The sequence below is a fragment of the Besnoitia besnoiti genome, chromosome VI, assembly GCF_002563875.1.
Source record: "Besnoitia besnoiti strain Bb-Ger1 chromosome VI, whole genome shotgun sequence".
NCBI classification, from domain to species: Eukaryota; Apicomplexa; class Conoidasida; order Eucoccidiorida; family Sarcocystidae; genus Besnoitia; species Besnoitia besnoiti.
In genome coordinates, this window is record NC_042361.1 from 963,904 (window position 1) to 1,208,119 (window position 244,216).

A 244,216-nucleotide genomic window follows, 5' to 3' on the forward strand; every position below is an offset into this window, starting at 1 on the left:
CGGAAAGAAGTGAAGCGGACCGGGGTCTGCCGCAAAGTTCTTCCCTGCCGGTCGCGTCCTCAGTGGCGGCCGCGTGAGGCGGCGCCTCCACTGAGGGCGACGGAGACGCGGGGCGATGAGGCGTCATATCTTCGAGATACCCACGCGGGGTCGCGTCCTCCACTGCGCCGGGCTGCCCTCGCCGGCACAGCCGCTGAACGCCACCGGAGCCGCCGGGGGCACTGCTAACCACCTCCTGCGGCTTTTTCAAGAGAAGCATCCTGCAGGGAGACGCAGAGGCAAGCTCTGCGTGGGCGAGCACCCCACTGCGGCTGCGCAGCTCTGGAGGAGGCGCTAGACGCCGAGCCGAACGCGAAGGGGCCTGACCACGGGGAGACGCCGCTAGGCGGAGTCGAGAGAAAAGCCGCGACGGCGAGCACTCGAGGCCGCGAGCGGCAACGCGCCCGCGACCATCCAGAAGAAGACGAAACGTCCTGCGCGCACCTTCCGCCTAGACGACAGAAGCGCTGCGCTGGTTGCACATTCAAGAAGCTCTGCGCCAGGGGCTGGAGTCCGTCGCCGCGAGTCGAGAGAGAACGCGCAATCCACGAAACTTGGCTGTCCACAGGGGGCGGCCGCGGCTGCCGAAACGTGAGTCGCGAAAGAATAGAAGAAGAACCGCCCTCTCCCAGCCGACGCTCAGTGCTGAACAAAAAACAGAGGCAACTTGCACCAGAGGTTCACCTGACACCTTTTCAGCTGCGAAGCGCACCCGCATTGTGGCGGACGCTACAGAGATAAAGAGGTCCGCGTTCACATCGGCATTCACGAATCTGCACGGTAGCGGCGCGGCTCATGCAGACACAGGATTCTCATCATGGAATGTTACATACACATGCCTATACATGTACGGAACACATACATATATCTCCGCGTCCAAAGATGGATACATGAAAATGATAGGGATGGAACAGCTCTCAGTGGTGACCCTGAGCCAAGCAGTGTGCGCATTGAGAGACAACACAGGCACCACTATACGATGACCAGTACAGACAGGCAACCCCTGCAGAGACTGCGTTGGCGAACGAAAAAGACAAAACGGTGGATTCAGTTCCAGCGGCTCCACAGGGCTTCCAGTGAATCTCTCAGTCGGAGGCGGCGCCCTCTGCGCGACCGGGCAAGAGGACTAGTGACAGACAAATGCTTTGCGATGCTCGGAACGGTGAAGAAAACGCAAGCTGCCGTGCCCATGATGGAAGGCCGACCGCGCAGCGAGGTCCCACAGCAATGAGGGAAAAACGACGGGGAAACACATACACGCATCGGTACCCCGAATAACTTTGAGGAGAAATGTCTACACCCTTGCATGCCGAAACGAAAAAGGGCGGAGTCGACCTCACTATGAAGGCCCTGACGGTATTTTGCACGATTCATCCCAACGCCGGAGACAAAGGAACGTGGGCGTCGCATACAGATGGTATCGCAAGAGATTCCTTACCATACGCTGACACTCGAGCAAATCGTGCTGATGCGGTGGTACCGCGTATGCCAAGCAAATCCCGGAGCGCAACAGCAGTTGAATCCTTGAGTTCAGACGGATGAACCACAAAGAAATTGTAAAAAATGGGAGTACCGTTCCACGCTCCAAGACATTGGGGGTGTGGCGCAGAAGGCAAAACAACTCCAAAACGCAAACATTTTAGTGACACAATCGCCGAAGTCCAAATACAGGGGAGGACCCATTTCCTTCAGGCGTATACGGAAACTAAGTTCCCTTCTGCAACGACGACCGTGCTGGCGCGAGACGCGCCAATAGTCGTTTGAAAACGGAGAATGGCGCCCAGCCACACGCGGCGCCCCCGAACTCGCCTCATGCGCAGAATCTGCCATACAGCGCTGCTCAACGCTATGTGACTATCTCCTGCAGTAATAGCGTTATTTACCCTGTAGGTAAAAAAATGCATAGCGAATATCCCCGTCATCGAGCATTCAGTCTGGCGGCAGTGTTTCCAGAAGTCAGGTTGTCGCGGGCGCTGTCATACCTTCGCCAGAGAACAACGGGAGATATGCACCGTCACGTTGCTTGTGGCACTGGGAGGGGCGATGGCATCTCCTACTGGACTCGTTGACCCCACTCTCCGATAGACACTATTTTCCATTTAATGGTAGGCTAGCGTTTCACTTCGAAACTGCAGGTGGCCTTGATTGCGCCGCGTGCAGAAAGTCCAGGAGCGGATCCTGCAAAATAAAAGGGGGCCCTGCCCTCCTGCGAACGGTTTCTTCGTGTGGAGTAGTCTGGCCTCCAAAAACTACGGGCTTTCGTTGGACCGGGAGCTGTACTATTTTGAGAGCTTCGGTGGTTTTCCAGGGAAGAGCTGTTATCAAGCGGAAGTGTCGATATGCGACCGAACGAGCCTCCTACTAGAACAAGCAGCGGACATTGCCGAACACACAACGTACGGGACTGCGGTCTCGTCTCCACAACACGGTTCTTCTGCTGCACGACTGACTGCCAGATTTATCGAGGTGGCCACAGCCGGCTGCAAGCGTCGCCTCCCTCCGCTGGCACCGCGGGTTGCTTGTCTCGAAGTCGTCGTAAACTTTGTCACCTCTGCCGCGCGACGGGCGGAAAGCATTTCATGACCCTCCCCAGAATCCGAGGGAAGACGAGGTGTCTGCTGAAGCTTAATCATCTGCCCGAAATACGGGGAGGATCTCTCCGGGTCTGCAGCTCATCTGGCTTCCACGCTTTGTGTGCGCAGCTGGCAGCTGATCCTTATTGCAAGTTGCCGTGCCATGAGCTGCAACCGCTTTCATCATGGGTGACTCCACAGCATCCCAAAAACAGCCACCAGTCTAACTCAATTCTCACTCAGTCGATAATTGAGTCATTTCCACTGATGCAATTGAAAATATGGGCATACCTTTTCCACTGGATGTCAACCTGTGGTAAACATACATGGCAGACATGTCGATACCCCACCGGAGCCTAGCCTCCCGCTATCACCGGCGCAGCAGCACCACACTTCGGGCGTCCACCTTGCTAACGCTCCATAGAATGTGCGTTAGGGCTGAACAGTGACAGTCGTCCGAATGCTGACTCCAAGCAGAGGGTAGCTGCATTGTGAAGAAGAGCAGAATGGACATGCCCATCGATACTATATTACTTTCAGAGTGGGTGCTCTCCCTGCACGCTGAGCCGCGCTGATCTTCCCAACACGTAGTAGGTGAAGTTTTGTCCGACGGCTGTGTCATCTTGCGAGTCCAGTTACTATCGTGCAGGGCAGCAGACAGTGGTTGGCGGCTGTTGCATCGCAAGGTCTGTAAGAGAGCACGTTGTACTTGAGAATGCATCATAGTCGACGAGGCCTCTGACGGTACTTTCGGCTCCGCCGGCCCCCTGGGGAGCTTCTGCAGATCAGCTGCTGCACGACTCCGAAAGCGAGAACCGTAAAAACGATGTGTATTGTCTCGTGCCGTGGATGAAACACCACCCAGCAGCGAAGCCAGGCCAAGTGCAAGCGTCGGCGTTGTGTGCGATTGAAACACAGCATCCGCCTGCAAATTCTTTCTGAGGGGCATTTTACTGTAGATGTCACCTAGTTGACGCTACGCTGTACAAGACGCTCTGCCGCGATTTTAATGCGCACCGTTTACTCGAGAAGAGTGAATATAGGCTTTAGTGCTCTTCCCAGAACTTCCTGTCGCGTTTCTCCTTCCAGCACCCCCGCCTAACTGCGCGACCGAATGTGCCAAGATCCAGTTCAACATCTGCCACTCCCATTTCGTTGTCTGCGTTCAAACGTCTTCATACAACTCCGCAAAGGGAACCAGAAGCTTGTTGCTGGGCCACATAGCCGAACGTGACCCCGCGTGTCTACCGTCAAGCAGACGGGCGGAGCGGATTTCTTTCGCCCCATCACCGAAAAAGAACACCCGGAAATGAGGCCTCGCCGGCGTAACCACCGGAACGCGCTCTGCCTACTGGCGTGCACTATTGACACTCTGCTGTTGAACTGCCCGTCCACACGAGGAACCTCACTCGTCTGCGGTTCCGGCAGGATCCCCCCGCCACCCCCGCAGTGCCAACGTTTCGCTGTCACATATTACGGCGCATTACCCTCAATATGTGCTTTACGGGCAACGACAGGTCCACGTGTGAAGCAGCAAAATATGCCCAATGACTCTCAGTAGGCGCGAGTGGCTGTTGGCGGAGAGTGCAAAGAAGTCCCTGATTACAGCATACCGTTCAGGACGCACACAGTGTCTGTGTGGAGCATCAAATTTTGACGTCCACTTTGAGCTATGGCATATCCTGTTCATGACGCGATTCAATCAGAATTCGGCATGCCTCGGGCAAAGAAAAAAACATGCCCCCCGCTCGACTTCGCGCCCTTGCCACATCCCCGCACGATCAGGAATGATTCGCACACACAGATGGGTCTGCACGTTTATGGTCGCCGCACAAGGTCGCCTCGCCGCCGCGTCCGCGTTCTGCTGATAGCTGCTTTTCGCGATTAAACGCTTCAAGAAAGGCTTCTCCACGCCTGTAGCGAAGTAAGCATAGAGTCAGAACACAGCGCGACAGAACCTTACGCAGCTGACTAGTTGGGTCTCCTGTTGTCCACAACGACACATGTTGATCACACGCGCCTAAGATGAAATTGACACCCTTGCAGATCCAGGCAATGCTCTACAAAAAACTAGGTTTCAGCCAACTCGCTCGGATTCACGGGTTGTCACTATACGCTGCCGACGTAATGAACTCTTGTTACAAAATAATCATGGTTATTCGACGATGGTCACATGGCTGAGACCCTCCCGGCGTGATGCCTCCTTCACACACGCACTCGTCCGAAAACTGAACATTGCTGCATCATGACACGTCGAGATGGCATTAGATGATCCTCCGTCTCGCAAGGTTGACCCAGTGCCGCGAGCTACAATGGGGCAAACGCACAGCACTCTTTATCGAGAACCGTGGACACATCTTAAGCAGAATCTTCACCATCTGAAGGCCTGAGAGATCGACAGTAGAACTACGGAAGCGAGTATTTTGTTGTAACAGGCAAAACCCACACCTTGTCAGGATCTGCATGGTGCGCACGACTGCGACATTACAGTTAGGCGTATGGATAGGCGCCGCAGGCTACTCTCCTTCACAACCTTTGCCAACATGTTATTCATTCTAGTGAGAACTTCTGAGGTGTGATGCTCACCCTGTCAGAAGCCAGAGAGTGGTGGGCACTCTGCCTGCCTCCATCGGAGTATCCGAGCAGATGCCAATGAGTTCACACGAAGCTGCGGAGTGACCGCGTGCGCGTGGCGACTCCGCATGCATCTGTTCTAATCCTCTCGATGCCGTGCGTTGGTCCCATTCGTCTTCGCCCAGAAGCTTCACGAAGTATTCGTGCAGCGCAAGGGCGTCTCCTGCTTGTCGCTGCAATAGTCCAAGGCCACTTCTCTCGAGTGAAGTCCCGGCACCACACTTTTCTTTGGCTGTCTCTGCCGGTCCGCCAGCCAACCATGGAAACAACGAAGGAGAGTGCACTCGGAAGGCAACAGTCGAGCAAAGCTTTAGGCGGCACATGTGCAGCTGGGGGGACGCATGTTTCGTGTAGCTGTTTGGTGCTAAACCTGGCACAAACGGCGTTGAGGAAGGAGGGGGAGAATTGCAGTCGCGCCGGGAAGAGAGGGAACGCGCACCCGCAGGAGATCTCACTAGTCCGACGATCAGCTGAAGCCAGCACGGCATCGCAGGCAGGAGGATAAACCAGATGCGCATAACGGAGTCAAAAAGGCGATCAAGGCAGAAGAAGCAAATCACGTGGTTCGGAGACATCCGTCCTAGGTTTTTCCCATGCACAAACGCGAGCCGGCTGATAAAGCAGAAGAAAAACGGACTAATCCAGAGGCGACGACAGTACATCAAGCAGAACGAGGGAAACAGTTACCCATCGAGGCAACACGGGTCAGCAGCAGTTGGTACCACGATCCTGCACGTGACGTCTACACACAAATATCGTAACATGGGCAAAGCTTCTGCCTGCCAAGGAGAGACCACTGACAGCTGAATGATAGGACACGGACATCACAGCATGGGCAAGATGGGGGTAACCTACAGCAAACGCAGAAGGGAGACACTCCCGGCGCTAAGGAAGGTTGCTCACCGTGGGTGAGACGGTTGACGGGTCAGTTTATGCTACATTGCAGCCGCCGCTCAGTTTACGAAAATGGCACAACGCCCGATGCCTATGACCGCTGCAAGCCTTACCCCATACCCTCCATGGTCGCTCACAGTTGCCTACCTCATCTTGTGCGACGCCTAGGCATGCCTCATACGCCCCCCAAGACGGCTGTTTGCCACTGGAGTCTGCGACTAGGCTCCAGAGCCTTTCGCCTCCCACACTTTCGCTTCGTGCCTGTATCTCGTGGCCTCCTTCCACGTCGCCGTCAAGCGTTTCGATGTGTCCCATTCCCCCCTGTCCACGTGCGCGTTCTCGATAGGACGCTCGGCTGTCGGCACGGTCTCTCCGTTGCACGGTTGATTCAAAGGCGAGGACGATGGAACACGGGTCGAAGAATGACGTGACAAGGCACGAGAGTGACACCGGCGGTCGCGGCGCAAAATAAAGCGGCCTGCCGAAGAAAACGACTCGTCCGGAGCGGGAGTCGGCTTGATGATAGGCGCCAAGAGAGTGAAAGAGGACTCCTCTGCTTTCTCGCGCAGGCCCGCATGCATGCTGCCAGCTCTCGCTGCATATACGTGGACTTGGCTGGGTTTCGCCTGTACCTTGTTCGGCAGCGACTCCACGGTTCCACGTTGGCCTCTCGTTTCCCTTTCCTCGGTCTCTGCGTCTGTGCTCTTCCAGCTGCCGAAAGTGGGAGTCGACGGTGCGTCGCCCTCCCGGATGCCCCTCCTGAAGAAGCAGGAAGTGGAGTCGTGCTAAGGCGAACGCAGGCGACACACCAGCCACGTCGGCGTCCCTGAAGAGCCGGTGAACCGTTCGGCTGCAGCACTCGCAATGTACCGAGTGCTGCCGCTCCTCCGAAGCATCCAACAGCTCGGGAGTGCACGCGTGAGAGACGGCGGAAATCGCTCCCAGAAGAGCGCCCAGGGGAAGGGTCGCCAGTCGCATCAGTTTTCTGCTTCCGCCTTTAACGAGGTCTCTCCAGCGTGTGCTCGCCTCCCCCGCCATTCTCTCAGCTTCCCAAGGCTCCAAACTTCTTGCCGGCCTGTCGCGGGTGATCCTCTCCTGTGTTTCCCTTTCTGCAGCGCTCGGCTGTCTGGCGACACATCCGCGGGCAGCCACTGCAGTGGCCGTGACTTGTGGGCGATCTGCCGCTTTCTGCGCCTGAAGAAGAAGCGAAAGAGAGGCGGCGTGAGCAGACGCGCCCGCGGAGGGGGGACCTCCAGCCTTTCTGGCTTCCTCTTCAATATCGAAGAACTGTTTTGCTTTGTCGTCTCCAGCCTCCGGAAGATTATATCGCACGGCATCGGCAAACGCTCCCACCGCAGAAAATCCTACGGCCAGCGCGTGCAAGCAGAAGCCTTCTGCGGCACTGAGCCACGTCAGAGAGGATCCGCCCGAAGGCCCCGGCGAGTAGCGCATGCCGTGGCGAAGTGAGGAAAATGCCTTTCTCAGGTGCTTCGCGGCCTCCCTCGAGTTGCCGAGCAAATGGAGGGAAGACATCAGTGAGGGTACGCGAAGCAGACAGAGAGCGCTGTAGTGGGCGAGCAGTTCCTGGACGACAACTGCTGGTGGCGCAATAACGTGATTTATGCAGAGGAGCGGGAAAGACACAGCAAATGAGGAAAACGAGATGTACACCACCGACGTCAGTCGGCCGGAAACGCTAAGCGCGATAGGCGAGATGGATAGACGATCCACAGCGAGAAGGTCAAACGCAGCGGACGACGCAGAGAGGCATGGCGCAGGATAGGACACGAATGAAGGAGGGAACGAAAGACGATCTGCGGGATGAAGGAAACCCGAGGAGAGATCACGGTGATCTTCCTCGGCTCCCTCGCTCGCGGATCGGCGTCGCCAGCGCCGCGGAGGTGCTGCTGAACAACGAACGATGGAGGACATGCTTCGCAATGAGAGAGACGACGGTGTGCTGGAAAAAAGTAGCTCACGCGTGGATGACGATGCGGTTCTGGGGTGCGAAGAGGTGTACCCCCAAAAAGAACAAAAGTCAGCATCTAGTAGTGGGCGCAGCGTCTTCATATAGGCCATGAAAAACTGAAGAATGTAGTCGTCCACTCTGATCACGATCACGCCGGGCGCCCTTTCCTCCGCCGCGTTGTTTTCTCCACTGCGGGCGCTTCCGGCGCACTTCACTCCGCCGCCCACGCGAAGACGGACAGACGCGCGAGTGCACGACGGAGCGCAGATGCGGTTCGCGCTGCAACATGTTGCCCTCCCTTCCAGAGACGAGAGGGGGGGAGCAGGGGAGCTTTCGAAAGCAGCAACGGCCGCGAGGGAAGGCGACGAAAAAACCTGCCGGAAACGTGAAGGAACGTGTGAGGCGCTGGCATCCCCTGGATTCATCTCAGCGAAAAGCTGGACGCCGAGAGACACGAGAGAGGCGAAATGACTGATGCGCTCAGTTCGAGAGTAGAAGGCAGGCCAAAACGAAAGCCGCTCACTGGTCCACGTGGCGTAGACTAACTCAGTGAGGTGCGCGACCAGTGCGTTCTTTTTAGCGAGCCAGCTGGTCACGCATGCGCCACCACAGGTATCTCCAGATACTTCCGAGCTAGTGTTAACCAGCAGGAACTGTCCCAGCAGCTCCTCTGCGGATATTTCGCACTGAAACCGACGCTGCCAGGCACTGCGAGCGCGCCCTGTTTGCCGGGAACGGAGCGACCATAAGGCTCTCTGGGCTATCGTCTTTTGGGGGGACTCAGTCTCTCGATTGTCTCCGCTCTCAGCCGTTTGCCTGTATTCGTCAGGGGCGTTTTGCCGGTCTGCTGCTTTCAAAGCTGAGTCCCGTCTAGATGATTCGTCTCGCTGCCCCGTGATATGCGTCGGACGCCGCTTCTTCAGGACTGCGTAGATGTCCTCTTCGTAGACGGCCAATTTGACTGCGTTCTCCCACGAGCGGAGGACATTGAGGAGGACGACGTCCGGACTGGGGCGGTTCGCGAAGCGCCGATTGCCATGTCGCTCGGAACACGATCGCGGCCTGCTCCAGCCCTCGCCGGGACTGTCAGTCTGCTCTCCAGTTTCGGCTCGGGAGGCTGACGAGGCATCTGTCACTGCGCGGGCGTCTCCCCGCGTCGACCTCGCCGGGCTGGACGGCCTCGCCTTGGCGCTGTGGAACGCTGACAGCGAAGGCGAAGAGAGCGAGCGCGCCAGCGGCAAAATGAAGGGAAATAAGGAACTGTAGGGCAAGCAGCGGCGTGACGAGGGAACCGCCGCAGCGTGTGCCGCGGCTTGCCAGACGAGAGACCCAGGTAGGGTGACGAAGTCGCAAATGACGTGGGTGCTGGTACCGGTGTACTCCGTTCGGACGGTTATGCAACCCCCCAGCGGCTCCTCCTCGAGCGAGGCATTCTCGAGCAGAGACACCAGAGAGGGAGGCAGAGGAGGAGGCGATGCACAGCCCTCGCGATGGCATTTAACGCACGCACAGTTTGTGAGCCCGACGCTTCCTTTGTGGGTAGGCGACAGGGCAGGCGAAGGCGCCGAGGAGGAAAATGATGAACACCGCGATGCACTGCTGGAGGGGGCGGACGAGGGCGACGACGCGTCTGCGTCGAATGGGTAGAGAGGCAGGAGGGACGCGGGTGCCGATGGCGGCGATTGGGGTGGTCGCCGCGAAGCCGCTGTTGAAGTATTTTGTGCGTGTTCTACACACCCATCCAAATATAAGCGGAAAGAAGGGGGAAGGGAGGAGACCAGGAAGCGGTGCGTCGACGACGAGCAAAGAAACAGAAATGGAGACCAGAACCCGATGACCGAAGACGAGTCCCCTAGAAGCTGCTGAGGCGCAGACGGCGTGTTCGAGGAGGCTCCTGTGTAGACCAAAGAGACACATGCGAGTAGACTCGAGCGGCAGATGACGGCGCTAAGTCGACAGCGACAAACACAAAAGCAGGGCTTTCTCTTGAGTGAAGAGAAAAACAGGAAGAGATGCATGATGCATATAAGCTCGCGGTCGGCTGTGCACTCCCATCTGCGTTTATCGCCTGTAGCTACACCGAGTGGCTGCAAACGAGATGCACATCTCGCCTGTTCAGTCGAACTGTTGCGCATCGGAACCATCCCCACGCGAGCCTCCAGGTGACCACTACGTTCTTAGGGAACAGCCACCATAATTCAAAGGCTACCGCACAATGAGGGACGTGGGCAGAAAAGGGACGACTCGTGGGACGGCTGCATTCTTCGGCCCTAGCACGGACAATCCGCGTAGAAAAAGACAGAAACGGCCTGCGGCAAGACCGAGGTCCAGCCGGTGCAGGACCGGGCCCCTGGAATTCTCCAGCAGGCGCCGCAGAGGCACCTCCAGCCAGCTTGGCTGTTTACGGTGAGTCATATCTGGGTGTCCAACGCTCTTGTCGCCGCTCACCCCTAGTTGAAGAACAGGACGACTCCGAGTCAGCCAGCGCGCAAACCCGGAGTCCTAGAGTGCCCTTGACGCCTGCAGGACTGTGCGCACGCCGGGGTGAAGAGCGAGTTCCTCGATTGTGGCGCAGACATCGATTTCGGCGTCGACGGGTGTGGGCGGCCCTAGACCGTGCAAAAGAGGTCTCTCCCACACTGCCTTCGTCGTCCCAAAACTCGCTCACATCACTTAGGTCACTACTGAACGCAGTCGAAAGCCGACTTTCCAGTGATGGAGCAGATGAGGAAGCTCTCTGCTCAGTTGGGCATCCTTCTCTCTGGTCCGCGGCTGCCTTCGGTTTCCGCTGTTGCCTCACTGGCGCACTCGCAGCCGAGGAACGTCTCCGTTGCTCCCCGTCGGCCGATTCTTTTCCCACGCCTGCATCGTCGCTCGATGAGGCGCTGAGCTCTTCTTTGCCTCTGCGCTCACGAATCCACCAGCCGTCGCTGGCGCCGCCGCCTTCGTCAAAGATGCGAAATGACCGGTACAGGGGACACGGAAGCTTTGCCTGCTCTCCAGCCGGAACCGGGAGCTGCAGCATAGGCACACTGGGGACAAACACAGACGGCGAGAGGCCCCGTGGCCCTCCTTCGTGGTGGAACACACTGCACGCGTGATCTGACCCACTTCGTCTCCTCGCGTGGGCGCCCTCTGGCTGCTGCAAGTCTTCGGCATTGTCGCCTGGGTTGGCCAGCTTCCCGCGGTCCTGCCTCTCGAGTGCGGAATCACGGGAACACGAGTCCCCACACGCGGACGCGTCGTTGTTGCGGGTTCTCCCCTTCTGCCAGACTAAAAGCGAGGAGATTCCCAGACGGAAAGGCGTGCGGTTTATAACCGTCACTGGTGCAGGCGACGGAGATAGGAAGAGGTCAAGCAGAATCTCTCCAGACGCCGCTGAGAGACCCAGACTCACGGTGATAAGCTCCGTGCATGTAGGGTGGCACACTTGGCGCTGGAAGGGCAGAGTCGCTTCCCACAGAGCAGGCATGGACTCTCCCCGAGAGGCACCATGAGAAGCCAAAGTATGCGGAAATGCCACAGGAGAAGAAAGCCAGCCTCGCCTCAGAAGAAGAAGTGCATCGCGAAAACAGCCGCCGGCCGCCCACGTCGAGGCTGCACCATCCAGCGCTGCCGTTGCCGTTTCATTTCCTTCTCCATTTGCTGGTGCCGGCGCAGGCACCCCTCCCAAGCCGAGGCCTTCTCGAAGGCGCAGAGGGACTCCAAGGGTCCACAGCAGAGGCATACGCACGTTGGCGTCTCCCTTGTAGCCCCCGCCTCCTCCGTACGATTGAGAACAGACCACAGGAGGGCCTGCGGCACCGGGCGCGGAGGCATACTGCACAGGCCTCGGCGACCGATGCAGAAAGCCTCGAGGGGGCGATAAACAACCCGCTGAGACCGGCTCCGCTTCGGCGACCAGCGGCAACTGCGGGTGTTTCATTCTGTGTGGATGTCCCGGTGTGCAGTCAGACGTCAAAACGTCTAGACAAAGCGGAGACCCAGTGAGATCTGCAATATGAAGGCCCAGCGTGGGATCGTCACTCAGGTCACCCCAGAGTTGGCCCCCTAAGTCGTCTCCGTCTCCTCGGAATGGCGCGAAATCTTCAGAGAGGGGCTCCAGCGTATTTAGTCCCGCGTGCCCAGATTGTCCATATCCCGTTTCAGGAATCCCTTGTTGGTGTTCCTGGTTGTGAGACGCCAAGTCTCGAGGTAGCGGGAGACTGCCCTTATGACCGCATAGCTGCACGCCAATGGCATGCATGATTGCCGCAGTTCGGAACGGGAAGACACAGCAAGGGATGCCCTCCTTGTCGCCTTGCCCCGTTTGTTCTCTTCCGCCATTGGGCTGTGAGCTCTCAGACGCGCATTGTACCGAGGGGAGACACGAAATGTGCGGAGGACACACAGTCACTCCTGTGCCCAGGACGGAGTGCAGAGCGGCGCGTCTCGCGTCGTCGAAAATAGTGTGTTCCACCGCTCTTAATTCACTCTCTGTTTCACTTGAGAAAGGCACAGACTGACCAACGAATAAGGATTCCCGACAAGAGGCAGGAGGGACGGAAGAGGAAGCAGAGCCACAGCAATGAGGCGAAGACGACGAAAGCCTAGTCCCAGGACAACCGACAGACTCTGGCTCGAAGAGTACGGACGGCGCAAATGCCCGGTACGCGTAGAGCGCCCCTGTGTCTACTGTAGCATCCGCAGGCGCCGTCCAAGGTCCTCCCGCACCTCCCAGAGGGCTCACAGCAGGCTGTCTGTCGTGCCTCGCCTGTCCATCCTCGGATTTAGATAGCCCTGTCTGCGTCTCCCCACGCCCTAGTGATGCTGCGGCCGAGTCTGAACGCAGCCGCACTGAAACGGTGTTAGCTTCCTGGGTACACGTCAGGGCACCACGCCGTCCTCCGATAGCGACAGCCAGCGTGTAGGGCGTCCCGTTGCGCAGGCGAAGCGGCGGGCAGATATCAACTACAACAGTCGGTGGCGAACCCGGGGACGCTGATGAGGAGAGATGGCGAACATGGACAAGGAGCGAGGCGCATGGGAGCGACTCAATACGGCTGTCTGGTGACAACGCAGGCGCAGTGGCTGCCCAACTCGACTCACGGCGAGAAGGCCAAGGCTCCGCAGAGTGTGCCAGGAAGCGGTCGGGATGATTGGCGAATAGAGACGGACTGCTACGCGCTCCAGAGGAATGCTGCGCTGACGACACGCCGAGCGGAACTGTCACGCGTGTGATCGCCTCCACTTCACATGTTTGGAGTGTCTGCGTCCAGAAAACGTCAGCGCGCTGTGTCGGTTCATCGATCCATTCCGCAGTCTCCTTCCCTTCAGATAAGGCGCCCTCCTTGGACATGTCTGGTACACTTTTTGGCGAGAGGGGTGTTCCTGGAGGCTGCTGCCGGTCGGCGGACGCATACTCTCGCTCTGGGTCATCAGGATCGCAGCTATCACACGTGGCGTGTTGAGGGGCGACTGAACGCAGCCACACCCCATCTGATGGGTCGTCCTCTCTTGGTGGTTGTTCGGCACGCTGGCTGCAATCTGCGAGTCCCTGGGGAGGACAGGAAGGGCGCCTCAACTGAGAGTCTGGAGGTGGAGCGAAGGTAGGAACGCGCACGCCGAAGAAGGCCAGAAGAGGCAGATTAGGATCGCCCTGCATACACCCTAGCTCTGTGCAGTACATCGTCGAACATGCCGCAGACGCGCATTCGGGAGGAGGAGGTATGCAGGCTTTGGAATCGGTCGCAACGTTGCTGTAGCTTTTCCGGTGCGGCCAGCATGAGGCGGGTGGAGAGCAGAATGAAGGCGGGACGCAAACCGTTAAACCAGACATGCTCCGCAAAACAAGGCCGAGTGGGCAGAAATTCCGAATAATCCACGGCGCGCTGAGGCAGCAGCGAAGCGGTCGAAGCGAAGATGCACAAAACACCGTTCGGCACAGAAGCCGATGGATCCTCGGTTTGCCCTGCGACGCTACGGCCGCGGGCGAGACCGGCGATAAGTCACCGCCGCTCTCCGGCTCCTCTGGCAGGCGCGAGGATCGACCGTGCGACGACGGCGGGCGCGGGACTGACGGAGTTGTGGGGAAAGAAAGAATCTGCGATGTTTCGAAAAACAAGCTGGAGGAACAGCTCGCAGCGAGAGGCTCGGCCCTCGGCAACTCTCGTTCTGAACCATATGCATCGGATCCCGTCAAACCCAGCGAAATGCCCACTTCATCCTCGCTGGCTAAGATCGCCGCAGCCGAGGGGCGAGGTGGCGAGTTGGACTCCTTCGCGTGCTGGAGCAGAGAGCCGAACTGTGCAAACGACGGTCGCTCCGGTGGCTCGAACATAAATATGCGAAGATTCGCGGGGGAGCTGTTGGCCTCGAATTCGGACGCCGGCGGGATTTCCAGCTGAAGGAACGCAGGCGCAAGTAACAGTCCCATAGACGCCTCAAGTAATGCATGAATGGAAGACACGTGAGAACCGGAACTAAGCTGAAATGTCTGCGGATCACTGCAGGACACAATAAGGTACAAACTAACACCTGCGTCCCCACAGAAGAACGCAAGCAGAGTCCGAAGAGCGGATGCCGGGTGAAGGGAATCGACAGCACCAGCAAAGGACGGACCCACCGCAGCCACACGCCCCCCCGCCGTGGCGTACAGTGTCCCGCGGCAGGGTGAACACGCCGAGGCAGGAAACAGGCTGGAAGACGAACGTAGTCCATGCGTACCTCTTGGTACCTCCAGGGCGAAAGAAGTGTGGTTCCGCCGAAATTTTCGATGCCACAGCAGAGCTCCCAAGGGGAGGCGTTGAAGATTTGCAGTCCATGGGATATGAACAGAACGCGCGGAAGGTCAGCAGTGGGTGCGGCAATTGCAGGCGGCGCAAGTCCTCTGCCCAACTGCCAATCCGCGTCACGGTCAGGAGCCTGCAAGAAGTCTTCCAGGTTGTGCAGAGAGCAGTAAACAGTCACACGTCCACTCAGGTCGGCTGTGGACCTACCGAAGCGCCTCGGCACCACCTCAAGGGCTCCTCCCGGCATTCTCAATTTCTCATCATGCTGGTCTTCGTCGTCGGATTCTCCTTCCCGGCCGCCGCCGAATGAGGCGTCAGCAGAGAGAGAATGTGAGGCACGGACGCTCCAGAACGGCACATCCAGATGCCCGCATTGAAACCGGGGAGTCTGCGACGCATCGTTGCAGGCGTGACTCCGCGTTTGACTCCCCTGTTGGCCGCTTCTCCAGCTCCACCACGAGGACCCTCTGTCGGGTGCTTGACGCATTCCGCGACTGCCGCTCGATAGCTCTGTGGAAGCGATGCAGATCTCTTTTGAGAAGCCAGGCGTTTCTCCCCCGTTTTCGTGCGGCATTTCTTCCCACGGACGCGTAGAGCAAAGCGGCGTTTGCGCACATGGGTCGCCCACCCAGGTCCGGAGCCGCTGGTCTCTGGAAGGAGCAGCCACGAATCTGACACCCACATCTGCTAGAGAAAGTGGAGCGCCGGACAAGGAACTTGGCGACTGTACAAGTCGAGACACGTCTGCAGAGTCCACAGAGATCATAACGCTCGCCCACGAGTGGGTAGAGCTGAGCGATAAACAACCCGATGTGAGTGACGGTGCTCTGGGACTTGGACAGCACCTGCTCTGGTCGTTTGCATCTGGCGATAGTCCCCACGGCTGTCCGCTGTCTCCTCCTTCCTCGCCCTCCTCACCCGCGTCCGCTTGCCGCAAGGAAGCACACACCAGACCCGCACACCTGGCCTGCTTTTTCACAACGGTACGGCTATTCCCTGGGTTCGCGCCAGGCTCAAGGGGTCTGAGCCGGCACTGCAGCAGGAGAGATTCGCAGCTGGAGTGAAGCAGAAGCGGCGGGTAAATGGTGCAGGTGACTTGGAAGGCGTTCGCGCGCACAAAGTGAAGAAATACTGGGTACGCCGCAAGAGCTGAGTGGCTTCTAGAGTGAGTCTGCCCTTCCGCCTCCAGTCCGCCCACGTTATTCGGCGCCCTTCGATCGTTGTTCGAGGTGCCAGTGATGCGCCACTTTCTCTCCCCGTCTGCAGCCGAGGCCCTGACTGGCGACACTTCGTGTGAACCACCTGATCCGCTAGCCTGATTCTTAGTGAGGCGCATCCCCCCCAGCGGCGTGCTCCCGTGCCTGGGCTCTGTCTCCCCGTCCCGTCCGTCGTCGCGACCGCCTGCTGGGTCGCCCATGCGTGCTCCGAGCTGGGAATGGAGCGCAGCCGGCAGATGATGGAACGAGGCACCTGGGGCAACGAGACAGCGCTGAGTCCACGCGGTGGCAGACACCCGCCGAGCTAAGATCTTCCCTGGCGCCACCGGGCTTGTCCAGATGTGAGCGTCCGAAGACGGACTCCCGTCGTCGCTTTGGAAACATCCGCCCGAGGGTGCGAGCTGAAAAGCCAAATGGTTCAGCTGCAGAGAAGGGGGGGGGCGAGGAATCCCGGCTAAACCTGTGTTTTTTCTTTCTTTCTCCACACGAGCCCGCTCGACAGCATCTACAAGCGAGGCAGATGGCGGCGACCAGATAGGGCAGATGAACGTTCCCGGGGCGACGACGACGGGCGCGGATCCTACCGCAGGAGCGGGGGGCCCTAAAGCGCACGCCGGGGCACCAGAGTGTGGAGCACCTACGGAAGGGAAGGGCGCCTGCTGGATGGCGACCGGAATGGGAAGGAGGTTGCGGATGACTAGTGGCAAACGCGGAGAGACGGGGAACGAGGGGAACCGGATCGGGGGCCTCCGCTGGCGGCGTACAGTACCTGCAGAAGGGTCACCGGGCGCTCGAGCTCCACCCGGTCGCCGATTCGGTCGCATAGGGCTCAGCTGCACCGACCTCGAGAGGCGGCCTAACGAATCACCGCCCGCGCCGCCGTCCTCGCCGGTCTCCGCTTCGCTTCCGTCTCCAGGCGTAGTGTTTCTGTCGTCGGTCTTCCACTGGGCGTCGCAGGAAGGCGGCGCGGAGGCAGACAGCGGCGGGTGAGCATCAGAGAGGGAGGTAGTGGCGGAGTAGAGAACCCACGCCGCCTGAGCTATGCGTGAAAGACGGAGTGGATCTAAAATGAGCTCCCCCTTTCCGGCGAAATGAATCTTTACGCCTACTGGCGCTCTTGCGTCCGTCTTCAGCACCATTGGAAGGGCCAGCGTCTGCCACTGGGGAAAAGAAGGTATCGTCGTCAGCGACATGGAGACACACGGCTCGACCCAAGGGGCGACCCCCGAGTAAGGTTCACTCCTCATCCTGAGTTTGTTCTGTTGGAGACGTCGGTCCCGCAGCTCTGCCTCGCTGCGCGCCGCCAGCGCCACCAGCTCCTCCTCTGTGTCTAGTGAATTAGCCCAGTGAAGAACCTCGATCTGCGGCGCAGAGCGCAGGGTGCGAAGGGGCAGAAGCGTCCGTGAGTCAAACACATCTGCGACGACATCCTCGAGGGCAACTCGCAGCTTCAGCCCTCCGCCTTCCCTCGTCCACACCTTCTCGCTGTCGACCCACGGTTCCGCCGCACACTCATATTTCTCTCCAGGACTCGGCGCACACGATGAGTCAGCAGGCGAGTACGCGGCGGGATCGCAAGCTCTGCGGCAGCCGATAGGCGAGGCAGAAAGGGTCCTTCCCCTGCCTTGAACAAACGAGAAGCTCCCTGCGCTGGCAGACACTTGAAACAAAGGCTCCTCCTCCACGTGGGCGCCCAGATTAGGGGAAGCCAGAAAAGATGGTGGCAGAAAAGGAAACGACGAACGAGACGTGTCTGCGTCGTAGGGCCACGTAACCGAAAGGGGCCCAGCGCGCACAGCAAGAATAGCGCACTGGAGAGATGCTTTCAGGGGAACAGCCACCCAAAGGCAAAGTACAGAAGAGGCCAAACAGCCAGAAGCGGTCGGCGATGCACCGTCGCAATGTGAAACACGTGGAGAACCCATAACCGGATCCGACGACCCGCGACGCCGAGTGAAGCCGAGCCGAAAGCGGCGGGAAAGGAAGGCTACCCCAGGACTAGACCCTCCGCACGCGACGCTCCCCATGAACGGAGAGAGCGGCACAACAGTGTGAGTCCCGGAATCCGAACGCTTGTGAACGGGAAAAAGCTGCTGCCTGGTCTCGTCGACCGTCTCGATGCAAACGAGATTCCACCGTTGCAGCACTGGGGTACCGTCCTCAGCTCCGGCATATGCGGGCTCGTCGCGTGTATGCCTATCCTCTGCAAAGGGGGCTGCCCCCGATCCAGTGCCCTGATCCCGTTCCCCTGCTCCGTCAGCAGCGCTGCGCTCACAATCGCATTGACGGCGGGTCTCCCACCCTGTCCACTCCGAGCTTTTGCACATGTAGGCCTCCTTATCGTTAGCCTGATTTTCCCAGAGGGCAGCAACCCTTCGATCGCCTTTTGTCTCAGATGGGTCGTCCTTAAGTAATGCCGCGGATGTCGCACTGGCCCTGCGTCGTCGTCGGCCGCCGCCTCCCCCGGGACCGCACTCAATGATGTCTGCATGCAGGATGGCGCCCGGCTGGTCGAGGCACACGAGAAATTCGGCATCCACCTCATCCGAGTTACACTCTCGCCGACTCCCTAATCCCATAGAACGAGGCGGACTGTCAACCACTTGGCCGTGGAGCAAAGGGAGCGCCTGCAGAATAGTAACTGGATTTTTGTCTCCCTCGTCAATCAGTGGAGTGTCTTGCTCAGAAGAAAGAGTCAATATTACACCGTGCATCCCAGCTGGAAGCGGCACTCTATGCGCACATACGCCGCGCGGTCGCGCGGCTATCGTGCCACCGTCGGACAGATCATGCCCTGCCGCCAGCGCGATACCGTGGCTCGAGCACAAGCGGTTCGCAGGCGGCGGAGCTCGCACTTTAAACGTCTGAGTTCGGCTTTTGAGGTAGGCCGTTTTCGTGGCAGCGGAGGTGGCGAACGAAGAGGAAAGTGGAAGAAGATACGGGACGATGGCGAATGCTGCGTCGCTCTCGGCTCCCAAGAGTGCAGGGTCAGAATCTGACGAGTTCTGCTCAAGGGACGAAGGCGACGGCGAGTCGAAGAAATGCTGCGCGGGCAGACTCCCAGGCGGTGCTGCAGTCTCTTGGGTGCCTGCCGATGAGTTCGTTGGAGACGCTGGAGGGTCAGGGGCACAGCTCTCCAGCGTTTTTAGAAGCAAGCGCAGCTTTCTGGCGCTGCCACAGATCTGCACCGTGGACACCTCACAGTTGACGGTCATTTCGTAGTATGGTGCGAAAGCTGCTAACGTCTCCCCCCTTATCTCTGCGTGTCCTAGATTCCGAGAAACAGAGTAAAACAGAAGCTGGGCCTTCACCTGCGTGGGATTCATAATGGGTACCCTGTCCCAAACATGCTCCAGCGGAAGGAAAAGCGAATCAGCTGTCGAGTGAGGGTGGTGCCTATGATCCACCTGCATTCTCTCCTTCTTCCTTGCTGACACACGGTCTCGTCGATTTCTGAAACTTCGCTGCTGCCACTTCCGCGTGTTATTTGACGGCGTCGGCCGATGAAGACACGCGTAAATGGACAGCGAATCCGCAGCCACATTTAGCCAGTTTTCTGCCAGCGTGGTGCCTCTGACGAAGTCATGCAAAGACACTGAAGTTGCCTCCGTAACGACCCACTCGTCGAGAGCTTGGGCGCAATCGCGTCCCTCTGTTTCATCATCCTGGCCATAGGCGCCGTCTCCTCGAGCCTCACCGATACTTTCACGCCGACGCCAGCCAAAAAGAAAGTCGCCAACATCCTTGTGGAGGCACCGATTGGGGTCTGCACTCGCTGCAAACCCCGAGGGGATCGAATGCGAAGCTAGGCGGTGCGACAAGAGAAGAAGCGGATAAGCCCCCGTGTTGGAAGAAGCGAGGAACTCAGGAGAGCACGAACGACTCTGTCCGGACCACCTGGAGAGGACAACGTTCTCGAGAAGCACTCCACCGGCCTCTTGCACTTGTTCAGACCAGCTGCAGGGTCCCCCGCCTCGGCGCTGACTATCATTATTTGTCCCGCTCCATCCCCGATCGCTCTTCCCGAAGTCCCCTGCCTTCTCGTGTGCAAGAATGACAAAGCAGCGCCGGAGCGATAGCCACACCTTCGGAGAAGCGTGTGTGGCTTTGTCTGTCGCGAGGTCTTCGCACGCCTCATCGAACAGCTCACCCGGGGCGTCTGCTGGCTCGCCGTCGCTCAGGGCTAAGGCGTCTATCTCCGTAAGCCGGCGCATAAACGGCATTGCGCCGTGGAGAATGGTCCGTACAGAAACGACACCCTCGACTGAGCCAAGCGCGCCTTCGATGGAGTTCGTTTCCGCCTGCTTCTCGTCGGCGAGTGTCTTCTCCCTTGTTGCATTCTTGTTCGACACCGTCTTCATTTTCGCCATCTGCTGCTTGGGTGTCAACCGCCCACCATACCAAGGCGAGGTGTGTTCGGTTGATATCCTCAGTTCAAGGAATCCACGCCGGGACTCAAGAACCTTATCGTCTCGTGTATGGCCATTCTGACGTTTCCTTGGATCTCTGCCCCTGTCGTGTACAGGTGCATCGGCCTGTGTCATTGCCTGCTCGCCGTTGCCGGTGAACGAGAGAAATGAATCACGTCCGTCAGCCACGAAGCCATGATCCAGGCGAATGTCAATCCGCTGTGTACTGACAGTTCGAGCTTGCGTCTCCAGTCGAGTCTGTGGCCGCCTCCTGGGCCCCAAACGTTGCTGTCGTTTATCCTCCGCAAACTCTGGATCTGTAATGCATTCCTCGTTCCTCACGGTCCTGTTCGCGTCCCGCGCTCTCGTGAGCTCCTGTATGACTTTCGCCTCGTCAAAGCGTACCAAAGAGACACCTGCTAGCTGGAGCTGAAGAGACGACGAGGTAGGCGAAGAGGGAGATGCATCTGTTGATTGAGGCCGGGATAAGATATCGTCTCGCGAAAATGCGATCAGCGGTGGAAGGCGGATATTGATGCTCTCCGCATATATCGCAACGCAAGTTGGCCCCGGAGATGGTGGAAGCTGAAGTGGTGCGTCCTGTGACCGACCCTCCTGCACAGCGATAGCCTCGCTCTTGACCGCGGTCTCTTCGACAGCGTCCCCAACCTCATCATCGTCAGCGCCTCCGTCATCCGTCGCCTCTTCAGCGCCGTGTTCAGATACGTCGTAGAGGCCATCTTTGCACCTGAACCTACAACGGGGAAGATTGCCGCCTGGACGAGATGGTGAACCACGCGGCTCTTGTCCATCATCAACACGCGCCGCACTCTTCTCTGTCCTGCCACCGGAGACCCACTCCGGCCGCCCACTGTGCGGAATCGGCAAAGGCCCCAGATCCTCATTATCACGTGACTTCCGTCGTGCTGTTTTCCACTCTCCCCCTCGCCGGTTCGTCTCACGCCGCGCGTGGCGTGGATGCAATGGACAGCCTGACGTTCCGTTTCGCAGCCGCGAAAGTTGAGCCGAAACAAAGTAGTACAAACGTAAAAGAGTCATCAACGCGTGTACGCTTCCACACTGTACACGGACAGGAGAAACTGAGACATCCGTGCAGGTGCCTGCCTGTGTGGACCTGCGAGAAAGGGCAGTGCCGAAGAGCCGCCACGTCTGCTCCGCGGCGGTGGCAACACGGGGATGCCCAGGCCCGAATCGTACACCACGTCCCGCTACAAAACTCTGGAACAGGAGCGGTGACGACCGAAGCCGCGCACAACTTGTGAGAAACCCAGACACAGAGGGGGACACATTAGCAGCTGCAGGCGGCAGCCAAGCTGATAACGCCTCTTCCGCAAGCGCCAGAGGGGTGTACGAGGTCTGTCCCGCGGCGTTCGAGTGAGCAGCTGAGGAGAGGCGAAACGTGCAGGGCTCCAGCAGAAAAAAGCTACCGGGGGGTAGAGCCGGTACAGGGGACGGCGAGGTGCAAGCATCGGCGTCACACGAACCCGGAGCGGATGCCGAGGCGTCAGTGTGCGCACTCTCAGTCGAATATCTCGCGTTCTCATCGCCTTGCAGAACCTTATCCCGACCGCCGCAGCGAACTGTGGTGGCGTCTCTGGCGCCACGCAGATGAAGGACGGCTGCAACCGTGGCTTTTCCCACGCTGCCGGACGACGCCCTCTCCGTGTCTGGCTCTGTCCTGTCCGTCTGCCTGCAAGAAGACGACGAAGCAGCGGAGGCGAAGGAGACCTCGGACACCGACCGAAACGAGCAGTCGGTCACCAGGAAGATAAGCGCATTAGACTCGCCTTCGGGGTCATCGGGCGTCGATGCATTTGCATCCAGATCAAGCGCCCGAGCTGCGGCTCGTCTGTGCACGTTGGCCACGGGGCTGTCAGCCCTGACGGAATCATCCGCGCCTGTCTTTGGAACTTGCGTGAGTGTCGCATCCACGTGACCCTTCATTCGTTTTTCTTGGCATGCCGTCGCTTGCAGTGACGCGACCGCAGTGGCAGAACCAGGGAACGGAAACTGCACGGCAGCGCCGCTGACGTGGAACTGCCACTCCGTTACTGATGCGTGAAACTGCTCGCTGCTCGTGGCGACCCGACCAGTCGTCTGTCTCCTCTCTCCTCCAGCCGTCCACCTTGTCTGGCGCTGCCGGCGCCGCACCCCGCTGGCCGTCACTGACGCATCCGCAGGCGCCAGCCTGCCGACTGCAGGGGGAGACTCAGGCGCAGAAGCGGACGCACAGGCGGCGCAAGGCGCAGCTGTGATCACAGAAAGAAATGGCGCAACAACACGAGTAAGAGAGACAAGCGGGAGGGTCAAGCAGAACGGTGCAACACAGAGCCTGTGGGATGCGACGTCAGTGGCGACGATTAGGGTCTGGCCTGCCGATAGATGCCCTGCCAAGCCGTGGTCGTGCGTCTCCGAACACACCAGCTGACCTCCTCCGGTGAGCTCCTCACAGTCAGCGTCGCGTCCGACGCGCCTGCCCATTTCCAGAGAGGCTGCTGCCTCACAGCTCTGGCGCGCGTGGAGCCTCTCCTGGACTCCTGCACTGTGCACCGTGATATGTGTAGACGTGAACACCAGCCAGGGGCGTTGACTGCCTGAGCACCGGGGGTCTGCGCTTGGAAGCGTGCGCGGCCTCTTGTCCCCTTCGCTGAACTGCGCCCCGCGTTCCGCGTGCGGTGGGCGGGAGTCCTCGTCTCCCTCCTGATCCTCGGCATTGGCTGCAGTTGAGTAGTTCTGGTCACACTGGGCTTCGGCGACCCTCTCACCGATTTCACTGACGTTTTTCCCTGGCCTGTTTGCTGCGCTTCTAGTCGTGCTGGTCGCTTTTCCACATGACAAAACGGGGGTCACAGAAAAAGCTGTCAGACCCGCCAGGGGCAAGATCTGGAGCTGCGGAGCATCCATAGAAGCTTGCACTTGGAGGCAGAGCTCCGAACGTACTCCTGGAGCAAACCGGCGAAGGCGGCTGGCAGCAGGCAACGAACACGGCAAGGATCGGGGCCGCCCATCGTAAGCATCAGCTGAAGGACGCGAAACACGCGAACTCTGTGGCAGCACCGTCTTCGCAGCTCCACCAGTTGAATCACAAGAAAGCGAGGCATGCCACCGCTCAAGGATGCCAAATGGCGGCCGCCACAGGCGCAGCGAGACGCCGGGAAGCCCGAGTCGCAGAGCATTCAGTCTGCCACCACATGCAGTTGCACACGGCGAGCGAGGCGCACACGTCCCAACAGACGAAGGGCTGTAAAAGGAGGAAGGGCGTCGAGTAGATACGAGTACAGCTGCGGTATCATCTTCCGATGGTAGTCGTTGGAGCTCCAACTTCGTCCTCTCCTCATTCGTTCCCAAACTGTCCTCGCGGCATGCTCCTGCGGGCATCCAAACTGTCTCTGCGTCGATCGAGAGTGAAAGCGCAAGCCCCACGTTTCTCAGCCACGCGCCCTCGATTTTGTTTTCCTCTCGACGTGTTGCCTGCCGTTTCCGGCTGAACGCGCTCCCTCGTTTGCGAAAAGCAGCCTCCAGCATATCTCTCTCTGTGCACGTTGCCAGCTCAGACGCTGTCAGTCTTCGACGTCTCGTGGGCCTCACTGGTCGGCGTTCCTTCCCCATGACTGAGCGTGTGACCTCCAGGGGAATGCGGCATCCAGGTGCTATCTCTGGCGTCTCGTGCCGTGTTCCATCCCCGGGACGGCTTTGTATTGTACCGAGGGATCCTGCCTCTGCCACTTCTGTTCGCTGAGCAGGCCCGTCTGCTTCGCTGTGGCTGTTTCTTAGTGCTGTAGACTCTGACTCACACGACGAGCACAGCCGGAGACTCTCACGGTCTTCCTGGGCTTCCTGCAGCGATGCGCACCTTGTCCGTCTCCCCTGTCGACCTCTTCTACGTCTGGGGCCTGACGCCCCTTTCTGTGGAACTGCGGAAGCGTCTCTTTGCGCCTGCCTCTGCCTGAATGGAATCTCCGAAATGCGTGTCGTCGCTGTCTGATCCAGAGCTTCGCCTCTTCTCTCCACACACACAGCAGAATGGAAAAGCCGGCACAAGGTTCGGAGCGAGTGGACGTCCAGATCTCTGTTCTCCTGGCTAGCGCGGGTCCGCGAAGCCTGTCCCCTCTGACAGTCTACAAGCCACGAGCAGAGCGAACCTAGATCCTCAGCGGCGAGGCACGTCTGAAACGTAGTCCCTGTCGCCCTGACGGACGCACACGGCCACCGGTAAGGTACCCAAGAAGAGTGCCGCACACCAGACGATGTCCTCTTGCCTAGCCAGAGTAAGGAGGTCTCAACTGACAGCGACTGAAGCAGACAGGAGGGGGGCGATGGCGACACCGATGTCGGGGTCGAAAGTAGCGATCTGGCGTCTCGAGGAAATGACAGCTGCAGGCCTTGGAAGGAAAGCGACCGCCCAGTCCAAGTCACCCTAGGGAGTGTGACGCACGCCGCAACAGGACGCCGCGATGCAAGTGAGTCCCCCGCGCCCCCGGTGGAAGCTGAGGGCAGCGCACCGCTGCAAGATGGAACGGCGACCGAAGACGCATTTAGCCACTTCCCACTTCCACTGTTGGCACCCCCAGACCCGTCTGTTACTATCCGAGTCAGAACGGAAATGGGAGACAACGCAACACCCATACGTCTCTTCTTGCTTTCATGTGAGCGTACAGGGAGGGCGGCGGCGTCCGACGCAAGGCGTAGAACCACAGGGGAAAGTAAGACTTTGAATGGCTGGTCAAGGAGAAGCAAGAACGCCACAGAGGGGGCAGACACAAGCAAACCGTCAACCAGTGATATGGGTGAGGCCAAAGACGGCAAAACGATCTTCTCAGTTTGTTTAACCTGCGTGGCGCAGCCCCCGCGAGGCGCATCATCCACCCTTTTCCAAGGGCGGCCAGTGCAGGCCTCCTCAGGCGAGCCTCGCTCATATTTGCACGCTGCGGCTACCGAATTGCTCGTCCTTTGTCGCCCCGACGTGCCTCCACGGCTGGATCTTGCATCCCACTTTCTTCGGCGACTGTCAGTGGCTAGCGAACTGGCGTGGCCACACTTGCGACCGCCTACATCCGAGGGACGGACTCCACCGCCTCGAGGAGCAGGAGAGAGTGACCTCGCAGACTGGCAGACAACCGAAAGTGCGGGAAAGCCGAGTGCTGAAATTAAAGCAAGCGATTCTGCAAGAACCGAGATGCAGCCCGAATGCACCAGAAGCATTAACGCAGGCGGACCCTCCGAAGGCCTCCCTGGATGGGCTTTTCCGTCGTCGAGCATATTCTGTTTGCTGAAGTCGGAAGGCAGCGGAGAACCCACGTGCAAATACAAGAGGGGTTGTCTAGCACATCGCCACTCGACTGCTGCCGGAAGCGCTAGAGACTCTGCCGAAGGGCAGGCTGCCTCATTAGGCAGTTCAGGAAGGACTAGAAGACACGCATCGCTTATGCGAGGCCAGAAAAAGCTAAACAACGAAGATGTTGTCTTCCTAATCTCCCCTGTTGCTTGAGATTCGTGGTCTCTGTCTGCGGAGCTGCCGCCGTGCTGGAACGTGGACACCTCGGCAGCATCCACTAACATCTCCGCCGATGGCAAGAAGCCCCGTCCCGCCTGCACGTGCTCCGAGACGGTTAGGGCTTGTGGCAGAAGGGCGGGACAGAACGCCATGCGAACGTAGAGTTTCGCGAACGGGTCGGGTAGCTGATTCTTAGCCGCCTGACTCGGTATCCCCTCGAAGATCGGAATGACATTCTCTGCCTCGTGTACGCCTGCTTCCTCACCACCTCGCTCTGCACCATGTGCGGGCTCCTCTTGTTCGTTGTCTGCGGTTTTCAGTCGCTGCTGCAGCTTCCCAAAGCCGCGCGCCGGTGCACCGTAAACCGCGGCGGCGCCCACAGTCGCTTGGGCCTCGACCACGACCCAGGGGTGAGTGCTTGGTCCGCAAGGAGGATTTAAAGGAGACGGATAAGACAGAGTCCCTCTGTGGGCAATACGCAGGCTCTCCTCGTCCGACGGAGGTTGCCCCGGAGCAGTGCGACACCTGTCGTCCACTGCAGTTGCTTCCACTTCTGCTGCCCGGAGTATCTTTGCTCCCCTTGGGCCACACGCCGGATTGCGTTGTCTGTCCTGATAATTGACTTGCACTGCCGAATTGCCTACGAAGGCGGCTGCACGACTCGCCTGACCAGCTTGGCGGCGAGAGCTCCCGTCCGCAGGCCGGTGCTCTGTTTGCGTGGGGCCCACGCGACAAGGATGCCCTCGCCCGTGCAAAAGTCCCGCTTCGTGATTCTCGGCCTCCACTTTCTCTCGGCCGTCCCTCTCGGCATCTCCCCACGACGGAAAAATGAGATCCCTCCACGCGCGCGATTCGTCCGCCGCGTCGCCGTCACGTGTGAGCAACGCGGCAGGCGCATCCTGAACAGCTGAATCGAGTCCGCCTCTGTTGTCGCCATCGGCGCCCTCTTTCGTTCGCGGACAGGGCGCGCTCCCATCACCCAACGAGCCAGCCCCATGTGAGTTCGTCATGGCAGATGACGCGAAAGCAGCTGCGCGGGCCTGGAGCGAGACGTTGTCAAGGGAGGCACTTATCTGGATGCTTTCTGCCCCTTTTCCGGCGCACGTGAAGTCCCAGCAGCATGCACGATGGAGAGACAGAAGAAGCGGTGGAAACGGAAGCAGACACTGAATGTCGGGGAACGATATCACGAGGGACTGTATCATCTCAAGGTCTGTGCGAAGGCAACGGGTGGACGGGAGTCCGGCTGGGTTAACCTTCGCGTCAAGCGTGAAGCCTTTGCGTGAATAGTGGGGGAATGACCACGTGACAGCCCGCGAACTCGGCGGCATCCTACGGTCAGTCGGCATCCACTGCGCGTCGCTCCCGTGCGCCTCCCTCCGTCTGTGCGGATCCGCACCCTCGCGACAGTCTGGCGCGGCGCGGCGCCCGGCCTGGTCTGTCGGCTGTCCGGTGTCAGCGAAGCGCGTCATCCCGAGCAGGAAGAGTCCCAGGCCGAAATCAACCGCCGCGACCGATGAATCCACCGCATGCAAGGCAGCCAGCGAGAGACTCGAGGCGAGAGAGGAGATGCGCGCGACAGCCTGCAAGGTCTCAGACGGAAGCAGCCTAGCCGGAGCGACGGCCGAACTACGAGGAGAGACTGAAGAATACAAAGTGGCCATCGGTGCCGAGGACGCCGTGGCGAACGTTGACGAAGGCGGCTGGGGACAATGTCGGGCGCTGGAGTGCGTCTGGGAAAGCCCCACGCCACTCGACCACGCCTTGGGCTGCTGTGGGCGAGACGCGCGGGTATTGAGCGGTGGCGGACGCGTCGTTCTGAACGTCTCCATGTGGAAGCTATTCCGCGCGCATGGCGCACGTGTCTGTCCACTCGAAACCGGATGTGACCCCACGGAAGACGTCGCAGCTTTCGCGCTCGACGGTGGAGGAACTTCCGCAGGCGGCTCTCGCCGCATCACCTGCCGGGCGCGGGTACATGAGCACACAAAGGAGGTATTGGCCCTCTGCTGAAGACCCAGCTCAGCAGGGACCGCTGCAGCTGCGATAGCAGGAGCCACGGCGCATCACACGTGAAGCATGACGCCTGCTTAGGTGACAGCGTATAGCAGAACGTAAAATACTGGTGCGCCTACGCGTGCATGCATCGATATGGGCTTGCGCGCGCGTACACATACGCAGTCACAGCCAACGTGTAGGCACGCAGGCACACCTGCGCAGACGAGCGTCCACGCCTCAGCGTCAATTGGGGCATGTACAGATGTGTCGGGCGCCCTTCCGCCCTGTCGCACGACTCCCGACGAGTCCCAGCCACGTCCTTACCTGGCGAATCTCGAGAGCGCCATGTCTAACGGCGACAAGCGGTGGCAGCGCGAATCGGACGGCAGGAGAAGCATCAGCCATCGCGTCGTCCGCGGCGTCGCGCGCGCCTCGTAGGGTGCTTGGGCCTGCGTGGGTATCTCTCGAGCCTTTGCGTCCCTCCCCGGTACCTTGCATGTTCCCCTGGGAGGTTGGGCGTGCCCCTGCTCTGCACAACTGTTCAGGCTCCTGCGGCATCTGCCCTTCCGGCCTATTCGCTGTCACGATCCTAACACACGCATCATCGAAGAGGAACGTGAGGCCGTCGTCCCGATGGACTCGGCAACCGGCCGTAGCTTCCACTGTATTCCTGCGCTCTGTGCCTTCCACAAGGCACTCTCTCGCGCCGCCCAGCATACATGCCGCGGTCGCGTTTGCGCCATAGGGAGTGCGGACGTCTTCTTCTCTGCGCGTGGGTGAGCCGACGCAACGTCCATCTTGGACCGCGATGGACTCCACCGAAAACACACTCGAGGCGGACGACGAACCGCACGGATCTGGAAGTTGCGCGCTCGCTGAAGGCCAGACCTGAGGTCGAGCGGCGGCCGACGCCGGGTCCGCGAGTGCTCCGTCTCGCATCGTTGTGCACCGTGGCAAAAGAACGGCGTCCCGCATCGGGGGCAGGAAAACGATACTGTGCGCGAGGGCACCTGGAAGAAGAAGCGTCTCTACTTCTCGAGGAAGTGAATGTCTTGAAGCCCTTGAGGACAGACAATAGCCAGCGCAGCCCAAAGTGCAGGTGAGGCGTCAGGAAATAGACCATGCACGGTATCAGAGCAAATGCGCGCGAATGTCCATCCGCGCCATGTTTAAGCTGGTGCGACTCGCGGCACGCGGCCATTGCATAGTGCCCACAGGCGCACAGAGAAGAGCCGGGCAAAAGCGGATTGATACAAAACGACGCACTGCCTGTGCATCCCCCCTCAGGCAGTGTCGTTTCCAGACCGTCACTGGCGCTGCACAGGTTTGTACTAGTCAGAGATGCTACTAAGCGCATACGCAGATACGGATAGACGGAGAAGCAGACAGACGGGATGTCAACGCGTAGGCACCGAGAAGAGGGTGAGTATAGTCAGGCTGTCAAGCAAGAGGCGCGCAGCGAGGTCGCATTCTGCAGAAATAAAGACAGCTTCCCGTCACAGCCTCGTCAGCGATGAGGGGGAGAGGCACGGCAAACGCACCTGAGGCCTTTGACAGCGAAGCAAAGCCAGGAGTTGGAGAGGTGCTCGGCGGCGACACGATCTGACACTCCTCCAGTGCCCTTTGCCTGTGTGGGGGCCCACGCGCTTCGTCCTCCCGATTCACTCGCCTTGTGCAACAGCGGATCAGACTTGGACGGAAAAGGGGACGAGGATGTTCGACGTTTAGAGCTGGGAACGGCGCCCCACGAAGGGGCAGACGGAGCCGACGTAGAGGGAATTTCGATCCCGATGTCGACGCGAGGAATATGCACTGAGAAGTCGACAGCCGTCAACGAGGATTCCCGCCCGGTGCGTTTGCCGGTTCTGTGCGCTTCCTCACGACCGCCACAGTTTTCCCTCCTTAGTGTGTCGCCACGAGCGGGCGCTTCCTTGCTTTCTTGTTTGGACTCTGCGGCCGGAACCGCTGCACAGTCCTCATCCGAGGGGCGCGGACCCACGGGCCGCCTAGAGCCCTGGTTGCCTTCCCACGCCAACTCAGTGTCCGCGGTGTTTCCAGCCCCCACATCGCAACTCGGACCGTCCTCGCTGTCCCCACGCACTTGGTTGTCGCCGAGCGGCAACTCCAGAGGCGCAGCGGACGCGGAGGTCGCCCCAACATTCAGCGGGCGCTGCGCAAGCCGCTGCTCCGGCGGAAACGAGCTCCGGCTGCCCGCAAGCAGGAACGCAGAGAGAGTCGGAAACAACGACAGCGGACGCAGGCGGACGGTCAGATCTCCCAAAGCAAACGAGACCCGATAACGAGGAGGCAGCGAGTGCTCGCCGCTCTCCCGACGAGATGACGCGCTTGCTGACGAGGGTGTAGCTCCAGCCAGCGATGATGTGGCGGCGGACGAGGGGACAAGAGACGGAGGTCGGCAGCCGGGCTCGCGAGAGAGTGGAGCCTGCGAAACGACAGTAAGGTTCGAGGACGACGGACAGTTAGGGAAGTCAAGTAGACACTCAGTTGGCCATCTGCAAAGTATATCTACAGTCTAGTGACCTAGATGAGGCGCCGTACCCGGTGACGAGGGCTGGCTCGGAGGAACGAAAGGGCTGTGCAGCTTAAAAGCCCCAGTCTAACCTACCGTCGACTGGCCACATGCGTGACGCCGCCCACTTTTGGACTTTCGGTCCTCTGTCTTACCTGAGAGCGCCTAAAAGCCGGTCGGCGAAAACGCCCGATACGATGGTTCACAACTTCGTCGGTGAGGAATACCACTGTGCACTGAATCGCTGGTGGCCCTTCCACGCCCTCCTCCTGTTCTCTGGAGAGAGCCGGGCACGGAGGGACATCCTCGCCCCCGCGGTCTGACAGCGCCGTCGTTTTCGTGCATGGCGGCGACCCTGGAGGGCTGGGTGCACCTTCTCCCTCAGGCTCACCGCTGCCCGAGAGTGGCGACGAAGACGAGGACGCCGAGAAGCGTTTTTGGCTTGGCTCCGCCGCTCGGCTGCCGAAGCGCGAGAAGCCCGGAAAGGCGAAGGAAGAGAAACGCGAGAAAAAGGCGCCTTCTGCGGCGGGCAAAAGAGGCCGCGAAGCCGCCAACAGCCCGCTCGGGTCTTCTTCGTTGCCTCCCCCCGACTCGGAGGCACGTCTCGACGCGTCGGCGCCAGACCGTTGATGTGGATCCTGGTGCCCTTCCGCGCCAGTCCCGTTCAAGCCTCTACTGGCGTCGCGCGCATCCGGACGTCCCCTGCAATGTTGAGATCGGCGTGCCTCCCTATGCGTGAGTTCCGCACGAGACCTGCCTGAGTCAAAACTCTTATCCTCTCCAGGAACCGGTTCATCACCTAACGCCGGAGGATGGGTCGAGGCTACGTCAGGCGGATAATCCGTCATAGCTTGGTCCTGCTCAGAAACGGCTCCGCGGGTGCGCGACGAAGCCCAGTCGGGGGACGAAGGCCTTGCAGAAGCCACGGCACGATGCCGGGCAACAAGTTCCGCCTGTCCCTCTTCAGGGGGAGGCGCTGCAACGGGCGAGGCAGCGGCGCAGCCTGAACGCAAACAACTCAGCATATGGTGGCGCGGAAACTAGAGAACCCGTGGCAAGAGAGCTCGGTAAAACACGGCGCCAAGTGAGGGATGAAAACAACGTACGGCGATTCAAACGATAATCCCTACAGGCCAACTGGGGCACGCTGATGGAGAGCGATTTAGCGAACGCATTACAAGGAAACTGACAACGACTGGTAGTGGAGAGGGCGGTCGCCGAGCAGAAACCGCCACACCCCGAGACCAAACATGACGCGGAACAGATTCGATAGCAAACGCGGCCGCGGCGGTCAAGTCAACGTATCAGCCGCGCCCAGCCCCCGCGGACCAGGCGTTAGAGGCACTTGCGGAGCGTGGGACATCACTACCTGTCGCCAGTCTGTACCTGCACTCATAGCGACGCATTGCCTCTTCTCATGTCGCGAGTAAACGCATGTAGTTTCCTTGACACAGCGGACACATTGCAACATCTGTTCGCGCCCCCTGCCTGCCAGTGAGAAGACTTCCAACGTACTACGCAGTACGCAACCGCATACCCGAATGCAGACCGCAGTGTGTGCGGCCGAGGTTCGGTTTGACTCACGCAGGCGACAGGACAGACCACTGCGGCGCGCGGATCGGCGAGGACCAGGCAGGCAACCCCGATTCAATCCGAAGCACGCCTCCAACACCACTCAAGCACGGGGGTTCAGACTCACCTTGTCGCTGCTGAGTCGTTCCCGCTCCACGCGCAACCTCGCCCAGGCGAAAGAAGTAGTGATCGTTCTCCTCCTCGTCGTCCGTCGCCTCACTGGGCAAATAGCCGTCTGCCTCACTGACTCCCGCTCTGCCGTCTCCACGCTCCTCAGCCTCAACAGCACAGGAAGTACTTTCCTTGTGCTTGGCTGAGCCCCTCCCTCTGTGCGCAGCCTTTTTCCGCCGCGATAGACGTTGCAACCCGTTTTCATCCGCCTTTGTGTAGTAAACACACGTCGGACACGGACACACAGGCCAGGACGCACCCGTGGACCCGGCCCCGGCAGATAGTGACTTGCGGGGCGTAGAGCGATACTGCAAACTTTGGTGCATGCTGCCCCCGCGTTCCTTCGCCCAAATGGCCTTCGCTCGCAGGCCTATTTCTGTGAAACCCTCCGCAGGGCGTGCGAGGGTGAGGGTCATGTACAGGTCGTCCACGCCAACTTTGAAAATCTGCTTTACTTCCTCCTTCACCGCTTCTTCGAGTTCGCCTCCGCACACATGCGGCGGCGCGCGATGATTCCAGCTTCCCTCTGCCTCTGCCTTGGGATACCGCTGCGCGTCGCTTAAGGAGCGCCCAGGGGGACAAAACGCAACAGCGGGAGGCGACGAGATCGCTGTGGAATAGTCGCGGAGCGAAGTTCCCGAGTCCCACGGTCCATGAGTGAGGCGGACGTCCCCCATTGACAGGCCGCGGACGGGCGGAGACTCAAAGGACGGAGGACATGCAAGGCGGCGCTGACGCTTGAGGGTGACCAAATCTAGGGTGACAGTGAACGACGCGAGGCGAAGGCGAAGGGAAACTGAACCACAGGTGCGCTGGAGAAGAGTCAGCAGAGGAAGCGGATTCTCGTCAGGCTCCTCTCTAGCGAGGGGCGCCGCGTACTCCGGTGCTGCCTCCCGTTTTTCCTCAGACCGGCCTCTCGGTGTTGACTCGCGAGAGTTAATGTTTTGGCACCCTCGGTTCCACTCGTCCTCGTCAGTGTCTGACCAGGTTGATATCGTCGATCCCGTACACGAGAAGAAGCTGTCGTCCGAGGAAAATGTATGATCATTTGTTTCATCGTCCCACGCGGTTGTTTCACTGTATTCGGAATCAGAAAGGGAATCACTGTATTCACTGGCTTCGTATACCCAACTACCCGATTGAGAGTCCTCATTTGCAAGGATATCTGCGTCGTATCCGCCTCCTCGCAAGAGTCGTTCTTCTCTCTTATCCCCAGATTCGCAATGATACTCGTCCGTGCAACGTCCCCAAGTCTTGCCGCTGCCCCCACGCACAATGCGTGAGCTGCCGTCATTCCCTGCGTGCCTAGTTTCGAAAACCCCATCAGCTCCACTATCCGTCACACTGGATGCCACCGAGTCTGCACCGCGGACATCAGGATTGCCGGCCTCCTCCGCCTCATCAGTTGAAATGCCCGCAAACGGCACCTCTGCATGCTCTGCGTGACCCTCTCGACGCGAAGGCACCGGCATTCCTTGCGCCTGTCTCGGCGTGCCAAGGTCTGCCGTTTCGTCCTCCTCGTCCCCGGGTTCCTCCTCGTCATCGTCTTCCTTATCGCTGCTACTACCCAGTAGAAGGTCCGCGACCCATCTACCCCAGGATTTACGCCCAGCGGCTCCAGGTTGTGACACTTCATCTCCCCCTGCCCCGTCTCTATCGTCCTTTGTACAGTCTGTTTTTTCTGTTGTCCGCATGAGTGTGTGACCTCCATCTATTTCTCTGTCGCAGTTGTCTGCTGTATGTCTCCTGTCGCCGCGCGAGGCCTCCGCCGGCAAACAGCCAGCAGGGACTTCGTGCCCGCTCCCTGGAGTTCCCTCCATAGCTGCAATCCTACTGCCTTGTGGCTCTCCACTGACGCTGACGTGGTCGCTTTCAGCAGACGCTGAGCATGCGGGAGCAAGCGGGAAGTCACAGCCTGACCTTTGTTCTTCAAAGACACAGCCACTGTCCAAGACCAGCTCTGACGCTCCGAGATCTCCGTCCGATCTTCCATCAGCCATCGTGACGTGTGCCTCTACGCAAACAGGTACATTCGGTCCCTCCATTGCACTGCGCAAAGAGCCTGCTGGGATATTGGCACATTGTGTGCGCTCCACTTCTGTCACCAAAACAGTGTTCGGATCTCTGCCCGTGCAGCTCGGCGCGCCATTCCCCAACTGGCTGTTGCTCTGGCCTAATCGCCCCGACCCGCCACCAGGGCCGAGGGTGTCGCCCTCACGAGTAAGGTCGAGGCGGGCATCCATAACCTCATCCAGAGCAGAGATCCCACGCACTCCGCGGGTGACCTGTATCTCCGCACTCTGGCTGTTCACCTTCCGTATTGCGTGCGATGGATGTGCCACGTCCTCCGTCTCGTTTCGCTCATCGACCAGAGACTCGCCAGCCGTACAGCGGCCGTGCAGCACCCTTCTTTCATCTCCGCCTTCATCTGAACCATCTTCCGCATCGCTAAAGAGCATCTGTCTCAGTGCAAAAAGCTGCGACGAGCTGAGGCGCAAATGGAATGGTGCCAGGTTGATTTGCATCGTGACTGGGTTGATTCGGCGGGCCACAGAAGCTCGAGAGCGTTGACTCTTCTCCAGCGCTTTCTTCTTCTGCTGAACCAGGAGCAAGGCTTGCTGCTCGTGGTGGTGTTCTCGAATCAGCCGGCTTAACTCTTCTTGCTGCGCCGGCGTGAACTGTTCCTCTAGGTGCTTTCTCAGCTTCTCTGGGAGGTCAGGGAAGCCACCTGTCGCCTGCGCCACCTGCTCCTTGGACTCCCTGTACAGCTCCATAATTTCTTCGTGACCGATGTCCATAATACCTAAAGCGTGTTGTTCGGGACAGGGAGGCGGAGCTTGGAGAGCTCCTCGAGTAGAAAGATAGTCTCCGCGTTCCTGTCCAATTGGATCGCGGCGCTGCATGCGAAAGCTCGTCTCGCCTGCATCATAAGATCTTCTATCGAATGCGCCCTGCCGAGGTGAGTCCGCTGCGCTCGTTCCTTGCCCTCTGCGGTTCCCCCAGTCGCACGACTTCATAGTTGCCGCTTCGTCTTCACCTTGCCACATGTCTGCGTGACCGCTGCCAGAGTCGAAAAGGGCGAGTGGGAACGAAAAATGAATCTCGCACCCCCATCGATGGATCAACGGGAGTTCCGCCCGGCTTCGGGCAACGCGGCGAAGCGTTGGAGAACACGCACTGTCGTCTCTGTCGTTGGCATAGGCGCCACAGGGCGCGCAGCGATATGTTGGCATTTGGGCGGGCGCCACTGCATCTACACCGCCCGAAGCTGCTGCTCTGTTTGTCTCGATGCATCTCTCCACATGTTCCACTTCCCCCCGCGCAGACTCACGACATTCGCCATCCGCTCCGGGAACTTGTGCGGGCGCCGAGAGTCCAAGGGAAACCGGCAACGCATGTGTTGACGACGGCGGAGACGCCGGGCGTGACGGCGAGGCCGACAGACGCGGGGAGTCCCCTCTTGGTCCAACTTTCTCCTTTATTCCCACAGCATCACTAGACGTGGCAGACACATTCGTCGACGCCGCGGCGCGCTCTACGGGCACCAGCTGAAGGCCGGCGGCAGAAGATGAGCCGGGCAGCCGCGACTGAGCGGCCCGAAACGGGAAGGGGGAGCACGCGTGGTCATCGCAAGGTGCGAGAGACTTGGAGAGCGACGAAGACGAATGCGAGCGTAGGCACTCTGAAGGAAGCGACACGCCTCTGCAGAGCCTCGTTTGCGGCGGCTCTACAGTGGCGCCAAGAACGGAAGGAGAGGCTGCCGAACCGGAGGCGGACGACGAACAGGGAGGGAGGGGCAGCGGGGGAATATCGGAGACGGCACACAGGGCACAGGCACAGCGTGAAGGAGACGCAGCCGTAGAAGGGTGCGCTGAGGCTGTGCCAGTGTGGTCTGACGCAACAGCCGGCGCGGAGACACATGCAGCGGGCGCGCGGGACAGTGAAGTACGGGATTTCGGCAGCGGCAAGCTCCTGCTTTCAACACAAACGGTAAGATCTTTTACTTGACAAAGCCGGTGCAGAGAGAGGTTTCCTCCACATGTTGCCGCAGCAACGTCTGACGGGCGGTGCTGGCTCGTGGAGCCCCCCACCTGCCCCTCGTCAAGCGGCGGCCGCGGCGGCGCAGGTGCAGGCTGCTGAAGCTTGAGCAAAACAAGAAGGGGGTGTGGGCTGGTAGTAGGAAGTCCCGAAGCCCTCGAGGAGGATTCTTCGTTCCTTGGGGCTTCAGAGTGTGCACTTTCGTGTACCTTGGATGTAGGTGCATCGGGACTCAACCTGGCCTGTGGAACTGGCGTCGACGGAGGCGCGGCATACACCGATTCTCCGAAAGGCTGCGAGAGCGACAAAGAGCCAGACGCGGGAAGAGGCAGAATACTCGGGGCTTTCTCGCGCGGCTGGAGGAGGAGGTCGCCGAGAGAGAGAGAGGCGCTGTGAGGGCCGTCATGGTAGCGGATCACTGCGTTGCGGATGCGGATAGCTGTGTTTGACAGAATCGACGCGAGAATAGACTTTGTCCAACTGTCCGCGCTGCGCCCTCCCGCGTTCGTGGGGGCAGGACGGGGGGCAGAGGATGCGCATGCCTTGGGACCAGAAGAGGAGGAGGAAGATGACGCGAAGGCGCGGGGACCCCCTCCACTGTGGCCGGCCCCAGGCGAAGCCGCCGCGGGCAGCTGCGGATCCTCTCCTTTAGCCTGCGTGCGAGACCATCGACTGCCGCCGCCCGTGGAAGCAAGGGGGACGTCCCCACCCACAGAGAGCGGCTCTGCGGGTTGCGTTGGGGGTCTGGGAGAATGCAGACCCGCGTCCAACGGGGCGGCGGCCGCGGGAAGGGCCCCTGGAGCGAGGCTCAAATCCGAGCCGGCTACTCGTGTTGGACCGGCAGAGGAGGGAGGTTCAAGCGCTTTTCGGCGGCGCCGCAGAACTATCTGGATCAAATCAAGGTGCACCAAGACGTTTTCCGTGCGCAGATTTTGCCACGGGACGGATAGTCGGCATTCTTTGATACCTCCATACACCAACCTGAAAAGGCAGACGCCGCAGAGAGCACAACCAATTAAAGCAATCTGGCGAAACCACCACCACGGCCGGGGTGGCTGCAGAAACGGTAGGGCGACGCAGTGTGAGGAGGCGGCCCAGCGCGCACAGGCCTCCAAACAATCGGTTTGTTTCCGCGGTGGACTTGCGGCTGGCACAGACGCTACGAGGTCTCCCGGATCTGAGGGTAACGAGTCCGGCCGCGCAGGCCTGATATGGAAACGAAGAGGTGTGTCTAAAACAGCAGAAGCCGCTTCGAAGAGCTGGTGTCATGACAACACAAGAGCAGGAATATCCATCAGACAGGCATGGGTCGCAGGAAGTGTAGCCAGGAAGGGGAGGCGGAAGTGCCAGTGCGGGGAGGATGGAAGGAGACGAACGTGCCCCCACGCTCCAGTGTGACTTCGTTACGTTCGGTGCTTTCGACGCCACTGAACATACTCAAGATGGTCGGCTGCAGATCCTGCGATCTTCTCCAGGATGTCGGGCTTGAGTTGGAGGTCTCGAAGCACGATGTCCCCGCCCCACAAAGACACCTCGCCAGTGCTGACTTCTTCAACGTAGGTACTGAGGTACTTCCGGAGAACGCGATTCAAAAGGCTCTCCAACATTTTTTCGACAGCCAAGTGACGAAGTGACGTCTCTCGCTGGAGACGCCAACAAGGTTGATACCTGCTGCCACATGGCCCGACTCCCTCATGAACTAGCGCATGCTAAAGCGCTGTCCGCTGCTGTTACTCGTGAGTTAATCCGCTGTTCACACAGCAACTGCGGAGACTCGCCCGCATACTGCGATGCGGAAGAGATGGGTGCCTCTACGGAGAGGCACTTGTGGTTTCCCCTGGCTGGAGGGAAAGGGAATGGTTGGGAAGGAGCAAGGTATAATTAATGGATACAAGACCGAAATAGTGGCATAGCAGTTGACCTCACCCAGAAACGCGATGACGTGCTGTCCCTCCGGGCAGCAGGAGGTCAGCAGGGAGAGGACTGGCCCTGGAAGACGAAACTAAAGAAATCGCCGTGGAAAAGACAGACTCATGCAGATGAGACAATCATGAATTCAGGCGAGTGATGCCTTTTTTTGGTTGGTTATTCAGTAATGAATCGGCTATCGACGCGAATCCACCCAGGAGACATGCTCTACAGAAGTCGCCACACGACCAGGAACGACGCAGCAAGAAAATGCTCCGTTGTCTGTCGTTCAGGAGACACCCGCACCGCACGAGGCGACATTTTGTTCCGTGTATTGAGATTAAACAGACTAATTCATGTGAAGATGCGTGCAGAGTCTCCGCGTGCGTCGGACCGAGGTTAGGTCAGGTCGCGGACCACCTGGAGTGCCTTTGACTGGAGATACGGGCAAAAAACCGGCAAACCATCGCCTTGCTGAAAACAAACGGTATATCGGGAAAGTGTAGCGACTGCTCAATTCGAACTCGAAGGTGTGTATTCGCTGCGTAGAGATAGGCGATCACGCTAGCGCTGAAGAGAGCCCCCTGCAAGGCTGCGCATGCACATTTCGGGTTACCGGGAGACACGGGCGACCGCTTTTCTATCCCTGTATATGCAGAAAGAGATCATAAAATCCATGCAATGACACCTGTAGCTCCTCACTGGCAGCAAAGGATCCAAAGGCACGGATATGCGGCTGGAATGTCTTGCCGCGGTCTACTGTCCTGTGGCGTGGGATGCTAGAAGCATCAGCCGACAACAGCTCAAGAGAGACAGAGCCTGTGCCCGGGCGGACATGCGGGCTGGACGCGTGTGTGAGGCATGAGGCGGCTCGCAATCAGTCGGGTCATTGATAGCTGATCTAACAGGGTTGCCGCCGCGTCGGTCCGCGCGGGGGCAATCATACTTGCATTCCTCTACTTTCCTTGGAAAACAGCTGAAAATGTCTATTCTAAGTGGTGCAATTCTGCTTATTGGTCCTGCAACGCCGCGTACGCACGATGCAGAGGCGTTATTATCCGTGGGCTCCGTAAGCTCTAGGCGTTTATGAGCAGCTTGGTCAGAGCAGAAGCATTCTACCTGCTGCCGCACAGAGGCTGTTATTGCGTGCGCAGGAAATATGTTCGCAGTCGACGGCGATCGACTGGATCACGTCCCTTGCCACCACAGCACCCACGGAAAATCATCGGAAACCTGGGTGCCCGTCCCCTGCGCCGAGCAGTGGGAGGAGAAAAACAACGCGTCGCGTGACACACCAGCTTGTGTTAGGAGGCAAGGAAAGTCTTCCATTGGCCGGGCGCACAACTGGCTGTGATTCGTTAGCGTACACGCCAGTGGTGGCTTCTCTATGTTAGTGCTCCCCCTTTTGAAGTGTGGACGCCGACAGAAACATGATTTCTGATATTGAATGCATCGTCCACGGTGTAGACACGGCCCGCGAACGCCGGGAGTTGGGAGCTCACGAGCAGGGGCCGAGATGGCCTGATTTTCAGCTTTTCCGGGGAAAAAGCCGCATAGGACCATTCTGGTAGGCACTCCGCTGTACACAGTTTCCGCCGCGAGAGGGGAGGCGGCCAACAGCTTGAAACCCATCCATTTGCATCGCGGGAGATTCTTCTCACAGTTCGTTCACATTCGCCGGCGGTCTCAGACACCGCACGGGATAAGCTCGCTATCTGTGTAGATGGTAGAGCTCCAGCTGTCCGAATTCGTCGATATTCTCCTCTAGTTTAGCTGCGGAAGCGTGAGCGCTTCGGTTGGCAGGAAAATATAGGAGCCGTGCATGTGTTCGACCGCGATAAATACAGTACCGCTCGGCAGGACCAGGCAAGCCGCCAGTCCCACATGGCCGTGTAGTATGCCCTTTTCTCACCAAACGGTCTGCACGCAATTGCAGTTACTGGCCATGTAGGACCAGCGCGATGCCTGGTCCTGCCGAGCGATACTGTATTTACAGCTTGCGTGGTAGCAGTCACCTCTGCATAAAGGACGCCGGTCCTACATTATGGCTTACGGAAAGGGACCATCCGCTGGGTGAAAGGAGGAGACGGTACCCTCAATAGCGATCGTTTGTGATAATGGACCTATGTTTGCCCTTTGGCATACGTCATAGCCCGTTACATCTCTTCTGCGTCCAGTATACAATATGCAGATGTGCCAGGTGTTCCAGAGAGTGCATATGGGAACGCAGCTGGAGTGCATGTCAATTCGGAAGGCAGTGCGCTAATGCTTTTGTGACTCCCAGGTCTGTATCAACGGCGCATGCAGCCAACGAAAGGTAATGCATAGCCGCGCCCGAGATTTGTACGCCTTTGCATGGCTATCGAAGAGGGAAGGGCCTGGTGCTATCGAAGAAAACCGTCCAATTATGTAGGCCACGTCACAACACGTCACCGCATGAACTGGTGAGCGATCTAGTAACCCGTGCCATGCACTGGAACTACTCTCATTCCTCGCTGGTCCTCCAAACTGGGAATCTTTTGAAAGGACGGAAGGAATCGTGATACCCTTCAGCGGCTCTATCGCCCCTTGACGCAACCACACTGTTTTACTGCGGCGCGAAAGGATCGCAACAGACCTGCTCAATCAAGCGACTACGGACGCGCGTCTCTGAGTGAACCACATTGTAAGCGTTCAAGCGTTCCGGTCTATCCTCACCGATGTTGATGCCACCACTAGAACTATTGTATCAGCTCCTTGGCAATGGACGAGCTGCCCAGTAAATACCAGATGCTCAAATGCAGCTAGCGAAATGATTCTACAAGGTGTAAGGGCTACCAAATGTGCCGCCACATGGGGAATCGGTCTGCGGTAACCCTGGCGGCACGGGGGTGGGAACGTACATCACAATTCGCGGACAAACTTGCAAAATAAACACCATTACAGAAAAACACTACAGCTCTCGAGTGCCTGTCCCCCCTACAGAGCCCGTATTTACGCCCGAGGAGCTCATCTATATAGAGCAGCATTCCACAAGCGGGTATAACTGCCTGTACAGGTCAGCGTACAATCGTTTCGCTGATGGGCAAAATACCCGCCCAGGATGCGACCAACGTCCTGAAGTGGTTTCCAGGTGTCCGGCGTCACTCCTCCGGAGAATGTATACAGTAAAAGAGTTACAGGGGAGGTTTGAAGTTAAGGTGCCGTTGGCACCCGTTCCTTCCTCATAGATTCTCTAGAAACAACATGGGGAGGTAGCCGCAAGTCCCACCAGCACACAACGGCATCACGAGTATACGCATCGGCCGAACGACGCACAGCGACGCTTCGCGTGTTCGCCGCTCGCACACACCGCCGCCGGAGCTGGCACCAAAGCACTAGTGACGACACGACTGCATGGCGGCTGGCGGAACGAAGGCGATCCCGGACGCAGTTGAGAAGTGACTGACGACAAGACTAGCACGCCGAAAGCATTTAGTACCCAGGTCCTCCCTTGCTCTTCTTCTCAGCTCCGAGCTCGAAGCTCTTGCAGCGCTTGATGGGCAGCAGACGCTTGGTCTTGCACTTGGTGCACTCCTGCAGGCACAGAGAGGAAACGGAAATCAATGGCAGCATGCTCCACACAGTCGTGAAGAATGCAACCCCGTCGGCATGTGACAAACGGCCGCGATCTGCCACACAGGTGAAATCCTGCGACAGCACAGAAGATGAAACACATTTAGTTGTCCCTTTCTTGCCCAGCACGCGGACGGAGCAGATCGCCAGGTGCCTGTTTCACTGAAGATGAAAGTAAACCTGGGGGGCGCCAGCCTACGTTGTGACCAAGTTCGTCTGCTCGGAGGGTACTCCCCAGAAAAGAAGGAAGCTGCAAGGTACCGCATCTTTGCTTCGGTGTCATAAAAGATTGCGAGGATGTTCCGTCCGAATTTATACAACGAAGAATTAGCGAGTGTCCCAGCGTAGCTTTGTATACGATTGCGGACATGAGTTCTTCAGGGGCACGCGCCCGCGCGGACGCCGGAGGATCGAGCCGCCTAAAGACAGAGTCAATTCCCCGCTCCAACTCTGCCGTACGGAGCCTCAAAGGTGGAGCCACATGACCCTCCACAGAGTGAATTCAAAACCTGGCATCCAAAAAAAAAAAAACTGCACCTTCTTTGCCTGGAGTGGCATGTGCAGGCGCCCGATTCATCGTCTGACAAAAGACGCCCACGTTCGCGTAACCTACAAGCTTGAGGACGATCTTCTTCGTGGTCTTTGCCTTCTTCCTGAAGATGGGCTTGGTCTGTCCACCGAAACCCTTCTGCTTGCGATCGTAACGTCGCTTCCCCTGCACGACGAGAGAGTCTTTACCTTTCTTATACTGCGACACCTTGTGGGGCTGGTGCTTGCGGCACTTCGGCCCCTTGCAGAAGGTATTGCGGAGCTTTGGAACATTCACCATCCTGTCGACGCTGCTCCGAGAAAATTCCACAAAACCAAGAAAGACGACAGCAAACCGACACAAGAAGAAAAGATGAACCCCGACCACACAGCCGACGCGCCCCGCTCACCCCTGCATACTGGGAAAACTCTCTCACACGACTGTCCTGTCATGTCCGTTCCAACAGCATGCTGGTGGTGGGAGGAGACAGACCCTTTCGCATGCATGGCGGCTAATACTCGGCTTTTAGTACATGTGCGCATTCCGGCAAGAAAAGCGGTAGTGTGCTGAAACATAGACGGCATGCGCCGTGGCAACTGTCTTTTGCGGATGCCATAGCCAGGCTCTATTTCCGGCTTCTTCCTCACATATCTGTTTGGGGGTGGGTGCTCCCTGAGGTGGAGACGTGTAGAGCTGATGTCGCTCAGTTTGTGAGGATGGCCCCGAAGCGTAGGTGAAGCTCCATTTCCATCAGCCCAAAGCCAGTCCCGTTGGTGGCTGAAGGACTTTCGTCAGGAAAGCCGCCGTAAACACACGCTAACGAGGACGGTTGACGCAGGCGCCAGTTTCGCTATTGGAGAGGCGCACTTTGTCTGCCTGCGCTACCGTTTGGACCTCCGCTCTGCCGTACGTCTTGTGGTACGGGCCCTTTTTTCTGGCAAGGTAGATCAGCTGCCGTGTGTGAGGTTTCTGCCTAGGCCGTGCATTTGATAGGCTCGTGGCAAACGTAACGTTGACATATTCGGCCGGCGGCTCTTCAGCACCAGGGCTGACGCGGCCCGATAAGCCTTTCTGGCGCCGTCGTTCTCATCTCGCTACCGTATCTGCCGGGAAAAAACGGGGCTGAGGAGAAGCTAGTCGTTTTGGAAAAAAGGCTGGCTTGCGAAAACGATGTCGTCAGCTGCGCGGGTTACAGGCGAGGCCTTTGGCAGTTTTCCAAGGCACGGGGGGCGCGAGGTGCCCTTCCCAGCCAAGAGCTTTCGTTACTCCGCCGCAAAACCGTCGCGAGGCAATTTCCTTGCTCGGTCATCCGATCCTCCCGCGCATCCTCCTCTTTTGCGATGTGCAGACGTACTGAGGAGGAAAGTGAAACCTGATTCCTCTGCATATCGGCTTCCGCCGGAGACCGGGCGTTTCCCCTCCTCTGCCCCGTTCGCGTTCGAGTCACAGACGCGAGCTCTGCAACTGGTGCCGCTCACCCTGCCACGGTGCCGGCGCCTTTCTTCTCTAGGAAACGTAGAAGACACGCCCCTGTCTCGGCTGCCTCGTTCTTGGTCGTTAAGGTCTTTCTGCGCGATGGATGGCAATGGCTCCACAAGTTCGTCTTGCCTGCGTTTGCCCCTGGCTTCTTCTCGCTCCGCTCCTCGGCTCGCGCTTTCGTCTTTCTCCTCGTCATCGATATCTGCACCAACGGGTCGGCGCGAGTCAACGTTGTCTCGCGTCTGTTTTTCGGCCGCCCGTGCTGCGCCCAGCTCCAGTGTGTGCGCCTTCCGACACTCGAGCGGGTCTAGTCGCTTGTTCTCGCACGCGACACCCGGGTCCTCGTTGGGAGGTTCGGTACCATGTGTTTCTGCGTTTCTCGGCGAAATGCGCGAGGGAGCTCTGGACCTTTTCGTCCCCGGTGGCGGATCGTCGTGGATGCAAGTCCGTTGGAAGAAGAAGCGAGGCAAGAAGGAGAAGGTTGTTCTGACCGCAGAGCAAATTGCAACGAAAACAAAGTACGAATAAGCACTGGTGGAAAGGAGGGGGCGAATTAGCGGGTCGACCGCAACTGGCCTTTTCGAGTTTCGACCGTTGGAGGTCACACACCCCAGACCCCTTCCCCCCTCCGGAACTGCATCTCTCGCGTTTCTCATTTTGCTTTTTTCGGCCACTGACTCGCCACGCGCCCAGGAGAAGGAGTTTCTGACGCGTGTGTCGAGCTTGGCGTCTAGACACTTGCAGTTTTTTGACCGTGATTTCTCTTTGCTCCATTGCCAAACTGGGGGCCTGGCATCTCACCTGCGCGCGCCTCGCCTTGATTGTATCCTGTACGACCCGGTGCGTAGTTTTCAGTTGCTGCCCCTTTCTTCCGTTGCCCACATCTTCCGTCGTCGAGGTTTCTCTTTTTCAGGGCGCCTCTTATTCGTCTTGAGGACCGCATCACCCCGGAGCCGCCGGCCAGCCTCGCGAGGAATATTCGTTCCCAAATTTCGCGCGCAGTTGCTGGATGGAAGACAAAGCGCATGTTCACGTATCGCAACAAGTATCGGGTAAGCAAGGCAGCGCGACTCCTGGTTTCGTCCGCCTCAGGGGCTCCGGGAGGCTGCGAGATGGTGCGACACACCTTTTCCGCGTGTCCTAATTAGACCGCGTGCTGCCTCGGAGAGGCGACTGCCCTGCTGGCACAGATCTGGTTTGTTCACTAGTTCACGTTGGGGAAGGCATCTCATCCCGCTCTCAGCGTCGTTCGACTCTGGGGGCTGGCGAGGCGTTCAGGAGGAAGCACACCGCCTCCTGGATCGCGACAGCTGTATGCTTTCCGTATTGATACCGTTGGTGGATCTGGAACCGTGCGTGGTGCATGATGCTTCCGATCTCCGTGTGTTGGTCAGTTTCGCCGGCTTGTCGGCATGACGCACGACGTGGACAGCGACGATGAGTTCGCGCACGAAAGCGCAGCAAAAGGCGAGAAGCGGTCCCAAGGCCAGTCTGACGGTGCAGACGGAGACCGCACGTCCGGGGGACGGCAGAAAGGATCCCGCTTCGTCGGCCGAACGTTTGTGACGCCGCTCACCAAACTGCAGCACCAAGCTGTTCTCCCTCGTTCACCCTGTAAGCTCTTGACTGTCATGCGCAGCCAAAGGAGGGGGGGGGAGGGGGAGGGGCAAGAAAAGTGAAGGGGGGATGGTCTGGAAGTCGTGCGCAGCGCCCCTTCCGCCGAGGCCCTTCGGCCTTCTCGACGCTCTTCGATACAGAAGCTAGATGCGGCGGGAACGCAAAGACGCAGTGACAAGGTGCATCTTCGCTCCTCCCAGCGTTACGCGACTCACCGTATACATCGAAATCGTGAAGAGCAGATCTAGGCGCGAGGGTGGCACGGGGGGTAGGGGTGGCGGGCGGGAGGGAGGGGGGGGGGGGGAGTTGTGTTGTTCATCTCGCAGCGGTGAGACAACGCCAGGTATACACTACGGCGGCCAAGGGCGACGCGACCCCTGCCACGGCGCGATACGGCGATGGGGGTGGGACATGCCCCACGAGGCGCTCTACTGCGAGTCGCCCGCTAGGCACCGATGCCTCCAGTTCGTGACCTCTGTGTGTGTGTGCGTGTGTGTGCGTGTTGCTCAGTGCATGCGCGGTTCGATTTCCCTCACACGCTTCACTATGATGTAAGCTCGGTGTTGTGGGCGCCGTATAGCACACCGGACGCCAGCTGTCATCCGTCGCAGATAGTGAGGCCTTGTTCGCGGCGCGGAACGGTCGTGGTACAATTGACTGACTGGGGGTTGGTGGTGACAGACTGTACGGATGTGATTTACGGGATTTGCTCGGACCACGCTTCACAGAACACAGGATACCGATTTTTACATGCTACCCTATAGTGCGGACGAGTAGGCATTCGCGACTTGCTCTCTCGACCGTTCGTGTTGACCTCGCGGACGGTGTAGTATGTTGCGATTCACCCTGATTTGGTGGGAAGCACTCACGCTCTGACGAACTGGACAGACGGTTGACTATGACGGCGCGTTCGAATTATTTCCACAATGAAACCGAATTGGATACGGCATTCTACATCGCTTCGTGTGCTTTTTACCGGCAGGTTTTCTGGGGTCCTCCGCAAGTAGAAGAGGAGCCAAATAAGACAGCATGTTGCGTGTCTTTCCGCGTGGCTGATCTCAAGCTTTCCGCCAGGTACATCTGCTGTAAAGACATGCAGTGGGGGCGGGGGGAGGCACAGGGGCTTGCCGTGTCTGCGTCCTAGCCGATGGTTCATGAGTGCATATTGACTGATAGTTTGTTTTGTGGTGTTGCTTCACGTGTATCAACCATCATGCGTTTCTGTCTCCCAGTTTCGTTCGTCCCCGGTCTGCCTGCTGTGTTCGCGGTGGTTCTCTTCTGCCGACTTTCTTCCATCTCCACGTCTGTGTCCGTGTCTGACATTTTTTCCTTAGGCAAGAGCAGCGGCTCCTCGATATCTTGGGTCCGGAGCGCTACGACGAACAGACTGGCATTGCCTGTCTGGAAGCGGATGCCTTTCCGCAGCTCAATCACAACGCGGCATACTTAGGTGCGAGCGGTTTCAGGGGGCCTCGGCTAGAACCTGACGCTTTCATCCGATACAGGAGACCTAGAGGAGAAGGGTTACGCGCATACATTTGAATTACTCCAGGGGCAAACAACGTGCGAGGCTGTGCTGACTGCCTTGCCTTGAGGCATCCCTCTGCGACGCCGGGAGGAGGAGTATACCAACAAGCGGCTTTTCTCGGCTATGGTCATTCGTTGTATGCCCGTTTCTGCGGCGGAAGAAGTGAGGCTACAGTCGCTACGGCGCATGCATTTAGACGGGGCAAAAGAATGATCAAGACGCGTTGACATGCGCTAAAGCTGCGTGTTGCTGTCTGCGACCGGTGAGGACGGCGCGCGCCACGGCAAGAGCTTTGCATGATTGGGCCCTAACTGCGGATGTGTGTGTGTGCGTTTTTTTCTTAGGGGATTTGCTTCAGCAACTTATGCGAGAGGTGAAGAAAGCATGAGACTTGGTCCTGTTTAACAGCAAAAACAACTAGGGATCCTGGTCATACGCCTGCATTCGTTGAGATGTCAGTGATTAGGCAACAACACGGGTGCGGCACACAGGGACGCGTTTTTTTCCCTGTAGTATAGTTCCACATACGCCCTGTATGTGGCAGTAGATTCAGGCCCGTAGTACAGTGACGCAGCCTAGTGAACAGTCCGAGAGAGCGCTCCTAAAAGGCGTTTTCTCTGAAGTTTCAAAACAGAAACTCTAGGTTTGGAGCGTGACCGGGGTGCCATGCATCAATCAACAATGGGAGAAGGCAGAATTAGGTCGTTGTGCAGTTCACAGTACAGTTGCGTGGTGCACCGCTTGCCGTATCCCGTGCAGGATTTTGGTGACGGTCTTTTGCTAATCCACCTTTTTTCCCGTGGTTGATGCGACCCCCCACTGACGTTTTTCCCGTTTAGCCGGAAACCTGCGGGGTACCCGCAGCACCCCCGATGGACAGCCGATCTGCGCTGCTGCGACGAACACTGGCAGAAGGCAGAAGCGGAACATCTTTAGAAAACTGTCCACGCGGCGAAGCTGCCTCCAGAACTCATGCACTCCCAAGGGATAGAAAGGCCTGAAAAGAGCCCGAGTAGAAGGCTGAGTGCACGTGTGCACCGAAGGTGTGAGCTTCTGCGATACGGATTTTGTACCTTATCCCCGCCCCCGCGTGTACATGTAAAGCAAATAGCGGTATACACTTTTCCGCTTGCCCGTTGTTCTTCGTCTAAGCAAGCACATGCCCGTATTTCAAACTGCAGTTGCAAGGTGAATGGACTGGAGGGGTTCCAGGGCGGCTGCGCAGTGGGTGTTGGTATTCTTCGCCATATCGTAGAGAGCACAAGAGCTGACCGAAGGCTACACGCGAAGCAGCCTGGGCATTCGCGCTGGATAACACATCAAAGCCATGCCTTGTTCAGTTGTCGAGGTATCGGCAGGCAAGGGACTGCCGAAGCTTGTGATGGCATTTTCGTGCGATAGCTCTTCTGAACCACTTTTATCGCAGCCACCACAGCCTTCAGCGTGTGGCGCGCGTCTGGCGGGTGGCAGTATCGAGACAATGGTAGCTAAAGAGGCCTCTAACGCTACCTCGAGCATGCCGCATCGAACACAGAACGGTCTAACAGGCTAAAAAGGCAGATGTGTCCTTCTTTCTCGCCAACCAAGAGGGGGATCTGCGTTTCACAAGCACCGTTACCGCAACGTTTGACGGGCTTGCGGGCCATGCCCTTTGATGTGTTGCATGGCATCAGCGCATGCAAAATGCATGCTCAAGGTGGTACATCGCATTCAATTCGGGTTTTCCCGTTGCTTACACGTCTTCCTTATTTTCTCGACATTGGTTTTCCTTTCCTTGATTCGCGTCAATGCGTGGCAATTGCCTTCAGATGTGCCCAGGAATGGCCAGTGGTTTCCCCGTCCGTAGCGCAAGGCCGCGCCGCTAATCAGTCGTTTTAAATTTGCCGCACAAACTCCTCAATCTTGTTTTTTCATGCCACAGCACTCCTCGACAACTTCCAAGTCGCTCTGTCTCGACTGTGTCTCTGCTTCCTTTGCGCGGCACACCTGGGCTTCAGCTCATTCCTAAGATGCCGTCACATTGTTTCATTCCCGGACAACCATGCAACGGGTAGAGCTCACGGGACCTCCTCGACCAAGTACTCAATGAAGTTAGCGTAACGTATTTGAAGGAGCTTTGGTGTACGTACAGACGCAGCAAGTGTGAATGACAGCGTTCCGACTCATGTTCAATGTTTGATGATTGAGCATTTTTGCGCAAGATATCTACTCTGTAGCGAAGGGCCTCATTTGTTTTTTGGAGCAAGGACGAACCCCAACCCCGACCCACTCTCTGCTCCACATCAGACTCTCACCAACCGACTGACGCACGGCCTTCATTAATTTTTTGGAGGGGCTCGACGCATCGCCTTTCGCCCAGTTGTCGCTGCCTTTCGCTCAGGATAGTTTCCCCTTGAGTGGATACCCCGGCGCGCGGCCGCGCCACGGATTGACGCGTCGAGGATTTCGAAGCTTCAACAATGACAGACACACATGCACAGAGGGATTCTGTGGCGCCCACTGCCCTCGTGGAGGCAAGGTCACACACCAGCGTTGGTGTATCTCGCGGCAATGTACGTACGCCTGGCGAGCGCCTTGGAAGCGCGCTGGTCTATGCGCCAGGAAGTGGCGCGTACGTGAGAGATGGTTTCATTTACGCTGCTGTCGTAGGACGTGAGCAGGTGGAGACTCCTACTCAAGAAGCAAATTTGACGACGGCCGACCAGAGAAGCGCCACGAGGGTGAGCGACGCGACTTTTTCCGAACCCAGTTTGTCTTTCTCGCCATCGGTCCGGGGGCGGGACGCGCGGAGCGGCCACGTTCCTTTCTCTGATTCTGCAGAGTAGTACCGCTAAATTTTGAAGAACGCAGCAGCCGCTGGCTACTTCCTCTGGACGACGAAAGTCATGCGTGGTGGTATCCCACTAAATAAGGCTGGCAGCATCGAGGCAGCGCCGCGGTTCCATATATGTCAGCCGATAGACATTCGATTTTCTCTATCGCAAGCTGTCAGCGTTTCTCTTTGACGTACCCGGCGGGTATTGAGTGGGACTCGCGTGGGCAGAGACGTTGAGAAACGTGTAGGTTCTTTCGGAAAGGGTTTACAAATCAAACTCACTAGTGATTGCTTGTGTGCTGGATCTATGTGGCGTCTCCTCGTAGAGACTTCCTCTGGTTTCCGTCGTGTCTGCCGGAAAGTCTCCCGCCGTCCTCCCTACTATTGGCTGCTTCGTCCTAGCACAGGTATGGCGCTTCTGTCTGCGCAACGCATTCATTGAAGTTCCTCAGACGAAGCACCCGATATAGACCGTTTTGTCGAGTTAGAACCACGGTGCGGCCGCTCGGTGACTGTCTCCTCGAACAACTTTAGTGCATCCTTACAGTTCTTTTCGTGTGCAGAGACCGCCTTCGCAGTGTTGTCTTGCTGTCGAACTCGCCTCCTACTAGCCCAGCCATTCGTCCGTCTCTAAATCTCGACTCGAGTTTGCTTGATTCGTTTATCTGCACCCATCTTGTGCAAGGCATCGCATGAGGGCGACTTGGGTTCGGAAGCCGCAAGAGACACAAGGCAACCCCACAGGCTCTAGGGCTCGCTCTTAAGTCTGCTGCGACATCAGCGCACCAACGAGTAGAGGGATTAAATTAAGACTGTTTCAAGGTGTTGGTATTTATTGCATTCCTGTCTCTGAGCAGGTTACGAAAATCTCTCAGCGCCGCGTTGACTGCTCGATTCTGGCAGTTGACGGGCACACGCTTGCGGAGCCCTTCCGAGGCTTCATTCGGTAGGAAATCCTTCACACATGCGCTTCCATGTCCACACGACATATAGATAGGTACAGGCAGATAGCATGCCAAACGTTCCGATTTTCTCTGCGTCTGCGTTGTCAAAATGTGGACAGCCGGCGTCGCCAGTCGCAACTTCAGCCTCAAAAACGGGTGGCGCTTGCCGTCTCTGGAGCAGCACATACTGCCGCTTCGCCTCGGTGGGTAGTCGCAAGCAGAAACATTGGGCAGGAGCGGCTGTCCGGTGATTTGCTTCGTTTCTGCGGACGCCATTTGCTTTTCTCTTTTTTCCCGTAGGTCTCAGGATATCAGAGAGACCGATGTCGACTCCGTTGACGTTCTCGAATGTTTCAAGCCAGGCGATGTCGTTCGCGCGAAGGTGGTAGGTCGCCGAATGCAGAAGCGGGATAGGGCGGTACCTGTGCAAGTCAACTGTTGCCCAAACAAAGAGATGCCGGCTGGAACGTATTTCGATTGTTGGCTGTGGGCGACTATGTTTTTGCTTCCCAAGAGATACTCCGCTCATCTGTGCTTTTTTGCTTCCGTATGTACATGGTGCAAGATACTACCTGTGCTGATCTCGTGGATCTCGACCTCGCGCCGCCCCTGGTGCAGGTGAGCTCTCGCTGTTAGCTCGTTGTTCTGCTGATGCAGTCGTCTACGTGCTTAGAGACCGTTACACGTTCAGAGCGTGCCGTCTGCTCTTGCGCGAGATCCCCGGAGCGTCGTGCACTGTTCAGAGTCTCGAGCAGATGTATCTGTGCGCCGTTCCAGTCAATTTGTGCTTGGCTGGGGGGATCGCATGGCAGTTATGGCAGTGGTGTTTACTGAGCAATCACGTCCACAGCTGGGAAAAACCGACCCAGGGGGTTATTTCCAGGCGTTACGGCATGCGCGCCTAGCGTTCTCGATTTTTGGAGCGAGCAGATTATGAGGTTGGAGAAACAGTGTCAGGATGTCCCGCTGTGTGTGGTGGGCTGCTCTCCCGTTCCCCGCGTGGGTGATCCGTTGGTCCTCGCTTGTGCTAGTTTTTTTGTTCGCTTATGCAGATTTCTGTCGGCGATGGCCGCTGCTACGTCCTCTCGACAGCGGCCGCGGAGCTCGGCGTTCTTTTTGCTCAAGGCAGGGACGGCGGGCAACTGCAGCCTGTCACCTGCAAGCTCATGCGCTGTGACGTTACCGGCCGCCTTCATAGAAGGTACGAGAAGCGGCACTGTGGCTGTCACCTGCGCGCACACGCAGAGGCGCTGCAGAAGCGTTTTCGAAAGCAGTTTTATGTTTCCTACGCGGCCTCAATGCAGGCGGAAGGTACCTCACCATCATGCGGTGGCTGCCTGCGACCCAAGCACCGCTCATCCCACCGTCTCCCTCTAGTGCAGATCAGGGAAATACACACGACAAAATTGTGCTTTTTATACGCGGGATGAATTCACCAGTCATGCACACAGCTGCTTCTTGCTCAAGCAAACCTGCCGGCACGCGTTCCGATACAGCACATCCCCCTACCGGCATGAGACAGTGCCTGCCGTAGACCTCGTGCTACCTTTTTCCGGCACCCTCTGTTGGTTTCGCGGGATGCATATTAATCGTTGGAATAGCCGTTTTCCGTTTGTTGTTTTTAATATATATATATATATATATATATATATATATATATATATATATATATATATATATATATCATCTGGGGGGCCTAGCTGCATTGAGGAGACTGTCTTTTTGGGTAAGTGATATTATATCTCCTGGTTCTTGTAGGTGGATTTCCGAGGGCAAACCGGCGTCTCCTATGACAGGCGCCCTGGCCTCGACACCTCAGACGTGGCAGGTTCTGTATGCTTTACAATTCGGGATGTTTCTTATTTTGCGTGCAGGAAAGTCGCTGCCCCAGTATTGCTATCGTGAGCAAACGTGGTCCGCCATGGTGCTTGGCGTAACCGGAATCATATTTTGGCACTACAACATTCGGGAGAAAGCACACCAAGATTCTGGCCTCCCGTGTGGCAAAACAGGAAATACTGAGATGTCGGGTTGTGGTTTTGATCATAGCGGCGGCTAGTGCCGGCGTGAGCTTCTAATGCTCTGTTATTCCAGTGGAAATTTTCAGTCGCCTCCTCTACCGGTTACTTCTGCCGTGTTCCTCGTGTTCTGCGGTCACATCCACCCATGCCGTGGCGTGGAGGTACTTCGACCTTTGCTGGTTTTAGCCCAGGTCGAAAAATCCGACAGCTGGCTTCGATATCTAGTGTGAACATCAACTGACTCGATAATGCACTGTTACCTTTTTCCCAAAGACGAGCACTCGTAGAACCTAAACGGAGAGGCCAACACCGCCCTTGGTCCGGAGTCGCTCGCGCATACACATGGTCTATCAACTGCCGCATGGGTTCTTCAGCGATATCTGTGCGTCAGTAGGCTAGCCTAATATTCTTGCTGTGGGTGTGCAACAAGCTCGGACTACAACTCTCAATAGCTTTCGGGATGCAATTGTTTGAAGCAATAAAAGTTCGTTGAGTCGGTTTAAAGAACACTACTGTACAGTGCATGAAATAACCCAAGCCGCTGGGGCAACAAGAACAGTCTAGTCTCTGATACCTTCAGAGGAAACCACTCTTGGCCATTGTACATACAGCCAAGAATGGGGATGTCGAAGAAAAACAAACACAGCCACGACAGGATCTCTGGACATTTCAGACGTCACTCGCTATAGATATATATTCCTTGCAAAACGTACAGACAAACAAGCCCCAGAATAGTATACATTTCGAGAAGACGGCACCGGTTTCGTGTGGTAACGCTGGGAACTCCGTTGGCACGTCTTTCGCAGGTATCTCTTCTCATTGCTCAACCGGAAGGGCTTCTGACTGTGGTAACGAACACCATAGTAGAAGGCAATGCAACAGAAAGACCTCCGCAGACCGCGAAGATCTTCGGCAGGTGAGACGCGTGCCACACCTTCCAAATGCCACATCCAAGTAGTTAACACAGGTGGATTCTCTTGCACACCCCATTCAAGTAGCGACGAGAGTGACCACGCCACGATACACTCGTCTCCTCTGCTGCACATGTGGTATGTTCTCCAATGCACACGGACCTTCCGTATTACGTAAACAGCCAGGGCACGTAATACACATATCCCCGTGCAACGACCGACTGGGCGTATCGCTGGTTCACCAGAGGGAACATGAAACGCCATAGCAGCTTGCGCGACCGTCTATCTCTTGGGGTTCACACGCGGAGCCTTCCTTGGGGAAAGCGAGACTACTTTGTCTCGGCTCCACATATACAAATTCCAGTGAGATACCTTCAATGCATTCAAATCCGGCGAGTCTTCCGTGCGACTCTTAGCGGAGTATGGAGGGGAGAGCCAAGACAGAAACTCACCTCGTCCAATGCGACGCATGGTCGTACAACATGGGTCAGTCCGCCAAGGGGGCCATGCGCAATCGATGAAAAACGTACACCCGCGCTCAACGAGAAAACTGCCTCGTGGGAGCCACGCAGGTTTCAACCGTTGTTCACGAAAGGAAGGAGTTAGAGAATCTGGCACCCACAGCCCTGGGCTCTTCACACATGCCGCCGGTGCTGGGTAGTAGACAAACGCGAAGTGGAAGATATCGACAAATTAGACACTTTAGAGATCAAGCGCTCTTTCCCGCGTACACGTGAGCTGACATCCGTTGCGCACTTGTGAACAGAAAAAACCGAATGCTGGCTTGACGCGAAGACGCCTTCTCAACTGGACATGAGCTGGCCCTGTCCTGCAGTGCGGCCACATGTGTGTTATGTTGATGCGCCTTCTACTCGGAAAGGATCTGGGGGATAACCTACGCTTCCTTAGCGACCACAGGCCCTGCAACGTATTGTGAACCGTCGTTCCGTTTGTACCACATCGGGACTGCACCCTCTGTTGCAGGCAGAGGCCTACACGCCTGCGGGTTTTGAGCGTCAGTCTCGAATATTGACTCCCGGAAGTCTCTGAGGCTGCGCCTGTCAGATGCCGTCGATCTTTAATTGCGTCCCTTGCAGCAGTCCTTCTTCGCGGCCCTCCTTCTGTCAGCTGCGCCGCTCTCCTCATCTCGCTTCGCAACGGCAACCATTTCCTCCATCGTCGTGGTGAGCTCGCCCGCAGCACGCAGTCCAGATTCCGTCCTTTCCAAGAACTGAGCAAAGGAAAGAGGATCCATTTCCTTTTTGGCGGCAGCTACAGCACTAACCAGAGTATGGAGTTTCTGCTCAGGGGACAGCTTTTGATGGCGAGCTGCCTCGCCGCGCACACTGGCGAGCAGAGTGGATTCATAAAACTGTGCTTCAATGCTCATCTTGTCGTAATTCATCATGAGGAGTTCGTGAAGTGAATGAGCGGAGTGCCCCTCTTTAGCCTGCTTCAACTTCTCCACCTGTTCCTGAAGAGTCACTCCACAAACGTTCATACCCGCCAGCATACTGTCGCGGAACCTGACACACGCTTCGCTCTTGTAATACTTCCTTCCTAGAGCATCGAGACGATCCTCAAGGCCGGAAAAGTTGGACGGTCCCTGTTCGACTGCCGACTCAAGGAATCCAGGGTCAGAGTAGGCGAACAGGGGACAAGCCGACTGTTCGAGCAGCTTCCTGAAATTGGCTTGCAAGGTACTAGGCCCCTGGGCAGAAAGAACAGTCGACCAGAAGAGAGATATCGTTGAGTAAAGAACGTCCTCAACCTTTTGACGGCACTCCTCATCGTTCACATCACAAACGGCAGATTTGGCATCTGGCCCGAGATATCTCCACGCTGTCAAGCCGATGGTTTCGAAGTCTTCTGCCAACTGCGCAACAGCAGGACCGTTCATGGACGTGCGCTGCAATTGGACATATCCCCCAGGACCTTTAGGAGATGAAGCGACTCCTGTCAACTGGAGAATCAGACCTCGGAACCACTGCGACACAATCGCGTACGGATGGGGCTGCTCGCGTCTCCGCAACATACGCGCGGCGGAGGAGGCCACCGTCTTGTACGCCTTGTTCTTAATGATGGAAAAGACCTCGTTGTACATAAACCATGTGCTGAAGCCGACTTTGAGAGGAAACAAGAACGACACGGGAGCAGCAGTAAGAGGCGATTCCTCTGCGCTCGTAGCATGGTGTGGAGACGATGGGGCGCCGCCGCCACCGCCACCGCCACCGCCACCGCCGCCGCCGCAGCAGGCGCCTTGCCCGTTTGCGAAGGTGGCAGGTTCAAAGAAAAGAGCTCCGGCGAGTAAGAGAAGACATACTGTGAAGAAAACCTGTTTCTTCGGTGGCAAGCACCGGCCCGAACACGAAATCTTGTCAAAGCACTCCATTACGCCCGCGAATCCAGGGCCACTGAAGCGGGGACACGGGTTAAAGCAGGGGCGGGCGGAGCGACGGCCAGCAGGCTCGACACCAGTGCGTCAGCCTTTCAGTTGGTTCTGAAAGAGCGAACGAAATATCGGCAACTCTGGTGACGACGAAAACACTGTCCTGAAGGGGACAAGGGACTTCTCACGAGATATGTGCACGGCACAAGTATGGAATCTGCAGCCTGTATGGCGGGGGACCTTCCAGTCCAAGTTCCGAGATCCCACACGACGGAGGGGAGGCACGAGGAGTGGGGAGGGGGGCCGACACTGGCGTCCCGTGTTGTTGCTGCGTCGGCTGCACCTTGCACGTCCCCTTCGTAGACGAGCGGGGTGTGCGCGTTTGAGGTGCTCTTTGCGGGCCGTACAGGGGGTAGAGCACCACCATCGCGCGTTTCGGCGGGCACGGGAGGCTGGGGAAATGAAACACGCGCACCCCCTTCAAGGGGCGGCAGCCGCCGGTGTTGGGACGAATCCTGCAAACAACCTAAAGCAGACTACTTGATCAGCTCAGCAACCCAGGGATTTAGCTCAGCGACAGTTCTACATTTTGCATGCCTAGCTCGTCATGGCAAAACTCCCGATGCCGGGGGGACTTACCGTGACGTGTAATCACAGCCCATGCCAGATGCACAGGCCACAGGCATGCCCCCGGCGATATACGGGGGTCTTTCACCACAACAAAATAAACTGTCATCAGGGGACATCTCTGAGACAGTAGTGATTCACAAGACTGGTCCATGAGTAATACAGGAAGGAATCCCACAGTTCATGCCGGCCGCTGACTCGGCAGCTGTGTCAAAGCGTGCCGCCTCATGCAGCCTGTCTCACTATAGATTCAGCAGCACCGCAATGCATGTAACGCCCTGCATTTCTAAACCTGTTCGCGGAAACCCTACGAAGGATAGTTCTGACCCTCACTCAGGTGGAATCAACAAATCAGGTGACCCACTCGGTTTTTGCGGTAGACGACTCCAGCGTCATAACGTAGAATGATACTCGGCTGCGGTGATCGAGAGTAGACTAAGCGGCGCAGTTGAGACCTTCCACAGAGAGCGAAGTTTTCTGATGCTCCTGGCAAGCCGCGAGACTAACAGTTGTGATTGTTTGTTGACTGCAACTTCAGCCTTTATGTTCCCGCCTTTGAACCCGACAGTTCGACAGAATATTCGATGGCTCTCACCGTGCAAGAACCGTCCGGCTGATGGGGATAACGCACTGAACCAACTTGCTGAATCGTTTTGTCTTTTGTATGTATGACGAGAATCATCGCCATTGAAGGGGGGATAGTCCTGTGACGACAGAATGTGGAATTGCACGCGCACGCTAGGTGTGCGGGATAAAATGAGTGCGTTCATTCACAAGAGGTCCGGCTGTTGATGCCACTTGTCGTATAATCTTTTGATTACTCAGAGAGCTGCGACTGGTCTCTTTTCCCCTTTTCCGCCAACTACACGGAAGGAAGGGTGCCACCATACAGCAGAAGACAACGCGGCTTCATGATGCCATGTGTTACGTCTTCTACTCTAACGATGCCAGTATGACTAGACTCACTTGAGGTTCCTCAACCGGTTGTACCTGTGTGTAGTCGCGTCTAAAAGACTACACTCGCCCTGGACAGTGCAGTTAACCAGTACAGGTTTTCGCGTAAACTGTTTGCTGTGAATCCAGATGCGTAGGGGAAGTGCGTCCAACGGCAAGAGAGAGGGCATGGGCGCGAAATCAGCCTCACCCATTCAAAGCCCGAGCAGTTTTTGTAGAGCCGTTCCCGTCTATCACGAAGTCAGTCTCATCCCTTGGGAGGAGGTAGTCAGTCTCCGCAAAGAGCATGGGATGGTGTTGTGACATGGAAGTGTTCCCGTGTCGGATCGCGAAAGCAAACCAGCACGAATACACTGGGCGCCCAACTCGGCACCTATGTCGGACGTTCAGTTTGTACTGTGGTCTCATCCGGCAACCCGGAACACCCGCTGACAGGGCCAGGTATTTAGTATTCTTTGTCTGCATGTAGTACAGACGGGCGCAGGTCCCTTCTTGTACGAGAACGCGGCTTTCCTTTACCCGTCACCTCCTTTGCCACGGCAGGTCTTTTTTTGTACTGATGTGATGTAACCGCGCACGTTTCAGATGCCCAGTCCCTTCCTTTCCAGGCCTGCCGCAGCGTTGTCAAAACGAGCAGCAGGCGACAATGATACAAAACCGTCAGCCGCTGTACTGGGTTCACGGTGATCGAAGGAGTCATCTGATGGAACGTCGTATCGTAACTCGGCGAGAGGTTGCCATGGCTTGCAGTACGGGACACCCGGGTTAACCCTCAACTTGTTCGGCTCAAACTTGTAGAAACTCTCTTGAAAGGCGTTCAGGCCTGCATTTAATTCGGCCCTTTTTTCTTCCCGTAGAACTCCGGTTTTTTCTGCTCCGTCTTGGAGGTGACGGACATGTGGTGATGCCGCATCATCTTCGTTGAGACATCTCGACTCCGGCGATCCAGCACGGCTCTTCTCTCCTTCATTGCGGTCAGCCTGCTCTTTCTTCCTACCTAGAACGCCGTCGGTGAAACATGAATTGTGCCGACCGTCCAGCAAAGGATCGGGTGCTCGCAACGAAACGGACTGTCTCGTGGCGTTAGCGACCTGAAGCATCTGTGCATGTTCCGCCAAAACGTCAGCTGTTCGAGCCCTGTACTGGTACGACGTCTTATAAACTGACTGCATAGACACCGATGCCTCCGTGAGAGGACATGTCCATGACGGTCCAGGAACGCATGTGGAGCAGCCATCGCTCACTCCCCACGCCGGTTTTTGCCACGTAAGGTTCGGTCGGATGCCAGCTCCGTGCTGTTTTTCTTTTGGGCATCCAGCAGCCCCTATATGTTGAAAAGATGTCATACGTGAAAAGGTTTTTTGGTTTACAGTTTCACCGGTATGAGCTGCCGCGCAATGCGCAACACCACCTCGCATGACACGTTCCTCAGAAGATCTGCGTACCAGAGCCGCTACGAGACGGCCATCAGTTCTTTGCCTCCTGATACCGCTGCATGACACTTGCTCCGAGCACGTGCGGTTTTTTACCGAGTTATATTCATTGAATGCTCCTCCATAAGTTGTCTCGAAGTCAGTCCGAAACCGCTGGGACTTCGTGGTTTCTTCCGCCACGGCCCCGCATGACGGGTCGCCGCCTGGCCACTGCCTGTAGCGCTGGCGTCCCATTTCACAGCCTCCATCGGTATCGTATTGCTTCACAAATGCGAAAGGGCCGTAGCCCTACATCAGGCGACAGTTTGACATGTGGACCAGTCCAGACGGTATCGGCAACACCCCCCTTGTAAACCGGAAGCAGGTTTCCTGTTCAGTGTACTGGTCAACACAGGCAGGGCCGTGGTCCTACGCATGAAGCAGGTATATCTCTGTGAACTACTAGAATAAAACTGGGACGCCGTCTTGGCGGACGATGCAAGTATTTAGGCCCTTATGAGGCGTTTCCAAGGGTTATGTTAGGTCGGATTCTGCAAACTGGTGCCTGACCATCAGGTTGGCGGCGAGCCGGTTGCGCCCCAGTCCCACAACGCTGGTTCGACGCCAGAGAGAAGCCCCAAACGGTTTGGGGCTGGAAAAAAAGCCTTCCGATGTTGTTTTCGTCTGCCATGCTCCAGGCGATGATGACAGGTGATGCTATGTTGGTAACTGTGAAATATGCCCTTCGTGCCAACCCGGCCTATATTTATTGCTGAAAATTCCATAGTTATCATTTACTTTATTTCTACTAATTACAATATTCCGATAATTTTTTATTTAGATTTGTTGTTTCGAAAATACATCCTCAACACATTCAAATATTTAACAAAAACCGCGTGTGTCGCTACTGGAAGACCCTTGGTCGGAACAATTCACGAGTGAGAGTGTACACAACGATGCCGGGCCACCCGCCGAAAACGGTTTATGTCAGACGGAAGATTAAGAACTCTGAGACAAAACACACCTGGATACATCGAGAGTAGCTGAAATGCCGCAGCGGTTTACATTCAGTGAGGCTGCTTCGACGTCCCTGAAAGAGGGATGCTGAAGAGTTCGGGCAGAACACAGGTGGTGCACACACAGGACGCGCCAACGGAAGGCATAGCGATGCACGTCCTCCCTCACTGGCTCGTCACTTTTCCGATAGTGATTTACTCGTTCTGCCCCGCCCTGGCTCGCGTTCAAAACCAGGAAGAGCGCCTAGGCTACGGCGTTTTCCACGAATTTTTTTCTGAGTTGCGAAGGTGGCCCTCCAGGTTTCAGTGACGATCTGCTGTGTACGCAAGCCTCACATCAGCGACGTGAAAATAGCTACCATGTTACATTGTATCCTCGAGACAGATTCTTACCGCAAACGTATAACATGTTCTGGATTGCCCGGACCGTGTGCGACATACCGGAAAACGAACGGCTGTAGAGAGGCGCTCATCTAGAAAGAACCCTTTTAGCAGGCTCTTGAGGGACACGCCTCTATCCAGCTATAATGATTCCTCAGAAACAGTTCCCTGCCTCTCACAAGTTGTGCGGTGCCTGTTTGACTGCGCGTGACAAGGGCATTCGCAAATACAGCACGCGTCACTGGTCTCCCATCACCGACTATCATGTTAACAAGTCTATCACGCATGCTGAAAGGCAAGCCCAGCAACGGAGGGTATTCCACAGCGAACTAAGCATGCTGCTGGGCTTCAAGGCACCGTCGGGCCCCTCCATTTACATCAAGTTCAGTTTTCATAAAATAGTGGAGTTGACAGTGCATGCTTCATGACACTAGCGAGCAACTGCAGGCAACTGCGTATCCTGACATCTGAGCGAACGTTTATGTGTGCTCGGAAATCGTCATGACAACTGCTGTGTGGAGCGGCACACTACAAAATACTATCTTTCACGCGCTTTCTCTCAGGGGCATAACACGCGGTGATGCAGGGGCGCCGACCTCTGAGGGGCGGCTCTAGGCGACGATTACACCTTGCCATCATCAGTCGCACATACACGGACTGCTCCGATAGTCGAACACTAGCAAGTGCACAAGATGCTTCAGAAGTGTATCGGAAAGCAAAAAGTGGTACCTGCATTTATTTGAAGTATAAATGTAATTGCCACTAAGAAACCAAAGTTATAAGATGAATTTAGATTGAGAGCGCACTGATAGAAGACGAGGTGGGAAGAACAACTGCCCGGTGCCCAAGTTGCACCGTGCCATCACTGGAGATGTACAGGAAACAAGACTTGTTTTTCACGTGGGCTTGCGAAAACGCCCTTACGGGGATGAACTAATGAGGCAAGTACTATCAACAACGAACTTTCAGTAAGCACCCACTGCGAAGGCCCACACGTGGGGGAGAACCTTTGGATGTCAGGGGCAGAATATCTCTCTGAGCCCGCAACGGTTCGTTGTAAATAGTTTGTTACCCGACGCCGAGCACCAGGTTCCGAACTAGTGCCGCGACAGATGGACGCTGCGGGCATTAAAGGCAGCAAAACATAAATATAACCAGGCGATTAGGTCATGTGAAGTTCATCTGCACCTAATCCTTCGTCCAGGCTGAGCCGAGGATGCCAGCAGTCGTCGAGCAGAACCCGCTTCGTCCCGTGCGTGTCTTGCAGGCTTCCACCTTCTGGGTGGGCAAAGGAGAAGCCAGGGGTACGTGCCCGCCGCTGATATCTGTCCGCTCCCCGCGCCCCCTAACGACGTCGCAGCAGCGCCGAAGCTGCATACATCGTTGGAGCGGAGCATGCGTACTGGACACTTTCGGCTTGTCCTTCCACTGCCGTGAAGCCCGAACACGGGCAAACCGCGCGTCTTCGTAATCCTATCATACTCGGCGCGTCTTCCAAATTAGGCAAGGGGGGGTGGCGGGGTGAGAGGGAGTGCGGCCAAGTGGCATACCACGGCGGAGTGATACACAAACGCTCGCGAAAGTGAATGTGCACACACGCTGTGTGATTCTATAAGCATGAGCAATGCTCAATACCCCTTCGTGATTTGCCTGCATTCTCCTACTCCGTATCTAACCTGTGTTGTTTCTATCTGCGCTGCACTTTCTACCTCGAGGACGTCGTATTCACTTCAATATGAGACCCCCGTCGGCGTATTCAAGTTACTGCCGGGATTTCTTAATCTGACAACACCCGCGGGTGGACGACGCCATCAAAAATGTGCACCTATACAGTTGCTGCGAAGTACGAATGGCTCCGGAAAGTACAAAGCATGGGTGCCACACAGGAAGAAGCGATCCGCAAAGGCATGCCACGACTGGGCGGCAAGCACGCAAGATTTCAGACTACGCGGAGTTGCAGTGGCACATTCTGATTCAGTGTGAACCATCTGCATGTGAGTACCAACGCAGGCACACAACTATGGCGATTTAGTTTTTTGCGACAATCGTCAGGATGGTGCTCCTTTGAATGGTATCTGCCTGCCCTTCAGGAAGAACGACAACTGAGACGGGAAAGGGCGGCCACCGGTTTCCACGGCAGGTCCAGGTGATGGAGCTCGCGAGATGGGGGGAACTGTGTCTGTCTGGGAGGTTGGAAGACTCCGGATCTCTGTTGCTTCAGCATTCGACGAAAGCATCGGTACATGCAAGCACGGAAGTTGCTGTGAGGTGGTACGGCCAGGCGGCTTCACCGCTGTCCTGTCGGATGCTGACGTTGTCAGCCGTCGGATCTCCCTGCCGCAACCACGCATTTGTTTCCGCTTGGGAGCCTGCAAGGCTGAGCAAACACCAGGAGAGGCATGGAGTTGCTAGATCTCGCGCCAGGCTACTCACACTCACCGTGGTCCGCGCGAGCGAAGCTGTGCTCGTTCGCGACACCTAGCGACCACCTAAAGCCAACTTCAGTGCGTGTTAGTTCCCGTTGTCCATCTCCAGGAGAGACGGCAAGAGGGAGTGGTTTTGATTGTCATGGTGACATACTTCTCCGACGGTCGGTAATAGCTTCCCGCAAAAATGCGGCAACAAACGAGTGTGGGTAGCCGCCCGGCAGTGCACACTTGCGTAGATGATACGATGCATATATTTGCACCAAGCACGTGGCCCGGCTGAAAAGCGTGCATCGGCCTATTTCCCGCTGAGCCGAAATCTACTGGATTACATTGGTCATTGACGTACTCAGCCTGCATCCGGTCGGGGGGCAGCTCTTCTGGTGGTGGGAATGCTGCACGTCCTTTCCACGCACACTGCAATGGACGAGCTTACTGGCGAGACGAGGGATCTTCGCGTCGGGTACTACCGTCTCTGTACCACTGCCGATAAAATCGCACGCCGACTGAGCTTGGACAATATCTGAGGAGCTGAGGGCTAGAAAATGGCAACCAGAACATGCACCGACGCGGGTTTCTGATAGAAACCATTTCCGCGCCATATTGCAAGTCGGCATACGTGTTCAGCACAAAGAGGAACGACACACAGGGCGCCCGTACCTTCCACGTTTTGAGTAGACTCGTTGCTTTCCCTGTACGGCTAGTTCCCAGGGAACGGGGAAGCGAGATGCAAATTCAGCCTTGCGGACAGGTCCCCGTTTCTCTTCCACCCTCTTCAGAGAAGCACTCCTCTTTTCATCTGCCTGGGGCTGCCCTTGGTGAAGAGACGAACTGTACAAGCACATGGAACAACCTCACTTTGGATTGTTTTTCCTACTGACACATGTGGCGGGCACAGGCTATGTTAGGACAGCCTCAGGCACACATAACTTCATAGTTATCCCGCCGCACCATCAACGGCCGAAGGTGGCCAGATGATCTGGTTGTTGAACACGCTGAACGCATGCTGAGGGAGGAATCTACTACCAATTGTTTAATGCAGTGCCTGCCCTCTCGAATACCGGCGGTTTCTCCTATAAACATGACGAAGATGTTATGAAGAGGTAGATGGTGCATGGCAAATTGATGTAGAATGCTCCCACTGGAGCACTTGAAGGAAATCGCAGACAAAAGTTCCTAGACGAATTCCAAGGAATTGGTTCATTTCCTTGTATTGCTCTACCTGGGAAAGCCACTTTAAAGCGCCCAGCCTCGGACGTGGAGCACAGTGAATGAGAAGTCACTTGCGGATCCGGCGTGCCACTGAGTTCCGCAGGTTCGGCGCTTCTCTGATTACCATCAGCTTCAAAAAACACTGTATCATCCTCATTCTCCTGAAGCGTGTCCTCTACTTGTCGCAGCTTCTCGTCCGATGGCGAATGGAGGAGCTGAGGTGTGCTCCGCACTGAAGAAGACGCACCATCCATAGAAGCGTCGACCCCACCGTGCTGGCGTAACCCCCGAAAGCTTTCGCGTTTGGTCCACGGGATAGCCCGCTCATTTTCGCTAACGTGTATGCCCAGGCGTGTGAATCGGCTGAGGACAGCGTCAGCGCCGTCACTCTCAGTTTCCATGACGTAGCGGACCGGTTGCGCGACTCGTTCTTCTATCCGGAGTGTTTTGACTTCCTCGCGTAGCTGTATTTTACGTTGGCAAAGTGAAATGTAGTGGTCCGTTGCCAGCTTGAGTTGTAGTGGAGTGATTGAATCTCTCTGAGGGGTCCGTGGACCAGTTGCAGGAGGTGTATCACTTGGGATCGGTGCCGCAAGTGATCTCGATGACAGAATCCTACTGATGCGATTTACTCTTTTTTTAGCGAGTTGGCAGTCCCGCTTGGTAGCTGCAAACTGTATCTCCATCTTCTGCAAAGTATTCAGTCCACGAAATTCCGACCCTGAAGGACAGGACAAATCCGTCGAACCGGAATCGTCGCCTGCGCCGTGCAGCCTACCTAAATAGTTGACAGATGAGTCACCTTGACCAAGGGTGGCGGTCACGGCACGACCTGAGCGAGCTTTTTTCGCAGCACGACTCCGTTGCTTTTGTAGGTCCAGCTGTTTCCGAAGGCCTGAAATATGATTGGCTAGCCCGTCCAGACACGCAGCCCACGTGTTTAGTTGCCGCGATGCTGCTGCATGCTTGGCTTCGTAACGGGCTTTTGCGTTATCAGAAGACGTCGGCCTGTTCTGAATAGTTAATTGAGGCACATCACATCTTGCGCGGCTCTTTCGGAGTTGAAGCCACAGGTCGCAGAGGTGACATCCTTTGCACTACACGACAAGCGAAAACAGCGTACAAACCTAAACGGTGGTGTGCTATCAATAGCAATGGGGATGCGTTTCACCTGATCGCGTGCCTCCGTGTGATCTGGGAACTCACTGCCGCAGTCTGTCGTCGTGCGGTAATGTCGTTATACTGCTGAAAAGTACCCCACAATGCCAGGAACCTCCTAAATTTACAGCGTTCCTCGATACAAAACGCACGAAGAAATTTGACACGTTGCTTCACGTCACTTGGTTCCTGTTCACAGGTTTCCGCTTCGGAAACAGACTCAGAGAGCCTCCTGATTAGCGGATCGAGACGCGGACCCCACAGCGCTCGAACCGACGATTCAGAGCCGGTCGCGTCCAAGAAATGCTCTCCATTGCCCCTATCCGTTGCTGCGTCCAGAGCGAATGCCAGCAAATAGGTCACGACGCCGCAATGGAAGGCAACTATCCCAATGATTGCAGTTGCCTTGTGTACAAGCGGGTCTCGGGCTGTCTGGCGTACCAGGGACACGCCGGTAGAAACCAGACACACCGACACGATCATATGCATGTGCTCCATAACGGACGTTCATAGGGAACTAGGCAATACTGATTTAACTTCCCCAGAGCCTTTAGGAATTCGGGGAGGCGACGAGGGTACCACAAACACTGAGTGTAGGGCGTATACACACACGTAGGGATTTGCGAATGCCCCCAGGGCTGAGACAGAAGGCTCCCTTTCTAGAGTTTCGGAAGAATAGGGAAGTTATGATCTATGGCCTCAACCGCGGTCGTACGAAGCAGCTGTCACTCCCCCGCACACAAGCAAACTTAAAAGAAGCGGCCGATCGTGGTACTAGCCTGGGACGACTGAAAGCCTAACCGAAATTAATGCGTGTCATGACATAACACGTTCATGACCCAGCCAAGCATGGATTGATTGCTATGCGCTAGCTTTTTTCTGTTTGTGATGAGCGAAAGAAAATCCGTCAGGCTGACCGCATGCCCAATCACCTTGCCGGAACAGCCGAACATTATCTACACAGGCGTGCGTGCGACAGATCTGCGCATCTTGTAGTGCGCACTGGTGTGTCTGAAGCCAGTAGCGTGCACAGTGGGTGACAACGGAACATCAACGTTTTCCCGATTTAAGGAAATACCACACCCAGCCCAGCGCGCGTTCAATCGGCCTCAGCAATCTTAAAATTGCCCTACTACGAACTGCAAACGGACGCACTCCTCGGGCTGAATGGCTTACGGACCCCAAGTTGCTACCTGTCCAACAGAATAAACTCCGCGATGGACAGCAGGTGTCGACTACGTGCCAGAATGCACACAGTGGCAAGCTGCGTTTCTCTGAGTGCGCTGCCGTCCTGCGACCTGAAGCACCGATAAGGCGAGACAGAAATCGGAATTGTTGCTTTCAGCTACTGCGTGCCACCCTTTTCTGCGGACAGGAAAGACTGGTGCCGGGAAGGTGAGATGTAGCCTTTAGTTTCGCTATCAACCACATGTGAGATACGGCCGGTGGCACGTGGACACTTCTTTTTCCCATTCGACTGCACCCAAATTGATTTACGTTCCCGTCCCAACCAGGAAGGGAAGTATGGCGGGTTTGTAATCAGAGGCCACCATGAAAAGTAAAGCACTTACATCAGCGGGGCACACACAGCACGTTTCCTAGATGCGGAGGGTCATTGACGCGCCGAAAAACTGCGACTACCGCTTCGAAAGTTGAAGTAAACACCGTCCACTCTGTCCCTTCCTAGGCTCACATGTACTCTCGGTTCACATGAGTGGCGTACAGGTTTCCGGCAGTCGCAATGCTGGGGCAGAATCACTTGGAGAGCTTGTGGAGAACACCTGACCTGCTTTGTCTTCCGTATGAGTTGTGCTCTGTGACTATCGCTAGCTATAGAACGGAATAGTAAAGCCAACCAAATGGAACGCGTGCACTGCCCGCCACAAACGTCTGCGCGTACGTTATCCTGGCGGCGCACACAATGAGAATAAACGTGAGGGCGTGCGTGCGCTTATTCGGTCGCGGACCTTCCTCTGCTTTCCCATCTGGTCTGATGCATGAGTCTCATCGAGCTATCGTGCTTCAGTTCGCTTCTACTGGGAGACAAGAATGGGTTCTCGAGGGGAGCAGCCACATGGGCGCCGCACCTTGGCCTATGAAGGAGAGGGGATGCCAGTACGTGAGAATAGCATCACTATTTTTGTCTTGCATGCTGCTTCATTCTTCTTGTAGCCCGCCTTTGTGGAATGTGATTGCGTGTGCTGAGGTGTGATGACATACTAGAGTACCCGTCTGTGAACTTGAGGCCAGCTTATTCTAGCGGTTTAATCATGCTCAGTCGTGCATGAACGAGCTACCATGCGGCATCAAAGACATCAAGGCCATAGCTACGTCATGTTTCGTGATACCCTCACTACAAGTTGCTATCGTCTCTGTACAAGTGATGCACGCGAATCATAGTGAAGACACGAGGTCGAGATCTGCTGAGGCATCACACACCACACGTTGATGGATTATTTGTCAGCATTGTTGTACAAACTAATGCCATAAAATTGGAAGTCATAGTGGGGCACAGAATTCGTCTTCAGGGTTTCCATGAACAAGCCTGTAAAAAAATCGTACAAGAGACCTCGGTTTGTTTGCATCTACTCGCCACCCTGAGGTCGACGCTGGAGACGGGGGCAGCTTCTGAACTTAGTTTTCTCGGACGTGACCAACACAGGAGAACTTTGATCGGGTGGGAGTTTCCAGGTCTACCCAGATGTTCAACTTTTAGTACCCGCTCCCTGGAATGGGCTCCCGTACGATCCTACTTTATTCGTTGTCACCGGGGTCTTGCTTCTGTTGTCATTTAATTTGTACTGCGAGGCGCTCGATATGAAGGGCTTGTGACACTAGGAAGAGCATCATAGTTGCCGCCCAAGCGACGATGCACTTATCACACGCGGTTTGTTTGTGCTACATTCGAGCTGTCCCGAGGATTTCGGGCTTGGGGATTAAGGCCCAGGGCGCACAGGAGCTATCTCGTATGCGCTCGAGACTCTTTTCGTATTGATGATGCTGGTAGAAGGGAGAGGGGGCAGACTATTGTTTGTGGAGGGGGGAGGGGGAATAACGATTTCCGATTACTCCTGTCTGTATACGTATATATGCTCCGAGGGACACGAGTGTGTTGACTACGGTGCAAGAGTTGTTTCGCCAAGAAAATTGATCCGTAGGAACATCCAGTTTTTCGAACCATCCAGCTGAGCTCTGATCCGAGGCCTACCTCTAGGCCACATTAAACATAGACTGGGCTTTTTATGTGAGCGGAAGTCTTCGAAGCGAAACTATCGACTGTAACGGTCTTCTGCGACAATCGACGGAGTCACTTAGCCATGCTTCGAGATTCCGTGAACCTGCCACTGTGGATATGACATCCAGGACCTGAGTTATCAGAACCCCGATAGCCCAATGCCTTGCTAAGTACCACAATGTTAGACGGATAGGCATAACCTGACAAGGCATCTAGCCATGCCAACTCTTGTTCATAACTTTCCTTCTTGCATTGCCATCGTAGTGAAGCCGCAGTGACATCTAACATAAACGCCTACTTCTTGCCAACCTGCGGTCTACGAGCAAACCTCGAAAACAACGATGAGAGTGCTGTATTGGGGATACGCTTTCGTGCAGCGAGCAAAATCTCGATGCCAGAAGGCGCTCTTAGGAGGGATAATTATGAAAAGGTTATGATCTCCCCAGTCCCCTAAAGCTGAAGAAACGTCGCAGCCGTGGCGTATGGGAGTCTCTCTGACTGTGTCTCGATGCTTGTTTCCTGCTTACTTGGGCGCATAAGAAGGCCAGTAACACATTCTCTCTTAAAGAGGCAACTCGGAGACAAGAGGTCGGGTGCCAGGCTTTTCGACAAACAGGACACACTTGTCCACCGCTTCCAAAATGTGTTAGGACATCCACACGCTCATATGTTGGGGGCGACTTGTTGATACACGGGGTTATTAGCGCTACAACACTGACAGATGCCGACAGACCACATGCTGGGCACACCGCTCCCCCGCCACCTTCACCGCTGCAAGCCAAGTGAGCCTGAGACTCCAGGTCCACTAGAAAGGAGCGTATTGCATGCTCAGTCGAGAACGGCCGGGAGGATTCGGGCCGACAGGTCGGTCCCGCCAGCGAGCTTTTGACTTTCGCGATCTGAAGTCCATCTGGGGGGCTATATTCAGGGATATAAGCTGCTGGCATCATCCGTTTTTCATTTCAATGCGGTTAGTTTTAGTGTGCTGCTGGTACGTCCTCAGTAATGCTATTTTTCCCGCGAAATACGTCGCGGTGCCTCGGTGCCGCCGTGACGAAACGAGATCGACAGGATATAAAAAGACAGGCACACCTGTGCAGTTTTTGGCTCTCACAAGCGTCTGATGTGTTTGTGCGTCAGGATCTATTCAACCTATCTACTTAGAAGAGTTCCATTTTCCTATATATTTGACATACGTCTGTGTTGCCATGCATTCTGTGGCGAGAAAAAGGCCCACGTCCACGACAGCACCACGAAAACGGCGATACACTGAAGCTTTTTCACTTCTTTAGTGAGCTGCAGTGCCTTAAGACCTCCATCAGAGTTCGTCACAATGGCGCGTGAGAGCATGCTTCAGGCATTCTACCCTCACCAAACGTTGTTGGTGACGGGAGCCAGTGGCTTCGTAGGGAAGGTCCTGCTGGCGCAGCTTTTGAAGGCATGTCCGGTAAAGAAGGTATACGTTCTTCTGCGGCCATCAGCAGGCCGCAGTGCTCAGGAGCGTCTGCTTTTGGACGTATTCCGTAGCCCTGCGTTCGACGAAATGCGTAACAAGTATCAGGAAGAGGGCGGCTGGGACAAGTGGGTTAGTGAACGTGTAGTAGCTGTTCCAGGAGATCTGCTCAAGCCAGACTTTGGTATCCAGAATAAGCACACAATTAGAAAGCTACAGGAAGAGGTGACAGTCGTTATCCACCTCGCCGCCAGCGTTCATTTCAACTCGCCCCTCAAAGATAACTATCGTAGTAACGTGGAGGGGACAATGCGCATTCTGGATTTCGCCAAAGGGTGTCCCTACCTCCAAGTCTTCGTGCATACATCAGCTTGCTACGCTAACTCCGATCATGAAGGGCGCGTCAAAGAAGATATTCTTCCCCTCCCGTGGGACACCGAAGAACTTCTGACAGCGGTCCATAAGATGATTGAACTTCGCGACCACGAAGCCAGAGTGAGCCCGAGTCTCTATCGATCACCAGGACATGCCGTGACACGCCCCCCAACCTCAAGCTGATCTGTACGCTCAATTGATGCAGGCTGTCTAATTTAGTTAGCGCTAGGGGGCTGGGAGAATTCGCTCAAGCTTTTCGAAGAGGCTGTTACAGCTGCTCTAGATCTATTAAGGCATATTGTACTATCGATGTTTTCACTGCAACGGCCACACAGTGAATGTCGCACATGTATCGTCGATTAGTAACACGCATTTTCAGAGAACAAATGGCTGCTGTATGTTATCGCTGTATGTTGTCTGTAGCACCCTCAGGTGGACGTGGCCAAACTGGAGAAGCAACTGCTTGGAAGGTTTCCCAACACGTACACGTTTACGAAAAGGCTTTCTGAGGCTTTGCTAATCAGGGATTGGGAGAAAGCACTTATTCATCCGGAAAAAAGCGAAGTCAAATTTCCACTCTGCATGCTACGACCGTCAATCGTCGGCGCGGCCTACAAACATCCACGGCGAGGATGGATCGACAACCTCAATGCAACAGGCGGGATGTTTCTTCTATGTAAGAACTCCACACAGGCAGACAGTCGTTGCAGCCACTTTTCGAGGAGGCTTTTTCGCTTTTCTGGGGCAATGTGACGAATGAAGTTATAAACGACTCGTTCTGTAAACTCCTACACACAAGGCATTAAATGAGCGATAATCTACAGGATGAGCTGGGACCCACATACTGTGACTTGCATTGCTGCTATATGGTGATAGACGCAAGTGACAACACCTTGAAGTTGAGCAGTCGCTGTCCGTGCTCCCTTCGGCAGAATGCGGCGCTGCCAGAGACTACTGGTTCCGCTTCTCACAATATCGAAGTACTCAGGGAGGCGTGTGTGCAGCATACATGTCGTGAAAAGGTTCGAGCGAAAACAAAAGACGTGTTACTTCTGCTCCACAAACGTGACCGAGAACATACTTATTCTGGAGCGACAGTAAATGCCTTCAGGACCTTCACCTGGAGAAATCATCTGACTTTTATTTTGTCGACAGGCGCCCTGGGAGTTCTCAAGTGTCTCCCGGCAAATCCAAATTTGATTGGAGACAACGTACCTGTTGACGTGGTGGCGGATGCTCTCATTGTTTCCGGCGCAGCTGTCGCCGCTGCCCATGCATACGCAAACCCGACAGCATTGGCAACGGTGGCCCATCCCGCAGCGGCGGCGTCTCTCGCAGCAGCCAAGTGCGTACTTCCTCAGTACCTTCCACATGCCATAATACTTCCCAAAAACATTTCGCCGGCTTCCTCGCCTCTTCCATCCCCTGCATCGGCCGATGCACACAGGCCCGAAAGGGCAACGGACAGCGTCCTTAATAAACGATCACACGGAGCACCAGGCGTATACGTGATTCACTGCTGTACAAGTGATACGAACCCTGTGCGGTGGGGTGATATTCTCTACTATGGGCGCGAGTACAACATGATGAATCCGTTCTTCAATAGGATCACCAGGGATCTGCAAACTCCATATTTTGAAGGCGACTTCGATGACTTCCGGCGGTAAGAGAGCACGGCACAGAGGCACGGTCCACTGTATCTGCGAATGCCATATGTTTCCCAGCGTGACATATTTATAACAGACTTATCATCGCTCAGAAAAAGTACTCATGAAAGAAGCGGGGTGGAAGTGACAAATCTAAAAACTATCTCAGAGACGGTCCTTTCTGATATAGTAGATGGCGCCATCGCAACGTGGATCTAATCCATGAGGGCAATGCCGCTTCCAGAGCAAATGCACTACATCAGTGTTCGGAGGCTTTCGAGCAGAGAGCACGATATTAAGGCGCGAGACTTTGCAGTCGTGCTGACGATGCGACCTGCAATCGTTGAGGATATCTACGCCCAGGAGTCTCTACGTATGAACGCGTTGAGAGTGAGGGTCAAAAACGTTTGTGCATATGTAGCAGAGGTGTATGCACACGTTTGCCGTTTGCCTAGTGAGGCGGAATGCACTCATCGATAATGCTTCCAATAGTGCAAGGCGGTGCGCGACAGTGCTTCATGATTGCGTGAATCAGCCTCATATTCTGAATGAAAGGTGGCATACAACTATTGCAGGCTGCACAGAGGTTTGATGGAAGGTGCAATCTCCCACCAGACCAAAGTCAGCGATGGTCCGGGTGCCAGCACTGGCGCTAGGAGCTTCTAGACTACATGGAGCAAGCCATCGAATCGGGCGCAAATGCAACTATGCATATCGTTTGTGTGTATCTTCCCATGCATCCATATAGGAAGACGTGGAGAAATCCTTTAGGACGAGCGCAGCGTGCAGAGTAGCTCGGGGCTTGGAAAGGCCACAGTGTGACTATAATCATCATCAACTTGGAAGCTTGCCCGTGAAAGCAAATGTATCAAACTGATCATTACCACACTGCGACTGTAGAGGGATTCAATCCGTATGCGATCGCGTGTACTGCACGACGAGAATCCTCATGACCGCCGGACCACACGAGCCGATCACACCATAGGGCCCCTCGCTCGTTATTAGCAACTTAAGTTGGTGAAGAACCACACGTGGTTTCACGGAACGTAGGCACCAACGCATGATCTGTTTAGAATCATCCTCATGTGCTCTTTACGCCCGGATAATTGAATCTGCTGGTTTTTTATCTGAAGGAAATTCTTCTTTCTGCAACGGTTGCCTGCGGCGGTGACGGCGGCGATCACAAGCTACTTGCTTCCGGCGTCTTCATCTTTGAAACGAAACGCGAACATGTATCACTCTGGGATTAAAAAGGTGGAAAAGGCAGCCGAGGCATTTCACCCTTTCTCGTACCATGAATGGGTCTTCGAGCAGAATAACATGCGCAAACTGCAACACTTGCTCGCTCCGGAGGAACGCGGGCTCTTTCTGCTGAGAACAGAGGACCTCGACTGGCGCTCATGGACACATTACTTTTTCTACGGGATCGCTCGCTGGCTACTAAAGGAACAATCAGGCAAGTTGCAAATGAGATGTAGGGCAGAGCGTTTTCCATTGCTTCAGGCACGTCACATTTGGACAGCGAATGCGAATCGAAGGGTCGCAGACAAGGATCGCGTCCTTCATATAGACGCTGCGCTTCGACGGACTCTGAACCGGCCGTACTCGAAAAGGACTGTAGAGCAGTTTCTTTTTGACCTGTCGTCAAATCATGCCATCGATACCTTAATTTGACGAACGTCTACTTCATCCGTATTCACCGTGTTTGCACACCCATGCTCATAGGCGTAGATGCCCGCCCTCGGCTCGTGCGACTGCACACGTTCAACTTGGTGAAATGGCCAGACAGACAGGCTCTCTGGTAGTCCAGTGTAGGTTTACAGAAAACTTGCGTATACACAGCCGCGCTCGACAAGAACCCGAAGAGGCGCGCAATTTCACACGTGGCTGCGGCTTACAGGCACATATGTACCACGTACAGCCTTCCCTGTGTTCACGGGCAAGGATTCACCGGACTTATTTCTTTTGAAGTGCTGCACCTGCGGAATCCCTTGGAGTGGGTGCACCTCTCATCCTCCTGTGCGGATACTGGGGCCAGGTGACAGGAATCCTTTCTGTTTTTTGTGCCTAGAGTGAGCAGGCAGGTTCAGTCGTTACTGTAATTGTATCTCTGGGCGCATGCGTATAATGTTCTCTTGAGTGCCTGCTTCCACGAGAAGATGCTGTAGTTCAGCACCCGTGTGTAAACAAGGGAGTAAAACCTCTGCGCGCATTACTACTGCAGCTTGCGAGCCACCCCCTGCTCCGTATGTATACGTGAACCTTTTGTACAAGCACGTCCTAAATGAGCCTTACAACCCTCCACCTTTTCTGGCTCGGCTTATGCCATATCCTGATGCGGTGACGTTCTTGAAGAACGCCGGGCCTCTTCCACGCTGTCCATCTCCATGGTCCATCGAAAATGCCGTCATGGGTAGCAAAGCGCTTGCTTCCGTTATCCGAAAAGACGCAATTCTGCTCAGCAAACAGGGCCGAAGGAAGAGACGGAAGAACGCGAAACCTGCTGGTGAGACGAAACGCAGAAGCGCCCCCCAGTTAAAGGCGTCCTGACTCTCCATGGAGGGGAACAATACGGCACCGCCCGGGAAGGTTTCGCTACTTGATTCGGTTGTGGGCATACTCCAGGAGAACACCATCGAGGCACAACGCTTCTTCTAGTCCTCAGGCTCGTACTTCAATGCGAAAGCCTCAGATAGTTCGCGAGGAAGCAACAAGTTCTTGACTCAATGTCGTGTCACGCTACTAGGTTGAAATGCGCCCATTTCTAGTTCATTATCAATGGGAAGCATCCACGATACACCGCACATATCGAGTGCTGCCACCGCGCGCTTCTTCGCCTTTATAGACGGGCATCCACAATCTGTGCGACTGCATACGAAGTATTTGACCCGAGGCATACAGTCATGATGAGACGGATCACGAGCCAGGAACGCCTACAACCATGCTTTTCCGCCGGGGCAACAGAAGCCTATGTTGCCAGCCCTCAGAAACGACATCAGCAGTATTTTGTGCGGAGGTCAATGAAAGGCTATCGTCGAGTGACATGTCGTTCGTTTGCACCGGCCGACGATACTTGATGCTGCGCAGGAACGACCTTGCCGGAAATCGAAGCAGAGGTGCGTGAGGACGCTCAGGAGCTCTACGAATCCGTGGCTGGGACAATCAAGCATCCGCCCGTCTATTTGCTTGGAGGAATTCTCCACACTGCTTTTCTACGTCTTTTCGACCGCGTTGTTGTCGAACGCACGGAGGTCGAGAGACTGAAAAAGGCAGTGCGTGAAAGTCGAGGCCCTGTCATTCTCCTTCCGACACACCGATCATACATGGTAAGGCAGGAGGTGAAGATGACAACAGAACGCCGCTGTGATAACGTATCCAACCGCGACACAACATACATGCCCACCGGCTGCGTATCCAAGTGCGAATATCAGGTAGGCCATCTGTAACTGCAGCAAAGTAACGTTCAAATCCCTGTTGATGCGCGATGATGGTAGAACAGCTAGTACTAGTTCTTTTGGCCTTCCCCCCCCCCCCCCCGGGAGTCTGTGTTTTCAGAAGCATGGAATAAAACACTTGTGTCTTGACATCCTGCTGGCAACCACGTACCCATACTGGCGTGCACTGGAGAGAGTATTAGCCTGTGCATGTGTGCACTCGTCCATAGAGAGGCATCAACCCGAGCGCCTCCGGATACGATATTTTCATCCTGATTTGCAGGATTTCCTCGTTTTGTTCTACATGTGTCTCGGCAACGGCGTGCCGCTCCCGTTCGTGGCGACAGACGAGAGCTTGGCTCAGATTGCTGTTGTCAACCGGTTGCTTCGGAACGTTGGGGTCTTCTTTCTACGAAGCTCCACCAGCTTCTGCAGAAGCAGAACTGGAAGTCCTTCTCTTCGATTATACTGCACAGTTTTGCAACAATACATCCAAGCGATTGCCAAGCGCCACGGATTTCTCCAGTGCTTTATCGAGGGAGACCGGAGCAAAACCGGTACGCATCTCACAAACATGTTAGCAAGTGACCGGGTGTTCAAGCGTGGAATCGTTTTGAATCATTCATCATTCGGCTGCACACCAGAGTCGTGAGGGCAAACAAGGCTTTGCTCGTATGCCGGATTACTTGTAGCCATCCCGTAATTTCTAGACAAATACCTAGCTAGGCTATTCCGGCATATGCAGAGGTGATAAGCGGCACACAGTGAGATTCCATACGCACAGCCGCGTATTGGCATCTGCCTTCTTGTGAATCAAAAGGTACCACTGTGCATTTGTTTGCTTGCATGCTCTCATCTCCCTGTGCTTGTTATCCCCGGCTACTGTAGGGGACGAGTGGCTTTACAGTCCGCCATCTGCATCGATGATATTGGGACATAGCGAGCGATTATAGGCTCTATGGGCCCCATTGGTAGTTTCCGCCACCTGCGCAGCTGTTGCAAACCCCGTTTCATGACCGCGTCTTCTGTGACATTCCCTGCTTGCAGGCTTGCTCGGAAGTCCACAACACGGTCTCCTTCGCATGGTACTGGACTTGTACTTCAACTGCGAGCAGCCAAACATCACATTCGTTCCCATTACCATTTCCTATGACAAGGTGTTGGAGGCGGAGTCCTTCCCACAAGAGCTTCTCGGTGGCCACAAGCCGAAAGCTGGCCTTCGTCGTGTCCTGAACGCAATTCGCTCTACATCAGGAACTAACCCAGATTGCAAAGTGCAAGACGCGGAGAACGACCGCCTGCAGCAACGTTTTGGCGTGGGTTCGAAGCCTCTGGGTTCTGCGTATATAAAAATTGCCACGCCTATTTCGTTCAAGGTCAGTAATTACTTCTGCCTCTCATAACTCGCCCATGCTATTGGTTGTGAAGACACTGGGAGTCAATGCCTCCAGCGTGGAGCTTCCCCGCGATCACAAAATTCCTTTTTAGACTCCAGGCAGAGGACGCCGGCAGATAGATATCAAGTATATTGAGATCATCGACAGAATTGTCCCTCCGGTGAACGCCGTTTTCCGTGTCACTACACGCTGCCTCGTGCTAGGGGATGCTGAGCATTGCTTTCAGCTGCACAGCCATTAAGTCCTGTGCAAGCTCAGGCCCTTTGCTGCTCGAACGCGTACGTCCAGTGGTCCACCCAAAACGTGACGCAATGTGATGCACTGCGCGTTACCATCTCACACTCATGATCAGCAGGCCATCAATTAAGCAGATCACTTGTTCTTCCGAGTGCAAAAAGTGAGCTAATGCTGCAATACGTACAAGCTATGAAAACGTAAGGCGCCTGAAGCATATGACAGGCCTTGTGTACGTGGGCGGCTTTACTATCACCTCTACACAGGCATTCCTCTGCAGTCACCTTCCGAGCAAGTCGCCTACCCGCGCCTACTTCCCCACACTGGAGGCTGGGCCTCATCTGGAGGGAGACTGGGTCCTCGGGAGCGACAAGCCCGAGCACGTGCCACCGGAGATGGGCCGGAATCACGAAGCGGCGAACGCATCTACTGTCGCTGGGAACCGAGGAATTGATGAAAATGTTGGTCAGCGGGCAGAGTACGCGCAACGCCAGCAGGAACAGCAGGAGCAAAAAGAGTCATCAACGGAGTGGCTCAAGGCAAAACGGGTTGAGCCACACAGCGAGGAAGCCAGTGAGGCGATAGCGGTGCAAGCTAAAGAGCATCGGAAAGTCCCCGATGAGCTTCGCCAACAGGTCAGAATAATCATGCGTAGAAAAGCAAATTCGGGAGGCCCCTTTTGAAATACTCGTCTAGCCTTGTTTGCGGGTCGCTCACTTGGGATATATGGAAAAGAATGGCAGACTGTCCAGGCGGTGGGTAGCGGTGCGGGTTCACTGACTGTTTACTGCTGCGGCATTTACACGTGCACAAACGTTCACGTGCCAACGAATGTGTTAGGACTCGTTGTATACATACGCGCTCGTGAAAACTACACACGGTTTTTCACCAGTTGTATACATCTAGATAGAACGTGTTCGCCGGTCTCACTGTATTTGGTGCAAGCCTGTGTCCAGGCTTCCAGCTGTATGAACGGCTCACCAATTTCGATCAGCGCAACCGCAGGCTGTTTTACCTAAGCTGAAGGGATTTGGGGGCTTGCGGAAGGTCTCCGTTGCCGCGGAGCACTTAGCTCGTTGAGTCGCCTGAAACAGCGCGGCATTTAGTATGTTTAGAAGCCCGTAACAGCGTGACGCTTATGCGTGTATGTGTGTGCTGCAGCTCACGGAGGATTTTGCAGACCACCTGATGGGCGTCTTGTCATCTAACCTAATCATATCTCCAACTTCTTTGGTGGCGACAATTCTTTGCATGCACCGTAACGGCATTCGGGAAGAAGACCTGGTTCGACTCTCTAGACTGAGATCTTGTAGCACCATACAGCCACAGCTTTAGGTCGCCGGCGGAACGAGGTTCACGTGAAAGCAGTGGTGACCAAGATAGATTGGTATATATGTAGATGCTGGTCGGTATGGACGCTCGCACAGCGCGCAATAAGTGTAGATAGATCCAAGGTTTAGTTTAGGGCCGCACTTTCTCTCCCACCCCTACGCATTTCATACTCTGTGGTTCGTCAGCACCGAGACGGAAGAGATGATGCGTAGAACGCTGAGTCTGGCAGCCCTCCCGCCCCGAATACTGGGAGGCGCGATAGATTGCTGGTGGAGGAACGTATAAAGACATTTTCTTTTGGCCATTGGGTGCACTGTTGCCCTATGAACTCACGGCGCTCTTTATCTCAGGAGGACCAAGTTCAATGGCTGCGCGACCAAGTGCTTCTGCGTGGCGGATTTCTTTCCCCTGGTGTCGGAGGCCTCATGTTCGACGTGCGCTTGATTGTGCAAGCGGCTCTCCAGACGTACCTTCGAGGAGTCGTCACGAGCAGCGGGGGCGGCTGGTCAGTCATTCAGAGTCTCGCCGCGGGCGCATTGGCTCCCTCGAGTTCTGGATCAGCAACCTCTGGAGCACTGACCACGATGACGCGACCGACAACTGCCGGAGGGACGGTTGTTGGGCCTGTAGGCGCTGACGCGCCTCGCCTGGTCCTTGCGTATTACAGGAATGAATGCTGTCACTTGTTCATTCTCGAAGCGATTGTGTGCGCCGCTCTCTTCGCGTCTGGGCACGACACGGCGTGGGAGCAAGGCGCTGAAGGTGGAGCGCTGACCGAGAAGGCCGTATTCCTTATGGAACTACTCAAGGGACACTTCGCGATGCGAAACGAGATGAAAGAAACCGAGATTCCGAAAGTAGGAACGCACAAGAGAAAATATAGGAGAACGAATAGACCTCCTTGGATCATGCCCTTCCCACGCTACAGTGGCGCTGATGCAAGTGATTCATCATTCACTATCTGGAACGTCCTGAGCACGTTCAGGAGAGCAGTATGCAGATATACAGCCAGAATACTGTCACCCTCGATTCGAAGTGCAATGTGAGGCGAACGCATGGCAAAGAGCGGCGCTTTCTGGCAGATACGCCAGACATGCTAGGGCAAATAGGATGGTAACACGTGATTACTTGCTTCCACCTGCATGTGCCGGGAGTGCCACCGTCCACAGTCTGTCTAGGAACGCGCGACAAAAGCCTTTTGTTCGTCACTCTCTAAGGCGGAACAAGGGGGTGTCTTTTTGTAGGAGTTCTATTTGGTTTCCTACCTACTTATCTGCGGTGTACAGATTATCGACCGCATGGTTTCTCGACGCATTCTTCGGTGTATGCCTTCGCCGTCTGCAACGCCGAGCCACAGCGAAGCAAAAGGGGAACGCCGGTATGTCTTCCATCCCACCTCCGAGTCAACAGTAACCCTCTTCACCTATTTCGTTTGGCCGTTCGTCGACAGCTACTGGGCATGCGGCATGGGCCTGTTTGCCCTGCAAAAACCGGAAACACCTCCGGACTCGACCGACAATACGCCTGAGGATCCTGCTGCAGGTGAGCATGCTTTATGATCTGTGTCATTATCCCTTCGTTGAAAGGTGTGGCAGGCAAAATAATGTGACTGTTCACGGCCACGATACACCGTCCAAAGGCACCTTAACGACTCTTATATTAAGCGTATCTACTGTATCTGTCGCCAGTAACTGCTTTCGTAGTGTCGGCCTACAAGACGCCTTAAGCGCCAGGATTCCGAGTGACCACTTGCGGAGTTACTGGTACATTTTTTCCTCTCCGTGGGAGACGGGGCACCTGGAGACGGTAGTGACTTTGTTTCCTCTGGCTTCCGCCGACAGATCGAGATCCGTCTGCGCTTGCAACGCCGCTGTCTCGAGCGAGAACCCAAATGACCAAGGCTCAGCTAGTGGCGCGGGCTCACTGGCTGGCCGACGGCCTCTACAAGGAAAACTACGTTGTAAGTTAGGGTACATTTGATAAGGAGTACAGAAAGGATAACACTGCCGCGTATCGTACATTTCCCAAACAATGCCTGCAAGGCGCGATACATATATATACATTCTGATTCGATGATTCGTTTCCCGCACAAACGCAAATACTGCATGACAACGAAAGTTTGGGATATGAAATACTATCACGTTGTTTGCGGAGCTGTACCATTCACATCCCAATCGAGTACCAGGGTTGTATTTCCCCGAACAACTTCTAGTGGTTTTAGTGACAATATATATGCCACCATTCACGGCTGCTGGTATGTTTGCCCTCTGCCTCTTATTCATATGCTGCCTTCAGTCCTTCCCAGAAAGCTCGTCGTATCCTGCGATGCGATGCGCCGTTGACGCGTTTTGCCGTCTGGGAGTTCTCCGATTTTGTGTCGACGCCTCTTCCACAGCGAATACCGCTGGACATAATTCTTTTGCGACCAACTGTTTACTTCGGGACGGTTCCATCGCCGACGCAGCACTGCTAGAACTATCACCAGATTTCCGTCGCGAAGAGTACCTACAGGTAATACGCGCGGTGCCTCGACAAATCACCTTCCGTTAGTAGACGGACAGCTCGTGGCGTCTACACAAGTACGATTCATGCGTGCAGGTAGATCTTCAGAGTGCGTGCGCAAGGGAGCGAAAGCTGAAGTTCTAATCGATCTTAGCGTCTCAGTCTGTGCACCGGCTTGTACTTCTGCGAATATCTGAACCCGCCACGATGTGGTGAGGGTTCAACGGGAGTGCCAACTTCATGACGTAGACCTCGAGTTGGCTACGTGCGCTGTTTGATTCTGACTAGGCGCTGCTCGACAAGCTCTACACGTACCGAAAAGCGGCGACTATTTCGGGTGGCACAACGAGCCCGACGGGGTAAGACTGGCATCTCAAGTACATTTTTATCAAGATACAGTAGTGCGCCTGGCGCGGGTTCCCATCGCTGAGGCAAGAAAAGCTGAAGGAGTGGTGGGTGTTTCAGTAGAAATGATCGCAGCAGTCAACCCTGTGGCATGTGTAGCAGCGAGGCGACGATGCCAGCGCCCGCGGCGGTGAGCGACACACGACGCCAGGCAGAGTAGCCAGGCAGAGTATGCCGGGCGCACATGCCCCGCTCCCGCCCAATATCGGCAGAATGTTTGCACAATTTGAAAAGGTAGACGTTGGGTTCGATGCTGCATCAGCATTCGGCATATCTTGTCTGAACCATCGAGAAATGCCGGATCGAGGTCCCCCACTTTACACTCTCGGTTGCAGCCAACGGGTGGCTCACTCCGTCGGCCATGCGGCCCAACCCACAGTAAAAAAGACGCTGACATTTCATCTTTCTTGACACAGCCGAGGAAGCTACGGGCCATCCCCGTGACTCTGTAGCACACCACGAGGTTGCGCTCACACAGCATGGTGCTTTACACGCCAATTCAGTATTCATACGTTTCGAATATGTGATCTTGTGACCTGCCAGGTTGCCTAGCCGGCAACAGATGATGACCTCCTTACCATTCTTCGCCCGGCTGTAGCCCGTCTGCCCTACGTCCGTCGTACTGTACCATTCCGCTAAGCTCTACCATCATTTCACCATCTCCGTGAGTATTAAAGCTCCGTCAATCTCCACAAGCCACATCTGCGAAGCAGCACAATGCTGCGGGGAGCTTAAGGTTAAAGCGGCAGACAGGCCTTCTACAGAAGGACAGAGGATTTCCAGGGTCGCCTGAAGAGTGTGAGGGTGGTCCTCCTACGCGTGTTATCAGTTTGGACGGGATGTTTGCTCAGACCCAATTTGTTCCTCGTTAAGGGGACTGTGAACGTCGCCCGGTACACTGCATGAGCTGATCATCATACCATCAGTGCTCTGGTGACGTGCATGTGCATGTGCTTGCCAGCATGCAACAGTCGCAGAGATGCCAAGCGTCCGGCTCTGCATGCCGTCGGGGGTCCTCAAACAATCTTGGAAATACGCACCAGTACGTAACGCTGATTCACAGACAACAGCCACGCACACACACAAGACACTCTCAATGTCTGTAGTATCTGCGCTCACGGAGGCCATTTATTCCATCGTTAGCAGCGTGTTCGAGACTGTCGCATGATCAGAGAAGGTAATCTGGCCTTAAGCAGGCTCGCTAACCCTTTGCCCAAATACGTCGGATCGCCCTAACCTCAACGAAACGTAGATAGCTCGCCGAAGGAGGCGCGTGGGTGTCTATGCTCGACGCGAAGATGGAAGAAATAATAACAAACAAAAACTAGCGCACACAATGTGGTACAAATACAGTACGCCACTGGGGCTCACGGTTCAAGTAATACAAGCACCATTGTGACCAGTAGCCGACCAACACGATGCCGCTTTGCCGCAAGGATCCCACCACGTAGAAGTAAACATTGTTTGATACTAGCCACTAAGAGCGTAGAACCTCTCTTTCCTGCACTACTGCCATAGAGAATGCCGCACGCGACTCACGAAGAGCCATATTCGCCGTAGACCGTACCATACCTTCAACCTATCTCTTTTGTGCTTGCGACGTCGATTCCCACGACCGTTACGAGAAGACAACGGATGACCTCGTCCTCGGCACTACACCATAGCCAACATTCATACATCTGGTGGACTCCCTGCGGAACCACAACCCGGGTTCAGCGCTGCCTTCGCGGCTTACACTGTCAAACGCAATCCCGCACGTGCCCCAGATTCTTCTTTTTTGCGAGAGCGAACGGCGTGCCCGCCCGGATGCTATTTGGGGACGAATTCGACGACAGCTGGCACTCCCTCCTGAACTCACACTTTACACTGTTGCGCGTGTGGTGCTCAGAGAACTGTTCTGCGAGGAGTGTGTGCATTGCCGTTCTATGCTGACTCTCGACGGGACAACAACTGCGTCATCATTCGGTCAAGGCTGCCTGAGAAAGCAATAAATAAACCAGCGACGTGCTTGAATTAACTCAGCATCGGTTGTATTCGCGTATTCTGCGAACGCATGCGCGCCATGAACCACTGGTTTCGTTTGTTCGCAAAATACTGTGTCAGCCGCTAAATGAGCCTCCAATTCACATGCTGTTTGGCTGACCCACGCGCACAGAAACAGAAGACAGCTCGCCTGTCGACAGCCTACGTCGTTCCGCACAGCCCGTGAAGAGAGGCATATAAAAACATGCTACAAACCTCGATATAGCTGTCACAAGACCCCGGCGCAGATTCGCTTCGTGTGAACCAGCAGGTTATTGTTGGAGCACCACCGCTGAAACGTTCTCCCCGCGCAGGCAGATACTTCCACCACATATATAGAACCCATGCATAAACGGATCATTTACCCGTCGTGGTCCTACAGGCATGCATGCTCTACTGGTCAGGTAGCATGACCATTTCCTCCGTTATGGAAAACGGCGAGAATAATCAAACAGAGGGGGCCGATTCTTTTGCCCCTGAAAACATACATCGTGTGGTTCTCCCTGTCCACGGAAAATCATGACAAAGTAGGCAAAATGCATACGGACACCGCTACACAGTGTAGCAAAAAAGAGCCGCAATGAGGTGCATCAGAAGGAAAATCCCGAAAAAACAAAACACAATCCTCCATTCGCCGAAACGTCTTTGGGCACTAGACAGCTGAGGGAGTGTGGGGATCCTGACGCACAACACAGGTAAGGATAGTAAAAAAGATGCGTACGATCCCCAATTACGGTATATCCGATTATGCGCTTGCGCAGGTTGTTTCAAACGCAGGATGACGACACTCCTGTCGAATTTTCTGCGTACTCGTCCGTGCGCAAAGTCTCGTTGTCCGCCAATTTCTATAGCATAGCGCCAATGCTGGGCTACACACCGCATAAGGCTGCTCACACTGACGATGCTCACATCCCTGACTAGTTAATTCCCTCTGCTGTATTTGGCGCAGGCCGCATCATACGTGTGCTTCTTCTAGTCTACTACAGCCCACGAAGCCTCCACACGTGGCTCGGCCCGAAGCACCAGGCGTGCGCTGAAACTCCTTTCCCGATGACAAAGCACCACACCCCACTTCGCTTCCGAAACAGACGAACGCCGACCACGGAGAAACGTCCACCGTACCGACGAAAACTTTCCGGAAGCAAGCGCCATCGACGAAGATGCACATGCACTCGAGTATTCACATCGAACATGTTCCTTGACCCAACGTCAACAATCGACGAATGCTCATTCACCGGAAGACGAGCTGAAAAACGGCCTCGACACAGAAGTCCTTTTGACCCGGCCACAGAACAAAAGCGCACGATCAGCGACGACTCCATCGCGCGTCTGGCAGCACGAAGCCCCGAGAGCCGCCGACGTAACTCACTCGTCAACACGAACGTTTAGCGAATCGCGAGCTCAACTCCCCCGTCCCTCCCCCAACCAGCACGAACGTACCGCGACTTGCAGTCTACATATGTTTCGTGCGCTCGCTCTGCAAGCTGAGTATTAGATGCGCGGCATCGGGAGGATACAACCGGGCCGGGCAGAAAAGGACACTCACATTTGATCATGATTATTACACAAAAGAAAAACATTTCCTTCCACAACTGCCTGACACACATATGACCCATCCCAAGTACGTCAATCCAGCCTACTACACCTCCAGCGGGTTACTTGCTTTTTCGTTACATAGAAGAGCACTCATGTGGTTAAAAATCTTCACTGGGATCTCGCACACCGTTCTCTGAGCTATCACACTCAGAAATATGGGGAGAACCTTTGTTCGCGGTCTCAACACGTAGTCCACTCGCATACTCAGCAGTGGTGTCTGGATAGCAAGCCTTGGAACGCAAACGCGCCTTCCACACTGTTTGGCTTCAAAGACTGCCCACTGCGAAACGCGGCCGAAAACCGTCCTGACACAAAAACGAGGGAGCCATAACTTTGAGCCCGCGTTCAGATGCTGGGGTCATGGGTCGCAACGCATCACGGTCTGACAGTAGTTGGTCACCTATGCTGTACATGTGGAAACGACTTTAACTACGTATGCATCCCTGTGTCTGATTGCGTGCTGTGCAGCTCGAACAAACACTGGCGAAGGGCGCCTGCAGACCGAAGAACGCACCGGCCGCAATTTGCACAACATACGCCCGAACAATAACTCGAGGAGATAGAGCGACTCACTGGAAGCAGCCTACTTCAAAAATCCGCTCTCTCTTCTCTAGGCGTTGGCTCCCTATCCGCACGGCACACAAACTGAACCAGATGCACGTGCAGGCGGGAAAAAACTTGCGAACACATGTGCATGAACTCGGGCACACTGCTCACATCGTATCCGAGGCGACATCTACATGCATATGCACACATATGGTCGGAAGAGTTTCACGGAGTGTTTGACTGCTACGGCGTCGGCGGGCTGCCGTACCCGACCAACTAACAGCAAACACGAGGCAAATATGAGCTCTCACTGCTGAAAATAAAAAGGGGGCTTTAGTCTCCAGATTGCCACTGCGAAGCCCGTCTGGGGACTGACGTTCTTCGGCAGTGCAACAAGAAATGTGAGAAGACTGGGCATGGGAGAGAGTCTCCCCTCCCTCACCCCCACCCTCTCCCCCCAGCGCGCCTTGCCACATTCACAGGATAATCCTGATGCGGAGAGCGAAGCAGACACGGCATACAGCTTGCTAAGCCATGACAGCAAAAAGCACTGAGACGAAAAAGTGCTGGCTGGAGAGTGCACGGAAAACACTGAGATATACACACAAACCGGCATAGATATATCCATATATGTATATATTCGTTCATATGTCACGCGTGTGTAAGAGGACACATTTACAACAGGCGCAAAATGCTCGACCTCTGAAAAGAAAAAACCGTGGGGAAGCCTATGTACCCGGCTGATTCCACTAAACACGCGTCCACACAGCATTCACTAGGATCGACCACCCACGCGCTGGGACGACTGCAGCCGAAAAAGATGGACATTTCCAGACTTGCAGCAGAACCTCGGGGAGTCGCTAATGGAGGGCGACCGGAGCGAGAGTAGTAGGGCACTGGTCATTCGTCTTCAGAGACGTCTACGGAACACGGCACAAGTCCTGCCGGGTGTTTCGAAATTGTATTCCGTCGCTACTCAAAACAGCGAGACGTATGGGAGGCGTATCACCCACGAGAAGCCGCCGGCAGCTCCTTGGGGCGCTTCCGCGAGGCGAAAGAAAACCCTTCGGCATTGCGTTCGTACAGGTGCGCTCCTTGGAGTTTTTAACCGCTATGCTAGGTCATCGGTATTCGTTCCCGCCTAGTTCGTTTTGGGGTGTCAACCAGCACCGCCAAAAGTTCCACGACCGACAGGAAGCCCCCTTCGGCAACAAATCGGGCTCGCCAACACCCTCTAAACAACCGCCAGCCCACTCCGGCGACGAGGCGCTCGGCCAAATCACCCTTGAAAGCTCATCGATGTCCACTTTCAGCTATTACTACACTGTTAACTGTATCACTGAACAACCAGAAACGCGTCCCCCGTTTCCGTGTCCTCGTTGCTTCGCAGACCTGATGCAGATCGTATCTGCCGAAGTTAGATGATGCACCCCGTTTCGAGTTTCCACCGCGGTTCCAGCTCCGCTCACGGCTTCCGTTTCCCGGATACAGCATTCAGCAATTCCTCTGTCTCTTTTGCGACCACTGCATGCGCTGGGGCTGAAATCACAGTCGACGGCTGAAGCGGAAAAAGACTGAGAGCCGCCGCCTCCGTTTCGGCCCCCGGCGGTGTCGCATGCGTGCTCTCCGCTGGTCCGCCCTCTGTAGCACAGTGCAAGGCACGCGAAGCGGCACGCAGACTCCCTGCCCCTGCTGCGTCGTTACCAACGGACAGCAGGTGAGTCAGACGCAACGACTCGTCTTGCCGTCCATGCTCCTGTTGCCGCATAGCGGCAACGAGAGCCGCAGCCGCCACTGCATCTTCATGAGGAAAGGAGCCATGACTGGATTGCCCGACACCTGAACAGAGAGAGACGCCGCAACGCATGTTTGACTGAGGAATGCGCGCTGTCAAGAAGCCGCAGCGACGCATCCACCGTAAACTGCGTGGCATCCGCTACCGCTGCACCGCGACCCCGTGAGGCTTTTGGATGACTCCCACACACACGCGATGAGAGACGCCCCAGTCGACGCCACGAGAAGGTACAGATGCAAGCCAGGCAGTTCCTGACCAAATGCGTCAGCCCACAGTACCTGACTGGCACCGCCACACGGCCGAAATGCGCGTTTCAATCTGGTTTTGCTTCTTCGCCTTACTTGCAACCGACAAGTTCCTCAGCGCCACAGCGGCTTGGAACAAAGCAGCCGCCGACGTTCCATTTTCTCCGTTCGAACAGGTCGTCGGGGGCACCGCCGCGGCGAGTGCGTCTTGCGGGGCGACCGGTGTCAGGAAGTCCAAAAGGGACAGCTTCGGTCGTTGATCGTCGCCTTCATCTCTCCGTGGGACACTACCCGCAACGGCAAAGGGCACACTCTTATGAGAGTCGCTGACGGCACTAGTTGCCCCAGAATACGTCGAGGCCGCCGACAGCCAAGGTATGTCGTTGCTCGCGCTGTAGCTGGGCAATGGATGAAGCAGATGCGCATACTGCTCTTCGCCCTTCTTAATTTGAACCTTGAGGCGTTTGCCATTGACCTGTGACGAACGAAGCGCAAGTCAGGCAGTACAACGCCGTTGCCCACGCGCCGCCTCCGACATGCAGTCCCCCGCGCGCGGATACTCACACACGACCGCGCAAGGCAGGCTGGCCTCTCGCTTCTCTCGGATGTTTATGAGTGTGCCCTGACCGCGGCCAAGCGTGGAAGTTGCACTGATATCCTACAGTGGACGCGACAGTGCCAGCAAACGACGAAAACCCGGATAGTCGCGTCTGTGGTCCAGTCTGAAAAAAGCGTGTAGACACAGGCGTCTGCTGCTGGCGTGAAACACGTTGGATTACGTCGGCACCTAACTCTTCCGTGAGCTACCTTTTCACTATACAAACAAGCGCCGGTCAACCCATACCCGGTATCCTGCACACGGCTTCGCACCTACCTGAAATCCATTCATGGCAGTCACAGCGGCAGCCGCGGCCTGTCCGTGGGCGAAGCTGACGAACCCGAACCCGCGATTGCGTCCCGAGAGTCGATCCGAGGCGATGCGCGCAGAAACAACGGGGCCGTAGACGCTGAAGTGCATCAGCAGGTCGCGCTCAGTCCACTCGTTCGGAATGTGGAAGATGAAGACGTTCGCGCCAGGTGGCCCATGAGCTTGACTTCCTTGAATGGCTTCAAACGCCGTTACACCAAATGTCCCGCTGCGTCTTGCTTGCGAGCCCTCACTTGCCCCGTTTTCGCCAGTCGATTCGCCCAGCAGTCGGCCTGCGGCTGTGGCCGCCCCATGCGGCGGGCACGCGCGCAATCCACTCAGAAGATTCCCGAGTCTCTCGCCGTCGCACCCGTCTTCCCCATGAGAGAACAGAAGCGAGTCCTGACTCGGTCGCCCGCTGTCTGCTTTGGTCGACATCGAGGAAAGCAACTGCCCAGCGGCCCAATTCGCGGACTGGGAGAATCTGTCGCCGTCGTCTGCTCTCGCGCGCCGGCCGGAGCCATGGACGAAACTCGTAAGACACCCGAGGAAGTCCTCGCACGCCAATGTCACCGGCGGGGTGAACGACGGCGCCACGCGCGCGCCGCTCGCCCCACCCCCAGGATGATAAAGCGACCCTGAAGGCTGCTCCTGAGGATTGCCAGGCAGCTCACGCGAGACGGAAGATGCACGCCGGCCGGTGCCACGCATCGCCTCATACTTGGAGTCGCCGGCTGTGACGCTCTTGACAATCCCGGAAGAATGTGTGAGCCCGGGGGTCGCCCCCATGGGAGCAGCCGCCACAGCTGCGTGAGCTGCTGCTTCGCTTGTTGGCGCGGAAGATGGCGCGGAGGCACTCTCTTGCGAAGACGGCTCCTGAGCGGGCCAGACGGACATCACGTCGACGCTGAACTCGCGACTCAGGTGGGAGAACCGAAACCAGAACTGAGAAAAGCGAAACGCTAACGGCAAGATATCAAAGCCACGCGTCGGCACCGATTTATCGGCTGACTGCTGATGGTGAGCCGGGAACACGCATGGGACACTCGCGAAATCATGAGGCAGGCTGCCGGGGTGTAAACGCTGTGAGAGCGTTGGCGTGCGCGTGGTTAACTCGCCCATATATGCTGCCCCTACGATGTGTGCGGCTCAGGCTCACGCCTCCCGTCCCCTGACTACTGCACCGACTTGCAATACTTCACTGTTGTATGTCCCCTCGCACACACGCCGACTCACGTATACATGCGTACAGACGTATCTATATAGATGTATATATATAAGCTTGGGGTGGGAAGACCAGCCGACGGGCACTCACCGACAGATCGCGGCGTAATCTTGCAGCAAGCGAGGCGATGTCGATTTCGGCGTTCATGCCGTCAAGCGCACTTGGTGCGCGCGTCCGTCCGCCGCTCCCCGCATTCAGGACTGCAATTATGTCTTCTTCCTCTTTGATTTTAACCTGGTTCTCGACTATTCCACTGCCAGTCGTGATGCCCAAAGCTCGGTGTTTCGCGTTCACGCGCACCACCCTTTCGTCCCGTTCTAGTCCCGCTCCCTGCTCGTTACACTTCAGCTCACATTTCAGCTCCTCCGCGGGCGTCTGTTTGGCGGTCGCGCCATCATTCGTGTCTGGGCGGGGCTTGTCATTATCTGCGTGGCCGTTGTCTAGCCTCTCCTCGGCACTTTTGTCATTCAGCGACAGGTGCTCCAAAGTCTCGAAAAGGTCTTCGATGGAGCCGTACCTCGAAACCTTTTCAGGCTTGCCTCTCTCTACCGCCGCGGAGCCGGCCGCGTCTACGTGGTCGCTGGGCGCGGCGAGCGCGCGACCGCTAGTTGGGCCCGCGACCGCAGCCCGCAGGCGTTCGGCGAACGCGGCCCGGGCTGCCGTCACTGCCAAATCCTCCGCACTCCCCGACGAAGTCATGAAATCCTGCTCTAGGTTGAAACAGCTGAATGTATCCGCAGACGCCATGTGTGCCAGTCGCTCTATGCCTGCGCGCGAGGAGAACGCAGATCCACCGGCGTACGCAGTCTCGCGGCATCCCTCGGAGGAACGGGCAGACGTGCCAGGGCTGCTACAGGCAAATGCCGTAACGAAATTCGAGACAGCGCTCGAACTCCGCGAGTGTGACGTGACCCCGTGCGCAGTCGAGGCCGAGCGTCGGTTCTCTGCAAAACGGACTTCCATGGCACGCTGCGAACCTACGAGTGAAAAAAAGGGTCCCACACACAGAATCCACGCAGTAAGCAGCTACCACAAACTGAAACTCCGGATCGTTCAACTCGTCAGACGCGCACACACACACTGACACACATGATTGGCCTTTTCTTAAAGCACGTGACCATCGCAGCACAGAAGCCGTTACGGCTGAGCAAGGAGGTTCCCCTCGAGTCTTGCACTAAGGAGATCGAGGAGATCGCCACAGACATCTGTGTTCGACCCCGTGTTTTCACGCCAACGGTGGTAAGCGAAGATGCATACCGATACACTTCTTGGCGCACGCGCATAGAACCGCATATTCCCCCACGCGCAAGGACCGCCATGCGGTCGTTCCTGAGGCCGCGCTCACGCGCGCGGCTGCGCCCATAACTTCCCCCCTTGGGTGCTTACCGGGCACGACAAATCTGCCATTCAGCTCGCCTATCGCGAACAGCGCTTCTTCCTTGAATGCGAATCGAACGAAGGCACACCCCGTTCTGCTCTTTCTTCCCACCCTCGACGTGGGCAGGCTCCCGCCGTTGGGAGGCTGTTCATCTCGCATCAGGAAGACTTCCTCTACCCGACCGAATCGCTCGAACAAGTCTCGGAGCTATCAACAAAGACAAAAGATGAAAGGGGAGAACAATTGTCTGGCCACACCGCAAAAACAAGAAAAAAACGCAATAACCATTAGAAAATCGAGACGTGTCTCGCGCGGCGGCAGGGATGCGGATCGTCGTGGTTCTAAAAGCCGACAGAGGGTAGCGGATTCGTCGCCAACCGCCAAGGAAGCACGGGACAGCGCATACGGGTGCGGTGTGTGTCATATGCAACGAGGCTGAGGCACGCGGAACTCCACCGCTGTTTGAATACCTGAGTCACACGACGCACACGTCTATCTACTCTGCTCACACATTTCACCCATGTTGCACGGTAGTCCGCGGGGCTGTATACACTGGCCAGCTGCGCCTATGGCACGCGTCAACCTGCTGATAGAGCTCAAGACAACACGTGAACGCCGTGAATCCGTGGACCGCATACCGGCTCGACTTCCACCGCCGAGTGCGGAGACGCACGCTGGCATACCCTCCTCCCCGTGCGCGACAGAGGCGCCCGATGTGACACCAAGAACCGTGTGCGTAAGTGTGGCAATCGAAGCACCGACGCCTGCCTTCGGCACTGCCAGGCAGGTCGAACCACCCACGCGTCGCCGCCGCAACTCCGGGAAACTGACAATGCAACTTACTGCGTCCTCTTTGATGTCGGGGGGCAGTGACCCCACAAACAGCTTAACTTGGTCGACGCCTGCGGCCGCCCCACTTCCACTGGTGCCCGGAAGGCCTAGGCGCTCCGCCTCTCCAACAGCGTACTTTACTTGCAGTCCTCCAAGCGCCTGCAGCAGACGCGGCGCAATATGCAGGACGCTAGCAGACGTGCGCGAAACAGGCGAAACGCAGCGCAGGATCCTTCCTCACGCGTCTGCATCCATGCAACAGGACTGCGCCTCTCTCTCTCTGCCAGACTGGATCAACGTGTTTCTAAATAAATACGTACAGACGCCCGGAACCAAGGCTGCTAGCATCCCACCGGAACGCCTTAGATGCTGTCGGCCGAGGGGCAACTGCATTTGACTTGTAGTCGCGGAGACTCTATGCCGCCAGCCACGCCCGACACAAGAGCTCGAGACGCCAGGCTGGCCAAATTGCCGACTCTCTGCCCGAAAGCAGAAGCGGCGTTACTGCCTTCTGAGATACACGCGCCTCAGGTATACCAGTTGCCCTCCTCAGACTACGACCCTCCGCAGGCTACGACCAAGCTCCGGTGGCCTCGCAGACTGGGCTAGACACGCAGCGGCGACGCGTTTTGACTGATTTTGCCGCGTACTGGGTCGAGCACGTATGCGCTGTCGAGGTGGCGGATCGCGCGATCTGCGTCCGTTATCGACTGCATCCGCACGAAAGCACATCCCTTGAAAGCGCTCGTCTGCCGGTCGCGGATCAGTAGCAGGTCAGCGATGGGGCCGAACTGGCTGAAAAGCTGCAAGCGCACACGGACACGCACCACAGGCGGGAAGCTGGCACGCGCGCTACCAACAGCTAGCCTTACGCAGCGTTCCGGATTCTGTGCACCGAGACAAGAGTTCGCGACGAGCAAACAGAAAGTTGACTCTACCTTTGGGGTCAGTCCTACAGCGTACACATCGGCATTCGGCATGTGCAGCAGGCGTAGGCGGCACACACGCCGATAAACCAGGTGGTGCGGAAAGGAGCCTGTAGGCCGTGCAGCTGCAGTCGACGCGAGTAAAAAAACGCGGCCACTGTGCTTCATTCGACATACTACGGCGCTCTGCACACCGCCCCACACGCGCACGGAAGGCGGATACCGCCGCTGTGCAAGGGTGGAAGTACGGTCTACGGTGCAGCGCACCAAAGCGAAGACCGGCTTACTGCGCGAAGCATCTCCTCCGTTGTGGATAGAGGAAGCCGCCCCACAAACAGCTTCACTGGTACCGCCGGAGCGCGCGAGCGGGTTGGGGATATAGGAGGCAGCACGAACGACGCCGTGCTAAGTAGCTCAGCTGATCGGCTGCCTGACGTGCATGCAGTAGAGGGGAAGCTGCTGAGACCGCCGCTGTTAGTGCACGAGGTGGCGCTGAGTCCATTCGAGAGGCCTTCCCCGGAGGCACTATTCAGATACAGGGTCGCGGCCTTGGCTTGCTCGGCCGCATGAACGACGTGCCCCGGGGGAGGGGACGTCGGCAGCGACGAGCTGGCCTTTGGGGTTTCGACGGCTGACGACAGCATCTCAGAAATCATTGAAATGAGATACAAATAGAGACATATGATATAAATAACAGCGTGGTTCGGGCGTGAACGCGGATGCCTGGGGAACGGCGGGATCGTCCGTATCACGTTTGGGATTGACCCTTTTCCAGATGTGCTCCTGGCTTATTCCACAGCAAACACAACCACGTCACTCTGGCGTTGTTGTACACACACGTGAGCCAGGTGACGCCGACACTAAATCATGTGGAGGACTGAAAGAACTTCAGAAAGGATGATATGATGTTTCTGTCTAAAACTTCACGAAGACTGGAGACTGCGCACTCAATCTGAAACGGCGTGGTAGCGCTGGATTCAAGAAATGCACATGCCGCACTTTCCACACGGCGAAAGAAGCCAGATTCTCCCGCTCGGTCTCTGCGAACGGAAAAGGGACTCGCCCTCTCGGTTCATCGAATCTTCCACATGGTGACAAACACGGAATAAAACTCGGCTTTATACGCATGCGAACTCATTCTGCAAACATATGGAACCACACCCCTGGCCATAGAAGGATATTACGTCTGACGCATTAGGCAAACATCCACGCCGGAGCGGAGATGACATTGCTTCGCGGTGGGCACGCGGGAGAAAAATGGCCTTCCACATATCATACCGGAACTGTCATCTCTGCTGGCCCTTCGTGTACGGTCATAATGCAAATGAGGGCGAGAGGCGAACACGCTCTTTCCCACGGTTACACACGGTACTCTGGGAAGACACAAGAGCGAAACTGCGGAAGAGAGCTGTGGAAGGTTCCAGACAGAAAAAGGACAACGCGGGAAGATTTTCCGGCACAACGGTCATTTGCACCAATGGAACTACCCTGCGATGTTGCGCCGCGCGAGACAAAATGCAAGCGCACATGTCGGACCTCAATTCTTCCAGAGCAAGTATCAGCCATCCGAGAGATTTACACGCTAAAATGGCACAAGAGAACAAAGACACAGACAGTCGCGATTGACGCTAACACCCCTTCCGATGAACACGTCAAGTAATATGATGTCAATGCGCCTTCATTTCTAGCAAGATCTCTCCAGATGGTGGGATGCGTGGCCTCTGCCGGAAAGGTCGATAAAGAGAGAAGTGAGAGGCCTCACCGCGCGCCGGTGCTTCCGCTCTCAAACTTCTCTCCGGACACCTCAACACATTTGCGCCGCGAATACATTCGAAGAAAATGTATTGTGGCAAAAGCACAGCAGTTCACCGAAAGCTATCTTTGGAGCCGACGAGAGACGTCTCCCCACTCGGTGAAGGAGACACGCGAGGAGGAGACGGTCACTCCGCCGAGTCACCAGAACAGAGACGACGACGCGCCTGCTGCTCCGGAAAGCACCTCGCCGGAAGGGGGAAGTCTGGCAGGCGTGAACGGCCGCGACAGATGCGAATGAACAAAAAAACATGAGGCGTTTTCGAGGACAAAAGGGGCATTCCCGCAGAGGAAGGCGTTGTGGGAACCGGGAAAGATTTTTCGGGTGTTCCAAACCCGCCAAGGGACGGGAAACTGTCAACCCAAAGAGACGCCGGTCACCTAGCGGGCGGCGTCGTCGCTCATGAGGTCAAGCGTTGTAGACAAGAGCGGGAGGAACAACTACCCTGCAACACCGCAGGCACCGTACGACTAGAACACGACTTTTCGCTTGATGGTTCGCATTGTTTGTTCGACGCCATCGAAGCAGCCAGAGGAAGTTTTCGCACGCAGAACCACGGAAATGAGAACTAGCCGATTTTCCATGCAATTCCAAACCTACAGCGCGTCTATGTAAAAATACAGCGTCAGACGGAATGTCGCTGGACACCTAGTTGTGACGAGCACGGAGCCAGAAACGGCAATGTCACGCACTAGATGAGGACTTCACTGGACTTCGTACGCGGGGGTTAGAGAGCAGTGAAGTTAACGGAAACTTGGCGCGCGACAAGGAACAAAATTCTTCTTGAGCGAGGAGGTCTGGAGAGGCTTGAAGGCTCAGCAGACACCGCAAGCCCAGGCTTTCGCGAGTGCCCAAGAGCAACAGGTAAGCGTGAGGGACATGGCGCATCAGGAAATCAAGGCAGCTATGGTCACAAAACAGTAAGGTTCACGACCTGCCCGATAGCAGTGTCAGATGTAGGGGAGATGGGAGCCAGGCGAAAAGAACGTAACGAACCGGAGGATAAACACACCACCAAAAGCCATCCTCTCTTCCTGGCTAACAGACGAAAAGTTGAGTGAACGCTCAGCACCTGCGCAGTTCGCAACAGGTGTGACTCGCTGTCGTTCTCGCCTGCGTGCCTCAAAAATTGCCTTGGACTCAAAAAACCAAGCTGGGGCAAAGCCTCAAGGAGAGTGCGCGCCTGGGCTACCGGCCGCACACACTACGGCGACGGGAAGGCGACAGAGGAGGTGAATTGGGGATGTGTGAACGGAACGTCTTCTTGTTGCACGTGCAGAACGTCTCTGAATAGTCAAATTGTTGCGCGGCGATAGAGACCTGAGCACACAATTACTCTGGTTAGAGGCTGGGACACTCTCCACTGAAGGGGAAAATATCAAGCCGCCTAGAGATAGATCTGAAATTCAAGTCCCGTTGCTGGCGAACCCGGCACAGACCGAGCAGGCTGGCCGTTCATGAGGCCACCTGACCTCAATCGGTCCGCTGAGCAACGTTACGCAATAAAAGGAGACTATGCAGCCTTTAGTCTCAGTTCCGGAGGGCGGTGGGTTTCAGCGAAGCGATTCGAGCGATGGTAGCGCCTCCTCTGCCAGTTTCCCAGGGTTCCTCTTCTTTCACGGGCAAGAACATCGGAGACCTCCCTGTGTTGCTTGTTGATGTAGCGACCACGTTCCGGAAGGAGGCGTTTCTCCGAGCATCTCCACTCGGAAAGACGCGGCTTGCGCGGGTGTTTTTGGGATGTCTCAAAATGTACACCGATAACCCACGGATGCTGCCACGTTGTTTCATATTCTGTGCATCGTGACCGCAGAAGCCCCTTAGTCCGAATCCCGTCTTTGACTCCAGCTGTACCTGCATCGTGCCAGAAGGACGGCACATGACACCGTTTCTGGGTTGGTGGAGTGCTTGAGTTGCCTAGTCATCACATCAGAGCGCTGACGCACGTCCTCCGTAAGCTCTCAGTATCCCAACAAAATTTGACAAGGCTGCGAATGATGCAACGCGGTTTGAGATTTGTGGAATCACAAACTAGAGTTGGACACGTCAAAAAACATTGCAGAGCTTAGTAGCGCTTCTATATCACCCTCTAGTTAACGGTGGCTTCCGTATTTCGAACGTTTTAGGTAAGGGAAAAGAGTCCTTGGTATGTTAAGCAGAACCTCTAACTGCGGAGCTAAATCATCTTAGTCATAAAAGGAATATAAAATAACGATTACTCCAGTGCTAGAGGCGAGCGGATAGGAAGAAAAACGTCGCACGGGTAGTTTAAATATAAAATGTAAAGAGAGTCCACATCGGAGTTAGAATACAAAAGCTTTTCTCGTTTCGTACTCGAGGTTGGTGTTGACTTGATGTATTTTGATGACTTTTTTTAATTTTCTGGGCATTTCTTCTCTCTTAATAAAGTCCTGACTATGTATGAGGAGATTTCACAAGTGCGTACCCCAGGGAGCGGCGTTCGCGCACGAGACATAACTTCATGGGCTCACAGCTGCGGCTAATGTAACAGCAATCCTGACTCTCTTTCAGAAACGCTGAAGGTCCACGCCTGTTCTCTCTCTGACTGTCAGGCGGACTTGGAACACGGCAGGTAATGGCGCTCCTTCAGCGAGCTGTTCCTGGAGCTCGTTTCGGTGAAGGCGTCCATCATTTGAGACCTCAAGAGGGATGCTCTCCAATGTGGCGTTAAGTTCTTCGGCATGAGACGCCCATCAAAAAAGAGCTGCCATTGTACCGCGCCACTTCGCAAACTCTCAGACACACAGGTCACTAAGACCAAGCAAATCACCGGGTGCAGGCCAAGCCCGCTGCCAATAAAGTGTCAGGCCCCAGCCAGGGATGCGCCTCACGCCAGGCCGCCGTCAGTGGCACCCCAGGCGCGAATTGCTTCCCATCAAGGAAATCTGTCAACATCTACGCCACGTGTATGGAGAGCTCTAGTACACATCCTGTCTGCCGGTGGCGGGCACCACGGCTGTTGCGTCGCCCGAAACATGACACCTCCCGAGGCCTGAGAAACAAGTCAGCCGCGGGGCCACCGGCAATGCCTCTCTGTCACGACACCATGGGAGAGAAATACACGAACAAACAAGAGCTCAGTTGTCACCTACGACCCATAGCCGTGACCACATCGATAGATGCGCACATACACACGCAAATACGCGACGGGAAAACAGAGCAATCACGGTAATGTGAACGTGCACGGTGTGCGGAAGCATGCATTACCAGACGGCACATAGCGTAGACGGCACGCATACGAAGCCAAAGTCATACCCAAACACTTCTTCACGCTGTGTAGCCACCGACACCACCTATGGCGCGGCGTTCCAGGACGCGCGATTCCGTATTTGCTGTCGAGCTCTTCTGACAGTCAGGCATGGGCGCCCCGCGGTCTGCGGAGGCGCCGTCAGTGCCACGTTGCAAGCCCTCTAGGCGAAGACTTGCCGTTCCGCTCGGTGCTTGGTCTCTCTCCCCCGGCAGCCCGACACGAGATCTGCTGGGACGGCCACCCAGCTCCCCGGGAATCTGCGCAGTTCTGTCAACTTGACTCCCAGGTCGGCTGAGGCCCTGCGCGTCCTCTGTCACCTTTCCGCCTTTTTCTGCCACGGGCGGCGCAGCCTCGAGACGTGGCCCGACCTGCGCGGGAGACGCGCCAGCGGCCTGCTTCATCTGTTCGTCCTGTCTCGCGTCCTCGGGGCTCTGAGCAGCCTGCGGGTTCTTGTCATTCGCCTCTTCTCCAGAAGGAACCGCCGAGTCCTCGCCGCTTCTCAAAAAGCCAAGGGTTACCACGGAGTACAGAGCTCGCCCCACTTTGGTGGTCACGCCAACGTCTGACCCGGCTCTCTCCCCCCTATCAAACTCCTCCGCCGACCAGCCAAAGCGGTGCAAAGCCTCGACGTGCTGCGCCTCGCTGATGCCGCGCCGCGTGCGCCACTCCTCCAGGAACTGCCGCTCTTCGGCTTGTACGGAGCCGTCGGACAAAACGCCGGCTAGAACGGAATCGTAGCTGCTGATCGCCAGGCGCGAAGACTGGGGGCAAAGGTGAGAAGCGCAGCACAGACGACGAATGTGAGCGAAACATTACTCTCGCAGGCTCGCAGCGAGTGCCAGAGAACGCAGGGAGCGCCTGCAAATGCAGTTCCTGAGCCAGACGCACTTGACTGCCACACGCCTCACACGGCCTAGCTTCCACGCTCAGGCACCTCCAAAACTCTCCACCAAGAAACACGCTCACAAGTACATGTGTAGTGGTGTCCGTTTGTATGTCCGCGAGGAGCGATGCGCTGGGATACGGGAAGGTATTCGCCGCCTGAAGATCGGCGACAGCGCCTGAGGAGAAAAAATTGCCATCTTACCTCAGCGTAGGAACGTTCGACAAGGACCGACGCGAGTCCTTGCAGGACGGGGAAGCCAATTTTCACAGGATCGTCGAGAATGAATCGGGCAGCGGTCTCGATATCGAAGACAAGCACATCGCAGTCTGTGCTGCACACGGCGCGCCGGTCCGAGGCGCGCCCAGACTTGAGCGACTCCGCGATTTCCTTCTCCTGTGTCGACCGCGCCTCCTCCTCTTCCCGCAGCATCCCGCGAACGTTGCGTCGCCGTCCGGAGCGAATCAAGCGCGACCAAATGGCTTCGTCTTCCTCCTCGTCATCTTCTTCTTCCTCGGGGACGAGTGCAGCCTCGTCGACGTACGACGGGAGCGTGTGGCAGGTGGGGCCCGCCGCCGCCTCGGCCGCACCAGATTCTGGAACCGTACCCACCTCTGCCTTGAGCGGAGGCAACAATAGACCGTCCTCCTCCTCTTCATCCTCCTTTTCGTCTTGCCCGTCTCCCGGCGCGACCGCGAAGCCAGTCGCCGCGGCGGACTCGAGCGCCTCGTTGCTTGGGCCTGCGCCGCCTCGCCCCACCCGCGTCCCCCCGGAGCCCAGGCCCCCTCTGCCCCCGGCGCCTCATTCGAAGATGCCAGAAGAATGGCGAGACCAGGAGTTTGAGCGCGGGGATTCGTCAACTCGGTTGCGGGCGCGGGGCTCCCGTCTTTTCTATCCGTCTCCCCGGTCGGTCCGCCTCTGAATTGACTCGCGCCCACCGCGGAAGTCACCGACTTGCCGCGCCCAAGCGATCCTGCGCTGCACGCAGCACCAGCGGCCAGCGCCACTCCGGCGTTCGTCGCGGCATCGAAGGCGACTGCAGAGGAGCCGTCGAATCCAGTCTGCGCTCTCCAGCTCTGTGCTGGCAGCCCGGGAGGGCCGACGCACTGCGGCGCCAGCTGCCCTGCCCCCTCGAGTGTCTGAGCGCGTCTGGCCGCGGGGAGCAGCGAAGCCGCGGAGAGCGAGTCGCTGGCACTGGCGCCCGCCGTCCCCGCGGAGGGCTTGGATTTCTTGCTTTCGCCCAGAGCCGCGAGCCGCCGCAGCGCCGAGACGTACGAGAGAAACGCCTCCAGGCCTATGACGGGGTGCCGGTCGCCGCCGTCGTAGCGCTCAAGGAGGTCGCCGTGCTGGAAGACATCGACTCGGCCGCGCACAACAAAAACAAGCGTCGTGACGGGATCCCCCGGCCGCGTGATTTCGGTGCCTGCGGGCAGAGTCTCCCACTGACCAATTGTTAGGAGCGTTCGAAAGCGGCGCGGCGACAGGCCAGCTGGAAGGAAGTACTTCTCAAACACGTCGAGCTCCTCGTTGGTGAAGCCGACTTCATTGTGCTCAGTCAGGTACCGGTAAAGCATAAAGAAGTTCAAGGAGAAGAAAACGATATTCCACGTCGCCGCATCCCTCACAGGCGGTCTTCGAGAGCAGTTGTAGGAGAAGAAGCAGACACCCGCGAGAAGGTTGAAGCCGCGAAGCAGGCGCATATCCGCCATTACCGTCCCTGTCAGAGACAAAACAGAGCCAGTGGTGATCAGCACATTCCCGTTCTGGAAGCACCATTCACCCACGCGCGCGCGGACAGAAGCAAAGCATCTTCCGGCTCGGTCGCAGAGTCTCTGCAGCGTAGGGAAGGCCGCCAACCACACGTGAAGCGACTGAGCCGAAGCCACGAAGAGATTCTCAAGTTGCTGGGGCAGCGAACCGCCTCGCCACGTTGGCCACATGGGCTCGTCGCCTGACCGCGGACCTCGCTTGTCAGCAGCTGCAGACGGCGATGCCAAGCTCGCATGCGTTTGCTTCCTACCGCGCGATACTGCACACGACCCCTCCGTCGTCTTTCCTCCGCGCTCGGTTCCGACGCGGTCGCGGCCTTCATTCGCTGCCTTTGTTGGGTCATCTGCGCCGAAAGGAAACGCCGGCGCGATTTCCGGCGGTTGAGTCGCAGGGAAGGACGGCGCCTGCGCAAGACTGACCGGCACGTCAACGGCATCGGCGGCCCGCGCCACATCCGCGGGCATTCCTGAGGTCGGTCGTTCCCGCGACGCGCTGAGCACATCGGAGGCAGAATCGGATGACAGCCCCCTTGCATCCCGAATTCGCTGAGCGGCAGTCGCAGGGCAGCCCGCTACGTCGGGGCTGCCCTGCGACGCCGGCAGGCCTTCTCTGTCCGTTTGCATATCTGCGCATTCACCTCCCTGGGATGCCGCTACGGCGGCATCCGCACGCCACGCCTCGCCCGCTTCCGCGACCGCCGCATTCTTGCGGCACTCCACGTGTAGGTCATCAGGACGGCATTCCACGTCCTGCCGCTGTGCGCCGGTCAATGAAGGAAGCCTATTCCCCTCCATGTCCTGCTGTGCAGACACTGGCGTAGAACGCGCGACAGCGCCGTCGGTCAAAGAATCGTTCACTCGATCTCCAGCGCCCAATTCACCTTCAGTCCTATCTGTTTCGCCTGGCGCAGGCGCATCTGCCCCGCGTCCATCCTCGCGTAGATCTCGCGGCTGTGCTAATGAAGCATCTGCGCTTTTTTCATTCTCGCTCCCCTCAAGAGCGGCATGGCAGAGGGTGCTCGTCGGAGTTGAGGACGTGACGCGCACCAGCAGCGGGGTGAAGCCCGCAGCTTCTTCAGCAGTCCAATCTGCAACGCGTGCTTCGGCGGACTCAAAGACACGCGCCGCGGGCCCGGAGGGCGACGGCGGCCGCGCCAGGGCGCCTTCGGTCTCTGGCGGACTTTTAGTCCGTCTTCGCGTCCTTCTCCGCGCTCTCCCGTAGGTCTCAGGGGCAGTCGGCGTCGCCTGCGGTCTTCTCTCAAGGCGCACGACGATTGGAAAAGAAGACGGGCACGGGTGACCTTTGTAGACGCCCTCGGGCAGAGACAACGACCAGACAGGGTAGGTCGCAGGGGACGCCGACATGGCGATAGTGGCCTGATCTGCACGCCGCTGCCAGCGTTCTCTAGGACTGAGGGAGCTTCGTCTTCGGCTACCTCTGCGCTCGAGACGTCCGCTGCGGCTGGGTCTGCGCACGGCCTTGTCGCAGGCCGGACAGCCGCGCCGCCTCGGCCGTGCTGCGTCTTCGCCGGCGTGAGCGGCACGACGCGGAGACTCCAGCGCGACGCGGTGACGCCATAGCGCGGGCAGCGCCCCTCTTCGCAGGCCTCGCCCTGTCCGCGCTTTGTGTAACCACTTATCAGGCCTCCGTCTCGTTCGAGCAAACGTCTGTTTCGGATGAAAAAGTCGCGAAAACAAGCCCTTGATTGCTTCGTTCGCGAGAATAGGAAACTGGTGGTTCATGCACAGTTCTGGACGCGGGCCCGGAGCGGGCGTCTCTGCTGGCGACGCGGCGGCTCGCCGGGCAAGATGGGCGCACATCGCGTGGCCATACGATAGGAAAGCGTCTCCCTCCACAGCAGGGGGCCTCCGCGCGCCCAAGAGACTTCGCGACGGAGCTCGTTCTCTTCGCCCCCGAAACCACGTGCCCCTGCCTTTCTCGGCGCCCTGCGCAAAGATGCGATCCACCTCTTCCGCACACTGAAGAATTTCGCACACTTGCACCATTCGGCGCGCCGAGGCAGCGGCTGCAGCAGCCCCCACGGCAGCGCCTTCTGCCTGGGACGCTCGCGCGGCGCTGAGACGGCGTGGAGGCCCGCCAGGCGAGGAGACCGGCGCCGGAAGGAACGCGGCCGAAGGGGCGGAGAGGCCGTACGAGGAGACGATAGCGGTCGGAAACTGAGGCACAACTGGTGAAGCCCCGAAAGACGAAGGGGCTAAGTAGGAAGGGCGTGCGGACGGCGGGCTCTCCCGAGAGGAATCAGCATCTGCGGCGCTCGCCTCCGGCGTTAGGGGTACGCTCTGCACCGGGCGAGAAGAAGGCAAAGACGGCGTATCCTCCCGCTCCGCAGAGAGCAAGCGCTTAGGAGAAACTGCTTTGCGCGTCGTGGCTTCGCGGAGCGGGTCTGAAGAACCTGGCTGGCTGGATGAGACCCCTGTGCTTGAATTCTGGAAAGAGCAACGCAACTTTTCGTCTCCACCAGCGCGGGGGGAACTCGGCCGCGGCTGATTAGCCAGCGCAGGGGGGGATGATGCCGCCGGAGACTCAGCGAGTGCGGCCAGGCGCAGCGCATCCGCCGCCTGCTCGCGTGGACTGGAAGCTGACCTCGAGGACCAAGCAGCAGATTTGGCTAAAGTTGAAAACGACGAAGATGAACCGGCGCAAGAGGACGCCGAGGCGGGGGCGACGATTCGGGATAACGAGGCACACCGGAGCCCCACGGGTGCAGGGTTAGCAGACGCGAGCGTTTGCAGCCCAGGCGCAGAGGTTGACGATTGGTTAGGCGAGCAGGAAGAGACAGGCCCCCCCCTGGGGGCGCGGAAGAACGCCAGCCGGCCGTGTGACTCTGCCGCGGTGCAGAGGAATGGCGAACGCCGAGGCGGCGTCGCCTGGAAGCCGCACACACGCCGCGCGCGGATGCCGCGGCGAAAACAGACAGGATCAGAGTCGAGGTCGCAGACACGCGAACCTTCGCGCGCGCCTGTCAAGTCCAGCAACGCTGCGCTTCGCGCGTGGCGGCCTCTCTTCGTGGTTTTGGCCCCATGCCCCCCAGGCGCCGCGTTGTAGCTGAACGCGAGCTTCTGATACTTTGGAAGCAGAGGCGAACGCGGGAGCGCAAAGGGCAGCGCAGCACGCTCGTAGCGCGACGCCGACGACCCAGGCAGCCTCAGAGGCTCTAGTGGGGGGAAGTCGGCAGGGGGGGGCGCCTGCGGAACGAGTGAGAGGCCGTCTGAAGCCGCCCAACGTGGCTGCGACTCTGCGCCGGCCGTACGCGCAAGCCTGGCGCGTGTGTTGGACAAACTGCATGTCTGGCGAAGCTCTCCACTCTGGGGCTCCACGCCCAGGGATGACAGCGCGCCATCGGTTGGGCGTGAGGTCGAGGAGGGACGCGCGCGCGAGAAAGTTGCGGATGCATGCGGCAGGAGCCCATGCAAGTAGGGTCTACCGCGGCAGCGGGATAGACAAGAGGGGGGGCGGCCAGGACCCGCGACGCAGGTTGACGCAGCCGAAAGCGAGAGCGGAGGATGAGGCCCCAAGCAGGGGCCGGCGGACCTCCCGCCACGCGTGGAGAGAGACCGGCGACTGCGAGCAGACACAGAGAGTTCCCTCGAAGCCAACGCAGAGTGCCGGAATACGGAGGCGTGCGCCATAGTCCGAAGGGAAGGAGGCGTCCTCGCGCGGATCGTCTTTCTTTTCGTCCGCTGCTGAGTCGCGACGCATCAACAGCTCCATGCGAAGACGCCTCACGACCTGCGTGAGACCGTTTGCTGATGGAAAGGCAACAGACGCGGCAATGCAGCACGCACACAGCATCTCGTACGAGAGTTCACGAAACAGCCGTTCGACTGGCCAAACGACGACAGCGGACGGGCCGATTCTGGCCCCCCGGCGGATGGCCAGTGCGGCACACGAAACGGCGGAGCAGCGCGACAGGCACAGCGCCGAGAGACAGTTTCGCAAGATGAGCCCAGTTGCCGTCTAAATCAATTATTTCGGCGATCTCTCGACCTCTGTCTTTGTAAGTTAGAGATCCGCTAGTGAGAGTTTCGCCTCAATGAAGCGCAGCTCGAGCTTTCCAGCGCATGCCCAGCCGCGTGCATGCAGGGCGTTGCAGTGTACGCTGGGGCATCCAACTCCGGAGGCTGTGGCTCAGACTTTGTGATAAATCGAGTAACGGTGCATTCTATATCATATAAAGCCTGTCTGTGCTTCTGGTTTCTTCACGTACCGGCCAACGGTGTCAGCTACGACATGACAACCTCCCGCGACAGCTCACGCCACGGATACTTGTTGCGGAGTGGTTCCCACCGGTATTTGCCAATGTTTTCAGAGTTGATCTATAAACGTGTGTCAGCAGCGCACCACGCACGAGGATTGTGCAGACCTGCTAGACTGGTTCGCACCAACTAAACCCTCGCGTGTGCTGGCCGCTCAATATTAGGGACGAGGATCGTCTTGGGGACAGTGGCAGAAGGCGCAGTGGCAACGCTCCGTGGGATCCGAAAGCCACTCCGGTCTCAGCGAGTATGCAGGGTTCTGGTGGATCTCACATCTCAAGAATATCAACCACTCTGATTGGCCAGCGGCTGACGGGCGCCAGCCAATACAGGAGCAGCTCCATTGCAGGCCAGACACAGCCTTGCTGACCCCTCGCTTCATGCGGTGTCACTGTCCTATAAAATCACGTCATCACCTGGATGTGTCACCGGCCCAACGGACGTGCAGAACGTGACCGGCGCGTGCCCGCAGCCATACAACAACTGCGCTGTTTTAGGACGCGTGCTCTGAGTTGAGAATAAAAATTGTAGAGTTTCTGAGCTTCTTCAACACATTGTCTTCTTCCACGTGTTTCTTAGCCGAGCAGTCAACGGGGATAGTATCGCTGCAGCAGCCTTGTTTTCTGCACTCGTGGCAGTCAGGTGTGCCTGTGGACTCGAGTTCGTTGCCCCTAGGGCGACGTTTGTTTTTCCTCAATGCAGCTGCGTTGAAAACCTCTCCCCTTGGCATGTAGATGCTAGCGCGTACGGCGGATCGAAGTTGTAGGAAACTAAGAATGAGCCAAACGTTCTGGCTTCCTTGGTAATTTGGCCGAGTCGATGCTTTGGCTCTGCTGGCCACCTCATCCTCGTGCTGGCAACTGCCTCCTACGCGCAGAACATTCGAGCGGAAAGTAGCGGTGGAAAGTCACACGCTAGATGGCCACGAGAAGTGGGACGCGAAGCGCATACGTGGCATGGGTCCGTGAGGGTGTGAATATCCGGCAAAAAGAAACACTGATGTTGCGCCGTAGAAGACAGTCGCTCGGACATAGATCAAGTAGAGACCAATCGACGCGCCACATTCGCGGAAGCTGCTGTCAGGACCAGCCTTCGCCGCCAGTCGCCTGTAACATCTTAGGGGTGCGCACGCCGCTCTCGAAGCAGAGGGCGTGCTGCCCAGGAGCCGGATGCCGTTAGCTTGGGCACCTCAAACCGTAGTATGCTTTGTACAGAGTCTCGGTGGCCCCCGAGAAAGTTTATCCGGGGACAGGCGTCGCCGAAGCAACGCCCTTTTCCTTGCTTGGCAGTCAGCAGCTACACATGCTACGTGCAGTTGTATCCTCTGGATCGCAGCAGGCGGAGGTATCCTCACATAGACGCTCAAACCCCACTGGACTTTACAGCATATTCGTCCTTTGAGAGGGTGCACAACACGCTGTTCAAGAGGGCTGGCGTACGATTTTGATGGCGTTCTGAGAGTCGCGGTCAATGTGCGTCCACACCCCGCGCGGTGCAAGGCACCGCGGGGACAAAGCAAATCGGCGTGGGAGCATTTTCCGTTCAACCTGAATGCCACTGGAGGGCGGACTATTCAGATAAACGATTTCGAAGGTGTATGTCCGTTTTAGGGGGGAGGTTGCCCGTGAAGCCTGCTACAGAAAGGCGAAGAACTGTATCAGGTGCCGGCGAAGACAGCTATCTACCGCTGAGGGCAAAACGTGGGCTGCATGTCGGACCTGACACTCGTCCGGCATGAGGTACTGAAAGTTCCTTTTACCGGATTGCTTGAGACCGGTTCATAGCGTATTTATCAGTGCCGCCAATGATGCATCGCGACTCACGCTGTGTGCGGCGTTTCCGCCTCGTAGGAGCGTTACGAAGCGTCTTAAGCGAAAGCAAAGGTTATCACCCATATGGCGATTGGTTCTTTTTCCTGCAGGACAGCGGCGATCGGGGGGCAGCCCTTCGTGGCCCTTCTTGCCGTGCCAGGCGCAGACGGGGATGCATGCGTGAGCTTTTTCCTCTCCCCTGGGATGCGCGCGCGTTTTGCCGCCTGTCTCCTCTCGGGATTCGCGACGTCTTCACCTATCTATAATTCCACAAGTCCTACCAGGGACGTTTGGGTGTGGGGCCGCCTACGTGCTTTCTGAGAAGCGTTGTGCGTCGGTTGTGCCTCCGTCTTCTCAATCGCGTTCCTAGTTTTGTTGTATCGGTGACGCTTCCCGTGACTTCGTGGACTGGGCATCAGGTTTCTTCGAAGCATTTGTGTCTGTTGCCGACGTTGACACCCTGCTACGTACGAACTTTTGCCTCTCCACGAGTGTCGCTCATGCGCTTGGCTCGCGACGCATTCTTTGGAGACTTTCGCGCGGCTGCGCGTCCCGCGGCAGTTCTTCTCGGTCGCTCCCGCCCTCTTGCGAGTGCAATTTTGCGTCTGGGGCGTGCGGCTGCTGTTCGCGTCTCCTAAAACGCGGGTATGTTGTGCATTTTATATCTACGCGGCGCCAGTCAAGCCCCCGACCGTATTCCCAGCGTTGCCGCTCACCTTCACGAGCCCAAGCTTGTGTCCATCGTGCTTTTTTTGACATTCGAGTGCGGGATCCGCTGATCACGGGGTATTTTCTTTTTTCCTGGACCTCCCTCTGTGTCACCCTAGTCGGAATGGCAGTTCCAGGCTCTCGTCCGCACTCTGAAGCGGAGGCCCCCGCTTCGTTTGTGTCCCCCCACGCGCCGAGACCAAACGCTGCCCAGCCGCGTCGCTCCGCTGAAGAGGAATCGCGGCGCGAAGAAGAGGAGGTCCCGCAGGAGTTCGAATGCGTAATTTGCATGAAGATTCTGCTTTTGCCTGTCACGACCCCTTGCGGCCATAACTTCTGCAAAGGATGCATCGATGAGGTAAGCGCCGTCCCCGCGCCACCCACTCCCAGTCGCGCAAGAGGCCCGCCTCTTGTCATCCGTGGCCTCTGTTGCGTCTTCTAGATCCACACGTCGGGTTTCTGGAAGGATATCTTTGACTCGATAGTGTGTGGGGGTGGGTGAGGTGTGCCTCTTCTCTTCGAGGGGAAAGCGTCCACCGCCTTCGCTGGCGCTCGTGTGGCTTTCCCTCGCTCCGCTGGGCAGTGTGTTTTTAAAAACAGGAAGGAGCCAGTTCTTTGTTCACAGAGTAGCCGTTCGCGCTGCCGCCCTCGTTGGATCGAGCGGGCTGTTGCATGGCTTGCCTCCTGTGTTCAGGCCGTTTCGTACCGGCCCTGCTGCCCGCTGTGCCGCTGCCCGTTGCTGTTGTCGGGGGCCGCCGACCCCGTGTCGGGTCTTTCGTCGGGGTCTTCGCTGCGCGTCAACACACTGATGCAGCAGCTACTCGAGCGGAACTACCCACAGGCGATGCGCGAGCGTCGCCAGCACGAAGAAGAGAGGAGGCAGGAGGCGGCAGCTCGTCGGCGCGTCCACCTCCATAGACAGCAGCAGGCCGCGGCCGCCGTCGCGCCTCGGCCCCTTCGTGAAGAGGAGGGCGTCCCCCCCGGGTCGTCGCAGCTGGGGCCCCCTCGGCGCAACTTGTCCTCGGGAGACAGCGCCGCGCCAAGGAGCGCAGGGCGCGTGCGCGAGTCTGGAGGGCGCCCGGAGCAGATTCTGACTCTCTTCCGCATCTTTGACGCCGGCGAGGGCACGCTTGGCGGCGGGCTTTCGCAGATGCAGGCGGATGGGCGAGGCGCCTCCAGGCCCTCGTGGCGGGGCAGCAGTCGCGCCGCAGTCGCCGCAGCGCGGGCGGCGCCGCTGTTCCCCGGAGAAACGATCTCGCTCCACGTCTACGAGGAAAAGTACATCAGGCTCGTCGAGCTTGCCCTTCAGGTAAGCCTAACCAAGCAGAGGACAAGCAAAGGCAGGGAAGGCAGCAGGCGCAAGCCCGAGAGCGGCGTTTTTGCTGCACACATGTTTGCATTCTGGCACTCGCACGCGGAGGAGCTGCGCATCATCGACCTGCTCGACGGTGCGTGGTCTCAGCACTGAAACCTAATCTCGAAATCGATTGTCGGCCCCCACACGTCTTCTCGCCTTCGCTGTGTGTCTTTCAGAACTCGCGCACCTTCGGCGTTGTGTACCCGAATCCCCCCGCCCAGCGACGCCTTCTTCTTCACGTTCATGGTCGTCGCCGTTTGTTGTTCGAAATCTTTTGAGACACCGGTCTCGCCGGCGCGGCACGGACTCCTCTTCCTCCTCTGGTGACACGCCGATTCCGTCGCCTTCCTCGGCAGCGGAGACGGCGTCCGCGCCGGCGTCCTGTTCTCCCTCGTCGGCCGCGCCGCCTGCGTCTTCCTCGTCTGTCTCTCCTCACGCCCCGCTAGTCACAGCCGCGGCGTCGCCAACCACGTCGCCAACCGGCGCGGGAGGGCCGCCCCTGTCGCCGGCGCGTGGCAGTCAGGGCCCCGGCGACGATGGAGAGACACCTGCTCCTTCGTCGCCTATCGCCGACGCCTCCGTCCCGCTGGCGCCCTCCGCCCCCGAATATGGCTGCTGCGTGCAGATTGAGCAGCACACGCCGTTGGAGCCGGTCTCGGGCGGGACGCCAGGCCGCTGCTTGATTCGCTGCGTCTGTCGAAATCGCTTCCGCGTGCGGAACAAAATCTTCCTCGAAGACTGGACAGGGCGTGCCGGAGACCTCGACAGCGAGCGCGGCGAGGCGCCAGCGGCCGGCGCGCCTCTCGTCAGTAGACAGTCGACGCTTCCGGCGGACGAGCGGGCCTCGCGTGGCGAGGGGCGTGAAGAAGCTCGCGTGGCGTCGGAGGCCGCGGAGGCTGCGGATGCCACCCCCTTTCGAGACAGTGCGGCTTTCGGCGCGCACGCAGGGGGCGTTGCTGGCGCGCCGCGTGGAGGCGGTTTCTATTACGAGATCGGCTACTGCGAGCCGATCTTCGACGACGGCGACAGAGAGGAGGCCGAAAGGGCAGACGCCGCCGCATTGAGGTGGCGCTCCCGCGACGAGCAGAGCTCTCTTCTTAGCGGCGGCGCCGGCCTCTCCTGGCGGGGTGACGAGCTGCGGCAGCGCCGGCCGCTGAGCGAGGAGGCGACCGACCGCGCGGAAGCAGAACACGAGCTAGCGCTAGAAAGAGAACTCCGCGACGCCTGGATCGACAGCGAGAACAACTGGGGCCCTCTGACCCGAGCCTCAGATCTCGCGCGCGAGCGCGCTAAGGTGGTGCATGCCCTCGAGGTGTCGAGACATCACCGGGCGCTGGCGGACATCTCGACGACGAGGGACGCCTCGGAAGAGGCGGAGAGCGCGGGGGACGCTGAAGTGCACCGTAGTCGGCTGCTGGCTCACGCGCAAAGAAGAGAAGTGGCCAGAGATCTCCGGGAGAGATGCGTGCGGCGTCTGTGTGAGATATGCATCGAAGGCCTGGAGAGGTAAGGCGCAGGACAGGTCAGTCGAAGCAGAAAGGGACGCGTGCCGCGCTTGAGACAGGCAACTGTCGGATGTCAAGCGTGTATGTTGAGGGTTAGGGTCGGCACGCTGTATGGCCAAAGGCATCGTGCAATGCGTGAGTTTTGTGTTTTTCTTCCTCTGTTCCCCTTCCACTTTCAGGCAGCTTCAGCAAGCGGGAGACGTGGCCCAGCGTCTTTTCGCCTCCAAGTTCGGCCGCATGCCCTCTCTGTCTTCCAGGGTGAGCGGACGCGTGTGCAGATCGCCTCTTCGATTGTGTCTAATGGTGATCAGGAGAGCGAGGGCCCTGCGGCGAGTAGCAACCGCTGTGCAAGTGCGTTGACACTCGGACGTCGCAAAACAAACGGCGGAGGCCGTCGTGGACTCGGGGTATCTCGCCCTAGTTTTGTGGGGCGGATGCTGTGCTGTATTCGGATGTGCAGCTTGTTGCAGCAACTGTTTCCGGACGAGTGCGTCCCCATATGCCTTTTCATGTCTTGGTTGCTCAGCGAATGACTGCGTACGACCTAGAGAAGTTTTCCTTCTTCGTCGCAATGGTGATCGTGTCTTCGCCTGCCGTCCGCTGGCAGTGGTTCCTCCTCACAGGTGAGTCTCGGGCCACCTCGCAAAAGCGCAGTGGCTGGCTGGGCGTGGACGCAGCGCGGCGAATGGACGCTGTCACGCGTGGTGCATGAAAAGCTTATCTGCACAGCATCTTTAGTAGCGCACGGCCGCGCACGCTGAAGCACGGACTAACTCGTGTAGAAACCTGTGCGTTAAACAGTCGATTTTCGTTTTCCTTCAGCTGGAGGCTGGAACGAGACTGATTGTACGGCGGGGGGACGAATAAACACGAGAAAGATAAAATCAATGTTGGCGAATCTTGAGGTGCAATATCCCCGTCGGTTGAAAGGTGTAGAAGCAAGGACCCAGTAGGTAGTTTGTATGTGTGATGCTCTGCCCGTGACACCTGAGAGAGTCCGCCGGTGTCCTACGCGTTTTCGGGGGTCAGCACGCCTGGCGTCTGAGCTGCGCCTGGCGGATGCTTTCTTACTCATGGATTAGTTATGATTCTTCTTGATCTGGCGTTTCTCTGACTCTGTTCGCGTGCTTTGCATCGCCCAGATACCACCCAGCGGCTTGTTCAACTGACAAAAGTGATAGCCGAGGCTCGATGGATGAACATTCTTGCGCTCAAGTAAGACACTGAAGCGCGGAGAAAGCGGGTGGAAGCAGAAACCCGACAAATATCGGTTGAGGAGCGAGCCGACAAGCGTGGGCATATCTCCGCTGCACGCACCGCCACAGGGGGTGCCTGTGACTCACGAACTCACGTGGAGATATTTGCCAGAAATTGCCGTGCCAGTCGCTGGTCCTAGCCTGTGTGACACATGCGCGGTGTGCCTTGCCTGTGTTTTATTCCCACACGTTGCGCGGTATGCGTCACCGCAGCTGTTTGTTCACTGGCGGGTGGTGTTACTGAACCATTGCGGGTATTTCAGAACGTTTTTTTGACACGTTTATGAGGGTCTTTTACAACGGAGGCTTGTCCCTGTCCGCGCCGCATCACCACTCTGTGTCCTCGGCGCTTTTTTCCTGTCTTGTTCATTTTTTTTTTCAGCACGACACCCCTTTCGAGTTTGTCGCGGTTCCTACTCTTCCAGGATTTCCACAGCAATGTTGTTCTGTTCCTCACGTTTCTGTGCGTCATCGTGGTTTTCAGGCTTTGGCCGTCCCTGTTCTTTGATGATGACTTTTTCTAAAATTGAGGGGGATGTGTGTAGTCGCAACTGTGATATAGTGGCTGTCGCTGGGGGCTTTGTGAACGGCTTCGAAACTCGTAGGGGGGTCAGATGAGGCATGACAGAAAGCGTCTCTTTTTTTGTGGTCTGTTGGGTCGCGCGTATGCCAGAGTCGTCCCTGTATGTATGCGACAGAGTCTGCAGGCCGTTCACTGCCGTCGCGTGGAGGAACTCGGAATTGTTTTGTTGAGAGTCCTCGCGACGCAATTCCGTCCCGGTATGTAGCGACTGGGAGTTTCAACAGTGTGCTGCCGCCGATGGAGGAAGCAATGTAGGGATGAATCTTGCACGCCGATGCGGAACAATGCTATGACTACCAGGTTACAAGAGGAGAAAATGTGCTGTTGTGCGGTCTTTGACGAATGACGGGTGGTCCTACCAGGTGCATTGCCCGGAAGTCATCCTAAAGTCCGAATTTATATGCAAGGCTGTTTCTCCTGTAAATGTTAACGAAGGCCCCGCCTCGCTCCTGAAAACATCCTGAATCATACCCTGAAGCGGTGTTCGCATCCATTGAAAGACCTCGTAAAGCTATTAGTTGCGTTATTTGATTTCAGTTGGCTTTCGCACGAGCATTTTTTTTTTCATCATTATATGAAGTGAGAATAGAAACGACTGATTTAGTCATTAGTCCTTTGTCATAACCTGTAACAGCAAGAAGCTGAAGATGGAAGGGAAAAACCTATTTCAGAGGATACTGTCCTCACTTTTTTTTACAATATAAGTATTACTGGTTCTATACAGTTTGGAGAGACAAGAAAGTCTTATACAAAAATGATCCTTCTTGGAAATAGAATTGGTCGAGCTCGCGGATCAATGGCGACGTGGTCGATCGCTGAAACAGTCAGAATTGCAGGATTCCCTCAACAAAACAGACCGAAAACGGGCACATCAACATTGTCACCGACCTCGTTTCCAAGTGCTGCTGTGCAGGGGCTCTGCAGCGCGAAAAAGGAAAGTATCGTCTAGCATGGCGAATGTTCCAGCGGCAAACTAAAGGCGCTTGGCGTAATATCTGTTGCTCACTATGTTTCACAGCATCCCATGGCATGTGTCAGAAACACCGCTGACGTACGAGGGCACTCTAGAGGGAGCGACGAAGATACTACCTCTTCTGCTTGCGGTCGAGTAGCTGGAGAAAGCAGCTCTTGTGCAGAAGTAGCTCATGGTTCAAGACCTTCACTTCTAGCGTTGAGCGTCAGGATGTTGACTCCTCCTGATCAAGTCACTAACTGGCGTTAGGTCGTATGAAGCTCGACGGTAATGAGAGTAAATTGGTGAGTCAATTAGGTACAGCCCGTACAGGGACTAATGACGTGTACAGTACATCTACATTGAGGCTATCGACTATATTTTAGACTCTCTTCCGTTGGTTGTTCGGGTCCGACGGGTCCACATTATTCTCGCATGGTTGCGAGCGTGCTCCGCATCCCACGCCCCCTTACGAATAGCAGCATTCATTTTTTGATGCAGGTGCCGTAGTCTCAGATTTTTCGCAGCGACAGCTGCTGGTAGGGTTTTGAGTGCATCTCACTAGTAAGCCAAGTGCTTGTAAGATTAATACTCTTATGCAGTTGCGCTCAAGGGCCATGATTACGCGGCGAGCTACGATTCCTGTGCCTGCATGTTATGCTCACGCCACGTCGCTGCAGTGCCGCGAGCTCCCCCCTGGTAGCAAAAAATATCTGAGTCAACATTCTTCTGTCCCTAACATGGCTACCGCCGTTGCTTGTATTCTGCTTACGACAGCGGCACGCAAGCGGTCCACGTGACGAGACACGGTGGACTGTTGAGCTTGCATCCGCTGCCTGATGCAACAAGAGTGCAGGAGTTTTCAGGCATCGTGATTGCATTACACAATGTTGGCTGCTCCGCCGTCTTCAGCCATTCCGAATTAGCTGCCGCAGTCACCCAAACGGCATGCGAGAATTACGCGTAGTGCAGAAAATCGAATACGCCACGGCGCCACAGATATACGGAATTTAGCAACTAAAGACCCAATAAGGATATGCCGTCTGTTGCCGTCGACAGCTAAGCTCCTCCCTTCGAGCGTGACGTAACAACAGACCGACGAGGCGTTCCATCCTGAAATATGCTCCCCCCCAACGGGCCAATAACACACCAAGCAAACGCGATTGCGCACTGCGCGTGTGGAAAAGCTGCACAGCGTAGCGTCACATGCTGGTGTGCTTACGAAAAAAAGAGCTACCCCCTTGGCACTATTCTCTTGTTTCAAACGAAAGCGGGTTCGTGCATCCAAGCAAGCACAACTTGGCTCTGTTACTACGCCCCCTTCGAAGCAGTTGCTGACATCTGCCCCTTGTCCTAGACCTCACTTCTCCCTTACGACATCGAACAGGAAGCTCCATCTTGACCAAGTCGTACCGCGAGGATTTGTTGCGGCAGTACAGATATATGGCAGCAATCGCAAAGGTGTACCCGATGTATCCTTTCGTACAAGCATCTATATTTGGGTAGCCAGAGTCGAGCCTAACTCACTTTGCCACGCGTCCGCCTAGTCTGTGCTACGGTAGGCAAAACTCTGGAGAGATGGCTGCCGATGAGTCTGGCTTCATAACCGCACAGAGCAACTAGTTGAAATGCTTCGCGAGACAATATGGACGCGCCCTGGCGATCAGGCTGAAACACCCGCGTCCACATTTGGGGGGCTTTTGCCTCCATCTCGAAGTGGTCAAGGCGTCTAGACAGACACTCACGCCTGCACTTAGATTACCAGTTACGATTGCCGAGTCCGCGGTTTGCCGCAGCATTCCGCAGCGGTGCCGAGTGGAAGAAGCCACCTGTTGCAGCGCCTCACAGAGGCGAATGCCATGCGTTTCATCCCTTGTCGAGCTGAAGAGGGCAGGACCGGCAGCCCCAAATCAAGCAGGGGCCACAGAGTGGAAATATACGAGTGCACGCGGGAGAGACATGCGATTTCCCGATGTAGTGGGGCATGCCCGAATACGATGCTCAAGTTTTCTTTCCTAGCCGTGGGAAATGGAACACACCGCCGCCTCCGTTGGATTAACCCTCGTCCGCAGCCCACGGGTCGCCCTTGTGCCAGTCCATATAGCTTGCTGCGGGATTGCAGCGCTCATTGTGTGGCTGGTGGCAACGCTTTTGCTGTACTTAACCTCAGACTATGAGGTCCAGTTCCTGAAGAGGCTTGTCAACGCTGTGCGACTATGCGGAGTCCTGCTGTTGCTCAGCCTGGTCGTTTTCTTCGCTTACCCATATACTACCCAATCGTTATTCCTCAACATCATCCGGGCTTTCATCACAGTCTTTGCAGTCGGATGGGGGATGTTCATCGATGAGCATGCGCTTCTTAGATGGCTGGTAAGTGCACGGGATCTCCTACGTGGACGTATGGAACGCCTGCTCCCTGCACTAGTAGGTTTCTCTGAGCGTCACGACTACAGCGCACGTCCCAATACCGGGACGCATCAGATACACCGATCGCGAAGGTGATTGTTGTGCATAAAGTAGCCTAGTTTACGGCAGCGTCAGGAGATCCTCGACGGGTCCGGCCTCGTTCCTCAATGGTTTCCTGTTAAACACAGGGTTTTGTAGGCCTGGAAGGTGTTTGCCTACGGGTATTCGCAGCATTCGTAAGTGAAGCGTGTATGACTATTCTGCACGAACTCACCGCAGCCCACCCAACCGTGCTTCTATATGAACAATTCATCGATATGCGCGGTGTTTGATCGTTTTCCCCTTTTACAGTATATCGTCTTTACCGTTGGGGCAGGTGCAGTCGACGTTATCTGCGTCACTCTTCAAGCAGACCTGCTCGACTGTCAGGAAACACAGAGATGTGCGACGCAAGATGCGATGTGGGCTCTGAAGGTTTCCTATCTCAGGCAATACGCGGCGTTGAGTATCGAGGTGGGCTGCTTTCATGCACTTAGCTGAACCAAGGGGTACCCTCGTGAGGAATATTTCAGCACTTTCGGGAGAGCTACGAATTTCAGTGCTGAGGGCAGCCTATGAGCCTGGAGCTTTTTGGTATTGCCACGGTCAGCGAGCCCGGACTAGAGTGCTCATCTGTGCAGTACATCAGAATACTGCTCAATAGCAACTACCTCTGATTTCCAAAGGGTAATTATTGGGTGGACGCAGCATCTGGAAGTTGGCGCACATGTGTGATTCCTCTGGATTCTCAGATGCTCGGGCTTCTGTTCAGTACATATGTAATCCATGCTCTCGGCGCCTGCCAGAGCCGGATACTGCCTGAAGAGTATGGTATTCCGCGGCATCTCCGAGAATTAGCCAAGGCGTCGATAACGCGAAAGAAACTCGAGGCAAGGGTCGTTTCCTAACCGGAACGAGTTGATGCGTTCGCACCGATATGCGTTGAAACAAGCACCGTTATAGATAGGTGGAACCGCGAAAGTCCTGCATGGCATGGGCCTCCGAAATACAATGTGGAGTGGCCTATTGACAGCTGCTTGACAGTGGGATCCAACGGTAAACAGGGATGGAAACGCGGGTGATAGGATCCCCCGTACGCGAGGCGAGCTGCCCGTCTGCGACACTGCGATCCCCGGTAGTGAGCATCCCACACGCACGTCATCGGCTTCGTTGTGACAGGACAGCGTATTATGCCACTTTCTGCTCTTTGAATACATATGCGTGTATCGTTATGCCTGAAGTTCTACGCAGGAAACGCTGCGTCGCTTTGATGTACCTATACTTGTAAGATCACTGAACAAAAGTTGTTGCACCGTTTCCCTTTGCCTTTCTATGTCAATACTCCAGGCCAGAGATCCTCGCCTTTTCGACAAAGGAAAAACACATGTTCTTTTTGATCCAAAAGATCCACTGGAAATCAAGTGGGATGCATTTACAGATGCGCTCCTAGGTAAATACAGGACGACCAGACTTGAAGCGACTGCTCCGGGTGACTGGAAGGCTTGAACCATCGCAGCGTGAGAAACTCTCGTATAATAGCCAGTAATCTTCTCCGTTGACTGGCGACCAAGGATCACAACCTCGCCGTGCTGATAAAACTACTGGAGTACTCAAGGGTTGATGTTCTACGTTGACCACTCAAAAAGGGATACTATTGAGCAGCACTCAAAGCACGCTCTATTCTTTATGCACTGCACTGTCACAGTCGGTTCACGGGTGAGGGTGAAACAGATACGCGAAGTGGCGATTGCTGCAGCCACGACAAAAACACAGTTCCTGCCGTCCACCCGAAAACGTGTCCTGTAGCATCATCTAGGGCAGGTGAGGGCCAGGAAAACCTTGTGAACTATTTTCGAAAGTGCATTCCCCTACAGGTGCAGAGAGGATGAGTTGGCCGATATCAAGGAACAATCGTCGTGTTAGTCTTGTTTCAGACGAAGAGCTACAATACCGGACTCGCGTTCTCAGGAAGCTGGGGCTGCCTGTTGAAGACTACCTAAAAATGCGCGAGGAACAAGAGGATGCCTAACTCAACAAACCAGCGTGTCTTCACAGACTAGCATCATCTACCTCTATGGCTTAGAATTGTATGATGTGACAAGACAATGTGTAATTCAGCTAAAAGGTTCACTGCAGCAGCGCTAGGTATCGAGCTGACTGGGATACAAATGCCCTCAGTAGCGCGTTGGAGGGCTCAGCTAGCAGATATGTCGCGGCAAGGGAATAAGAAACAAGCTTGACAACTCATCGTATTGATAGAACAAAGAGACACTCTCCACTGGCCCAATCTTCGGCGCGTGAGGGCTATGTAGTCCTGAGAGCGGAGGGGGTGAGCCGAACGCCGGAGCCGACTGCCGCCATATTTCTGGATGATGCGGAGTTTGGGAAGTTAATGTACCGAACCCTTGCTTGCATCGTTCTGGTGGCTCCTCTTTTGTCTGCACGAGTGGCGGAGCTCCTCGTGAGAGAGGAATCATGCCGGTGGCTCTCTCTGGATTGCATGCAACCACGGGGCCTTATTACCTGTGCGTAAGACTAGATAATTAGCCTTTAACTAGGGACTTCGGACTGCAGCACCAGGCCGTGGACACGATATTCGGCGGTCTAACATCTTCACATGACATCAGTTGACTCGTTGAGTGGTCCACGAGCTCTGCTGCGGTCCGCCGCTTACGCATGGCTGCGCGAGTGGTGAGATGGTGTAGCCACGTAGTCTTCTGAAGCTGGGCGACCAAACCGGTTGATATGGGAGAGAGCGGTCGAGTAATCTGCAGCGCAGAAGAAAAGGACGCGTCTTGCTGCTCGTTTAGGCGTATGCTACGAATGAACATAGTCTTTTTTAACGTCCACACTTCAGCTGTGGCTTCCCTCCCTTATTATCGGGACCAATGCTTGACTCCAGTGCCATAGTTTTGCAGTTGGACCCGCCGTCTGTCAACACCGATGGTATTTAGCCTGACCTAATGCGTGCAGCCAGCTTTGAATCTATCTCCTACCATCGCAAGACAGGAGAGCTGGAAATATGTGCCTGCCGCCAATGTGGGCGTTTTGTTACTGACTTAACTCCATAAAAATCAGGGTAGGTCCTTTTATTACCTCTGCCAACCGTGTTCCTGGCTAGGGATCCGAGTAATCCTGTGACTCAATGCTACACAGCAGCAGTCATCTTCACTGCTTCAACTGGGACCATGCAATGACGGTGACTGAAATATAGCAACGATCGACCACTGTGCTCATTGGGATTCCCGAAGTAAACGAGCATCCGGCTCCAACGGCTTGCACACCAGTCGCTGATAGACGCCAACCATAATGGCGGGATGTGAGGAGAAGCATTGGACGCAGATCGAAAATGATCCGAGAGGTGGACGCGCCTTGCCTATGCTTTTTGAAGCCGCCAGCTGAGCCAGCCGTTGCAGTGGCGGAGCGCACCTGCCCCGTACGAGTCCAGGTCCTGAGCAACCGGCACGCTGCGGCTCTACCGACAACTAGGTCTACACTTCATTCTTTCTCGACTCATGTTTTCGTCGGCTTGAAATCTGCGCGCACACAACCCTTCTCAGAAACAGCGCCTACAAAATGAATCACACAACTACCAAGATGGCTTCCCTCACCAGCCAGTTCCGCTTCTGCACCCCGACCTCGCCTGTTGCGGAGATGTGCACGATTGGTTGTCCAAAGGAAACAATGCCCTTCGAGTTCCGCGTGGCCATGACTCCCGCCATGGTCACCGAGCTCGTGAGCAACGGCCACAAGGTGTTCGTTGAGACCGGCGCTGGTGTCGCTTCTGGCTTCACCGATGAGACTTACAAAGCTGCGGGAGCGTGCATTGTCACCAGTTGCGAGAACGTCTACTCGTGCTGCCAGATGATCGTGAAGGTATGTATGGGAAGCGGTGGGATCGTAGAACGCATTCGTGTAACGAGCGTAGCCACGAGCGGGCAGGGGTGCTTGAGAGAATCCATGAAAACACCTGTCACAGCATCTCTCGCACGTAGTTACCAAACAGACTGGTGTAGCAGCGGCTCCTCCTTTCAGCAATTTATGTCGCCGGGCATCCCACAGCACCGCGCACGGGTACTCAGTGCGCGGGTTGCTCCTCTGTGATGCCTGTACGTTCAGGTTCAGCCTCCCCAGCCGCAGGAGTACACCTACATCCAGCCGGGTCAGGTTATTTTTGCCTTCTTCAACTTCGAGAACAACAAAGCCATGTTCGACGCCATGATGCAGCGCGAAGCCATCTGCTTCTCTTACGAGCACATGCAAACCGAAACTGGCATGATTCCTGTTCTGCAGTCCATGTGCGAGATATCCGGCCAGCTGGCTATCACTCAGGCCATGAAGTACCTCGAGAAGACCATGGGTGGCTCCGGCTGCATCCTCGGCAACGTCACCGGCGTGCCGTCTGGCTACGTCCTCATCCTCGGCGGTGGAGTGGCTGCAATGCAAGCAGCCCGCGTTGCCGCCAGCACTGGCGCCCATGTTTGTGTCATGGATATCTGCATGTCGAACCTGAGAACGATGTCCGAGACAATGCCCAAGAACTGCACCACCATGTACTACTGCACCGAAAATCTCGTCCAGGAGATCCAAAAGGCAGACGTTGTCATTGGTGCCGTTGTCGGCAACGTGACCATGCCCACGACGATGACCGGAACGTGCTGCATGAACACAGTCACCAAGGCCCCAGTTCTTGTGACGAAGGAACAGGTAGCCATGATGAAGCCTGGCTCTGTCATTGTGGACCTGGTCGTCTCCCGCGGAGGAAACTTCGAAACCAGCCAGCCAACTACTCTGGAGATGCCGACATTCGTTTGCAACAACGTCATCCACTACTGCGTGATGAACATGCCCTCGGCTGTTCCTCGCACATCTTCCGTTGCGCTCGCCAACACAACGCTAGTCTACATTCAGCAGGTTGCAAACAACGGCTGGAAGAAGGCTTGCGTCAAAAACTCGACCCTCATGCAAGGCCTCATGGTTGTTAAGAACACGACAACCAACCACATGCTTTCCAAGCTCTACAACACCACGTTCGTCCCCACGGAGCAGCTCCTTGAGAACGAGATTAGCACCTTGAACACTCAGTCTCAGACTGATGCTGGCCTCGTTGCTATCAAGCAGCAGCTGCACCGGCTGCGCGCCACCACCAGCGCCTTCGGCAACTTCGCTGTCGCGGCGTAGGAGCTCTCCAGCGTGTCAAGCGAAAAGCCTAGCGTCGCCATGCGATGATGACTCAATGACGCATTTCGTGTTGTGTAGTGTTAGCGGCCTGTCGATTACCGTGGAGTCAATAACTGCAAATATGCATGCGATATCCATGGAACTGCTAAATCTATGTTGCTCACTAGATCGGTGTTGGAACGCCACATTATTTGGGGCGCTGCGGCACAATGACACGCACGGAGAAGTGCCGATAGCTGGTTGTCGGTCGATGGAAACGTCCATGCAGAGATGCTTGCGTTTATTTCAACAGCGTTAGTGTTAGTAAATTAATATCCATCATAGCCAGACATATAGGATGAAGTCGTTCGCAGACCAGCCACCGAGTCATCAATTTTTCTGCCGCTTCCCACGCCGCCTCTGAGTGCATATCACTATAGTTAGTCAGACAGTGAGCATGACGCAAATGCATTGGTGCATTTTGCGTATTGGCGGCCATCATTTAGGTAATTCTGGCTTGAAGCGAGCCTTCAGCGTCCTCCATGACAATCTATCACGTCGATCGTAGTGACTTACCCAGCCTCTGCAGAGACTCAGCATCTCTTTGCTGGCAGGATTGCGCCTGAATAACCTATAGCTACAAGACAGATTGAAGACAGTGGCTAACACCAGGAACCATACAAGTCTACAGGTGTCCCTAAATGCCGACGCGGTCCTGCCTCAACTCCCACTCTTATAGTCGATTGCCGCTCCGGAGACCCCACACAGCTCGACGCCAAAAAAACCAGTCGCGTTGCGGCGTGAAGTAGAAAACACATGAACACAATCTCCTGTTTTCCTGCTGTCCAGCACAAGGCAGTGATCATCACAAAAACCCCTCGGTTCTCCCACGTTGGAAGAATTCGTTCCCCTGCGTTGGTCATTTCACTGCGCATGCGCATGCCACAAACAGTGCATGCGAACGGGGCATAAACCATCCAAGATAGCTTTGTTCTTTTCTATTCCGGGGTTCCGGATACCCAAAGAGTTACTGTCTATTTCATTTTTTCGCTCTGCAAAGAAGAGGTCATTTCCTTGATTGGGCGGACGCCGTGATTTCACCGTGCTTGTCTCACCATGGTGAAGCTCAAAAGTAAGTGTCCGCGCGAACTCTGGCTTTCTTCTGCTCTTTGATGCATTATTTGTGCCTACAAGGATTCAGGGCTCGGGTTGCCCTGGCTTTTGAAAGACGTTGCGGCAGAAGTTGCTGGTGTGATGTAGTAGCCTATCTCTGTCCCGAGGTGGTTTTTAGCAACCCTCTGCGATCGGCGCCCGACGCCCCCTTGACTTTTCTCATTTTGCATTGCCCGAAACGGTTGCTGATCACCAGTCTGCGCGATGTCACACCAGGACCATCCAGATGTCAGTCTCTGAGACGTCTTGGATCAAGCGCTGCACTTGTCCGTATTCGAAAAATGGACACAGAGTACTTGACTTCCTTTACGCTGATCAGCCCTCCAGGAGGAATGCCGTCTGTGTGTTGTCTCTCCTCTTTCTGGCGAACACTCTCGTCAGACAAGCTGCAGAAGCACAACTCTTATTCCCTTGTTTTACTTTGCGTTTCACCCTTTGTTTCATTTTTCGTTGGTGTTGTGTGTTACTGCCTCCAGAAAACTCCCGGCGACAAAAACTGTCGCAGAAACACAACGTGAGTCCTCTGCCCCCAGCCATGTCGCGAGATCCCCGAGTTGGCAGACTTGATTTACTTGCGTTCTCAGGAAACCTCTGTTCGAATCTTCACTTAGCGAATGGGAGATCACACTAGAATGCCACGGGCAGGAGTTGTGCGCATGCAACGTCGACGGGCTGGGTCGTGTTTTTTTTTTCTTTCAAGCCATTTTGTAAGCCACGCCGTACAGTTTAGTTTAGGGCCCCTGACGTCCGCCGTGCATGCTCCGGTTTGCGATTCTCGACTGAGGCGTGTTTTCAGATTGAGAAAAAGGTGCGGGAGCATCGGCGAAAAATGCGCAAGACGGCCAAACAGACGGGCGGCCCTGTGCGCAAGAGTAAGGGACGACTCGCGGCTCTCCTTGCATCGAGACGCGCTTGTGTGAACCCAGTTTACGGAATATCAAGAATAGGCGCAGCGGCTGTCCAACCAAAACTGTTGGCAGGAGGGTTCAGATTTTAGACGCAGTGCTCGCGCGGCCCTTTCAGACTGCGAAGCATACACAACAGAGAGCGCGAGGCGCAGGGGGATTGCTGCGACGCAGCACTGCCTCTGGTTTCTGAGGCCGCGTCGCCCGCATTCAGAAGACCTCAGCCTTCGACACGTTTGCAGACTCCTGCGATCCCCTGGCATGTCTGCTCAGTTGCTGCCCGCGCACCTTCGAGGCGAAACTGCATGCGCTGTTCACTTCGGGTTACCTCGCAACGCCTGTGAGTTTCTATTTGAGTGGCTGCTCGGCCGCATGCGCCGTCTGCTTTTTCCTCAGAGCATCGACGCGACCCGGGCATTCCAAACTCGTGCCCTTTCAAACAGGACATTCTGCGGACGATTCAGATTCGAAAGCAACAGAAAGAGGCGCAGATTGCGGCCGAACGCGAGCGCAGACACGCCGAGGCCAGTGGCGCTCTCGCGGGCGGCCTGCCCTCGAAGGACGACGCCGACGAGATGGACGCGCCAGAGCTCGTCGCTGCGAATCAGCTTGAGCAGCTGCTGGACTCCGCTGCAGACAACCAATCGCGTTTTCTCGCTGAACAACAGAGGCAAAACGAGTTCGTAGACGGCTCGCTGTTCAGCTACGAGCTGACGACTCAGCAGCAGGTGTATCTCCAGCAGCAACAGCGCCAGCAGCAGCTGCTGCTGCGTCGGGTGCTGCAGCAGGCTGACGTCATTATTGAAGTTCTGGATGCGCGCATGCCGTCCGCCTTCCGCTGTCCTGCCCTCGAACGCTGGGTCCTCGGTGAGGGCAAGAAGCTGATTCTGGTGATGAACAAAATCGACCTCGTCCCCAAGGAGGCTGCGGTTGCGTGGCTCAAGACGCTGCAGCGCGGCGTCGCGCCCGCCCTTGCGTTCAAGTGCGCCGGCGGCAGAAGCTCCGGAGCGCGGAAGAGGGGCGTGAAACGCGGCGGAAAGAGAAAACTTCAAAACTGGACTGACGTCGAGCCGCTCGAGGCGAGCGAGAGCTTCAAAAAGTAAGACGACGCGTGGGCAATCTCTAGGCAGCGTCCCGCCTACATGTCGTATCAGGGCGCTGGGGGCAGCCGGATGCCAGCCCCGCCTCTACACTTGTGGAGAGTGCCCAACTAGGATCTTTTCCCGCTGCGCGCATGACTCGCCTCGCGCTGCGTTGTGTGTTTGGGTTGCTTCCTGCGGCTCGTCCGCGGGTCTCAGCGCGGAAGGGCGTGGTGTTTCTCTTTTTGCTTTTTTCTCTCAGGTGTTCATCTGTCGCGCTGGGCGCGCCCGCGCTGCTGCGGCTTCTTAACGCACTCGCGCACACTGCGAACCGCGGAGAAGGAGGCCCGCCGCTGCTGGCGTCGCTCGAGGCTGACGCCGCGTCGGCTGCCTCTTCCTCGTCCGCCTCTGCCTCGTCCGCCTCTGCGTTGGCAGCTTCTGCGAGCTCCGCGAAGGCGAATCTGATTGTCGGCGTCGTGGGTTACCCGAACGTGGGCAAGTCGTCGATTGTGAACGCGTTGACGCACTCGTGCTCGACTGCGGCGGTGGCCGCCATGCCTGGCAGCACCAAAACGCTGCAGTTCGTCCGCGTCGACAAGCACATTCAGCTAATTGACTCGCCAGGCGTCCTATTCTCTCCGTCGAAAAACCCGCAAGACGATGCGCTGCTTCTCCCGCCGTCGACCCCTGGCGCCGCGGCCGCGGCGAGCCTCGCAGACGAGCCGGGAAGGGACGCAGCTGCAGAGAGCTGCTCCTCGTTCATTCTCCGCAGCTTGCTGCCTGTGCATCGCCTTGGAAACCCGCAGCAAGTCGCCAGCGCCGTCGCCGCCTGGTGCTGCCCTGAGACGCTCCAGCGCCTGTACCGCTTGGAGGCCTTCTCCTTGCCGCAGGAAATGCTCGCGCTGCTGGCGCACCGACGCGGTAAACTCAAGAAGGGCGGAGTTCCCGACCTCGAGGCGGCCGCGAAGATCTTTCTGCAGGACTGGCAAACTGGAGGCATCCCCTACTACACACTGCCGCCCTCAGAGAGCGCCGAAGTCTCAGCTGCGCCGGAGGTACGCACCAGACGCAGCCCACACGCCAAGCAATGCCGCGACAAAGAGAGGACCTGGCTTTCCCCATAGACTTCACAGAGCCGGTGTTCAACCGCCCACGTCCACGTGACCTCTCTCGTGCAGTGCTGCGTCGAATCACTTACATACCTATAAACATATAGATATATATACATAGATATAGTCCGCTTGCATGTCGAGGTACCTGTCAGCGGCGTGTGCTTTGGAGGCAGTGCGCGGCGCGCGCTCGGTCGGCGAAGAGCGCCGCATAATGCGGCCGTCATGTATTGCGCGCGGCTGTGTCTTTCAGCTCAAGGGCGAAAAGGTCGCTTTCTGGAAGTCCGCTGGCGGTGAAGGTTCGGGCGATGCGAAGGCGCAGGCCTCGCCGGCCGACGTCTACGCGTCCGTCCTCGCTGCGCAGTGCCGCGCCATTGAGACCGGAGAAGATGAAGAGAAGAAGACAGACTCCGGCGACGCACAGGCAACCGCCGCACGCAACACAGGCGTGCTGCGCATCAGCCACTCCGCCGGTCAACGAGCCGCAGAGCCTCAGAGGCCGTTCATGGTGAGGACTTTGCCCGGCGGCGTCTCGCCGCGCAATCCACACTGAGCGACAAAGAAATTTTGCGGGCTGCGGAGAAGCAGTTCGAGTTGGGGAGACATGTGGCGCCGCGGGAATGCAGCGCAGGTATAAGCTTCAGTTTTCGCTTCGCTCACGTTTCGCCTGCGGCACGCCAGCGCGGACCGGCCGGTCGCGCTGTCGTTCTTGCGCGCTCCGGTGTGGACGACTCGATCCACCCAGCAGCGCCTGCTCCACTGGTGTGGAGCCGCGGCGCAAGGCTGAGGTTTTTTCTGCTTGTCTGCGTGCCCGCGAGCGCCTGCGAGCAGGTTCGCTCCAATTGCCGCAGCCCTCGCGCAAACTGCTTCTGAGCTCTGCAGAGACAGGCACCCGTTGACTAGGCATGCATCGCGTCGCCCCTGGGACGGGGCGGGGGGGGGGCTCTGCCCTAGTCCTGACCGCGCTCATCCGCGGCCGTTCGCTGACGCTGAGCTGATCATTTTTGCGGTGCGCGCTGGCGGCTCCTGCGTGCATTTGCAGCTGCTACGCTTCGGGCCTGTCCCTGGAGACTCCGCGTCGACTGGAGAAGAGGCTGAGTCGGGAGACGACGCCATGGCAGAAGACGAGGCACCCGAGAGACTGCAAAGCGCCGCCAAGGTCCCCAAGAAGGTACGCAGACCGGACGCGGGGGGGGGGGGGGTGTGGTGGGTTTGGGGGGCGGTCGCAGAATAGAAGAATTAAATCGGCGGGAAGATAACATGGACGGAAGCGCAAACGCGCGCACAATAGTGAATCATACAGAGCGAGCGCAGGAGCAGCGAGAAGGCCTAGAAGAAAAAAGCGGGGGCAGCTTGAGTGCTGGAGGGGCGAGCAGACTGAAGAGCCACGTGCGCCATAGGGGCAGTACTGGCGCGCGACTCAGGGACAGGCAGCGTGTTACGGAGAGGGAAAAGCGTATGTACGCGTGGTGAGCGGACTGAGGCAGGCGCTTGGGCGGCGCGGACCAGCACAAGGTAAAATCTGGCCGTTCTTCTTTTTCTGTGATGCCGGACGCAGGAGCGCATGCCTCACCTGGTTGTTTTGGCGAAACACAAGGAGGTGCGAATCTGTCGAACACGAGCTTGTTGCACGCCGAGCCAGACAATACTGCAGCTTCATAGGCATATATATAAATATATATCTGCAATTAGTGTAATGTGTTTGTTATTTAGAATGTATACTAGTATATTTTTTTCACGTATGTGTGAGTGTATTGGCTGGTAAGGCGCGACCATTCGCCTTTTTTTGGAGGGTGGCGTGTTCGTCTGGTCAATGTGAGCGAGTGAAGTGGCTGTTCTGCGCTATCTGTTTATGTTGTTTGCATCGTGTTTGCTTCTCTTCTTTCTCCGTTTTCACAGGCGGCGAAGAAGAAGCGCAAGCTCGCGAACAAACTCCATCGACAGGCTGCGGCCGCAGCCCGCGGCACGGGAGAAGAAGCTTACATGGATGTAAGCGCATGCGACATGCTCTAGAGAGTGCTCAAGCTCATGTCGCGCACCTGCGGTCCTTCACTCGCCCGCGACTCCCGCTGCCTCCGTTCAGTTCCCTTTTCTCTAGGTCTATGTGCTTGCTGCGCGGCGCGAAGCAGCACGGCTGAACGATAAGCTCGCACGTGTGTTTTGTTGTCGCTCGGGAGCGGTCGCCACGCACCCGCTGCATTTTGTCGTGTGCCTTTGTGACGTGTCTGTGCAGGAGGAGATGTGAAGCGTCGCCCGCGCTTGGCGCATGACCATCAGGGAGATACGCGACTTGCCGAATTCAGGAATGGAGACGAAGCGGCAACGCATCCTAGGCGGCAGGAGATAAGAACGTGCAACTCACACTTCAAACGGAGGCTGACCAGGCTGGCTGCGGCGGGCGCTGGACGCGCAGAAGATGGTTGGAAGCTGCGAAGTGCCTTGTCAAAAACAAATGCCTAGGGAACAGAGCCAGAAACGATGCAGACGTGATTTCTTGCTCCGTGCACAAAGAGTCGACATGATGACGAGAGAAGTATAGAGAAACAAACGAAGGATGAGATATATTCGCTTTTTTCTCTGCATGCCGGCACGGCTCGGGTTTCTCGCTGGCGTTAATCTCTTGACACTTATTTTTCCTTTCTTTCTTTGGGTTCTGCGATGGAGGGAGCGCGGCGGCAGATTGGCGGAGTGTCGTTCTCAGTCCCCTCGTCCCCTGAAGCTCAGATGTGACTGCGAACTCTGCAGAAATTCAGTTTGTGCCGCTCTGAAAGATACGACTTCGGCCTAAGTTACTCTCGCATTTTATTTCACAGTCCTAACTCAAACCCTAAACGCTAAACAAGAGGAGCGACGGGAGCGGCCTGCGCCCTGCGTGCTGCATTGGAGCGGCGTGCGCCCCCGTATTGACATCAAATATGAGCTTCACGCGGCCTCAGCTAATAGAGTTGTCCTCTCTTCCTCAGTTAACACGCCCATAATACGTCATCTTTTCTCAGCTTACAGCGTGCACGGACTTCTTGCCTCTCGGCGCGACTGATCTTACTCCTTGCACCTGTCTCCACTCTGTCCGCTAGCTTGCACACTCTCTGGGTGTCCCCTGACTCTTTCGGTGTTGTTTCGGGTTGCATCGCAGGTTGACCTTTCGCATATCTCTACACACGAAACTGACTAAGCGCTACGGCCTGCGGGGAGTCCCCTCGGCCGGCCGACTGGCTTCAGAGGTTCTGTCGGCAGGGGATGCAAAATGGTCAAAAAATCAATCGCCGCTTCAGCGTTGCCCGCAACATCAGCCATCTCCTCGTCAAGAGCGACACGCGACCGAGCGAGCCGCGCGGCGTCTGCCCCAGACCAGGGCGGTGCTGAGGTTTCACTCCTTGCTCGTAAAGCAGGCACGCAGCGAGAGGAGGAGACACCAGGAACAAACAAGTGAGAGACAGAAAGGATTCTATTCAGAGTTCATCCAGAAACATCGCAGCAGAGCGTCGCTTTAGAAGGAGCCCCCACACTCGGCCTTACAGTTGTGATTCCAAACCACGAAATCATACCCCATCAGGAAAACCGAGCGCCAAGGAAACTAGAGAGAACGAACAAAATTCTCAAGTCTCCTTCGCCGCTCGCCACTCTTGTACCGGCGCCCTCAGCGGCGATCGCCGCTCCTTTTCTTTGAAGCAGCATTGCCGCCTGTGCGCGGAGACGCTTGTATGTCCTCTAGCCTCAGCCACGTCCTGCGCCTTCACTCTGTAGCCTCGATTTCTTCGGCAGCTGCTCAAGTTCCTGCTGCTCGACTCGACACGGCAGGTCCTCGCCCGGCTGCCGCTCGGGCTTGGCGGCGTCCGCAGGCGGTCGCCTGTCTCGGACGCCGGCCGCTAGGGCTGCGGGCGGGTCGACCCCGTCCGCGGCGCGGTCGCGCCTCTCCGGACGCTCCGGCAGAGCCCGGAAGGACTCGAGCGCCTGCTGAGCGGCTGCGCGCCTCGGGCGCGCGGGGCGAGGCGGCGGAGGCACAAATGCGACGGCCGCAACCTGGTCGCTGAACGCGTTTGCATTCTTTTCGTTGACCGAACTCCACGACACCTCTCGCGTCGCGGACGGGCTCGCAGCACTTCCGTAGACTTTCGAAGCGAGCGACCGCGTGGAAGCCGCAGCGCCGCCGCCGGGGCTCCGCAGCGAGGAGACCTCTGCGCCATCCCGTAGCGGAGGCGCGCGCGCGACACAGACAGACGCCGACGATCCAGGGCACGCAGAGTGAGCTGCCACCGAGGACGGACAGGACGCCGACCGCGAGGAAGGCGTCCCGCACGACGAGGCCGACGACGGGCTCCCTCTCGCTGCGCGCCCGGCTTCTCCTGCAGCCGCAGCTGCCCTCGGCGCCTCGGGCGACCTCCGCGGGGCCGATTGGCGCCGTCGGTCTGGCGTCACGCAGAACGCACGCTCGTCTAAGTGGCTGTTTGTGGCCTCTCTGTCTGCGGCGGCTTGCTGCAAGGTCGTCAGCGAGGCCGCGGCGCCCGGGTGCAGCATGCCTCCTCTGCTCCGCTTCCGCGCGCCTGGGGGGCTGCAGGCCTCTGCGCTAGCGTGTCTGTCTTTAGGCCCCCGAAGGGACGGAAGCGGCGCGCCACCTGCGGCGAACGCGCCTGCGCCACCGCCGAGGCTGCCGTCGGCGGAGGGGGACGGCGACGAGGGCGAGGAGGACGCCTGCGACGCGGAGGAGACGGGCGAGCTGTCACCGACGCTCGCCCCGACGGAGGCCGTCTTCGTCCTCAAGCCGCCAGCGTGCGGCGGCGACAGCGTGGAAAACGCAGCAAGTTCCGCGTGCATCTCTTTCTCCTCGTCCACGCTGAAAAGGCCGCGGGCCCCGTGACCCCCGGGATCATCTGAGTGCTGACCCGGGAAAGCGTGCGCGCGGGGATGCGTCGCGCTGTCTTCCTCGTCAGTGTTGTCGTCTTCTCTGTAAACATCCCACGCTGAAGAGATGTCTTCGTCGTCGGCCTCGGGGTCGTCGTCGCCGTCGGTGGACTCGCACGGAGACACCTCGTAGGGCTCGGGCACCGCGGAGACGCCCCCCGCCTCCGCGTGCAGCAGCCGCAGCCGCTGCAGCCGCTGCAAATCCGCTTCGTATGACGACAGGTAATCTGAACGCACGCCAGCGAGAGAGACAGCCCGGGAGTCCACAACACCTCACAGCCGAATCAAAGCACAAGAATCCGCTACCGCAAACACGCGACTTCACGGCTTTCACGACTCTCCGCTCCCTCCCCTAGGGTGAATCTATCTATCTATCAGTCAATGTATCTATGTATCTATCTATGAATCTATCTATGTATCCATCTACCTATCTATCTATCTCTATCTATCTATCTCTATCTATCCATCTCTATCTCTATCTATCTCTATCTATCTCTCTCTATCTCTATATCTATCTGTATCTATCTGTATCTATCTATATCTATCTATATCTATCTATCTATATAAATATTTAGGGTGTAGGGTATATATCTTTCGATTGGAGTTCCAGGGTGACGGCTGAGGTATGTACCAGCAGGCCGCTCTCTAGCCAGCGCCTTCGCGTGTAACCAGATTCGAAAAACACCATCCTCCCCCGATTTGGGCGGGTGTGGCGCGGCTTACCGCAGGCGTCGAGGCGAATGACGAGGGGCGGTTTTCTGCGTCTCTTGCGCGAGCTGATGCCTCCATAGGCCGCAGCCTCGTCTGCGTCCTCCTGGTCGACGGCGCCGAACGAAAACGAAAGCTCGCCGTCCTCCATGTTCACGTCCTCCGCATCTGTTTCCCCTCTCCACAGCGCCGAGGGGTTTCCGCGGCACGAGGCGGCCCCCGCGCGCAGGCCACCGATCGCGAAAATTTCGCCTGCGACTTCCCAGGCTTGCATGCCGAACTGAGGCGCAGAAAGTGACGCAAAAGGAAACAGACATGAAACCGAGCAACACACGCGAGAGAGTCTGCGGAGAAGTCTTCGAGTCGCATCCCGACAGCACGAACCGGCAAGCAATTCCTCCTGCCGAAAGGGGCACGCCAGCGTGCGATGAGGAGACCAGCGGGAATGCTAGACGCCACGATCCTCTCGAGAACGCGAAAAATTCCGAAAGACTGGAAATCGGAAGGCGACTCTCACCGTGCCGGCCGGAAGCTGCTGCGCCTGAGCGCCTGCATGCGCAGAGAGCAGGACGTGAGGGAAGGCCAACGAGCGCCGACTCAGCGTGCTGTACGTCACCAGAGACGCCAGCGAGCTGAGGACAAAAAACACAGAGACGCCAGAGCTTTGACACACGCTCATGCGGCCGGTTCGCGCGTCACGCGGATTCATTTCGCCCCGATCCTCATGAGAACGCTCTATCCGCCGCGCAGACTTCCCCCGAGTTCTGTCGCTTACTTGTCTCGATCAGCCGCACGCACGCCGCCCAGCAAGAAGAGCGTCGACTCCACGGCGACGGCCGCTGAATCCACGCATACGCCACGCAAGTCGCGATTTTGAGGAAAAAAAGACGCAACAAACAGAAAGCAGACGACACCGCGGAAACACACAGCCCGAGAGCGTGCGCAGGCAGCCAGACACCCGACCAAGCCCCCCGTGAGTAGAAAGCACATCAGTCCACCGACATATATATACATCCATATATGTGCGTATAATTTTATATATATATATATATATATATATATATATAGCACATCAAATCTACCGAGACATATATATAATTATACATCCGCATAAATGTATATATAGATCTATAAATCTATATACATGTAACTATACATATGTATGTGTATATATGGATGCAAGCGGAGTAAATCGCTGCCGAGAGCGCGGCGAGCCCTCGGGGGCGGCGCGCGAGGCGGCGAGCGACGGCCTGGGCGCGGAAAACACGAAACAAGAGAGAAGAGAAAACGAGACTCACCATGGAGAAAACGCTGGTCCAAAAAGCTCTTCACGCGAACCGGAGCAATTGTCTGATCGGAATGCAAAGAGAATAACACACCAACAGGTGCTCACGTCGTCGTTGATGCCCACTTCTTCGCGCCTTCGCCGGTTCCATTCGAACGTGCACTACATATATATATATATATATATATATCTTTGCGTCTCTCCACCTGCCAATCGATTTCTATATCTGGCTAGCTAGCAGCACGCCCCACGGTGGTGCCTCGTCCAGAGCACATTAACTTATATCAAAGCAAGTCAGACCGGTATATATATATATATATATATAGGTCTGTTGCATACGAGAATGCTCAACTACGTCCCAAACACACTGCGACGTATGTACACACAAACGAGTAATACATGTGACTACACGCATTGGTATTTTACCCAGTTCCAGTGCGTTCGGTCGTTGTTGCTCCGCAGAAGGTAAATCCGGGGGCGGGGGAGGATGCACCGCGTGAAGCCTCCAGCGACCACCTGCCAAAACAACATAGCTCTCGCTCTAAAAAGATGAAGACACGCCACCGTGTTTCTACATTGAGACGTGCCCCAGTGTACCGCAACGCTCCGCGAAGTGACGCATGAGGACGCCGCTCCCTCTTCGTCGGGTGTTGCACGCGCTCTCCTCCATTCTTCTCTCTTTCTCTTCTTCCCTCCACCTCTCTCTATCTTTATCTCCCTCTATCTCTTTCTCTCTCTATCTCCCTCTCTTTCTGATTCTCGTCATATCACCGTTCGCTGCCGCGCTTCACGAGCTGACCCCCTTCGAGTCGCTGCTCATCTTTCGTCTCCTTCCCTCCGCACAGCGCCGGTAAAACAACCTCGCAACTCCGCTGCAAAGCGCAGTCTCCGCCTACCATGCAGACCGGTTCGCGCTTGATGTACTCCTGCTCGGCGCCGTCGTCGGCGTCTCGCTTCCCGCTCCTGGGGAGGGCGAAGTCCTCTTCGCCAGGCTTGGCTGCAGAGAGCGCCAAGCACGTCGCAGAATGGAAGCACCGCGGTAGCGGCTGTAGCGCGGGCGCCGGCGACCGGAAGGCGAGCGAGGAGGAAAAATCGAGCATCACCCAAACCAGCGGACGCGGGAACGCAGCACTCAAAGAAGACGCTGCGTCCGACACCGCAGGCCCGCACGCAGACAGAAGATCAACGATCCACGTGTCTGCCAGCAGGCGACCCCTGAGAAACCAAACAAGGCAAAAGAAACAGAAACGGAGGAGAGCATGAGCGCTGGTCGGCTTGCCCCAAGCGCGCAGACCCCTGCGAGGACCCTCGGACGCCGGGGTTGACCCGTTTCCAGGACCCCGTTATCATCCTAAGAATATGTAACAGATCTTATGTATTAACAATATATTTGAATGAATTAAGTGCAAATGAATGTTTTTTTTTTTTATTTAGAAACTATATTAGCAACTAAACTATATCGATTTGCTGCTGGCACAGATGCGCTGCTGGCGACGGCGCGAAACTCACCCGCCTCCGACGCCTCCAAAGAGAATCAGGTGCGGCTCAGAGTAGACGAGCGAGTGACCAAAGCGCGGCGCAGGCAGCGGACCCGAGAACCCCGGAGCCGTCCAGCGGAGGTCTCCAGCGGATAGTGGAGGCCCAGACGCGGCGGCCGAAAGATTGAGCGAACTCGAAGTCGACGACGAAGAGGGAGAGAGAGGCGAATCCGAGGCCCGACGCGACGCGGAGGCTCCAGGCAACACACACGCCGGCGCGACGGCCGGCGACAAGAGCGCCGTAACGTCAAGCAAATACAGCTGAAAAGGCCAGGAAACAAAGCAAAAAAAGAGAAAAACAAATGAGAAATTGCGCGACCGGACGTCTCGTGTTGTCAGCAACCAGAACTGATTGAGAGATCTGCCGCCGGGCGAGCCTTTCTTTCGCGGCGCGGCAGCTCCTCCCCCCCCCACCCCCCCCCCCGCCCCCACCAGGGCGGCGTCTGCAGATGCCTCGATCCCTGACCGGCGCGCCGCTGCGCAGATGGCGTCTTCTTCCGATCGCACGCTGTCGCAGAGGCACATCGGCGAAGGCGCAGCAACGTATGCAAGCGACATGGGCGAGGTGAGGAGTTACACAGAGCTCGGTTAGCATTCTCCCCCGGGGTCTTCCAGTGGCGCGTCCTTCATCTGATTCTTCCTCTGGCTCTTAGGCACCTTCTTGAGTCTTATCCCTCCTTGGCCGCTTCTTTTTTCTTCACTCGACACTCCCTTTGTGCCTGTCCCCAACTCCGGTCTTCGTCGCCGCACTGTGCGCCATGATCATCGTTTTCTCCCTCTTCGGGTTCCGCCGTGTTTGCGCGGCCCTTCCGCTCCATCCGCCGCTGGCTTACCTGGTTGTCCGCGAGCCGCCCGTTCTGCTCGCGGCCGCCGAAGAGGGCGAGCGCCGCGGCTTCCTCGCCGACGGTGACACCGGCGCACGCGTGGAAAAATCGGCTGCTTGGGGACGGGTCCTCGGCCGTCTTTACGGCCTCCGTCTCCGCCACGCCCGAGCTCTCTACATCCGTCGGCGACGCAGGGCGTGCAGGCTCGGAGGCTCCCGCATCTGCGCGAGCTCGCCCCCGCCGCGCTTCGGCGGCCGCCGGCGATGTCGCGGAGGCCGCACGCGGCGCGAGAGGAGACAGCCGTCTCCACAGCCAGGCGTGCGGAGGCAGCCGGGAGAGGCGCAAGTGCTCTCGACGGAGGAAGCTGCCCAAGGCCGGCGCGGGCGTATGCAGTCGACCAGCTGGCAAGGGCGCCGAGCAGGCTAGAGAGGCGTACGCACAGGCAGCGTGGCGGGACTCGAGTGCGGCGGCGGTCGCTGCAGCCGCATCCGACGGCGAGAAGCCGATGAAGATGTCGGGCGAGAGAGCCAGCGACTGGGCAGCTTCTGCAGCGAAGCCACACATCCGAGCCGACACAGAGACGCAAGAAGGAGTTTGCGGGCACCTCTGCAGAAACATTTCGCTGCTGGAGGAGGATCTCCCGCTTCCTGTGACAGAGGACCGGTGCGCGCTAGAGCCGCGCGTCCGTCCGGCACAAGCGACGGGAGCCCAAAACGACAGGAGCCCAAAACGGAACCAGCTACCGCTAGAGTTTGCGGACGCCTCCGCCTGCTGTTGGCGATTCATGCAAGGGTTCCAGTTGCCTCACGCGTCTCGTGCGAGAGGCGCATGTCCCTGCGTTGTTACCCAGTAGAACGAATCCTGCGAATAAACGGGGAAGGCCGTCGCTTCTTACCTTCCATGAGCTGGAGGTAGACCTCAGGGCCTGCCCCCGCGCGCATGCGGCTGGCCGCGGCGTCCAGCACTTTGTCAGGCGGTTCTGTGCCTCCGACGAGGAAGACGCGACGGTGAACTTTCCGCGCCACGCTTCCGAGCTTCCTCTGCGCGGAACTCTGGAAATCCTCGCTCGCCCGCACCCCTGCCAGCGAGGGCGACCCCGGCGGGTCGCTGGAGAAGACGCGCTGCTTCTTCAAGAGCGGAAAAGTCGTGACTGTGTGGCCTAGCAGCCGCGGCCGGGGCGCGCTCGAGGCGAGCGCGCCGGCTGTGCATGCATCCTGCTGCTCGACGTCGCTCTCCCGTTCGAACGCGTGCGCGCTGTCAGGCGGACTTTGCGCGGCCGGTAGCAGCTCCCCGGCAGCGCCCGAGAACGCCACGTCGGGAGAAGCGGGGTTCGCGAACGCTGCGCTGCTGCTCCCTTCCCTCCCGCGTGCCGCGCGCACCGCGTGCTCTGTGGCAAGAGACGGCGACGTGAATTCGCCGAGAAACGACGCGGTCGGCTGAGGCACGAAGGGCTCTGCGGCGTGCGCAGCAGACGCGCAGGGCGGGTGCGTAGCAGCAGGAACTGGATACTGAACTGGCGCGGCTGCTGACGACGGCAGCGCCGCGGGAAGCACGTCTTTCTCCGGAGCGAACACGAAAAAGGGAGGCGGCGCACACGAAGGATGGCGCAAGGCCGATGTAGCTGAAACTGAGCCCAGCGATGCCGCCACTTGCGGAACGAGCGGGAGCAACCCGCCTGTCCCGCACACACGTGGGCCCGCCACGGCCGCCGGCGCAGGTGTACATACTCCTGCGGGTCCAGGTGCACAGACGGCTGGGGGCGCGGATGTACATACACCCGGGTCGGGTGTACATACATTCGCGGCCTGCGCGGGCAGGAACGCCATGGGCGCAGCGGGCTCGGCGCTGGCGCAGAAAGAAGAGGCAGTTGCAGCAGACGAGCAAGAGTAGAAGGAAGAGGAGGCAGGCGAGCCTGGGAAATGGGCAGGAAACTGGGGGGGCGATAAAGCAGAGACTGGGTCGAGCGCAAAGGGCAGGGCCGGCGAAGGAGGAGGAGGAACCGTCTCGGCAGGGAGAGCGGAGAGATGTGCAGTCAGAGGGAGGGCAGCCGTCGGAGGCTGCACGCCGACTGGCAAGACGCAGAGCTGTTGCGCCTCCGCGTGCGGCGGCGCGCCGGCGAGGACTGTGGAGGGCAAACAAAGTGAAGACGCGTGCAGCGGCTCAGTGGGGTCGCGCACCAGCACGCGAGGACCCGCGCATCCGACGAGCCCAACCGCGGCGAAGCCGTCAGGGCCCATCCCTCCGTCAGCGGCCTGTGCGTGTCCGCCCAGAGACGGCGGGCCGTGTGCCATGATGAATCCACGCCGCGGAATTCAAAAATAGCGACAAGAGTCACACGCGCCGCGTCTGTGTTGCTACGCGCGAAGAATCGAAGGGCAAGGCGCTGCTGCCCTCCTGCCTCCTCGTGACGTGAAAACCGATGCAATCGTTGCGCACGCATGAAGAGGCCCGGGTTCCCGAAAGGAGTCCAAAGGAAAAAAGCTGGAGACAAGCGCCCCGACACGGGTCTGGTCCTGGGTCTCTCTTCTCTCGTACGCTCCGTGACGCATTCTTCACTTTCTCTTCATTACCGGTTTCAAAAATGGGTAAGAAGGGAAGCCGCCGAGCTTCTCGGCCGGCAAAGACGCTCAGAAGAAGCAGATGAGTAGCCCAACACAGAGCAACCCCAACCGGAATGAAAAGTCACACAGAGAGGAAAAGGGAGAGAGAGGCTAGGCCGAAAGGCTGGTGTCGGTACTTCAGGACGAGAAAATCCCGGTGAAGAATAGCGAAACCAAGTGAACTCACGCATGTCTATCGAGAGGACACAGAGCGCAGCAGGAGCAGAAACTGAAATAAAAAATTTCCCATGCTTCCGTCATGCCTGCACAGTCACATCAGAAACCGTAGGCGTTTGATACGACGACGACAGAAAAGAGAAAAACGGCCTCACACACCAGTGGACTCCGGCGAGAGAGGAGGCAGAGCTAGCAAAAAATGATCCAACTAATAACAGACAGACCAACACGAGGAACGGCGCGGAAACCACACGGGGAGAACGTCGAACGCAGGGAGGGACCCAGGGCGAATTACGCAGAGACTACGAAAAAAAACTTCCGCTTTGCCCCCTCCTCGAGTTTCTCAAATTTTCTCGCAGAAGCGACTGAGGAGAAAGAGAGCAAATGCGGAAAAATATCGACGGAGAAGACTACAAAAAAAAGGGAAAACTGCATCAGCTGCCGAGCGTCGTGCTCCCCGCTTCCAAGTGCCAGTTGCAAAAGAAAAAAACAGGCAGGCTAGAACCGATTCTGCCATTTTTCGATGTCAAGCTCAACGATATCGCCGATGAGCTCCCTTTTTAAACGCGTCTGTCCCGCGGCTCTCTTCGCGTTCGGACTTAAATTTCTTTCGGTTCTCTCGCTCGATTGCGGTTTTCTCACAGATTTCCATGTGGGGGGCGTGCTGATTTTTTTGCGGGTGACTTTTCGCAGCGCGCGCATGCAGCGCGCGAGAAAATGCCAAAAACCACGGTCACCGGACACGTCCCCGAAATTCACGCGCGAGGAACGTGGAACTTTTCAAGCCAAGACAGCACACACACACAATTTCGCATCAGCCCAGATGAGCGAATTTTTCGGGTGGAGCGGTTCCTCGCGTACAATTTTCCGTTGTCAATCCCTGCCTCGCCAACTTCGAGAGGCCGCACACCTTCTTTTCGTGTGCCCCAGCCTGCGACGCTTTCTAGGCGTATAGAGCCCGTAGATTTTAATTTTTTGAGATGAGACCGAGAGAGAGCTTGCATACGGTCTTAGGCGTCCTACCGGTGTAGTTCCGGAATTCTGAGCACGCCTCTGCGGGCTGTGACCCGTGTCTGCTGTGTCAGGCTGTCTTTTCCTTCCCAGGTTTAGGGAGGCACTTGAGCCTGCCTGAAATTTCGTCTCTGTATACGTCGCTCTAGCCTTTCTGCGTCTATCTTTTCTCTCTTGTTCACCCCTGCCATGCCTCACTCGGCATGGGCTCCATCTGCTCTCGATTGCCTAAGGACTTCCTGTTCGTTGCTAGTGCGTCAACTCTCATGTCCTCAGAAGGCGCCACAGACACCGCTTTCGTGTGTCGTGAGCTGCTGCTCCCTTCTCTCTGGATATACGCTCACTGGACTTGCAGGCTCCTCTCTGGGAACCTCCTTGAAGATGCGCTCCTCTCCCGACGCCCAGATGGCAACACGAAACGACGACGCGACCGCTGTCGCTCCTTCTTCTTCTTCTTCTGCCGCGTCTACTTCCTCCTCGCCAAAGGAAGACTACGCTGCCGCCGGCGCGGCTCGCGTTGAGGCAGTAGGTCGCCCTACCCTTTGCTCGGCTTCAATTTCCTGTGCTGTTTTTGCAACTTCTGTCTCGCTGCTTCTGCCTTTTCCCTGGTGGAAGGCGATGAAAGGGACGGCTTTGTTTTCTCCTGAGTGTTCCCCTCTATTCAGAGGCAGTCGGCTCTATAAATGTAAGCCTGGGCTTGTCCTCGCTTGTCCCCCGGTGAAAGTCGGGTCTATGGAAGGCCGTCGTGCCTCTGCTCAGTTTCTGCGTTGCACTGTGTTGGCATTTTCTCGTGTCTTTTCCTGTCTCTTTGCGAAGTTGATTACCTCTGCGCCTGCGTGCGCGGCTGCCTTACAGCCCCGACTGCCGTCGTCGTGCTGTTTCAGTGGCACTCTGTTTCGACTTACATACGGCTATGCCTATATTAGTTTTTAGGTCCGCTCAGCGACCGTGTCTTCTCTCCTGTCTCTGGTTCCATACGTGGATCGACGTGGTTGGGGGTGCTGGCAGATGCACGCGTCCTCCTATCATTTTTCTGTTTTTGTCTTCAGCTAAACTCGTGCGCCCAGGAGAAGGCACTGTACGACGCGTGCTGGAACCACTGGTATCGGTATCACTTCATTCGCGGGCAGCTGCAGCAGAACTGCAATCACTTCTTCGAGGAATACCGTGCATGCGTTTTGGAGGAACTCGAAAAGAAGGGGCTGGTTGACTTGGCTGCCAAGGGCTTCGCTCTCGATCCCGCGAACGAGCGCCGCGCCGAGCCCTGAGCGCCCCTCGGGCACTGCCCTCTGTGTATGGGAAACGAAACTGACTGAGGCTTCGCGATCCAAAAGCGTCTGGAGGCGCCGACGATATCCTCTCTGGAGGCCCATGCGTTCCCTCTTCACCCACCCCGCCGCGTCGCCGCCTGCTTGCAGAGAAGGGTATCGCAGACAGAATCGCTACAGGGGCGCGTGGCTCGTGCGTTCATCAGAGACGTTTTTCAGACGGATGGACACGCAGGTCGGCGTGCCGCGCGGAGACACAAGCGGGTCGCGAGCGACAAGGCTGGAAGGCCGCAGAAAATTCTGTAGCCGAGAAGCGAGACACGCACAGCGCGCGTGAGAGATTCGTACAGGACCGCGCGCTCTGTGAAGCGGAGGACGGGTGCTGCGTTGGAAACCTTTTTTTAAGACAGAGACGAGTCTCTGTCCATGATAATCGCGTGCTGCTCCCAGTACGCCACAGACGCCCTGTAGGCCTCTCGGTCGAGGCGCACGCCGCTGCCGCCCTCCTCAATCAACGTGTTGCGCAGCATTCTGCAGACAAGAAACAAATTCTTCTCGCAAAAAGACAGAGCGCTGGAGAAGCGCCAGGCAGACAGGGCGTCAGCGAACGCCGCGGGAGCGCTGAAAACAGGGACCGCTTCACGGAAAGCAGCACATTACAACGCATGCAGCAAAAGGCGCGCGACTCGTCTCGAAGGAAGGGCTGCCTGTTGAGGAAGACGCGCTCGTCCGCACATAAAAGCCGGATCGAGATCTAGATGCTTCACGGGGGCGTTTGCACACCCATTTTATAGACAGCACATTCTTCATATAGGAACAGCCTTGTGCGGCGCACTTCCGCGTAGAGACTACACACTCGCTTCGTTGCCGCCACTCGAGCGCAGGAGATAGAAAGAAAACAGAAGAAAAAACAAACGGGAAGGCAGGCAGCAGACCTCGCGGCCTGCACCGCCCCTACACAGGTTTTCTTTTAATTTTAAAAAAAAGTTATGAGGCCTACGTGATTGGAGCCATGGGAAGTTCGTGGGGCTCGTCCTGCGCCTTGACGGAAATAATGGACCATGCTGGCGCCTCAGGATCTAAACAAAAGATACAAAAAATAAATGAAACTGCCGAAAAAAAGTGTGTGCCGGAAGAGTGATAATTTCCCTCAGAGCCGATTCATTCACCATGTGGCTCACCTATCACCGGCTCGGTGCCCTTCTCCGCGGCCTCTTCCTTCGCTAGCTGCTCGCGCGAGTAGAGGATCAGATCTGAACCGTCACACACACAAGAACGCACCACACACCCGTCTCGGCGCCGCCAGAAAGCAGGACGCAATAGCTCCTCAATGGATACACTATCGCCAGATAGAAGTACACATCGATGAATACATATATATATATATATATATATATATATATATATTTATCCGTCTAGCTATATATATATATATATATATATATATATATATATATATATATATATATATATATTTATGCGTATAAATATATATACATGTGTATATCTGCGTGTGCGTGTAACGGAGCATGGAAAGGAGGCCCGACTGCCTGGAAAGGGCGTCATGTGTAGGAGTGTTCCTGAGGCAGAGCAGGCGCCCAGCTGCTGCGCCAAGGGGCGGCCTTGATGTCTGTCTATTCGTTTTGACTTTCGCCCTCCCAGCGGGTGCAACTCGCCCCCAGATGACCGGCGATTGACACGCGAATCCCCGTGGGGCGACTGCACGTGTGTGCGCTCACCGAGGAAGTTTGCAGGTTTGAGCAGACTCTCCACGTGCCTCAGAGGAAACCAGCGCGTGAGCACTGGCAGCTCCGTAGCGCGCCTTGCTACGTAGCCTGACCTACAGACACACACAGACGGCTGCGAGGCATACTGCACACCAAGCCGCATGCTGGAACTCTGAAATTCCTGACGTACGCATATACATATATATATATATATTTATATATCCATGTACATGCTCAACGTATGTCACGCGGCTCTTCAGAGCTGGAACACGAGGAGCTCCAGATACATACATGCACAGAAACATACGTACAAAAACTGCGCACATGTAAGTACATAGACATACAGACATGTATAGAGGGACAGAGAAAGATTTCCCGGGCATGCACATGTGGCAGTGAGCTGACCCGCGTCGTCCGTCGACGTACCGGAGGAGGTGCTCGTTTTCACGCGTGATGGGGAGGGCGTCTGGCAGCGCACCGACAAAGTTCGGCACGAAGATGTGGCGGCAGAACGGCGCGTAGCCCTCCACGAACTCGAGGCCTTCCTCGCTGGCGGCCATCTCGTTGACCTGCGAACAGCCGGCAGGGGTCCTAGGCCGCATGCAGAAGCATCTCGTGCACGCGCAGTCGAGAAGCGGTCGAGACGCAGCTATGCCGCTAGCGGGATGCGTTCCACGAAGGCACCGCGCCGTTTTCTGTATCTGAATTGGTTTCGCTGATTCATGCCTCTCCGCGACTTACGCACCTTTTTGAGAAAATCCTCCTTCGAAATGCCCGTCACCCGCGTGCCTGCGTAGGTGGGGGCGTCGAACTGCCGAAAGCAGAAGGCGTCTGAGACGCACAGAGTGCATTCACGAATCACACACAACTCCCGCCCTTGCAAACAATCACATTCGCATATATAGATATACATGCATATATGGATCGGTGCTCGCGGGCACGTGTCGCCGGCGTCGAAGAGGCGACCAGCGCGTTCGCGAAACCTGTACGCAGACGCTAGAACGCACCACTCTCTGGTTGCGCTCAGATCCCAGCCGTAGATGTGAACGCGCACATGCGCCGCGTAGCTTCCCCGGCTCTTACAGGAGGAAAACAAAACGCATGCAGCCACGTCTGTGTGCAGACGGAGGAGGCGCTGGAGGGGTGTCTCTCAGCAAGGAGCGAGCGCGTTTTGCAGACATGGAGTGCCCAGCAGACAGCAGACTCACCGAGGCCGAGCGGCAGGGCGGCCTTGGGGACAGGCGATCGCGAGCCGCGGATGGTCGCTGGAGACGTCATTGTGTGAAGCGAGTTTGAGGAGGAGCAAGCGGCGCGGCCGCCCAGAGACGAAGGTGCGGAAGGCAGGCAACCCGAAGCCTGAGCGAGGGTCGCGGGAAAGGCCGAGGAAAGAGGAAGGAAGGAAGCACCCAAACCGAGTCTGGGGATCCTCGCGCGGGGTGATGTGCTGCCGGAGAGGGATTCGTAAGACACACAGGGAGGCACGCGCGTCGGAGGAGGAGGCAGAGAGAGGAGGAGCGAGGCGAACAATAACTCGAAGGCCCTTTGGTGGAAAAAAGTCGGTTTTTGAAGAGGAGGGGACCAACAAGCGATGAAGCACATGCTTCCGGCCGCCCGAGCCGAGGCTACTTTCCACAAGGAAGAGCCGCGAGGAGGCCGCTGAGGGTGTGCACCCAGTGTTGAGAAATTGAATTTTAAGGATCGGCTGAACTCACAGCCGCTTTGTTGGCAACTCTGGAGACTGTATGCAACAAGAAAGGTAGGCAACAACCGGTGTGCGCAACGCGGCGTTGGAGTCAGAGCAGGTATCTTGTTGAGAGTCAGGATCAAGAGAAGAATGACGAGGCACGCGGACTTTGGCGCCTGCAAAGCCATAGACGTCACAGTCGTTCTATTCCCGTCAAGGGTTCCTACGCATCCGTTCTGTGGCCTCCACTCTCGCTTTGTTTCTTCTTCCAGGCTGCTCGCCCTACGCGAATGCCAAGGCGTGCGACATGAAGCTCCGCGACAGGCGGTGGTAGTGCAGGTCAAGAACTGGAGAAAAGGATATTCTCGAAGGTGGCAGGCACACACGAGCGATAGTGCGCTCCGCAGCTCAGTTGAGAACGAAACAGTTTTCAAGCGTAGGATTTTTTCCGGTTTTCTCTCGTTGGCGCGGTGTGTGCATGCGCCCAGGCTGACAATGCATGCATTGCAGCGGCGTGTGTCTTGAGCTGGTTGCGTTGCCGCTGTCAAATCTGCCCCCAAAAAGCTTCTAATGCCGTTCTTCCCTTCCGTCAGTCTCGGCTATGCTGCGGAAACAGTGTAGAAAGCCGCGCGAGTTAGGCGTCTGGCTCGGCTGAGGCACTTTTGTGTCCGCTGCCGACGCCTAAGAGGCAAGACGAAACCGCTCTTCTCCGTCGGTAATAGCCGTGGTGCCCGTGAGTGAACGGAGAGGGTAACAGTCGAAGGTCTTTTTGTCGCTAAGGAGGCGTCGACGCTGTGTGCGCGTCGGTGCTGGGCTCGCGTCGGTGCTGGGCTCGCGTCGCCGCGCGCCGGCAAATGTTTCATCTAGTCCCTCAGATTCCGCCGTATACACCACCGCTTGCGGCGATCTCGAAACCGACCCCTTGAGTCGGGTTTCCCTGTTCCACGTCACATATCTCACTCTTCTGTATACAGTAGAGGCATGTAGAAGCACTTGGCCTTCCTTGATCCTCCTGTCGACTCCTGCTCGCGCCTCAGCGGAGGTCTCCTCTGTAGTCCACGGGCCTGATACGCTTTCCGACTGCCGCCGTCTTCGCAGATCTGCTTAGATTCCCCCAGAGGACGCCAGGTGATGCGTGTAGGTCTCTCGCAGCTGGTGCAATAGCGCGGATATGCTTTAGAGGCTCGCGGGGAGAAAATGCCGCTTGACGGTGTGGGCTTTGTCGCCGACGGGGATGGAGGCCCGCGCGGCGCTGACTCTCGAAAGGAGCTCGACGACGACGGCGTGCTAAGTCTCGGCGACTACTCCAGCAGCTCCAGCGGCTGCAGCAGCGGCTCGGAGGAAGTGGAGGACTTTTTCTTCTGCGACGGCGCGGCGGCGGCGTCTGCGCCCGGGTCGCCGCCGCGGTCTCCTCTCGCCCGACGGCGACGGGCGAGCGGCTCCGAGGCTCCCGGCTTCTCCGCCGCGGAGGGCGGCGAGTCTGCGGGAACGGGATGCGGCGGCTTGTCTCGCCTCGCGTCTGTGGCAGCCGCTTCGCACGCCCGGCGGCCGCGGTCGGAGCCGCGCATCTGGTGGGGCGGCGGCCTGCGCAGAGGTCTCCCCGTGGCTGAGGTCCTGGTGCGCTACCCCGAGAGGCTCTGCGGCGTGCCGCTGCCACCGCTCGAAGAGCTCAAGTCGCACTGGCGCGAGCTCGGCGCCCTCGCTTTCTGGAAGCTCTCATCCGCGAAAGACGGTGCGTGCAGCATGTGAGTCCTCGTCGCGCACTAAGGCGAGCACTCCACTGTGTCAGCGGCCATCCGTATATATATATATCTAAACCCTAAACCCTAAACCCTAAACCCTATATATATATATATATATATATATATATGTGAATGCATATAGTTGCATACACACGTGTAAATGCATATTTATGTGTGTGTACATGTGTCTATGAATCTATTTGTGTGTGGAATTCTCCGACGGCGAGAACCCGTGGCGCGCATGAGTGTTCGAGATTCTGTGTGGATGCGTGTGCACGTGCTGCTGTGAGTCGGGGAGTGTGCGCGAGGATGCAGCTTTGCGTTGCCTCGACGCTTTGTTCCCTTCTTCGCTTTTCTCGCAGGCAGCGGCGTCGCGCAGCTCCGGGACAACAACAGCCGCACCTTCTGGCAGAGCGACGGGGCTACACCCCACACGGCCACGCTGACGTTCAATCGCCTCATGCGCATCTCTCGAGTAGATCTCCTCCTCAATCTGCACGCTGATGAGTCCTATACGCCCCGCCTGGTGCAGATAAAGATCGGTGAGCTCGGCGTTCCTGCGGCATCGCCCTGCCTCTCGCGTGAACTTCACTGAGTGCATCCAGATGCGTCTGCCTAGGGCCGCGTGCGAGCCTCAGGGTCGAGGTCGCAGCCTCGGAGTCGGCGCAGGCGTCGCGAATCGTGTGCTGGTTCAGTTGCGCTGGAGGGCTTTTGTTTGCGCTAGCAGGCGACACGCCGACGAGTCTGCACGTGGCGAAGGAGGCAGAGTACGAGCCGCGGAGCCGCGAGGAAGGCGACGCTTGGTGGACGCTTCCGCTGCGTCCCAAGGATGCGCTTCGAGTGAGAAATTGCATCCGCAGCGCCTGCTTGCGGCCTTTGGAGATCTACACATAGTCATATCTAAACACATACATGTATATGTATGTATTTATCTTCTGTATGTCAGCCACGGGGTCCCATTGCCGGCGGCAGGCTTCACGGTCTGTCGCTTCACTTCCCTCTCTCTCAGACATCTGCATGTAATCTGCCTTCGAATCCGAAAAGATTCCGCCTGTATCGCGCCCCTGTCTCTCTACACGTGTACACAGGTATGTATACCTTTATATGCAAATATAAATTTATACGCATATATATACATATGCATATTCACATTTATATGTATATATACATGTATATATATATGTTTATGTGTGTATGAGTGACATGCCATGTGTCTTGTTTTGCGCAAGAACGTGCGTCTGCGTATCGGCCTAAATGCAGTTGAGGCTGCCTTGCTTTGGCGCGTCTGCAGGCGAAGTACGCAGGGCGCTTGCCGTTCGAGAGCGAGCCCAGCGAGGAGCTGCGCTGCTTCTACGACTGGCTGGAGCAAATCGATTACGTCAGCGGTTTCTGCCTTCAAATTGCGGTTCTCCACACGTTCCACGAAGGCCGAGACGTCCACATACGACAGGTACCCATGCCGTATACTGGTCGCACCAGTTTTCATCCAGACGTATACATGCATATATATATATATATATATATATATATATATATAAAAGTTGACCTATACCTTGTCCGATGTACCTGCGTGTATAGGTGGTTGTGGTCAAGGGGGCGACGAGGCAGCAGTTTTCTGTGCGTATGGCTCGCAATGACGCCTGTTCACGAAGGCGTTTCCGCGTCGCTTCTGCGGCCTCGACGGTGCTACGATTCGGCGTGTCCAGTTAAGCCCTAGCCGCCGTTGCATGCATATAAGCTCTGTATTATTACGTAGTTCCCACCATCACATGCGCGTTCGTGAAGGGTTCTGTGTGTTTGTGATGCGTCTCGACTTTGCGACCGCACGTGCGTCCTCGCGGCGCGGATTGCTTGCCCCGCGGCGCTTGGATCGCCGCGTTTGGCTTCTCAGGCGTGTTCGGTGTCTGCTTCAGATTCGCATTTACGGCCTGGATGAGGGCGACGGTGCGCGGCCGCTCCTTCTGGCTGGGGGCGGGCAGGCGGTGGTCGCGACGACGGAGGGTGACCTTTTCTCGAGTGAGGCTCTGGCGTCAGGCCTCTCGGCGTTTCCCTCGCTGACGCCGTCACAGCAGGCGTTTCCGCCGCGAAGCACGCGGTCGCTGGGCTCGCACGACCCCGAAGGGACAGGGGACCGCGACGAGGAGGAAGGCGCGATGAGCGACGGCGAGCGAACGGACGCGGGCGGGGAGGACGCGCGTCGGGAGCCGGGAGACGTCGCAGCCTACCTCATGCACATGTACCGCCGCGCCCAACTGACGCGCCAGCGAGATTCAGAGGCCGGCGGCGCAGAACCTGAGGTAGACGCGCGCGAACTACGTGGAGGTGAGGCGGGGTTGCAGCGCGTCGAGAGCGGAGTCAGCGCGCCCTTCGAGGCGGGCGTCGCGTCAGAAGTGGAGGCGGGAAAAAGAAGGGCACTGGTCCGCCTTGCCAGGCGCGTTCCTACCATTTCTTAACGTGTGGTATGTGTAAACAGGTCGTGTGTCTGTGCCGACGGGGTGTGTGGCCCGTCACCCCACCTTGAGAGTACATATATATACACACATATCTAAATGCACATATGTAAATACTTATATGAACATGTATGTATGTACATACAGGTATATATATATATATATATATATATATATATATATATATATATATATATAGGGTTTAGGGTTTAGGATATATATATATATATATATATGTTTATACATATGTGCATATCTATTCGTGCGAGCGTCTTCTACGTGTGCTGGCCGGTGCGGTGTCTGCTGTGCGTGTCGATGTTTCAGAGGCGGAGTCAGGGCTGCGGCACACGCATAGCGGCTTGCAAGCGTGAGAGACGCGCGCGATTCGGCACGGCATGCAGCAGGCGCTGCCTCCCTGCGGCGCGCCACTGTCGCGCGTGCAGCTTGTCAACAGCTACGATGACTGCAGCTTCCAAGCTAACCCCAGAAGCCACGTGATCTATATAGTAACACGGGACATCAGACCGCGAGCGGCTCGCTTCGCGTGTACGCCTAAACCTTGTCGCTGGGGGTCAGCCTTGCTGGCGACAGACTCCCCCGTCTAGGGCTGCATCGTTGATTTCTCACCCGCGCTTGCAGCGCCAGTGTCCAGCGGGGCGTGTCACTTGGGCACGCCCTTTTCTGTAGCAGTTCTTCTCCGCTGTAGCTGTAGACGTCGTCCTTCGCACTCGTTCTCGGGTTTTTCGGATCTTTCTTCTTGAGTTTGTCTCCGCACCGCGCGCCTTCGTCTCTCTCGCCCCATATTCTTTATTGCTTGTTTTGTAAACCTCAGAAGTGCGGGAGGCCCTTTGGGTGTCTGGATGTGATTCGTGAGTGCCCAGCAGCACTCTGCCTCTCGCCTCTTTGGCGCAGTCTTATCTGACGCTGACTCGCAGCAACTGCTTTCTTTCGAGTGTGCTGCAAAGCGTCCTCCCTCTGTCTAAATGCCAGCAACGCACCGGTGCAGGGGCGTGGCTGGCGAACGGCAGCGCACGAGTCATGCGACGCGGTTACAGACACTTCGAAAGGCGGCTCAGAAAATGCGGTTTCGCGACCTGCGCCTGCCGTGGTTCACTCCAGGTTACCGACTGCGGCGCCTAGCCGGGTGTGAGATGGCTGATTTCCCCTTCGTACTAAGTAGAGGAAGAATCCTAAGGTCGATCTGCGCGGCCTTGAGCGCAATCGAGCTCCCCGGATGTGCGCTGTGCGCAACCATACACCCCAGGAACCAGCCTTTTTCACTCACAGATTTATGAACCGTACAAGGCGCAGAACCCTGCTTATCGAGAAGAGAAATCCGCTGGGGCTGCAGAGAGACACTTTGTGAGCAGAGGAGCATCCAAGGGTGGAGGAAGCGTTAGTGCGTCCGAGTGCGAGGCCACTGCGGAGTGCGCCTTTGCTGACTGGACAGCTCGTAGTAGTTCAGTGAGTACTCGCGTGCTGTGCGTCGCGTCGCTCTTAGTCTTCTATCTACTCTTCAGCCCTGGAGTGGCTCTTATCTGAGCTCTGGAAGCTTTTAAAAACAGAGTACGAACAGCCGCTCCGGAGTCTTCATTCTTGCAGGCGCCGCACTGGCATCCCACCCGTACCGCTGCGCTTATTAACACAATCACCCATTCAGCGAGGACGATACAGGGCGAGCACTCCTGTCAGCGGGTCACAGGAGTGTTTATCTGCCTGTCCTGTGGGGGAACTGCAATCATAAAGGACTCGGTTGTCTGTCTGTGACAACCGGAGGCACTGTCAGTCATTTAGGAACTTTAGTGTCTTTGTTTAGTAGACTGGGTTGCCGTGTTTCGATCTCATGTGTTTTCAAAGTTTCTCGTGCGTCTGCAAGGCCTCTGCTATGGGATCGCGTAGTTGACTCCCCCGCTCGCTTCATCGACTTCCCTGGCTAGCTGCTAACCTATATATATATATATATATATATATATATAATTAAGGGTTTCCGGGTAAATGTATATACGACCTCTACAGCGGCGCCTCCTGTGTGTCTCTCGCTCCTAGACATTCAGTAGATTAGTGTGCGGCGAGTGCGCGGCGCGCGACCTCGGGGCAGACTACTGCCGGCAGTTTCCCGCGCGCAGCACGGGGACCATTTTGGCGAGAGTGTTCGGTGTCGGACATTGTTTTTGAACGTTTGAGAGGCATTGATTTTTGAAGCATGCCTACGTGCCCACCGCCGTCGCCGTCGCCATGGCCAGGTCGCCGTCGTCGGCGATGGAAACGAAGAAATTCGAGATCCGTTTCTGGCGCTGTTGCTCCAGGGCCGCGCCGAGCAGACGCACCAGGGGCTGCCCGTTCAAGCCTTTGTAAATCTCCACGTCTCTCAACCGAATCCCTTCTGCGCGGCACGCACACGCAGAAACGACGCAACACTCCATGTATGAGCATGTCCAGCCTCAACGGAATATGTCTCCTCCGCGCGCGCGGACCTGCAGGATCAGGCGCGGAGTACGGCCTGGTCATAGCTAATATACATACATATATATGTATATGTATTATATATACTGTATATGTATTACATTTATATATATCTAAATGCTAGTAGGCAAGTGAGCACGAGAGATTAATACATCAGGCTGCGCTGCGGCAGCCCTGCGGAGACGTCCGCAAGGACTGGCACAAAAGCTTACGCACATTGGCGATCACCGTCATATCTAACTATAGAGCAATAATAGTCCAGCAAGCAGACACTACAGTTGATATGGTGGTGTTGTCTATGGGCGACACGCGTAGGCACGCACGCTGCAAATAAATATATATGCTACGGGTTAGAGCTTTGAGCTCGCTGGAATTCCGCGAGACTTGCCTGGAGAGAGGTTTCGAAGTCCTGCACCGCCTAGGGCTTTGGCCAGCGCTTCCTTGGCTGCGAAGCGACCGGCAAGAAACTCCGACGCGCGCTGAAGGTTTCGATGAAAATCGGAGTCCTGTCGCACAGCGTCTACGGAGCTATTCCTTTCTTTTTCGGGGCTGGCGGGCCTTGGTACTTTGTCCAGTGGGGTTTGACGTCCCTCGGCGTGCAGGGGGCAGAAACGCTGCAGAAACTCGAGGACTTCTAGCGGCGTCAAAATCCGCGCGAGCGCCCGCCTCAGGCGTGAGGTGTACATACACCCGTGTTCCGGCAGTATCCCCGATTCCTCCGCTTCCGCCGGCGCCGCGTTTCCAGGATTCTGAGCAGCGTCTCCCTCCGCGGGTGCGGCGTCGCTTCGAGACTCGTCTTCAGCCTCGCACAGAGGCAGCTCCTCGACTTCGAGTTGCGCGCCTTGCTCGGAGTCGCGGCGCGCCTCCTCCTGCTCTCCAACCTGCGCCAGGATGAAGCGGCGTATGCGCGAAATGGCACACACGTCCAGCCCCGAGCCCACCAGAAAATGGGGAGCCAACGGCCCTCCTCCCTGCAGCAGCGCGCGTCTGTAAACAAACGCCGCAACAAGTCACACGCGCATCGGCAGCCGCAGCCGCAACGGGGGCTGAAGGTATTGCATGCCCATGCGCAAACGCATATCCAACAGGCACAGACACACATACGTACAAATACATTCACACGCCCACTTGTATATATATGAATGTGAGGACATGTTTCTGCAGTCCAGCTACCCCCGTAGCTGAGCAGACTAGTTTGGCCCGCGCGTAGTCCCCGGCACAGCGAGCTTATGGCGGTCACGGATCACTCCGCAGAAACGCGAGTTGTAACGTATGAGCAGCTCCCCAGCGCCATCCAGTCACATGCACGCCAGCGGGAAATGGCCTACGGTTGTGCGGCCTTCAGAAACTTTGCGAGAAGCGCCTCTTCGACAGCTTCCATCTCCCTCGCTTCGTGTGCCTCCTCATGATCAAACCTGCGAGGCATCCACACCGTCAATCGCCGTCCCTGTAAGACACGCTTTGCTCCGACATACGCAAGTTCCTCCATACATAGATATATATAAATATGTACACTGATATATATATATGTACATATTCAGATCCCTGCAGATACGTACATTGATATACACCTCTATATTTCGGTATACCGATACATATATACATATATACATAAATATATATATAACTGGTTGTTGGCTAGATTCCTGGCGTGTGCGTTGCAGAGCTTTCCAAGGCGGAGAGGGGCTCTGCGTCTGAATATGCAGGTATCAGAAACCCTCTAAAGCGCTTGAGACATTGGCGTCCTCTCCAGCCGACGCGAACATCCAGAAGCCTAACCCAATTAAGTGAAGCGCGGCGTGCATGAAGAGGAGAGGCAGGCGCTCCTGTACTGACAGTCGAGGCTTCAGACGGCCCTTAATTCCTCTGAGAAAGGAATGCCACAACACGCGGAGAATCTGAGAAAAACCGTGGCATCTGCACCATCAACGTCAGCCACGCAACCGACGCTTCACTCCACTAGGCACAATCACATTCGAAATATAAAAAAATACAGATAAGTATAGAGATATGTGCAGTTTTTCAAAGGGGTATAGGCCGACCCTTGCGAGCCGCCGGTTGTGCGGAGTACCGTGCAGAAGCGACTGGAGAGAACCTGCAGGCGTCTAGACTCCTTCTCATGATCGCCTACGTTGGACAATATACGGCGTGATGAGCCGGCGAGCCGGCGAAGCGACCACTGTCTTTCATTGAAGACATGCCAAAAACTGTGACCGAAGTCCTCACAGGCGAGCCTGTCTGCAGTGCCTCAGGAGGCGCCGACGCGCATTCGCGGCCATACGCAGCTGTGCTGATGGACGCATAGATGTGTGGACGACTGGATGGAAATATATACACACATATGTGCATACATGCATCCATATGTAAGTGGTTGCATATATATATATATATACATATGTATAGATATGTAGATATTGATAGATATGGATAGAGAGAGAGAGATATATATAGATAGATATATAGATATATATAGATATAGATAGATATAGATAGATAGATAGATAACACCTACGCACATAGGTACACGTGAGACGAGGCGTTATTACGGGCAGAACCGCCGCCAGATGCGCAGACCCGGATAGACAGATAGATCGCGAGCAAGGGGCAAGGTGAGGCCAACGTCCTCGGCAACGTGAAGCTCCTACGTGTCTCTCAAGACCAGACGAAGGCCTCGCCGGGCGAGGCCTTCAATCTCGGCGCGATCCGCTTCTACTTGCTGCTGAATGACACCTGCCGCGCACGCCCACCAAGCCACACGCGCAAAATACAAATCGCCAAGAGCGCCGCACGCCAGAGCCACGCCAGCCCCACACGCGCAAGCGCCACACGTCGAGCGGCCTCACGCGAAGCGGCGCGAACTCAGGAGTCGTCGACGGAGACGCCGAGGAGGACTCGAGAGCGACTCCCCGCATACACACACGCGAGAGGGACAGGTGCGACGGCGCTTACTGGTGCAGAAATAGACTTCTCCAAGTGTCAAATCCGCAGGGCTTCTAAGGCGAATCGTCCTCCACGCCTGCGCCCACTCTGTGCCGTCGCCTGCCTCCCCTCGGCTCGACGCGCCGGCACCTTGACTGCCTCCATCGCCCGCGGTCACCTCCCGCCCGCGCCGCGCGGACTGACTCAAGAGGTGCCGCATCTCGCGGTAGACGCCGGGCGAGGGGCGGGATGGAAAGGCGAGGACGTCTGTAGCCACATCGGCGCCTCGCGAGCTCCTGTTCAGCTCGCGGATTTGCTCGGGGGTCACGAGGTGAACAGACGCCGAAAACGCCCGCAGCCTGAGGCGCCGCATGCGAAACAGAGGAGAGTGATGACGACGAAGTAAGATGTTGAAAGGCCTTTCACCAACACAGCCAACTACTGTTGCCCCTCCGCTGGTGAACGCCCCGCATGCCCATGCGCAGAAGATCAGCGATGCGAGGGAAGCGACGCAAGCGTCGACGGCGCGGTCATTTATGTGTTTCTATCTCCATTTATTTATCTCTATATAGGTAGATAAACATATCGACCTTGATATTTGCAGATGGACATACGTAGGGTTTAGGGTTTAGGCAAATATCAAGGTCGATATGTTTATCTACCTATCCATCTATCTATCTTGACCGGCATATCTACCAATGGCTATCAAGATTTATCTAAATCTATGTGTATATCTGTAGATATGCAGCTAGAAGTAGCTGCATATCTACTTGTCTATCTATCTAGATCTGTATGGATATCGGTCTATCTCTACTTTACACTACCTATACCTATCTAGATCTATATGCATATCTATCTATCTCTGCCTACACCCGATACATCATGAGCAACGATCCTGTCGAGACGCACATCTCCCACGGGTTTGCATGACGCATCTTGTTTTCCCTCGCAGCCGAATCCTGGCGATTCACATGCGTGGCAAATTGCCCGTCCCTCACCCGAGGAACGCCAGCACCGCCTCAGCTTGTCTGGCAAGCAGGCCTTCATCGAGCGGAAAATCCGCTCCAGCGTCGCGGTCAACCGTCACGTCGCCTTCGCCCCAGTCTTCGTCCTCCTCCTCCTGCTTCGCCATCTCGCTGTCCTGCGAGGAAACGCATGCCACCGAGCCGCCCCGCATGCCTCGCGCGTCTCGGCTGTGAACTGCACACGTCGCAGTCGGCGCGGACCCCGCGGAGGAGACGGCCGACGCAGGCGACAACTGAGACGGCGAAGATGGCGGAGAACCCACCAGAAAGCCCTGAGACGACCAAGCCCGCGACGAGGGCAATCCACGGAGCGCGTGCTGAAGAGGTTCGCGCGGCGCATCTGACACTTTGAAGAACGGCGCGTCCGCGCGCGACGCGCGGAAGGTCCTTCGCGGCTGCTTGTGCACTTCTTCTCTCTCGATACGATCGAGGAAGGCATCAACGTCCGCGAGGGGGTCGTCATCTTCCCCGTCGTTGTCTGGCGCGAGGGGCGGATGGTGTTCAGCGGCAAGGCGTCTTCGTCTCCTCTCCTGTCGCGCGGACACGTCTCCCGGCCGCCTCATTGAGCATCGCGCCGAGCGGGCGAAGGGACTCGAGACGCGCGTCACAGGACAAAAACCAAACAGAGAGGAGACTAAAAAATAGGGACGAGCAGACCTGGAGGCACACTGGAATCGGGGAGAAGCAGCCGTACAGAGAGAGGCGGCAGGCGCAGAGGGGCCATAGGACGAGACACAGAGAGACACCTCGTGTGATAAGCACGGGAGCAAGAAGGCCGCATGCAGAGGCGAAGGCGCACTCTCGCCCGAAGGCAAAGACCGCGAGCAAGCAGCGAAGAAGACATGAGATCGCGGCGAAGTGCGAGGAAGAGGTAACACATGCGAAGAGGGCGAACCGACGAACGAGCCGAAAGACGCAGGAAATGAGAGGCACGGCGAAGGCAGCGCTTGCAGTGCCGCCGCCGCGGAGAGGCCGATGACGGCAGTCGCGGACGGAGAGACGGCGACAGAAGCGAGGGAGAGAATCCACGCAAGGACCGAGAAGGGCGCGGGAGAAGTCAGCTTTTCTGCTGAAGAGGAGTACGCAGCGATGCGGCGGATGCGTCGCCGTCGAGCGCTAGTCGCCTCACAGAAAGCGTCCGATGACAAGAGGAAAGCCAGGAAAAAGACCAAAACAAGAGAAGCGGCGGAGCGAACAGCCGTCAACCGGCCACGTCGGCGAGGAGGGGAGGCCGGGGAAAACAAAGTCTGACAGGCAGGAGTCCTATCAGAAGTGGAGTCTCTACCTTCGAGAGGAAGTTTGTCGCGTTCCCGCGTCGCTGCGCTCATGCGCGACACGCAGGACACGGGCCTCGCCCCCATGATGTGAGCTGGAGAACCTCAACGTCCCAGGCTTGCTGCGCTTTTGGGGGATAACGACACACGTGAACAGCCTCAAACACACAAGGTATGATCGGTAGGGGGGCCCGAGAGTCGCAGACTGAGAAAGACTGCGTGTCGCTGGACAGGCAGCCACCGTACGACTGTATTCATCCTAATGAAATGTTAAAAAATGCAGGCGGCGACGGAGGGAAGGGAGGGATGATACGTTGGTGTGTAGATACACCCGCGGCGGGCGAGTCGATGCCGTCCATCGATGTGTGGAGCTGGGGTTAGTATACTGACTTTTTATCGCCATCGAGACTACGCGTTGCCCAAACAACGTTGAATCCACCATCGGAGAGACACAGAAAAAGCACCGGAAGGGATGAATGCCGGAAAAAAGGGCACAGATGTTCTTTTTCACACAAAGCTGTTCGCTAAAATGTGGCCGAAGATACCAAGGGGGGCTGTCTCCCTCTTGCCGCGGGTGTCGTCTCGGGTCGCACACGCGATGCCGACGGCGAAAGACGGACAGCCCAAAGTAAATCAAAATAATAGAAGACCACCTCCTCGTTCTCATTCTGTTTTTTTCTGCCGCGTGGAGTCGACTCGCGCCAGAGAAATCGACTCCGCTCGTCGCCTGACCCGTGGCAGTCCTGCAGAGACAGCAGCAAAGAGCACGAGGTCACCTTCGCTTTTTCGCAGGCTCGCATGCAGCACTAGCACGCTGTTCAGTCAGATGCTGCGTGCTGCTTTTCGCTTTCGCTCTCCAGTTCTCTTTTCCTTAATCCCCTTTCCAGTTCTCTGTGCATTTATCCTCTTTCCACTCACGAAGCGCGTCTTTTAGCGTCAGGTCGGAGACCTCCTCAACCGTGGAGTGCGGCGCGCCGTGCACAACCAGTGTGTGCTCGCGGTTTAAACTCTTCCAAAGCCGCCCGTGCCGCCTCCTGTCTATCTGTTGTTTTCACTAAACATTTTGCTGTGTATGCTGTATCGATGCATCACTCCGTGCTCACCGTCAGAAGCTTGCCTTTTCCACAGAGATTCATCTGCGGCGCCAGCTCAGGAGCGAGAGGTCGGCTGAGGCACCTGACGTGAAAACGCGCGACCTGAGAGGGCGACCGACGCATTTGAAATCGAACAAAATTTTCACTGGAGGGCGATCCGCGTCCCTCGCGGCGTGGATGCGACGGTATCCCTGGCTGGTAGATGGATGCACCAACTGCCCACGTCAGGAAGAGCGTAAAGAGGGTTTCGAGAGAAGTGCAAAACGCAAAACATGCACTTTTCTCAGTTTAGCTGAAAAACTCAGGGATAAACGATTGCTCACAACCAAGCCGCCTGAAACCCGAGCGTCTCGGGCGGATTCGTTGTCTCTTTTTGCTCGCGGTATCTTATCGAAGCCCCACGCGTTCGACTTCGGTCGGCCCGCGCGGCGGCCGACGCTTCCCTGCCTTCCGGTCCCAGTCGTGGCAGAAGGCTTGGATACGTGTGTGGTGACAGCTGTTGCGCCGTCTGGGTGTGCTGTGTATTCTCCCTTTGATCCATCTTTTTCGTAGACTTTTTAGTTCGCTGAAACTCCAAATCGCTCTCTCTGCGTCGCCGCGGCCGTCTCACCTCCCTGCGTTTTTCCGTCATCTTCGAGAGCATGGAGTCGCGCTGCGGGCTCACTCGAAGGAGACCTTGTCTCTCGTTTTCTCTCGCTGCCAAGGCGACTGGATATGTCGCAGCCGAGCCCCTGCGAGGTGACTCGGCGCATCCGCGTGTCAGCGTCTGTCGCCACCCCGAGGATTGTCGTCTTTCTGCAGAGAGGCCTCTCTCATCGCCGTCTTCTGGCCTACCTTCCCTACGGGCTTCCTGCTCCGCGCCGCACCCACGCCTGCGCGCGGCCTGCATTCTCGCGCTCCTCACCGCTCTGCTCACCTCGCCTGTCGCGCGCGGCGCGGCGAGCGCCAATCGCGCAGAGACGAGTCCGTCAGGGCAGAGCCGACACCCGTTCCTGGATGAGGCGCGCGAGTTCGAGGCCGACGCCGAGTGGAAGCCCCGCGGCCGCGCGCCTTTGTCCGTCGCTGACGTCGCGGAAGCCGCGATTCAGACGCTCGACAGACTCACTGCAGATCTGAAGCACAGTCCCCTCGCGCACGATATCGACCAAGACGAAGAAGAAAAACTCGACAGGTAGCTTCCCAATTTATTTTTCGCAGTGGACGCTTCGTCTTATCCGTGTGCCAGCAGCCTTGAACCCTCGTAACTCTCGCACGGGGGTCTTTAGTTGCAGGCGGGTCGTCCGTGCTCACGCGCGCTGTGGCCTACTGTATGCAGCTGCGTTTGGAGTTCTCGTCATGCACACTGTTTTCGTCTTTCTTTTCAGAGTGGACACGCGGCTCTCTGAGGGCGATCAGATGCTGAAGCACATCGGCTGCTTCAGGCTCGCGGAGCGTCACCTGGCGGAAAACCGCGCGACGTACAAGGATCTGCTCGAGAAGTTCTCGCCGCAGAAGGCAAGTTTTCCACGCAGCAGCACAGGAGGTGCATTGTCCACGCAGTCCAAACCTCGGCGTGTGTGCATTCTTGCTGCTTCGCCGTTTTCCAGTGCACCGTGAGTCTGCTGGTCCAGCGTGGCACACGCATTCATGCACATGGCGTCGCATGCGTGCGCGTGTATCTGTTCGTCTGCTTGTAGTAGATATAGGCTAATGCATTTTCTGCGTCGTGGCACACATGACTGCGAGACTCGCGTAGACGTGTGTGCGTGCGTGTGTGTCGCCGTTTTCTGGGGCTCCCGTTTCTCAGGGCATGCGGCAGGACGAAATGCTTCGTCTGATGTTCCACGGCGCCTGGGTCGCTTGCTACCAGACGTTTGAGACGCCCGATGACGTGCAGCGGCTTACGCGGGGCCACCTCAGCCCGCAGGAGCAGCTCGCGGCACTCTACCGCGGGCCTACGACCCCGCTGCGCTTTTCCAAGAAGCAGCACAGCTTCGCTGAGCAATCCATTCGCAAGTTCGCGGTGAGTACGCTGGCGCGCGCGCAGTCTCGCAGGAAACCACGCAGATTAGTGGCGCTGAAGACTGCGTCTGAAAGAACCGGGAGACAGGCAGGTCAGAGAGAAGAACGGCAGCAGCTGGCGGGGCGAAAAGGGCGCGAATCGGAGGCTGTTGAACGACGTGTAAAGAGAGATATGTTGTTATGTTTGTAGGCGGGTGCGCGGGGATACGTAGAAACGTCGTCTGCTAGGCTTTTTTCAGATTTCAAGGCATATATATAAATATATATACATATACGTGTGTAGGTATATTCCTGTGTGTTCAAGGCAAATATATAGATGCATGTGTATAGGTATATTCGTATTCGTGTGTGGATGTGTTTGCGCACACGGTGTGTACGTAGCTACGCCTTTCAATTGTTGGGTTCGAACTTCCGTCAACTTTTTCGAGCCTGGTGTCTTTGCTTCTGCAGACGGAATCGCCCTCGAGCCGCGTGGCCATCAACGGCGTGCGGGGCTACGTCTACGCGGTCGTCATCGTAATTCTTCTGTTCCTTGCCTGCATGTTTGTTTACCGAAAGTGGATGAAGAAGCGAAAGTGTTCGGTCGGCAACGACCGAGGAAGGGGGCGAAAGACTGCGCCAGCGGATCAGCGAAGCGGTAGCAAGACGCACTGACGCACAGGCGTGGATGAAAAACGTTCTAAAGAAGAAGGCGCGAAGTTGTGTTGCGAGTGTCGCGCGCCTTTAGGATCTTTTCACCTGCGTCAGCAAGAAGGCTCTAAACCCAAAAGTCGAGGAGACAGAAAGCAGCCAGCGACAGTTAGTGTGGCATACAGCGCAGGAGCGGAATTGCGGTAGTGCCCGCAGAGGTACCCAGCACCGGCCGTCGCTTCTTCCAAACGTAGAGGAAGGACGAATCTGTCCAGAGTGCGCAAAGCACCGCGTGACCGATTCACTCAATCGATAAAAAGCGAAATCCGGAAAGGGGGAGAAAGATCAGAGACAGTTAGTTTTTTTACTGTGATGAAGGCGCATAACCCAGCTACGATACGCACTTTCTTAATGACTGCGTTGGAGGATGCAATGTCTTCTGCTTATTTCCTTGTGCCAGTCTGTATTGGTCATCGGCCGTACTCATGTGAATCATGCTCAGTCATAGAGTGTACACACCTGTGGAAAAGTGATACACGTCAGTAAGCGCAGCATTTCTGTTCTCTGTGAAGCCACCATCGAGTGCTCGCTTGCCGGCGCTGAGAGAAAGCCTCAGGAAAGGAAGCCTCCGTAAAGGACCCGGGAGGCGGCATGTCCGCTGCAAGTGTGCAAAACCTGCTGACACTGGCCAGGGACGACGCGGCTTCGGGCGCATCCCGAGTGTACGTACAGCTGATCACCCATGTGGGAGCGTCGTATTCGTGGATTTACACGTCTATTGACTCATCTTTGGACGGACCTACGTCAAGTGTGTCACGAGTATTTTTCACGTGATGCGGTGCTATGCTCGCGGGGTAACCGTCGGTTTGGCCGAGATGACCCTGATGCATAACTTCAGACGGAAAGCGTCTCTTGACCACGCCGGTCAGCGGCAAGCCTTAAACACAAACAATTGCTGCTTTGCATTGCGCTCAGCGGTCCGCTCTCTGCCTGCTGCTTCTGCGTTTTTGCGCATGAAATAGCGATGCCCTCTCTCTGAACTGTCGCGCGAATTCGGCTTCGTCGATGTGCATGAACAGTGACGGGAGAACTCAGCCCGTTCGCTTGGCATGGAGGTGTGGATCCGGCGTATCCGAAATCCTGTGGCTGTAGTATCTTCATGCTGCAGCTCACGGACATGTTCAGGGCCGCAACGCTAAAAATGCGTCCGCGACATTTTCCCGTTGACTGCATATATAAAATATATTCATATTCGTGAATGGCTTCTGGAAACCAGGACTGCGGATTTGCGAGTCTCGCAGTGCGTGACCACTGGAGATTATGCACGTCTAATGCTTCGAAGCGTCCAGTTTAGCAGACTGCCTCCGACGCGCAGACCCGCATATAGATCAGGAGCGGGCTCCTTTGCAAAAGCTAGCAAACCGCTCTCGCAATGGACACAAAGCAGGATGTGACCGCGCGACTGCCCTGGGGCGACATGGAGTCGGCGTTTGTATACACGGCATCTGATGTTACTGTTCTCAGAGACGTCTTTTGCAGCTGACGAGGAAAGAACCGATCATTTTCGCTTTCTTCAGCTGCTTCGCTCTCGTCGGTGATAAAGAGCGTTCTTCAGAGCATCTCGCTGATGCAGTTGCAACTACCAGCTGCACGTTTTTCTCTCTCCACTCGCATAATGCCTCGCTCACAAAATCTGAGCTGTCTTCGTCTTTTCGGCATCTGGCATCGTTTCCGCGCGACTGCAGCGTGCGTGACGAACGTGTGGTCGCTTCAGTTGACTGTGCCATAGGCGAGGATTCTTGTGTTCTGCCGAAACCCTTGGCCCTGACGTGAGGGTTCCTCAGGCGCACTGAGCGATGGTAAATCAAGTGAAAGTCACTGCCCGTGGAGATCTGTCACCGAACGCAAAATATTTCTCAGTGTCAGTATACACGCCAAGCGCGCGCATCTATGTATGGAGGTCAACCGCCGCTGGATGATAGGAGGACGCGCGGATGCAGAAATTCGTTTCGCTGAGCCTCTGCCTGCAGATACGCACACGGCCTAAAGCTGGTATATACGTTCTCTATATGGACGCATTTGCACGTTCACGCGCACGCGTGCATGCGTCCCTCTGTATACAACCGCCGATGGCTGGGGACCTCTTCACGGCACCCCTGATCCGCGCGTGCTCGTCTGCCTCTCGTCCTTGCCTCGCTGTCTCTCTTTCAGAGATTTCACTTCTCCGGTTGCTCATGTTTTTCACGGGTGTGTTGCATGCCTTCCTTTTTGCGTGACCTCGCGCCTTCTCCCGCTGATCGGCTCTCTAGCTAGACTGGCCGTTCGCCTTGATTCGCTCCTGGAGTTTTTCGGAGGCCTGAAGCGCCGCGAGTTGCTTCTCGCGCGCCTGCATCACCTCGCAGAACTGCCTGCGCTCCTCTTCCCAGTAGGCTACGTGGTCGTAGTCAAATGCACAGTCGCCACCGACGCACGTCTCGAGGTAAACTGGCGGAATGGCCTCGCGGAGGCGAGCGAGGTCTTTCGCGTTGCTCGTGTGCAGAAACTGGACTTTCTTTGCAGTGTCCGGATGCACCATCAGCGAGACCAGCCGCCAGATTGCGTCGAAGTAGCTCGGCGCGTTCACGATGTACGCCTCGGCCAGCACGTCCGTGTAGTGGTCGTTCAGAATGGAGACGATTTCGCGCGACACTTCCGTCTTGGGAAGCTGCGAGAGGCCCCAGCCGTTGAAGTCCAGCAGAAACACGAGCTGGTCTCTGCCACTCAGCCGGTCCAGCGACTGCATCGCGCGCTCAACCGTGTACAGAATGTACTGCTGCGAGGAGTTCGACGAAGTGCCGGAGTCACGTCCGGGCCTGAATGAAAGAAAGCGAAGCAGAGACTGCCATTGTGTGCGAGGACGCGCGGAACTCTCCAGAAAACTCCACACATAAAACAAAGCAAAGCCGCCAAGAGGGCGGCAAAAACACAGCAATGAAGCAGCCAACGACAGATGAAACGGCAGCAGAGCAATGAGCAGAAGAGACACTGAGAGGCCCATGGCTGCCGGAGGCAAACGCACGACAGGGAGCTAGTAGTGTGGGATCCTTCAGGAAAAAGCATGTAAAAAAAGTGGGAGATGAGGTTTGCCACTCTCCTGCAATCACCCTAAAGCTTTAACGTATACTCCCAAGTCATCTGCCTCACGCTAGGCACCACGATGGGGCTCTCCGCTCCCACCCCCTTGCCCCCCCCCCCCCCCCCCCCCCCCCCCCGCCCCCGGCCCCTCGCCCCGCGAGTTCCTCGCTGCGTCTAATCTCCCCGCAGTATATCCCTCTGAGATTCTCTGCACATGCGTCGGCTCGCGCCTCACTTGAAGTAGATGATCGCGCGACCCCTGGAGTCGAAGCCCTTTCGGTAGATGCTTCCCTTTTGTGCAGTGCCCACAACTTCTTCAGGAGGAATGCAGTGGGGCTTGCGGACGCGTCGCCAGCTCAGCGTCTTCAGGAGTTGCTTCTGCGCCTCAGCTTGGTCCCAATTGTAGGACCTCAGATACCGCGAGAGAAGCAAGTCGTCGTCGAGCCACACGAGCTCGTCCCAGGTCAGCGAAGTGATTTCCGTCGCCTGGGCCTGAACCGCCTTCTCCGCGGACTCGCCGCTCCCCGAGGACGACTCTGCTGTCGCCCATGAGAACCACGAGGACGCGGACGAGCTCGACGCAGAGAGCGACTTTTCCACTGTCGCCTCCACTGCGGCTGAGGCCGCTGCGCCGCTCTCTGGCGACGAAGGTTCGACCGGGAAAGTGTCAATGAATCGGCGGAGCTCCTCGACTTTCTGGAGCTCCTCTGCGGAAAAAAGGTCGCCAGGAAGCGTGCCTAAACGCGGAGGCGTCGTAGAGAGACAGGGAGGGGGCCCCGTCTGAACAGATACCGTCTCTATGGTGCCTTCTGTCTGTGCAGCGGAGGGGGAAGAATTCTGCTGGCAGGGTTCGGCCTGCGTTTCGCGGCTCACATCGACGCATGCCTCCGCCGCCGGGACAGGCGACACAGTTGCCTCTTGCATCATCTTGATGAAACTGCGGACAGCCAAAGACTGACAGGCTCCTCAGCGCGACGGCGCTAGCAAGCAAAGAAAGCCGCGGGCCCGGGTAAGGGAAAGAAGACAACACGGATTACAGAGACGGCGGCACGACAGACTCAAACGGTGAGAAACGACGAAGACGGCCGAGATGACGCCGTTTACGGCGACGACCAAGATATCCTGTACAAGATTCAGACGTCGTGTCCTATACGAGGTAGAGACGTGCTCGGAAGGAGAACCAGAAGGGAGACGAGAACCAGATTTACGGAAGAGAGAGGACCTGTGGAAAACAGCGAACGTGCTGTGAAGCCGCGACGACAGCCTGCAACAGCACGTCGAAGTGGGTCAGAAAAACTTGACCTAGTACCTCGAGAACAAATAGGACACCTCAATCGAGAGGATTAATCCTCGTTCTGATCTTGATACACGTCTTTCTTGTACCCTTGCTCTCCCCTGTTATAGCTGGTTGCGTGGCTTGGCGCCTGGAGAAGATGTGTGCGCTTTTTTCCGCGACCGCGCTACCTCGAGGTTCAGTGCGGTGCCTCTAATCGCCTACTAAGGTGACCATGCACACCGGAAAGAATTTTGCCTTCCCGGCCCGCTTTTTTCTACACGATTTTCACGCGTTGAGAAAACCAACGTCGGCGGGTGAACCGCTTCCAGTTTCCCTTTCGGACCGTCTCCCGGCTGTACGCTACGAAAGGCACGCGTCGGGCCTCGTCTATGAAAACTGCGCACCAGAAACACAGGCACATAAACGGCTATCGCGAGGAAGGAATTCACGGAGACTAATAAATATGACCTGTTTCCGTCATCCACGGCGAGAATGGGCAGCTGGCAGGGGCACGAGCGGCGGGCGCTTCTCGACCCGTGGAACAATGCTGCGGTCTCAGGTTGCGCTGTGCCTCTCGTCGTTTCTTTGAAAGATGACACACAACGACGGAACTCGGCGGACTCAAATCGACGGACATAACAGTGTGTCACTGCAAACCAACTCCGGAAATGTAATGGTTCGTTCCAGTCAATACGAGGGCATCGTTAAAAGGGAGCGCCATGCAACGCTAGTGGCTGTTTCCGCGCGTCGCTGGCGGAAGAAACAACACAGACGCGGGGACACAGCACAGAGGATGTGTATCTCTGTTTGATTTGCCAGCGAGATCAGTTACTGCGGTAGCGACGTTGCTCGTATTAAGCGAACAGAGAAGCGTATCGGGGATAAGGAACTAACCAGTCATGCAGCAAGGGCAACGCGCCTTAGTACAACGACGGCAGCGTATACAGGGCCGCTGTGCGATATCATCCTGCAACATCTCCCCTGTTGGAGAGATCTGTTTTTTGGTCGCCTGATTTTCAGAGCTCTCTGCTCAAGAGCAGCAGTGTGGCCAGCGATGTTGGCGGGCAGAGCGACTTTCCCGAAGGCTAGACGGTTGCGCTGCGGCAGGCCGTGACAAATCGCCTCGCCACGAGATAAGGGCATCACAGCTGAATGCGCTTGTTTGATCGGTTCATATTCCTCACTGCACTAATCTTATCGGTGGTGTGTGGTGAAGATAGGTCTCAGCATCAATCAAGAACCCTGATATTGGAACGATTTCAACAGTTGTACTATTCGATAGAAATGGTGACATGCGAGAGCAGCTGCTTTCCAGTCAAGCGATATAGCCGAGCAATGGAACAGTACGGACGCCTGTGCGGAGCAGAAGGGATGAAGGGCACTTGGACAACTGCGCAAGCGGGAATGAACGCTGCGATCTCTGTCCGTCATCTTTGCAGTAACGTTGAACGGTTCCCGTCGAGACGCATGAGCAAGGCGCTAATCTCATGGAATATAGAAGGCATTCGTGAAATAAATATACTAGGGAGCATAGGTGCCGCGTGCGCGCGTGCTGATGGTCCCTGAGACCTTAAAGCAAGTCGTTCCGCAGGAAACGAGGCGCTCCAGTGCGAGGCGTGTTACTCTATTTGCCATATCTGGGTAAGCAACCAGCAGTTCCGACGCTCGCAGCCAGCCTGTGTCCTCACCAGCAGTACGCGCACGCCGCGAGCTGGTATAGCTGACTGCGCGGGAGAAGACTGACTGCAGGTTGATGGTTGCAGACGGTCGCGGCGCGGCTCTAATCATTTCTGTCACACAATCTGGACAAATGAGGGCATATGACGACCGGGAAACACACATCGCTACGCACCACGGAAGCGAATCACATGCCGCTTGGTACTGACAGGATGTCGAATGGCCCGGTAGACAGCGAACATGACGGGAGCCGAAACGCTGTGGAGCTCACTTTTTCCCAGTTAGGAGACCTCGAGATGACGCATCGCCCGTGGCCAGTGTTCACAGCTGGCGAGACGCCTCTAGTCAATCTCACATGCACATCTGAATGACGGCTGTACGCCATAGCCAAGGCCACACGTTCCCGTGCCCATATACATATAATATTATGCATAAAACCTGTTAGCCGTGACACGTTGGTGACACAGCTTGTGGGTAGCCTGCTCCGCTAAGTATTCGTCGCGAAGCAGCTTCGGGCGCTTCGTTCCAGTGACCGATAGAGGAACTGAGCACGTCTGCTGTGACTTTGAGGACGTAGGATCGTTAGTGCGCCCGTTTCGCTCTTTGGTTCTATTCTAAAACCATGTACATCCGCGTATTCTGAAACCACGAAAAACAGTGTATGCTGGCTAACAGCGAATGCAATCGCTCTCGTTGCAGTGACCCGGAACAAATAGGCCTGGGTTCACTGCACTCCACTCATAAAGTTGAAACCGATCCTACGGACATCCCAGTTACTCCAAACGTAGACAACTTCATCCGGCCGACCTGGACACCGCTTGGAATTTGAGCACTGTGCATAAAAACCTTCAGATCCTCGCACAGGACTACGAGATGAGCCTACGCAAGCCCCAGTTCAGAATGGAATAAGCTTGAAACGACTCGGCAAACACCGTCTCTCTGGAGGCCGCTAGTGAGCCAAAATTTAAAATCAGTGGTACTGCCGCACCGGCGCGGAAATGGTTTGATCTCGTGGCGCGAACGGAATATTCCTCGTCGTCGGCACCGTTATTCGGTGGCAGAGGCTACTATCAGCCTCTTTTGCTGTGAGATCCGGCTCGTCCCTTCTGGCTGAAGATGTCCGCTTCCCGTTTCCCATCTGGAAGACAGCAGTTCACGCCTGACGCATTCGGCGGCTAGAAACACCTGCATTGTGAGGTTCCCACTCTTCCGGCAACGCGAGCAGTTCCACCTATATTTCTTTCTAGTAGGCGTGATTCAACTGAGTCCGTAGTTCTTTTGTTCGCATCAAACGCTGGAATTTCTGGTAAACTGGTGCAGCAAAGTCATTCTGAAGCCACGAGGTACCGAGAGAAAATCGCGCGTGAAAGACAAGGTGGCTTCACGGCTAAAATCTGAACGGTGAACGCGCGACAGGAAGGTGAGACGAGAGATGAGACGCGGCGAGGAGTAAGATGAGTCAGATATACGGGAGCATAAATAAGTTGCGGAGGACGAATGGTCGATAAAAAGCGATGGGGGAACGATTTCGATTGTACGCAGAGCTGCATGGGACCACGCGCGCGGGGCTTTTTCCCATCTGCAGCTTGCGCGTGAATTCTTTTGCATGCGCATGTGGTTTAACTGTATTTGTTGGTAAAACAGGAAATCACGGAACACGGAGAGGCGCTGCGTTTTCTTGATTCCGTGCGTGTGGCTTCAACTTCTCGTTGCTTTTCGCGTTGCCTGTCTGCCCCTAAAAAGCCGAGGCGTCACCACGCCGCGCGGTTTGCTCGTTTTCCTCTGCGGTGCCTGCCCGTAGATGGACGCCGAAGGCACTCTCGAGAGCCCCGTCGAGCCCAAAGCGGAAAGACCTGCACTACGAAACCGGCGCTTCTCAACCTTTGAAAAGTTAACCACTGTTCTCTGAGCGCCTGCCGCGGTTGCTCTGTTCACTCGTAAAGGTTCTGCAACGCGAACAGCCAGCCATTTCGCCTGCGCATGCCCGCCCCCCATCTGCAGAGCTTTTTAAGCGGCCTCGCGCGCCTGGTGACGCTCCGCAGAGCGCAGCGGAGGAAGTTGAAGGCGACGACGTGAGCCAGAGAGGCACGAGTGAGGAAAATAAGCCGAGGAGAAGAAGGAGAATCGACTGCGCGAGCGTCTGTCGCGGCTCTTCTTCTTCGTCTGCTTACTGGTCCTTGCCCTGTCTCCTTCTTCGTCTGCTTACTGGTTCTTGCCCTGTCTCCACATTCACCGCCTCTCCCCGCGACTCGCCCTTCGTCTCGGCTCATGTGAATCTCTTTTCCCTCTGGCCCGTTGTTTCTCAACCTCCTTCTTTTGGAATCTAACATGGCGGCCGATTCAGCCTCCCCCTGCGCTTCTGAAGCGTCTCTTTTTTGCCTGTTTCCGCCGGCTGCGTCCTTCTTTCTTCCTCGTCTCTGCAACGTCGCGGCTGATGACCTCGGCGCCGACGGCGCTTTTCAGTCGGTCGTCGCCTGCGCGCTGTGCACGTCCCAGCGGCGCGTGGAGCCGGCGGGACGGGTTTTCTTCGAGCGATTCGAAATTTCTGCCAAAAACGGCGAAGACATCTCGCTTTCCAGTAAAGGCAAAGGCAAAAAAGGGAACCGTGAGTGCTTTTCCTCGCATTCTATGGTGGAGCTAAACGACTCCAATTGAAAGGAGAGAAGACACCAACGCGCTCGCTTTTGCCGCTGAACCGAAGAGCTCATTCGTGTGCTGTATCGGAGCGCCGATTCCAGTAGTGCGACACTACGGCGTCGCGGCAGCCTGCTTGAGCGTAGATGAGCACGGGTGACGCCACGCCTTACTGGAAATCGTTCCTTTACCCGTTTCGGTCCGGCGCGCCGGTGTCTCCTAGTCACTGCTTCGCGGGCTGGACTGAGCGGGATTTAGGAATTGCTTTCGAACTTGTCGCGTAGAGGGCACTGTGAATCTTTGCGAAGGTACAGAGGTATTCGTTGCAGCTTACCTGTCCGCGCCCCGCTCTGTCTCGCATCGTGCAGGCTCGCAGGGCGACGAGGGCGAGGAGACCTTCTCTGCAGTCGACGAGGAACGTTGGAGGAACAAGCGAAAGGGAAAATCCGCAGGTAAGCACAGCGCCGGGCGATATCGGTTTCGGTGAATCGACGCCCTGGGTACCTCGTGCAACTCTCTCGCGGTAGATAACACATCGCCAGGAGAGAGTCGTGAAGGCATCAACCAGATCGATCTTTTTTACGTAACAAATATGTTCTTATATAGTTAAAAGCATATTTTCAAATTGGAAACGTCTGTTTCAGGGTTTAGGGTTGGCGGACTCGACACGGTCGCTGAGCGGCGCCGCGAGTGCGTCCCTCCTCTGCGGGCCTGCGCGCGTTCTGTGTGTTGCCGCGAGATCTGCCTGGCAGTCGACAGAGCCCTTAAACCGCCTGACAAGACGCCGCATCTGCGTAAATATCCGCGAAGGCGGATCTGGACCACCGCATGCGCTGCGGCGTTGTGGGCATCGCTCGGATCGCGCGATTCGTCTCGGGTTAACTGCGCGTCGGGCGTCTGTGTGTTCAGGCGCGGGGGGAGGCGGCGGCGGCGGGTCGTCGTCGTTCGCGAGTAGCGCGAGGCTGAAGCGCCTGGTGAACGAGGACCGAACGCTGTATGAAATCCTCGGCGTCAGCGAAGGCGCGACGACCGACGAGATCAAGAAGCAGTACCGCAGATTGGTGCTGGAGCATCACCCTGACAAGGCCAAGAGGCGCCCGAAGGAAGGCGCTGCAGAAAACGGCACGCTCTCGCCCTCCGCCTCCTCGTTCAGCCTCGACGGGAAAAAAGAAGACGGCGAAGAAGGTCACGCCTTCTTCCTCAAGATCCAAGAAGCCTACGAAGCGCTCACAGGTAGGCGCGCGCTCACAGGTAGGCGCGCGTGCACTGCATGCCCACGGCGGCTGATGTGCATCACGCGCTAGAGAGCCAGACCGAGCTTGCGCACAGACGTAAGTTGTGGTGCGCGTCGATCTCCAAGGCCACAATCAGAGCAGCCAACTCGAAAGCAGCACCTCCCCGATCAGGTTGGGAGAACCGCATTGGCCTATCCATCGCTCTCTATATATTTTTATGGTCATATAGTTGTGGGCTATATATATATATATATATATATATATTTATATATATAGATGGATTTGGTTATCTATGTTATATATATATGTAGACAACCACGAGTGTAATCCGTGGGCGTCTGTTTACCAGGCAGTAACACGTATGTCTATCTCGCTATTTGATCTCTCAATCAATCTACGAATACATATAACTATTGATATATATACGTGCAGTTACGCGCATGTTTCTTCGTTCTGAGGTAGGCATACCGGCACGGTACCCGCGTTTGAATAGCGATCATGTAATGATGAGAGGCCTCGCCGTTTTATTTTCAGACACCGAGTTTCGGCGGCAGTACGACTCGGCGCTGCCGTTCGACGACACCATCCCTTCTGCTTCTGCTGCGAAGACAGCCGAAGAGTTCTACGCCGTTTTCACGCCGGTCTTCCAAAGCAACGCCAGGCAAGTTGCAAACTGGCCCTTGTGACGGTGGACTGCCGCGGCTTCTGAATTGCTCCTTTCCTCGATCGCGCGTTTGTTTGCTTCGTGCGCAGGTGCCGGCGCACGTCTTCGCGATTTCCCTTGCGGTGCTCCCTGGTTCGTTCTGCACTGTGGGATTCGTTCCTTCCTCCTTCTCCGGCGATCGCTCTGTGCTTCTTTCGCGTAGCCGCTGCCGTCTTAGCTTCATTCGGCCTCTGCTGTGTTTCCTGCTTTTCTCTCTCGTGTGCACGTGGCTTGTATTTCGTTCCGAGCGTCGCAGGTTTTTCGTGGAATTGTGTAGCGTGGTTCGCTGTATTTACTCGGTTCGCGCTTGCCGACATTCCTGGACTCACACTCTTCGTATATCCATATGTCCCTACATAGCGTTTAAATTATTTGTATGAATTAACGTGTTCAATTTTTTGAGGGAACAAGGCCACGCGGAGTCGGCTCGTTGGTGCGGGAACCTGCGTCTCTTATCTCCTCTATACATGCGCACGCATGCTGTTACGACAGGAGCGCACATGACTGTATTGACGCCTGCATCCGCGCGGCTCGCTGTTTCCGCGTATGCATGCACTGCTAGTTTGTCAACGGACTCGCGAACGTAGGCATTCTCGCTCGTGTGCTGTCGCGGCTCAGATGGTCCTTGCGCCGGCCGGTACCGTCGCTGGGCGATCCCGACACGCCGATGAATCGCGTGAAGAACTTCTACGATTTCTGGTTTGACTTCCAGTCGTGGCGCGACTTTGGCGTTCACGACGAGTACGATCTGAACGATGCTGAGTGCCGCGAGGAACGCAGGTAAGAAGGGCGAGACCCTCGTCGCAGAACTCGGCATTCGCTTCCTCTGTCTGTACTCTTTGGGTTTGTCGCCCAAGGGTGGGGCGGAGGAACGGTAAGCCTGCGCGGTGCCCAGACTGTTGTAGGAGCATGTAGGTTGATTTCTGGTGGAGTGTGCTCTGAATGTTGACAGCCTTGTGCATCTCGTTTATCTGCGTGAATGGATGCATAAATACGCAAACTGAAGGCACATGTACGGAGGCGGCTCTATCGGCCGTCGTCTCTTGGAGGCGTAAACGTATCTCATCAGCTTTATGTTTCTATGTGGCAACCCGCGCAGGTGCAGGAGCTTTCATGGAATATCTTTATACGTATATATATATATATATATATGCGCACGTTTGTGTGGAGTCATTTGGTTTGTTCTGGTTTTTGTCCGTTGGTCTTTTCATGCGTTTGCTCGCCGGCGGCCCGTTGCGTTTTTTTTAATTTAGGTGGATGGAGCGCGAGAACTTGAAGATTCGCAAGAAGCACGCCAAGGCGGAGCGAGCGCGCATTCAGAAACTCGTCGAGACAGCCTATTCAATGTAGGTTTGTGCTGTACTCATGCGATGGTGTTTTATCTTTTTCGCCGAGCGGAGGCCGTTTGTTGCTTCTCGCGCGGTGCGTTCGAATTCATCTTCATCGATGACCTCCGTACTTGCATGAGTTACCCCTCCATGTACCGGCGTTCGTCTCGATTCTTCGTGGAGAAGACGTGTTTCATACTGTCCTCGTTCTCGATCTCTCCCTGGAGTGGAGGCCGGGAGTAATGATGCGAGGCAGCTCTCAGCTCAGAGCCGCGCCTCGCACTTTGGGTCGCAGCTCCTTTGCGATTTATCGAGCGTCTCAGCTTGGCGTGTCTTGTCTGTCAATTAGCGACCCGCGCATTCTGCTGGAGAAGGAGGCCGCGAAGAAGAAGCGCGAGGAGGAGAAGGCCGCCAAGCAGCGCGCAGCAGAGGAGCAGAAGCGCCGGAAAGAGGCTGAGGAGCTGAAGCGAAAGTAAGTAGTCGCTGGGGGACGCTAGGCGGCGGAGGCCCCTGAGAGGAGACACAACCGGATGGCGCGGCGGGCAACCGACTCACGGACGTGGTGCAAGACACGAGACAGCTCCGCTACAGCTGCAGCCACTTGCTCGCGACGAAGGCGTCTAGAACGTTCGACGCGTTGCCTCCACCTGAGCGCGAATGCCTTGTGGCGACTCTGCGCGACCAGGGGTGCTGTTGGCCTTCACGAACTCGCGACTGTCGCGCTGGATGTGTGTGCTGCTTGGCTGCCTGCCCGCCTGAGGCTTTGCGGCCGGTAGACGAGTCTGCCATGATTGGTCCACGCCAGGTGGGACGCCGTGGGGAAAGCGCGGGCGCTTGTGTGGCGAGGCAGGGAGGTCTGATTGCCGGGGCGTTGCTTTCGCAGACAAGACGAAGAGGAGCGAATCCGTCGAGCAAACGAGGAGAAGGCGCGCGAGCAGCAGGAGCAGCGTCGGCAGCGCGAGTGCCACAAAAAATGGTGAGCGTTGTGTTCTGCGTTGGGAGCTTGGAGAGCGTTCACGACATGCCAGCCGCGAGTCACGATTTGCTTGGCTCCTGCGCGGACGTCTGAGCCCTTGCGCGTCCCCTCGCAGGCTTCAACCCACGCCCGCGCTCGCGAGGTGACGTCACTGCATGCAGGACAGCAGGGCTGCGGGTTCTCTCGCTTTGCTGTGCGTCGTGGTGCCTTCGCGCCGAGAGGGCACGAATGGTTTCGCGTAGGGCTTCGGGAGGCAGGCTCCGAGACGCGTTGATGTGTCTTCGGTCTCCGCTGCCCCAAGCGCTCATGTGCAAGCCACTTGCGAGAGTTGTCTGCATATGTCTTCGTGTCGCGGCCATCCGACGTGTTTTGTTTTGCTCTGCATACTTGTTTCCACCCACACGCAACAGTGTGCCCATTGCTGTTGTGGCGTGGCTGTTTGACGGTCGTTTTGGTTCGCACGCAGGCGCCAGCGAACTCGGCAACTCCACGGACTTTTCTGCCGCGATACGCACCCGAACTACCTCGATTCTCTCCAGCTTCAAGATCTGTGCCAGAAGCTCGAGCTTCTGCAGCTCCGCGAGATGTGTAGCGAGATCCACTCCACTGTGGGCATCGATGTAAGTCAGCATACACCGATTTAAGTCAGCGTGCACGAGCAGACGAAGCGCCGAGGAGCCATCAATTCCCGTATGCCCGTGCAGCGACCATGCATCTCCCATTCCCACTGAGGTCTCAGCCCTGTGTCTGTGTTCCAGCGTCTGTTTGCGCGTCTCCTGAATCATCCACTGTACGCATCCGTGGGTTTACTGCAGTTCAGGATGACTTGCGATCCTCCCACGGGCTCTCGCCACACCTCTTCGATCTGCATGTGCTCAGGCACCCGCGGAGGGCGAGGCACGCGAAGGGCCTGCGCCGATCCCCGAGGGACTGGGCGAAGCGACGCCCGCCACGTGCGAGAAAGTTGGAGACATTTTTGCGCGCCGGTGGCAGCAGGTGAAGGAGGCTGACCGACTCAAGGAGGAAGCGCAAGTGAAGGAAAACGCCAGGCGGCTGGTGCGTGACGGAATGAGCCTTTTACAACTGAAAATTCTTATGCATCCCCTGAAGCGCAAGCGGGGCTCGGAGATCAGAGTGTGCGTGATTTCCTCAGTGGAGCCCGGACCAAATCCTAGCATGTTTTCTGCCTGCATGCCGTCATCCGGGCAGCACTCTAGTGTGCGACTCCGCTACCAGCCCGCCCAAACTGACGCGGGTTCTCTCGATGTGAATAAAGGACAGTGGACGGACGATTATCGTGCGTCTGGCTGCTGCACGGGTTCCGCGTGGAATCCAACGTCTGCTTTCAGGCAGAGCGAAAGGCGCAAGAGGAGGCAAAGAGGCTCGCTCGTCAAAGCTCGTGGACGCCTGATGAATTGTCTCTGCTAGCGAAGGGCCTGCAGAAGTTCCCTGGTGGAACTGCCCGGCGGTGGAAGTTGATCGCAGACTTGATTGGCACAAAGACGCAGGAGGAAGTAAGACAGCGCCTAAACGAGGTGTTGGTTTGTACGCGCACGGCACTGTCCCTAGAGGCCAGTAGTAGAGTACGCAGAGGGAGAATGCGATTTGGTCAGCAATGAATATGCATTCTAAGAGTTTTCACCACGCGTCGCATGAACACTTGCCAGATATTCCGGCAGTCGTGTAACGGTGGAAGCAAAGGGTGGTGTCTCTCAGGCTCTATTAGAGAGGAGGCCTTTGAACTAGTGGCGTGTTAAGGGCCCCAACTCCGGTTACCTGTGCCTTGATTTGTCTGCTAGCAGGTTGTGGAGAAGACCAAAGAGATGTCGGAAGGCGCCAGCCTCAAAGCCATGGGCTCCAAAATCAGCCAGGTGAGGCTGCGTACCTTGGCGTAGTTGTATGGTGCGCGGATTTCCTTTCTAGAGAACCAGCGATGCGCGGTCCTCTCTCCTATGCCAATTCCGTTTTTCTATGCCATGCGTATCAGGTTGCATTTGATCAGTTCAAGGTTCACAACCAAGGTGCGTTCAAAAAGATCGAGGCAGATCCTGACAAAAAAGACGTCGGCGAGACACGTTCCCATTCTTCTACAGCTTCACAGCCCGCGAAGAAGACCGAAAATGGAGAATCCACGGAGTGGACACCTGCTCAACAACTCGTGAGTTCTTTGTCAGGAATTCCCTGTTGCAAAATATTGAAAAACAATAGTCTTCATCAAAATCCACGGGGAATTATTGTTGTCACTTTTTTAAATCTCAGGCGCTTGAGAAGGCACTGGCCAAGCATCCAGCGTCCATGCCTGCGAGCGAGCGATGGACTGCAATTGCAGCTGATGTGCCAGGGAAGACGAAAAAGGAGTGCGTGGAACGCTTCAGACAGGTAGGCGCTTGATTTGGTCTTGGCAGTGAACACATCGGCGCAGATCTTGGAGTTTCGGTTTTGTCCTTCGCTCGAGACGAAATATGGTTCTCCGCTCGCCTATGTTCTTCTGTGGCTCGCAGATCAGGGCGGTAATTTTGGCAAAGAAATCGGGGTAATTGGAGCCCTTCGCTCCGCCTGGCCCTTCATCCCCCGCTTCCGGTTGAATGCAGCGACATGTGCCTGTAGCATGTGGCTGGTCCTTAATCATGTCAGCAAAGACAGCGCGATGCTCTTTCGATACAGTTCGTGGAGCCTTGTGGAACTTCAGTCATTCCGTTTTTTTATTGGTGAACTGCTTGCTGGTGGTTCTATGCTTTTGAGTTGCTCTAGCCCACCACTGTCACTCTCACGTTCCAACATTGTTATTCGGCAGTGCTGGTGACGGTCTTGCACTAATATTTTTAATTTTGCTTAAACTGTCAGAATCCTCGGTTGATGAATTGTTCAGCATAGTTCTCGCCAATACGATGGCGCGGGTTGTCGTGTCAGCGTAGCGGTGCTCCCCCAACAACATCAGGAACGGTGCTGTGCTAATGGCCCCCATCGCCACAACCGTGTGTGCTGCTCTGAGCCCTTAGATACCAGCTGAATCGACCCTAGTATCGTTTTGTTCACAGTGCCAGAGTGTTCAGAATTTAGTTAGGTGGTTTGTGACTGGGTAGCATTCAAACATACACCCGAGGGAAATATTTGTTCAAACGAGAATAGGTTGCGGCATCGGTGGTGTATGAGCTAGAAACGCTTAGAGAGAATGGTGCCAGTTTCTGGCTCAATTGGACCAGATCCTCTTGTTCGCCTCGCTGGAGAACAATGGCAGAATCGCGTGGGCTACTATGCCTGTGGCGCGTTTGCACACCTACCTCGAAGCCTGGCTCGCCTACGGAGTGCCACTTGGGCTTCCGGCAGGAGTGGCGATGTTCCAGGAAGGCAAGGCCAGTCGGCTTCGCACGAAACACTAAACCTGAGGCGGAAGCATTGCTGATGGCATCCTTCTACAATTATAGGCCGCCCTTGCCTCCTTTTGTCCGTCTCGGTCATCTCTGTTTCGACTTGTGTGACACACACACAGCGCATGAGAATGCGTGCGCGACTTCACTTGCCTGTCACGCTCCGTCTGCCTTGGCATTTTCCGCTATAATCGTCTGAGAATCAATAATTTCTAGTTGCTACCGGTGAAGCGTGTTTTTTTTATATCTCACCGGGTGGCACGCAGACTCTCGGGCCCGCCAAGTAAAACCAACCCTGTGGGCTGATGGAACGTGACAATCATAATGCTATACTCGTGAAACCGTAAAGTATGTGCGTACCAGGTCGCCCGATAGTTCGTCGGGCATCTTTGTACACACGGAAAGCTCAGCTCGCACTGCTTCTCTAGTTGTTTCTGTCAGGTGCTCTTGCAACCACCATATGCAACGGTATGCGGAAAAGCGGTCGTGCTTACTTTCATGTCCCGTGTCAAGCCTGCAAAACCCATTTTCGGCAAACAAGGGCCGGTATACTGTGATCGATTATGCAGTAGAGATATACGGACGGTCCGGGAAGGCTTCCTCACCTCTCCACTGGCAATGCAGGCTCCTTCACCTAATTCCAGCTTCAGGCTCTGGCTTGCGTTGCGTCTTCACGCTATGGAAAACGCACCTGATACCGTCCAGCCCTGAATCCAAGCTATCTAGTATCTGCTAGCTACTATGCTTGCGCACCCGGTATGAACATACTTCTGGACAGGGATACTCGTAATCTTTATTGCAGGAGCTCTGGCAAGGCCAAGATGCATCGCATCTCCTTTCCCATGATCTCTTTTCTTTCTGTTTCAACGGTGGGGCGCAATGTAGGTGAAACAGTTGCTCTGCGTTCGTTTACGTCGTTAAGACGGGTAAATGAGTAGTTTCTCTCACAGCGCCCTGCGGCGAAAGACATCTATTATCATTGAGATGCACAGCCATATGCCGAATGAGTTCACCAGTGTATGATGCTGGCGCTGCACAAGAGCTGTCTTCTAACTCGACCTGCAGCAATCGGGATCGTCTGTGCTGGTAAGCTTGCGCGAATACCGGGCTCCCGTACCCAATGCTGCGGACATCGGGTCTCGTAGTCTTTGTCACATTCTTCAATATCGGGCCACGAAACATTACACATTTCTTCGGTCTTCTTCTTCATCCTGCTCTGCTTGGCAAACAAACCGAACGTCTGCAACGCGCCACCGGCTTTGCAGATGCGTTAGTCCGGTACACCTAGCAACGTCTCACCGCACAGGGGCCAGTATAGCTGGGGGGTGCCTCGCAACTCTCCCCGTCACCAACGGGTACCCAGCCTGTGTCACAGGGTCATTCATAGAGACCCTCGTGTCCTGCCAAATCTCTCAGCTTCCTACCTTTCGGGCAAGCTGCCGAATAATCCCGTGCTGCAGCGGCGATATCAAGACAGCTCTCCGAACTCCACGCGAGCCATAGAACCAGCCACGCCAAGCGCCTAATGGTGTCTTCGGGCATCCTGGTAGCCGTTGCTTCGGCACACATTAAGTTTAGCAGCAGAATGCAAGGAGAATGCATGCACGACACCGCGAGCGGGAGGGAAAAACAGTTTTTCCAGAGCTGTCAGCCGATTCTTCTGCCGGGAAACCGCTGTACAGACACCCCTACGAGTTCCGTTCATAACGGCGATTGAAACAATACACCCTGTGCCATAGGGAATCACGCAGCAACCCCTGGCCCCCGGGTGAGTGCACCGACCGCAATATTCACCATTTCACTATTGCTCCCGAGGACGAGAATCTATGCGCCCTGGCGGTTCAATAGCTATCCATGTTCATCACCGGTCAACTCTGACATGCGCTACTTGCATTCTGCCGCTGACTACCGACGCCTAGTACAGCAGTACTCGCAGCAACAATGATGGTCAGATGCTCGCCCCCGGTCCGTCGTTGAACATCCGTTCAAAGGTCATAGAGTTCTAATAGAACCACGGAGCCGACGCAACCATGACATCTATCGTCCTGCGAAGTTCCTTCCGCGCGGCGTTCTGTGCGGACCACGATTCAGCTCCCGTTGCCACCAGTGCCTCAAATTCACGACACCTCCGTTGATGTGAAGATTTTAGGTTTTGCAGACGTCTATACGCCTCAGGTACACATCATAAAGCCTACGACTGCCTCCTACAGCTAGCTCCTCTGGCGGGCGCGACATGTCTGACAGTGCTGCCTTCGTAATACCGACAACCACATGCCGAAATTCCCAATGCGAAAGGCTGCAGTGGGAATATGCCGCAGCGAACATGCAACGCTTGCGAAGTACGTTAGCTAATTTGCAACAAAGTTGCTTATGGGGTGCTTCATGTCGAAGACCGGCAAAAGTTGAGAATTCTTCGTGGAGTAGCCGCAGGGCTCCAGAATGGTAACGGATCCGCAATGCTGTCGAAAGTCGAGACGTTCAACACGGATCTGTGCGCTACTCCCGGCATAACACAGAGCTGCAACCACTGGTAGAAGAAACGCAGCAAGAGAGCGTTTCCCCCTATGCATCTCTATCAAAACAAAAGACAGTTGAAATCTCTCCTTCCCCTCTCATGCACTGTGTGCACGCAAGACGATGCCGGCATGAGCTGCGTCATCCCGAGACGCCTTGGCAACATTCTCCGCCACGCCTGAATCTGCCTTGACAACCAGGAAAAATTCCATTATAAATACCTCAGCAGGACATAACGTAAAACCCTCGCCTCCTCGATCGGTTTCCGCTAAGCACCTCTTCTGTGTGCGGCGGCGGCAGTGCCTCATGTTTTAAAACAAAGTTTTTTTCGTCATGCTATCACGCACTTCTTTCCTTGTGCACAACAAGGGGTTCCCTTGCTTCCTTTTCCTCTTTGCTTCTTTCTTCTCTCAGCCGCTGAACTCGTTGCATCTGCTGAAGCAGCAACTCGAGTCGGCCCTTGACCTTTACGAGAGCCGCTTCGGACCTCCGTCGTTCCTCAACCTGTAGAAGAAGTAAGACAAGCTGCTCGCGACCTGCATCTGTGTTCGCCAACACGACGGCATGCTGCTTAACGATTTCCTCGATCCATCCACCCTTGATGATGGAAGTAGCCGGATTTGCCTGCTGCTGCTGCACAAGGTGTTGAAGAAGCACCAGAGCCTGTACCGCGGTCAGCGACCCAACTGCTGCGGCAACTTCTCTCTTGTCCTTTGCAGTGGAGGACAAGACGGTTTCGAGGAGGCGCGCATCAGAAGCAGTCAGCGCTTGACGTAGGATAACAGCCACATTACTGGGCTCTGCTCCGGGAGCCCCGGCCCCAACCAGGTCCATTCCCTTCGACTGCTTCTTCTTCTTCTTGCCCTCCCCGTCTGCTGAATCCGTTCTAGCCTCTGCGTCACTCGCGTCAGAACTTGTGACAGCGGCGATATTCCTCTTGAAGGAGGCAGCGGGCAAGGATGGAACGGAACCATTCTCTTCCGCCTCTTCTATCGTGCCACTGTGTTTCTCTCCCCTCTTTCGCGGCTCGTTGACTGCAGAGCGGACCTCTGACAGTTTCATAGCCTCGACACATGCAAGACCGAACTTGCTCGCACCCGCACGGGGAACAAGAGGCAGGTAGGATTCTTGGGGACTGGAGCGAGATGACGAGGTACAACGAAGCATCAGACACTGGAAAATAGGTGCCGCGTGGGGTCCGCGCACTATACGCACTGGATGCCAAGTATGTGCGGACTGTTCTTGCCGCGCACTTTGTCGGTGCTTCCTTTTGCCCGAGCTGGAGGGGCTGGTAAACTCTTCGTCTCCATTCTCTTCCACCTCTTGGAAGTACCAAATACCAGGCGCCGCCGCAGCGCGCGCCAGTATCGGCGTCGCGAGGGCCGCCTTAGGAGAAACACACGGGAAGGATACAGAGTCGATTTGCGTAAGCTTCGTAAGAGAGTATAATACGCCCTCGTCCCCTTGCTTCTTACCAAGTGCCCACACGATAACATTGTTGCGGTGCGATAGGGTGACGACTAACTGTTGCGCACCCGGAGTGGTGCAGTCGTCTTCGCTCGCCGATTCATCTTCGTTGTCGGAGTCGCCCTGTTTGTTGACTGGCAGGATGATTTGAACCAGTGGCTCGAAGTGGCTCCCGGAGCAGATCGGCTGCAGCTTCTTCGCCTTTCCTTTGCCAATCGCTCGCTCGTCTGCAGCCGCCTCCTGACTGGGGACCTTCCACACCAGCAGCTGCACATGCTGCTCCTCCTTCCCGCTTCCGCTAAAGACTCCGGCCGCGTAATGCGCTCGCTTTTCGAGGGCCACGGTCCACGCGCCTCCGCTCGTCCCGCCAACCAGTTTTGCTCTTGGTCCCTGCTGCTGCACATCGTAAAGCACGACAGCGGAGGCCGAGCTCGACTCAGTCGTGCCTCTCCGCGCAGCGAGGACGACCAAGTCCCCTGCGGCTGCCGACGGCGCAGCCATGATGTTGTAGGGCTTCGAAAGCTCCGTTTGCTGCGCCACTGTTCCATCCTCCGGATCGACGGTCACCAGCACGCTGCCTTCCCGTCCCCCGACCAGTGCGACTACGCTCCCGCTGCCGGCTCCGGTGCCCGCGCCGCAGGCGAGTCCATGGACAGGAAAATCATTCGAGCCCTTCGTGACATCGAGATCCGATTCGGCGCCGTTCGCGTGTGCGCACTCCGCGGCGTCTCCCAGATAAGTGCTGAACAACAGCTTGCTGCTCGAGGCCGTCACGTCTGCGGCTGCCACCATCCCTCGATCTGTACCAATAAGCAGACGTTCCGACGCTCCATGGGAGGCAGCCGCGCCGGAAACGAAGAGCAAAGACGTGATACTGTGTCCGAGGAACTGGCGCTGCCACTCAACAGAGAAGCTGGGCTGATAGTTGGTGGCAAACGAAGCTCCCGGGGCGGTGCCCCTCTCAGAGGTCGCGCTCCCCAAACATTCACCGCCGCCAGCAGTCTGCCACACTTTCACGCGGCTGCGAAGCGCGCGACTCTCGCCGGTTTCATCGCTGTCGCTGGCCGCGGCCGTCGCCAGAAAGCGGCCTGCCGACGAGAAGCAGGACAGGGCTGCGGGCGGCGGAGAGAGTGAAGAGGCGGAGAGAGCGTCCGCCGAGATCGACGGAGCTAGTGAAGGCCTTGCCTTAGTCATGCTTTTCACGGAAAAAGGGACGACTAAATACGCAGAGACTTGTGGCGGGAGCTCGGCGGACGAGCGCCCCCTATTCTCGAGGCGGCCACGGCCCCCGAAGGGTCGAGGGCGAGACAACGGGCTGTACGAGGAAAAGGACAACGCAGTGGCTTCTTGGATGCACAAACTACGCCTGCATGAGGCGGATTGCAAGGCTCCTGGTATAGGACTCGTGTGGAAGGTCGCACAACCAGGCCGGGAAGGAACCACTCTGTGACGCAAGCAGAGATTCGACTTCCTCCACAGTTATCTCCCAGGTACGAATAAGAAAAGCCAGAGCAGCGACTGCTTTCGAACTAGAGACTGAGACATAGGAACGAGGTTCAAGTTGCAGGATTTTCAACGAAAGAACGTTTCCTCAAGCGCCTGTGGGGCCTTGGCACGGGGGAAGGAGATACACGAGCAGCTTTGGACAATTTTCCCGGTTTTCCCACCAAAAAATGCTGCTGGCTGAAGACGCCGGATAAAAAACAGTTCGGACAAAGAAGACCTGGGCTGGGAACGCTTCTACGTTTTCGGAGAAAGCCGTAGACTCCTTCCCGTCCCACAGCGCGTGAGAACCTACGTGGAGAAGGGAATGTCGCACATGCAGACTTTCTAGAGCGATGTCCGCGGTCGGAAAACATCAGGAGGGCTTTTCTCTTTTTCCTTCCGGTGAAAGGGATCCACACTGAAAGAAAGAGAGAGTCTACCGGCAGAACAGCACGGAACGCCCGACACGTGAGGAAGAAGTGAACGGACCTCGAGGGGGGCTGCGCAAAGAGGACCGGCTCGACAGCGCCAGCCTGCGGCGTGAATTCAGTTGCATGTGACGAAGCCTTTTCCCGGGGATTCATTTCGCACATCTGGAAAGGAAAAGCGAACATCTTGCGAAACGCAGAATTTGCTTAGCAGGAGAAATGCAGCGCTCTCGAGAGCGACCTCCACCAGGCGACCATCGTCGGCTGTACCGCCTAGGACCGGCAAATAAAGGTTTTCCCATCGTTTACTTTGACGCGGTCTTGTCGCAGTTGACCCGCCAGTGTTGCATGTGGAAAGAAACAAAGTCTCCACGGCTGCCTCCGGGGACCGGTTCTAGCCCTGTTTGGCGATTTCCGCGCTAGCACGCATCTTCGCCGGCGAGGCCCGAGTTTACCTCCGTTATTTGCCGCTCCAGCCGAGCCCGTTTCCTGTCCGTCCTTCAGGGAGTGCGACCCGCTCTCATCAGGTCGCCGCCCTCGTTGACTTGCTGACTCTTGTTGACGCAGACGCGAGGCTCTCCGTCATTTTCTTTAGGTTGAGCGGATCTGTAGCTCGGTTGTGCGCGTCTCTGCGCGAGACACGTCGAGAAGGATGTCGCGCGCCAGCCAGAAGCCAGCCGAAGCCTCTGCGCGCGCGCCAAAAGCCGGCCTCGCGGCGGAGTCCCCCAGCGAGGGCGGCGTCGACCTTCAGCAGCTTGTGCTCAAGAGCGAGAGTGTCGTGGACGATGTGCTTCGCCAGCAGCTCAAAGAGGTTCAGCGGCAGCAAGAAAAGATCTTCCAGGATCTCCTAAACGTGTAGGTCTCTGTCAGGCGCAACCGCAACAAAGGCTTTAGTGCTGTCCAGCCCCGCACAGATCCAGGGCTCGCCGGGGCGGGGTTGGGGGGGAGGGTGAGCAGCTCCTCGAACTCGAGTCCTGCTTGTCTGCTGATAGCGGCAAGAGCGAGGCTGTCGCTCAGAGGGAAGCCGAGGATCGGCCTTCGCTTGTGGAGTTTCCGCGCGCTTGCCAGCCGGCGGCACTCGGACGACTTTTGCGAAAGCGCGAAAAACCACTTGCTTTAGTCTTTCCAGGCATGGCACATGTGAGGCGTTTGAGACGCCGAAGTGCTGGATACTGGGTGTGTATGCAGGAGCGTGAATCTGAGACTGCGACCCTTGTCCGCACTGAGTCTCCGCTTCTTTTCAGGCAGCGCCTCCTGGACTACCTGCCTCTCCTCCAGCTTCAGCAGAAAGAGGAAATCCGCGCGCGACGGCGCGAGCGTCGCGTGCTGCGCGGCCTCAAGCTCTTTGCCGGCGAGGTCACCTCGTCCTCGGACTCTGAGCCCGAGGAGTCGAGGCTGTCGGCGAGCAACGCGGAAGGAGCCGAGGCTGGAGAGGCAGAGACGAAACCCAGCTCGCGCGGCGAAGCTAGAGAGGGAGCGCAAGAGACTCGGCGGCCATCAGGCAGCGAGAAGAAGGAATGCGAGGAACCCGTGTCTGTCGATGCACTCGTGAACATCGGATGCAACACGTATCTTAGGGCTCGCGGGTAGGAAGACACGCCGGCAGAAAGAGACGCAGGCATCCGAGCGGCGCCTGGAAACTTCTCTCGCATTCCTTTGCCTACGTGTTGTGAGGAAACCATACGCCCGACACACAGATGTATTAAGAGTGTCTACGCTAGGGAGTGTCAGCCAGCGGGTAGCGCTTTGCCGGAGGCCGAATCTTCTGCCTCTCCCCACGTGGGAGACTGTTGCTTTCAAAGCCGGTCGTGTCGCTGCCTTTCGCCTTGTGCCCGGTTTACGAAGCGAACTTAACGCGCTCTGCGTTCGGCGGACGTTTTGTTGGTCGACTGCGCCGCTGCCGGTACTTCCGCTTCATCTTGTCTGCATGGATATTCATTCATATTTATGCATCTGTATTATAGACACAGGGCACAATGCGCAGGCGCTCTGCACTGCGCTGATGCGACACACCGTTACCTCGAGCGTCTCTCGAATGCCCTCATGAGCGCGGTTTTTGGTCTCCATATCTCGAGCTTTCGCGTTTTGGTGCACTGCCTCGTTCAGCGACGATGTCGGAAAGCTCCTGATAAAAGTCGGGTTCGAGTTCTACCTCGAAATGAGTCTCGAAGAAGCGACAGAGTTTCTCACTAAAAAGGAGGCGCTGCTAATCATGTAAGCCGCGACACTACCTCGGTGCATGCGCTCCACCCTGATGCATACGGCGTTGCTATTACAGAGAAAGAGGATGTTAAAGCGCGACGAAAGAACAGCGAAAGGTAGAGGCAGTCTGTCCGTTTCCATATTGACGCACGTGACGCACGGCCTTGCACGCATCCGTATCTGCATGCGTATGCATAATTATATAGGCGGAGCATGGTATATATCGCTTTGCGCATGTGTGTATCGTTGGCGAGCGCGTGAGTCGTTTTCGTCTTGCGTGTGATGACTCGGTTTCAACCGACTTGTGTGGAACGTGCTGCTTCTTCGGTCGGCTTTCTCCTGCCGTCTGCGTCTTGCTCGGCGGTTTGACTGGCGGTGCCGTGATTGCCTCCTCACTGCAGAAAATACGAATACTGGAGCGGCAAATGTGCGGATATCAAGGCTCAGATCCAAATGGTGAGAGAGGCGCAATGCCATGATTTCTCTGTAGCTACATGCATCCGCGCAACCGAGGTGTTTCATCCAGGTTTCCCGCTCTCGAGTTTTTCCGCGCACACACTCGCGCACGGATGGGACGCCTTGGAAAGCGGCGCAGACGATTTTTTCGCAGCACGACTGTGCCGCGCAAGCTATGGTTATCATTCAGAAACAAATGGGTGTGTTTGCCCTTTGCAGTTGCTTCAAGCGATTGCGGCCGTCGTTGAGGAACCTGCGCTCCAGGCGTTTCCATTTGCCTGACTTTGCCGTCGATCGCGTCGGCTTCATCTGCCTTCAGAGATTCTCCAAGAGTATCAAAGCATTCATCTATGCATTACGTGGTTTCACATTTGCACCGGGACGAGGAATATCCCTTCAGAACGTAAATCGGTCCGCGCTGGTATACCGTTTTTGTCTGCACTTGTTTTTTGTCTAACCTTTTCAAGAGATTTAAGCATCCGGCGCAAAGCGCCACCCCGGCGACACGGGCGACCCAGAAAAAAGCATGTCCCAGTCGCATCACACAATGCCAGTTACGCGAACGAGACGCAAGCATTTGTCCTGTCGCAAGAGCGTGACGCACATGACGACGAATAGACTGAGTGCTGAGAACGAGCTGCGGGTGTGGAAAACAGTCGAAATGGAAGCCAGAGGGAGAGGAAACACCTCCGCAGTTCAAAGGGCAGACTCGCTGAAGCCTACGGCTGTCCACAGTCTACACAGGACTACAGGCAGTTCAGTAAGCCGGAAGCACGTATCGCCCATGCGCGACTAAACCTGCGTGGAATCCATGCATTTTAATTTCCGGTTCAGAGATCTAGAGTCGATGCGCGGGTTAGACCGAACAGCTAACCGTGAGAGAGCTCCCGACAGAGTTGTGAGAAACCTCACAACCGTCGAGGCACATTTGCACGTTCGTTCTGCGGGTATCGCCGGATCCAGGGAGTACGCGGAATGACAGGTGATGCGAATGACATGCACCTGACGTGGCTGTGAATGCCGTCTCAAGTATCTCGCCCCCGTTGATCCTGCGACTCTGCAACTGAATCCCAAAGCCGGAAACCGCTCCTCAGAAGCATTACAGTCTTGCACCTGCGCTCTTCAGGGTTACGCCGTTTACCACGAAAAACAGGCAGCCAGAGTGCTGCAAGGAAACGCAACTGCAAAACGCAACTGTGATGCGCAAGCGAGTGAAGCCTAGACCCTAATCCGCCGAAAAAGGTTTTTGTAGCGCAGACAAGAGAAAGCTTCCTCTGTAAGTGGAGACATGCGCGGAAAACGCGGCTTGTTTCCTCTTTTCGTTAAGTGGTACCCAGCACCACTCGCCCACGCATGCCGCGTTTCTCACGCGACGAGCGCCAGAGGAATCAGCCTTTTCGCGCGACGTGCTTCTCAGAAACTGCCTGACTTCTCTGTCCTGTCCCAAACGACCAGTGTCTTTTCGCGTGAACGTTTTTCAGAGACAGAAATGGACGAGGTGAGGCCATGTCTCGGCGTGTAGACGCGGATGCCACGGGCGTTTCGCGTGGAGAGTTCCTGACAAGTGCATGCATCGACTCAAAAAGGCGCGACCAGCGCTTCCTGCTGCTGCACGCTCCTCTTACGTTATCAGTTTTCTTCTTTGTCCTCTTTTCTCGCTCTCTTCCACTTGGCTCTGCGGCGGAGCGTCTCTTCTTGATGAAAATAGAGGAGTCGCGAGGATTGAACAGGCCTCGCCGGCGGACAGGATGAGCTGGACGCCCTCCGACTGCGTCACGCATGTTCCGTTCGAAGAGGCCGTGGCTGCCCAGGAAGAAAACCGCCAATGACAGAACATCCAGGGCAGCACAAGCTCTTACTCTGCGTTCCAAAAACAGGCAATACTGCTTTCGCGCGTCTTTGAGCTGGCTTCGTTCGAATCCTCGATTCCTTCTGCCGGATGACGCGTCGCTGACTTCTGCTGTCGTTTTCAGTCATTGCTTCCGTTTCCTCCTTTTTATCCTTTCATGTCCAAGGTTTTTTACCGCCTCGCCTCGTTCTTGCTTCACCGTTTGTCTAGCTTCTGTTTCGTACCTCTGGAGGAGCCTCCAGGCCGCTCCCGCCGGGCACGTTTGCTGTCTGAACCGACGCAGTTTGTTTCTTTTGGAACCGCCTACTCAGAGGTGTTTTCACCTGCTGCATTGACGTAGGAGGCGCCGCCTTCCAGCGAGAAGCGCCGCCCTCCTTCCCCGTCTCCTCTGCGAGCTTGGCAGAACTTGAATGCAGCTGCGCTCTGCGTTCCGTCGGAGAGAATCTTCAGCACCCCTCCGGCCCCAATTTTTTTGTCTTCCCACGGTCTCCACTCGCTTATGTGTGCCTGTCCCAGGCACCGGACGCTGCCGGCTCTGTCCTCCGCCAACCCTTTTTTTCCTTCTGTGCGCTTGCCCGCATTCTTCCGCGATCTAGTTTTTTTCGTACGCATGCAGAGACACGTCTATATCTTCCCCGAGCGGTTTTTGCCGCGGGTTCCCACGATGTTTTGATTAGAAAAGAGTCTTTTGCGGCGAGGCCTCTCGTGCGTCTCGGGGAGCGATCTGCTCCTGGCTCGCATGCGTCACGCTGCGCCGCCCGTCTCTGCGTCAGCTAGCCTGTTTTCCGTTGAAAACTGGACTCAGCTTTCTGGACTCGGGGGCGGGGCTAGTGCCGCCGTCTCCCTCTGCCGCCGTTCATGCGCTGCAGCGTCCCTCCGCTTGACGCTATTGGAGTGACGCAGCATTTGTCTTCTCTTCGGCTCTGGCTGACGCAGCTAGCGGCTTCTTCGGAAAATCCAGCGAGGACCTCCTCCAGACTCTGTCTCTCTCATTGCGGAAGCGGGAGTGAATCTTTCTCTAGGTCCTCTTGAACCCACGCTTTGTTTGTTTTTCTCTTTTCTCTGCCGGCGCAGACGTTCTTCCTCTCTCGGTTTTCTGCCGCTCCTCTCGTGGGGTGTTTCTCGTTTCATCTCATTGCGTCTGTCTTCTCTTTTTGCCGTGGCAAAGTCTGCGTCCTTTTCTGTTCCATGCCTTCTGGTTTGTCTTCACTCGCCTCCCCTCCCGCGGTTTTCTCGTCGTATCCTGGCTCCAGTCGGTCTCCTCTTGGCGCTTCTCGTCTGCGCCGTCCTCGGCTTCATCAGCTGCGCCTCGCTGCACTTGCGGCTGCGTTTGCCCTCTGCCGCGCCTCCTCTAGGTTCTCGGGGCTTGTCGGTTCGTCGTTTTTGCGGTTTTTCGCGACTTTCCCGGTTTTCTTTCCACGATGCCCTTCGCGAGCGACGTCTCGAAGATGATGCTGGCGGCGCGGCCGTCACCAGCGGCGCGGCTGGGCGTCGCGCAGGGCGGCGGGAACTTTGCGCTTCGTCTTCAGGGTGGTGCGGCGCCGAGCGCGTCAGCGCTGCTGCCTGCGAGTCACGCGGGCAGCAGCGATCACCACGCGACTCTGCCGAAGCAAGCTGCGCAAGTCTCCTTCCGGCACGGCGCGGCGCCCGCCGCGCAGCTCTCCGCCGCCGGCGGAAAGACTGGCGCGAACTTCTTGACCGCCGTCGCCGCTGGCGCCGCCGCGGGCGCGAAGGGCGGCGTGCCGGGGGTTCCTGCGCTCGAGGGCGCGCAGGTCGGCGGCGCCAAAGACGGGGGCATGGCGGGGGGAAGTTGCGCCGGCGCGACGACGATGACGGCGCTCTTTCGCGGCCAGCAGACGGGCGTCGGCTTCTTACTGAACAAGCTCGTGGAGGTGCTCAAGAAGGACGCAGGGCGCAGCTTCCACGTCAAGGAAGTCGAGAAAATCCTCATTCAGGCCGGGTTCTCCGGAATCCACCTCTTCTTCCAACCAAGTACGAACAGACAGGCGAGACGGAATCGCAGACGCGAAGACTCTGCGCGGGCTTCTAGTTCGCTCTGCACATTCGAATGCACCTAGACAGGCTGTCCCCCCTGTTAGATGGAGAGGTTGTCTGCATCCTGATTTTTGGCAGTGAGCGCACCTGGCAACAGGTCCACTTCTATCCGTCTCTATCTGGAAATACTCATATACCTACAAATATAATATGCATATCTGTGGATGTATGTCTCTATGGAAATGTATGTATATACGTATATTTGTATATATCTGTTCATGTGTGTATAGTTGTATATGTATGTATATATATGTATATATACGTATGTATATGTATATGTATATGTATATGTATATGTATATGTATATGTATATGTATATGTATATATATATATATATATATATATATGCGATGGTGTGTCCTCGTGCAGTCGCGCCGCACAGGGGCGTCCCTCCTCTTTTTCCAAACAGGCTGTCGTCCGGTGGTGTTGAACAGTAGTGGCAACCCACCGCGACCGTATACATATATATAATCGTATAAATATATATATGATTATGTATGTGTATGTTCGCAACGTTACGTACATATAAAACTGGTATGCCTGCTGTGTGTTTCTGGCCTTTTGGGACGGTGCGCGTGGGCGGGAGCTTTCGTCTTTATTCGACGCCTCTGCAATTTGCGTGGATAATTCAGACTCGGAGTTTTTGAAGCTGTTGAGCAGCAACGAGCGCATCGCCTACAACCCGCGGACCCGCACTCTGGCTTTCCACAATCCGTACCAAGCTATCACGTCTTGCAGCGCCCTTCTGGCCAAAATCCAGCACGAAGGCGCTCTCACAGGTTCGTGCATCGCGCCAAAGAGAAGCGACAAACACCTGAGAAGAACGTCGTAAACAAAGATGCATGCATGTGTGTATTGTCGGAGTATGCATGTATGTGTGTATCTGTCGGTGTATGTATGCATGTATGTATGTATGTGTGGATGGATGGATGTATGCGTGTGTATATGCATGTATGTGTGTGTGTGCGCTCGCGCCTTTTGTCATGACATTGTTAGTGTCTAATATATATATATATATATATATATATATATATATATATATATATATATATATATATATATATATAGGTAGGCATGCAAAATCAGGGGGCGCGAGGAGGGCGAAATCGTGGCAGCCGCTTTGCACTCGTTCGCGGGACTCGGCATCAATCGCGCAGCCTGCGTGGCGCTGCGCACAGGATGAGTTTGTCAGCCTGTTTCTTGCGGCGCGGTGCTTCAGGACTCAAAGTCGATGCCGAGCTGCTGTGCGCCCACGCGGAAATGACAAATTGGATAAACACGCTGCTTGCTTCTCGCAAAGTGCGAGCGATTCGCTGCAACAACAATCACTTGCGAGGAAAGCGAAAATGCGCTGCCATCGGTGAGTTCCCCCTCTCCTGGCGCCTACATTTCTCCAGGTCCTTCTCCCCACGCGGAAACATATATATATGCATGCACTCCTGTGTGTGTGTGTGTCTGTTTGTGAGTAGTGTCGCCTGCAGTTGCAGCTGTGTGTGCGCGTCGAGGAGGAGAGGGGGACAGCAGCGCTCGGGTCACATGCATACAGGCTGGATTTAGGGTTTAGGGCGCCGCCGATGCCGTCGCATTCCAGTTCGGTCTACAGCGCAGATTTGCTGATGCCTGTTTTTTTGCAGGGTCGACAGCGCTAGGTGTTGCGCCAAACACCGCGGCCGTCTGCGATATCTACGCGGCACGGAAATGCGCCAACTGCCGGCAGAATCTCTGCGGTGTCTATCTGTACCCTCTCGGCGAAGAGGTCTACGAGCAAGCGCGCATGGATCTCGACGCCGAAGTCAAGGGCCTTTGGGATTCCGTAAGGCGCTTTTTCTTTCTGTTTGACAATACAGATCCACGATTACGCGAGTACCTCTATAGGCGGCGTCACCAGGTCTCCCTCTCTACCCATATATATATTTATTTATTTACTTTTTTATGCAGTTTACATTGTATGGAGATAGGCAGGACGGAGCTACGCAATACGGACGGCTGTCACGATGTCACGATTAGCTCCTTCCTGCGTATTTGTGTGTCTCCACCGAGATTGATATAGTTTTCACCAACCGAATGCTGCGTGGATGCCTCCGCCACTCTCTGTCTCTGTCTGTACGGACATACAACGAGGCACTGTGGGCCGAGGAGGAAGCTCACGTTTCCGTTTGATCGGACGTCGGCACAAACGTGGCGCTTTGGAGGTCTGTGACCTTGAGAGCTTCTCGTCTTCGTTTCGCCTCATTTCCAGGTTGTCCTTCCGCCTCTGGAGGACATCATCAAGGAGTGCGATCCAGGCAGAACGATGGTGCGCCAGAACGCGGCTGCCGCAGCTCAGTGAGTCACGCACCGAGTGTTCGCTTCGATCCTAAAGCCGGGTTCGTACTAAATGAGGACGCGCGCTGGCGAAGGCGTCGCCCGTGTACCATCGAGGCTCGAAGATTCTGTCCATTTGCAGTCGGCGCCTCCAGGTGTCGCTTGTCGCATGCAGGGGATCGGAGTGGTGAGGCTCGTGTCTGTCTCAAATGCTTCGCCGTTGCTGTGCGTCGAGATCGTTTCTGTCTTGCGTTCCGTGTTCTTGCGCCGCGGCTTTCGCAGAGAGAAGACGCAATTGAAGCGACGCGCAGAGGCGAAACGGGTGTCCAGGTAAAGCCTGTACCGATCTCTTCGAGACAGCGCCGCTGGAGGCTTAGTTGCGGGATTCGCCCATCTTAGAAACGCGAGCTCCCTGTGTATGCTTAAGCTTGCCTTTCCACGGGGGGAACAATTCCTTTGCAGAGATTGCCTCGGAGCGGATAGCCAGATGCATATGTATGTATCAGCTCATGTATATATATGTATATATGCATATATCAGTGTCTATACCTATAGTTGATGTTGTATGTATGTATGTATGTATATGTATGTATGTATATGTATGTATGTATATGTATGTATGTATATGTATGTATGTATATGTATGTATGTGTATGTATGTATGTATGTATCTATGTGTCTATGTATCTATGTATGCATGTATGTATCTATGTATGTATCTATGTATGTATGTATCTATGTATCTATTTGTATAGATGTATATATATATATATATATATATATATATATATATATATATATATATGGCTTCGTGCCATTGATGCTTCTTGAGCCTATCTCTAGGTGTGTGAAGTTGCCTGTTTTTTTGTGAACAATTTGAATACTGCGTGTGCGCATTGAGTCCTGATGTATCCCGGCTCCGGCGAACTTCTACAGTCGTCTTTTGTGCCTACAGCAAGGCGCCTTGTGGGGGGCATCGGGCGTCCTCACATCGATACGCATGCAAGCAGGAAGTCTATTCTCGTGTGTGTAGTCATTTATTTATTTTCTGTTTGTATGAGCATGCTTTTTACGCATTTCGGGGCGCGGGTTTGTGATTGACGTTTTCAGGTTCCGCAGCAAGTTCCGGCGAATTCACAACACTCACTTGTTTACAGCTGACGAGCTTCGCGCCTTCACCAATGCCCAGGCACCGCAGTAAAATGCTTTTTTATTGGCGTATTCGCGAGGAACTCAGAAATCCGCTCCTTCCGCTCCTGTGAACTCCGCATCGACCGCTGCGGATATATATATGTATATTTATGTGTGTATTACATGCATGTATATGTGTATATTCATCATATTTATAGACGGTTGATGGAGGCGTGGCAGTTCATAAATATAAATGTATATATATGTATATATTTGGATATCTGAATGACCAGGTTTAATGGAGGGCGCTGGCAGGGCTGCTGTGTTTTCCGGTTTTTTTGCCGCAGTGATTTCTGCATGGGGGAAGCGTTCACTGGTCAGCGCGCGTACAATGTCAGGCGCATGTGTCAGTCGGTGCAGGCACTTTGCGAGAGTTGTAGGGAAATCAGAGGCTTTGTTCAAACTTGCATGCGGGGCATCGCACGGGGGTTGTAAGAGGTTCCAGTCGGAGAGTCAAGCTGGGCGACTCGAGCTTGCAACGCCTTCTTCGTTCCAAAAAGCGTACAGAGTCGGCTCTGTCTGCGCGGGTTAATTGTGGATTTTGTGTGTAGTCCTGCAAACATATCGCTTGGGTGTTTCGTCCTTGCAGTTGTTCTTGTTTCTTTGCAAGCGTTTCATCCACCCGTTTGTCACCTCTCGTTGTTTTTGCGAGGCGCACAAGCAGTAGAGTTGTCGAGCCTCGCTGCGGCGCGTCAGTGCGCTTCGCGTCTGTCGCGGCGTCGGCGCGCTGGTCTCCCTCCTCGCCCGTTTGGCAGCATCATTGTTAGATCGGTGCTCATGTCTCTGCAATTTCCAATCGAAATATACATCTGCGTATATCGTGGAGCCCCTCTCGCGACTGGTTTTTAGAATTAATTATATATCATTATCTATACATATAAATATATATACATGTACGAAAACAAGTATGCTTTTCGTATGGAGTGAAGACTCAGTTAGTTGACAGTCCATTTGGCTGAGCTGTGTGGCGAGGCGCTTGGGATTTCCTTACTCGAGCTCAAACTCCGTTACAGCAGCCCCGAACCCTAACCCGAAGGATTCTTGCGTTCTCACTCGCGCGGGGCGAGTAGGTTTGTGGCTGGACAGAGTATTGTTTTCGTAAAAAAACATCTTCTAGAGAGCAGGAGCGAGAGTAGTAGATCTCTCTTGACATGTGCAGACGCCCATGAGAGCTTGTTTGACGGCTTTACCTGTCTCAGCTCTTGCTAAACTCTCGAAGAATCGCGTGCATGCAGTTGCATGCGACGCTTTCTCATATGTAACACAAGAAATCAGCACCCCGACATTCCTGCCAACACCGCTGCAGCCATAAGCTTCCCGCCTTCCTCAGCTCATGGTCGTAGGTGTATCTCATTCGCGCGCGACGAACCTGCCAAAGAAACAGCGATGATCACTTGCACGCTTGTGACCAGACATGCGTCAAACCTAGCTGGGTATCTCTGTTTTTTAAGCGGAACGTCATACGGGGCAACATGCAGCAAAGACAGAACTCCTTGTCATGGAGTTCACGCTGTCTTGTTCGACGCGCGAGAGCTCCTAACTTCTAGAAAGGCAGGGCGAGGAAAGTGCGACTGTGCGTCCTTTCTTGAGGTGTCTGTTTTGTTCCTCTCTCCCGCCGTGGAAAATCTGGAGGCTGACGAAAGACTGGCGTGCTGTCCAAGTATAGTTGCATGCAGACGCAGAGATATACATCACTGAGTGGAGGCGTCTCGCTGCGGCGATACGCAAACCAGTCTGCGCTGAAGATCTCTAGCATCGTCACTTCGCCGGCAAAAAGCGTCTATCCATATATCACTACAAAACATCTACGCGCGCGCCCCGAAGTTTCCGCGACGCGGCGCACGCTACATAATATATATATGTACATATACTCTATATATACTATATATATATACCATAAGGCTGTATATGAACGGAGTCACTCTGTACGACTGTACCGGCGTTGGCTCTTGAGGGTGTCGTCTATTCCGTTAGTGTATAGGACCAAGGTCCTTCGTACTTCAGTGCATCCGCCATAGGGTTTAAATCAACATATATATATATATATATATATATATATATATATATATATATGCAAGCATGTGTGTTGAAGCTGAGTGTGTGTATCGTCTTTTCGGCCCGTCTGTCGCGAGCCACGACTTCACGTAGGGTTTATGCTGCGTGCGTATGAAAAGCAATTGCGGTTTAAACCAGACAGCGAGGCGCCTCGCGGCACTTCGGGGTGCTGTGGGCAGAGAGGTCAACCCCCAAACACATGAAAAAACTAACCCATATACATACACGTATATATGTTCAGGAACAAAAATAGAAATGCGAAACTCGGCAGGCAGGGCAATGCACGCCAATCCGCCCGCCTTGACCCCACACGCAGAAACGTACACCCCCTCGTTCTCACGCTGTGCATGCGGAAGCCAGAACGGGCGAGCCAGACAGAGCCCGCTCCTGCGAATACATACGTGTATAACATATACAGAAGTTGGTATATATATATATATGGAGGGAGAAAGCGAAGAGATGTGGACTTGATGGCATATGCATGCTTCACAGAGCTGTGCAGAGGCGTCGCTCAGCGCGTTTGACCTTTGGCGCCGCGCGGCTCTCACCAGAGCGAAGGAAAAAGCGTTGCTGAATCCTTGCCGTCTGCTGGCATTCGCACGCAATTAGCCCTTGAAGGCGCGGGGGAGTGGGCGGCCTCGGTGTTCCCTCTAAGGCCAGTTCGCCCGACGCGGCGGAGGCTGGCCGGCACAGGGGAGAGGAAGCCGAAGAGGAGGAAGATAGCTGCGGATGTCGCGTGTGTTTTTGCGCGTGTGTCTGGCCCTAGACCCTGAGTACCTTAAACAACAGGCTGGGAGGAAACGAGTCGCTGCATCGAGAACGAAAACGCGCAGAGTGCTGCGCGCGTCAGCTGCCTTAGCAGCGAGCTGAAATGATACACTCCGCGTCTCTCGCCTGCGACGCCGTCGCATTCGGCGCCCAAACCTCGCAAGACACTGCGAAGCCACGAATTCCAAAAACCTTAAGGCACCGCGCCGCGAAAAGAGAAAAACCTAGCGGAAGGGACATATGTCCTTGCGAAGCCGCGGGGCCGCGTCGGGCGCACAGACAAACGCGCGAAAACGGCCTGCGCACAAACAGCGAAAAATACGTCCTGCCAGGAGCCGCGACACCCTCAATCCCTCTTCGGCGCACACACACAGGCCGCGTCTGATGACCAGAAGAGCAGAAAAAAGAAACAACACGCACGCGCGGCGCCGCACCGTCGCGACGATGCAGCGACGCCGCTGTTGAAGCTGAAGGGGAAAGGACAGGACGCGAGCCATGCGTGGCGCAGCGCAAACTCGAAACGCCGCTTCAACAACTGTGAAGGCCCGATAACGGGAAACGGCAGCAGCGCCGTCTCGACTTCGTCTAGCGCCGACGCGAATCTGTACACTCCGCCCCGCGGGGGCAAAAAACGCTGTGCGCTGACGCCAACCCTGTGCGCGGCACCGCCCTGTCGGGTCTGTCCACCGGATCCCTTTCGCTGTGGAGTCTTTCTCCTTGCTAGAAACCTTCCTGTGACTCAAACGCCCTCACTGTGCTTTACCTCGGTCCTCTGCCCTTCTTCTGTAAATGCCCCACTGCTCAAGCCTCTCATCCTCTCTTTACGTCCGCTGCCGCCCCTCCTCCACCCGCCGCCTCCTCCCCTCCTGGAGTTTGGATCCGCGTCTCCTTCCTCTCCGCTGTCTTTCCCACGAGGTGCCGGCTTGCTCGGGGGCCGTCGGACAGGAAGAGACGCGCGGCATCTCGTCCTTGGAAACACTCGACAAAATTGGGGCGGCAGAGCCGCCGCGCCGGCCTCGAGTCCAGTCCAAGAGGGAGGGGGCGGCATGCGGCGGGCATCCTGCCTGAAATCCCTCAACGCGAAACCGAGGGCACTCACGGCTGCTCGGGGGTCACGCAAATCCGAGGCGGCGGCTGCACAGGTGCCGGCACGGGTCCCAACGCATGCGGCCCACGAGGCGGAGGCGGCGGCACAGGACTAAAACGCGGCGCGAAAGCGGTATCGGAGTCTCGGCGACTCCCCGAGGACCGCAGACCTGCTGCAGAACTGCGCGGAGAGCCGACGCCCGCTGAGGAGCCGCACGAGGAATCTGCCGGCGTCGAGTTGTCCTCAACGGCAGGCACTGAAGAAACACAGCCAGATGCACGGCCATAAAACATCCCACGAACGTCAACCGCTCACGGCGCACTTACTCCTACGTGGACTTCTAAGAAACATAGAGGGACCCACGACCCAAGCTTCATCCCGAAACGAACGCGAGAGAGAATCCAAAGGAAGACACAGCTTACACGAATGCGCACATACATTTTCGTCAACAGACATACAGATACATATATACATATATATGCATGCACCTACATATATACGCAGACGTATCTGCCTCCTCGATCGAGTATTCAAGGCCTCGCAGAGATGCGTTGTTGCGAGAACAGACAGGAATTGAGGCACCCGCACAGAGCATGGACTTCCAACTGCTTGGATCGCGGAGTGCGCCGCTGAACAGGCCGGCCTGTGAGGCTTTGTGTTGCTACGTCGCCTCCAGTCTACATACACTCGCCAGAAACCCAGAGAGTCATAGATGTTCCCATACAGCCTAGTCCAGCGAGGCGAGGGGGAAAACACCGCCGCGCCGCCCTGATTTGCTGCTTACGCTGTGTAGTTTGGTCGAAAGGCCTGTTTTCCTGCATAGTGTACATGCTGTACATCGCCTTCGGGTTGAGAATGACAGCCATCTCTGCTACCGCCGTCGCAGACCTGCGCACAGACTCACACGCGGCGGGGATCCCGGGTTAAATCCTCCCACGGCCAGGCCTCTGCCGCCTGTCGCGACGCCACCCGACGGCCCTCTAAATTGCTTTTCTTTTGCGCAAGCAATGCAGCGCCGTAACTCCGAGGCGCGCGCTGCGCATGCCCGTGTACCCACGCTGTACATGAACGTGCGCATATCCGCATGCATCTATAGACTGCGGAGGTGTGAGGAGCTGGATTCTCACACAGCTCTTTTGCTCCTTTATCGCCCGACTCTGAAATAGAGTTTCAATTTCTCTCCCTCATCCGATCCGCATCCTTCCGTAGGAAGACTCTTGCGCGTCCACACTCATATCTTCGCATAAAATATATACTAAAAAAACGCACCTGTAAATATACCTTTGTGTAGATGTACGCACAATGAACACACAGAAGGTCACATTTTGACGTCAGAAGCGAAGGTGCAATTCACTGAAGTCTTTAGTTTACCTGGAGAACGAGCGCGTGAGGGTTTCCAGTTTGCGCGTGGCGTAACGCTCGGCTGTTTCGAGACCTTTCGACTCCTGACGCTCTGAGAGCACGGCGCTCTCAATCGCCGCCGGCTCTCTCGACGGCTTCGCCTGCAAAAAACATTCCCGCGACATGCGGACTGCTTTTTGAAAGTTTTTCCCCACTGCGAAGCGCTAGCGACGAAAGCCGTGGCTCAACATACAGCGGGCGTGTATAGCGGAGAAAGAGGATACAGATATATACGAGAGAAAGGAAGATCGATAGATAGATAGGAGACAGGTAGGCGGCGCAGGAAGGATAGAGAGATAGACACAGAAAGAAATATATACACAGGCACACGAATTTCCTACTACAGGTAAACATGTGTAGGGGCATCCGTATAAATATATCTTGAGGGAAGCGCGAGTAGATCCAGGGGCAGGTAGACACTGGTCAACGCGGCTCGGCCTGCGCATGGGCTTGTGTTGCGATTCAGGCAAGATTGACAGTCGCCTATTTACCTCGAGAGCGGAGGGCTGCACGGTGTGCATGGTCGTTAAAATGAGGATTCCCGCGATGCACATGAAGAGTCCGAAACTGAAGGCAATCCAGTTTCCAGGGATTTCGTGGAGCACGAGAATCGAGCCAATCGTCCCCTCCGCGACGAGGCAGCTGTTGATCGTCGGAACCACGTAGACCGCCTCGTAGCTGCGAAGAGAGAAAACCAAGGAAAAAAACCCAGAGAAAGACAAAACATCTGGAGAAAATCGTGCCGTTGACGGAAGCGATCGGATCTCGGCGCGACCGCACTGTGAGTCTCGTTTGAGGAAAACACGCGAACAGCGGCGGAGGTGTGACAACGTCGAGTCAGCAAGCACAATTGGCTATGTACGAGGAGAGAAAACACGAAGAGGGTGAGCTGCGAGGAAAGCGCTGGCCAGCGCTCGCTAGCATTGAACACTTCGAGAGAGAGTCGAGCGCGAACTGCCGCGCAGCGGAGGCACGGCGATATGGTAGACTGCTGCAGACAACACGAGGCAACTCCACGGTCACTCAGGCGGACATGCAAAACACACTAAAGCAAAGACGCGGACGCCGGCGAGCGGCACACACAGGGCCACTGTGTGACGCGAAAACCATCGGAAGGGGTACGAACCTCTCCGCAGTCACCGAGGGGGATACAATGGCTGCGCCACACGACGTGGAACGCGTCTCGCAAAAACACGCCGCGCAAGGCAAGGTCAACGAAACAACGACATCCGAGAAGGCGTCTCGCGGCTGAAAGACTGGCTTCCTCGGCTTACCGTCGCAGAGCGAGATTGAGAAAAAACAGCTGCCCCAAGCCGACGCAGCAGACGCCGAGCGTTACGACGTAGGTCCTCCAGCTGAAAAAAAAAACGCGGCCTCCACGCGTAGGGAAGTATTTATGCGTATTTGCCTGTATGTATGTTCCTATGAATATTTGCATGCATGCACGCCTGCATTTGTGCATGTCTGTGTGGACAGATGTATGTATGCATGGATGTATATCGAAATGCAATATGAGGGCATATGCTAATGAGCTTCTCACGAGCTGTTCACGCTCGCACAGAGAGGAAGGTCGGGGCGGCCCGAGGCGAGAGGCTGGAGAAGCGAAGACAGTCAGAGGCCAGCGCACGCAAAGGCAACCGACGCAGCAAAGGGCACCGCACAACAAATGCGCGTTCGCACGTGAATATTCTGCGGAAAGGAAAGATGCAGGACAAAAAAATAAGCGCAGGCGGGGACGGTCCTTACTTGCCGAAGACAGACGTGTTTCCCGAGAAAAGGTCCATAACGATGATGGAAAAAAACTTCGCAGCGACGTTCGCGTTGCCTCCAAGGAAACCCGAAGCCAGCGAGGTGGCCAATCGCTGAAAAAAAAAAAACCTGAAAACCGACCCTCAGCGCCTGCGGAAAAGGCGAGCAACAACGCTTCACAGGCGAAGCAGACGCGTACACACTTGCTTCATCTGCTGCCTGACCTTAAAAGTACATACTTTAAGATATACATATGTGGGTATAGATATGTCGATGTAGATATAGACAGATGTATAAATAGACACAGAAATACGTATATATGTGACGCTGATGCCCGTCGCGGCATCGGCAATCTCCCAGTCGACACCAGACTGCTCGCAAGTGGACACAGTTTTCTTTTTGATGAAAACAAGTTGGCCAGAGTGCCCGCCACAAATAACGCAACGCCTGCTCAAAGTGTATACGCATGCAAATACACAAACAAATCTCCTCACAGAGGCTACTGGGTGTCCGCAGCGACGAGCCCCCAGCACCGAGATATATATATATATATATATATATACATACGAAAACCTTTAAATTTACAGACGCATATATATATGCATATGTCCATGCGCCAACTCTCTTCGGCGCTCCACGTTGTGGCGAGGACTTTTTTTGGACGGTTTCCACTTACGCGGACAGAGTACTCGGAGGAGCCGAGGGAGCAGGGGTAGAAGGCGAAGGCGAGATCGAGAATGACGATGAGGATCATGAAGGAGACGACTATGTAAGCGATGGCGCCGGCGCTTTGCGCGTAGGAGTCGAAGGCGTCAATGCTCCCGATGTTCGCTTCCTTACCCGAGAAGACAACCATGAGAATGACACCCGTGACGATGCCAAAGGAGCCGATCTTCTCCCACCCGCCCAGGTGCTCCTTTAGCCAAAAGTGTGCAATCATCACCGCCCAGAAGATGTGCACTCCCGCGAACGGCGTGACGATCGACTGCAGAGACAGACAGAGATAGAGAAAAAATAATGGAGAGAGAGGCAGACGGCACATGCAGACGCCACGATGCGCAGGGGGGCGAAAGTCGCAAGAACGACAGGACATCAAATGCCAGAGAGGCGCACACACGCAGACACAGCAACCCCAGGCAGCTATATGCAGGAAAAGGCGGATGCGGCGAGAAAGAAAAGGAGAGGCGTGGATCACGCGAAGCAGAAAGACCCCTCTCCCTCCCCCCCCAGGGGCAGGGGAGAAGAAACGGCACGAAGTCCCCGTCTAGGATTAGGCAGGAGGCAGCGGAGCGAAACAGAAAGGAGCCAAAATCGAGAAGTGAGAAGTGGGAACAGGCAGTGAGGGACCTAGAGAGACCGCGGCGGAGACGCGTTGCGCACAAATCAAAGTTGTGACTTGATCGTACCGATGGAGCAAAGAGGAGAGAGAGGAAAGTGCAAAATGGATCAAGGACGACCGTGAGCAGCATTCCAGCAACGAACATCGGGCACCGCAGCATCTGCTTGGGAGTGAAGGCCTCCCCCGCCATCACATACACGTGTCGAACCATGGTATCTGTGAGAAGAACAAAAACACGACGCACAAGAGCTTTCAAAAGGCATTCTTCGGCAGAAAAAAAGGCAGATTGGATAAAGGAGTCTTCACCGAAAGCGAGACGAAACAAACTCAATGTGGCGCACGCCATATGTCGAACCAAAACACCCGCGTCGTTTACCGCGTCAACCTTCTTCGTGCGCAGGGAAGCGTGTCTGTGTCTGCTTCCAATGGCACGAAACTCGCAGATTAACAAAGTCCGGCAATCCACGCGATGCCGCTGCACACGTCCTATCCGCCATGAGGTTACGTGGCAGCCGCTTTGGGGAATGCACCAACTGATGCACATGCGAGCCTCAGTCTCAAACGTGTACAGAGACTCGCGATCCATTCACGCAAAAACGGACCTGCAAAACGAAAGGAAGTCGCAGGGCTACATATATGCCCAGCCCCGCACAGCAACTGAAGGTGTAGGCGCAGTGACGAAAGCTTTAGATGCTTCATTCAAAGCTCGTGGACGAACTTTACCTCCGACAGCGCCTGCAAGCGACCCGACGAACACGATGCCGACGCCTACCCACCACAGGTAGGACTGAGTGTGCTCGTCTGTCCCTGACATCTTCCCAGCCTCTAAGCAGAGGTTTCTCGCCTCTTCTGTTCTTGCATCGAGCCTCGGCCTTACGTGCCCTTCGAAGCACACGCGAGACAATGGGATGAACGCGGAATGGACGCGCAAAGAGTCTCGCCGAAAGGCTAAACCATAGACCCCTAGCGCGCGACGAGCGAACCCCGAAAACTTTGTGAAAACCGCGCAACGCGCTTATCGCATGGCAACCATGAAATCAGTGTCATGCAAGAGTAGAGAAAAACGCGGCGGGCTGTTAAAACTCCCACGGAACGAGCGGTGGAAGGAGCCGCGGGAACACAACCGGCGTTGGCAGACTACAGAGTGGAAGAGAAGGGAAAATGGGGATTAAAAGACCGAAAATATGGTCGGATCCTTGGCGTATATCGGCGTGCGCAAATGAACGACAGAGTCAAGGAAGCGCGCCGCGCAAGAAGACTCTACGCCCGCGTTTCTTGCTCTTGTCTGCTGTGTTATACCTTCAAAGCCTTGACTGTCTGAACTGACGGGGACACAACAGTCGCCACAGGTCGGCATCGGAGCGAAGGCGAAAAGGAGGTCAATTTCAAGCCGAAGGGTGGTTGGGGGGCACCGACAACGACACTATACCAGGCGAAAAATATGCGTCCCGAGAAAGTGGCGGGGAAGTGGGCGACATGCAGGAGTGTGGGTAGGCGATAGCGGTGGGACTCCAGACCATCGATACGGAGGAATGTCAAAGCCCTGAGGACGAGCGAGTAGGCGAAAAGAAGTCAAAGTCACCACAGAGCACGAGAGGTAACCGCGGATAACAACGGAGAGAAGTGCCGAATACAGCTCATCGGACGACGACGGAAATACAGACGAGGATTGGCGCCCAGTTTTAACACCAAGGGGCATCTAAAAGATGCAAGGGGCAAAGACTTCCTTCGATCAAATATGAGAATACAAAGGAGTTTCAGCCACGTCACTGCCCGAAAAAAGGTCGAGACGCCGCCTGGTAACGCGAGTTAAAGGGTTTAGGGTTAGAGTCGTACGCACATCGTTCCCGTGTTCCCACTGAACTTTGCTACCGTCTTCCTCCACGGACAAAATCCAGCTAAGGATGGCTGTCCTTTGTGAAATAGGCCGATTTGATAGTCGTTCTTCACTAAGCTCCTCGTTCCGTCCCTCGTTTGCGCCCACTTTCCCGTCCGCCAACTAGCCAGGGGTACGCGGGAAAATCGAATAAGGGAAAGCGTAGCATAGAGCGCGAGAAAAACAATGCAGAAGGGCTCAGACACTCTGGCTGTCGTTGCAAATCTACCGTGAATTTCTCAAGAAGAAAACAACACATGCGAGCACTCCCAAGATCGTCCAGAACAGGGTTCGGTCCCCCTTCAGGTGTACATACACGGCGGGGCCGTCTAGCCGGTTGTCTGCTGTCGACCGGGTACCCGAGCAAGAGAATTAGACACGCAGGCACGACGATGCAACGCGAGGGGAAACGTCTTTTCTTCGTGATATCTATAAAAAGAAGCATTGCAGACGTTTGCAGAGTTTCTGTTGTCGGTCCGTGCAGAGGACAGCTTTATCGGGTACCTGTCCGTGCCCTTCTGCGCGATGACCCGGGGTACCTCGGCGACATCTCGATGGGTGTCGGGGTTTGCTGCTACGGCGCCAACCTCGGGGAAATGAACTCACCCCCAGTTCTGATACGCGAACGACTCTGTCAAGTCTTCCGCATTCCTCTAGAGCCATTTTCTTCAACCAAGGAAAGACAAAGGTTGCGTGTGTGCGAGGGAAAGGAAGTGCCAAGGGACCAAGAGTATAATGTCCGATGCCTGCGTGTGCGTGGAGAAGCACTACGCCGGGCAAGTCACTGATCGCCCGTGGCACAAGGCAGTGGAACTGCTTGTTCTTGATTGATGGTTAAAAAGGAAACCATCAGAGGAGTGGACAATGCGCTTCAGTTCGTTGTCCGCGGACGACAGTAGGGAGAGGAGATAGAAGTAGGCGGCGGCAGTCGGGAAATCTACGTCTTCCGAGTCCGACTACGCAGATGTGTGTAAAGCGTACAGCGTGTGTAGCATATGTAAATGCTAGCGAGACATGCGTCGACTACGGTAATATTACTCATATAGACGGATGCTAACAGCCTTCGTCTCCTCGTTCTCGGTGCGGGTCGCAGCGTCACTCATTTGCTACCAGTGGCTGCGTCCGATGCCTGCCACACCTACATTTCTCTCCCTTCCCCGAGGAAAGGGCGGAGCCCCCATCGTCCATATCCGCAAGCGGTGACACCGCTGTGACACAGCTATGCGCTAAAAGATTTGTGCATATATATTCAGTTCTAGACAGGTCCAGATACGCAGGCATAGACGCTAAGACACACGGGTTCAGAGACGGGACACCGGTGAGCTCGTAGGTGCAGGGGATGTGGTCCGCAATGGATAAAGCAACAGGTCTGATATACATATAAATATATACATGCAGACAGACATACATACAATTTAGTGCAAGTGTGTGCTACCAAATCATGGCCCCAATAGCGAATTTTTCTTCTCAGTCGTGGATTGGGGTGGTACGACCAGCAAAGTACGAGATTGTAGAGCCAACCCTGGTGCCAGACACCGGCTTTGTAGAACATCGTGTAGATGGCGAAGGATCGTGAAAGCGAGATGTGAGACCTACGCTATTTGGGTGCCCTTTGTAATCATAATGTACTGGACGAGAACAGAAGTCGTGATGTGGTTGGGCTTGCTTCGCTCCACTGCCTTCGCAACTGTGCTGGTTTGTCGGCTTGCAATTACAGGTGATCCAGCATGGCAACTTGGTGGCAAATCCCACTGTGATGTGAGAAGTCTCATCTTGCAAATGACACGAGGAAAGCAGTACCAAAACCAAAATCACCACCGGATGCCCCTTCCTCGCTTCCTGACACGCACGGATGCTTGCGCGAACTTCATCATCACTTCCTTTAAACGTCCTACCCTCATTCTCACGCCAGAATCTTTGCCGGGGGTCTCGCCTGGTCCCCAGGGGTGGCGAGCTTTTGATCTTAGTCCCACCTTATTGAAAGGGTACCTTTACTCAACTAAGCAAACAGTGCGTTTTTCCGTGGTCGGTACCGATCATATTTGTGCGTGCATACACAGAACGTTTGTCTCATAAACAGTACAGGATTTGGGCTGGTTCTTTGCTCATCTGTACACACGCACTGCAGGATAAGAACTGCACTATGCTATGATTTCCACCATCAGGCATTTTGACTCTTCAGAGTGCGGTCTGCCTACTCTCAGTCAAGAGTTAGGCCTGTGTCAGGGGGGATCAAAGACCGGATAAGGACCGCTGGGATCCTCGGGATGCGTGCGCTCTGCTCTCTGCTTGGTAAACCGTGCATTCACTTGCGTTCACCGTTTGGTGTGATACTCTGATTTTCCGACACCGTGTCGGGTCATTCGAACGGACTCTTTTCTACTGACACCGTTTTACATACCCACAGGTCCCTCACAAATAGGGGATTCGTGCACGTTTGCGATTGATTTAGTAAATACAGTGGGGCAGTTGGTGCAGCATAATCGGCCAACTGGGGGTTCCGCAGCCCCTCGCTCGGCTGAATCATCGTAAGTCTTGGACTGTTGAGGGCGTTGTGGCCTGCCGGTTGCCACTTTTTGCTGATTATTCATCTGGCATGCTCACGTTTGCCGCTTCATCCCTTGACTGAGCTTCAAAATTTGACGTTGCTTAACTTCACACATCCGTTCGAATTGTACCCCGGAATCCAGAGCATCACACAAACCGGCAGTGCTCTTCGTCATGCCGCGAAGACCTAACAGAGTCCCGCCAGCCGGCTCCCCGAAAGAGCGGCACGAAAGACACGGGGGAGAAGAGGAAGATTTTTCTGCTTCACCTCCGCGTGTCCGGGCAAGCAAAACGCCAGCAAAGACGCGCGTGGGAGGGGGCTACGGTTTTGACGACTTCTCTTCTATCGCTGCGGACCAAAGCCGGGTAATTGACGATAGTCCGCAGGTGTTCATGAACCACAACGAGGAACACAGTCGACAAGGCAGCATAGAAGGAGGAGAGCCAGGAAATGGCGACGGTCAAAAAAGAGGAGATGTGGCCCAGGAAGAACGACGGAGGACGGGCAACTCCGTTCCGCTGTCGCCAACAGTCGACCACGCAGCGGAGAAGGCAGACCAAAGGTGCGAAAAATGGAAGACGCTCGCCGTCGACGAAACTGTTTGTTTCTCGTCTTTTACCTCCGTGTCGGAAGGCGAAGGGCGTGTGCCCTATGGGGACGCCTCAACTTGTGTAGAGGCCTCTCGTGGAGTTCAAGAAAGAGATCTCGATGAGCAAAGGCAAGAGAAGGAAAAGCCTACTGCGGAGCCTGCGGATGTTAGCACGTACGGAAAGGCGATCGAGAGGAGCGGGCATGGATTGAGCATATCACGTTTGCTGTGGAAAAAGGAGACAGTGACGAAAGAGGCGGTTTTCTTTGGGGAAACTCAATCGAAAGACGTGAAGAAGCCGGAGACAGGCAAACCAAGGCATCCAGGCAATAAACGGTTCTCCTGGAGATGGCTCTTCGGATGGTTTTACATTTCTTTGCCTCTAGTGTCCACTTTCATCATCTTCTTTCCTGCGTGGTACGTGCTTCTCCCGTTGGATGTCCAGCTGTATACGTCGGCACTTCTCCCTCGGCATTTCCGCGACTTCTACGATGGCGGAGCCTCTTTCTCGAGAGCGTTTTTCCCTTTCGTCTTGCGCGAGGGCAAGCGGGACCCGTCGGCCTGCAGACGCGGTGACAGGAAGTTGAGCTCGAAACCGCGGAAGAACATGTTTGCGGCGGTGTGGAATAGTGACGAGGAACTACCTAGCGTGGCAACGGGAGGGGATGCCGGAGACGCTTTTTCGCTTCCTTCTGTGGAAGAGCTGGAACGAGAATTCTTCAACTATACGGCTCGGCATGTCCCGTACCCACCAGCGTTGCACGAGCACTCCGGTGAGTTCAAGAAGGAAATCATTCAAGTTGTCCCTGACGTGTACGTGGCTGTTGGGTACGGTCTAGCGAATTCTGTCATTCTCAACGGAACCGACGGAATAGTCGTTGTCGACACGATGGAGAGCACTGCGACGATGCAAGCTGTCTGGGCAGATTGGCTCAAGTTGCCCAACAGCAATTTCCCGGTGAAGGCCATCATCTACACACATTTTCACACCGACCACATCTTTGGCGCGGCTGCCATCGCAACGCCGAACGTCACAGAGGTACACGCGTACTGGCTAACATACGCAGAGATGAGTAAGGTGTTCACCTTGACAGCGGGAACGACGTACAGGCGTTCGATGCGGCAGTTCGGAGTCTTTGTCGACGAAGAAGATTTTCTGAACGCTGGAATCGGGCCTACACTTCACTACAATAATCAGGCAGAAATTGGGGCGATTCTTCCGACCCATATTATGCACGGAGAGAAGAAGACCCTACACATTGCTGGAATGAAACTGCAGCTGTTGCATGCTCCGGGCGAAAGCAAAGACCAAATTGTCGTGTGGCTCGAAGACAAACGCGTCCTTCTCGGAGCCGACAATCTCTATAGGTCTCTGCCAAACATCTACGCCATCCGCGGAACAGAAACACGCGACTGCAATGACTGGATCGCATCTCTGGATCTCATGCGTTCGTTAAACGCCGAGTATCTTGTCTTAGGACACACACGCCCACTATATGGGAAAGATGAGATTCAGTCCACGCTAGTGGCTTATCGAGACGCGATTCAGTTTATCCATGATCAAACCGTGCGCTACATGAACAAAGGATACTACGTCAACGACATTTCCCATAACATCAAGTTGCCTGAGCACCTCGCCAACCACCCATTCCTCCAGCCTTTCTATGGAACGGTCCCTTGGGCGGTGCGCGCGATCTTTACTCATTACATGGGATGGTATTCCGGCAACCCCGAGGATTTGGCGATGATGAGCACGCAGGAAAAAGCTGAAGCGCTGCTCAGTCTAGCCGGCAGCGTCGACGATCTGCTGATGCACGCCATCGAAAACCTTCGACAGGGGCGCGCACCATGGGCGTTGGAACTCGCCAGCGCTGCTTACACCGTGGAACCACGGTCAAAACGGGCCAAAGCACTGAAAATACTGGCTCTGAGGGCTAACGCCTCACAACAAAGTGCTGCTACGGGTAAGGCTTAGAAAAGACTCATTGTGGTACACGCTGCAATCAAACCACTGCGCCAATGGACAAGAAGGAACAGAAACGCATCGTGATGCCTCTCAGCTTTGGTCTGTGAACATGGATGGAGACGCCCCGTCCGCAGAATCCACGTATTTACCGACACTCGAAACACGTTAGAGACCATCGTGCATAGATGCTTGTTAGACGGGCGTTTAAAAGCGCGGCCAAGCATTCGCGGTATCGATGCTGTCCCATTCATGCTGATGAAATAGCCTCTCTCTGTTACACCACCTTCACACTATAGCCCCACTTTGATGGGGTCAGGAGAAGTTCCGACCATGCTCGGCCTTTTATAGATAGGACTCCCTGAAAGCTGTTTAAGCTTTCAGGATGCATGTATAGAATTTTTGGCTTTTGCATGACTACGCCCCGTGTGTGCGCAGGTCGAAACTGGTTTCTAACGGCTGCCCTGGAACTTGAAGGGCGGGCCGAACTGAAGCTAAGCGACACTCAAAAGCGACAGACGTTGGCAAAAATCTCCCTGCAGCAGCAGTTTGAGCTTCTTCCAGTTCGTTTGATACCAGAGCGAGCACGCCATTTGACATGCATCTTGAAGTTCCACTTTTCGGACGTGAATGAAAACATATGCGTCCACTTCCGCAAAAGTATAGCGTACCTCAAATGGCCCTGTGAGGGAACACCAGACGTCGAAGTCGAGAGCACCCGAGCAGTTTGGCTTGGCATCGTCAACAAAGATAGAAGCCCAGCCATGGCATATGCAACAGGAGATCTCAAAGTTAAAGGGTCAATTTTCACGCTTGCCCGAGCGCTCTTAGCCGTCGAGCTAGACGCTGACTGAAGCGAGGTGTCGGTGAAAAGGAGTCCAATTCACACGTGGACTTACGTACTACGACTCGTCTGTCACCACTCTTGGGCGAACTTATATAATATTGGGGTGCACATGAGTGTATGCATATTTATTTGAGTTTCAACACTCGACACGGCTGGTGATCGGAATGCCATTCAGCGAGACGGTTTGTGCGGACCCGGTCAATTCAACTCCGAAAGCTAGTGAGTCACCCCCCTTACTACGAGGATGACAAAATACTGTCGTGCGCGTTACTTTTGCCTAATGACTTAAGACTGCGTGTCTTCATCTCTGCTTGAATGTGCCCCTTAGTTATGCATCGTGAACCTCTACATGAAGGAGGAAAAACACACTGAACGGGGTGGTACAGTCTTGACTTGGCCTATGTGCATGCGTTTATATTTGTCGATACACACATCTGTGTGCATTTTCCCCTTGGCCGTTGTTCTCACTTTTGAAGAAGTCTGCTTAAATGAGGCAGCTCTCCATGCTGTTGAAACAGACCTCTCAAGCTCAAAGGACAGGTGTAAACGACTTTCTTGGCAATCGATATGGTTTCTGTCAATACTGCTCCTCTGGATAAGGTGAGACGGGCGGCGCATTTCTTTGGCCCTACGCCTCCCATCATGTAGAGTAACGCCATCCTTTGCTTTTAGGCATCGAGGTATTGACCATTGGCAGGAGCTACGCGGGCTCACTTTCATTGACGACGGATGGAAGAGTCGCCCATCAAGAAACAGCGGGGAAATACAGCTGAAAACGAGCACCGCGACCGACGCCTGTACCACTGGAGAGACCGCATAATAGCTTATCCACCTCTGTGCAGTGAATCGCTCCTTGCTTTCCTAATAAAACACCGGGGTGCAGGCGCCGGCAACAGAAAAGAGGCGGCGAGGCCACACTGAACACGTAGAGTGACGCGCCTGCGTCTCTTTTTACGTTCACGCCCCAGCAGCCGGGCATCGATATACTCCGTGCGTTGCGTCACGAAGGAAGCTATATCCCGATGCATTTGCATATTTGTAAATAATCGTATGTGCTTTCGTACATGCATTGCGAGGTGGCAGAAGTACGAAGGCGAACGTTTTTGTTGCCTGTGAAATATATATGCCCACGCTACACGCCCGTTCCGCACATGGTCGGATGCAACTTCCCGCCCGAGGCGTCGCAGCATCTTTGGCTGCAACACCGATTCTTTTGTGTGAGAAGGGGAACTGAGTCCACCACAAAAAATACCCAGAAAAACATGTTGTGCTAGTCTGTCATAAATAGACTGGTGGTGCTTCTCTGAAAACGCCATGACCCCCCTCAGCACATAGTTCTTTCCACGACGCAAGAGAAAACAAGTAAGTTCAGTTGAATGCGTTCCTTTCATCGGCCCGTATAACTTTCAGAAATTCATCTTCGGTGAAACTGAGAAGACGTGCTGCTTCCATATGTGCCTTCTGCTTTTTGAGGATGTTTATAAGCTTCATTTGTTTCTTGAAACCTACCACCAGCTCGTTTCGCTGGTTCTCCAATTTCTTGTTGGCAGCTATGAGCTTCTCGATCTGTCTCTCTGCTGACAAACTGTCCTTGGTGTTGCTTTTGCAGTCTTTCAACTGCGTTCGCACTGTTTCGAGTTCTTCAGTTAAACGAATGATACGCGCGCCCTTAGTAATTAACTCAGCCGCAGTTTTCCGGTCGCATTCGGTCAACCTGGACGTTGTACAAGGAGAGCCATAGCACGCAGTGGCATCCACAACAGTGAGCCCCCCCAATATGATCGACGCATGAAGATTGATATTGATGCCCCGTTACAGATGGTGAGTCACTGAACATACCTTGTACGCTTGTGTTAAATGCGACGAGAGATTCCTCTCATGTCCCGTACACACCCAGCCGCGTCGAGATGCCACTATTGCCATGTATACGCGTGCACGTCGTCACATATCTGAAACTTTATTTTTTTACATATTTTAAAATTTCTCTTTTTAGTTGTTTTAATATATTATCACACTCTAAATATCTTCACATTCGAAAATATACATCGGAGAACAGCCCACGAAGAAATGACGGAAAAACGTTTTCGTCACGGCTTCCCCCACCGCTATGCGCTCTCGTCACTGTGCTCAATGTAATCAGGGGTGCCTACGAAGTGACGCCGTGGCAATCTCTCACTTGAACGCCTTTCAGATATTTGACATAAGCATAGGCTCGTTATTGTCAATAGGAGTTCCGTGTAACTGTTGGGATTTCGTCCGCTACTGCAACTACGCGCAGACCGGTCAGTTCTCTCATGCAGCGCCTCACCTATCGTTTTCCGCTCGCAGGTTGGCAAGAGCATCTTCGAGTATGCCAACTCTTGACGCGAGCTCGGCGTGGGCCTGCCTTGTTTTCTCTTCTTGCGTGTTCAGTTGGTTGATTATCCTTTTCAATTTTTCATTTTCGTCTGCGAACCCGTTGGCTTGGTTTCTTGATGCGTGCAAATCCTGTTCATATTTCTGGACTTCCTTTGCCCGCAAATCTAACTCCTGCTGAAGAGCGAGAATTCGGCTCTTCTGGAGCTGCGTTGTCGCGGTCAAAGCCTCCAAATTGTTGCAAGCTGCGCCGCTGCCTATAGCACTACATCCCTGCTGCACAAATCGCATGTATTCAGCCTGCACGTGTGAGCCACGTTGCCCCGAAGTGTATGGATCTTTCAAGACACTTTCTCTTAACCGAACCTTCTGCGTAGACGCGCCTCCCCTGTCAGTTTCGTACGGGGACGCAGGCGCCTCGAAGTGCTTCTCTTCTTTGTTCCTCGCGGAGTCTGGGGGATAATCGCACCGGCACGCAGATGCGCTCTGTGAGCGCTGCCCTGCCACACAGCCTGTCCGGTTTGCGCGGCGAATGGTCGAAGTATCGTTCCAGTTATCTTCGTCTCGGCTCCTGTCTCCCTGATAGGTGATGGCTGATTTCGGCCTAAAGGTGTGTGAACCGGGAGGTGGCTGGGTGGCTGACGACTGGAGAACTCGCACGTGCTTCTCAGCCGCAGATAGACCCTTTTCCCTCCCCTTCTCCAGCTCCTCGTTCAACCGAAGGAGCTGCTGCTCGCGGATGCGAAAGTGTTCGAACGCTTCTGCGGGAAGGCAGCCCGAGAGTGCACGACTCCCCCCAGCTGGATCACAGCCGGCACTCCCTTCTGCATCGCCCTGGAACTCCATGCTGTTCGACGAGGAAGACAACGCGATCAGGAGAGTCAGGAAGTGACTGAAGAGTGAGGGGGACGATCATGCGACGAGGCAAGGCAGCAGCTAGCGCAGTCACACACGAGGCAGCCACAGCATGTGAGAATAGGTGCACCGAAGAACGCAGACCTGCCGTCGCTGGACGGGTCTGCGTTTCAGCTTTCGATTTACCGCAGACGTGCTACACGGCTGACGGCCAGCGCCTTCTGTGTCTTCTGCGTCACCCAATAACTGCAGGAACAGCGGAAGTCGCATGCATCTGTGACTTAACTCATACTGCTGTACTCATTCACCCGATGAGGTTCGTTCAGATTGTGCCGTGTGGGACATTCCAACGAGCGCCTGCAAAGCTAGAGTCTTAGTCCTCGTATGCCGTGAATAGGTCTTCCTGACCGCCTTTCGCGGGGCTTCGATCCTCAAAACAGGCACGCTGTGTCTCCTCTCCTGCGTGGGGCCCCGCATGCGCGTGAACGAGTCGAGAATCCCGCATGCACATAGTCGTGACAAACCACTGTCATACTTACGGAATGATCCACAGCATCCACATGCGCCACGCGAAATCGCCTACGCATACCTCAGGGCCAGCTGCACCAGACGTGACGAAACAAGCGCATAAATCAAACACTTTCACAGGTATGCCCCACTGGTTGTTGGCAGCAGAGAGTTTGCAGTACGTAGTTTACCAGTTCGTGCGCGGCATACAGTCCGCCGCCAAAGAGATTCCACCCGAGATCAAATCACTCCTTACAGCATTGCGGAAGTCGCAACTCGCGCCGCACGTGGACGTCGACACAGGCAGAGGCTTCACTAGTGTAACTCCACTTCGCAGGGCAAGCAATGTTCTTCGGAGTTCCAGTCAGAACTTATCTCGGCGACTGTTGTTTTAGAGGCTCCTTCAAGCGTCTCACAGCACGTCGCCAGCTCGATAGCATGAGGCAGACAGCATGCCTAAGACTAGAGTGAAACAACATCACAGAGCCACGGAAAGACCCAGACATGCACTCACCCTTCTGAGCATGCGGTACAAATAGGTTTGTTAGAAAACTAGCTGGAACAAAGACGACAGGAACCTCAAATCAGGAACGAACACACGCTCCAAAACTTCCGTGGAAATGTTTCATCGCGCATGCGCCGGCGGCCGTCGTGCGACGCACGGTTTTCAGTCTCCGAAAGATGGAAGAACGCCAGGGCTGGAGGCACTTCGAAAGCGGATGCTTTCGCAGAAAACTCGTATCTAAAAGCGTTGCAAATATGCGACAGTGATAAGGCTTCGTACCGCGCTCGGCTCCTCTAACGACGCTCTCACGCGGAGAAAAGCCGCCGCCCTTTCAGCAAACTCACGCGTTTATGCGTGGACACGAGTGTGAAGTGCCGTTAATTTTTGATGTATGCTTTGGGTATCTCCGAGATCCCACATGACTCCGTGCCACGCTACACTCATGCCTCGTTCGTCCAGGAAGACTCAACAGTTTGCGCATGCGCTTCACTGAGTGTAGTCCTTGGCGCTTTGATGCCGTGCACACAAGAGAAAAGAGAGCGAACACGTCGACACAACGTACTCAGCCGTCGCGCTCGCACGAAGACACCCGTCTTCAGCGCGAAGCAGGTGGATTTGTCCCTTTGCAAGGCTGGAGGTGAGTCGCCCAGCGAGTTAGAAAGTTGTTGAGTCGCGTAGGAAGAGTTAACTGTTTGAAACGGAAAAAGAGACGCGTTCCACAAAGAGAGGAGGCAAGGATGGGCAATCGAGGAACGAGATAGCTGAAAACCATCATAATAGCTCAGCTCTCTAACAGATGAGAAATGAATGACAAATGAGGGTTTAAAAGAAAGAAAATAACCAGACGTGCGTAGATGAATACCACGGAGCCCCAAGGGGCGCGAAGCAGCCGACTGCCCCGGTGGGAGGACAGTTGCTGCCGAGCCGCGGAAGCGACGGACAGGCGAAATCGAGCACACATGCACAGACACAAAAAACGCCCGAGCAATTACATTCCCTGAGCCGCATGGTTGGTCGAGCTAGAGTCCATGCGCGACCACTGCAGTCTGCGGAGAAGGCGAATTTGGTGCTGCCGCCAGTCGTCTGTGAGACGCGCCAGGCGATTCAGCGAGAGATGGAGAGGCTTCCCGCGCTTCAGCAGCGGATCTTCCTCGCCTAAAAAAGAAACGCACACCGAAAAGTCGAGGATGCGACAAAGACTGCGACCTACCAAAAAGAGTCACATGCCTTTGCACAGCGTGCGCAAAGAGAGAGAGCCCGCGAGACAGTGAGCACAGAATCCACCACGTGAGATGTTGACAGACCCAAAGCAACGAATACCACGCACGACAATCGAAGACACTGGACACGCCTGGCGGAGGGCAGCACACGCAGGTAAATCCGCAAGCAACGCAACATTAGACAGATGTTCTCGAAACACACGCAGAAAAGGCTTGAAAGCTCACCGTAGGCGTCGAGGTGGAGGCAACCCCACTTGGCGTCTCGATCAACCGCCGTGTCGACAGCTGCTGTGTAGACAGCCGACGCGGAGAGATGCAGGTACAGCCCGAGCCCCATTCCACACGTGATGGCGTGCTGCGGAGAAAAAGCGAAAACGTTTGAGGAGAAAAACGAAGGATCAACATGGACCACGAGGCTCACAGTTTCTCTCGCACGATGGCGCTGCGCTGATGCATACTCCCCCTCTGCTCAAAAAATGCACTCGAAGACAGTCACATAGATTCATATATATATATATATATATATATATATATATATATATATATATATATATATATATATATATATATATATATATACGTATTCAAGCATAGTTCGTGACCGCATATAGATTCAGGCAGCACGAGAATCAGGGAGACACTAAATCCTCAGCCAAGCGCCGCCGGGTTTACACGCAGGGAGGCACATGCGCATGCACATGCGACATATATTGTATATTTGTACAGAGAGATATTGGCGAGAAGAGATTCCGCGAGGATGCGGCGGAGAGCAACTGAAAGTCGATTTCTTACTCGGCGGAGATTCATGACGCGATTGGGGAGTCGACTCGCCCCGCGGACCGAAACTTTGGCATCGCAGCAGTCGAGCGCACAGAGGAAGGCACCACAAGACACGCAAACTGCACACGACGGAGTCGCATGTAGTCCGACTTCAGGCGTGTATGCCCTGAAAGAAAAAGGCATAAAGAGACACACATGCAGTGAGCCAGCGAACAGCCACCACGAACACGGAGACCCGCGATGACACACGGCCCTAACAGACGAAAAAAATTCAAACAACGATTTCGAAACAGGAACAAAGTTGAAGACAGCAACAAACAGCCGAGCGCATGACACTTCAGGCTGCGGACGGAGGAGCATTGACCCGCGCGAGGAGCAGGGAAAACGAAGCACGCATGCTTCTGTTCGTCAATCTCGTTCTCTTGTTCAATTTCCACACATCAACAGCCTTCCCTCTGCATCGCAATCCGCCTGTTAGCTCATCGGTTTCTTTCGGCTTCTGTGTAGCGATCTGCGCTTGAATGCACGCGCCACTGGGGCTTGGCAATCGCGCTGCAGCGCGTCCTGGGGAACATGCATTTGCCCATTTTCTCACCCGAGCTGGAGGAAGTGATTGTAGAACTGTTGATACAGTTTCGGCAGGAAGGTGTGGTGAGGGAGGAACTGCGCGACGTAGACGGCGGTGAATCTTTGGTCTTCGCCATCTGTCGCAGATCCGTCTCTGCGTCTGCCTCCCTTTCTCGCAGTCGAGAAGAGAAGCGTGCACTTCATGCGTGTCGCCGCGATGAAGCTGGCCAGATCCTCCGGCAGCAGCCGCCGCGTGAGCGGATGGAAGTAAACCGTGTAGGTGTCGAGCGCCGCCGCGGCCTGGCGGAGGGCGTCCGCGTCCCCTCCGCGGGCCTCCGCCACCGGGCTCACCAGCGACTCCAAGAGGAACGCCCCCGGCGCGCAGCCAGCGGCCGGGAAGAAGAACGGGGAGACTGTCGGCGACAGAGTCGGCGACGAGGAAGAAGAAAGCGACAGCGGGCGCGCAGACGAAAGCGGAGCCGCCCAAAGCAGAGACGACGGCGGAGGAAGCGCCTGACCGCTCTTCTCCGTCAACGCCAGCCGAAGCGAGTCTTGGAAAAGACGCAACAGCAACTCGTGACCCGCGCGAGACGAGACGACGATCGGCACCAACGTCGTGAGCGACGTCGCGCAGGGCGGCATCGCAGACAAACAGCAGAGAAGCTGAACACAGAAAGCACGCAGAAGAAGGTGTCTTTCTAACCTCACCCACGGCTACTCAAGAGGAGGAACAAACGCACGTACTCACTTAATACCCACACAGATACACGAGTGTTGACGCATGCATAAGCAGCCTTGCGATACAAGAGAGGGCCTGCGACCTGGCGCTGCCAACGTAGACTTGAAACCAGAACAAGTCGCATGCGTCCATCCACAAGCTGCGGCTGTAAAGACCTTCCGTCTCCTCGAAGCACGGCTACACGTGCAGGCTCGCGAAATGAAGCTGCGCGTGGACATAACGCATCGCGCAGACTCTTCTTCCAGCTCTTCTTCTCACTTGAGACTCCTGAAGAAGAAGCCGGAGGGCGCGAGCCTCGGAGACACCGTGCGGCCACCCCGCGCCGCCGCGCGAGGGTCCCAACGCCGCGGCGACCTGCGGACAACGCAAGCGACATTCCACGCGAAAAAGACAGTCCGCTACCGAAACGAAGCGCGATTCAACGTCCTCACGCATGCGTCTCTTAACGGCAACGGAGAATTCACAAGTCCGGCGGTCCCCTACCGGCGTTCATGTGCACATCTCCCCGCAGACGGCACACGAACATACATACACGCACATGCATGCAGGCACACTTCTGTTTCTATATCCCCAAGCGGACAGTTATCGCAGCTTACCTGCTCTCGGTCGCTGGCAAGTTCTTCCTCTTTTTCCATGCGCATTCTCTCTGCAGCTGCCGCGTCGGCGCCCCAGGGTTCCTCTTCGTCGTCGCCGAAGAGGAACCCGCGGACAGAGCGAGGCAGCGGCAGCGCCTCTAGAAGAATCGAGCACTCCTCTGCGGGGTCGTAGAGCTCCATCCCGGCCGGGAGCAGGTCAGACAGCGAGGCGGAAGCCGCCGGCGACGCGCGGGGCTCGAACAGTGGCGCAGGCGCCGAAGACGACGGCAACCACGCGGGCAGCGGCGCTGTGTGCAGCACGGGCGCGTCGCTCGCGCTCGCCGGCCCGAGCATCTCGTAGGTCGTCTTGATCTCCTCGAAAGGCAGGGCACTGCAAACAAATGACAGAAAAGTGAGGAACCACCCGCCACACATGCATCTGCATGCACTCAAACATGCAAGCACAATGCATGCACACACTACACATATCTATCGGCACCTACGTTTAAATCAATATATATGAGTAGTGCGGGCAGGGCAGGTAACCGACCTCGAGAGAAAACGTCTCTGAAACACGGCGGCGACATAGTGAGATCGGACGCCGCGGTACTTGAGAAATAAGGAAAACGACGAGCCCAGCTCAGCTGCAGGTCAGGCACGCACTAGACTTTGCTATCCGCGGGGCGTCGGCACAGAGTGAAGTGGTAATCCAAAGTGTGCACGCATGTGAACACATCTATACGTGTACATATAAATTTATATATGTAAAAATTCTATATGCATGCATGCAATGGCACGAATGTAGATGCCGGTGCGGAGACGTACTGCTCAGGGTAGACGACCTTGGCCAGCAGATGGAGTTTTCTCAGCCAGGGGACGAGACCGGCCTCGACAACTCGCGTGATGACCTGCTTTCTGTCGTCTTCGCTCATGCCGCCGGTCGCGGGTTCGAATCCCGTTTCTCCCGCATTTTCGCCTTTCAGTTTGTGTGCGTCTTCTGGCCCCTCGGCCTGTTCGTCAGCCACCGCGAAGGCGCCAGGGGCCTCCAGCAGGCCGAACGGCGGCGAGACGCGGTCTACCAAAGAGGGTTTGAGCCCGCCGAGCGACGCACGCGAGAGCGCCGCCGTGGGATGGAGCCAAGAAGCCTGCGAGGCCCCTTTGAGCTCCGCCGCCCGCTCCGCGCGGGCCGCATACACACTCAAGAGATACTCCTTCGTCAGCGCCAAGTTGTCTTCCTCCGCAGACTCCTCCCTGCAGCCCCCAGACGCCGCGGAAGTCAACAGTCTCCCCTTTCTGTCCTCTCCGTCGCCCCCTGCATGCCTGGCTTCCATCTCCAGATCCAGAACCCCAGGCGGCGCCACGGGCCTAGCAGTTGGCGCTTCGTCTGCGAACGCATGCCCGCTGCGTCTTGTAGAGTCGTCGTCTGCCGCGCCTTCTCCCCTGTCTTCCGCGGGGCCTCGCCCATCGCTGTGGCGCCTTTTGCAGTCTCGGTCGACGCCGAAGCGGACGCGCCAGGCCGCCACGCCGAGCTGCTCCTTCCGCAGCGAGTAGGGCAGCCGCCGCCCCAACAGGCGCAGGTCCTCGAGCCAGACGCCCGCAGAGACCCCTGCAAAGAAGACAATCAGAAACGCGGCTCAGCCGACAGTTAGGAAGTAGCGAGCGAAGCGAGCGGAAACAGGAGAGCAGACTGCGTGTCAGACGCCTCTTTCCTCTGTAGAAGACAGCAGTACAGAAATATTCCACATTTCCCCCGTGCTTCAGCTCCGCCCGACTCACCGTCTGCCCGTCTGGTTTCTTCCAGGACCGCCATGTCGCTCTCCCACTCGAGCGGCTCCGCCTCAACCTCCTCGTTCCACAGGGTGATCAATCGCTGCGAGGCAGCGTGCGCTCGCCTTGCAAACAGACCGTCTCCTCTTGTTTGCCTCCTCTCGCGTTCTTCCTCCCTCTCTCTGGTGCAAGCCTTCTGCTTTGCACTGCCTCCGTCGCTCGGCTCTGCGCGACGAGGTGCTCCCTGGCCTTCGGTCCGCTCTTTTCTCCCCGATTCTGCTGGATGGCCTGGCGTCGACAGCCCCGGTGAGGCACCTCCCAGTCGCCCGCGCCGTTCCCCTTCTTCTTCCGTGTGCATGCTGGCCGCTGCGTCACCTGCCTCCCCTCTGGCGGCCTCCAAGAACGCGTCCTGCCTGTGTGCGTCGTTTCGACCGGCGCCGTGTGTGCCTCCACCCCCGGTCCCTGCATCGTCTTCGCAGTTGCGTTTCCTCCTTCGGCGACCTGACTCGTCGGTGCCGTCCGCGCCCTCGTCTTCCTCAGTTTTTCGACTCGTGCTGCGGCGCTTGCTCGTCGTCTTCTCCGCCTTCTCCTCCTCCTCTTCGCGCCGACTCTCGCACTGCGGCCTCCCGCTGTCGCCGCTCGCCGTCTCTGCATCGGCCCTCTCGGCGGCGCCGGGGCTTGCATGGGAAGCGCCCACGGTCGCGAGCGCTAGCTGCGGCAGGCCGCCAGCATGTCCGTCTGCCGCGCGCATGGGCGGCGTCGGCTCCGCCTGCACTCTCTCTAGCGGAGTCGAGAGGCCGCGGCGCCCCCTGCTCGCTAGAGACGACGGAGACGCAGCGGACAGCTCGAGAACTTTGGGGAGGAGCCGCGCGTCCCTCTGTTGCTTCGCGCGCCGGCGAAGCACGCGCCAAATCTCTCTCCATGCCGGTGCCTCGGCCTCGTCGCCCTTCTCGCCCTGTGACGGCAGGCTCCACTCAGCCGAAAGAAAAGGAAGACGGTCCCACCACTGCCAAAGAATGGCAACGACTTCGGAGAGGAAGAAGAGCTGCACATACAGCTCCAGAGTCTCCAAGTGTGCGCGCTGCCGCCGTGTGGCCTTAGTACTCGCTGAAGCCGCCGGCGCACCTCGTGCCCCTTTCGCGCGGTCTATCCCCGCCGCGTGAACCGCAGCCGACTGCGACGACGCACTCATCCCAGACGCCGGCGCGGCAGTCTGCGCCTCCTGGTCGCCGCCCGGGTTCATTGTCTCCTCTTCTTCTGCCGCCGGCCGTGCACCGGCGCTTCCCTGGCTGGCCGCCTGGCTCGCCTGTTCACCCTCAGCGCCCAGTGCGGCTGCGATCTCCTCCTCGATTTCCTGCAGAACTGTCGCCAGCGAACGCCACCCTTCACCTTCCGTTCCCCGCCTCTCGCTCGGCTCCGCGTCGGCGCCGCTGCTGCGGCGCCTCGCGCCGGCCCCGCGAGCTCGGCTGCGGCCCTCCTCCTCTGCGTCGAGATCACGCTCTTCTTCGCGCTCGGCTTCCTCGGCGTCGGTGTCCAGGAGTCCAGCCTGCGCAGCGACCGGTGCGTCGCTCACTCGCTGCGACCGCGCACTCTCGCCTGAGGCCTCGCTCGAGGACGGCGACCGCCTGGGGGCTGCGGAGGCGCCGGGCGAGGCGGCCGCGGGGCCCAGCAAGAAACGTTCCGCGGCGCGGGCGCCCCGCTCTGCGGCCTCGATGGCAGCGCGTAGATGCCGGCCCACGCCGCCGGCGCTTTCTTCGGCTTTCGCCGCCAGCGCTTGCGCGTGGAAGGCCAAAAACAAGCGCGTGAGCAGGTGGAAGCGGGTCGCAGGCTGCATCAGAGACAGCGAGAGAACGAGGTCCACGTACGCGCAGGCGTCCGACGGCAAAACGCCGCCCGCAGCAGGCGCCGGAGATAAGGGAGAGACGGTGGAGGCGGAGGAAGAAAACCCGCCCTGCGTCGCAGAGGAGACGGACGACGGGCGCCCGCCCGAAACCGGGCTGCGGAGCGACCGCGAAGACGGGGGAGATCCTGTCGGAGGCGCAGCGACGATCGGCTGACCGAGAAGAGAAGGGAAAAGGGGACAGTGGAACAGCGCCATGAGCTCGAGGTCGTGGAGATAAACGTCGAAGGCGGTGACGCCCGCGTCGCCGACTGCGACGTGCTGAAGCTCCTCCGCCATGTGCAGGTACACAGCGTAGCTGCCGTGGAGGACTTCCGAGCGCCACGAGGACAGCCCCTGCTCGCCTTGCGGGCGACTGCGCAGAACCATCTCCGTGTGCTCAACAGAGTCACTGATGAGCTTCGACACCACCGCGAGCGGGTGGACCACAAAGTCGTTCCGCGGTAGGGCTCCGCCTCCCTCCTGCTGGGCGCTCGCCGCCGCGTGACCGTATAGGCGTGACACGTCTTGCGGGGTCCAAAAGAGGCATCCGCCGTCGTCAAGCCGCCCGTCGCCTCCGGCCCTACCTCCCGCGCCCTCGCTCTCCAGGGAGGAGGGCTCTAGGCACGAAGACGAAGAGCCCGAAGAACAGGCCGCAGCGGCTGAAGACGGCGACGGCGACAGGCCCGGGGTCGTGCAGGCTCCAGAGGCCTCCGCGGGGGGCGTAGGAGCCCTTTCGTCTCCGGCAGCATCTGTGCCGTAGGGACGCTCGCCAACAGTGTCCCCTCTCGAGGACTCTGAGGGCACGTCTACATCTTCAGAGCACTCCTCCATGTGGCCTTCCTCCTCGGAGCCGCTGGCGACATCCTGCTTCGCTCCCTTCTTGTCTTCTCCCTCTGCGGGCACCTCTGGGCTCCGCTCGCCGTGCCCGCCGGTTCGCCGGTCCCTTGGCCGTTGGCTTTCGCCGTCCAGACCTGCCCCGTCGCGGACCCCGGTCGGGCCTTGGATCCCAAGGCCCTCCGGGTGTCCCCACGCGGGGACCGCCAGCTGGAGACACTTCGGTGGAGAGACCGCGACGGGCGTGCGCGCCGTCCTCCCGCGGCTGAGCGGCGCCCGCGAGAATAACGACCGGCCTGCGAGGCCGAAGCTGCTCGCCTCTGCAGTGCGCGGCGGGAATGCCGCCAAATCAGAGAAGAGAATCGCGGCGTCAAACGTGGCGCCCGACGGCCCGATGGAGCCCGACGACCGCCAGAGCGTCGTCGGCGACGGGGACCACAGAACAGGCGCGGGCAGGTGGATAGGCGAGATGCGGAGCGACGCGCGACAGAGATGCAGAAGATCGCTGCCCGCGGGCGTTTGCAGCATCGGGGCCTGAAGGAGCAGAGGCGACGACGAGGGAAGAGGCGGGCGGTCGTGCCGCATAGAGGAGGGGGGACAAAGCAACGGCGCGAGAACTCGGCGCTGCTCTCGAAGCTTCTCGCAGCGGCGTACGAAGCGACCCAGAGTGACAGTCCACGAAACTGCAGCGGGCGTCGACGCGCCATCGTCGTCGGCGGCCGATGGCGATAAAGCAGCGTCTGGGGACTCGCCTCGCGCGCCGGCCTTGGCAGACCCGTCCCCTCGACCGAAGGGCGCGGGGCCTCCAGCGATCGCACGCGCCGAGGGCGTCGCCAGGCCGCCATACGTCCTGTCGGGAGGCGTCGGCGCCGCGGAGAGGGCCGGCGATGCCGCGGCCTTCGTCTCGCGCCTGCTGACCTCTTGATCCCTGGCGCCGGCCTCGCAAGCGCCGCCGGTCGCGCTGGCCGCGGTGCCGTCCGTCAGGGCGAGAGTCGCCTTGCGCACCTGAGCCGTCAAGAGGCCGTGCAATTGGAGGCGCGCGACCGCCGGCGGAGGTGCGTCGATGAGCAGCAGGTTACAAGGCTGGTGGCAGTAGGGGCAGGGGAGGAGAAGCTGCGAGAGATACAGGTGGTGCCGCTGCGACTTCTGATAAAGCCGGTAGCAACTCAGATGAATGCGGTGGCCGCAACTGCGGATCTGAAAGCCTTGGAAGGCCCCCAGCGGGGACAGGAGGTTGGGCACCAGGTCGTAACTGAAGGATGCGGGAGACGCCACGCCGTCCAGGATCTCGGCGGCCGCTTCGGCGTCGAACATCCCATCGTCCACGTGTTCGAGTTGATCCCCACTCAAGCCCAGAGCCGCAAGCCGCGACTCGCCGCCCTCCAGCGCTTCCTCCGCGCCGCCAGGCTCTCGGCCGCTCGCTCTGGCAAGGGCGCCTAGGGCCCCGTCGACGCCTGACCCTGAGAGCGGCCCCAGACCTGACGCCACCGCCCCCCCGGCGGCGCCAGCGCCCGCGGCGCTGCCCGAACCGCTCCGACTGCGAGGGGCTCCACCGGCCGCGGGCGCTCCGTCGCGCGACCCGGCGGCGCCTGCCGCGCGCGCCGCAGCGGCCCGCCCAGTGTCTCCAGCCGCACCGCCCCCAGCCGACGCGCCGTAGGCCGCGACGGCCCAGGGGGGCTGGAGAAGACAGGGCGGAATCGAGGGGCGCGGGGCGTTGCCCACCGCAGTCAGTTGGACATGACAGAGAAGGCCTAAAGGGTCGGTACCGGGAGAGTTGAACGGCGAAGAGCAGCGCGCCGCAGCGCCGAAGATGCGCTCGTAGTCTTCGGAGAGCGGCGAGCCGGACGAAGAGAGAAAGCTGAGAAGCGTCTCCTCCTCTAGGCGACAGGAGACACAGCGTGGCACGTCTGAGTCCGCCAGAAACTTCGCCTCATCGAAGTCGCGCTGATTCCCAGACTGAAAGGCCTCCTGCTGCTGCCGATACGCCGCCAGGACTTGCTCCTGGCGACGGCGCACGGCCTGAGCGACATCCATCAAAGCAAAAACGCGCAGCCACGGGCATGCAAATGTTCCATTCATAAGGTCCAGTTAAACGAATGCCCCTACATTACTCGGGGACGCATGGGGACTGAGTTCAAAGCACCAGTGTTTGTCAGTTCCCTACTTTATGCTTGCGAAGCGAAAACGCAACGCCAGAGGAGCGAACGGACACATATACGGAATCGAGCACGACAGCTAAATACGACACCTTAACGAGCGCACAGCAGTACGCATGCGAGGCCGTCATGCAGCAACAGACGCAAGCAGATGAAGAACGGATATGACACTGGGAGTCATTCACGAACAGAAGTGAGGCGTCTCTCTCTCAGGCGACAATCGAAACACCAAGCGGCCGGCTGGCGATGCGGCGACGGGATTCAAACGTCTGCATGAACAGGGCTGTTGTTTTGGGCTCCTTCGAACCCATACCATAATTCAGCCCGCTTGTCAGCTCACCTCTTTCCATTCTTCTCCGCGTTTGGCGTCTTCCGCTGCCTCGTCCTGTAGCCCGCCAGACCCTCCAGCCGCCGGTATCGCCTCCTCGCCGTCGCCGCCGTCGCCGGCGCCCGCCCGCGGCCCTGAAGGCCCCTGGCGGTCCCCTCGCCTGTCGTCGCCCTCCATGCAGACGTCGTCTCCTTCCTCGACGTCCTCCAGAGCTGACTCAGCACCGTCGTCTCCTCGGCATGCAAAAGAAGAGCTCGCCTTCTTGGCCTCGCCTCGTCTCTCGTCCGACTCTGCACATATTTTTCGCTTGGGAAGACCCAACGACGGCACCGCCCCCGGTCTCGCCCTGAGGACTGTTGTGGGGATTGGAGCGTCAGTCGCGACCGCGGTCGCCATGGCCCGCTTCCAGCGGCGGAGCCGTCGCGCCACTCTGGAATCCAGGCGCGCCGCCGACTGAAGCACCCAGTCGAGCTGCTGCCAGTGCGCCTCGTACCGCGGGCAGTGCCGCATCGCGAAAAGGATCTGCGAAGCCAAGAGAAAGAACCGAAAACCGTAAGACATCTTTTGGCGGCCTTGAGACGCGCACAGCCGTCTCGAATGATGACAGAGCCACATCGCTGCAGCACACAAACTGCATCATTCACACGTGCTTTGATCACGGAGACTCACGAGCACAGTTGGACCTGTCAAGTTCCTTGTATCTAGTTAGCTCACTGCGTACTTAGGATCAGACCAAAAGAGTTCACTAATGGTACTAGAAAATAGGAGATCGCGTTAGTTCTTGGGGAAACGACTAATCTCTCCACTGCGATAGGGCACACCAGCTCCGGGCACGCAAGAGGGCTGCAACGCGAAAACAGCGGAGACCGACGACCCCCGAAACCGCCATAGCCGCCCGCCACCAGTGCCTCTGAGCCCGCTGACCTACCTGGAGCATTGAGAAGCGAATGAGGAATGGGAATTCCGGTGGAGCTCGCTTTCGTCCGCGGATCAGACGCAAGAGTGCGTCGCATATTTCCTTTTTCTTCGCGTTTTCGCGAGCCTGGCCTTCGCGGCGCCGACTCTTCGCGCTCGCGCTCCCGCCGCCTGCGCCCGCCGCGGGCGCCCGGCGCCCGAGGACGATGGAGACCGAGCCGCTGCGCGTTCTCAGGACAGCCGCTTGGCCGTCCTCGTCTTCATCGTCGGCGCCTCGCAGGAGCCGCCGCGCGACGACCTGCAAGTTCGCCAAGTTCCGCTCGGCGCTCTGAGCGCCCCCGACGACAGCGCGAAGAAGAGTCACCTGCCAGCTGCCACTCCCCGGGAAATCCTCCGGCGCCTCGAGCCGCAAAACGCCTTCCTCTTCGAACTCCTCGTCGTCGTCTTCTTCCCCTTCAGCCTCTCCCGCAGCCGCCTCCCCGCGCGTTCGCTCCTGTGAGTCGGCGCCCGCGCGAGAGGAGGCAGACGCCGAGAGCGCGAGCTCGCCTTCAGCGCGGTGCCGCTGTCCGCTGCGATTGGCGGCTCGCCGAGAGGCGGCCGCCCGGGGCCCAGCCGCAGACGCCACTGACGAGGACGAGGAGGGCGAGGATGCCTCTTCGCGCGGATCCTCCCCGCGATCGTCGCTCGCGCCGCCTTGGAGGATGTCCGCAAAGTGCTGGCGAAGCGTAGCTGCAAAGGAGCCCAGGCCGTCGCCGATTCGCTCGGCGGCTGCAGAGGAGGAAGCGGCGGGGCCGCTTCCCGACGCCGTGGTCAACGAGGCATCGGTGGAAGACGCGGGTGAGGCAACGTCAGCAGGCTGCGCGGCGGCGCTGGGACGCCGGAAAAGATCGGCGAACGATCGCAGTGCGGACAGCGAGGACCCTTCCGACAGCGGCACCGGGGCGAGGTCGCCTGCCTCGATGGCAGCTGTGCGGGCGGCCGCCGTCGTTTGCTCTAGCCACGAAGACGAGGAGAGCGCAGGAGAAGAGGCCGCGTGAGAAGAAGCGAGCGCGGACGGAGAGGACGCCGCTGAGGAGGAGGAAGAAGACGAAGACGACAGAGAGGCAGAAGCAGAAGGCAGAACGTGCGCCGCGAACTCCCTTGCCTTCTGTGAGGTCTCTCCATCGAGGTTGCTCGAGTCAACCTCTGGCGCCGCGCTCACCGGCTCTTCGCCTCCTCGTTTTTCGGTCTTAGCGGCGTGCGTCGCTGCGCGGCCGCGCGCCGCGGAACTCCGCGTGAAGTCGGGTCTCCTCTGCATCTTGTCGAGCAGGCGCCTCGCCACTTCGCCAGCCGCGCCAGCACGCAAACAAAAATCGTTCTCGCGCGCGGAGGCGAAGAGTGCAGACGCCGCTGAGGCCCCCTGCGGATCAGCCACCGCCTCCACGTGAAAGCCAGAGGGGAACGGCGAGAAAGCAGGCGATGCCGAGCGCGCCTCCAACGCGGAGGCGGCTGCGCCGGGGGCCTCAGAGGGCGAAGAGTCCGAGGCAGAGAGCGAGGAGGCAGCCTGAAGAGAAAGCGCCGCGGGAGAGGCAGCCGCGACTCCGCCGCTGTGGCGCTCGAGCTCCTCCTTCTTGAGGCGATGAAGCGCGAGGAGAAGAGGATCTGAGAAGACGCTCCAGGGCGCGCCGGCGTCGTCGCGATCGTAGACTGAAAAAGCACGCCCGACACAAAGACATGCAGATTCATAAAACAAACCCCGCTCTCCAGTTTTCAAATAAAAAAACGAAAATGGCAGCTTAGCGACCGCCAACGGATTTCACGGACGCTCGAGCAGCAGTATGAAGCTTGTACGGATGAGAGGTACTTTACATTACAAAACAGCCTCGGCTCAAGGTGCTTTTCTCGATCTAGGGCGCCTCCTTGCCCGCGCTGTCCCCCCGCAGCCTTTCTAGCTGTCGCTCTGCGTCGCTTGTCTCTCGCGCTACTCGCAACGAAGTCTCTATCGACCCCTGAGAAAATCTGTATCTCGCCATTGCACGCGCCATCTCGCCTTCATTGCTGTTCCGCGATCCCACAGAACTCCCTTCCGCAGCGCAGTCCCGTCTTCCCCTATCTCCAGCTGTGTGAACCGCTTACGAATTTCTCCAGTCTCTGCAACGATCAGGCGCGCTTCGCCGTTCTCTTCTTTTTCTCTGCGGGGAGAAGGGTCCCCTTCGCTAGCCCCCAAGGATGACGCCGCGTCAACTACGAACGCGTCCTGCCCCAGGAGATCCAGCAGGCCCTCGACGCCCTTCGCAGTCGTCGCCCAAGCTGTGCCAACTCGTCTGCGCCGGCGGCGCCAGCCTCGCATGCTCCTTCTCTCTTCGTCACCTCCCTCTGGGCTAGCGGCCCGCGCAGTCGGGCTGTCTTTCCCCGCTCCCAGCGCGCCCTCGCGCGCGTCCTCCGCCTCGTCAGCCTCCGCACGCGGATGAGGCGCGAGAAGCGACGGCGAAGAGGAAGACGGCTGGCTGGCGGCAGCCGCCAACGCGCCTTCCGCCTCGAGCAGCGATACGGGCAAGGTACGGCTGGCGTCTCCGGGGCTTTCGGCAGTCCCAAGGGCCTCTGGCGTTGCGGGACGTGGGGGCGCTGGAGGCCCGCGAGAGCTCGACGAAGAGACAGCGTCCTGCGCAGCCCCCCGCCGGAGTCTCCCATCGTCTGCGTCCTCGCCGCGGTGCGCCGTCATCTCGACGTCTTCTTCGCCAGATTCTTGCCTCCTCGCGCCGGGAGCTTCGCCGCCTCGCGGCCCGTAGCCCCAGTCGATGTACGCCGCCATGTCGTCATCCTCCTGGTCGCTCTCCTGGCTGGCGGCGCCCTCCCTGCAGGCCACCAGCTCGTCGCGGTCGCCCTCGCTGTCGCTGCTGCTTAACTCCTCCTCCTCTTCGTCATCGGGGAAAAAGACGCCGCGACCCGTCTCCCACAGCATCGCCGCGCGCAGGCGCAGTGCAGACCGCTCGGCCTCCGCGTCCTCTCGCGTTCGCCGTCTGCTGCCGACCTGCCTGCCTCTCGTTCTCATCCGCTCGCCTCGCAAGGCACTTCGGGCCTCAGGAGCCTCTCCTGCAGCCTCCAAGACAGGTCGCATCGACGCGGATTCAGCCCAGAAATCTCCCTCGTCGTCGCGCGGGTTCTCCTCGCATAGCCAGCCAAAATCCGCGGATGCACTCTCGCTCTGTGGGAAACCGCCTTCCGTCGCCGTCGTGAAGCTCTCCGTCCTCTTCTCTCCGTGTTTCGTCTTCGCCAGGTCGCCTCGCCCCGCGATCTTCTCCTCGTCGCGCGCCTCGTCTTCCTCCTCGTCGTCGCTGTGGGCGCCTGCAGAGGTCTCTTCGGCAGAGGAGGCTGCGGCAGCCCCTTCATCGGCCTCTGCGTCGTGCTCGCAGCCGTTCTCTCGCTGCCGCGCCCGCTCGCCTCCCTCGTCCTCTCCCTCTGTTTTGAGCGCTTCAGCAGCCCAGTACGCCGAGGTATGTGCAGCAGATGAAGGCGAGGAGGAAGAAGAGGAGGCGGATGCGCCGCGCTCGCGCCGAGACGGCCTAGCGGATGCTCCACGATCTTCTCGCCTCTTGCTCCCACTGGCGGAGGCGAAGCGCGCAGAAAACCAACGCGCCTCCTCCTGCCCCGTGACGTCCTGAAAAACGTGCCGCAGCTGAAACATCCGCAGCAGCGAGTCTCCCAGATTCACACCCATCCACCGTGCAAGCCCCAGGAGGTCCACGTCCTCTCTCAACTCAATGACGACGCCGTCTTCTTCAGCCTTCTCCCTTTCCTCGTCAGAGCACGACACGCCCTCTGCGCCTGCGTCGGAGGCCTCTGCACCCTCCTCTGCGGCGAGCGGCCTCTTGCGGCTTCGCCGCCGAGCCAGGACACCCCGCAGCAAGTCTCCCCTGCGCAGCTCGGCGCGGAGCCTTGCGCGGGCCTCGGGCGGCTCCTGCTCCTTCCAGAGGATCTCCAGAGACATCAGGCGCAGCAACAGCGAAAGCAGCAGGTGGATGAAGCGGTGGTCGCTCGCCTGCGAAAGCAGCACCTGCAGCGTCAGCAGCCAGGCTGCGCTCCGCACCACAGGGCTCAAACAAAACGCGAAAAAAGAAGATCTGTACGCCACTGGAACCGAGGAAGGAGAGGACGTCGACGCAGACTTCGACGTCGATGGCGCCGCGGCGTCTGCCGGTGGCAAGGAAGGCCGCGGCAGCCAGTTGTTGAGCACTTCGGGGTGTGCTTTGATCTGCTCGAGAAACGCCTCCTCAATGTGCTGGTGATCTGCCCACGAGAAATACGGAAAATACGGGTCGTAGAAGGCCCAGCTGGACGGATGGATGTGAAACTGCCCTGGCGTCATGCCCTCCGCCGCCCGATACGTCGAAATCTGGAAAGAAAACAGAATTTCCCAACCAAAACGATCGACTAAACGGCGAGCTCAGACGAGACAGAGAGCGAGCTCGCGAAGACACAACGCGCGCGAAAAAAGGAGGGAGGCGCGCTGGAGCGAAACAGAGACATAGGCATGCACAGCGGGAAAAAAAGGCTCACATTGAATGAGGCGAAGAGGCGCTCACTGCCGTTCGCGATCGCGTTCTGTCCTGTCGTTTCAAGGCTCGACTGTCGAGGTGCTCACCCGTTTCAGCACGCGATCCACGAGGTCGGTAAACTGCGGTTGTTGTTTGTGCGGTCTTGTGACGACGTCCTGGAGGTTCGAGTGCGTTTGGGGGCCGCGCATGAGGTGATGTCTTAGCAGATAGGTCATGACTTCTTCCTCGGAGCAGAAGAGGCTGTTGGTCGGGTTCAGAAACTGCAGTAGTAGCACCATGAACGCATGCGTCTGCGGCAGCAGATGCTCGGCAGTCCTGCCGCCAAACAGAACCTCGTCAATCATAGCCTCGCGGCGCCGCGCCAAGCTTCGCCCCTCACCGAGCTCCTCCGCGTGCCTCCGCCGCCGGCTCGGGGGCAAATACGGCGCAGGCCCGCGCGCGGCCACGGGAGCGACCAATGCGATATCTTCCATCCACGGCTCCGTCGATGCACACACGACGCCGACCTGAAGGCCGGGGGGGTCGCTGGCGGCGCCCTCCGCTAGCGAGCTCGACGCCGGAGAGGCCACTTGCTGCGGCCGCGCGGAGTCCTCGGGCGCCGCTGCGGAACCTTCGGCGCTCGCTGGCGACGCAGAGGCGCCAGCAGAAGAGAGGGACGCAGAGGCGCGCGGGGAAGACGACGGCAAAGAGAGCGGAAGCAGAAGCGACGATCCCGCGGAGGAAAGCGAGAGGTCGTAGGGCACCTCGCAGCGGGCGAGCAGGTGCAGAAGCAGAAGGGGCGGCGGAATCGAACAGCAGCCGATCCGCGCAGCAGTCAAGTCTAAATCAATCAAAACCGACTGGTAGAACGTGCGCCTGTAGCACTGCGCCTCGCTCATCACAGTCAGCCTGAGGGACGCACACGAGAAAGAAAGTGCGAACGACCACGGAGCACTTCCTGCACCACCGAACATTATTGAAAATGCGCACCTGCGGATGCGCCTGCAGAGCCAACACGCTGGCCTACGGCTGAAGCAATACGTGCAAAGGCAGCTAGACACATACACACACATACGTGCATCCATATAGATAGAGATAGATATAGATAAATATAGATAGATATAGATAAATATAGATAGATATAGCTATGGATATATAAATATAGGTATGGGTAGATACAGACATAATTACACATATGTATAGGTGTGCATACATTTGCATGACCTTCGTCCTGAGATCCACACAAGCGCATCACCTCGAGTTCGCCAGGGCAATCTCAGCCGTGACTCGTACCGCGCAGAGCGTCTCGGGTGCTTTCCAGCGAGTCTGCTGCCCCTTCTCACGCCCAGCAGCAGGCTCAACAAGACTCCTCCCGCATCAACTTCCCGTCTGCATCTATCCCGCCGCGAAAGTCTCCGCAGGCGCGCGATGCCTCACCCGTTCCGTATCCACATGCTGCAGGTCGTGACCTGGTGATAGAAGACGAGAGTTCGCAGGTGATGCTCCAACACCTCCATGCGGTCTTCGAGGGAGACGCCGAGCAGATCAAGCAGCTCCTCAAGCGTGCCGACCGGGCAGTCTTTGTGCGACATCAGCGCCTTGAGCAACTGCGCAAAGAGACGATTCAGCGGCACGTGGAAAGACGTCGGGTGGCGGCTCACCACGTGATCCAAGCTGCGGGCCTCGGGGTATGCTGAAGACACACACAGCCACACGACGACGACGACGACGCCGCCAGATGGCATGGTACATTTATCTGTATCTGTCTGTCTATCTATCTCTATCTAGAAAAAAGACGGCGGCGCTACGGGCGATTCACGCTGAAGAGAAGAACTGCGACCCTCGCTTAGGACTCGCACAAGGTGCTGCAGCGGCCCAGCTTGAGGCCGAGGGCTGCCCGCGTCGCCGTGGAGACGAATCGAAAGATAGTGTACAATGGGCTTGTTTTTACAAACACTCTCTCTTCGGCAGTAGCCGGATGTCTCTGGGACTTCTCGCGCGAGCCGGCAGACTGCCCACAGTCAACTCTGACGGTCGCAGACGGCTCAAGTAAGGGGGGGCAGGGCTGAGGCCGGGCGACAGACGCGGCTAGGTCGATGCCGCCTACCCCGCCAGCGCGACTCTCGCTAGCCCAGTGCTGGCCTCTGCGTCGTTTGCGCGTGCTGCGGAGTGCGTCTTACGCGGTCGCGTGTCTCGCCTCTGAGTCTCCGCCTCCTCGTCTGCGTCGGCCTCGCCCGGGGCGGCTCGCCCCTCCTGGTCGGCGGCGGCCCGCGCGCGTTGGTGTTTCTCGCGCTCCCGCTGGAGGAGCTTCGCGACGCCGCCCTGGCTGGCGAACACCCAGCGGACGCCTTCCTCGAGGCCTTCGCGGCGCCGCGTGGCGCCAATCCACGCGTGGAGGCGCTGGCGGGCCTTCTGAAAGATAAGCACCGCGACAGGCCACGGGCAGGCTTCGAGGATATCGTGGAGGGCGAGTGCGTTCTGCCCCAGCTCGATCGCGAGACAGAGCGAGTGCGACCAGCGGTGGGAGTCCTCGTACTCGACGTGCAGCTTGGTGCGGCGTCGATGCAAATTCACGTTTTGACTCAGGCAGTACAGCGGCAAGAAACCGTCGTCCCACATGGCCGCCACGTGGGCTGGATGCTCCGAGAGATCTGAAGACACACAGACACACAGCGGCACACGCGCGCCCCCCCAAGCGAATCCACGAGTGGAGGCGCTTGCTTCAGGTGACGTAGAAAGTCTGCTGAGGCGCCCACGAAGGAGGCGTGAAGCAGACAGAATGGCCTATATATATATATATATATATATAAATGGACAGAATGAGCCTATTGCATGCACGCAAGCTTCTGCATGACGAAGCGCTGCAAGCAAGTGGTCATTGATTGGAGAGACGAGATATTTATATGTACGTAAATATATAAGTAAATATATATGAGACGGATGTCCGTATATATATTTCGGACCGAGCCCACGCAGCCACTTGGAGGCAGGCGATCCCGCGGCCCGCGCGCGCTTCAGGTTTCACTCCGATTCTGGAAATTGATGGGGTCTAGTCGCTCTCGTTTCCTCACATTGAATCAAAAGGTCCTTTTCGGCGACGAGGTAGCGGACGTCGTTGAGGGAGTTTGTATATCCGCGTCTGTGGAGCAGACTGTTTCGCACGTCGATGTATGGCGGCGAGGGGTAGCCGCGCCAGCTACAACGCTTCCGCGTTCGGCTGAAGAGGCCGCGGTCCGCGTGGTGGGTGGGCAGCAGCAGCGGCACAGCTTGCGCGAGAACGAGGCGACAGGCGGAGAAAAGGCGCGGAAGCAGGACTCCGGAGTAGAGAAGCCGCGTGAGCAGCGACCGAATCGACAGAACCTGAACCGTGACGCGCTCCAGCGCGCTGTCGCTCTTCAGGACGAGGCTGACAAAGAGAGAAAGGACAATGAAGAAGAGATCCAGTGCGCCGGCAGGCGCGTAGCGGGTGAGCACACCTGGCAACAGGCCCCACAGCAAGGAGGCGTGACTTCTGACCTGCCGCCGCGACACTTACTCGCGATACTGCTGGATAAAAACAAACGCGAACTGCTCCTTGAACCACTCATCGAACATGAGCGCCAGCCACAGCGTCGTCAGCGAGGCGTGAACGGCCTTCTCCGTCTTGGCTTCGTCTCGCTCGCGCGTCTCCTCGCGTCGTCTCCCCTCGTCCTCGTCGTCCGCCAGGCGGCCTGAGATGTCGCACGCGACCTTGAGAAGCACGGAAGCCACGCAGGCGCCGACGCCGAACTGCCGCGGAGCAAGCAAAGTCCCTGCCGCTGACTCCGCACCTCGTTCGCGTGCCCCCTCGCCCACGTCGGCATCGCGCTTTTGATCGCCATCCCTCTGTCTCTTGTCGCTCCTGTCGGGCTCTTTCGGGCGTTGCGTCTTCGCCTCCTCCTTCTCTCTCGCTGGCTGCTCGGCCTCGCGCTTGCGTTCCTCCTTGACGCCGTCTGCGCCTTCGGTCTCGTCTCCGCTGCGCAGGACGCGCTGTCTGTGGCTCGCATCGCCCCATATCGCGAACTTGAGCGCGTCGTCGAACGCCTTCACGTTGACGCCTCCGGCTTTCTTCCTCTCCTCGATCTCCGCCAGCTCGCGCGCTGTCGCGGCGAGCATCCGCCGCTCGCCCTCTTCACTTCCCAGGAGCCCCCAAGTCCCTCCCGCTGCGCTGCGCTCCGCCATTTCCGCGGCCTCGGCAGCGCGCGCAGCGCCCTCGGCGGCCCGCGTCGCGAGTTCCTCCTCCTCGGAAAACATCGAGGGCGAAGCCGAGCCCCCCGGGCTGGAGGGGGAGGAGGCGAACGCGGTCGGTACGAGGGCCTTGTTTAGGAGGAGCGACTGCCAGCTGTCGTACCGCGCGTAGTTGGGCGGCAGCCACAGGCGCCCCTCGCCAGGCTTGGCAGAGTCCGCGAAGCCGAGGCTGTCCTCGGGCGTCCCCCGGACGGCCTCGAGCATCGCGCGGCCGACGCACCTGCGAATCCCCTCGTGTTGCTCCGAGAGCTGCAGCAGCGTCTCGCATAGCTCGCGCGTCGCCGTCCAGTTCTTCTCCAGCGCATGCATCGCGAGGCGCCGAACGAGGACGCGCAGAAGGAGCACCAGCGCGAACTTGGAGGAGGCTGGCAGCGCGACGGAGGGGTCGACGTCGCGCCGGCTGCCGGGGTGGTGGCGACAGAAGCCCGAGGGCGCCCACGCGGAGGCGTCGCCGCAGTCGCAGCAGCCGCCGCAGCTCGAGCGGTAGATGAAGTAGCTGTGCCCCAGGTGGCTGCCTTCTTGGAAGCAAAACACGCAGATGCAGCTGCTCTGGCTCCCTCCACACGTCAAACAGCGGTACGCCACGTGCTCCCCATCCCACACCTGTCCGCAGCGCGACCGCGCGTGCGGCAGCGCCGGCAAGCGAGACAGAAACGCAGCAGCGGCCGCCGTCAAGAACGAGGACGGCGCGCTGTCCAGAGAGGCAAATGGCACCGTTGACACCGGCAGCGGACAGGCATACACAGAAGGTGCGGCCGAAGCCGACGCGCCGCCCAAAGATGAGTCGGCCCCAGACGACGGCGACGCCGAAGAGGAGGACGATGCGAAGGGCGCGGAGGAGGACGGAAGGAGTTCGCTGAACGGGGCGATGCAAGGCAGGAGTCGCTGGTAGGCTTCGGTGTCGCCGAGCGAGGCAAACACGGCGCAGAAGAGAGAAAGCAGCAGCTCGGGATCTTGCAGCTGCTCCACGATCACGGCCGTGGCGAGAAGAAGCGTCGCGTGGGACGCTCGCGCCAGAAGCGAATCCAAGCGGTGGCCCATTTGCACAAGAGAGCCTGAGGACGCCTCCAGCGCGTCGACGAGCGTCGGCAGCGAAGCGCGAGAGATCTGGGGGCACCAGAGCATGGCGGGCGCCGCGGAGCAGGGCGCGGAGGCCTCTCGCCGCCGCCGTCTACGCTCCTCCAGAAACGCCGCGTCGAGCAACTCCAAGTGGCCCTGGCAGACGCGCAAAAGATGGACGAGCTGCGCCTTGGAAGCAAACACGCGCATGTCGTCGGAGAAAGTGGGCAGCGGCGGATAGGACGGAAGGAACACGGCGCCGGTCGAAGACAGCCCCGGCGGGGGACCCTCCGTCGAGGAGGGGCTCGCCGGCGGCGCCGGAGCCCGGGAAGCAGAGACACACGAGGGCGCCAGTGCCGCGAACAAAGAGGGCGACGGCAAACGCGCTGCCAGCGGCTGGCTCGAGGGCGCGACGCCCGCGGGCAGACGTGGAGCTCCACCGGCGTCGTCGGAGCTTTGCGGATCCGGGGAGGACAGCGAGGAACTCGAAGCGGAGGACGCAGATGAGGCTGCGAAAGGAAAGGAAAACAGGCGGAGGGGAGCATCCGCCTCTTCTCCCTCCTCCCTCGACCCGTCGCCAACTCCCTGGCGACCGCCAGTCACGCCAGTGTCGCTGAGGAACACTACTTCTCGACCCGTGCTGCCCCCGCGCCCGTGACGTCGCCAGCCCCGCCACCGAACGCCCCGGAGGCGGCGGAGAACGAAGCAGAAAGGGGCGGCGAAGTAGAAGCCGCGAAGAGGAGCGCACTTGTGTCGTGTGGTGCCTGGCTGCTCGCGGCGACGAAGGCGGAGGAGGATGCTGAGTCCAAATCTCTCTCTGGAGCCGCCGCGGCAGGATAGAAAAGCCACAGCTCGGTGTCGCGGTCGCCAGGGGCGCCAGGCGCCCCGGGCATCCCTAACAGCTCGCCATCGGCCGTCCGCGGACACGGCGGAGACGCAGTGGACGAGCGCGACGCCGCGGCTGCTGACGCTGGGGTGGAGGCCTCACCCTCGGGGGCCTCGACCGAGCGGCGGAGGCCTGTCTCTGCTACATCGCTAGCAGCTGTTGCGGCCGCTCCAGCGCCATGCGAGCTAATGGTTGCCTCCTCGAGCCTGCTGGCGGCGGGCGTTCCGGGTGGTGCATGTGGGCGCGAGATGCTCGAGGCGCGGACCGCAGTGGGAGATTCTGAGCCCTGCGCACCTCGCGGGTCGCTTCGCCGGGGCGGCGCCGGGGCCTCCCGATCGTGAGGTGCAGAAGGCGAATCCATCGACCCTACCGTGTCGCCGAAGAGCCGAATGAAGAGAAAACCATGCCGCTTTTGCCTGGCAGCGCGGGTGACGCGTGCAGAGAGTTCATAAACGCCGCACGTGTCTCGCTCGCCATCAAGAAAGCACAGAAGCCACGGGACGCTCCGCGACGAAGCACGCAAAGAAGGAGAGAAACATACGATAGCCGCAGCACTTCACGCCCAGGGCGTGTTGATATCGGCGAAGATGCCGCAGAGGAGCCGAATGAGAAGCGGGCGCAAAGGACGCGAGCTGCACGGAGTCGAGAGACACGCAGGGTGTGCAGACAATGAAACAGCAAGTCGCTCAGCAGCTAGAAGCGGGTCTGCGGCGAGCTCAAGAGGGGAAGACAGGAGAGAAGAGATGAGGAAGCTTTGTGAGGAAATGGATCGGGAGCGGGAGCAGGTTCGGAGCGTCTTCCCAGCGCATCTCGTCAGTCGACGGGAAAAACTAGACACGAAGACTAGAGAGAAAAACGTTTCAAGAAGTGTGGACGCCAGAATCAGCGTTTCAAAAGCGAGTAGGTGAGAAGGCCTCTTCTAGTGTGACGCCACCAGATGCAGCTTCGTCGGATCACGGCCAGAGAACAAAAAGACAGCGAGGTGTTCGGTTGCCGCTCACGAAGCACAGTGCGACACAGGCGAAACTGCCTCTCATCTCGGCTCAATGCACTAGTCGCATGCCAAAAGAAGAAAGGCACACACTAGTGTAGACGAGCAAAGTAGCAAATATTTCGCACACGGGCAAAAAAGATGCACGCTGACGGCGACATCCGCGCCAGCCGCAGAATTTCCTGGGGTCTACCGGAGCTAAAGCGCCACGAGAGCCGCGGCGAGAGCTCATGATTGGAGAGACGAATCGAACAAAACACAGGCAAGCCCCCGGTGGAAACGGGATTTATCCGGGTCACGGCATGGCACGCAGGTTGCAGTGCAGACGAGCGAAGCGTCAAACAGCTGTGGTGGTTTTTCGAAAGTAGTTCATCTGATTACGCCAAAGAAAGCATTCTCCGCTCTGCGGCCGGCAGATGCAGACGCGTTGAAAGCGAGCCCACACAGAGCAGAAACAAGGATGAAATGCATTTGGATGCGTGAAGGCTTTTTGGCAGAACAGGCTTCACCCTCCTCCAGGATTTGGCGAGATGGCCTCAGAACGAGCCAAAGTAAACTAGAGCCGGCTCGTCTAGCTGGCGATGCCACCCCCGCTGGCAGACTTGGAGAAGACGGCCTAAACTGCAGGCGCAGCAGGCAGAGAGCAAGGAACGCGAAGATATAGTTGCAAGCAGCGAAACCGTCGAAGCCCCGACGATTCTGCCAAGCAAGCGAGCACCGTGGTCACTGTGGTGGGCTGCATGCGCTCCGAGCGAGAACTGCGGACGACCGCTCGCTTGTGGGCGGACGCACACTCTCAAAGACACGCGCCGCCGGAAGCAGGTGACAGTGGAACTGGAAAGGGACGGCAACTGGGCTCCGATAACCGAAAACCACAACAGTCTTATCAGTGGTCGAGCGACCCTTCCCGGGAAAGCGTGAGCCACAAGTAGCAACGGCGGTACATCTTGTTGGTGGCGCACGTTCCGGCGGAGCAAGCATGCAGAAGCCAAAGTTTAAAGCTGTATGGTATGCAGATAAACAACCCGCGTGACTCGCGCCAAGTTCACAGAACATCGTTGCAGGGAGCAGCAAACACTCTCAATCATCGCTTCGGTTCATGCCTCTTGTGTGATTACTCTAAAGTCACTGCTTTGCTTCTCGCGTTCCTTAGGACCCACCGAAGCGTTGACAAGCGACAGTGCAGCTGTCTAGCGAGATCTCCTCAGAGGTCGCCACGAGGGAATCTGGAGACGTCTACTACCGAGGGTCGGCTTCTACTCCTCAAGGCTCCTATTCAGCGTGCGTCTCTTGTGTGTGTCGAGTATCTTCAGCGAGAGCCTCTTCGGTCGCTCATAAGGAAGGAACGCCGCCCTCGCTAACGGGAATGATATGGCGACAACGCTGTCTTCCCAGTGCCTCCCGCCGCAGAGAAGTGTTTGCAGTGGATTTATCTCCAGAGCGTCCGCAATACTCGCACAACGGCATTCCCAACTTTAGCATCGAGGGGAACAGAGAATAAGCAAGAATACAAAGCCGGACCAAGCATTCAGTATGGCATCTGGATCAGCCCCTATGACATCGGACCACTTTTCACCCCATATGCTCCGCCGGCATACGGAGCTATCGTAGGGGTCGTCTCCACCTGAGGCACGCGACCCCCTCTTCATGCACGTGCCGCAAAATCTGACGAAATGAATACGAGAAACGAAAAGGCATCACGCGGTCCAATATGATCAGAGAGGTCTGTACAACAGAAAAGCCCTTATGCGCTCCCGGCTACGTTTCACTGAAAAGAACTAAACATGACTCGAGGCCACGGTGGAGCGTAAACAGCCGGGGAATTAAACACCCTACTTCCGCGCGGCATCCCCAACCGAGCTACAAGAGTACATTGGCTGTAGCAGATGCCCGGCTTTCTTCGCCCTTCGGCCCCGTACTTTATCCCATATCGTTGTCTGGGAGCCAAACATAATGCCTTGCTTTCGATGACATGTCATCGGCAATCTCCTGTATCATTGTTCCCCTGTGTCTTTGTGACCTTATTCTTCAGTGTTTTTCCACTTCCCTTACCCGCCGATATTTCCATATCCTCGGGCCGCAACTTCCTGTGCGCCCCCACCCTTCGCCCGACCTCACGCCGCCGACCTGCAATTATGTTGTGCGTCTGAGAATCAGGACAGTATTATGGTAACGCGCAACAAGGAACCGTCCCGAGCATATTACAGGCTAACACCAAGACGGGGACTTCCAAAGGGAATGTCACGACATTGCATTGCCTGTATGCCTATGCCGGTTTATGTCCACCAAAGCAGCCTAGGCGGAACTTATCACCACGCGCATGGCCTTTCCACTCCTGGTGGAACGCAGACTGCGCTCGGCTTCAACGCATGTGATGGCGCGAGTGAGAAGTGCGTCGTTACAGTGGAGTCCAGGAGGATCGGTTTTCGAACGTGCTGTCGCAAGCCATTCCTTGCAGCGTGACCTGGGCAAGAGCAATTGTACTGAAACCGCAACCCAGGCGACATCTCGAACAGGCATGCAGGCTACCACATTCTGATCCGCTCGCGCTGCTGACGTGTAGTGGGAGTGAGGGTTGCGAGGTAGGGTGGGCGTCTGCTTCTGCGGGTCGCAATCCGTCCTCCAATGTCGTAATCTTTCTTGGGCTCGAATCATGGCGAGTACAGAGACCACCACGCGCATGGGGGGATGCGTTGTGGCACGATGCGCACTCGATTCTCGGAAGCCCGCTGACCGAGTTATGCCGCAGATTCGGGTGCGTCACAGAGAGCATTGAACGCGGGGCTCGGTGCAGCGAGGAAAATCCTCACGCATTGGCACGTTCCACCTGCATCTCATGCACCTCTTCACTACTGGGTTGGTTTCCGGTTCGTCACTCTCCGGCTTGAGGAGCCCTCTACAGTTTCTCGCCATTTACTGCACGGCGTCGCAGTGAGGTTGACCGCCGCTGATGAAGCGTACCGCGTTTGCTGCCACCGCATTAGCTGGGGTTCCCATCGTCATTTGGCATCGCTATGACTCACGCATTTCCAATCTTACGGGGAACTGCTCTGTCTCATTTCATTTATGTTGGACAGGAGTCCCACAGAAGCCTATCCTGTTGTGCAAACGTTGGTTGGACGGCTCCCACGAACCATACCGACAGCGCCTGCTGGCTCTGTAACAGTCCCTCTACCTCGATGGATGCGTCTGGTGTCCCCCCAATGTGTTGCGATTCCGACGTTCCCGACGGATGTCAAAGACAAGCTGGTTTACCGTGTGAGGTAGTGACCTCACACGGGCGAGCGAGAACTTTTCAAACGTTTGTGAGTGGGGAGGGGAGCCTTCTTGGCCAGGGAGACACTGCGCGGTCGATCGGGTACAGTTCCCGAAGTGCGTTGGATCATCGGCGGACGAGCAAGGAATATTCCCCGTCGAAACACTGGATGCAACTGTGAAGGGGTGTTCCATGGCCCCGGCCTGCTGTGTGGCCAAACCGTGGGTGGGTGCGTCTCGATTGCGTGTTCGCAGAGAAACATTGTCGCGCGTCTCCTTCTTTAACACAAGGCATTTGGTAAAAGAAGAAGGATCGGCTGTCTGATGGAGTTCCTGTATGTGTTGCACATTTCTGAGTTGCCGAAATATATGTGGAAGAGATGCTGCCATGTTCCTTCATGGCTGTAAAATGGCGGCTACACGGACCACAAGTGTTCCTGTCTGCGTCGCCATCCTGGCGCTCCTGTGGCTCCTTGGGCTACAACCGGCAGCCTCATCCAAGCGCGCGAGTGGACGCAGCGGAACTGTTACTGCAGACTTGTCCCTAACAGAGGGACGAGATCAGCCCGAGGAGAGCGGTATTGGTGGCGGTAATTTGACAGCTCTAGAGGAGGCTGTCCCGGATAGAACACCGATGATGCGTGCATCATCTCATCGCGGTAGCTCCGGAGGACGCAGTTCCTTCCTGGCTGCCGCTGTGTCCTATGGTTTTGCAGTCGCTGCCCTGCCGCGTCTGACTTCGCGTCAACTGAGCGGCGAGCACCCGTTGTCAACAAGGGAAAGCTTGAGGGTGGGTGCAGGATTCGCGTTGGCCGATCTTTCGCTTGCCCTCTTTGGAAAAGGCGTTGTGCAAACAGGGGTACATCTGTTTAGAAGGCGGACATCCAGGACATCGAGCGAGAGCCAATCGGTGCTGGACGAGAGGCACGCTGCTGTGGACGGTTCACCGTCAGAGACTGATGCAGGTGCCCAAACAGAGGACGCGGCAAAGCAATCAGGCATCTCATCGGCATCTGGTGCGAAGTAGAAGCCACATCGAAGAGCTTTTGTTGTATCGAGTGGTGCTATATCGATTCGTAAGTTAGCATTCTCGGCACTCTGCAACGTTACGCGTGATTACAAGCCATCTATGAACAGGATACTGTCCCGCTTGTCTTCGCCTGTTCGTAAGCAAGACAACCTGCTAGGCACTGTTTCAAGCCCGGCACACTTGTCTCGCATTTCTCCGGCTGTATGTGAACAAGACTATATTTTAGGCGATTTTCAAAAACCCCCGTGAACGCTTTACCACATAATGTCTTGCGTGTCACAGCTTCGATCGATGTCTGTGTTCTATTTACAGAGTGCATCGTCAGCGGAAACATTTGCTAGATCGTTGTTCACTGCTGAGCTGCCACATCGTCTAGTCCCTTTATGGAGGGGAACTGCCGCCGAAACACTACGCACTCGTCACGGTCGCACAGTGGCCAAGGCTTGACGCGACGCCCTCCGCGGTAGATTGCCATAGTCGGACCCACGGTAATACCCGCAGGACATTCTCACTGGGTAGAGCAGCTTTCATCAGGAACCAGAATACTGAAGAAGCGTGCGGAAACGAGAACAAGCTGCGTGGCTTCTGGATCCGCTGCATCTTCGCACAGCATGCAGAGGTAGGATATTAGTCCGCAGACAGGCGAACATGAAAATGATGCTCTGTCCATTGAGGGGATGCGCTGCAGAGACGCTGGATTGTTTGCGTGCAGCGGGTGAAGGGCGCAGAGCAAGGCATCGTGTTCTGTCGGGTGCTTTCAACTGAGATGTATATCTCAGCTGAACAACTGAGCAGGCTCTCCAGTCTTAGAACTCCGTCGCTGCCTGCAGCTACAGGGTGCACCCACACACTGTGATCTTTCCTCCTTGTTCCACGATCAGATGTGTACGTTCTACTTGACGTGGCTTCAGTCGGGCCACCCCTTCCGCCCATTCGGCGAACCAGTGCCTCGGTGGTGCTAAATTGTGGTGCTGGTTCGGCGTTCACGGTGTGTGGTTCACCACGATCGTGGACTCTGTTGGTTGGCCTCTTGATTAGGGCGTCCCATTGGGGATAGACGCTCACGGGTGTCGATCGTTAGGAAAAAACCCCCGTCTTTCTCCGGCCAATGCAGGATGGATGGATCTAAGAGAGGATTTGGATTCACGAGCAGTGCCGCCGCAGCCTCTGCCCGCACGTGCGCCGATCGCACGGGGGATTCTCTCTAAGAGGGCACAGAACCTGTTGTCATGCACTGGAATTGGGAGGCTAGACACTAGAAGGCGCGCGTGCGGTAGAACAATCAACTACTTGCGACGTTGTGGGTTCACAGCTGTTCTCATGTCCCGCCGCCGATGGGGAAGCGCGATTGTGGCGTGATTCCGCGTCGCGGACTGCTCCGCGACGCAGACCGGGGTTCAGTACTGGACAGACAGAGACGTACGCGTCGCTGAGATGCGGACAAAGTTCCCGAATGCTCGGGAGACGCGTGGGGTCGAAGTGAGCCGAGCCGGTCCGCAAGCTCCTCCTCGAATTTGATGTCGTTCCAGATCCGTTTGTAGTCCGTCTTCGGAGGGATATTTTCTTCCGTCATTCTTTGACTCTTTTTGCCCCATCTACTCGGCGGTGTGGCGCTCAGCTCAGTCAACAGCGACGGAAGACCCCGACATTGTCTCCAATCCACGGAAGCACAGGAATTTTGGCGTATTTTCTCCGTTCATCATCCAGCATGGCCTCAACGCGCGTCTTTATTTTTACGCTGTGCTTGCTAGGCTTCTCTGCATTGTGCATGCCAGGGTTTTGCCAGGAAGAATTCAGAGACTATGGGGATACACAAGGACATTCCGACGGTGATACTGATGAGAGAGGTCAGCACGGGACCTCTACAGACGAGATGGACGAGGACACCGAAGACGCTGGTGTTGTGGAAGAGCACGCTTCAGTCAGGAAGCCTATAGTGCGGTCCCAGTCGACAGAGAAGGGCAGTCTGTTTTCGAAAATCTACCTGCCTCTCCTCGGTGCTGCCGGTTCATTCGCCCTGTCATCTGTGGCTTTGCCAGAGCTGACGGAAGAGCAGGAGAATGCTGAGGCGCCTCTGTCGGTAAGACAGAACGTGCAAGTCGCTGTGGGTTTCGGTGCGCTGGCGGCAGCGCTTTCTCTCTTCGGGGTCAGTGCGTATAGGACGGGGAAATACTTTCTGAGGCGACGGGGTCAGAAGGGCGCCGTTGCTGGAGACGTCTCCTCTCTGGAGGAGACGGACGCATTCGGACCCTCTGCAGGCGATCAGGGATCTGTTGAAGGGGGCGACGCGGAGCAGTAGCTGCTCACCGTTTGGTCGGATACAGCATGGGTAATTGCAGGATGGGTAATTGCTAGTAGCCGATTTATGGGGATCTCTCTTTGGCACAGAGTCGCCTCGAGGCGGCAACAAAGAAAATCTGGCAAACTTGAGCATGCCAGATTGTGTGAGGAAACACCAGTGTTCCTTACTTGGGTAGAGTCGGGGGGGCTGGGGGGAAACAGATCCAGCGGCAGCCTTGCAACAGTTTCCATTATTGTTTAACCGTAAGTTGGCGCGTGCGAAGGTAGTAGATACATGGTTTCTGGTGCTGCTTTCATATTTCAAGTCATGCAACCAACCACTCAGGGAGCAGGGATCCCTTCTACCGAAGTGAAGAACAGAGCACACGAATGACTTTGTGTCTGAAGAGGTTCGATTCGAACACACAAATTACTGACAGGGAGACTTCGCCTTACAGCTTGGCGCGTAATTTTTGCATCTGAATGCTGAAAAAACTTGTGGAAGCGTGAAGCGTACCGAGCTGCCTGACATCGGGATGTGTTGGATATTTGCGCACCGTGCAGGTGTATTAATACACTGCAGAAAAGCTACCACGGAATTCTGGTCACAATGGGCTCTGCGCAGCAGGGAAACTAGACTGTTGACTAGTGGAGGGTGCTGAGCAAGGAATCGTGTCTGCTGGATGCTGTCAGCTAAGGTGTATCTCTCAACTGAACGGCTGCGCCACCACGTTCAGAACTATGTCACGCACTGCAGCTACAGGGTGCACGCACACACTGTCATATCGTTCGTCCTATGTTCCGCGATCGCCCCACTACCATATGCGTAAGTTCCTCTACAATTTCCGTCAGCCGTACAACGGCACCGCTTCCACGCATTGGGGACCTACTGCCTTGGTGAGTCTAAAAAAACTACTATATTCGTCCACTTTGCCAGTGCCGTCGTCGGTTGCCCGGTGCTGCCCCCCGCAATCGTGAGCAATGGTCGCGGGGTTCTTGCTTACCTACAGACGCGCCGGATACTAGTCTCTGCAGGGGCACACTGCGTTTCCTATGATGTCGCTGCTGAATGCATGTCTGGGCCTCTCGCACCAGCCCCGAGCTTGGCGGCTGGGGAGGGTGTGTCGCGCTCCTGTCGCTTCGCTCCGAAAGCCGAGTGCCCCTCCCCTTTCGGCATCGCCGCAGACCGCTGCGTGTTAGCCGGCGTTACACGCGTGCTGCACCATAACTTCGCTTTGAATGCCTGGCACCTCAGGAGTGTCAGAATATGAAGCTGCACGCATTCTTGCTGCACTATTTCATGGAAGGAGCTGCACCACTCTGTCGTCCCAGTTAGCTACGCGTCGCGGGTTGGCGCATGACAACGGGGGGCGACCTGACCGTCCTCTTCACGACGCGCATGCACGTCTCATTCTTCCCGGGCCACCTCCGGAAGGAGGCGATGGGGACGCACTGTACTCACGAATTGAGACGGCTTGTAGATTTTGGTGCCGCTCCCAATTGTCGGTCCCCAGCCAGTCGACACTTGTATCCTTGCGACAACTTCGAAGTGTTTTCGTTCAGGTTCTGCAAGGCGCTCACAAGCCTTTATGGCCACTTCAGGTGACGCACCCAAAGAATCACCAGGAGTTTTTTCTACGAGTTCGGCAGCAGTGACAGAAAATGGCAGCAAAGCTGTCCCTGAATGCGGCGCTATGCGTTATCGGCCTGGCGGCAGGGTATGTGCCAGACGCGGTTTTGGCGGTGTCTGATACTTCTAAGATCGTATCAGAGCAACCACATACACCGATTATTAAGACGGGATTGGGCGACGCTTCACCTGAGGTGGAGGGGGAACAGGCAGACCCTGGTGAACGTGCAACTGCCGAAGCCTCCTCTCGCAAGGGGACGTCAGTGCAGGGGCGCAAGACTGGGAAACGAGGATTCCTCGCCAGGATATGGAAGCCTTTGCTCGCTAGTGTTGTTTTTCAGGGGACGAGTATGGCTGCGATTCCTGATTTGACAGAAGATCAGGTTTTGTGGGGAGCGGCTCTGACGCGTGCACAAGCAGCGAGGACTGTTGTAGTTTTTCTAACGAGCGCCGTTGCCCTTGCCTTGTTCGGACACGTTATACTGGAGACGGGAAGAACTCTGCTCAACAGGATAAAGCCTGGGGATGAGAAGAAGAAGGAGGGAACGTCGCGTTTGTAATGGCAGAGATGACGCAGAACGCAGCGGCTGATATCAACCATCTGTTCATACCTAGGGGCGACATAGGGAGTTGCTGGCATGGGCGTCATTCGCTCATTGTCGCAGTCACAAGGAGCGTTTTTTCTGTCACAGGTCATTGCATTGTCTCCAGTGGTGACCGTACGAACACGGTCGAAACCCTTGTCGGCTGGTTTTTGTCGTGGAGGAGGAGAACGATCTCTGAGACACACAGCATTTTAACTGTGACTGTCACGCAGCAGCACGTCTTTGGAGGAGACCGCATCCAGCACACGTGGCTGGGGGGCTGAGGAGTATTTCAAGCGCAGCGTGTACGATTCAGTGGCGGATGAGTAGGAGACGTGACTGCTGCGTATGTGTGTATTCCGCGCCTCAAGAGTGTCCTCCGCAGCTGTGAGCTACTACTGGCCTGCTCGCCTGCGGTCAATATCTGTACACGTCAATTGGCCCCGCTATATGTTACGCCTACTAAAATGGAAATCTTATGTCTGTATAAAACACCTTTCTCGAGGGAGTTTATACCAGGAGTTGGACTACACAGTCTCCCTATAGCATGTTACAGACACGGCTACATTTCCTTTTTCACAAATGAGGTAGCGAGTCACCCGCACATTCGCTGCTCTTAGCGTTGCCGTTCGCTCTCCGTAGGGTACGACTCGACATGCCATTTCATTAGCCGGTGTATGGGCTACTATGCATCACGAAGCTCCTTTTTTTGCTGGGCCGGTTGTTCCCGCCAATGGTGCTCCTCTCAAGTCGAGTCACGTTTGCCTCGCGTATGCTAGCCCTCATTCACTATAGCTTCTGTCTACTGACTCTGGCAGGCGCGGCTCGGAAACTCGCGCATGCTTGTCTGTGGGCGGGGTGCTCGTCTGTTGATACACAAAGCTGTAAGGTGGTGTGACCATCCTCAATGCCAAGAGATGATTATTGAACGGCGTCTCTAATTGTCGATTTAAAATGCCGAGCGATGTCAGGAACTGTGCGCAGGCAACGAGAAGATACCATACGTTTGCATGGTTTTCTTGACACATGTGACCTTCGCCGGTGTCCGTGCCGGAGGTTCGCTGTGGACGCGGAACGCTTTTCTCGCTGCGTCGCGAGCTTGTGTGTATACAGTCTTTTGTGTGCTGCGTTGCATTTCACA

At 56.7% G+C, this 244,216-nt stretch overlaps 31 protein-coding genes across 31 annotated transcripts in view; 15 read left to right on the forward strand and 16 right to left on the reverse strand.

Annotated features, from left to right (window-relative positions):
• Positions 1-1,480, reverse strand: part of BESB_065600 (AP2 domain transcription factor AP2VIIa-5) — a gene marked incomplete at both ends in the record, with an annotated part of 9,141 nt that extends 7,661 nt beyond the window's left edge. Inside the window, 3 exons of the mRNA XM_029364954.1 lie at positions 1-260; positions 484-684; positions 1,395-1,480. The exon at positions 1-260 is cut by the window's left edge and continues 125 nt beyond it. Coding sequence (XP_029218537.1) covers positions 1-260; positions 484-684; positions 1,395-1,480 — 547 coding nt within the window. The remainder of the gene's footprint in view (positions 261-483; positions 685-1,394) is intronic.
• A 2,913-nt stretch (positions 1,481-4,393) lies between these two features.
• BESB_065610 (uncharacterized protein) lies at positions 4,394-37,936 on the reverse strand (the record flags this gene model as incomplete). The annotated part of the gene is made up of 12 exons (XM_029364955.1): positions 4,394-4,526; positions 5,199-5,716; positions 6,261-6,304; positions 6,773-10,003; positions 10,558-14,491; positions 14,815-24,302; positions 25,029-27,981; positions 28,343-29,078; positions 29,560-30,461; positions 30,704-31,551; positions 32,248-37,310; positions 37,767-37,936. The coding sequence occupies 12 exons, from the start codon at positions 37,934-37,936 to the stop codon at positions 4,394-4,396; spliced, it is 28,020 nt and encodes a 9,339-aa protein (XP_029218538.1).
• Positions 37,937-41,690: 3,754 nt separating this feature from the next.
• Positions 41,691-42,660, reverse strand: BESB_065630 (ribosomal protein RPL44; the record flags this gene model as incomplete). Its single annotated transcript, XM_029364956.1, has 2 exons — positions 41,691-41,792; positions 42,445-42,660. The coding sequence occupies 2 exons, from the start codon at positions 42,658-42,660 to the stop codon at positions 41,691-41,693; spliced, it is 318 nt and encodes a 105-aa protein (XP_029218539.1).
• Positions 42,661-43,530: 870 nt separating this feature from the next.
• On the forward strand, positions 43,531-47,372 carry BESB_065640 (uncharacterized protein; the record flags this gene model as incomplete). The annotated part of the gene is made up of 7 exons (XM_029364957.1): positions 43,531-44,357; positions 44,753-44,891; positions 45,234-45,453; positions 45,967-46,007; positions 46,439-46,530; positions 46,791-46,906; positions 47,329-47,372. The coding sequence occupies 7 exons, from the start codon at positions 43,531-43,533 to the stop codon at positions 47,370-47,372; spliced, it is 1,479 nt and encodes a 492-aa protein (XP_029218540.1).
• A 2,071-nt stretch (positions 47,373-49,443) lies between these two features.
• On the forward strand, positions 49,444-52,648 carry BESB_065650 (putative 3'-5' exoribonuclease csl4; the record flags this gene model as incomplete). The annotated part of the gene is made up of 6 exons (XM_029364958.1): positions 49,444-49,704; positions 50,126-50,206; positions 50,657-50,745; positions 51,044-51,128; positions 51,796-51,944; positions 52,618-52,648. The coding sequence occupies 6 exons, from the start codon at positions 49,444-49,446 to the stop codon at positions 52,646-52,648; spliced, it is 696 nt and encodes a 231-aa protein (XP_029218541.1).
• Positions 52,649-54,753: 2,105 nt separating this feature from the next.
• BESB_065660 (uncharacterized protein) lies at positions 54,754-56,067 on the reverse strand (the record flags this gene model as incomplete). Its single annotated transcript, XM_029364959.1, has 1 exon — positions 54,754-56,067. One exon carries the CDS (start codon positions 56,065-56,067, stop codon positions 54,754-54,756), a length of 1,314 nt encoding a protein of 437 aa, XP_029218542.1.
• A 2,159-nt stretch (positions 56,068-58,226) lies between these two features.
• Positions 58,227-58,745, reverse strand: BESB_065670 (uncharacterized protein; the record flags this gene model as incomplete). Its single annotated transcript, XM_029364960.1, has 1 exon — positions 58,227-58,745. One exon carries the CDS (start codon positions 58,743-58,745, stop codon positions 58,227-58,229), a length of 519 nt encoding a protein of 172 aa, XP_029218543.1.
• An 11,073-nt stretch (positions 58,746-69,818) lies between these two features.
• BESB_065680 (uncharacterized protein) lies at positions 69,819-82,169 on the forward strand (the record flags this gene model as incomplete). The annotated part of the gene is made up of 14 exons (XM_029364961.1): positions 69,819-70,433; positions 70,737-70,989; positions 71,469-71,976; positions 73,093-73,433; positions 74,184-74,465; positions 75,047-75,285; positions 75,677-75,950; positions 76,441-76,769; positions 78,186-78,308; positions 78,707-79,213; positions 79,643-79,898; positions 80,198-80,316; positions 81,147-81,217; positions 82,115-82,169. The coding sequence occupies 14 exons, from the start codon at positions 69,819-69,821 to the stop codon at positions 82,167-82,169; spliced, it is 3,972 nt and encodes a 1,323-aa protein (XP_029218544.1).
• A 4,723-nt stretch (positions 82,170-86,892) lies between these two features.
• Positions 86,893-93,378, reverse strand: BESB_065690 (putative RNA binding protein; the record flags this gene model as incomplete). Its single annotated transcript, XM_029364962.1, has 9 exons — positions 86,893-87,266; positions 87,564-87,942; positions 88,342-88,609; positions 88,700-89,250; positions 89,690-90,576; positions 90,986-91,184; positions 91,821-91,967; positions 92,459-92,611; positions 93,022-93,378. 9 exons carry the CDS (start codon positions 93,376-93,378, stop codon positions 86,893-86,895), a joined length of 3,315 nt encoding a protein of 1,104 aa, XP_029218545.1.
• A 4,457-nt stretch (positions 93,379-97,835) lies between these two features.
• BESB_065700 (uncharacterized protein) lies at positions 97,836-104,121 on the reverse strand (the record flags this gene model as incomplete). The annotated part of the gene is made up of 3 exons (XM_029364963.1): positions 97,836-98,579; positions 98,906-99,488; positions 99,656-104,121. The coding sequence occupies 3 exons, from the start codon at positions 104,119-104,121 to the stop codon at positions 97,836-97,838; spliced, it is 5,793 nt and encodes a 1,930-aa protein (XP_029218546.1).
• Positions 104,122-107,391: 3,270 nt separating this feature from the next.
• BESB_065710 (uncharacterized protein) lies at positions 107,392-111,909 on the forward strand (the record flags this gene model as incomplete). Its single annotated transcript, XM_029364964.1, has 7 exons — positions 107,392-107,625; positions 107,962-108,715; positions 108,801-110,130; positions 110,309-110,387; positions 110,656-110,752; positions 111,272-111,344; positions 111,768-111,909. 7 exons carry the CDS (start codon positions 107,392-107,394, stop codon positions 111,907-111,909), a joined length of 2,709 nt encoding a protein of 902 aa, XP_029218547.1.
• A 3,717-nt stretch (positions 111,910-115,626) lies between these two features.
• Positions 115,627-117,394, forward strand: BESB_065720 (uncharacterized protein; the record flags this gene model as incomplete). The annotated part of the gene is made up of 4 exons (XM_029364965.1): positions 115,627-115,839; positions 116,118-116,261; positions 116,713-116,815; positions 117,240-117,394. 4 exons carry the CDS (start codon positions 115,627-115,629, stop codon positions 117,392-117,394), a joined length of 615 nt encoding a protein of 204 aa, XP_029218548.1.
• Positions 117,395-118,941: 1,547 nt separating this feature from the next.
• BESB_065730 (alanine dehydrogenase/pyridine nucleotide transhydrogenase domain-containing protein) lies at positions 118,942-120,546 on the forward strand (the record flags this gene model as incomplete). Its single annotated transcript, XM_029364966.1, has 2 exons — positions 118,942-119,241; positions 119,485-120,546. 2 exons carry the CDS (start codon positions 118,942-118,944, stop codon positions 120,544-120,546), a joined length of 1,362 nt encoding a protein of 453 aa, XP_029218549.1.
• A 1,378-nt stretch (positions 120,547-121,924) lies between these two features.
• Positions 121,925-126,804, forward strand: BESB_065740 (GNL3L/Grn1 GTPase; the record flags this gene model as incomplete). The annotated part of the gene is made up of 8 exons (XM_029364967.1): positions 121,925-122,212; positions 122,495-122,570; positions 123,000-123,702; positions 123,945-124,082; positions 124,128-124,737; positions 125,045-125,299; positions 125,834-125,962; positions 126,691-126,804. The coding sequence occupies 8 exons, from the start codon at positions 121,925-121,927 to the stop codon at positions 126,802-126,804; spliced, it is 2,313 nt and encodes a 770-aa protein (XP_029218550.1).
• Positions 126,805-128,505: 1,701 nt separating this feature from the next.
• BESB_065750 (uncharacterized protein) lies at positions 128,506-136,336 on the reverse strand (the record flags this gene model as incomplete). The annotated part of the gene is made up of 11 exons (XM_029364968.1): positions 128,506-129,917; positions 130,414-130,577; positions 130,608-130,678; positions 130,916-131,030; positions 131,174-131,237; positions 131,697-131,748; positions 132,110-132,224; positions 132,608-132,898; positions 133,193-133,482; positions 134,055-134,590; positions 134,941-136,336. The coding sequence occupies 11 exons, from the start codon at positions 136,334-136,336 to the stop codon at positions 128,506-128,508; spliced, it is 4,506 nt and encodes a 1,501-aa protein (XP_029218551.1).
• A 1,878-nt stretch (positions 136,337-138,214) lies between these two features.
• On the forward strand, positions 138,215-139,101 carry BESB_065760 (uncharacterized protein; the record flags this gene model as incomplete). The annotated part of the gene is made up of 2 exons (XM_029364969.1): positions 138,215-138,358; positions 138,883-139,101. 2 exons carry the CDS (start codon positions 138,215-138,217, stop codon positions 139,099-139,101), a joined length of 363 nt encoding a protein of 120 aa, XP_029218552.1.
• Positions 139,102-139,502: 401 nt separating this feature from the next.
• Positions 139,503-142,106, reverse strand: BESB_065770 (DUF3228 domain-containing protein; the record flags this gene model as incomplete). The annotated part of the gene is made up of 7 exons (XM_029364970.1): positions 139,503-139,632; positions 140,102-140,180; positions 140,283-140,354; positions 140,841-140,941; positions 141,255-141,397; positions 141,574-141,659; positions 142,037-142,106. 7 exons carry the CDS (start codon positions 142,104-142,106, stop codon positions 139,503-139,505), a joined length of 681 nt encoding a protein of 226 aa, XP_029218553.1.
• A 1,603-nt stretch (positions 142,107-143,709) lies between these two features.
• BESB_065780 (anaphase-promoting complex subunit APC10) lies at positions 143,710-146,707 on the forward strand (the record flags this gene model as incomplete). The annotated part of the gene is made up of 5 exons (XM_029364971.1): positions 143,710-144,244; positions 144,617-144,796; positions 144,982-145,094; positions 145,546-145,704; positions 146,168-146,707. 5 exons carry the CDS (start codon positions 143,710-143,712, stop codon positions 146,705-146,707), a joined length of 1,527 nt encoding a protein of 508 aa, XP_029218554.1.
• A 2,810-nt stretch (positions 146,708-149,517) lies between these two features.
• On the reverse strand, positions 149,518-154,472 carry BESB_065790 (4'-phosphopantetheinyl transferase domain-containing protein; the record flags this gene model as incomplete). The annotated part of the gene is made up of 6 exons (XM_029364972.1): positions 149,518-150,154; positions 150,496-150,582; positions 150,947-151,033; positions 151,813-151,897; positions 152,117-152,445; positions 153,085-154,472. The coding sequence occupies 6 exons, from the start codon at positions 154,470-154,472 to the stop codon at positions 149,518-149,520; spliced, it is 2,613 nt and encodes an 870-aa protein (XP_029218555.1).
• Positions 154,473-156,120: 1,648 nt separating this feature from the next.
• On the forward strand, positions 156,121-158,134 carry BESB_065800 (uncharacterized protein; the record flags this gene model as incomplete). The annotated part of the gene is made up of 4 exons (XM_029364973.1): positions 156,121-156,650; positions 156,844-156,973; positions 157,266-157,481; positions 157,931-158,134. 4 exons carry the CDS (start codon positions 156,121-156,123, stop codon positions 158,132-158,134), a joined length of 1,080 nt encoding a protein of 359 aa, XP_029218556.1.
• A 2,281-nt stretch (positions 158,135-160,415) lies between these two features.
• Positions 160,416-162,151, reverse strand: BESB_065810 (CRAL/TRIO domain-containing protein; the record flags this gene model as incomplete). The annotated part of the gene is made up of 2 exons (XM_029364974.1): positions 160,416-160,962; positions 161,460-162,151. The coding sequence occupies 2 exons, from the start codon at positions 162,149-162,151 to the stop codon at positions 160,416-160,418; spliced, it is 1,239 nt and encodes a 412-aa protein (XP_029218557.1).
• Positions 162,152-166,505: 4,354 nt separating this feature from the next.
• BESB_065820 (DnaJ domain-containing protein) lies at positions 166,506-173,444 on the forward strand (the record flags this gene model as incomplete). The annotated part of the gene is made up of 14 exons (XM_029364975.1): positions 166,506-166,782; positions 167,180-167,263; positions 167,733-168,044; positions 168,581-168,707; positions 169,368-169,529; positions 170,003-170,095; positions 170,427-170,549; positions 170,961-171,053; positions 171,520-171,673; positions 171,933-172,109; positions 172,403-172,567; positions 172,856-172,924; positions 173,041-173,211; positions 173,313-173,444. The coding sequence occupies 14 exons, from the start codon at positions 166,506-166,508 to the stop codon at positions 173,442-173,444; spliced, it is 2,139 nt and encodes a 712-aa protein (XP_029218558.1).
• A 762-nt stretch (positions 173,445-174,206) lies between these two features.
• Positions 174,207-175,963, reverse strand: BESB_065830 (cpw-wpc domain-containing protein; the record flags this gene model as incomplete). The annotated part of the gene is made up of 14 exons (XM_029364976.1): positions 174,207-174,274; positions 174,335-174,435; positions 174,490-174,514; positions 174,575-174,616; positions 174,674-174,723; positions 174,782-174,855; positions 174,916-174,972; positions 175,035-175,055; positions 175,186-175,191; positions 175,335-175,375; positions 175,435-175,480; positions 175,539-175,661; positions 175,721-175,785; positions 175,846-175,963. The coding sequence occupies 14 exons, from the start codon at positions 175,961-175,963 to the stop codon at positions 174,207-174,209; spliced, it is 837 nt and encodes a 278-aa protein (XP_029218559.1).
• Positions 175,964-177,274: 1,311 nt separating this feature from the next.
• BESB_065840 (uncharacterized protein) lies at positions 177,275-179,596 on the reverse strand (the record flags this gene model as incomplete). Its single annotated transcript, XM_029364977.1, has 1 exon — positions 177,275-179,596. The coding sequence occupies one exon, from the start codon at positions 179,594-179,596 to the stop codon at positions 177,275-177,277; it is 2,322 nt and encodes a 773-aa protein (XP_029218560.1).
• Positions 179,597-180,967: 1,371 nt separating this feature from the next.
• Positions 180,968-183,255, forward strand: BESB_065850 (uncharacterized protein; the record flags this gene model as incomplete). Its single annotated transcript, XM_029364978.1, has 5 exons — positions 180,968-181,170; positions 181,560-181,901; positions 182,422-182,529; positions 182,919-182,973; positions 183,193-183,255. 5 exons carry the CDS (start codon positions 180,968-180,970, stop codon positions 183,253-183,255), a joined length of 771 nt encoding a protein of 256 aa, XP_029218561.1.
• A 2,988-nt stretch (positions 183,256-186,243) lies between these two features.
• Positions 186,244-190,383, forward strand: BESB_065860 (uncharacterized protein; the record flags this gene model as incomplete). Its single annotated transcript, XM_029364979.1, has 7 exons — positions 186,244-186,814; positions 187,511-187,657; positions 188,098-188,238; positions 188,513-188,691; positions 189,118-189,203; positions 189,465-189,512; positions 190,293-190,383. The coding sequence occupies 7 exons, from the start codon at positions 186,244-186,246 to the stop codon at positions 190,381-190,383; spliced, it is 1,263 nt and encodes a 420-aa protein (XP_029218562.1).
• Positions 190,384-194,291: 3,908 nt separating this feature from the next.
• On the reverse strand, positions 194,292-199,586 carry BESB_065870 (uncharacterized protein; the record flags this gene model as incomplete). Its single annotated transcript, XM_029364980.1, has 9 exons — positions 194,292-194,539; positions 195,068-195,171; positions 195,655-195,785; positions 196,176-196,362; positions 196,959-197,039; positions 197,431-197,546; positions 198,110-198,418; positions 198,840-198,988; positions 199,496-199,586. The coding sequence occupies 9 exons, from the start codon at positions 199,584-199,586 to the stop codon at positions 194,292-194,294; spliced, it is 1,416 nt and encodes a 471-aa protein (XP_029218563.1).
• Positions 199,587-203,369: 3,783 nt separating this feature from the next.
• BESB_065880 (metallo-beta-lactamase domain-containing protein) lies at positions 203,370-206,602 on the forward strand (the record flags this gene model as incomplete). Its single annotated transcript, XM_029364981.1, has 2 exons — positions 203,370-205,749; positions 206,187-206,602. The coding sequence occupies 2 exons, from the start codon at positions 203,370-203,372 to the stop codon at positions 206,600-206,602; spliced, it is 2,796 nt and encodes a 931-aa protein (XP_029218564.1).
• Positions 206,603-207,963: 1,361 nt separating this feature from the next.
• Positions 207,964-209,796, reverse strand: BESB_065890 (uncharacterized protein; the record flags this gene model as incomplete). Its single annotated transcript, XM_029364982.1, has 2 exons — positions 207,964-208,309; positions 208,904-209,796. 2 exons carry the CDS (start codon positions 209,794-209,796, stop codon positions 207,964-207,966), a joined length of 1,239 nt encoding a protein of 412 aa, XP_029218565.1.
• A 2,009-nt stretch (positions 209,797-211,805) lies between these two features.
• On the reverse strand, positions 211,806-233,666 carry BESB_065900 (uncharacterized protein; the record flags this gene model as incomplete). Its single annotated transcript, XM_029364983.1, has 18 exons — positions 211,806-211,972; positions 212,263-212,392; positions 212,830-212,983; positions 213,413-214,047; positions 214,382-214,477; positions 214,720-215,089; positions 215,524-215,945; positions 216,078-216,304; positions 216,475-221,200; positions 221,678-222,187; positions 222,594-224,266; positions 224,696-226,952; positions 227,202-228,003; positions 228,532-228,787; positions 229,275-229,745; positions 230,166-230,500; positions 230,630-232,928; positions 233,168-233,666. 18 exons carry the CDS (start codon positions 233,664-233,666, stop codon positions 211,806-211,808), a joined length of 16,029 nt encoding a protein of 5,342 aa, XP_029218566.1.
• A 6,683-nt stretch (positions 233,667-240,349) lies between these two features.
• Positions 240,350-240,880, forward strand: BESB_065910 (dense granule protein GRA7; the record flags this gene model as incomplete). Its single annotated transcript, XM_029364984.1, has 1 exon — positions 240,350-240,880. One exon carries the CDS (start codon positions 240,350-240,352, stop codon positions 240,878-240,880), a length of 531 nt encoding a protein of 176 aa, XP_029218567.1.
• Positions 240,881-244,216: the final 3,336 nt, after the last annotated feature.